Genomic DNA, 284,130 nt, shown 5'->3' on the forward strand with positions numbered 1-284,130 from the left:
GCGTGTTGCTGCTGCTGCTGCTGCTGCTGCTGCTGCTGCTGCTGTTGCTGTTGCTGTAGCTGCGACTGTGGCGGCAGCTGGTGCTGCTGCTGTTGCTGCTGCCTCTTCTGGCTGCGAACGAAAAACAGGATTGCACTTTATTATTATTCTTGTTGACGTTATGAATATCGATGCATGCAAATTGTCGCTGTGTTGTATTATGTTCGTTATAGGAAATTATATTTATTTTTATATAAAAGAAATATAAGAGATTAATATTAATTAATTATACTGTTGAGATACAAAAGGCGTAATTAGACATCTGTAAAAAGAGATAGAGAAAGTCATAAAGTAATAAAATATAAAATGAACACTTTTAATGCATCACGCAAAAGATATTCGCAATTATTTCTCGTAGAATAAATAACTCGCCTATTTCGTTTCGCGGATGAAGGATAAGATCCGGATCGTCTGCCCTGACGTATTTTTTTTCCTCGGACGCGCACGTGTTCGGTGTTCATTGTTTCTTTGCGAAATCAGTTACGAAACCACGAGAATGCGCAGAATTATGTGCATACCTTCGCGAGACTCGATATTCGCGAGGATAACGTGAGGGACGTAGCGCCTTTTCTCGAAAGAAAAGACGAAAGAATTTTAGAGGATACGAGATACAACGCGTCACTGTCGCGTCTCGATCAATCTCTCTTGGTGTAAAATCGACACGTGCGTCGCTATAAAAATAAAAAACGCCGTCGAGTCGCCATTCAGTACGAACGTCACGATGCGCACGTGAGCGAGATTACAGGGCTTGGATTAGTAATTACAACGGAATGCAAATTCCGGCGGTCCAGCGTTGACTGACAATTACCCGGCTGCGCAATTTACAAACGAATCTACATTCTCGCTGGCGACGCGAATGCGTCAATATGTTATCGATAACGACGGTCGAACGAACAAAGCGGCTTGTTAGAAACATTACAATTCACATTTTCAACGACAATCGCTCACACGTATACCTAACATGGAAACAACAGTTTTACTGAGATATTTAAAAATTTAACGACCAGATATAAATCTGAAAATAATTTCGTTGGATGATCAAAAAATTGTTATATAGAACACTTAAACATGATAATAATACTATAAGAATTTTTAATATGAACGTAAAATTTATAGTATTTTGGCCCAATAAAATTATTTTCAGATCTGTATTTAGCTACATTTTTGGATATTTCAGCAAAACTATTCTTTTGTAAGATAAAAATATGAAGAAAACTCTTCAAAAATGTAACAAATTTAATTTTTCAGAGATTTAATTGCGCAAGAGATAACTTTTTTCGCGGTGATCGTACGCTTTATCATGAACGCTATAAGAATCTTCCTAGCCACTATTATTATCCCGAAATGGCTGACAGCCACGCATGTAGTTTCCTATATAATTACCATAAGCGGCTTAAGGAACCGATTTTAAGAGATACACATCTCGGACAGTTGTCCATGTCCATTAAATTCCCGTCTCGATGTTTGCACCGCGCGTGTAGCTGCATTCGCGAATGACGTCGCATGAATCTGCGTGTTGGCGGTCGCAATTGTTATCGCGGCCGGACGCTACGTGCACGCGTCAGGAGAGATCAATTAGGACGCACCGCTTAATTAAAAGCACTTTTCCTACATCATAGTATAACAATAAGCAAAGGTAATCGGGACAATTACTCGCACGCGACCTCGACGTTGTAAAGTCGCATGCCCGTCCGCGTTACCCCGGCCAGCCACCGGCATATGGCGCATTCTCACGGAGTAAAAGAAAGAAACGCACGAAAGAAACGCGGTAAAACGGCTTGGAAGGATAAGAGAGAAAGAGACTCGCCTTCCGTTTACATCGTTGTGATGATGCACTGCGCGAGCGCAATGGAAATCCGAAAGCGTTCTCCTTTCGAGTTCGAGCAGGCGACGAAGAATAATTACAATCTTTTTTTAATAGTCACCTTCCTTTTGAGTCGAGATATAATTACTATGGTGACTGTATGTCCTTTAGTCTAAAGGTCTTTACAGTTCTTTATTTCAGATAGCCGTCCTTTAGATTTATTTATTTTTTTTTAAAACTCAATTTTGTCCTCTTTGTCTTTTAACCTTTTGCCCTTTATTTTATGGGAAATTTTTTTCTAATTAAAGCTTCAATATCTACTATGAGTAAATTTTTAAAACAAAATATATAAAATATAAATATAATTTGTTTTGAGTTATAATTATACTTTTAATTTGTTTAATTAAAATTATTCGAATTAGATCCGTTTCCATTTTTCACTACTTCAAATCTATTTCAAATTTAGATTAAAACTTGTTCCAACACAGTCGAACCAATTTCGAACTATCAGAAAACTACACAGTATCTCATTTTGTTATGTTAAGCAAGAAAATTTCGCAATATGCAGATTCCTAACAGTTAAACAAACTAGTTTGAAAATACGTAGAAACATCTAAAATTTTTAGACTTGTCCTTTATTTTCTCAAAGAAAATATAATTATCTATATGATAGATATAATATAACATTTCTATCGCGATCGCGATATCCATCTGATGATAATCCACGCTTGCCAGCATATGACATTGCGAAAATTATTCATAATGTCACGTAGGGGACGAGCTCGAAAAATCGGTGGCGCTTTTCGTCCCTCCGTATTTTTCGGACGGAATTTAGAGTGCACGAAAAAAGTTTACGCCTCACGGTAAGGAAAGGGGTAAGCGCAAGAGATATGCGACTCGTTGTAATTAACGGTCACGGTGCGGTTGTTCGTAATCTCGGTGAATTAATACGGCGCGCAGGGGGGCTGAAACGAACAGGACGGTAGGTTGGAAGTTGCGCGCACAAAGCGAAGCGCCTCTCGCGAACTATTCTCCCCCTTCGAGCGAGCGAGCGAGCGAAACTTTTTTGCGTCTGACTCGCGCCGACGACTTCTCCTTGTATAACGAGACGCGATGGTGAGGACGCTCTCCTCGCGCACATTCAATGACGATAATCTATCCCGCTGCTCGCTCGCCACGATTTGAAATATAGATGGCCGAGTTTCAGAGGCGCCGTGAACGACTCGGCCCCGTCTCTCTCTCTCTTTCTCTCTCTCTCTCTCTCTCTCTCTCTCTCTCTCTCTCTCTCTCTCTCTCTCTCTCTCTCTCTGGAAACGGATATGGCGACTGGCATATGAAATATGAATTCCCGATCGAAGGCGCTCCAGAACTTCGGACCTTATGTTCGACACGCGTGGGAGGGATTCTCTATTTTTCTCTCCCTCTCTCTCTCTCCTCCTTTCCTCTAAATGCGCATGGATAGGGGTGAATGAGTTTGGTATCGACGCGGCTAGATTATTGTTGTATTTATACTCGAAAACGTCGTCGGGTTTGTTGAATGTGACTTATAAAGTTCGCTCGCGCGAGGAATAACATCTTGACTCCGGAATAACGTCTGATTCCTTTCCTCTTCTTTTCGCGATAAACGATCACGCCCGGCAATGTTGATTACAGTCTGTTTTTTTTTTCCTTCTTTTTTCATTCCTAGAAATTATGATTTTCCTACGCGCTGTATCGATTTCGTTTCGCTCTGACATATACGAGTATCGACACGTGTTTTTTCCGATGATATATTTAAATCTTATGCAATACGACTGGATATAAGTATAATAGATAGTCAAATATGCAAATATCATATATATATATATATATATATATATATATATATAATGTGGGAATATTTAATGACACAGTCACAATTGAATAGCTTTGTTATAAATGCGATGCTCCAATTAAACTTTGTACGCCCGAAATGATCCGTTTCACCCATTTATAAGTATCGATGACAATTAAGATGCATCAGCAATCAGAAAATATTATATATATATATATATATCCATCAATATTGAATTATAATCTTAACGAAGAATTTACTCGTTTTTTTTATTAAGAAACATTAATTCTACGCGTGGAAAAATTGAGATTATTCAAGCTGTGATTCCCGGTAACAGCTTGTCTACGGAGATTTTAATATCTGCAAAATTAATTATAATAGAGAAGCAAACATCACCGTGAGTTTATATGATTATGTAGCTTTACATTCCTCTCATACTGCGTTATTAATTAATCAAAATCTGAATGTTTTTTTCCAGAAATTTAATTTGGTGGAGCAGATTTTTGTAATAAAATTATAAATAATTTTTTAATATTATTTTAACATTATTAATTTTTTAACATTATTAAATGTTTGAGAAAAATATAAAATATTACGAAAATCTAACATTATAATTTTTCTACATTTTATATTTCATTTTACTTAGCATAATGGAGAATATTCTCGATATGTCATTATTTGACATATGAACACATTATGAATTATTCATCCTTTGTAAAATACATGCATGACGTATTTTAAATTTATTTAAAATTCGATGAGATAAGGATCAGAATTAATAGTGACTTCGGTTACCCGCATTATACCACATTAGTGCAACTATAAATATTGTTATATATGAAATTATTGAAGTGAAAGTACATAAATATTTCAAATGATTATATAATTGTCAACGAATTGAGTGAACTTGTCATATTATTTAGCAGAATATTATATAGCGTTAATGATTTCAGCATCAAAGAAATAATATTACGTCATTATATTTAGATATTACATATGTAATAGTCTTTAATATTTGCACCAATCCAAGATAGCGCAAGTGATCGAATTCTCTCTAACATAATTTAAATGGTTCAGCTTTTGGAACTTATGCGTGTTGCATGTCTTCTTTATAAAAGATAATATTGTAAGAAATAAACTTAGCGAAGTAACAAGTAAGATTGTCTAATAATTTCCTCCGATTTGCGCATCTCGCGAAAGTTTGCAAGTATGTAGATACTCGCTGTTTAGGTCCGAAAGAAGTTTCAAACTTTATTTAGGAAAGTTAGCGCGCGCGCACAAGAGAGAAAGAGAAAGAGAGAAATATACAGACGAAATGGTCGCGACCACGTGAATATCGTGCTGGAAATTTAATGAAACCTTCAAGGGTGAGGTGTTTCTGATGGGCGAATGTCGGGCGAAACTTTTGCGCCATTTACCCTAAAAACGTCAGTGGGTCCCATCGCGGTGCGGGCTTCCGGAACGGAACTTTTCCTTGTAAATGTAAATTTCTCGTTGTTGATCTCTTAACACAGTACAAAATTCAAGGACATTTGTGATTAACAAACAATTTGTTTGTATTATTGAAAATTGACATTCTTATCGTAGTATTTCCACTGTTTATCACACCGCATGAATTAAACAAATTCTTAGTCATCAGTATAATTATAGTGATAATAAGATAAGTTTGTCAAATTATATTATAATTAAGTGCATGTGACATACACACATATGCATGCACGCCCACGCGCGTGCACGCACGCACGCACACATTGAAAATAGGAATATAATGGAAAATAAAAAAAATAAATTTAATAGAGCAAATGCATAAAAAATTTTTTAAATAATCGTAATTATGACTGAAAAGAACCGCAATTTTAATGATTTCAGCTTTTTTATTGATTAAGAAATTAAAACTGAAACTAGAACAGATATTTCGGTATTTTATTAATCAAAACCGAATCGAAATATCCTTTCGGTCTGGATTCTGGGATTAATTATTTTCGGATTAATTATATTCTTTTCTGACAAGAAAAATTGTAATAAATAATGAATAAGTAAAGTTCCGAAAAGAATTGATCAATAAAATCTTATAAGGTAATGCATAATACACTAGAATCCTAATATAGAAATAATCGTCATAACATATAAAGACTTTCCTTATATAATTTCCATTAAAACCTTAATAGATATACTTTGGAATATTTCATATTTACTCAGTCCTTATATAATATTATGCTTATTATAATCGAAGTATTAGACCTATGATAAATTCTGGTCGGAATATTTATTACACTTATTTACTTAAACAAATTGTTTTGTAACAAATTTATTTATTTTTATTTTAATACTAATAAAATTACAAAATCACATTATATATAATAATAATACAAGTCCAATTAAATTATAATTATGTAACATATAAACAAATCATTGAATAAATGAAATAAAGAAACAGAAAGTAATTTGAAATACTTATATCGCGTACAATATTAGATTACTTATTTAAATTTTTATATCGGAAGTTATTAAAAAATAATAAAAGAGATCGTTCCAATGCTGTGCTAAAAGATATTGTTATACCTTTGATGCTTCCTACTATAATTAGTATTGTAATATAGGTATTATGAATCCTCTATATTTTAATAAAGTGTTATTTATTACGTTATCATAGAAGTTGTATAAATGTAATTTTTAAATTTTGTAACAAAATTAGACCTGTTTATTTAAGTATGTACATTGTTTTTCCATTTTTTCGGTTACGGTTAAATCGAGGTTAGATACTTATTGAGGTCATCTGTTGATAAGCTAAGTACTTTTTCTCGTGTCACTGATCGTCTTTCCAGCTAAGCCACCGTTCAGTCGTATGAGGTAAAATGTGGGTCGCTTTGAAAGGGATGTACATTATTGTCTAAATTATTTTACATTATAATAATAATATTTACTCTTAATATCCGAAAAGATTTACATATTATTTATATTATTTACAGTTTATATATAAACTTAAAAAAAAAGAATATATAATCAAATAATTTATTATGTGTTTTATTGTGTTATTCATGTTATATATATATATATATATATATACATATATTTAATATTTATCATATTAATAAATTAATAAATTATTATTAAGTATGTATGAAATTATTGTGTAAATATAATAAATATTAATATACATACATTATGATGATAACATAATTGTTATGTTGAAAAATTATTTACAATATAATTGGAAAAATCAAATAAAATTTAATAAATCAATAAATATATATAAAAAATGTATACATTACATTATATATGAATATACAAATCATTATAAAATAATATTATGATATGATAGTGTGTATATTTTACCGCATGCAATTAATAATTTTTAAATATTCTTTTTTCAGTAAACAATATTAATCGATCAACAATATTAATTTGCGCTAAAAATTTAAATCGAGTCAATTTCGAATTAAATCGACAATCTAAGTCGAAATCAGATATCATCGTTGTTCGCGACAGATACGAGGTCATAGACCTTGACTAAAAAGAAAAGCTTCGTCATATTTTTTCATCTCATGTACTCGAAAGCGTCGAGTACGTACCGGCTAGTCTTCGTCGTAGTACGAATCCTAGTACCAGCGGCACTACCGGTACTCAGCTCGTAACGACTCTTTGCAGCGACGAGGACGATCGATCGAGGTGCTCTCGGTCCGCACGTGCGCAGATTACGTGGTTCTCTCTCTCTCTCTGTCCTCCTCCTTTGCTTTCCTTTATCATCCCGTTTCTCTCTGTATCTCCGTCCCTTTCTCTCCGTCATTCCTGTCTCTTCTTCTCTATTCCTCTCTCTATCACGACCACGTCACTACCCGTCGAGGTGAGCCCAACGTTAGCTATCCATAGAGTCGCCCACATACTAACGTACACACACAGATGCAAACACATCCGTATGTACATGTAAATATATCTACGTACGTGTTCGTGTCGATACATACATCGATCCGATGGCGAGGGTGGGCGATGCGGCTTCACGGTGGTGCCGAATGCCTCACGAATCTTAGTACAAAGGGTGGTGAATACGTACGTGCGGCATAAGAAAAGCCACGTGGCTACGTGGCTACGATCGGCACGTGTATGCCGGTCACCCCTTGTTTGCAAATCGCAATTCACATATCATTCGGCAATTCAATGTCGATTGCGAAGGTCAATCGATTTCCCCAGCGATTTGATTTAAATTAGTTAGCGTACATATCGATCGGCGTACGTGTAAAAAAATCGAGAAAAACCAGAGAGAGGAAATTTCGAAAGTTGTAAAAATTGGTCGTGGAAAATTTCATTTAAAACGGATTTACCATATCGCGCAAAGGCTGCATTATCTTTACCTAGAAATACGGGGAGTCGCTTTCTGCGTAAATTTTCCTAGCATTTAAGCGCACGATGTTTCCCATAAGGGACGAGCGATCCCCTTTGGTTCTACATCAGGCGATACACTTTTTTTTAATGAAACGATCCGCGTCGTCGGCGATCAAGCTCACTGTCTTCAAATGTTCTTCCTCGCTTTACAGTCTCCCCCCCCCCCATCGTTCGTTTCATTTCTTTTACTTTCATCGATCGTCGCGTCTCCGACATCGCGCGACGGTTGACGCAATGACGACGTCGGCGTCGATGCGAAAGAAAAAAATGCGGTGGAGGATAAGCCACGTTCGCTTTTTTCTACACGCCCATCTGTGCGTTCGTGTACGTACGTACATGCGTAAAATCGAATCGTGGCGAGCGAATGAATCTTCACCTGTCACATCGTCACGATCACGGATTTCGCGCGATGGCGACGTTAATCCGAAAAGAAGCCACGCGGCGTCAAATGTCACGCACGGTATAATCCTCGTTCAGACTTGCGAATTGCCGAGCGAATCTACTTAACTTTGCTCGATGGAAAAAAAAAGGGGCAATTGTTTGAAGAACTGTGGACTGCGATAATCGCGATAATAGAACGCGCTTGTCGAAAGCTAAAAAACGCGGGCCAGATGAGCCGAAATAGCTCATCTTATATCTACGGCCGTATTTTGCGCCGGCTATACATATACATCGATCTGCGAAAGATTCCACGGCGGTCGCTCTATGGCGAAACTAAAATCTCTAAAAAAAAAGAAAACTACACGTGAAACTATCGCGCGCGTATATTCGGAATAAACGTTGATCTGATTTTAATAACCGAGGTCTCAGACGCCTTACGAATTTTCGAAAGAAATCAAAGACATACGGCATTTTTCTAGCAAAAAGATTTTACGTCGCTCAAAAATTTAATCCGAACACAATTGAGATTTTAGCGTTAATATATGGGATAGGGAAATAAACTCTCTCGCATTATCGCGATGCTACGTTTCCCGTTAATTATGGCCGGTATCTGATTTTCTCGTGCCTGAACTCGCGAGCCTCGCGTATGCTCGGCATTAGACGTATTTAGCGCCGAATGAACACAAAGAACACCATTGGGCCATTGTTCGCGAGAGTACGAGAGTGTGTGCGTACATCGATCCGCGAGTGCGCTCGTGTGCTAATGAAGTACGAATCTCTGCTTGGCCAAGAGCGATGGCACGTGGCGCGTTGGTCGCATGCGTGTTGCCGTTCCGGAAACCTTGGAATCCCTGTTGCATAAATACTTCAAGGCCGTGTGACAATATCGGCGTCGTCGACCTGTGGACGAGCGGATTTGTCGTCGATCGATCTCCGATTTTCTACTTTCATTATTTAATATCGCGCCCGAATGTCCGATGCCGCGGTCCCGTCGCGTTATTAAATGTGTATATTCCGTCTCTATTATAAAACTTAGTGGCGGACGGTCGCCCCTCCAGCGTTTAAATAAGACATCGAGGAGGAGTGTATACCGTTAATGAATAGTACGGCGAACGCGCACTATCGAACAACAGAATTCTTTACCGAGGGACCGTTGACCGGGTAAGCGAGGAACGCTTCGTCGATCGATTTTGCGCCCTTTGCATATAGATTTCTACTTTGCGTATCTGGCCTGTCTTTAAGTCATTATCTTTAAGTCCTATATGCGTCCGACGTGACGTACTCCCGCGTCGTACTCACTACGATTCCCGATTTCCGTCGAACGAATTTAGATTGCCGTCCGTCTGATCGTCGATACCTTCAGCCTAGAGTTCTCTCCTATTCCTCGGAAGCGATGGAACTTGGCGACCAACTTTCTCCCGAAGTTATCGACATTATGCGAATCTACTTCCTGTGAATAGTTATGTTACAAGTTGAGTTCTTCTCTATGAAGTATAACAGCCACATTATCGCTACACATTCCCCCGTAGTCAATATTTCGGTTTCACGAATGATCGGTACTTTTCCTATATATATATATATATATATATATATTGACATCAAATATAAACTTTCTTTCTGTCAGCCACGAAATCTGCTTCTCACAAAATTGTCTCTTTGCAGAATGTTTTCGAATGTTTTCTTGGCGAAAATTGAATTATTCTCTCGTGAATTGTTTTCCCGCAAATCTTAAAATACTTCCAAATTTCGGTACCATTCGTACAAACGGGGCGAATTGCGGTGTATGCGCGCTTCCTAGTGATATTCATCGATCCGCTCTTAAAGGGGCGTTCACATCGGTGATATACCTATGTAGAGTCGGCGCTGGCGGGGAAGCGTTAGGGCGGGAAAGAGATAGTGGGGAAGGGGTCTCCCCGTGGCAGTCCCAGGGGACCAATGACCCCCAGTGTCTGGCTCGATCACTGTGTCGCGATGCTCGTCACCGACACAGGCGACTTTATAAACGATACCGCAAACTCGAGCAACGCGGATCGTGAATGTTCGGAGCGAGTTATCGCTAGATACGAGAAACGGTAAGCAACGAGAGAAACGGATAGAGGAAGCGAGTTGGAGAAAGTGAGGCAACGATGATGAAGGAGGGCAGAAATAGGAGAAAGAAAGATCGAGAAAGAACGTTCGGGAAGGAACGACGTGAGGGAAAGAGAGGAAAAGGTGGAGAAGGACGACTGAGTCAAGACTGAGGAAGAGCATGAGAAGAAGGAAGAGAGAGAAAGAGACAGAGAAAAAAGAGAACTACGAGAGACAAGAGAGTGGCTCTTCGCCGACTTTTTTCTTCTTCTAATCTTAGGTCGTTTTCTTCATCTCTCTTTCAGTTTCGTTCATTCCTGATCCCTCTCCCTCTCTTCTTCCCTTCCTCCCTCCCTCCATCTCTCCCCCCTCTTCTTTCCTTTCTCTCTCTCTCTCTCTCTCTCTCTCTCTCTCTTACTCTCTATCTCTATCTTTCCATTCGTTCCCGAGCCCGTCTTCCTTTTTCGCGCGGTTTCTTCCTCTCCTTGTGGCGGGAACGTGGGCGTGGACGTGGGCGAGGTGAGTCTTCAGGGCCGGCGAGCGCCGGCAGATCCCGAGCCGGACATCTCATAAATTGTGCCGACCCTTGAATCCTCTCGTCGACAGTTACGTCCCTGTCGATCCAATTCTATGGCGGGAGATCTCCTCGGATTCCATCGTAGAGTAGGACGGAATCGGATACGGGTGCGCAATACTCCACGGGAAAATATCGCCGGTGATTATTGTAGTCAGCGTCAGATATACGCGAGAATTCGATTAACGCAATCTCTCGATTGCGATCGAGATCTATGAATCTTCGAAAGGAGCCGATTAATTAAACAGCTGCCAATTAACAAATTCCGCTATAAAATCGTACTTTGCTGTAAACGCTGAAAATGTTGTAGTATTATCGCTAATTTAATTTCCTTCCCCCTTTTTTTGTCTTTTAAAATATTCGTGTAATTTATAAATTTATTTCATATAAATACTTGATCGTTCCTTTATATGATTTAAGCGCAAGTTTATCTCGCGATTACTATGAAATTATGCTCATCGATGTGCAATTATGGTTATCAGGATCGCTTATGGTTTGTATCTACCTACCTATGTGAATTAATTACGAGGATGGGGACGGGAATGATGATGCGCAACCCTTTCTGCCGCTTTCTACATATTGATTCGTCGTTATATCACCGAGAACGACACTAGAGCCGTCTGTTTTTTTTAATTATCGCTTGATTACTCGACGCTGCCCGACTCGCGCACTTCTTGCAACACACGCAGAAAGTCTTATCAACGAGTGATGTACATCCTGTTGATTTACAAAGTTGCACGACGAATATTAATCGGAGCGATACGCTCCAAGATGTATTTTCAGCAGAACTCTTTTTACGACGTTTGCCACGTGGAGAGTAACGCGATTATGCAAGAGAATTATGCAAGAAGTACTGCCGTGCGAGCAAATAATGAAAAAAAAATATTGCTATACGATGCGCTCGATGTAACTCCACATCAAAGATAGGATATCACTTACGTAGGTAGTATGGCTTTTCTCGGGCTATTTCTCATATATATTTTCTCTCTCTTTCTCTATTTTATTTTAACATGAAATCGTATATTATTATTACTTTATATATGTATGTGATACGTAACAAAACTAAAACACGCATATTTTGCTCGGTGGAGAAACCTGAAAGTCGAACTGCAAATTGAAATCCGGCCGTAATTTTGGTCTGAATATTCAGAAATATCAGGAATACGAGACGATCCTCTCGACGAGATCGTTACGTCGGAATAACAAATTGATTTCTCCCGTCCCCTGCCTCCCTCTGCCGGTTCGCTCGCGAGAGGGTTAAACCCCGGTGAAATTTTTGCTTCCTGCGTCCGGCGTTTCCCCGCCTGCCCTCCGCGTCTCTCCGCGCTTTCGAATTCCCTGGGCTCTGTGCACGATCGATGAACGTTCGTGTCGACGTCACACAACGACAACGACGACGGCGAAGAGCCCTCCTCTAATGCCTCTCCCTCTCATTAAAGCTGTCCGTTCGCTCGTCGGCGGAGAGTAGCGTCCTAATGCTATTTACACAAGTGCTCCACCGTAGCGAAAGGGCGTTCGGGCCTTTCGAGGCCGTGCATATGCACACGTAGCGCTGGCCCTCCTATTTACGTCGCGTGGATCGCGCGATCAAGCACCGTGTAATCCTAAGCGCGAGAAACCGAGACTTTCCGACCGGTCTCTCTCTCTCTCTCTCTCTCTCTCTCTCTCTCTCTCTCTCTCTCTCTCTCTCTCTCTCTGTCCCTTTCACGAATCCTCCTTCTATTAATTGCCCACCGAGTCCCTTCATCCCTCGCTTTTATTAACGAGACACGGGAGATTTAGCGCAAACTACAGAAACACTTCTGGTCCGGCCAGAATATCGATAATTCACGAACATCGATTTTCGTAAATTTACGAAAAGATGCAAAATTCCTGTCGATTACCTCATTAATTTTATATCCTGTTTTATATTCATACAAACATCGTATAACGATTGTTTTATATATTTTACCTTTTGTATCATGAATATTATTGAAAATAAAACGTTAAATTAAAATTAATTTTTTTACATTCTATCTGTTTTGAAAAGTATGTTTTTATACTGTTATGTAATACAAAAATATTTACTTTTTTTTTTTTTTGACAGAATGATATAGAATCACTTGTCAAATATATTGACGACGAACTTTATCGTTGCATACGTTGCAGTTATATTTTTCCTCACCGGGAAAAGTAAACAAAGTTTGTTATTCTGTTGCATAGAATTTAGACGTCATTCGAAGGACGAATGAGAAAGTCGCGATCTTATATTAATCAAATTAATCCAAGGCTGATTTATCATAGCAGCTACCAAGTGGTAACTACCCAATCAGCCTAAATATAATAAATGAAGCAATCTTTTACGAATAATGACGACGCGGACGTCCTTGTTGGCGTGACCAGCAAAGAGAATTAACATACTGTCACTGGATAACCTTACTCTTTCTACCTACATATTCTTATCGGTCTTTCGGATCTATATCCAAGTCTATGAATCTTAAATATGCGGACTTGTATAATCAAGTTTTTCCATCGTCGTCGTCGTCGTCGTCATCGTCGTCGGTAGCAGCGGCAACAGCGGCGTCGAGAGTAGCGAATTAAGCGTAGACAAACGAACGTAGGACGAGAAGCGTTGCCACGACCCAGTTTTGTGTTGTGCCAATGCAGACGATCGTGCTTTCGAGCAAGCGGTCCTAATTAGAGAAGTCTCGATCGCCAATTAGCAGACGAGCGTTCGCCGCAGGATCGAGAGACTGGCAACTTCCTGCTCGAGATCTCCGTAAGATAAACGGTGTGTTTTGAACGCGAGCGCTGCCAAAAATTTCGACCACCGGTATACCACGGACAATTTCGGGGATTCTATTCTAAGCCGTACTTGAATAGGCGACTGGACGAGAGAAACGCGACGCGAAACTTTGTAGAATTTCGTAAACGAGACGAGATAATAAAAGAGAACAATTTCGAAAACGAGCGGCGAGGATGGAGACCAGAGTGGAGGCTTTAGAGCGAGTGAATTTTTTCACTATCGCGTTACGACTTCTTTCTCTCTTTTTACAACGCGCGTCTATCTATTTCCGTCGTCAATTATGTTTAACGACGGTCATCAATCCTTCGTCGAACGCCTCCGCGGGGGAAGTGTAATAGGTCATGCTCGACCTGTCGACGTAGGAGGCGCGATGCCGAGGCGCCTGTCTCATCGGGCGTTCGATCTAATTTAAATATTTAACAGTGTCGATGTACGTGCGACGTGCGATCGGCTCGTTATAAGTCCGAGTGGCATGCCCGAGTGCGGTGGAGTTTGTTAGTCATGTAGCGCGGTAGCGCGGCCGCTACGTCGGTATTAAGATGCAAATGAACCCCCGTCGCATCGACGGCGGCAGCGTCACCGCCGCGAGTCGTCGATTTCACCTGGAATTGACGAGTCAAATGGAATCGCGGGGCAACAGGCTCTCGTCCCGCATAGCTTCGCTATGCATAAAGCACCGCGAATATAACGAATCTCTCGAGGCATGCGAACGAACAGATCGGTATAAATGGTATAAATTTAATGGTCCTACGGTGGTGCGAGGGGTAGAGAGAGGGAGAGCGCGTTCTTAATATGCGTGCAAGTGTATCGCCGCGTGTTTATTAGCAGACACGGAAGGGATCAACGTGTACTTCCTGCGATCGTGCCTTACTTTGACGTCGATTTTCTTTCAACGTCATCGCGCTTCATTGTCGCTCGCTTCTCTCCTTCGTGGCCGCTCGGTGAAGTTAACAGTACTGTTTTCGTGCACTCGGTTCGTCACGATCGTTATTAAGGCCGACCTATTTGCGCGCGAGTACGCGAAGCATCGATACCACTTTGTTCATTTTTTTTTTATATTTCCTCGTTCACCTCTTTCGCTCTAAATATATCCGAAGTACCGTCCGCTCGCCAGCGCACCCTCCGTGCGCGTTTCATCAGATACATACATTGCGAACATTCTGAATGAACGTTTGATCAAATGTTGCGTGAGTGTAATTTATATGATTAGATAACCCAGCAGGAGAAAAATAAGTAATAATCGCCATTATCGAGCGAGCGATCGAGTTCATGCCGATTATTCTCAATCAAGTTCATTATTCATCTATAATTTTCTTAACATAACTAATTGAGTTGTTTATTTCGAAAAGTACAGTTTGAGATACGTTAATTGTAGCAAAATGTTTTATATATTTCGATGTATTTTACCGAAATCAATTATATTTCTCGTGACATATATTTTTCCAATAAATGAACCATCTCTTTTTTCGAGAATTTTAAAAGAAAAAAAAAAAAGATAAATATTTTCGCAAAATTATGATTAAGAAAGTATGATTTTGGACTTCACGTTGTAGTTAATTAGATTTTAATTGGCATTTTTGTCTTTCTATTATGAAATTTAAGATTTTATATTTTCTCTATCGATATTATTTGCACAATTAGCTTCTTCTTGGTTGGATTAGCAAAAAAAAGCTTGAGATCATGATGTAAGGTGCAAAATAAACAAGAAGCAACAAAGAAGATATTCGATATTTACCTGCCGAATAACGGGTGCCATAGCTGCGACTCGTCCGGCGAACTCGCGGTGGAGCTCACTTCCGGCTCTTGCTTGAGTAGTCCACTGCGCACCCTGAGTAAGGGCGGATAGGGGTTGACGCGCGGTCGGCCGCCGTTCGATAAGTCTATAGGCTGCGTCGGCATCAGAGTGCAGATTGGCTTGCAGCTGAGTTTGGGCTTACCGGCGGCAATGGCACCAATAGATCCACCGCCTCTCATGCCGCTATTGTTCGCCAAACCAGACGATCCTTTGTTAGCAGCGGCTTTAGGTTGCTGCGGCGGCGGGTGCCGCGACCTGGAGACTGGACCTTCGCCGTGATCCAACACGTGCTGCAGATGCGCCAGTGATATCACGAGCAGATCAGGATCCCGAAGAAGATCAGGCCTGGTGAGAGCCTCGGGCAGTCTGAGCTCGGGCCTGCTGGCCAGCAATTTCGGTATCTCCGTTGCCGGCGCGGCAGCCAGACCTGGCAAATAGTCGCGGGGTACCAAGAGAGGATCGGGGATTAGATGACCGACGGTCTCGATCAGTTCGCGAAGTTGACTAGCCGGATCCAGAAATTTGTCGGTGCTGCTGGATGTGGCGCAGGTGATCTGATCTTGATCGTGATGATCGACGAAGTGACCTCTCGTTCTACCGACGGCTTTTTGGTAATAGACTTGATTCCTTTGCCGTTGCCCGGCCGTTGGCTGCCACTCGGCAGACATCGGCCTCTTGGGCGCGGCACGTTCTATCGTTGCGTAAAAAGTACTGTGGATATCGCCGCTGGACATTGGTCTACCGGAATTCCTCACCTCCTGATTGTGAACATTTAGACGTTCCTGGAAGCTGCGCTGATTCGTCCTCCTCGCATTCTTATCGATACTTGAGTACACGGGTCGAGATATAAATTGATCGACATTCTGATCGGTCCGGACCGATACTCCCTCTTTTATTTTCTCATAATCCCGCGGCTCTGCGCAGCTAGACGAGGCTAAGATGCTCTTCAGCGTCAATTCGCTCTTGGCGTCTTCCGAACAAGACACCGAACATGGTGGACTGGGAAGTAATCTCTCGAGATATGCCGACGACGGTCTTCTGGACGCGGGAGAACAAGGAATTCCACTGGGCTGAGGGGAAACCACAGTGCCGCGGGAACGCAGCTCCTCCAGAACTTGCTCGTCAAAGTGCTCGAGATCTTGATATTTACCCTTGGCCTGCGCCTCGCTGTTCCTGCCGGAACCGTTCCGAGGATCGCCCTTCGCATTCTCCAGCGGGGTCTTGCGATCCTCCTGATTACTTCTGGTACCGAGCCCGTTGTAGTAATCTGCGTCGATGCCGTCGTACGCCAGCGAATCCGCCTTCTGCTGTCTAAGATCTTCCAAGACCTGCGAATCACAGTCGTCCTCGTCCTCCTCCTCGCCTCCCTCTTCCTCGTGAGGAAACCTATCCTCTTTTATTCCTTCCGGATACGCGTCGGCCTTGTTGAAACTGACGGTGCTCTCGGGCGATTCGACGCGATGTTTCGTGCTTGGTGACGCCGTTGAGAGCTGGCTGGAGGTATTTTTATAACGGTAGCTCGGTATAACGATCGATAGGCCCGGCAGATTGCGAGGAGAGCCATTACATCCATCGTGACCGAAGTCCTTCGAATTCTTCAACAACTTCTCGACGCATTCGGCCTGGGAATCTGGCGATCTGCTCGACGAAGATGCCTTCGAAGATGGTCTCGTGGGCGACACGATCGGATTCTTGCTAATCTCAGGTGTGTGGTTTCTCATTACGGACACCGAGAGCCCCGGTGTATTTCTCAGAGCATCGAGGATTCTCGAGCTATCGTAATCGAGCTTCAACGGGTCGCCGGGCTCATCCGGCGCTTCCTCTTCCTCGGTCGGTGCGTTCGGTCGCCACGTGACCAGAGAATCCGATCCGCATTTCGGTCGATCGACAAAACCGCCGTCAGCTTCGGCGACTTTGCAGGAATTCGGAGTCGTCGTCTCGATGTTGTCCTTCAACGAGAGAAGCACGAGATTGTCCTCCATCCGTATCTTCTTGTTTTCCATCTCCTCCTGCAAGCAACAGCCCTCCAGGATCTTCTCTTCGTGCACCTCCAATTTATCGTCGATCTCGCCGATAAATTGATCGACAGTCTGGTAACTAGATATGTTCCTCGTTCGATCCTTCATATCGTCAGACTCCGCGTCCTTGACCTGCGGCCTTTCAGGTCGCTTCTCGCTGAGGACTTCATAGGTCTTGGTAGAATCGATCGGCAAATCGGCGCTGGGAGTGTCAGTGGCGAGAACGGGCGAGGCCGTGGCGTCTATCATGTTCAATATATCCTGAATGCCCGCCTTGTTCATCCGACGACTTGGCTTCTTGCTATCTTCTTCCTCCTCTTCCTCCTCCTCGTCGTCCTCCTCCTCGTCGTCGTCGTCGTCCTCCTCCTCCTCCTCCTCCTCCTCCTCCTCCTCCTCTTCCTCCTCCTCCTCCTCCTCCTCCTTTTCCTCCTCATCCTCCTCTTGCTCCTCCTCCTCCTCTTCCTCTTCCTCCTCCTCCTCCTCCTCTACTTGCTCGTTGTCCATCTCTTCCTCTCTTCCCCTCTCATTTTCATCCACTGCGTTTTCCTCGTTCCGCTCATTATTTTCCTCTATCCGTTTCGCCTCATTCGCCGTTGCGTCCTTATTTCTCGCGTGGTGAACGACATTTTGATGCGCGCTCTCAGGAAGTTGCGACAGTTGCAGCAGTTCCAGCACGACGCGGGGCTGAAACAGCTTGTCCATTTTCAATCTCTCCAGATTAACCCGGCTTAGCCGATTTTTGCTCCTCCATTCGGACAGACGATCCTCCGGCTTGCTCTTTTCGCGATTCTTATCCTCCTTGCTATTTTCTTCTCGGTTCTCGTCATCATTATTTTCGTTGGGACAGTTCTGACCGGAACCCGAGTTCCAGGTAACACTGTCTCGAACTCCCAAGGGATAAGAATATCCTCTTCGGCCCGTCTCTTCATCGTAACATCGCCTCTTTCTACCTGCGCCTTCGCCAGTAAGCAAACCGTTCGTCGTGCCGTTCGCCGAATACATTCGCGAATGACACCGAAGGGAGGTCGGCGTCGCGTTTGTCTCCTGGAGACATCTTTTGCCGTTCTCCTTTTCGTCGTTGGACGAGATAGAGGAGGCTGGCGACGCGTCGGTCATGCCCGATCCCGACTTTTTGCAGGCGGCGACCGGGGCGATCGTGTACATGTTGGACGTGGTACGCGGTATCGAGCGCCATCCTTGCGCGGTTTTGGTGAGTTTGATGCGATTACGTTTGTCGTAATCCTCGCATCTCACCTCGATGATCCTCTGCTCGCGCTGCGACGCCCATAAGAAGATCGGGTTGACCTTCGGCCGCTTTTCCTCGGGCTCGTCTAGCGTCTCGTCTCGCGGCACTTCGTCCCGGGCGCGCTTCTGATGCTTCTGATGATGATGGTGATGGTGGTGATGATGATGATGGTGGCGTCTTTGACGACGGGGCACTGTGCCCCGTGCAGGGGCCCCGCTCATCACTCCATTCAACGAACGGTGATTACTCTGTCTCTCTCGTCCGACGGAATCGCTTCCGGTCTCCCGACTGCTCGATCAGCGATGACTTCGGCGGTGATCGGCGACCGTTATCGGATTATTGCAACCGCGGCGTAACGCGACACGCGATTTTCCTTGCGCGCGCTGGCGCTACCTGCCTACGTATGCGATTTAGTTTCGTAATTCACATATTTCCGTTCGCGTTTCCGCACATTGCAGCGCTGTCTCTCTTCGATCTGTTCACGGCGCGTTTGTCCGGGTACGATTTCGCGCATCATAGACACTCGATAGGTCCGCGCGAAACGATCACGCGGCGTGTGGATCGCACACAGATTCAATCGCGCCAGGTCGAAACCCCGACCGTTCACCCGACTCGCTCCTGCGCGATCGATCCTCAAGGCCACCACGCCATTGTCGACCCGGAACGGAGCTTCCGCCGTCCGGGACCAATCGCCGTCTTGTCGCACGCGGGTATCGCGACCACGGGTTGTTTCGTCGTTATCGTTCCGTCGCGGCCGCGAGTTCGTCGACGTCCGCTCGTACGTTCTCGATCCGCTCGTACGTTCTCGATCGTACCGTCGACGTCGCTGACAGGGTCGCCGGCGCTCATCCGGCTATCGAACCGTGACACCGCTGATGGCGCGTCGCCAAATAGAGACACGCGAGAGCAACACGGACACGGGCATCGAGCCTCATAGGGGCTCGTCACCGCGACGCATCGATTTGCACGGGCTCGCAATTGCTGGCGACGTTAGGCACCGAGTTCGACCCATCGGACGACCGACGAGTCTCTCCCCGTTATAGCCTAGCTATGTAGCTTCTCGCTTAGCGCGAAGTACTCCCTTCGAGAAACGCGAGAGATTGATCCCACGGGGAAGATGAACGTGCGCCGGGTGACGTGACGTCTGAAGGAAATAGCGAAGACACCGGATTAGGATGCATCTCTCGACTTGGCGAACGATCGAACGATTCGTATGCCTCGCCCAGCGAGATACCCGCTGCCGTATCCACTTTTTTACTCTCGATCACTCACGTTTATTCTCGCTGCACGGAATTCGGAGCACTGCCGCGTCCTGAGATTGTCATCGATGACATAACACACGGTGCAGGCGTCGCAGGCCGCCCACCGGTTACACGCTACAGTTACACGCGGAGTCACTGCCTGGGAGCTACTGGCGACGGTGCCTTCTCGTTGCCTTCCTCTACGCCGTCGCGGCCGCGGCCACCGCCGCTGCCTCCACCGCCGCCGCCACCGCTATCGTCCTCGCCGCCCCCGCTCCGCGGGATCGCGATGCAGGTGCGGATTGAACAGAGGTACTCTTCATATAACTCGAAAAAAGTCGTAATCATGCACTCCTCAAAATAAATTAGAGAATCAGTTTCTTCGAATGCAAATCTCCTCCAAATGATATAATATGTATTCTTGATTTCGAAGATTTTTTTCTTAATGTAATTATTATATTAATTAATAATTATATTCATTCTCAGAAAAATATTTAAATTCATCGTAGCTTTCAAATTTATTATTTTATTAAAATCAAATATTCTTTGAATTTTTCAAATATATGAACATGTGAAAGTTAAGATATTTTGTTTTTAGTAGACGCTATATCTCTTCAGTAATTATGTAATCTCATTATGGATCAGTATTTTTAACAGATGATTAGTTCTGAAAGATTTCACGAAAAACTACTTTTCTCTACGCCTGTCTTTATATCATATTTCTGTCAATATTGATTTGCATTTGAGATTTACGATTTTTAATATTCCTTATTCCGATATTAAATATGCATTAAATTTTAGACTTCAAATGTGATGCCAAGTAAAATTCACAGTAAAAGATTCACAGTAATTCGTATTTAATGTTTTGGAACGGGGTAGGCTTGTAAATGGCGACAGCACTGATACGCTCTTATCCCTCGCCCCGAGGCAGCGGCTCGCAAGCGGAGTACCGACCACGAAGTGAGGGAGAGAGACGGACAGATAGAGTGGCGGAGATAGATAAGGTTCCAGTGAGAGATAGATCGGGAGAAAGAGGGGGGAAAAAGAGGGAGAGAGCGCTTCTGCTGCGCTGTATATGCACGCGTATACAGAGTGTACCGAAGGTAACATCGATCACAATAGGGCCGATTGATTGCTGAAGGTCGGGTGAAGTTAAGTTTTACGGTCGTCTAATCGCCTTGACGACATCGTGTCGCGCATCCCGCGAAACAGAAACCTCCCTTTCCCCTGATCATCACCGTTCCCCCTCACTCGGGATCCTCGACGCATAATACGTGTGCGTATGCATGCCTATACAGTGTGGATCGAAGATATTCAGAGTGGTTGCGGGGGGCAACCACGCGTTGGGGCGGAAGCGCCGCTTGTGCATTGGAATTTGAAATTTCGTCAAATACGAAATTTAAATCAAGAGAGCTAACGTGGGTTAGCTTGTTAGCGCCGTTCCGTTATTTTTAAAACAACTTTAAAGCAACACTGTGTTCAATTTATCGCGAGTACCAAGAAAACTTATATTTTTAGCCGATAATGACGTTGATTAATGACGTTTTGCGTACCAAAGCGATATATACGATTTAACTACCGCGTGCATAATAAATTGGCGCGATAAAGAAAATTAAAACATTATCTACTTTATTTATCTTTTTCGTCGGTTTTCAGTACGCGCGCGACTTTTCCACGTCGCGAGCGCGATCGTATATCGTTGAGAAAAAGCGCGATCGAACGAGTTTGGAGAGAAGTTGATTTCTGGCCTCTCCTTCGAGTCCACAAATCGTGCACACATGTCGGCAACTACACTACACGGTTCAAGTAACCAGCATGATTTTCATGTGTTGTGCGAGGGAATCTCGTAAAAGGGCGTACGAGGGGGACGGATTTCTTGGCGTGAAGCAACGAGGGTATAGTTTTCGATAGACAAATACCTTTACGCTAAGTGCCTTCAGTGCGAGGGGGACCCCGAATCGTGTTCACCCCCACACCACGATACGAACGATCGAGCGAGCGAACGAGAGAGAGAAAGAGAGAGGGATGAAGCCTGATTCTCTCGAGTAGGGGAAAGGGCCGCGACACGCGGGGCCGAAGGGGAAAATATTTTTATTAAAAGGGGCGCGTGGAACGGGAAGGGAAGAGGGGAGGGGGGAAAAATATTATGGCGGTCCCCGGCTAGGCTGCATTAAGCCATATTTCCGTTCCTGCCATCGACGCACGCAAACCGGGAATTAATTGCATTATCTTGTATATTATAGACTTTGTGAGAGGCGCAATCTCGTCATAGGACGCATCGAAAATATTGGGATACTTGAATTGTATTTATTTAACGGACGAATCTTTATATTATTTTGACAATGAAGAGACCTTTTTCAGATATACACAAGTGAAACCTTTCGTAGAAGGGAATGGTAAATCTCTTCAACGATTAATGATAATCTCTTTTCCCCCTTTTTGTTCAGAGTCAATCCATTTAGAATGGTTTTCGCTGCCAATCACCTCTATTTAGCTCGCGGATTTTATTGTAATTTCTAGGACACGGCAATCCCGGAGTTTATTGAATCCATTAACGGCGCCCACCGCCGTGTTTGTATTTGTGCGTGTAACGCGAAGTACGATCGCCAAGGTCGGGTGGACCACGTCAATGCGTGAAGCGCACGATGCGTGCATGGATAAGAGAATCGACGTCACTGACCGTGGATGCACGCGAGACACTCGCGACAATTTCGCGCGTGACGTCGCGTTTCGGCCCTTCGACTCGAAAAGAGCTCGCGTTGCCTTGAATCCGGTTTTTGAAACCTCGCGGATTGTATCCGCGATCGCAGGGATGTTAAACCGTCGAACACTTTTAAGATAAAACGAAGAACGTTACCCCCGCGTCGAGTCTCTGCCAAGAGAAAAAAAAAACCAGACTGTCTCTCTAAAGAAGTCTTTGAAGTCGTGTATCGATCGCAAACGAGCATTAAATTATTATTATTATTATTATTATTATTATTATTATTATTATTACATTTAGAAGTCGATCTTTTCTCTCGAAAGGAGAGAACGGCGCTGATAAACTTCGCCGAAGGCGGATCTGTTTGGAGTTCTTTCTTACGATGCACAATTTTAATATTACGTATGCAAATTACTTCTACGAATTGAGTTATTTAATTAATTATTTACATGCGCAATATTCAGATAAGATCAAAGAACGCGTCCGACTACGACAGCACGCGTTGATAACAGATAAAAACAGAAAGGTGAACGAGAGAGAGAGAGAGAGAGATAGCGCGAAACAAAGTGGAGAAAAGAAAAGAAATTGCTAATGTAAACCACGCGCTGCGAGATATACTTATGCACAAATATACAAATGCGGACAACCTGCTAGCTCTGCGCTTCAATAATTCATCACGGAGTGCATACGAAGGAAAGAAACGGAAAAGTTTTACAAAGTTTCGCCAGAGAGATTCGGTCGACGAGCAAAATAGACTCTCCGTGTGCGCGCGTGTATGTATGGTGCGTGTGTGTGGCCGTGGCGCATTTCATAATAAAAACTTCGACTGTCGCGGCCGCAACGTGTTTCTGCGCGATGTAGACAATTTCGAGATAGGTCTTTTTTTATGTATTTTCAAATATTTTTTCATCAAAAGTGTAATTATCCAAGAGAATTGCTGTTTCAATGAGAAACTCTAGAACCTCGCGGATGTTCATTTGAAATTTTCAGCACTCAGGAAACACCGTTCGTCCGCAGCGAGAAGCTTTCGCTGCGGTTTGCCGTCATTCACGTTCGCGGTTGTTGTGACTTTTTTTTTTTTTTTTTTAACGAAAAGCTCATTAAATGCCTGCCACGTAAATACGCTGCGTTACCGACCGCTTATGAACCTCAGAGTCTGCAAGACACCTTAACAGAGAGCAGTATGGTTCGCGAAGCGAGCTTGAAGCGGATATCAAACAAAGCGGCATTGAGCTCTCCACGTGAATACCAATCTCGTCCGGGTCGCGGATAACACATAAATCCTCGTGACACTTATTTTGTTTTCCTCTTTACTCTTTAACGAGAAAGATTATTTAATATAGGATTATATTATACGAGATAATAAGATTATTATTAGATAAGATTATTATTATTATTATTATTATTATTATTATTATTATTATTATTATTATTATTATTATTATTATCTAAGATTATATAATTTTAAAGAAGAAGACTTACTGTGCAACAATCAGATGCAAAGTGTCAAATTTTGAATTATCAAATTTTAATTTCATAAAAACAGTGGAACTTTCCTTCTTGAATTTCGAAAGATAACTAGTCCGATTGTTTATTTAAAATACAAGATCCTCTATCATTTCGAGAAACTGTAAAATTATTTTATTTAAAAAGTTATTACAAAAATGAAAGTCGGTGCGGTAAGCGCACAGATTAAACTATTTAAAAACAAAAACTTAGTTTATTATAACATAATTAATTCGAACGCATCGATCTTTTTCAAAATCATCATCAGCGATGTTGAGTAATTAAAAAATAGTGATCGCAAATTGCATAATAATAATACCTTCTGTCATACTTCTTAATTATTGGTCAAATAGTTAACACTCTGTCTTGAATATCAGATAAAATGATTATGAATCATTGATTAAAACTAAATTTATATTCTGTAATGACTGAATGAATGGAAGTGATTTGTTTGTATGATTTTTATGTTAAGAAATTCTTGTTTTCAATCTATCTGTCTCACGTAAGGTATATCGTAATCTTCATAATTAATCATATAAGTTATATCTTTCCTATTCATACGGAAGAACATTCTTATGCACTTTAATGAAACTTTAAACTTGTTTAAAATTTCTTCTCTTTTTTTAAATTCAAACAGCTATTGCTATGTCATATCTAAAATAAAACGGCATCTCAAAATCTAAAATCTCGTTCTAACTTCTAAGTCCTGCAACTAAATCTGAAATAATAGAAGACCACAGAGAGCCCATCGAAGTTTCAATTTTTATTTGAAAAACTTATCAAATCTAAAAAAATGTTGAGTTTAAGATTAAGTCTAACGTATAAAAGAACTCTCCTTTGGGAATCTTATAATATGAATATAGATTCCCATCTGTTAGAAATACTTTGTATGGCCAATTGGAATGTTAGTGAAAAGAGGGACAACATCAAAAGAAATTAAAGAGAAATTTTTGTCAAAGGATTTACTTAGATTTATTTAGCATTTTAATTAATTGAAAACTCTACATGGCTTTTAGATTTAAAAATAAAAATTAAAAATTTTATTAAAGATTTTATGTAAATTGTTTTATTTGTTCAGTTCCAATTTTCTTTTTAAATGAAATCTTAAGACTAAAGATTAAATAATTTAAAATATTATAGATATTAAGATGTTAGATATTAGATGTTTGATACAAACGTTACTAGAAAATGTTCACGTTTTTCCAATTTTGTTATCTTTCCTTGATAAAAATTATATAATTCAGTCTAAAGGAAAATTTTTCAGGAAAGTGAACAAAGTGAACTACAAATTGATTTACGATCGAACATTATTTTTTTATGCATACAGATTTTTCCGCGGAAATTTCATTTTACGCAATAGAATTAATAGAATCCTTCTTGTTATATGACGTCGACTTGAGACTTCCTTCCGTGTAAGAAGTCCTGGACATTAATGCAGATTTCCTAGTTGCGCACCTACGCGCCTTTCTCTCTCTGAACATATTATCGAGCTTATGCTTTCTCATCTCTCATTTCGCCAGACACGCATATGCTCGGCTCTTTTCTCTCTCTTCTCCGACTCGCGTTTAGAAAGAGATGGCGCGTTTTACGTCAGACTTTATATTTATAGCTTAGTTCCGGAGCCCGCAGTTTTATCAATCATAATCACATATTCGGAACTTTTCGAAATCGCGCCCAAATACGAATGACGTTATGGTTGACGTTGAAACTTGAAATTAACGTATCTGTAGCATTATGTGAAAAGTAAATTACTGTGTCTGTGACGTCACGACGTATATCTCTACATCTCTAATCTTTGGACTGTAATCCGGACTTAGTCCAGCTAAAGTAAACCCAGAGTCGCCGCCCACGCGAAAGTCGAATTCACTTCCGAACGATGAATCCATCCGTCCGAATTTGGATATTGTGTGTAAATAATTCTTGTCTTAAAAAGAGTCTCGCAAACTCCGAGTCCAGCACAAGTTCCGAGTTCTTCAGATAATAGAAACACGATAACGCTAATCATGAATTTGCATTTAGCGCTATTAATAGTTCATCAGATTACATCTACATCTAGATAGTGATCGTATAAACATATTTTTTTCTTCTTTAATAAGAAAAATACTATTCTCCTAGCTACGTCTTGACGTAAAACGAATAATTTTTAAACACGGGTTTTCTCATTTAAAACAAGACTTGTCTATCTTTTCCTGTCATTTTAATATAATGACAGGAAGAGAGTTTTATCTCGGAACGTCGAGTCTAAACCACGTTTACAAGAATACTGCATAATCGCTTTTTGAAGATCATCCAAATCGGTTAGGTGTGACTTGTTAACGAACCGAAATAGAGACATAGTCTAATTCTATGCCTCACCATAACATCTCCCAACGCCCACGCAGCCTTCGTTTGCACTCCGTTTGTTGCACCCTGCTGCGTATCGTATGTACATAAAGCTCACATGCAAATACGCGGAAAGTCCGACTTGAAACTCGATTAAATGAAATCTTCGAAGAACCGTCACTCAAATCATTTGAAATCTGTATCAATAAGTTCTTTGGAGGCTCGAACTGGTTAAATGACGTGGCTGGAGATTACGTCGCTTTCAATGAATTTCATCAGAATGATTTCTTATAAGATAGTACCGGGATTTTTACTGGATAACTTGAAGTTACTTCCTTCTTATCGAAAAAAAAAAGAAAAAAAACGAAATCAAAATTAGTTCAAAGTAAAGAGTACTTCATCTTTTGCGCACACCGTTGGTTGCGCATAAAAATTTCTAAAATTTTTTAACGATGTATTTACATTGTTCTTAATCTTGATAATGGTATAATGCAATAATGTTGTTATAATACTTGAGTACTCGTGTTATCTTAAAAAATGTGTACGTTGCGTCAGATGGTCGAATGATAAGTCTAGATTTTCTCACAGGAGGCCGGGATATCGATTTGATAGATTCGTCTCTAATTAAGATAAACGATTTTGCCAAATATTGTGACATTCATTTGGGCATTCCTTGTAATTTTTCATTGAAAAGACTCTTAATGAATGTGCGACGCACACGTGTGTGACTCATGTGACGTGTGCTACACGTGACGTTTTCTGCAAACATTGACGTATTTACACTTTATGTGCAATGTTACGAATGCACGTAATTAAGGTAAGTAGACTGTAAAGCGTAATTCATGACGTACGATGCATTTACTTGCGAGCGCAACAGCATTGAATGATAAAAATAGCATTAGATAATTAGAGCTTCGCTATTTTTATCATCTTCCTAAAAAAAGATTTTAACTAAACTCTGACTAACCCATCCGGCGATTGCTGCACAGCATTGTTTGGAGTACAATTTTTCAACTACGCAATTCCCCCTAATCAAATCTTTCAATGAAAAAAATTCCAAATGCCAAAATCTTTCGTGCTAAACGACCAAAAATTAACAATCAAATCGTAGATGGCCTTAATCGGTCGACAGCCGATCTTAGTGTATCGAATAATTTTTCCTCGCTATATTAATATGTAAATTCAAGGCAAATGCTGATATTTGCGCAAAGCGCAAAAATCAACAATTTTATCTGTGTTAATAAGTTATCGAACAAATAAATCGCCGATTAATCAGAGCTTGGAAGCCCACCCTAAGGGATGGTCCTTCCGAGAACGGCGGGTTACGCGATTATTTAGCGAATCAACCAGATCGAACAAATATCTGTCCACGACGATCGATAACGCGGGTGTAAAATACTTTTGGTATATATCACGTCCGCTCATACGTATGTACCAGCTTAACCATCGTCACGTTCGTCGGAGTGCGTGCATCACGCTCTTTCTCTCTCTCTCTCTCTCTTTCTCTCTCCCCTCTATCCCTCCTTCGATAAAAGCATCAGCGGATTGAGGTATTCAGCCAGTCAGTTCTCGGACGCCGATCGGTGAATCGTGTGCCACGTGACACCTCTTGATCGCCGGGCACGCTGTCGGTCTCTGATAATTATCACAATTAAAAGGATCTCACGTCACTGATAGAGGAAAGGAAAACAATCTCGCGGAAAACGCTCGCGAATACGAGGAACTAAACTCGGTTGACTAAATAGGAAATCTTGCGGAAAGATCGAGCCCACGACTTATCGTGAGACTTATCGCACTTTGACTGGGAAAAATACGATTTGGTGGAGATTAAACGATTAAACGCGTATCTACGTGTGCGTAGATTTTCGACAATCGATCATCTGTTATACACGGTGTTCGGTAATTCATTGAGAGAGCTGATGCACGTGGGCGCTATTTTTGACAGGATCAAGGAATTTTCAACGATCACACGTAAGTTCGCCTCTTCTCGGTTCGCTCGCGGAGACGTCAATTTCGAAGGCCTTGGAACGGGAGAAAAAAAATAATAGGATGAGTCAATGAGCGGAAACTTACTGCAGGATTTACGATAAGGTTCGCCGCTCGCCGTGCTTTACAATCCGCTTCTTGGATGACGAAGTAGCGGGAGTTGCAGGTCAATGACATTCGCCATCGGGCGGCTGCTTGTCATCTTGATATGATATGACATTTTTTTCCCGATTCTCTCGAAAGTGACGTCTCCGTCGTGCCGGGTAGATTGCCTTAATCCGGTTCGGCCCTCCGAAATAGCTGCGCAAATGAGCGGGGATCTCGAGGTCGTTTCTTCAAAAGTCTCGACTCGAGTCTCGCCCGAGCGACGTTACTTCAGCGAAATCGAACCGACGTGCCGACTGTAACGATAACATCTTCACGTTGACAACAGGTCTCAGGTATTTTTGGACCACGCAGGATCCAGCAGGGATTTCCAGATGACTTAATGCTCACACCGAACATATCGAATGTGATTGATGACACGTGCATTCACGCTGGAGAGATCATTGAAAAAGTTTTATGTGTGAGAGCGCGAGATAACGAACGAGAAGTAGTAGGTGGTCGTTGGAGAATCAATCGATAATACCTCGTTAATCTCAAGTTTATGATTCTCGAGAACTGCGGATTTACCTGACTGACTAACTCAGCCAACTGACTAAGGGGAAAAGGAGAGAGCGAGAGAGAAAGCTGACTGAAATCTTGAATTAAATCTGGCACCAGTCAGGCAAATAACGCCCGCATTACACGGAAGACTTATCGGCCAGTGCAAGCAGGGTGTGACGAGATAAATGTGCAAGATCTAGTAACGATAACGAGTGACGAAAGAGGAGCGAAAGCCGTCTGTCTCGTCTGAATACCGCCGGGACGAGCGTTGCCTGGAGTAATCGCCTCGTATTGCATCCGGAGCAAGGCCGTGCTGTTTCCACTTCACACAAAGTTCAACAATTGAAAAATCCAAAGTTCGATTATGTTCAACGCGAAGTGCTCGACGCGTATATTAATTTAGAGGTTGACGCAATCTAAATCCCGATCGCGAGATTCGAACACACATTCTCGATCGACTCGATAGACTCCTGATAAGACGCAACTACCGTCCAGGATGCGGTTCGCCGACGTCTGTGTCATTTTCGTGTGCTTATCGGCGCCAATTGCGCGCGCGAGTGACGTGATACCCACCATACATCCTATCCCATTGGTAAGTACATCTTCGACATTTATGATTCCCGCCGAGCTTAAGTCGTGTATTTATTTGTCTGAGATTCACGTATTTTAGCAATCTCTCTCGCGGAGTTATATTTAGACCGAGTAACCGCTATTGATGCTGTTCAGTTTCTTGATACTGTCCAGATAACCATCAGTTGTAAAAGTTTTATGCAGATATCTGAACTTTCCTGATCTGCGAGATTGCAAATAAAAAAAAATCAAGAGATGAGACTGAACAAAACAAAAAGTCCAAAAGATGACTTTTATACGAACGCGTCTCGATGCGAATCGATATAAACGCTATAGATTATTCGAAGACTCGTTAATTTATTAATTTATAGATCGTGACGCGTTCAATGGTGTTTACTCAACAGTCTACGCTCGTTTGTAATAGGATTGTTTAAAGAAAGAAAATCATAAGAAAATCTCGAATGCCCTTTGCCCGATTTCAAATTTCTGTCTGTAAATCTCTCAAGTCAGTTTCTACAAGCGACAAGTTTTACAATACCAACACAATTTGTGTCATCATTTACATCATTATCTTCCCATTTGCACTCGCTACGCGTCTCGAGTGTCTCTTCCTCGAATTTTGGAATCGAAATACTCGTTATCTCAACAATACCAGCAATATCGTAAAACACGTTTAATATTTTTGTTTTTAGCAAAATGAGACGTCAGTCCCGGAGGAATATCAGCATCTACCGTTAGCAGCGAAATGTTGTCCCGTAAACGAGATCCTCATAAAAGACGCGGCCAATAATAGCATTTGCGCCCCTGCAAAAGACTCATCGATGCACTTTTCACCTCTCTTCAGCGACTTCAATCGCACCGGTGTGCTGATACCTGGCGACGAGATTAAGACATTCGTCGCTGTTGTGGGAAGTCCCTGCGATCAAAAGTACGTATCAGGAAAATGCACAGAAGGATCTGCAAAGATTGAGTCGGATCTGTCGAAAGAGCCATGTTACAAATCATCTTACCGAAGATCATCCGTTACATAATATAAAAATGTATAAACCTCGTATTATCGATATCCTTATCAATAAATCGGTACGCCAGTTGGCCATATATTCTACGATAAGACTTCGTTTTCGTGGTCGTAATAAAATAATCAGCCTGTCAACTCGAATACCGAATACCATTCGAATCATGAAAATTACAAGGTGAATTTATCCATAATGCCTCTTTTGATCGAATAAAGTATAATCGACGTTACATACTGATAACTGTACTCTCGACATTGCGTTCCATAGATTCTTATGACACATCGAAGAAGCAATTGCATATCTTATTGAAAGTAATTTACAAACTGTTAGCATCCACTCATTGCCAGTCCCATACGGCAGATAGCGTATCACCAGTACGTAATTTTTTTCTTTTTTAATAAAAAGGAATTATATCGTACCATAATAATTGAGAATGAAAACGCAAAGCGATGTTTAATCTCATCAGATATATAGCACAGTGATAGAAAACAAAACATCGCTATTATTAATAAATTTTGATAATATTGATAAAAGACATATATACAAATGGATAAAATGTAATAGTTTTATAAATATATTTGAATGATAAAGATTCCAAGCATGATCTGCGCATTTAAACGAATTTAAACACCAGATGAATTTTGAGAAACTTTTTTCCGGTAAATCTAAAATATTTTTGAGAAGATAGGGTACTTAAATATAGAAAAGCTAGCGAAATAAAAGCGTATATTCTAAAAATATACGCTTTTATATTTTCTTAAAAAGCCGACATTATTTTTCTAAATAATAAATAGATATAATTTTTAATGAGTTTTTTGCAGATAAAATTATGTTTATTAAATTTATGTTATTTTTCTCTCATAAGATTGATAAGATGAAATATTTGTCATATTCTTGTAACATGGTTCAGTCGATCTAGGCTTGAGTAGCTTTATTCATCAATTTCTGTTAGACATACTGGATATATAGATCCGACATTGAGGAGTGACGTTCGCTATTATATTTGATAAATAATACTTTATTCTGTTCTTCTTCAAAATGCAATATTATCACTATTTCCGTGGTAATTGAACAGAAATTATTTCCCAGTACACCAGCAAAACTCGTTTCTCATGGACGATTAATTACAGAAACATGTTTCTCGGAAAGACGTCTCTCCTCTCGTGGTGTGTGTATCCTGGTGCGGGATACAGTGTTCAAAGTAAAACTCGACTCAAGCACCTTTCTTAAGTCGACGCTCCAAGTTTGCATGTACTCGCGCACGTATTTAACGAAGGAATTTTCAGGTACATGCTGCATCCGGAGAAAACCAGCGAGGATGAATATTACTTATTGATGAATGGTTCTATCTATGCGCCGCGAATCGATCGTACACCGCTTATGCTGATGCCCGGTAAGAACTATTGCATGGAAGTTGTGCCTGATCTGGGACTTCGAGTACTCGTCTGTTTCCCCGAAGGTTTGTACCGAAACAATCGAGATCGAGGAAGAAAATCCTCCCGAATGTTCTTTATCTTTGATCCATATCTTATTTAGTTCGCATGTTTTGTACGACGATATTCGATCTTTGTTGATAATCTTCTTGGATTCCTCTGTAGAGTTTTAATCTATAGAGAAAATAACTATTATTCGTATAGCGGATTATTTAATAGAAAGTACATTATATGCGAGCGGAAGATCGAATAATTTATTAACTGCACAATTTTTTTTTTTAATTTTCTTGTACTTATAATCCTTAATGGAATGTAACGATTACAGTTACTGCCAACAAGACTGCAGATGCGCGGGTGACCATTTACGCCTGCGGGCTCTTGATCTCAGTTCCTTTCCTGATTCTTACTATTGCGGCTTATGTGATAACGCCGAGGTTGAGGGACATGCACGGGAAAGCCCTTTGCCACTATTGCGGCTGTTTGGCGCTAGCCTTCACCACTTTGGCCATTACGCAACTCGTGAGCACGTATTTGCCGCCTCAAGTCTGCGTTAGCATAGGTAAGATAATTAATCATCAACGAGACATATACATTATGTCACCATTGCATAAAAGTACATAAAATAATAAAAGATTTTTTTATCGTAAATTATGATTATTGATTAATTTTTTTACTATTGCCTACACGCCGTTTAAATATTTAATCGAATTAACTTCTCGATTGAGTTTGTAACAAAAACATCATTATAGATATTTGAAGATAAACAAATTGAAATTAATGATTTTTCATGATAGTAGACAATGTAATAGACAGTCTGAATATCGGACTTTGGACTATCATTTTTATTGAGCGATATAATTTCATTTCGACGTCGGGTAGTACGGTAGTTTACTTTAAAAAGTATGACGACATTGTAAGTGACAGACAGATTAAGAGAGACTTAATCCGGTGTCGTTTTCAGCATTCGTCATCCAGTTCTCGTTCGTGGCCTGTTTCTTTTGGCTGAACGTGATGTGCATCGAGACATGGTTGCTGGTATGCCACCACGTGAACCAGCGCTCATATAGAAGGATCGAGCCTGAAACGTTATTCTTCTACTACTCGATATGGGCTTGGGGTCCGTCGGCCGTCCTCATTCTCATCTCGATGGCGATGGATCTCAGTCCCACGATACCCATGACCTACGTCAAGCCCAGTTTCGGTAGCGATAGCTGTTGGTTCAAGTGTGAGTTTCGATCCATATATATATATAAAACACCCGTAATCGTACGTCCCATCGCCGTCACCGAAAATGCATCATCAATGTCGCACTTCAAAGAAACCTCATTTTTCCAGTGTCATAAAATAGACATGTGAGATTCGAAGTCGTGATTATCTCGATGAAGGATTTTAACAATTTTTATTATCATCAACGAAAAATCATAGAAATTCAAATTTTCTGTCTTTCTGTTTTGCTTAACATTTTCGTGAGATATCTATGAAAACGTTAATTATATTACGCTCCTTTTACAGCCGACGCGGAAGCCATGCCATATTTCTACGTACCTATCGGTCTCCTCCTGTTGGCGAATATGGTCCTGTTCATAATCACTGCCGTCAGGATCAGCAGGTATCAGCAAGAACTCGCGCTAAGATGCTTAGCCAGGAATCAGCATTCCGATCGGGAAGATCAAAGGCTCTTCCGTAGGCTCCAGCGGACTTTCTTCGTTTGCCTAGTGCTCTTTTTCCTTATGGGTCTCAACTGGACAATGGAACTTATCTCTTGGTGGGCTGGCGGCGATCCTCTCGACTGGTCGGCGTTCGATTTGGTGAACGCGCTTCAAGGGGTCCTCATCTTCGGTCTGTTTGTCCTGCGAAGACCCATTAGAGATTTCGTCTGGCATCGAGTACAAAAGATACGGGGAATCGATGCCACGGAACCAGTCGGAAGCATGGACTTGGCGTTACTACCCGTGATAAACGGCGATTGCCAAGATTCCTTGCCCAGATAGATCGTCGTTCAATAATTCTCAAAGTTCTCAGAAAGGAAGAGATCGATCTTTTCCTAGACACGAGAGGACGATTAACGCAGGTGGCTGGCTGAAGTGATATCGGCCGTGAATTTTAAGCGATCGATAAACCGATAAACCGATGGAGCCAGCGGAAGAAAGAAACCGGGATACACGACGATGATAAAAGTTATTTTAACCTCGTCGATATAGAACAACGGAACGGAGCGGCCTTCTTGATCAGCAACGTTCAAAGAGACGTGAAATATCGCTGTGATATGATTTCGTTTACAAACTACCCGAGAGATCCACCTAAGCTAGTTGCACGTAATTAATCCCCGAGGGATTTAACGCGCTGAGCTTTCGCCCAAAGGAGATTATTTCTATTTAATTGCATCACAATCGTTAAAAGTAATAGTTCTAGTCCTTTCTGTAATATATCTATAATTGGAAACATATCATGCGCGCGGAGTGTTTTGATTTCGAGCAAAATACTACATCCGCGTTTCCGCAGAGAAAATGTACAACGTGCGTTTCTGCGCGCGTTGAATCGCAATGAAAATGAAGTTTTCCTGCAAGGTAATGTGTTACATAAACACATTGCTCATTCATCCTTCTGAAATATAGTGCATGCTGCGTGACGTACATTTTTGCACTTATACAGTGCAATTATACAATCCTGAAAACATAAGTAATAAATGGACCTCAAATTAAGGATCTCAAGCGATAAAAATACAATCGGTAATTGTATGCAAGTGTGAGAATCGGTGTTCAAGAGCGTGAAGAGCGATTACGTATTAGTAATAACAATGCATCATAGTTCGCAATATTACGACGATACTTGCATGTAATTCTTCAATTCATGCAAGTCGATATTCACATTGATAATCATTTATCTTATACTTACGCATCGCTTAATGTCGGATAGTACAACGTGCTACGATACAATATTATGCAAAATCCTTCATTCCATATTTATGGAAATTGCGATATGACGTTACATTAGCGACATATTACAAATTGCGCATAAAAAAAAATACGGGATAGAATAGAATTCAATTGAAAATCAGAATACATGCACGTTTGTTACACGCAATTTTAACCATAATGCCATTATCACATCGGTTCGGAGAACAGGTTTTACATGATATTGTTATCGTACCATGTTGTTGCATATTCCATGCATAATTAGCACATTATTTATTATTGTGACAGGTATTAATTTATTGAATAACTCATAAATAATAAAAAACAATGAGATAAATGAGTCAAAATAAATAAAAAATACTAATATCCTTTATTCTTGCATTCCCTTTAAAACCATAAGTTTGCGCGTACATAGTATATATTTTGTTCGTTTCATTTGTTCTGATGGCGCTATATATATATATATATATATATATATATATATATATATATATGAAACACACACAGTGTGTATAAACTTATACAATATAAGTGCACCTTGCCAGAATTCAAATTTTTTGCTAAAAATTATGCTAAGGAGATGGTAATGATATGCAACGTGAGCGCACTCGTACGAAATTCATTAACGCTTGGAAGGCAGGAAAAAAATAATTATATTCTATTTTATTTAATAATTATATTCTATTCTATTTTAATAACAATAGGCGTTAATGACTCGAGGAAGATCTCGCGTGCAGAAAAACGTGACAGTGCACTCACTTCAAGCTCTAAAATGGACGAATGATACGTCACAATGCACTCTAAGCGGCAGTCCGAGAGTGCGAAAACCAGGTACCAAAAGTAACGTTTAAATCCTACGTACAAAGCATCATTTCGTCATACTTCTAATTTATAAATTTACCACACCATACCAAAAGCACCCTCTAATTAAAGGCCATATTTTTTGATTCGCTTAACTTTCCTATCTAATGCAACTTAGAATAGCGAATCTATTTTATATTCTTGAAACATTATCACAATTTTCAAAAAATATTGCGAGGTAAGATAATAAAAAAATTGAATAAAAAAAATATTTTTGTTCATCTAAAGAAACACAATGCTCGATATTTGATTTTTTGCGGACAAATATTTTTAAGTGCTATAAAAAATTTATGTGGACGATGACACGCATTGTTCAATTGCTCTACGAGGACCTGCGAATTCTGGACTCACGCCCAAAATCTCCATAAGATCTCCTCGTTGAGCTACATACACCAAGCAATACATTTCCGATAGACGAAGCGCCGAATCATTGTAGGATATTCGTTCCGTGTTTGCGTGAGATTCGTCAGAAACTGATGTCAGTTTATCTAAAAATTAAATAATTATTAAAAGACCTTTGAATAGTAACAATGACAAAATAAATAATGTCATAATAATGGAACAAAAAACTTACTGCGGCTAACATATTCATAAATGATATAATCATCTAAACTGGAGAATTCATTAGAAAAGAGACCTATCCAATCGCTATTATTTGGCATGAAATCTCTTTGCAGTTTGTAGGATATAAAATTTTCCTCTACAGTGCAATCCTGAAATTCCACGATGCGATCTTTTACATTAGGTCTGACCTAAAGAAGATTTTGTTTTACATGTGGCTTAATAAAAAGAGTATATACAACAGAGATAACAAGATTGTATTTTTACCACGATATCGAACTCTCCAGTTACAGGTTTATGATCTGAGACACTGTAACTAGGATGACTCTCGTAAGTATGCTGCTCAACATGAATTTCTATATCGTCATATATATCCGCTGCATTTACTTTGTACAAAATCCTGTCAGTCCAAGACGGTCTACGCCTGCGTAAATAAATAAATTGTAGCATATATCAAAATGCTATTTATTTTAAACAGAATATAAATTTGTCTTAATTGATATACTTTTAGATTTGTATAATTTACTTGAGATCAAATTCCTGGGATTCAAATTCGTATTTGTAAGTAGGCGGAAATGTGATGCTACTTTCATTTAGTTCGGCAAAAGCTTGTTGCTCCTTCATCACTAGTTTTAGCTGATCCTTTTCGAGCAATTTCTTTAATTGCTTTTTCTTCACTAGTAAGTCTATATCAACGGCAGTTAAATCTTCTCCGTTGAGTCGAAAGTTTAAGTCACCAATCCAAAATATATAACTAATGAGAAGTAAATACATTACTAACATTACTAAGAACATAATTAATTCTATTTAAACAATTTAAAACTTTAAGTATAAAAATGTACGTACTCGTGATATAATATTCTCGATGTACATGGAGCAGTGAATGTATGATCTGTCACAATGGTATTATAATCTGATATTCTATCGGCTAATAAGTGGTCATGGGGAGTTAAATGTGTATTCACTACACAGACACTAACCCCATAAGCGTTCATTCTTATGCTCACTGCACCTTTGTTTCCCTAAAAACAGACAATGCAATTAGCAGAACATAAATTGCTGTTATCATATTGTCTTCTTACCCACATGCCACCAAACCCTGTCTTGGTATATTGAGCTTCTATTAATCTTAAACATGTTAAATGCTTCCTCAGACAGAAAGCATTCAAAACAAGGCCTTGCATCCGCTGCGAACGTATTTTTACATAATCATATTTCTTCAGCACATCCCTACAAATGTGTCAACATTGAGCTGTTTTAGATAAATGTACATACGTCGAATGACAATCACACATAAGCTTCGTAAGCTTCGTTGTATTTTATTAATAAAATTACCTGAAGGCTTTAGTCCAGGGATCCTCAAACAGTATAAAGTCTAATACTATATTCTGCGGTTGTGATTTAACTTCCTGTAAACTAAAAGAATACTTGCTTTGTCAGAATCAAATCGAACATGTCAAGAGGCGTTCTGAACATACCCGACGAAGTATAAATCCGGCCACAACTTTGATTCGTCGCAAGGTGTAATGCCCAGGAGCTGGTGAAGATCCTGCCTGGGATCCGGGAACTTCGTGGCCACATTGTACGTGACGAAGTAAATTCTACGTGGCGTGAAAAGAAAACACATTAAAAAAGAGATCGTCATCTCTAGCACATAACCTATGACGCAGTGTACAAGTGCAGAGGTCAAAAGTCTTCCGACTTACCTGAGACGTTCCACTGGATGCGCCATTTCCGGAGCCGTCGACGCGAGGAATGAGGTTTCACGAGGAATTTATGTAGGTTCGCGAAGGGGAAACGGATTCACGTCGCGGTCACTCCGCGCAGCGCCGTTGGACAGCTCATCGTTCGTTTAGGTTATGAAATTACGCGCACCGCGTACTCGTCCTTCGTGCGTACTTTCACCCGCGGCTATGTCGGCCGCGAGGGAACCGGCGTACCGCCAGCGAGACTAGTCGCGTTTGCGGTCGCGAACAACATCTGTTCGCGTGCGATTCGGCACGACGATGCGACGTCTACGGAACCATATTGTTGACAATGACAAGCGCGGAGGGATGACAAAGCTCCCCCTTTTCGCCGCTCCTTACCGCAGCGGCTCCCCACCACGGCCGTCGATGCCACGTGACATCTGTTATTACGCGACTGCGGTTTGCTGCAATTGAAGGTTGTAGATCGCAGCTGCAGCCGTAGGCTGCACGCACGCTGTCTCGATCGATTTGCGATCAAGCGCGACGCACGATCCACGATTTTCCTCGTCATCGTCGCGATCTCTGATCCCCTTGCCGTGAAAAGGTAGGACACCCGGTTAGCATCGCGTCAGCTGATAATAACATCCTCTCGCGAATCCAGGGTGAATGATCTTCGTTCGAGTGATTAACTTAATCGACGATAATTCGTCGAGTAATAAAACCTCTTTCTTTCAATACGAATTAGCTTATTAACTTAGCTTTTTGTCTTTTGACACACGTGAAAGGAAAGCTCGAGGATGACAAATTATATATTAGAACTTTTGTTGCGAGCATAATGTAAGTTAAAATGATTAATTTATTGATAATTAATGATTACGAATAAAAATTTAATTATGCCGATTAATAAAAATTCTTAATTGTTATGAAATTAAGAAGTTAGTGTTAATTATCAATTATTAATTATTAATTTTTCATCAAAGCGTAGATTAAATTTATTGTTCTTTTTTTAATCGGTTATATGTTACGTAAAATGGAAAATTAAATACCTTTAAATTAGTCAATCAGATATTAAATCTATACATCTAATCTATATTTAAAAAAAAAAGGAATTGATATTTTAACGGCATATTCTCTATTAATAATTCGTCAAAGTTATAGATATAATTTTTATCTAAAATGTAATTAAAAATTAACAATAAACAGTTAATTATTATCTTTTTGAGATCGGCGATTTGATTAATATCGATAGTCAATTAAATTAAATATGATCATATATTAAATTTCAGTCTCATTACTTTAACTTCAATTAACAAAGAAGAATTAATCAATTAATTACGTAATACTAAACTTTGATTAATTTAATAAATTAATCAAATTAATTATGATTATATATAATTAGATTTTTAATTCATTATTTTAATTAATAAAGAAATTAATCGACCAATGTCCCAATACTATGAGCAATTTTGCTGATTGAATCAATCTGATGGATGATCGGAGTTTGTGTATAGTTACATCCCTAAAAAGAATCGATTTCCAATAATCGAAAATTCTAATGCTTGGAATAATTGCAGTATCATTCAATCTATCAACAATCTTTATTTCTCAGTTAATTAAGAGGACTGTTGATGCGAATGTTCCACGTTAAAAAGATTCAACAGTAAGTGTCAAAGACTAAGAATTGAAAAAAAGTATATTTCTCGTATAAAAAGATGTGGTCATAACGTTTATTGCATTATTTCTAGAGACACGTACACATTTCCAGTTCGAGCCTCTCGTATCTCGGTGATTCGCAATTACAGGCTCGTTTATTGCTCGCGGCGATTCGCGATTGATCGCGTATTCGTCTCTCTGAGAGATACATTCTCGCGCGGTAGTCATCCAAATTACAAAGTACACAGAGTCCACTCGGCACTCGTCTGATAACGACGATTATTTACAATAACGAGAGATCAACAATCGTTTTGTCGCGCTCGTCCGTAATCTAAGATTCCAAGGTGCGACGCAACGCGCGTGAAGTGAGCCTTGCTGTCATCGGCGATAAAATTCCACGCTTTATCAGTACATCATTCCGGGATGAGCGGCCCTTTGGAAGAACACGTTGGGGTTGGCCGACAAGGTCGTGTAGAGATTCCCGGCGTCCTCCGGCCTCAAGTACATACCGGGTGGCAAAACGAACGTCTCCATCGGCCCGTGCACATCTGAAAGCAAGCGTAGAGGGATGCGTTTCCTCTGATAACGTTCGCCGAGTAATTGATTCGTGAAAGAGAGAAAATCAAGACCTGATCGGGAAAATTGGTGCTAACCTACGCATCGCCTCGATTTACGAGCGCCGGACACGCTTTATTAACCGGTATCGATCGGAGAGGCGCGTATCTCCGGTCGTAATTCTCCGCCGTACGCGGCGTGGCTATCATTTTTGTCTGGCGATAATAAATAAATTATAGTAGCGCGATAGCGCAAGAATCGAAATCGCGCTGTGCATAACCGGGACGAAGCCCTCGTTACGCCGCACGCGTTAAACGTGGCTGTAATTTAAAATCGTCGGCTCAAAGTAGGTCTCGTCGTTCGCAGCTGTCGTTATAAGACGATTACGCGAAGTTCGTCTTCGCTTTAACACGTGTAGCCTAATCTGTAATTAAACTTTATTTTCGACAGCTTCATCACACGGTTCTTTAAAAAAAAAATTAACGAAAACTTTCCTTGAAGAAATGAGGTAAATTTGCGGATATAATGTCACTTTTTTTTTTTCTACACTCCTTCCGTTGATGTTACACTTTTCTACGTTTACTTTTACAAATGTAATTTTCTCGGGAAAGAAAGAAACGAAAGAGAAAAGAAAACCGAGAAGATAAGTATGTAAAAGTATGAATTATTATAAGTACATCTTCTTTCGCAATGTTTAAATGTAATGATATAATATTTTTATAATTTTCTAATCAATAATCACAATATATGTTATAAAGATTTATAAAGGTATTTTAAATCATTTTACGTGTAAAAATTATGAAAATTTATAACATATAAGTATTTAATATCATAAAATATATTTATATATTTTAATCAAATTTTTTTTTAATAAACTAATAAAAGATATGCAATTGTTGTTTTTGCATATTTGATTTTAAGATTTTTTTCTTATTTTAATGAAACTTTGTTACTTTAAATTACATTACTTAAATAAATGCAATAATGCAACAATCTTTTTGCGCAATATGTAACATAACGTTTTAGATAAGCGCATCTTTATTTCCGTAATAATATATGGTATATTCCATGACGAGAGTTTTATCGTTTCTTTACCAGAATATTCTCTTCGTGTAACGTTTGTTGCTACGCGCTACGGACTAATGATAAAGGAAGCTTCTGTCAACGAGATGTCGTGTCGCGTAACGAGGGTCGTGAAACGGCTTGGTGTTCCCGGACCGAGAAGGCTAGCGACCTTCGCCTCTCGTATAATCTCTTGCATATTTCACGCCTTGCTCGTAATAATGAGCCTCGCCGCGAAGAAATCGTATCGCGTATCGGGAGATGCGCGTGCAACGGCTATCGGAACAGCACCCATGTGAAATTCCTCGTTCTAACAAGGAGAACGAGGGCTGCTGTCGAATCCTGCGGGCGAAAGTGGCGTGTTTCACGATTTCTCGTAGATCCGACGCGCGGATCATGGATCGGCCGCGATGTTGGTGCACGGCTCGTTACAAAGTGTGCTACACGTCGTTCCCCGCTGAATGGACACGCGCGGATCTTTAACGTAAATGCGTATCGCGCGTGGGTGAAAGTCATCCAGCTGTGATTTACGATCCGGCTATGACCTACGGTCGTCGGTGTTGCGCGAACGTGCTGTTTGCGCGCTTGAGAAATGATCGTGACTCTCATCGATCGGGAGACTTTTTTCCTCTTTCCCTTCGTTTTCTTTTTTTTGATTGTTTTTTTTTCTCTCTCTCTCTCTCCCCCGCCCGCTCTTGATTCGTCTGTAACGCGTTGAGTAACGGCGCGACCTCGTTACAATGGTGCGTTCCCTTCGAACAGAGATGAATAGGATCTAGAAACTCATACGCGCGAGCGCGCTTTTCCATTATGTGACTCTAGAAAGTGTGAAACTCCCGCTTACAATGTTGTTCTCTCTAGAGGGAAATATATCTGGAAATCTCGGATTTTCTCGCACGAAGAAAAGACGAGGGAAGGCCGCTGCGTCTCCCCCTCGAAGTAACGACCGGCGAGGAAGAAGACCCGTTCGCGATCGTTCTATTCCACGTTAACGCCGGATTTTTGTCACCGCAATTGGCTTCGTCGTTTCACGAGGGCATGGTCCAATCTAACGGGATTTATTCTCCCTTCTCACTCCCCCACGTCTTCAACATCGTGAAGCAAGAAGCGATTGACCTCCGCGCCTCGGACTTTCTCCCCCTCCGCCTTTTCTCCGCCGCGCTGTCCTCTCCAACCTTCTCTCCTTCCCCCCCGTCGCTTTTCCTCTCTTTCGTTCATTTGCACCTCGAGGTGAAGGTCGTCGAGGGCGTTAGCGTGACGGAGGAAAAGTTTCGGGCCAGGAAATGCGCGGGCAGGACAGGAAGTGTCGAGATTCTACGGATGATGTACGCGCGATACCAATATAGCGAATATTCTTTGGCAAAGAAACCTAAAGGTATAACAAGCAAATCTTTTTTCAATCGAAAATTAGAAATGTACGAATAAAAAATTTTGCACGGGACAACGTAATGCGTAATGAAATTTCCACGTCTGATTCTTTTGAATGAAAGCATCATTATTTAGATAACAATATGTTGTTTAATCCTTTCGCGTCCGATTTTTTTAAAGAGGAATATAACTAATTTAATTATTTTTAAAAATTTCTGTGGTTAATGAATTGCAAAACGTATAAATTAAAATGATAAAAGAATAAAATATTTCAATTTCAATAAAAATTTGTATTGAAATCTTTTCAGAATTGTTGAATCTTTAAAAGTTTCGGTCTATATCATATAGTTGTAATTACATTAATCATGGTAAAATGAATAGGAGACTCGAAAATTTATATCTTATAGCATAAATATTATCAGAAATTGTTATCAGAATTGCATATGAGTAATCGCGAAGGTAACATCGCGCGCCGCTTTAAACCAAGATGAATTTTTCAAATTGAAAAATTGAATATAATTTTTATATACAACAAATGTTTAATATTTTATAATAATACTCATATATTTTATAGCACTAAAATTTAAACAATATTTAAACAATCCTCTTCAAAATGTCCCTATTTGAGTTTAATGACTCGATATTTACATGATTTCTGAAATGTGCTGGAACGTACATGTCCCGTGGGACGTGGATGAATTAAGATCGTTACGCTGATTATAATATATTCGGACTGATGTGGCTTTCGTCAGCGCTTCATCACGGGCCTCCCTGCGTCGTTGCGTGACGCGAAGGACACCGACGGCGTACCGTAATCGGGGAAAATCCACGTCCCGAGGCACCTACGACGGGATCTTTGCGCCGCGATACATTACGACGCGGGCAGTTTTGCATACGGCACGTAATAATAATCGGCCGACTGATTCTGAAAATAAATAATGACGGCTTACCGTCCGAGTATATGGGACTTCCTCCGTGCCTGCAGGCGCTGCATCCGGGTATCCCGGACGAGACCAGTGCGACTCGATCTATAATTAGAAGTTTTCACGTTATGATAATCTCAGGAGGAGGAGGGGCGAAAGCGAGGGCGGGGGGGAGGGCAAGGGACGATTACGCGAATTACGATGCCATTATCATGTACTCTCCGGTGCTCGCGGTCGATTCTTAGCCGATTGCCAGTTAATCATGCTCGATTTGAGTTCTCCATCTTTCTAGCTATCCCGCGGTTGACGTTTACGATTTAAAAGGATTAACTAAAGACCAAATCCGCGACTCGAGCGATATTTATTTGCGCTTGATCTTCAAATCATGCATACGTACTTTTGTGCGTAACGCGACGTCGTGGACGCGAATATTTTCGTGTCATCAAGCGTGAGAATAGTTGCTCCAATTTTCAAGCGATGAAAATACGCGTTCCGTTTATTTACTTTCTCGTTTATCCATTTATTCACGTTTCACGCGCCGCCGATCTCGCTGGTCGTGACCGCATTTCCGTTATTCGGCGCGCGATTACGTTGTCCGCACTTTTAGCGGCTACCGCGCGTTGACCTAAAGATCTACCCTGCGGGTATCGAACAAACGAATCGGAACGTTGCGGGTTGCAACGCCGAGAAGCGTAATCGCGAGACGTGCGTACGCAGTGAGAGAAACTTCGCGGATATTCGGATGAGCAAAGAGATAGAGAGAGAGAGAGAGAGAGAAAGAGAGAGAAAGATCGTTGTGATAACATCAGTTGTTGCGCATCTTCTGTTCAACGGATCATTCTTGTGAACGACTTCATCCTGATTATCTGTGTTTACTTAAGAGAACTCGAGACGAGACGTACCGGCACTGTGATAATGCATCTTCCTCTTCAAGGAGGCCTCCGCAGGCTTGAAGTGAAAGAAGGAGGGCGAGTAGCCGCTGCCGGGAAGAGAACTGAGGGCGTCGTCGCGATCGCGAATGACCGCGGCGGGCCCTTCGCGACCCAGGGCGGCCAGTTGGCGTCCCTTTGGCAGGAACATCGTGAGGAAGACGAAGAGCGACGTGGCAAGTAAGCCGTAGGCCAGCCAGGCTTCTCGGTCGCCCTCGCTGCCGGCCGCGAGCGTGCCGATCCCGCTGGAGATCCAGATCGGCAACGAGAGGCCGACCGCCAGCCCGATGAAGGCCGCTTCCCGATTATTGTCCCGGACGCCCCGCGCACGGACCGCTAAACATGCCACTGCCACCAACAGCGCTCCGGGATACCTGGAATTCACGGGAAAAATCATGGACGCGAGATGAGTTTCGCTTGCGAAAGCGAAAGACAATGCGAAGATTAGGTCGCATCTTGAAAATAATAATTATCCAACTAATAGTAATTAATCTAATTAAAGTACGAAGGTCATTAAAGAACAATGATGGAAGATTGTTAAGTAACGCAAGTAACGCGCGTTGCCGCGAAGCAGATGAATTTGCTTCTTGAAATTGAAAGAAGAAAGGCTCTTTTTGTATCCGCGAAAGTTTACCCGAGGGAAGCCACTATCTGTCCGAGCGGGGTCCTACAGGAGGTGATGGACGTCGACGAGCTTTGGCCCGCCGCTTGCTGTTGTTGTTGCTGCTGCTGCTGCTGCTGCTGCTGCTGCTGTTGCTGCTGCTGCTGCTGCTGCACCTGAATCACCGCAGGTGGTTCGCCGTAAAACCATTGCCCGACAATGGCCACCTGCACCAACACCGCGAACACCAGCACCAGCGCCTGCAGCATCGAGAACCGAGACAAGAAAGAACCTGGCACTTCCCCTCTATAAGATTCACGCGGCCGTCTACCCCTGGTCGATCGCCTTTAATTAAAGGTGAACGGCCTGCGGTGACATCGGCACCGCCGGCGTGTGCATTCTTTTAACGCGTCACGTCAAACGCGCGTGACATATGAGAAATAGAAGAATGGCTTACGCGAGGGACACGCGTGAAAAATCTCAGTCGGATTTCCAGACGCGCGCTTCTCGCTGGAAATTTAATCTCTGCTCTTATATCTCCCATCTTAAGGACACACAGGAGGAGATTACAGATACAAGGGTTATAATTACATCGTTAAAATCCTGTTAATGTCTCTCGGCCGATCCATCACTTTCCTCTAATCAAACATTTGAACGGCGGCGCCGCGTTCTTAATTACGCGAATGTAATTACATTTCACCGGGCGGCATCTCGTCAGCGCGGACGGATCGTTCTGATTTCGTTCTCTCGGCGCGTATTTTTAGACGAGCCTCTCCGTCCGCGCCTCGTAAAAGCGATCCAGCGAGATCGACGCACCGGGGTAGGCGGGAGCACGTCGAACGTGAAAAATGGATGTTTATCCTGTGGGGAGGAGGCCTCCGCAGGGCGAGAAGCGCACGTCCTGCCACGCCTGTCATTCAGCCTGCGCACCAACACACCGTCGCGATAATTGCCTCTGTGGTTTTTCGCGCGCGCACGCCTGTAATTAATCGTCGTATGTACGGTACGATGACGCAACGGGAAAAGGGGAAGTCGCGGGGAGAAGGGTGATGGAAGAAATCCGGGACCCGTTTGCGACGTATAAATGACCGTGCAAGATGAATATCTGGATCGATGCTGACACACGGCGAAAAAATCGGCGAGGATCGTCGAGGCGTCGTTCCGCTGCGCGGAATTTCTCCGTATTCCGCGAGAAGAGAATAAATAGAATGATATAATTTATATTTTTGTAGGCATCTCTTCGATTAGCTACGTGGATCTTATCGATGTTCACATCTTTCGCGCATCTTGAAATTATTTCGCCACACCTTCCACCTTCCACTGATATGAATTTCTCGGTATCTTTTTAACTTTCGATTTTCTCCATGATAATTATTTTAATAGTCTCCAAGACAGTACTCTGTCGAAATAATTACTCGCGCGAGAAATAAATCCAAGTCATCGGATCTCAGTTGCTTATTAGATAGACGTTAGGCGATAGCCTCCCGATTTGTGATGTGCAAAAACGAATGCCAGTAAATTGCTCGTGATTCTGGAACATTCTGCATATAATCGCTCACCTGATAGGGTGCTGGCAGATACACGCCGCTGTTCAATGAGAGCAAGAAGACGCATTTGACCAATAAAGCGGCGAACACAAGGGCGGCTGGCAGACCCACTAATCGGAAAGCGGCGCAGGACAGAGGGTTTTGACTGAGGGAGGCTGCGGCCGAAAGACCCGCCAGGAGGAAGAGACCCAGAAGCAATGCCTGGCCCAGAAACAAGTGTCGTCTGTTCGGCGCCGTTACTCTAGCCTAGGACAATACCATTATATTTTTCTCATATAAAATAATAAATTTTTTCTTAGCCTTTAATTAATTTTTTATATTAAGTTTGAACAAGATTTCGGTATAATATAATTGATTCGACGGATGAAAAATCTTGATGATCTCCGCGATTGCGGAGTATATTATTATAATTATTTCAAAATTATACAGACTTTTTTTATTTGAAAAAAAAACATCTTTTTCAATTTACTGTTTCTTCTTCTAATTCTATCAATTTTTTGTCTTAATATCGAACAGTTTTTCCACTGATTGCTTGTGATTCTCGAGATAAGTACTTATAAATTCATCGACTTTGTAAATATCAAAATATTTTAAAACCTAAATGTTAAAAAAAATTTAAAAAATTTTTATTTTTTAAATTTTATATAGAAAATCTTTAAATGCTTTTTACTTTAGCGTACATAATACCAGAATAATATTAAACGATAGAAATATTCGAATTAATATCGGAACCAATCTTTGAATTATTAAATTGTTATTATTTCTAATTTTTTTATCTCTACATCTTTGTTTTTTGTTAATTGTAGTCATAATATAAAAAAATCAATATTAACATCCTAACTAATTGATTCTATGACTACTATCATAGAATCTACTCATGACTACTGTCGTACTTTTGTCATACTGTACATTTATTTAAAGTACATAATGCACTTTCATCAAATCGTTTGATACGCTCGGGTGATTTGACGCGTAAGATACTAAAGTGAATCCTCAAGAGTCCTAGAAGTACCGATCTCCATATCGTTTCTCGCGCTATTAATTCCATAAAGAGGATCGAGACGCGAAATGCAGATCGCGTAGAGTGGACTGTAACCGCTCGCGCGTCATAATTATGCGCAGATTAAACATGAAGTGAGTTTGCGTGAAGCCGATGTTAATTTCTCCAATTAAAATAACCGATATCCTGACTCGTTTTTTATTTACAAAATTAATTGTTTAAAAAATTCTATACTTTTTCTTTATGCATAATAAATGAACGAAGGAGAAATGAGAGCAACCACATATTTCCATAAATAAAACTGAATAAACAACTGAAAACTCACCATATTCATCAAAGAAAAAGAAAGGAGGAATAATTTATTTCTAAAGTGAAAAAAAAACTTTAAACTTTTAAGTAAAATTTTTTAAAATTTCCGAAGACCTGAATGGATGTTGTAAGTTGCTGTTTATTAAAATTTTAATTTGTTTAATTTCATTTGTCGAATTAGTCTCAATTTACTTTCTCTTAAACTGAAATCTCGAATTTCCGATAGCAATTAATCTGACAGCCGTTCAACGACGCACGGTGGGAGCTTCGCTAGCTCGGCCTTTCTTGCCGAGAGTTGCTCAATGGAGCATGTCGGAGGGTGCGACCGGGAGAAAACCGGGGCCGGTCTGAGTGCAAACTGGGCCTAGGTCTCGGCGAAATTCCCTCGGTTACTGGAGCTTGTCGAAACGAAAACGATTAATAGTGGGTCGGCGGAGAGAAGTCGGATAGACGAGTTCCTTTTCGAGCTCTATTAATCCCGTGGTTGCGCGATCACCGAGTGACAAGTCATATTGATGTTTGCGCGTTCCATTTCACCTCGCGGGACCGGTTGTTCCCTCTTTCAAATTGCTTACGACACATTTTTGATGTGATCAACGCGAAAAAGTGAAACTAAGACATCCGTTATCTCCCGAGAACATCATTCGAGCAAGCGAACGAATGACATGATATTTATTACGCTCTAAAATAAAATCTCTTTGCATTAAGATTATAAAAATAAATAAACAGTTAACAGATAGAACAGTTACATAATAAATATATATATATATATATATATATATATATATATATATATAAACTGAATTAAATGAGACAAGAAGAGAAGAAAAGATAATTACAGAAAAAAAATGAAGATTATACAATAGATTATACAATAGATGCGTAATAAATATCACAATTTGAAATTTTGAAATTGATATTAAAATATTTTGGAGGAAAAATATTCAAAAAGAGACATAATTAAGGAGAAAAATGTAAAAGATAAAGAATTTAAATCAACGATAGCAAATTATAACGGAAGATGTTTATAAAACATATAAAAAATGTAAAATGTGTCAATTATCTTCTCAATTAATTTTTTTTCTAGCAAAAATAGTAATATTTTATAAGAATAAGAATTACAAAACAGATTTAATTTAATGGCACAAAGAATAAGTAAAACTTAAAAAATTAGAAACATATTCTTACGTGACCCAAAGATGATATCATCACGAAACCCAATTATGAAGATATTTAACATTTTAAATGATATTATATCACATAGACGAATGAAATTTCTGCTTTTTCTTTCGTTACATCTTCTATCGTTTTGAATTGTAATCCTCTTCCTTTCCAAACGCAAGAAATAAAGCATAAGTATTCACAACGAGTGAACACAAATGTAATATTTTAATTATTATAAATAATTTTCCAGACCTACCTTGAACAACACGAAGACCTCAAAGCTGGCCATGAGGAGCATCGCCGCCGCGCTGAGCGCGGCGAGTGGCAGCGCCCAGGGCCGTTGCTTCAGCAGGGACTTCGGAGTCGGTCGCATCTCCACTTCCTGGCTCTTTCTGACGCCCGGCGGCGCCCTGAAGACGGTGATCGTCCGATTCGGTGCCGGCACGCTGATGACGCTCGCCACGCTTGCCAGGCCGTGTCCGATCTCGGACGGCACCAGGAAGAATTCCGTCGAGAGCTCGTAGTCTCGGGAGCGCGAGGTCCGGGCCATCGCCGTCGCCGACGAGCCCAGCCAGCCGACCGTGGCCGTGGCCCACGACAGGATAATCGGGCCCAGCTTCATCGTGGCATCGGCAGCTGCCTGTGATTTTTTCTTTTCTCTCTCTCTCTCTCTCTCTCTCTTTCTCTCTCTCTCTCTCTGTATCCCTTATCTCTCTCTTTCTCTCTCGTGTAGATACGTGCGTACGAGCTCGCGTGCGAGAGTGCGTGCGTGCGTGCGTGCGTAATGTGGTCGTGATCGCGGCCGTCGTCGTCACCGGGACATCACGCACCGTCTCCTGCGTGCGCGCATCCTTGCAGTCACGCACCCGTGCTCGTGGTCTCGGTCAGAGTTCACCGACTGCGCCTGTAAAACCACACTCGTGATTAAATGACACTTGCCGCCTCTGGCTAATTCAATTCTGATCGCGCGCCCAGTCAGTCTTTTTAGTTTTGTCCTATATTAATTCTTTCATTTTAGCCGAATTTCCGTGAAGAAATGGACGGAATTTTTATTGAACATCACAAGCTTGTTCAACAAGATCTTTTTATATTTTTATTTAATAAAAACAATTCTAAAAAAATCTATTATATAGTATAAAGGATTTTTATTCGACATAATTTTCAAATATTTGAAATGTATTGTCCAGCGGTAAATCAGTTACGTAGAATTCACTTGAAACTAAGTGAAAGACAAGTCGTGATATAATCGTAATGTTTAGTTAGCTGATGCTCTTGATGCTCAACATTCGGGAAAATCAACTCCGGCTTCATCCCATGAGAGGCGATCTCATTAACGGAGGAATGCCGGATCGCAGCATTAATGATTTATGGATCCCCCTTCCGTTGCACTCGCGTGTCAAATTCACGCTCGTGCAAGCTCAGCGTATTTAGCGCTCGAGCCTTTCGAATATTTTCAATCATATCATTCCAATGCACATCGAGGTTATCAGAGATACGTATCAACTTCTCTCGAACGCATCGCGACCTGATGAGACTTCAGCCGTCCTCGTAGCTCACCTCGTCGGAGGTGTTCCGGGTCTTTACAGATCGTCGAGACTGTGTACAATAACGTAATATCCGAAGTCACGATCAAGAGAAGTCGCAAGATCGAGGGAAGGTGGAGCGGAGATCGATGAATCCCCGTGTTAATGATCAATTAGACCGCGCCTCGCGTCTAGCGTGAGGGTAATCGCTAACCTCGCGAGCGATTTGCATGCGCTAACGCCGTTAATTACAACGTCGTTAATTACGAGCGTGCTCAATTGCGCACGGAAATTATTTAACAACCGGAGGAACGGGCGCGCTATGACATTAGTCGCGGACGCAAACGGATACTCGGCGTGTATTTATCACCAGGGCCAGACATGAGTAAATCGCCGCCACGCACTCGCCTGGCCTAACGCCATTAATTATTACGAACAGGGTCAGCCTCACAGTAAGTAGAGTGAAGCACGGACGAAGTGAAACACTCGACGAGGATCGAGCGAGAAGTCTGGACATCGCAAAACGGGCTTCCTCCTTCGCGCCAAAAACGGAAGAACGGAGGATCAATCGCGTTCGTTCGTTCCGTCTTATTCTTTCTCATTAATTTATCTCGAATCTCGATCAATACCAACTCATATACGATCCGTATACGATAAAGACCCGGGTGATAAAGACTCGCGATATTAATTAGCACTAATGGTCACGACTTACTCCGTTCGTATCCTGAATTTAAGTACCGTGGATTTCAGAAGGGAAATAGAATTTTAGAATTTGTTTCTATGTTTTATATATATATATATATATATATATATATGTTACTGAAATTCGCAGATATTAAATTAATTATTTATAATAGTGGAGAGAGGAATTATTTTATTTAAGCAAAAAAAATTTTATAACAGAGAGGACTCTTACAGGCTCTTTTTGAACATCGAGCTTCTCTTTCGTGGGTCCGCCGAATTATTTGGACTCATTCCTTCCGATCGCGATCACATGCAATATTCTGAATCGATCCACTCGTCGTAAAATCCTGGTCTCTGCGCGCGCGTGCGCGCGCGTGCGTACTCCTTCGTCGATCTTTTTTCGTTCTAATTTAACACGATTGAGCTATAATATATAGGACGGCGTGAATTATGCGATCCGCTCTGGTCGCCGGAAACTTTATCCGGGATGACGAGGACGACGACCGCGTGATCGGCGGTCAACGAAGCGCACGTCGTGAACGCCACGCTCTCACTGAGCTCGGCACGCTGGCATTCGCGATGGCCAAACCGAAAGCAGACTGGAGTCAGTTCCGTTCCGGAGGTGAGGCCTATCCGTTACAGAGAAGTCGGGGAGATGGTGATGACGATGCAGAGGCGGCGGTGGTGGCGACGGCGAGGAGCAGGAGCGGATACTGAAAAGAAATTCCATCTCGGACGACGCACCGCGCGCGATTAAATAATATCAATCCAGGCGTAGGAAGAAGATATTGTTACATGTAGAGAAAACAACATCAATTATAATCTCGCGCGAGGATACCTATGTAACAACAAACGAGCGAATGGTTAATAGTTAGAGATCGGATGTTTTGAATGTTTCAGCAACATCGAAATTGATATAAATCTATTCAATCATATTTCAATGAGGATCGATATTTCAATGAGGAACGCGTTACTTTAATCTGAAACTCGAATGAGGAAAATGTGATAAATAAAAGCGCATTCAATTATTTTGAATGTGTGTAACAAGAAATCTCAAATTGTTTTGGATATTAAAACTAAAAATTTGGACAGTCTCGAACATATAAAAAATATAATTTCTTTTTTATAATTTTCTATTACACTTTATGTTATTTTAATTCATTTTGTTTTATAAATAATATTAATTAATTATTAATTAATTATAAAATATAAACATTTTCATTATTGAGAATTTTAGATGTTTCATATATTCAAATATTTTCAAGAAGAAAAGCTTCTCTGGACATTCAAGGCTTTTAAATATTCGAAACTTTCGACATCTTTCAAGACTTTCAAGAATTTTCGGTTTCGTATAATTTCGGAATAATTTGAATCATTACGTAATTAAATTGTTTGAAAGTTTTCAAACGAAGGATTCGAGTACCTATAATTATAATGAGAGCTAACCATATAGGCAGATACGATGCTGCACAAGATCGCGAATTATCTGCTAAGCTACAGTCCGATCCGCCCCTGCTGAGCAAAGGAGCAGAGCAAAGGAGTCGGGAGAAAGAGCGAGGGAGAAGAGCCCGAAAGAGAGCGAGCGAGAACGATCTGGTGGAGCTGGTCCTTCGACGTCGAGGACCGACCCCGACCGGCGACGCACATTTACATATCTCACGTGTAATAACCTCGAAAAAGTTTTAACAATGGCCCGAGGTTCGCCGAGGTTCGAGCGAAAGGCGAGAAGGCGTAGAGACGAGACTAAGAGGGAAACGGAATTGGACGGGAACGTTTTAACGAACCGCCTGAAATCTCAAAGGGCGAATCAGAGAACAGAGTTTCACGAACGGATTCGCTCTTGAATCAGAAACTTTTAACAAAATTCTCAATTTACAAAAAAAAAAAAAAAAACCATATTTCATCAAGAAGCCCTTTTTAAACAAGCTGTAACATCTCACTATTATTAAGGAATAATTGTCAATTATTACTCGTTCTTTTCTCGCAATTCAATTCGCGTAATTAGCGTAATCTCATCAAGTTATGGCTTAACTCAAAGATGTAATTTTATTCAAAAACGATGTATCCTGCATTAACAGATTGAACTACCAATCTTCTGGTACGCCCATCGCGCAAAAAGCACGTAAAATTGCATCCGTCGCTCTGCCTGGAAAGGGATGGGTCGACCCCGTATTCGGAGTTTCGAATTTTCGAAGGCTCGATATTTATGTTTCCTGCGAGAATGTCGGCGATCCGTAACATTGTTGCGAGATACGCTGTTTCGCGTGCTCCCGCGCAAGTGTGTACGTGAAAAAAAAAGAAGAAAACGCGCATAAAAATTCGCCGCGTAATTCCCTCTTGCGTATCGCGCCGTAAATCGGCCCGAGAAAAAAAGGCCCGCGGTTAAGAAGCGAGGACCCGACGGCCGCAATGATGTATTCGCCGACTTGAAGCGAACGAGTAAGAAGCAAAAACAGTGGCGGAAAAAACAGCGAATGTATACCATAAGTAAATCTCGTAACAATAAACACGCTTTATTTTTACAACCTATTGTCTCTAGAAAATCCCCGATTTCTCCCCAAAACGAGACGACAATTGTTGAAGCAATCTAAAAAACTTTCCTCTTTCACGACATTGCCTTAAATATCAGAGTAAAAATAAAAAAAATAAATTAATAAATCAATTTTATATTAATTATTAAATTTGGTTGTTTATCTCGATCAAGGTATGAACTTCATTATGATTAAGTGCCATTATTATAAGTGTATTTAATTTCAAGAACGAGCAAAGAAACAATTTGCGTTTAATTTCGCGAAAGGGAGGATCGTTGCGGCGACAGCAATGGCGGCGGCGGCGGCGGCGGCGAAATTGTCGTGGGAGAGGCAAGAAACGCGAGGTATGTTAGGCGCGATTGCGGCATGTCCAGAGGTGGCCGACGACCGACGTATACGTACATACGAACGTACGGTTTGTCCGGTTTTCGAGACAAAGAGTTCGTCGAACCTCGGCCGTGCGGGTACGTTCGATCGGCGGCGGCGCGGCTACCGAACGCCGTCGCGTACCGACCGTCGTTGGTCCGCGTGACGTGTGACGCGTGCACCCACGTGCGATCGTAGCGCGCACGTGTCGCGTGAGAAAGCGCAAAGAGGAGGAGAGATTCTCCCGCTCGGGAAAGGTTGTACGCTTGAAAAAAAAAAATCAATAATATGAAGAAAGATAATTAAGATGAGGAATAGTGCATAATCTATCATTTATTCTACGAAAGAATAAAGAATTCAGAGATAATTGAGAAACACGGAGTCCTTTGAATTGGAGAACGATTTTTTTCACATACATACACACATATACGTAGACATATTGGGGAGGGGGGGGGGGGGGGAGAGAGAGAGAGAGAGAGAGAGAGAGAGAGAGAGAGAGAGAGAGAGAGAGAGAGAGAGAGAGAGAGAGAGAGGCGAGAGAGGGAGAGAGGGAAAGAAAGATTGTCTCCTAGAGTGGTAATGTCTGGCCACACCCGACCACTTTCTCCGCTGAAGCCAAAGTCATTCCGGCACCGCGTGTTACTACCCTTAATGACGCAATCTAGCGTGAAGCACGTAGTACGGTTTCGCTCTGAACGGTTCCGCGAGAGGTAGAAGCAAAAATTACAGGGCGCAAGAAAAAGTAATTAAGTCGGTGGTGGGCAGGTAGTAAATTATCCGATCGACCCTGACCGAATTTCGATAGAGAAGTGCGAAGTCCTCGTCCTTGTAAAAATTGCAATACTTTGCGGAAAATCGCGCTGAATTCTTCTCAGCATGTTATATTATATTTTATAAAATACGTAATGAATGTTTGCGTGTAATTTAAAATAATAGGATTAGGTATAAATAACTTATTTTCAAGTTACTTCAAGTCACAGAAAATTTATCAATTTCTTATTTATCAATTTCTGAATAGGAGGAGAAGAAGAAGAACCTATGCTTTAAATAAGTTTATTCTCAGAACTAACAATAAGGTATATTTTTAATAAATATTTAAATCTTCGTCTCATCATAAAAATAATTATATATCGAAATATTATATTTGTGTTATAACATACATATGTACATAATATAAAAATTTTTTAGAAACTATCTTTTACCATGTATTTAATGTATTTAATGCATATTAGTATTATGCACACGACGAATTATGAATAAATGAATATGTTTTTTATGTAAATTAAATCTTCGTTGATAATTTATAGCATGATATTACTTCACGTGGCGATGATTTCCGCCTGAAAGAAACGGGCGACGCTGTTCCATTCGGTCGTGCGAAATTCCTTCCTACGCCTTAGGGGCATCCTAAAAGTTGCGGCTCTGGACCGCGGGCGTTTCTCCCTCCCCTTCTCTCTCTTTCTTTTTTTTTTCTCTTCCGAATCAGAGAGTAGAGTGAAGTCCGCTTGCAACCGGTTTCGACTAACTAAGCTAAATAAAGGCATATACGTATACGCGCACACACACATACGGCAAGGGTAGGACGTCGTCGTATCGATATAATTGCGCTCTCGAAAAACTTTGCTCGTGGATTTTTGTCATTACCATCGTCTATAAAACGTTCTCGAAGACCCAACAATGCTCGCGTTACTACGAAAATATTTGCCGAGCGCGGATGAAGAATATCTTGAAGGAAATTTCGATGGCGCGTCATTAATTCAACGTATACATTTATGAAACATAATGAAAAAAAATTTGAAATATTCCGAAGAAGAGAGGCTTGTTACTGCACAATCCTCGACTTCGACTGCAAGACCGAGCAGCCTCCGAGCGGTAAGCAGCGTTGAGCAAGCGAGGAAAGGATCTACCGCTTAGACGTATCTTTTCTCACTCGTAATTTAATCCTTTGATTTTCCTTCCTCCCGGTTTGCGCAACCAGCACGTGTGCTACAAGGTTTGATAGGACGTCGATAAATCGAGGCTTCCATCGCGATTCATTTGAATATAAATTCGACTGTCTATGCGTTCTCCCTCGCTTTCTGATAGAGATCCTCTCACAGGATCAGAGGAGAACGCTAAGGATGCGCGCGCGCGCGAGAGAGAGAGAGAGAGAGAGAGAGAGAGAGAGAGAGAGAGAGAGAGAGAGAGAGAGCAAAAGAAAGAAAACGAGAGAGAAAAAGAGAGAAAAACCGAAAAAGAGACTTCTTTCTTTTTCAGTTGCGCATCCACGGTGACCGCAAATCGACCGCGATGGTTGGCCAGGGCTTTTTGATCTTGTTCGGTGGGCCTCCCTTTTCTTTTTCTCTCTTCTTCGCCCGATCCTCCGCCTTTCCATTCGTGCGGTAGTCTTAATGCCCTGCGACGTCCGCAACTCGGGCGGTCCTCTCGAACCGGCACGCCGATCGTACGAGCGCGAACACGTCCTGACGAAAATTCATTCGGACGATTTCGTACGCGCGACCGCATCCTCATTTGAAATTCCATCGACCGCCGACGAGAACGAGGGAGATCGCAGCGGAGATGCGGACGAATCCACGCAGCTGCGTCGCGTAACGATCTCGTAAAATTCCGAAACGATCATTTGCGGTCGGGTCGCCCTTGGACGAAATTTTTTCGCAAATGCGATCTGAAAGTATGTATGCGAGGGAGGAGGGGGAGAGGGGGAGAGGGAGGGAATGGAAATACAAGTAAGCAGATTATGCATGATGAATCGAGAAAAATATTCGTCTTATTATTTAAATCAGAATCGTGTGGTCATACGGCCGTTAATTGATATATTGCCAAGTATGTAAGATGAGAAAGAAATATGAGGACGAAAATCGTGCGCTACTGTAAAAGAGCAATGTACAAAAGTTCGAGATAAAAATGACCATTATAATTTTGCTGTATTAATCTCGACTGCGATTTATATCTCAACGCGAAGCATACACGGCTACTAGTCAAGTGTAATTTTTGCTGAAAATAAAACAACATGGTGGAACGATTTCGCATCCGTTGTATGTAGGGAAAGGAAAAAAAGAATATTGTTCAAAGCTGTTATTACAGTGCATTATTGCATTCTAATTGTCTAACAATAAATAAAGCACAAATTTAAAATGTATGTATTTAAATAACTAATATTCAGATTCCTTTTAAAGTTTCTTAAGAGAAAATTCTTACACTTTTATTTTTATTATCACTTTACCTCTTTATTGCTTGGAACAAAAAGATTCATAGTTTTATTCTTCGTTTTGTTTAAGCTTAAAGTTTAAAGGACTCTTATTTCCTTTTTTTTTATAATAGTTTAATGTGATTAAGTGGAATTCTAAATATTTCCTGTGTCATTATTTTGATTAGATGTCAAGCGTATAAATTAAATAGACCAATTCTTAAATTTACTCAACATTAATTTGTATTTAAATACACTTTGTATTTTATTTATTCTTAAATATTAATTTGGCAATGATATATATTGCAATATTAGTTTTAGCCATGTTCCTTTGTTTTTTTCCTACATGCAGCGTCAATGCATGAAGAGCGCGATGCGCGCATTATTCAAGAAACTTTTATTAAGCCGTTCAAGGCCGAAAGCTCACCGCGAAGTCGTATCCGGGGAAGTCGACGAGAGGAAGGCGTGTACCACGCGCACGAAAGGGCTTCTTATAACCATAAATATCATGCATAAATGCATATAGCGCGATGTTCCAATAAATCCGACGTTGTCCGCCGACCGAAAAGCGAGGCAACAACAACGCGCGCGGAGGGTCTGTAATTAAACGCGCGTTGTCCCAATCTACAGTTTATTAGCTGATGTACGATCGCCCGATATACGCTTGTCTTTTCCAAGTGATAATCGAGACGTCCAAGCCTATCAAGAACAAATCACGTGTTCCAAAAGCGAGAATCGAGAAAAAAAATTTTCCAAAAAAAACTGGACTGGTCTTGCACCGGGCTACATCCTCGACATCCTCGAGAGATTCGTCCTTAAGGACTCGACGGTTTATATTTGACACGATACGAACGTTTATTTCATTTAGATAGAATCTCGGGAAAGGGTGAAGAGAGAGGGCGAGAAGAGGAAAAAGGGAGAAAAGGAGCGCGCACGGGTGAGCTCTCGCTGCCCGCGTGTCTACGCGCGCTCACGACGGGCTAACGATATTTATTATATGTCGGCGATGAATTATGGGCCGTTAAGTCCGCCGTCGTGACGGGACGGGACGGGACGGGACGGGACCGAGGCCCTTCAGGTCCGCGCGCGTAGCGAGCTGGCATCGCCACTGCGCCCGGCCGCCCGAAGGGAAAACGCACGGGCTCGTACGGCCGTACCGCACGAAATGAAATATTTATTCCATTACGAGACGCGCACAAGCCGTATTGTAATGCGCTTGAACCGTGCTGCGCTTTCGCGGTCCGCCGTCCATCGGCGGGTTGGGTTATCGCGATGCGTCCCGAAGGGACCGCGAAGAAGTTGCCTTGCCTGATTATCGTGCCGATTTCTATGAGGTGCATTCGCCACGACGCTCCCCCGTATCACGCATCCCGGTATTGTTAACAGATACGACTTGCACGACAGAAGTGAGAAGAGGTTGGCCAAATCGCTAATGTTGAATGACTGAGTTGAACTGATACTCGAGTTGAAAGAACAGTTTTCAAAAATTCGGCTAGATCTGAAAATAATTTTGTTGTACCTTCGTAAGATGTCTAAATTTGATAATATCAAATATTTTTGACATTTACAAAATCTCAGGGAATTAGAATGTTCTACGTATGTTATTCTGATGGTTCAATTAAATTATTTTTTGTATTTGGCAAAGTCATTCTTTTCATGTACAAAGCAGCAAAAGTATAAAGAAAAAAAGAAAGATAAAAATAAGATAAGATTGATAAAAAAGTTCTTGAGAAAAAAAAAGACTCTCGATAATGAGATATGTGAACGTAAAAAACCGTCGGGATTGTTACATGAACTTTGGACCAAGTCTGTTGTCATACATAAGAAGTTAACGTCTAACGATCGGGTTAATTCCGAGTCAAATCGATATGCCCTGAAACCCACGAGCGGTGAGCGTTCGTAGAATTCGCCGGCCGTGCCGTGGCTTCCGCGATGAGGGAAAACCTTCGGCATCTTCCCGCTTCCTCCTGGTCCGCTCTTACCCGTGGGAAAGCGCGCACGGACGACGAGACCGTTTAACAGTCCCCTGGTAACGGTAACGGCAGAGCCGCGGCGACGCGGGGAATCGCGAAAAATCGCGCGCTTCGCGGGCTTCGCGAATGAGCGAACGAGCGAACGAGCGAACGAGCGAGAGAGCGAGCGCGTACGGTTAATGATGAAGAAACGGGACGCGCGCGTTGATGTCCGCGGTGAGTCCCGTAGTCGATTTTCGTCGAAAACCGGCTCCGCGAGTCGTTCCTGATTGCTCCTCGCCACGCGGTTACGCCCGTCGAATTGCGAGAGGCATAATCCGCCTCGCCGCGCGTCAAACCGCGGCGTTTACTGTTACGACGGGATCCGCGGGAAATATAGCGATTACACGTCCAACTGGCGTTTCCCGGATACCTGCCTTGCTCGCCGGCGAGCGTAATCTATGAGGGATTCCCGAAATTAATGACACCCGCGAGTCGCCGTACGATGCGATTTTTTCCTACAGCGTAATGAGTTACGCGAATGCGACGAACTCGCCCCGGCGTCGGGATAAGTTAATTAAAAGTCAAATGTTAATTTAAATGAATTAATCATGATTAGGAATTCTTCCGGAATTCTTGTCTCTTCGTCGACGCGGTCGTTAACCACATCGCATCGTGAGTGGCGTGTCTAAAAATTTCTATACGGGAATTGATTGACGTTCAATACTGGCTTCTCGCTGGGATCAATCGGAATTGATATCCCGTTCACGCGTCGCTTGATATTTTTGTAATCGACCAAATGGCAGAATAGCGGTCGCATTGGAAATCTATGATCTTGAGTGTATCAATATGCAACGTAAAGCTCACACCTCTAATCCGGACAACACGTCAGTTGGGTGACATTCCGGATCTATTAGCCCATGACGCATCATGATTAATTCACAGTAAACGATAAACAGAAACGAGTTTCCGTGGAACGCGATAGAAACGTAAGAATCCGTGGAAGAATTCAGTCGACATCATGGAGAGCCTGAGCGAAGGTGACAGAGCTGTCTTGAATACGATCTTCGATCCGCTACAGCCGCTCGGACCGTCTGACTTTGCAGGCCTTCCGGTTTTCCAAGAAACTGGTATGTGATATTAACGACACTATATATAGTAATTATATTAGTTATATATAGTATATATATAGTATATATAGTATTACTATATATATATATATATATAGTAGTACTATATATAGTAATTATATTAGTATATTTATAGACAAATATTAAATATAGTAATTATTACGCAGAAGAACAGTTTTGCTGAAGTATCCAAAAATTTAGCCAAATATAGGTCCGAAAATAATCTTGCTTATCAAATTATTATGTAGAAGTTAGAAATTGGTTGCTAGAATATCAAAAATGTTTGCAGTATTATTATCATGCTTAAGCATCTTATATAATAATTCTGAGAGTCTAATAAAATTATTTTCAAATCCGCATTTGGCCGCATATTTAAATATTAAAAAAAAAAAACATTTTTTCCATGTAAAATCTGTGTGCTATTGTACCTGCTTTAAAATAAAATTTCTAAAATAATGCATTTTCTCCATGCAACAAAAATATGATAGATAATAAGAAATTTAATATTAATTTATATCACTGATCGAAAAATACATATCAAAGTTTCTTTAAATTTTATAATGATTTAAATCTAAGAATAATAATATGGATGATAATTCTTTATAATTCAACTTGTAACATCACTGCAGGTGATTTAAAGTCAAGATTGTCATTCAATCTTAATGACGATGTAGTCGAGACACTTGTTGCACTCGTTGGACACGATTCAAACCGCAGACTCCTCAGGTTGCTCGAAAAATCCGCGGACGCTTAAAGCCCGTGGGTAACCACATTCGTCTGGCACAAAGTGTGTTTCAGCTCGAGTCACTCTCACGCGAAACATTCAGATCATGAATATGTAAAGAACTACGATGCAATAACAGATAGATTTTCTTGTTGTTGTATAATTTTCAAGGCTGCGCTTTGTAGAGTATAAAATTATATGAAAAATTTTACAATGTCACCCAACTTCTTGTGAAGTATGCGAGCACATTGAGCATACACATTCGTAATAATTATATATTTGCATATTTGATACTTTTTCTTAAAAATAATGTTTTCTTATAAATAATTATGTGTTTTCTTTATACCAATCACTTTAGCTCATATGCTATTTAAAAGAAAATAAATAGATATACATATAAATGCTGCTGTCCAATCATTTTAAACGTGTGCTATTCTGAATCAGAGAAGCTTCAATGCTTCTCTTAAAAATGATTTGATCAAATTTGATCGTGCGCGTGATTTTGAAGGGAAAATAAAATGCATTTGATGCCTTTCTATTACCGCAAAAGTAAAAACGCAGAGCAAATGTGCAAAAAAGCAAACCGCAAAAAAATGCTAACTGCATTTCTAGTCACGATTTGCTGTTAAAGCATAACGCTCTAATTTTAAAACGAATGGCAACAGGCAAAAAAAAGTTGATCGTTTAAGACTAGAATGAAAAAGATCTTGAGATTAGTCATTGTTAATGACTTTGAAATTAACGTTTATGATTGACGAAATTGAAAAAGTATTGTATACTATGAATTATTCTTACTAAATCAAACAATTTAATTTAAATAAATACTATGTTTAGAGAAAATAAAGGCGATAAGTAACAAAACCATTTAGAATTGTTTAAGAATAAGAGAATCGTGTTTCATAAGAACAATGCACATCACTCTGGGAAAAATTGTTCGAGATTTCTACCTCTTATCTTCTATATTCATACGACCTTATATTTTTAGATTACACTTACTGCAATCTCTATAAAATTCTTTTAATAGCAAAAATTCGATTTTTTTGGAAGTAATTATAAAATTCACTTTTCCTTCATTTAAAAACTTAGAAAATTACAAAAATAGGTCAGCCTCAAAAAAACCAAAAAAAAAATATATAATTTTTTTTTACCATGCCTTGAATCTTAAACTTTGCTTGAAAAACGAAATAAATATATATTTCGATACAATATTTATTTTTTCGATTATTAATATAATTTCTGTTGAACTAAAGTATAAAATATTTCATAATTTATTAATTTTTTTAATAACTCTTTCCCTTAAAACTTGAATACACGGAATAACTAAAAAAAATTATGATATGTAAGAAAAGTTATAAAATTTTAGTTAAAAAAATTGCTATTCACATTAATATTTTATTAAAAATTTATTATATAAAATGTTTCTGGCGTTCCCTTTTTGAAATTTTTATTTAAAACCTATTTTTTTTCTAAAGCGAAAAATAACTGAAATATTTGGGAGTATGTAATTATAAAATAAAATTTTTTGTATATATGTATGTGTGTGCGCGCGCGCGTGCGCGTGTGTATGTGTGTATGTACATATATGAATGTCCCAATATACGCATAAGGCGCGATTCTCTGTACCAAAAAAAGAAACAATTTTTCTAAAAATTGCATCCTATATATTCAAGCTTAACACGTAATATACATATGTTTTTTATATGTATATTTTGTTAAAAGAGATAACGAATGCCTTCGAGGAAGATCACTTAGAACAAGATGTACTGGACATCGTGAAAAAGGCAATAGTTTGCGCGGAAGCAAAAAATTTCGATGAATCGTTTCGGTTTTTCGACGAAGCTTTGAAGCAGGCACCTAAATCGCCATCAATCTTAAATGACAGAGCGCAAGCGTTACGTTTGGCGAATCGAAATGAAGGTATTTTTATATATCGAAAACGAGTTTCCACATAAAAGTTTCATAGAAGAGAATTATACAATTTAATTATCGTAATTATTATTCAGAGGCTTTGAAGGATCTACATCTGGCGGTGGAACTAAGCGAAGGAAAAGGAAGGACAGGCGTCCAGGCGCTCTGTCAACGCGGAGCCCTTTATCGGTGGATGGAACAGGACGACAAAGCCAGAGAAGACTTCACCAGTGCGGCCAAAGCTGGCTCTAGCTTCGCTAAATCGCAACTGGTCGCTCTGAATCCTTACGCGGCTATGTGCAATGCGATGCTGCACAAGATGACATTCAGAACCAATCATCCTTAATTTAATGGGGTTGCATCACGAGACAATAATCACTTAACAGATATATATATAACGCTCTATTTTATTTTTATTTCCATATAGATAAATCCATGAACGGATCCACGAGACCTACAATTCCTGATAATGATAGTAAAAGTGATAATATAATAATAATATAACAATAATTATTGGAAATTTCGCATAAAAATATAAATTATCTGTATTAAAACCGGAATATATATTCATCTGCAAACTCGGATTTAATTTTTGCTAAAAAGGAACTCGCGCTAAATCGCCAAATAACGAAGAAAACGTCAAGTTCTGTACCCGTAAAGATTCCTTCTCTTCCAGCTAAACTAGTCCTCTCCAGACGCGAAGATTTATATCTAACGGAGAGAACTCGGTGCGTATTAATTAACTACATCATCGGTAGACATTGATCGTATTGATAGATTGAAGACTTGGAACAGTATCCACAATTTATTCAAACGGAAACTGATAGCGAAATTACGCCTAATACGATTCCTTCATGTTACACACATATGTTTGTATAGATATCTATGTGTATATATAGAATAAAATATGCCTTATATCACGCTTATGCTTTTTTAGAGACAATACTTTACATTCACGCCAGTTTACGGAAAATTCTCTCCATGTAAAAGTCACAAGCAATTTTCCCACTCGTTCGTGATTGTATTCTTAAATGCAACTGTGGAGAATCTGCTACGATTGATTTCTCAGATTCGCGCTTTGAATTTAACGCTCGGATTTAACACACCGCAAGCGTATATCAGTTTTAGATGATTAATGCGACAATTAATACAGTTGTTTGTCCCAGCAAACAACTGCAGCTGAAGCTATCTACTGCCCGGTTTCTCTAAACCATAACGAAATCTCTACTCGTATTAGATTTTTCGCTTTCCGAACCTTCCTCACTGCCATCCTCTCCTTCTGCTGAATCGGACGAAGCTTTCCTTTCTTCACTAGGTAAAGATAATTCCTCGTTAGATGCTTCCTTCGTTACAGGTTGTTCTTCCCTGTTAAAATAAAATCAGAAATTAATGTTTGAAAAATAGATATTATATTTTGTATCTTATTAAATATTAATCTTACGATTGAACTAATGGCGCATCCTCGGAATCAGAATCTTTCTCTTTCCTTCTTTTCTTTTTGCTGATCTTCTTATCACTGTCTGATGTGGGGCCATAATATTCATACTACAAAAATATTTTTGCATCGTAAATATCAATGTTTGTCATTATACCTGATAAAATAACAGACTAAACTAACTTGATATAATGGCCAGAACGATGCGAAGAAGCCAACATCGGCTGTCAAGTTAGGTAGCAGCCATAAATGACATCTACCCAACGTAGGTACCCACAGAAGACAAAATACGATCATTCTAATAATAGCCAGCGCTAATATGAATACAAGAAATCCTGCGGCGGCAACGCTAAGATAGTAAACTCCATGACGAATGGTTAAGGGCCACAGTGGGAAGAGACAGACTCCAATTGCACCCAAGACTACAAGTGTACCGAAGAACCAATAGTATACAGGAATCGGTTCATATATCCATACATATGCATCATTACAATCCACAAAGTACTGTTCCATGTGCATTTCTAGTCTTACCTGGAAGCAAAAGTATTTCTCATTCACAAACGAGAAGAAAAAAAGAAATTATTTTATCACAAATTTATTTTTAATAACAAATAAACTTACTTTTGGTTTTTTTTTATGCTCCTTCCGTTCGTCTGCCTTCTCTTCGCCTTTCTCATCTTTCGTTACAGCTACATCTTTGCCTTCCTTGGAAGCTTCTTCCTTATCCAAGGTTTTTTTATCTTCTTTCGTATCCTTAATTTTTTTCTTAATACCTCGCATTTTATTAAGTTCCTCTTCCGATATCACCACCTTTTTGGCTCTGTGAAAAAACTTATGCCTGAGCATCAGGTCCAGGAACTGCGAGACCTGCTCACGGTTTTCGAACACCGTGCTCCAGGGTGAGTTTTCCAATAGAGCATCGATCGCACGCGACCCAGTAAAGTATTCGACATTATGTGTCCTATCGAACTTGGTCTTCTTCGACGGTACATTATTACGAATCCACTTGGCTACCGCATATTCCTCCTTAGACGGTTTATCTTGAGCGATCTTAGTATCCAGACTGGCTACTTCCTGTTACAACAGCGACAAAGATATTCATTAAACAATCTACCCGAGAAAAACGTATATAGGGGAGGAAAAAATCGCACATGCGAATTCAATTGACGCAAAGGATAACGCGAGATGTGATTCCCGATCTCATCTCGCGGTGCAGGAGAATCTTAGGAAGCATCTCGGGATCTCTGTCTACGTCATTCTCAGAGCGGCGCTTATCGGCGCTGACACCTTTCGCAGATCGACGAATCACGATCGTGACCGTCGAAGCTCGAGTTGCATCACGTGTTCAGTGACGAACATACGCTCGTGATCGACGTCTCGCATGGGAATCATCGCGATCCTCGCCCATATGCGATGCTTACATCTTTGCGCTTCCTGTTTTTCCTGCGCTCCGCCATGCTGTAAATCCCGTGTCACGCTTGCGCGCACAGATCCGCTGCTCACGCTGCCGGCCGCTGAAGCTGCTGCGAACTGGCATATGCAAACACCGCGGATGCGCACCCTAAGCAAGCACCGTGGCGACCAGTGGTGGCACGCGGAAACAAATATCTCGAACCTCAATCCCGTCCGGTCGACGTTTTTACCTCGCCTCTTACTCCACCTTCTTCACCATCGCCGTCACCACCACCGCCTCCGAGATATTTCTCCCTTTTCGGACACGGGACACCACCTGGTGTTTATTCCATTTCACAAACTGGAAATAAGCAGCGCCAGTCGAAAAGTCCGGTGGTATATCTGGGAAGTTTCTAGAAAGATTATTATCGGCCAACGAAAGTTCTATGGACCATGGATGAGGATAACTAGGGACCGATGACATTTGTCGATTGCTTTACAATAGCATGTCTCTTCCGGATCGTTGTATAGAACGAACGTGTTCCGTTTTAAATAATTTTTGTATTGCATCATCACACATTTCCGTCTTTATTTTCTAATTTTGATTTTTTTGTTTAATCAATTTTCGATTTTGTACTACGCCTATTTTCCAGCAATCTGTTTTGATCTAGTTGAGATCAGATAAAAAAGAGAAGAGAAAAAAAGAATGACTACGCAATTGAATCATAATTTATAGATCTATGTATGTAACTCATAAAAAGGATAAGGAAATTATATTTACAGAAAAATAATACATGCATTAAAGAAAAAAGAAAACAAAAAATTAAAAATGCTAATATATGTTAGAATATTAATTTACATGTAATAACAAAGAACTCTGTAATTGAGTAAAGGATGTCTTTTGAAAAACAAATTATAATTATGGTTATTCCAACTCACCTTACATATCAAAATTGCATTTTTTCCGTAATCCAAGTTGCGTAAATAATCAAATTCATGTAAAAATTCTAAATAAAAATTGGATATTATTGTGTTGTAAATATTTATACATTTACAAAACGTATACAATTTAATTAATGATTCATTTATCAGCACAATGCATCGTTGTAAAATTTTTAATTATATTATTTTTAATCTAATTTTTTGTTCATGTATTAAACAATAAAAAATGTATTATTTTAACAAAATAATACAATTATCTAAATTAATTATTGTTTTAGACAAAGATAGAATAAATTAAACTAAAATTAAAGTTGATCTATGTTGATAAAAATAAACACGAGTTAATCGAATTTACCGTAGTAAAACATAGTGAATTTAGAAAACAGCTAGAGCGCAATTATAGACGAGTCTTTTATTCATCGATTGATTAATCACGTAATCCGCAAATGCTGCTTTTATAGAGCAAAGTTGCATTTGCGATTTATTAATCGATGAGTTAAAAAACTCGTCTTATATCTGCATTTTAACTGGAACTGGTTGGAATGTATTCCGTGACTATTTAGTAATCTTCAATACCTGTAGGTGACGCTGCGCGCGCGTCACTTTCGTTTGCCGTCTCTGTCGTCTACGTAATGCGCGCGTGAAGAGGATCGGGATCGGGCTTTTGTTTGGTCAGTGCTGCTGCCGCTGGCGTATTTCGAGTGTGTGTGTTGTGCCCGAGCGCGCGTGATCACGTTTCGGAGTAAACAAAAGTGCGTATATTCGCAAAAGTGCGTCACCGGGGTTTTATGTACGGCGCGAACATGCGCGAACGCGAGGAGTTCTCGAGGTGTTTTCTACCGGGCCAGCCGGCCCAGGTCCCGCTGCAGCTGCCGCCACCACCGCCACAGGCCCCGGGCCTGGACGCCCTGCATGGACTCTGCAAGCAGATTTATCCGGACCAGAGCAACCCATTGACTGTCACGGCAATTGTCAAGTATTGGTAAGCACCTGGCGCATAGCGGCAATGTCAACGGTGATCTCTCTCTAGAAAAATATCGGAAGACTCTTAGGATATTGAGGACACAGGTATTCCATAGGAAAGACACACAGGTGGCTTGAAGATCTGTGGCGACAACATCCTAAGGCAACGCTCGATTCATATTTCTTCCGCTATAAATTAATTTTGATCTCGATTTAATTTACTTTTTATCTTCTTCCAATTCTTCTAGAATTGAAAGAAAAGATAAAGTTATGTTCAACTGAGATTGCAGTTTAATTTTTCTTTGGTAGAAAGAATAATAATAATTTATTTTGCACACAAGCGTCACGCCTGTTTAAAACCTTCAATGATTATTTCATTAATTGAATTCATTAATCTTGTCTGATAAATGTACGTCAATTCTCTGTTGTTGTTTTCTGATGCGGAATGGCTTTGCATTCATTTTAAATGGTTACTTTCAGTTTTCTTATCGAATTGATGCATTGAAGTCACTGTGAAACAGTGTGTTAGATATGCATTTTTAAAGCACTGTCAGAGTGTCTCGATTTTTCCATTCCTCCCTCGCGAGAAAAGACGATTACGACTATATTTAGCCTCCCCTTTTACGTACGCAAAACCGGATATCCTGTCAGCTGACTCGAGTTTTCTTTAGGTTAGGTGGACCCGATCCCCTCGACTACATCAGCATGTATGCCAATCCGGGTTCTCTCGAGTATGGAGTACCACCGCATTGGCATTACATCAGGTAAGAATGTTTACATTGATCTCGTATAACGCAAATGTTCTAAAAACGTCCTAGAAATATATTCGAATATCTCTAGGACGTTTCTAGGATGTCTGATAAGTATTTCTGCTCTATGTCAAATTTTACAGAATGTCCTAGATGCACATAATTCGTGAATTTAAAGAGTTGAATTTAAAAAGTTAATGCGCTTTATTATTCTGATTTTAATTAAATGTTTAAGAAACAAGCAGTTAAATTGATCATAGAAGATTTTTATATGTATGTTGCCTTCGGTTTTTCTCAGAGTTCAGAGACAAAAAAATCATTTTATTATAAAAATACAAATAAAATATAAAAGTTCAAAAAAATATATATATAAGTAAAACAAAACTGACAACAAAAACCTACTCCGTAATCATAGAAGATCCAGATTGCTTTTCACCCTGAAGATTGAACTGTGATGTTCACGAAATGGGTTTGGCTTTAACATTTTATGATAACTTACGAGAAATTTTAATTTTTTTCTTTTTTCCCGAACATGAAATTATTTAAGACATAGTCGTATTAAATAGAGAATCTATAACTTAAGGCTCGCGTGTTCATCAAGTGGAATGCGAGTTTTGGCAGATGCACGATGTGTAGGCGCTACTGCTGCATTCGAACGTTTCATTGGAATCTGTGCGGAGAATGACGAATGACCTTCCGCCAAAGGGTGGCGGGTTCCTTTCCCCTTTTTTCCTCACGTCGGCGGCCCTTGGCTCCTTCGATTTCAGACAGCTGTCCCAATACCCGCGCGCGCTTCTCTATATATAGAGAGCATGTAGGGTGAACGAGGAACAAAGTCGTTTAATGCGCGGGGAGTCGGAAATAGAAGCGCCAGACTTCCCCTTTTTCGTCTGCACCGGCTAATTATACTTCATCATTGACGGAAAGTTTACGTACTTTTTTGTGAGGTATCGCTGTGAAAGAGATTTTTTTCTCTTTTTCTCTCGTAATATTTTTCTAAAGTTCTCTTGAGTCATCGCTATTTAATTTTATCTTTGTTCCTCCCCCGTATGCAGAAATTATCTTTAAGAAGAAAGATATTTGTGAAAAGATAAGGGAAATATGATATACAGATGTTCTACATCAGGAATCTTTATATTCCGTTCGTTTGAATGCAGCTTAGGATTGTCCGATTTACATGGTGATGGCCGATTACATCCTAAGCCTGGTCCGGGTCGTCCCAGCGGATTCGGATTCGAGTTGACCTTCCGTCTCGCCCGTGAAAGGGGCGAGACAACGCCGCCCACGTGGCCGGCAAACGTGATGCAGCAATTGGCCAAATATGTTTTCAATTCCGGGAACACGCTGATGCCGGGCGATCACGTCTCTTGGCACGCTCCGCTGGATGGTGGAAACGGTTGTATTACCCAGATCCTAATGGGACAAGACCCGCAGCTTCCAGCATCAATCTCTACGCCCCATGGCGATGTATGTATAAAAAGCTTGAAAAGACTTCCAGTCTATCTAAAATAGGATTCCCTTTTTGAAATACAGAACTCGTAACTTAGCGATTGTTAGTTCTAAATCAAATAAGAGACAAATATGCATGTGACTTTAAGTTGTCATCTTTTTCCTTTATTATTAAAAACAGGTCTCGTTCGTTCAAATTGTCGGCGTTACTTCCGAAGAATTACAGGCAGCTCAACACTGGAACGGTTTGGGTGTGGTTAACTTGCTGAGAAGCGCCAGGGGTTGCGGTCCGTGGTTAGTCACAGACATGAGAAGAATGCGTTCCGCTATGGAAGACAATCCCTCTATAGCGCAAAAAATACAGTGCGGCATCGAGAGAGATGGATCGAATACGAGCGGTGTGTCCGCTAAATGTTGGTGAGTAATGGCAACGGACTGATAGAATCCCGGGAAACAAATTGAATCCCGATTGAATTCAAATTTAAGATCAATGTTTTTACAGGTGGGTGCAAATAACGAATGATAAAAGCGCGGAGAGATACAGAGAGAGAAGAAATGATTCCGATGAAGAAGATGTAAAACCGATTGTGAAAACGGAGAGACTGTCTCCGTGTGAGCAACAGGACGCCAATGTCTCTGATGAAAATAATATTAGAGTTCTGTCCGGATTACATTTGACGTTCAATCTTGAGGCTGGTTCGTTATTACCATTGGCGATAAAGTAAGACATGACAAAAATGGAGTTTGCACAACAGCATCACGGCGACGTCCGATGAATAATGCAATATGACGTTACAGAGGTCGCGTGATGCACGGGAGGCATTTCACATTCAAATCCATACTGTCTCATTCGGCTGTCACGATAGTCGCGCCGTCCGTTACAGGCACTTTCGTGTCCAAGGAAAAGCCATACGTTGTTCAAGGACCGTGGCTGCAAGTACTACTCTCGGAAGAATTGTCTGAGAAAATGGCTGAAGAGTTCCAAGTTCTAAATACGGACAAGGTAAGGATGAACGATATCCGTCTGCAATGAAACGATAACATATGACGTATTTAGAAAGTTTGTTTACGTTCAACTATTTCAGATGATCTGCAATCTTATATATGTCTTAATAAATCTTGTTACAGATCCAATTGCCAAAGACGTTTTCTTGGCCAGAGCATAATTTAGCCATTACCATTATCAACGATTGAAAATATTCGACAGTGCAATTCATGAAGATCATTCTCTTCATGCTCGTTTCGTATATATTTAAGTTAAAGATAAAAAACGAAAGTATTATCAAGCCTTCGTAGGTCGAATCTTTTTATTTATAACTACGACGTTTCCCATGACTTTTTAGCATAAAGTTTTATAATTTATAAATGTTATCGTACGCGTTTAAGAAATTTGAATCGTATTCATCAATGTGCGAAAGCAGAGATTTGCACACGTTCCCAGATGCAATTTTTAAAGAACAGAGATGTATTTTTCTATATACGGATGTTCCAATGTCTCTCTTTTACAAATTGATGCTATGTACATGAAAAATTTCTGCAACACTTGTCATATTGTTTTAATTGACAATAGTGTTATTGTTTCTACCAAAACGATATGTGTTGCAAATTTTTTTGTGTGCGTATTTTTACTATGTACATAATACAATATAACTTATATGCTATTTTATAATAAAATTTGATATGTGCCTTATACATTGTTATATATAATAAAAACGTTTATGTAAATATACTTTATAGAGATATTTGTACACGAATCTTATATAATTATCTCAATTATCTTTTTGTGACACTAATCAATATCGTCTATTATTTCGTTGCTTTAGCTTTCGGCGCGACTTCCTCTTGGAGGGACACGTATCCTGGCCGTGACTCCTCACTGTCGAATTGTTATTATTACCGCTCTGCGTCACGCGTTGTCCAAACATATTCAACAACTTCATGTGGGGATTCTGAAGTATCAACATGACATTGAAATTAATACGCACGTTTCAACGCGTCGGATGCGAATAGTTGTCGCTTTAACGCATGAGAATAAAAAATTGTGATACGAAATTTGACAATTGAAATCTATCGAATTGCTACTTGTCATGTATATGATAATCGCATCGAAGAATCTACTTTCCCAAGAAATAATCTCGTCACTAGGTGAGTTTTGCATTTATAATATAAACAATTAACGAAGCCGTTAAACATCTGTTTAAAGTTTTAACGTGACGTCTTGTCGGGTCAAAAACCAGATAATACACTATATGGACCACGTGGATCTCTAAATCGTGATCAATCGCGAGAGTAATCTACATAGTAGTTTACCTGGTTTTTGCACCGCAGTCTTCCATGTCACGCGGCAGCAATATTCCTCGAGAGACACGCGCACAAATAGTTTAAAGTTTCTGCACTTCGTCGTATCGGACAATTCTAAAAGGCGGGGTATCACATTTGCAAGCAATCGCACAATAATAAGAATATTAAACAATATTAATATTAAATAATAGAATGGGACATATCCGCGCGATATTTTCCACTTAATAAGAAAATTTGAAAATTGTCATAAATTTGTTGTATAAAAATGACTCAGATTGTTAAAAAATGTTTAAAAAAGCAGGATGTCCCATTTTGATTCCAATTGATTGAGCCAATTTAGTATATATGATTATTATCTAAAAAAAAGAAAGTAAGGGAATTCTCTAAAAAAATGTAGAAATGTATGTAAGATTTAAATATCTCGGATATATAAATTTAGCAATATATTTTTATATATTTTCTATAGAATTCAAGGTTGATTGGTAAACGCGATTGTTTACCAATTGTTTACCACGTGAATCTTAATCTTTTAAATTATCGGGATCGAGTCGTCATTCGTTATTGACACTAACGATTATTACGAAATATGCTGTATATACCTTCTTGAGGAGATCCATAAACATTTTGACGGCTCCGAAGCATAAGACAACGACGATGCAAGCGGAGGCAAAGTCTTCGACGTCGTCGCAACTAATACTGTTAATGACATTAACGATTCCTCGAAAAACATTGGCGAACGTTTGCATCGCACCGATACATAAATCCCTGAAGAACCAGATCACCTAAAAGTTATTTGAAGTAATTGTTTGGTATATTTTCCTTTTGAAAAAGATATACCTATTACATAAATATTATATTTTTCTTATTATATTCCGTTTATAATTTTAACTGAAATCTGAAATTTAAATTTGGTATATCTCTCTTTTGAAAAACTTTCGAAATAGTTTATATAGAAAGGTTTTTAATTGAATTTTAATTGAAAATCTTTGTGTTCTCTTCGATCTTTATTTCACATCGATGGACACATAATCTCTTATTTGCAATATATATTTGAAGCATAATTACTGTTACGAGCAGATTGTCACCTGAAATATTAATTTCATCGTCACGAATATTAGTTCGATTAACCTCGCTAAGCAATCAACTATGATAATTAGGATGAGCGCGATGGTCTCCCAGAGCCAACAGGCGACACGCCAAAAGGAGTTCACGAATTGATCGGAGACCCTGGATATTTGATTTTTCATGATCGGTCATTGCTATCAAAATTTATGGTACGCTTTAAAAATTTCACAAATCGAGACTAAAATCAGGTTAATTTTAGATGAAAGAGAGAAATAAGTCATTAGGTCCGTTAATTTGAACGAAACAAAAACTAATAGAATCTTGTACTGTCTGAAATTGCCCGCATATTTCTTACGAGGAAGAGGGCAAGGAAGGCATCCATTTAACAATTTCAAGATATGCTTTATTGATATGAAGCTGTAATTATAATCAATGTATCGTATATATAGCCGGTGATAGCCAGAGTACATGGCGCGTGGATTGTTGCTTGACGATAATGAGACTATAGCTTATTAATCATAATCTGGCAGTATATTCATTATGTGGTCTGCTTGACGCATCGTAAGATTTAACGAGAAGCTCATCACCGTTAGTATCCACTACAACATTCATTCATGTGTTGTGATTCCCTCAGATTCGCCGTTCGTCCCCTTCTGGATCACGCGAGTCTCACGAGGATCGGCAATAGGAGGACGATCAGCGGTGCGAGATTTCTCGACGACGCGTTACACGCGTCCGCATCGCTGCAGGATTGCACACATCCGCGCACATACCTTCGTTGAACGTTTGAAAATAATAAATTTTTATTTCCGGCATTTTTCTTCAGTTTTCAATTTGCATTTATTTGGCTTACTTGTCGTCGAAGTAGAAACCACCGCAGTGTGACATTCTAATAATCTCGGAATCCGTTGTCAGAGTTCCGCTGTCCAATGCGCAGCTCCTCACCATCAGAGACACACCGGACTCATCTGACATAGTCGTCGGATCGATTAATGTTTAGTCTTTTTGTTTATTCTCTTTTGACGCGAGATTCTCACGATCGATTTTAATAAATTACGTAATAAACGAGAAGATACTGAAAGGATTAATAAAATAGCGTGTTGTATCCTAGTAATTTGTTAGCTTACCGTATACGCCGGCGATCTTGAGACAAGCGGTTGCCGGGAAGAGACCATCCCGGCCTTTTCGACCCCCCAGGCAGGGCGACTCTAAGAAAGCGCGGCTCCCATTGTTGTGAAATGGGTCATCGCAGGGTTTGTTATCGCCATCGATCGAGACACACTTGAAACAGTCGATGGCCCACCCTGCGGAACAATCAAGTTGCACTCATGGTTGAACACGAAACGGAAGGAGAAAAGAGTGCAACAAATAAAATTTAGCGGCCTGACATTTTTCGCGTTTGAGGAATATTTCCTTTGATTTCGGACGACTTGTTCTAGATATAAAATTTCATTTGTCAGGAGCGAACGCTAAGGGCTTTTTGTCGTTTGCAAGAGAAGAAATCTCGGCGATCGACAAAGCGATCGCGAAGCTCGAATAGTACCAAAGCGAGCTATTTTTATTTTTAAAACAGCATAAACTATACATCACGCGCTGAACGGCTTGTCCTCGAAAGCAATGTGTGCAATCCGGTTATCGATTTTGTTCGTGCAAGATTCACAGATAACTCGTTCGCACTCTCCTCCTTTGGATCTCTTCGTTCGCTCGATCGGGAACGATCAATTACGCGATCTTGCGCAACTACTACCGCGAAATTGCGACTATTTCGGTACTTCCTAATCGTCTACCGACCTCTTTGGAAGAAGGCGAGGACGGTGAGCGCGAGGCAAACGATCCGGGGATACCCTACGTTCATGCTTCGGCGATCCGAAGGTGCTCGTTCCCGATGGAATCGCACTCTCGTCGACGTCAGCTTCTACATCCCGGGTGATACCGAGCGGATTCCACGCCGGTGATCATCTCAGTCGCGGAACCGACGTTCTCCAATCGTTCTCCGCCGATAATCCAACGTCGTCGCGTACGTCGTCACAGAGTAGAATCCACAGGACGCCGAGTGACTGGCCGGGCGGTTCGCCCGATCACACCCCGTCGACGTTATTAACGTACGCAGTGTTTTGATGGCCGGTTGCCAAGGCGATTCACAGCTCGTCGTATAGACCTCGATCACGCCTTCGTCGAAGATTTAAAAGTGGACTCGATGGACTTTGATTGAATTACCGTCATCGTCGGCAACCGACGGCGAGGATCAATAGGTCCTCATTCTTGGACGTCGAACAACCGTGCGAGAACATGCCGTGAAATCGGGCTCGACCTGGTCTTTATACGCCATCCTAAACATTCCTCCGATGCGGTCCCACCCTGGAACACGCACGTGTCACACGCGAATAGTGGGTGCAGTTAAGATTTATGATGGATGACAGTGCGAAAAAATATCGACAAATATAAATTCGTGATCTCATAATTTATTTCGTTATTTTTTTATGTTTGCCTACGATGTGCTAATCATCTTCTTATATACTTTCAATAATCTAGGAAAGATTTAAACGTATAAGCGATCTGTTTTCATTTTTTTTTTTTAGCAAGATTAGTAAGGATTTATAAAATAAAATCAAAGAGAAGACTGCAGGAAATTTTTTAAGATTTTATTTATATTAAACAGTGATATTAATCAAATCTATGATATGATATTTATATCTGTAAATAGTAAATACATTATGCACAATAATTAAAGTCATTCTTTTAAAAAATTTTATATAAATTTAATCTAGCAAATTTAATCTACTTACTTAAAGATAAATTAAATATTTATTTCACATATAAATATCTATTCTGAAAGAAACATTTATAGTAAAAAATATCTGAGACAAATGTGCGTTAGATAAATAATTGAAGTTGTAACATCATATAATACAAGATAATTTTCAAATCCAATTCTGAACAATCTAATTAGAATTATTATTATAATTGTTATATTATAATTATAATATAACATTTTATTAATTTTATTAATCAAAAATATATAAATTTTGATGAATTTTATTGAGTAACTCAAATTACAAAAATATTTTTGACTATTTTAAGTTAAACAATATCATTAAAACTAAAAACTTTTATTTCATCATTAAAGCTTAAAATTTTTATTTCAATATAATTAAAAGAATATCGTAAAAAAGTAAATTCTGCAAGACAGAGATGAAGTAACACCAGTAATAATTGTATATCTCAATATACTTTTATTTTTATAAAATTATGATGCTAAATATTTTTAATTATAGCGATATTGAACATCAATAAATAGTTACATATATTGAATTTTTATATCCTTATACATAATTTTCGGGGATATAAGTATTATATTATTGAATGTCAGTTTTATTATTGTAATTAATTATAAAATTCCCAATTTATGCATTTTGTTCTTTTAATTTCTCTTTTATATAAAATGTATATTAAATATATTCTAACAACTCAATCGACTTAATTCAATAATAATAGCATTTGATACTGACATGCAGAATAATATGAAAATTTTAATCATACGTCAATATTTAATGTTCAATAATTGAAAGATTTGTGCGCCGCACGGTTAACGTAGAATCTAATAAAAATCGGTGAAACCACTATCGAAATCCAGAAGATAAAGTATGAACATCCTCGCATCAGAACGCGCGAGGGTGTTCCCGGCGCCGCGGAAAAACGCGGCCAGCATCCGGAGCGGTGCACACCTGCATCACATCGAGAGAGAATCAATTTCGGCGCTGCGGCACCGCACGCGCGCTACCGTCGCCGTTGCCGCGTGCGACGCGACGCGGCGCGTTCAAAGCGGCGCGCTAGTTGGCGCGCATGCGCGTTGCGTCCGCCGGGCCAATCACCTCGCGCAGCGTTCGCGACCGCCGGCGGCGCAGCGGTCAGCGGTGCGAGTGCGGTCGTCCGCCTCGTCGCCTCGTCGCCGCGTAGCGACACCGCGGATTCCAGCGGATGCATGATGCATCGTGATTGACAGCGGTCCATCGTGTCGCCGTCGCTGTTGCCGCCGCGAAATGTGTTCGTTCCACGCGCGCCCATGCGATTGTTTTTTTACGTGAATCCGCGTCCATCCCCGAGCATCGTCGCCTTTACGATCCGACGCAATTGTCTGCCGTCGTCGCCGCCACCGCCGTCATCGCCGCCGGGCTGCAAGGACGACGATGGGCCAATCATCGAGCAACACCGGACACAGCGGTGAGTCCCCGAATCACAACTCATAACGGCAACTTGCAGAGATCGCGTGCTTCTCGCCGGCCCGAACGCTTCGTTCCGTGTATGCGTGTTGCGTGTGTGCGTACGTGCATGCGTACGCGCGTGTTTGACATGTGTCAGTCGCTACAGCGATTGATGCAGCTGCAAATGATCTTTAGACGATGATATCGCGACAGCGACAGAGTATCCGAGTCCCTCTGTCTACGTACGAAATTTCTCTCAAGGAGGTTATGTCCAGATTTATTAGAATGCAATTTTTTTGAATCTCGTTTCCTTCTACCCGCCAACACATTGACGGGCGCGAATCTTGGAAATTTTTCCTTTTCTTGAGAGCTAGAACAAAGTTTTGATAACGACATAATAATGATAACGATAACTTTATAACGTTGGTCTCGACCGCTGAGATCATCTGCGAGAATCGAGAATCTAATTATTGTCATTTTTTCTAATCCCCGTGGAAATACACGCGTTGTTTTTTTCATGATCGCACGTAGCGAATTTAAATGCTTTGTTAAGACATTGTCATCAATTATTTGTTAACGATTACGAAAGTATACGAAGATATACGAAGATGTGTCTATAAAAATACTTCGAGACTAAACGAATTTTAATTGTATTAGACTATTGCAAAATGGAACATTCGCTGGAAAAAGGTTAAAAAAAATAGCAAAGAGATAGCAGAATTTTCTTTATCTCTCAATGGAAATAGTAATTAAAATGTAATTATAAATTAATGAAAAATAAGGAAATTTTTATAAGGAATACGACTTAGCATATTTAGTAACACAGTAATGCTGTGTGCAGCAAATCTTATTTATGATCTTGAATAAATTTTTTTTTAGTTTTATAATTATTTAACAACTTTTTAAATATTTATTTTATTGATGCAAATCATAGTGCATTAATATTTTTTTTAAATGTATTATTTAAAAAAAATCTACTCTAGATATTTTAGATAATTCTACTTTAGATATATATGTGTATACATATATTATCACTTCGTTTTCTGATACCGTCTGGAGGCGACATCTGCTCCAAGATGCATTTTGCTCCGTAGGTAATAAGACGAAACTCAATCTCTTTTTTTCTTTCAGCTTTTTCTTAAAAAATAATTAAATATAATAAAGTTAATGTTTCTGCCATTATTATAAATTTTATTGCAAAACATTCAGATATTTTTAATGAAAATATTCGCGCCTTTTTTTGCACATATCGTACAATTACGAATCGACATAAAATAATCCCTCATTAACATTGGAAAATTGTAAAATGTATAGTTATTTATCGCAGTCAAATCACTTTGCATTATTTTTGGATAAACATATTTTTCCATATTGTAATACGGCTTAATTTACTTGAATCCTACATTTTGTAATGCAATAATTCGAACAAAAATATATATATATTTTTTATATATATTACTGATAAAATGCGCAAGATAATAAATTAAGTTGCGTATTATTATATATGGAAAAGTATGTTTATTCAAAAAAAGTGCAAAGTGATTTGACTATATAATAAATAATTGTATATTGTACAATATCCCAATGTTAACGAGAATTATTTTATCGATTCAGATTAATTATGTACAAAAGGAGGCGCGAATATTTTATTTTAATTAAAAATAACTGTATGTTTTCGTAAATGAAATTTATAATAATGCCAAAGACATTAACTTTATTATATTTAATTAATTATTTCTGAAGAAAGAGATGGGAGAGAAAAAGAAATTAAGTTTCATTATCCGTGATCTCATATATATATATGCATTTTATTCCGTGGATAATGAATATATATAAACAGTAATAATCTACTTCTGGATCATTTGTCAAAACAACGTTACACGTTCAATGCTCGACACACGATTAACGGTGTTACATTGCGTTTCGGCGATTATGCGATATTTTGCCAGCTGCATCTTTTCCGGCTCGGGCGCACCTTTCGATTTCGTCTCGTAAGGCCTGACTCCGAGAGGCTTGCAAGATGCTCCCGCATCCCCGTCGTGGCGTAGCCACCTATCCCGCAGGATCATCGGTATACCCTGGTCGCCCGGCATGGGCCGCAGATGGTATTGTCATATGGCAGACACAGAGGCCGGCCTCCGAAGACCTGCCAGTAAAATCGCGATTGCACATCCGCACAAATCCATCCGGCACGGACCCCTCCCCCCCCCAATTATCAATCGACGTCACGCGACATTCGACCGAGCAATATTCTTTTTTTTTTTTTTTCTTGTCATTAGTGTTTCGGAACACTCTCGTTTCGATCGACGCGATTTCTCAATGAGTGGATGTTCATTAAACTTCTTTCGTGACTTGAAATTAGGGCGATAGAAATCGAAGTATCTTCGGAAATTCGAAGTAGAAAATAAAAGAGACCAAAAAGCTACATGGAAAAAATAGTTGGTTGGTTGCAGCTATTTGCTTACACTCAGAGAAAAAAATTGTACCAGTAACTAGAAATTTATACATAAATAATACCTCAACTATGTATAATAAAATTGTAATAAGAACAATCAACAAGTTATACAAATAAAAAAAATGTAGTAATATTAATTATTTGTAATAAATCGTTAGATAAATAATGTTAGATATTTTATACCATTGCTGTTAATATGTATTTTTTTCAATTTATCTCAATGATATTGCGGCATTATGCTTACTTAAAAAATATTTGTCTAAACCGGAAAAATGTAATGTCATATTTTATATAATTTATATAACTATATAATTACACTTGAGTTATTTCACTATCAATTAATAATTTACATATATTGTTACTGTGAATATATTTTTATTGTATTTAATACTATTTTCGTATTTATTACTTTGAAAATCTGGTTGCAAACATAAATTTCATAAATATAGTTTTATAAATATAGTTGCCAGAACTTTTGTTTTCTCTCAGTAAAATTAGATATTTTTGAGTATGTCTTATCTTTTTTTTTTCCTATCTTTTTTTTCCGTGTAGGAAATTTTGTTAAGATATTATATTTTGTTTTACATTATTAGAGAAAACAGTTGTTGAAAAAATATTAGATTTGTATTTTTAATATAATGGAAATTTAATGAATCGTTGTTAAGCTCTTCCGAAAAGAGTACATAAAATGCACGCGCTCGGGATTCGTAGACGACACTTCCGGGGAAGGGGATTAACGAGAAGGAAGGATCGTAGACGGTGCGTGATGGCCGGGGTTCAGGGCAGCGACCCAGTTCTCATATATATTTATACCAAGAAAACGCTACGCTGGCTGCGTGTGGCCATTTTGAAGATCCAAAGAGAGAAAGAGTATTAGAAACAGGGAAAAAGGGAAAGAAAAAAAAAAGAGAAAAAAGGAAAAGAGGCGCTCCGTGCGTCATGGGACGACGCGGGTCTAATGACTCTGGAAATCCAATTCCGGTTGCGTCGCAATCTCGGGATCCCGTCGCGGCTGTACTTCATGAGAGATAATTTCGTTACCGCGAAGATGCATCGGCGGTTGTCCGTGAGGCACGTGACTTCCGTAAAATCGGAAAAACGGAATTTCGAGATTGTCTTGCGAACGCGCATTTCTCTTTGCTATTGTTAAAAACAAAATGATCGGAGAGCAGATTTACACGCGAATCACGCTTCGACGATAGCTGCCAAGGGTGTGGAAGAAAACATACCCATAAATTTCAATCAGAAGATTCTCCCATGTGACTGTCGTGCAGCTGATCTGGATTTGGGCAACGTTATACCCCGATTTGCTGTAGAAGTTGGTCTCTAAGTCGTCTTTGTGCGAAACGGTGCGATGGAAAATTCGAAAAAGCATTGCTGGCGCTTGAACATAGGGCAGGTGAACAGAAAGATCGTATTGTGCAAGCCTCGTACTACGTAAACCGAGGGGGATTATGCTCATCAACCTGACTGAGGTAGCAGGTCTATTGTATGGGATTGATGATTCGGTCAGGTAATGTTGGAAGAAAACTTGAAAAATATGGGAATCGAACTTGTACTAAGGGAAAAAGATATGGAAAGATGTCTTTCAAATCTTCTCTTTTCTTTGAAGAATCTTTTGGATTCACGTTGAACAGAATCCATCAAGGAAAATGTTTATAGTGTGATTGGTTCGAAGAATAGATATGAAAATTTATTTGCGTGCGACTGCTATCGCCAAATCTCTCGTACAGACACGCTAGAACCGAGAGCAAAGTGGAGACATATAAAACTGACGGTTACGTGACGTTTGATAACACACAGGCGTAAGCAAACCTTATTTTTGGGTTTCGCGAAAGTGAATCCCCTCGGTGTTTCTTTGCTGCATTAAGTCGGAGTGGCGTCCGATTTCGTGCGATGATCTGTCAATAAACTCGCGATGTTCCGAACATCGTGGAATATGGGTCATTACGGATGTTGTTCGGAAGAGAAAAAAAAACCCTTTGCGTCTACTATTTTTATCCCCTATTTATTTTGATCTACGTTGATCTATCTTGATAAACTGGAACGATGCCTCGATCGCTCGTTTGTGACCTATTTTTATATTTCAGTAATAAACCCAAAAGTTTTATCAGCCTAAATTAGAGTTGATTAACCAAGAGTCTTGGTGATAGGAAATGATGGAGAGAGGGTTTCCTCGAACACGGAAATAAACGAACGATACACGTATTTCGGCGACATATGCGACTCACATATGTGCATCTTGCCCATGTATGAACGTGTAATGGAGCGTGCCACTGGTCGTACCTTAAAGACGACGGCTATTTCTGACACCAGATACACACGCGAGTTGCGGTTATTGCATCTGCCCCTTCATTTTTCTATCCCAGGCTTTTTTTCATAACGAATAGCGTGTAGGAGAATCATATATATTTATATCAATGTAACGTATCGATATACCGTATAAATCTCATAGAAGGTGATTAATTATAGCACCTTTTATCCTATAGTATCTGTATTTTTATTTTATCAGCAACGATATTTAAAGATATTTAACAATCCGAGATAATTTTTTTATCAGCACAAATTTTAAAAAGTTATATTATTAGCGTCTTTCGTATATTTCTATAGTTAAAGAAATATTGAAATTAAATAAAGAATATGATTTTCTATAGCTTTGTCGAAGCTTCGTCGAAAGTGTTTCCTTTTATTCCATCGTCCGTAATTCGAAAGTTATTTGTTTATCGAACTTTTCCGGAAAATCCGACTCTAAATTCGTCATTAAAGTTTAAAGTTACGTGTCCGCGAGTTACTTGCGGGATACTCCGTATACTCGAGTCGAGTGGCAACACGACCGACAAAGTCGATTCAGCGGCGGTGTCCGGTAGTCGGCCACCGTCTATTCCCAGTGCGTTGCAACACATAGCGTGCGAGCGATCCCGCCGCGTTGTTATTCTTAACCCGACGGCGGGGCGAGGGGCGGGGTGAAAAAAAGGGCAAAAGAGCGTGTCTATGACGTCAATTGGAAAAGGTTCCTGTCGTGCCACGGGGCGCGAACCGCGCGCGATACACGCTCTCTCATCCGTCCCCGTCCTCATCCGTCGCCGACGCGAAAGCCAAAGAGCCAAAGGCCTTTTCTTCCACGCTCCCGCTCCCCTTTCGCTCGCCCCCCCGTCATCCCCCTCGCTCGTAGACGCGCGGCAGCGGTGTTTTCGCCGGCGAAAGTGCATCCGCGACGGCATCCGCGGGATTCGCGCGCGAGGCAATTGGCCGCACGTCAAGCTCACCGGCTATTTGCAACCCTCGTGGATTAATTTTAAGAGGGAATGACAATTTGGGAACTATCCGCCCGCCATCGCTCTTCTCGTTCTCTTTCTCTCTCTCTTTCTCCTCTGTCTCCCTCTCTCTCTCTCTCTCTCTCTCTCTCTCTCTCTCTCTCTCTCTCGTTCTCTCTCGCGCAATGATGCGACTGTCGTGGATATCCGTCCGCGATTTAGCTTTCGAATTTTCCTCAAACCCAGTCCAGTTGAATGAAACGTCTCGTTTTATGACAGCAACTTGATGACTTTTAAATGAGATTTGCCTCACAAGGCGCCTCGTCGAACATTGTTTATTTAAAAGAATTCATGTTCTCATCTGTGATCCGGTGCGAGATGAAAGTAACGAAACAATCACTTTCGTCATTTTTATTTTTAATAGAGTGCTCGTTTGCATTCGAGACGCGACGAATCGATACTGTTCGAGGAACCGCCCGAACAATATATAAGCGGCTTTTATCTTGCCTGCCTCGCGATTAATTATGCGGGCTTATTCGCTCTCGCTGCAATTAAAACGCGCGCGCACATTTCCACATGTGTGGATGAATTTCACGGTCGATGTACATGGCGGGACGCCGATCGAGGGGACGGCAAAGAGAAATAAAACTGAGAAGTGAAAAGCTTTTATCTTTCGTTATAGCATGGCGTTTGAACCCTCGCAATTATAGAAACTACTCTTTTGTAAACTCGATAGGATCACGGAGAAAAGTTCTCGCTTGACTGAAGGAAAAGAAACAAACATTCAAATGCAGGGAGCTCTTTTCTGCTGCGAGCTGTGGAATTTTTTTTCACATTGTAGTTCTAGGAACATATTTAAATTTTCTATACTGATTTCTGTTACGTTTGTGACAATATTATTTTTAAATTTAATTTACTTAATATTTGTAATATATGTATAAAAGGGCGCGTTTTTTATTGTGCTCGATATTAATCTCTTTGCATTATATATAGTATATATTGAATATTTTAAAGTTAACATTCAGAAAAAATTGCTATTCATAAATAACCAATATAAACATGAAGTTTTATAATTTTCGGTTTTATAACTTTTTTCTCTCTTTTTTTCTCTCTCTTTTTCACATTCATTTTTTTCACAAATATTACTCTATAAGATTCAACCCTATATTATTCCACATGTGAGTCTGGCTCCACGTTTTTTTGCGATTTTTTTCTAGAACGTCTGAAGGGGTAAAACATGCATACACAGATTCAAAACGTCATAACTCATCGGAGTTGCGGGAACAAACAGTGGGAACAGCAACAATTGTCCACGTAGCAAACGAGTGCTAATGACCAGAATTAACCCCTTCGTCATTCAAGTGCGCGTCCACCCTTCCTTTTGGAAATTTACGGTGTGTTAGGTTCACTGTTCTGAGATGTATCAGGTCCAGTGCGTTCTATTCGGACTCCCTTTTTAGCTAAACCTTTTGCGATGACAGCATTGTGGTAACAAATATCATCGATGCAAAGCAGAGATGGGAATTTTATGATCTTCTACATTGAATTTTTGTAGAAGTTTTTTTGAATTGAACAAGTTTAGATTTTCTTACTGAATCACGAGAATTTTCGGTTCGACGGCGATCTATGAATGAATTTCCGGAATATACATGTGAGCAATAATCGATATGAACGGGATTAAATTTAGAATGAGACGTGGTCGTCTAAATTTAAGACGACTTAAAAACTCCACGATGTTGCTCTACCCCTTTCTGCTTGCTCCGCGTGTCGTAATTGCAGCCTTTTGGCAGCCATTCCCCTGACATAATTTCTTTCATCGGTGGATAAATGCATTTTGACGTCTCTCATCGAAGAATGCTTCGTCGTTATTTCTTATAATTACAATATTTGTGATCCGAATTATTTTCTATAGCTTTTTATATTTTATTCTATAACTGACTTTTATAACGTAGATCTTTGAAAGGAATGATGCTAATATTTTATTAAAGATAAAATACCTCATTTCATCGTACGTATGAACATTACTGTTCGACGTTAAATTAATTACCAGCTGGCTTGTAAGAGACACATTGCGTGTTCTCTCTCTCTTTCTCTTTCTGTTTCTCTCTTTTTCCAAGTGCCGCAGTCGTGCTCCGTGTGACTTAAAGAGAAATGTTTTTTTTTTTTTCAACCACCTGTTTGTGGTGAGCCTGTCACATTGTGCGCATACACATGTAGATATCTCTTGCCTGGATAACGAAGAGCACCCGATGCTCGCCTCTCCTCTCAAAAAGACGACTCTTTTTTGGATGTTAACTTTGCAATTTAATTTATGACAAAAAATCCCGACAACAATTTTCGAAAAGTTAGAAAGAAATATTTTCACGAATTGTGATTTTGATTCGAGTTGCAGATTTCTCAAAATAGAAGTTGATTTCTTTTCTTTTTTCTTCCCCTTTTTTTTTCTTTTTAACAAGAGGATAGCGATAAAAGATCGCAAAAATTAAACAATGGTAATAAAAATTTGTGTCACGCTCGTAATTACGAGTTGCACGAGCGCAGCCTCCCTTAAAGCGAGCGTGAGCCATTTTTCCCCCCGCCATGGTGGCGATTCCGACACGCGCCTGCCGTGCCGTTGTCGCGTGCGGCACCGAACGTCGTCCACCGAAAAGAAACATACATGGAACGGCCGTGAGTGACGGAGAGGAGAGATCACGCGATCGGGATGTGATGAGGACGGAGCGAGTGCGGGAGCGTGTTTGCGAAAGGCGGAGACCGAGCGAGGAGAGAAGAGGATAAGTCACCACCTGCCACGACGAACCGGCAGATGTTGCTGGGTCCGGCTTGACCGACGTCCTCGCCTCCTGATTACGAGGAGATGTCGAATTGACCGGGAAATAAACCGGCTTGCCGGCCGGTTAAACGACATCGATATACTCGATATACTGCGCCGTTGCGGGCGACGCGAATCGTCATAGGTTTCGTTTTATTTCGTTATACGTGCTTCCAGCTTATACACGTTGCGCTTCGCAACAGGAGTACGATCGTGCAGTCGGTTCCTTAGTTCTGGATGATGAGAATGGCGCGAACTTTCTTGACGGCTTTAAACTAAATCAATATATATGGAAGGATCTTAAGATTTCGCCTGCAACGAGTAACAGCACAAATATCGCGAGCGCCCCTTGCGAGACGGAGTCGGTGCTTCGAAACTTCAATAAGTTTAAGAGAACTTTGGGCAACTTCGTAGAAATCCTTTCTTACGCCGAGCGTCTTAGTTCGCGATGTCGGCTCTCGCGTCTCTCGCGAATGGAATTCGCGTGTGAGGTAACTGAATAACTCTCTGGAAAGTTGAGTCGATCTCCGTACAGATGAGAAACAAGCTCGGGAGCTCCCCGTTCCGACTTCCATCCGAGATGGAACTTCGGGGATTACAGGAAGCGGGCGAGGGTCGTCGGGATGTTGCTGCTGTTACCAAGTGAACGTATTAACGGCGCCGGTGGTAGGAGGCACGACAGATGTTGAGAATTTCGACCTCGAGAGTCGGGCTTCTATCCGAACGAAGAAGAGGGAAAGTAGAGGGATGAGAGCGGCGGTTGCTGAGAGAGAGAGAGAGAGACGTGATGTTGGCGAGAAGACAATGGAGCATAGTGGCGCGTGGCAGCATGGGCACCATAGTGGGGATAAATATAGGGTGTAGGAGACACTTAAGACGACGATGGTGTAGGGAGAATGGAGAAGAGAGAGAAAGAGAGAGAGAGAGAGAGAGAGGAGGGCGAGACGATGGGCTCCGAAAGCTAGGAGGACATTGAACCTTTCTCTCTAAATTTCCGATTGCATCGAATCTTTCGAGGCGTTTCGGAGATTTACCTTCCTTGAATGCTATTTGTTTCTTCCACGCGATCGAGGGGTTGTTAAAAAAATGAAAAAGTTTGCTCGGCACGAAAAAGAAAGTTTTTGCCGGACGACGAGTAGACCGATTAAACAGTTCATCGTTTATTTCGTCATGTCGGTAGCGAGTTCCTCGGGAACGAGAGATATTGCGCCGAGATAAAAACCTGCTGCATCGAATTGAGGACGTATGGGCACCGATCGGCATTTTTCACCAGCTGACATCCCGCCCCGGTGGCGCGTGCCGCCGACTCTTTTATGAGAAATGACTTTCGTCTCTTCATTAACGAGGCTACCACGTGTTCCTCGTGATCCGTATAGGCAGATATCTCTAGAGAAAGAGGGAGTTTTTGCATCCACGGTTTGCGAGATCGACGGGTATCGATATCGTCGCGTTGCACGTAATAAAATCCACGTTTGAGATGCGGGCATTATCAATCGACCGACCACTGTCCAACGTCTCTCAGGCGGACAATCAATTTGCCGTAAACTCGTAAACGACAATCAAATCCTAATTCGATCATTATCACTACGCTTATTCCAAATTTACAGAATATTATCAAATCTTATAAATTCATTTTATATAGTAATTTCTTGTTATATTTTTTGTAAAAGAATTAATTACAAATAAGTTTCCATTCACAAATCAGAGACAAGAAATTAATAGATTACCTTGATTACTTTGATTAGTGGGGGATCTCGAGAACTTTTCCCTAGGGGTAGGAGTCCAATTCGAGTGACAGCTTCTTCCGCAGATCAAATGGATGTTAGTTCGGTTCCGGTTCCCTTTTCCGCCGTCGCACGCGGCGAAGAAGGCGCACAGGAGCAATATAAAGTGGGTGGATGATGTGAATGGGATATGTTGTGAGCGATTCGGTTGAGTATTGTTGATCGAACAATAGCGTCTGGCTTGTACTCTGCCGAAGGTACCCCAGGAGGCAGCTGACATTCCCTGACTGTGAAGAAGCGGTACTGCCCGGTGAGGGGCGAATAATCTTTATCGACCCGATATCAGAATAAATTTTACCATTCATGAAAAAAATCTCGAACTAAGCCAGAAAGTGAAATTCGAGCATGACATAAGACAAAAAAAAGGAATTCATAAAAGGAAAAATATGAAAAATAATTCTATATGAAATTCTACATAAAAGTGTGATATTTTAAAATTTTATATACATAACTTTTATATAATTATATATATTTTTTTATACATTATTTATTAAATACTACTGTCTGTAAATTAAACAATTTATATTTATTATATGTATGTATTAATAGAAAATATAGTATATTATATATTCTTTATATATAATACATACATACAATAAAATAAAAGAAAAAAAAAACGTAATACATTTCTAATTATTTGAATTTTGAGTCGCGTGATCAATTTCGGTTTTACAAAAACATAAAAATTTTTAAAAATTGTTTTTTAAAAATTTATAAAATAAGCAAGCAAAACAAGTTTTTTGTGTTTTAATAGCAGACAAAATTTTATCAATTTTACTTATTAAAAAATATATATTTAATTTACTTATTAAAAAATATTGAAAATCTAGAAAGTGCAAATTAAATTCCGCATTCAGAAAATGAATTATTTTATATTTCATTTATATATTTTACATTAAAACAGTAAAATGTTGTCGTGCTTTGTGGTCAACAAAACCCTATTCATAGTTAAGGTGCGTGCAAGGGCTATTCATCTTTTTATAAAATCGTTTACATAATTATGTATGCTAACCATATCGACCACACAACAGTTTCGAGAACTGCCTGCCAAATTAAAGACGTTTCTTCGGAAGTTTGTCGATTTCTTGGAATTATAACAGCATAAACTTGTAAACTTATCTTTCCTTTGTATAATGATTATTTATAAAAACTATTTAAATAATCACGATGAAAAAATTTGAATGTAGAAAACTCGAACGAATTTGAATTTGTTTATAGATAAAATTACAAGTAAATTCTTTGGATCGAGTTTTTCATTTATTTTGCAATTTATCATCGTAAGAATCATTTTTTTTTTATCTTTTACCAATTCATCTTCGTTGTCTGGCACACAGCTGTGTCGCTTCTGCATGACCAGCGTGCATCGTCGCAATAAAATGTGCATTGGAATCCATTGAAAGCACACCTTCGACCAAGTATTGGCAGACAATTTAGGCACCTGGGATCCTCTCGTTGTGTCGGCGCCCTCCTGCATAAAATTGACACCTGGTAAACATATGCCGAATCCCACTTTTCATCTTTAGATGCTCGCAACACACGGTTTTCTTTTATTTTTATCTTGCAACATGCAATGCCTTTGCTTCTTCGCGATTTCATTATTTCTAGAACGACGCAGAAATAAAACTTCATCGATTCATTGTTCTTCTATGATAAAAAAAATTTAATAATTATCTTATTAATGATTATCTTATATCTTATTTTAACGTTTTTGGATTATTTCCTATTTGGAGAAATAAGTATGTTGAATTAAGAAATGTTATTTTACACACATATGTATATAATAAATAAAATTATCACTTTCTCGACAGCTACACGAGAATGATAAACATTTCTATGTGTAATAAGCAAAATTTGTAGATTTGGAAAGCGGAGAACATCTGGCGTTAAGATAGCTCGTCGTTTGGTGAAATATATCAGAATCCCAAAGAGGGATAGAGGGTGCGAATATATTTGAATAAAACCAAACGCGTAGTACGCGTTATACATGCAGTATTTCCTTTTGACCCCGCGTCACTAAAACCAGCTGAGCTTCTAGTTTTCAGCCCGCTGCGAGTTTCCATGGATACTGGTTAACGCTTTTTGATTATGTAACGAGAATACGTTTTCAAAAGAATTGAGAGGACGCACATAGCAAAAGGCGTGTGCAACGAAATTCATCCTTCCAATCCAAGAATTGTAACACACACTCGTGTAAAGCATTTAAAATTTTATAAAAGAAAAAAATTGTTGAATTAGTTCCTTTACTTTTCTTCTTTGCGAGGTACGTTTTGAATTGTGCACAAAATTAAGGGTTTAAGGTTTGCTGCACTAAGTTTGTTTACATCGTTTTATTTCTTCGGCATTTTAACGTCCTCTTGCGCTTGACGCGACGACTGCCTCGTGAATACGTAAGGAGGAACGCTCTTTCTTACGGAATAGAGAAGAGGAATTCCGAGGAAACAAAAACGAACACTCTTGACGTGACTCAACCGCGACTCCTTTATACGATCGGCGATCTTGAGGTAATGAACTTCGTTTAAACGATCGCTTAGTAAACTCCGCACGAACGGAACGCGTAGCACGTGCCGGACTTCTCCCGCTTCCACGTTTTTCCACGACGCGCTTTCTCCTCGCGATATCAACACAATCGTGATCGAAATGGACCAAAAGTCATAGATATTTTCAGTTTAATATTTTCATTTAATCTTGAAATACCGGCAGTCTGTTTGAAAAATTGAAGATCCATTTATAATTAAAGAAAAATGTAGAAAGATAAGAGTATATGCTTTTCATTTGTTGTGAAATTAATTTTCAGTCTTCAATTCATTCATTATTTTTCCTTCCAGATCGCACTTAGCGAGAATGACAATGATTTATTGGATCAACCGATAGGTTTTCATATACTCGCATACGTTTTATTGCGATGATGGGATCTCATAAAGAGGATCCGGGATCTGTTAATTCCCCCCCCCCCCTCTCTCCGCCTGTGTAAATTTCGAATTTTTATCGATCGATCTACACGATGGAAACAGGTGCAAGGACGATACTGAAAGTGATCGAGCGACGCGTGTATGTCTCGACAATGAATTAATTATTCTTGCGAGTCAGTTGCAAAGCGACGACATTGCAAGAATAAATTTCACTTTTTAAAACGAACTAAAATGAAAATTATATATTGCAATAAAAGCGAGTCTTTTCTTTCAGCATAAAGAAAAGGTTGCGAGACGATTGAAAAATATAATATAATTTACCTATTAAAATTTAATAATAGCATTCGTTGTCGAAATGTTTTGGAAGATTGAGATAAGGTTTCACTTTCGTCTTAAGCAACAAGTTCATATAGCAAGATCGCCTTTCTACCTGCGTAAATTCCATCATTATTCCTACGCCCGTAACTTGGCAGCCTGTAAACAGAACCTGCAATGTGATCACCACTCGTATCAGGTGGACGATAACCGGACAGCATAAACGTTTCCCGTTTCAGCGTTAATCGCGTTCTTATTCCACCTGTCGTCCGCGGGCTCAATTCCCATTAAGAGGCGATTGGTTGGACTTTGGCACGAATTCTCGAATCGCAAGGTAAAAAAAAATCGAAGGAGCCAGTTTCGTTATACTCCGTGCTAAAATATTTTTATAGATAATATCCGTTTTTGATTATCTGAAACTAATCACGCACAACGCGTATGCAAAGCGTTTTAAGCTTTTTTTTTCTCAAAAGATACCAGCATGTTGAGTATGCAAAAACTGTCCTTGACTGTCCTTTTTTTTTGTATGTAAAAAATAAGAGAGGGAATTTTTTCATCTTGGTATCTTTAACACGTCGCTCAATGATCCGCAATGATCCTAATCGAGCGTGCAATTAATTCGCGAGGGTTTTTTTTTTTCGCCAAGCACGAGGGAACTCGTGGTGGGGGCATTCTGTCAATGGGATCGAGGACGATGCAAGGTGCATCACGGTTCTCGCCTTCTCTTCCTTCCTCTGTCGTCTCGTGTCTACTCCTTGATACCTGGTAAAACGTATACACATGTATGTACACCGGTACAACCGCACACCATTGGACGACGGGCACGCGCACGCACCTGCCACGCATCTTTTTCGAACGCGGCCTTTGTCGAGCCGCCTCAGAAGGAATACGACAGCAGGAAGAAAGTTCCGTCATGCAAAATAGCTGAGAGGGATTAAAGTGGCGGAAACGCGATCCAATGCGAGTAGAAGCTTACTTATAATTGAGGAAGTAATAAACGTTTGAGAAAATGTAGCTCAATTGAGAAAGAAATGTTTTAATAAAAGAGTTACGTATGCATATAATTGTTATAGGATTAACGTGAACACGAATGAATAAAGTATATTATAATTATAACATAATTATAACGTATAATTATAATATATATATAATATATAAAATATATATAATGTTATTAATTTATAATAATGACCATAATAATATTAATTTGTGATGCTTATAATAAATGGTTGCAAACAGAAATTAAGCTCGATGATTATAAGGAATATGAGAATTACGAGGCGTTTTAAAGAATCAAGCGATCTAGAATTAAATCTCTTCCACAGTTATGTTTTAAATGGAAAGATATTGAAAGGAACGACCTCCGAAAACTCAGCTGGAGAAGCGTTCTTAAAGAAACGACCTCAGGTGAAGTCTTCCTACCTGCTCTGATGATTTAAAATTGGGGATATTATGTTGTGTCGTCCCGAAAAATATTACGCCAGCCTTGCCAGGTATAAAAGTTGCTGTTAAAAAGGGGATACGTTCCATGTCGTCACATCTTGTGAAATCTAATATTCAGCGTTCACTTAACATTACAAGTTCCGTGTTGGCATAAATTCCACATAAATTGGTACGTCATTATTTGATATAATATTATTAGTATTGGTTAATTTCAATATTTTCTAATCACAAGATATAAACTTTTGAAAAGATTTAAGTACTCTCTTTAAAGATTATTAATATGGCGAATTAGATGATAAAAAAAGTCCCGATATAATGTTCCGTACATTTTCTTGAATTTTCCAAGTCGTTCCGCGCGGTGAAACGTAATTTTTCCGCACGTGTTAAGATTTCTAAAGACGCTTTGCGAACGGTGTTCAGTGGGTGCAACTACCTGAATCTTTACATCTCTAAAGATGCTGATTTTGTCATTTTGGATCACATCCTGTGATCTTCGGTAAACGTAAAGATTCTGCAGATTTTCGACTATACAATTATTATAGAAAGCCATTATTGATCGTGTTGACCTACCGGCGACTATAATGTATTTTATGACACAACTGATGTCGGATCACCATCAGCTGCAAAAAAGAGAAAAAGGAAATTAACACGAAATGAATAGGCCGCATTCAGCTTCAGAAAGTCGCATTCGAGATTTCGAAAGCGGCGATTGCGAAACTTCTTTTTCTTCCTTTAATTAGAACATATCTCAACATATCTGTCTTAGAATTTTAAAATAATTGTCGATTAAAACTACAGATTATAGAAGAAGATAGAATAAAGTTAGGCTTTCCCGCATAAAGATTGGAGTATGAGACGAGCTCCAAGTTTCGAGAGGAGATTTTTTACAAGCACCTGTTCTTCGTCTCGATATATTTTTTCAGGGTGGGAAGTTAGTCTTCATCTTTTAAAATCGAACATCTGCTTTGCGTAACTGCCGGAACGAAAAACGCGATAGTGAATGAACCTACGCCTTCTGGCCGTGCAAAAAAAAAATTATTTCCAACGAATAATTCGAATTTGCTAATTTGCCGCATTTAACAAACTGAAAGGATCTCGCTTGACACGTTAAACGAAAGTCAACAAAATGAGCGAAGAGAAATCTACTTTTTTTGCGGACCGTGTATCGCTAGCATAAGCTTTCTGTAATCGCATCTTATGTATTTACGTTTTAATTATATTGATTGCAATTGAAATAGCTGTGAATTTCCTTCACAGTGCAAGCCAGGTGCGGTGCATCACTCATTTAACAACGAAGCTACATATGCCGTTCACTTGTGGCGTAACTATTGCAAGGCACGCACGTGCTTGCTTTTCCATACGGTTATCGGAATGTTATACTTCGTAAGCAGACGTTACTAATAATCGCGTGCACGATCGTTCGATCCGCACTCGGACTTCCTGGCGTAAAAGCGTATTGAACATGTTACTCTTTTTATGACATTTCCTGGATGTTCTGTGATCGTTGAATTGCTTCAAATATCGTCATATGATCATCGGTTGCCATTCACGGAAATAACGAAAGCTTAAGATTCTAAGAAAGCTTAATTTTCTTTTTCAAATTCTGTCTTGAAAATGTTTTGAAATGTTTTTATCCTTCAACAAATATCTGGCGATATCTAGAACACACACACACACACACACACACACACACACACACACACACACACACACACACACCATTTTTATGAAATTAATAACGTGTAAACAGTCTTTATACAGCATATACTTGAAAATTAGAAATCAGAAATGAATAATAATAAGTAAACGAAGATCCTTGATGATATATTGAGCAAAAAATCTATAACTAAGCTCAAGAAATTAACGATTTCGATGCATGATTTTCTTGCGCGAAAATATATCTTTTTTTATGAATCGATTTCTTTTGTCATTCTACATATAAAAGTATTGAGATAAAATTAACCGCGAATATTTTGAATATTTTACAAAATATATTTTATATTGTATATCACTATATAAAGTATCAAAACGAAATATTTCAGATATGAAACGTCATCAACGTGTTTAATTTTTGATTGTTTCATCTCAGTAGAAGAATCGAAATTTATACGAAAAAAAGATTAAATATTATTTCTATCTTTGATGAGATTAATTTTTCAACTCACTGTTGATTATGTTGAGATATTACTCAGTTTGACAAATACTATCGATTCCTTGAATCATAAATCCTTTTTTCAAACATTTGTATAAACAAAATGACGGATCGTGGAAAATTGTCGTGTTGTATATATTCCGAAGATTATTTTTGTCACGGCCTATCCGCGGCTGCAGCGGGCGGTGATAAGCGGTCACGCTTATTTGAGCAACGAGATAATGATCTCCTTTGTCGCTACCAAAAAGCCGATTACGTCATGATTGTCCCTTAACAGCCGTCCGTATCTCGTACGCTTTTCTCCCGGCTTATTCGCTCTAATCTCTGTGAACGCCTTTTATAAACTCGCTCGACAAACCGCCTTCTCCGTACGCACTTTGAGCGATACTCTCGTCTGTTTTTCGCACCGCCGATCAAGCACGTCTTGTCCGCGCGGTTATTTAACGCGGTCTTCTTCTTGAATTTATAGCACGTTTTTCGAGCACGTCGCACTTCTTAGATTCTTAATCTCGACACGACGTGACGCCACGTTTGAGGAAGACACCGCTCTTATCAGCTTCGCAACGATGTAGTCGTCCTCATTTTAGGAACTTTGTATTCACGGCGCTTTTTTACCAAACATTAGATTCAATGACTCGAAAGCTTATCCTCCTTGTTCGATTTTATCGAGTGATCGATGAAGGGGGAGAAGAACGACCCGCATGAGCAAAAAGAAGGAAGTATTTCCTTAGGCATCGGTGCTATTACGTGACGTCGGGAGTTTCCTGGCATTGCCAGGACAGGTGCACTTAGGTATTGTCCGCGGCAATGAGAGACCGGGCATTTCGTTGTCTCGTCTCGAATGATATGGTGACAGCTGAAAGATCATTACGCGAGAGGATAACGCCCGTATGCAGCTGCCGCCGTACATTTAATTGTACCGCAAATAAAGATGCGATTGTTCTTCGTGTCTGTTCATTGGTTTTAAAGTTCATTGCCATTTCGTAGATCTCACAGATATTATCTGATATGAATATCGAGAAAGTCAATGTCGAAAATCGGGAATCGTTAATTAAGATGGTTCATGTATATTCTTCAAAAATAATTATTTAATAATAAAATTAATTAACATTATTCTAAAATTATTAAAATTAGTCTTTACAACACAAATTAAGTGAATTCTTATAGATTATGTACATAAATGTGTTAAATGTATATTGAATGTTGCTGTACAGTAAACAAAAATTGTCTACCCAAGTAATTTATATTTTATTTACGTCATAAACTTTTTTGTCAGATAAAATATTTTAATTATAAATATAAGAATAATTATATATTGCTTTATAAAATTTTCTATCGTTGTTTGCACACACGTACATTATATACATTCCAAATATGTATGATATCTAAAATTTCTTCTAATAGATATCTCTTAAACAATATTTAAAAATTATTTAGATAATAGACGTGACCAAAAAGCTTAAAAAAATTTTATTACAGAACAAATATATTTATAGCAGAGCTTACAAAGCATATTTTAAAATATTTAATTAGCTATTTTCAGGTCGATAAACATTTTCAGAACGTTGGATCAACATTTTATATCTAATATTTATTTTAGTTATTACTTTCAGTTGTTGCTTCAAAGATATCAGAAACTTTTCTTTTATGTATTTGAAATGATGCTATTCAGATATCTTGTATTTATTGTTACAATTTTTCTTTAAATAAAAATCTTTAAATAGTAAAACGATATTTAAAGTAAATCTACATTGTTTCTAATTTATACGTAATGATTTTTCATTTTTTAGCTTAAATCGCTCTCATTTAAAAATTATTACTCGAATAGAAAAAAATTGCTTTTTTTAAAGTATCGTATTATGCATTCCATGCAAAATTCCGTGAATTTTATAACGTCTTGTGTATATGTGTATTTAGGATATAAATAATATATAAATATACTTGTGATAGAAATAATATACAAATTACTAAATGAACTGTCCCTGCGTTTTTCTAGTAACGTTCAATGATATTAAGCAACGTACTTTCTTTACTAACGTCACGTACATGTACACGGCATCGGAGCAAATTGAGCGATAATAGAATGATGATGATACAATGGGGTCAACTTGGTCTAGAGACTCGTGTCTTCAGTATCGTGCTTCTAAAAGCGCGCAGTACATTACAGCACATTGTGCTTTAATATCCGTAACATCGTCGCGCATGTGCGTCACAGGAGCACAAATGCTCCAAAATATAGAAACATGTTGCTCATAATTTTTCCTGTTCATGAAGCTAATTTCGACATTTCGCAATTGCATCTTTGATTTCGATCACGATATTAAATTGCAAAATTAATCTTTCGCTTCAAAGCGATTTAGAAAAGATGGTAAAGGGAGGGAAATCGCATCGATCTTCTCCCATTATCCTAAATCTTGAATAAGCTACCTCGCCACTCCTCCGGAAACGTTACTTTCGAGCGTGGCACGCAAATGCAGAGTTGTGAATGGGACTGAAACGCCGTCGAGGAAAAGCGTTGCATGCGTGTTTTTTTTTCTTTTTTTTTTTTTACGAGAGATCGTGCGTAATACCCCAAATTTATCGTACCTGAACGGACTGCTTTCAGACGCATTGCCGCGATTCGACGCGAGAGTCAATTCCGCCTAAGAGTTGCCAAGCGTATCTCCGCTTCCTTGCTCAGGGCAAGCGGAGACTCCAAGCCGCCTCTGCCCGTGTTGCGTTTCATTATTTGACACTACACTCTTATCAAGCCCAGCTAAAGAAAGTTATAAGCTGCAATTATCGTAATTTTGTTACGTCGAATTCGGCCGTAATATCGACACTATCATTTACGTAGCGTGCTATTTTTTCACAGTCGAAATAATATTAAGGCTCCTATCGGTTCGCTGCAATCATCTTGAATTACGGTGTCAGAAGCGAGAAAACACATGAAAATTCTTGCAAAATACATAGAAATAAAAATGTTTTTCAATAAAATCATGTTTTCGCATTCGATGTCACGCATTCGACAAAACAGATTTGTAAAATATACCGAAAATTTTTTTTACTCTGACAATAAATAATCACATATCTAGAAAATAAATTTTGCCTGATCAAGAGAACCACAATTCAATGTTACATATATGATTAACGGAGCGAAAGAATTTTCGTTATATTTTACTGAAAACGTTATTTTATTGAAAAACGTCTCTGTTCAATTTGTTTCACAAGAATTTTTATCACATGTTTTCTGGCTCCTGATATAATATAATAATTCAAGATGACTGATGATGAATTAGCAGGAGCCTGATAAATAAAATTTCAAATCAACGATGCAACGCAATGGCGACAAATCTACCATGAAGTTAACTGTTATAAAATACACTTACGTCATGAGAAATTGAAAATCATACGAAATCAGATGCGTTGAAAAGAAAATCTAGAGAGGGGGGGAGGAGGTTAGCAACCGTTGGAGGATCCGTATATCTATTTCCTCTACTTCGGGGGGTTCTGTATAGTAATCCGAGCCGGTAATACACTTCTAGAATACCCCTCTCCGCCTTCTATATTTTCACGAGGGTACGAGGGTGCGCGAGCGGTTCGCGCACGCGTCGGTCTCTCCGACTTCCTGCCATCCTGCCTTGCTTCCGCTATTTCACATTATGTTATATGCATACGGGTCGCCGCTGACATCCTCGCCACCGGGAATCCCTATAAGGAGACGCATCTGCGCGCGATCCGAGCGGTTCCGCCGCCGCCGTTTGCTCGCCGTTCGCTCGCCCGCGCGACGTCGAGACGATGTGGCAGACAGATGCTGGACCGAGCAACCCCTTATTTGACGCTGCGGAATGAAGGAAAAGTACAATACAGCGGTACCCCTCGCAGCGTGAGCGTGATATCACTCGAATGTCTCCTGAAAATGTAATCGGAAACTCGAAACCCGGGCGCGATTGGAAAATGAAAGGTCTAAGGATCGAATAATCAGTCGGGATCGAATAATCGTTGGAAAACGATGATGACGAAAAGGAGCTGAGAAAAGGTACTGTGAAACGGTACTTTTTTAAAATAGAGAAACATTTTGCGTGTTAGATATTACATCTGATTTTTATGCTGATTCAAAGCGTGGGAGGAAGGGAGGGAGAAAGAGAGGCACCGAGTAAATTGTACGTTGTGTATTTCCCTGAGCGTTTCTCCAAAACGTATCGCCAGTCGGATTTTAAGTTCGGTGAACGCGCGGTGAGTGAGCTACCGAGGCGTGTCTCCGTTTCCTCGAGATTGGATTCGCGAGGCTTCACCTCCACGAGATCTCGAGAGGGCACGTGAGCTACGTCGATTCACTGGCGTTGAAAATGTCTAAAAAAAAAAAAAAAAAAAAAAAAAAAAAGAGAGAGAATAAAATACCGCACTTGTAACGAAACAATCTCGTTTCCATAAATAAACATTCGGAGGTGTATCTTATGTTTTCATTCCACTATTTAATCGCACAAGTCACTCGCGCTTTATGCGAAATATCGATTTTACTTGCGATAAACGGCACGATACATTTCTTTCTACAGAAGAGATGGAGATGTTTTCCTTCTTCCGAAAGCGTTGTGCTTTCGAGGAGAAACTTCTCCTCGCATTCGCGTTCTGAAATTCACGCGTCTATGCGTTTGCGGTCAACGAGGTGCATTATCATCATCGTACAGCGACGCGGCGAAGAAAGAACGTGCTTGCTGCGCGCGCGCGTGGCCACGCGTGCATATAAATAGCTGAATACGGGCCGCGTGCGTGCGTGCGTGCGTGCGTGCGTGCGCGCGTACACGGGTAACAATGTGCGCGATTTTCACGTGCACGCCCGCGTACAAGCGAGGATATAATGAGAGACGAGCGGGGAATTAATTGAAGTGGCGAATGTAAGAAGCATACTTTCGGACGTGTCTGGCGTCTCGTAATTATTTTCTCTTACGGAACTGCTGCGTCGTAATTAAATCGTTAAATCGTTCGTCGCTCGCGGGAATGAAAGGTTCGAGTTACTCGCCGTATTCGTTACGACAAAACCGTTCATCGCGAAATGTAGGCTCTATATTATGCCATTATCTTTTATATATAATTATGTATTTTATGTATTTTACGTAAAGTTATTACAACAAAAAGTATTTTCGCATGTTCTGAAATGAATATGCGAAAATACTTTTTCCAAATCTCGAGAGGTTCTCTGGCATCTCAATTTATTCTATTGTTCGTTATTGAATTTTGATGAATGAATGCGACGCTAGGCGGACTCCACGGCACCCGTTACTACTCCCGCGCGTAATCGTTACGCAAGAGAGACGTCTGGTACCGAACGAAAAGAATGTGCGAAAGGAAGTCGCGGCCATGGGCATATTTCCCATTCCTACGAGCGAAAGAGATAGCTAAATAAATAGAGAAATAGACGAGGAGGAGAGGAGGAGGAGAGAGGACGGGGATCTTGCTCGTTTGCCCGCCATCTACGGAGATATCTTTTGTCGTAATAATTTTTACATAGAATGCATAATTATTCATCGAAGATAATAATGGCGTAATGTAGATAGTCTACGTTTCACGATGAATGATTTTGTCGTATAACGAATACGGCAAGTAACTTGAACTAGACACTCGCGACTCGAGCCGCGAGCGGGAGGAGTGGCGCGTGAAAATTATGCGGCATGACAAATCCCTTTTCGTCTTGAGAGCCGTGTTGATTTAACTTTTGAATGTTTGCCTATTTACTCTCGTCGTATTCGCGCCCTGCGGAAAACATCGCGTTCCGTTGTGGCATCTGACGACGTCCCGTTAACTGTTGGAACAATGACTGACAAAATGACGCGACATCGCGAACGTTATTGTCGAGGATCATTGTTTCGCGGAGTAGTTTTATTTCTCTCTCCTTTTTAAAGCGGTCGCGTAATTCTTTTGTGAGTATAAAAAAATCGATCGGACGGATAACGGCGAGGGAATAACGGCAGTTTTTATCTCCGGGTGCCGTAATGGCACTGTGTACGTTCCTCACGAGGGTGCATAATGTGTTGCACATAGGGTGCACCTTGCGCGAATACCGCAACCTGTTGGCGAAATTTGAGTTATTGGCGATGGGGTTGTAGAGAATACGAGTCATTTAGCGCTATAACCGGCATATAAGGCGAGGGAAAGGGTGCGAACAAGGTCATCGATATGAAGAGATTGCTGTTTTCCCAACGTGTATTTAACGGCATCATAAGTATTTTCTTTGTAGTTAATCCTCTCTTCATACATTTTCTCATAATTGTACAAATTTATTCTAAGTTATTGAAGCTTTTTATGCAAGCAAATGCATCGAAACAGTCGGAAATGAAGAATATTGAATTCTCGCGAGTATCTATTGTATCGATCGCGGCAAGACTTTGATTTCACTTCGTCAACTCGATACAGATCCAATTCCCTTCCAAGCCATAACGACGTTTCTTTTTGCGCGTAAGTTGATTCGGTGTCTCCTTCGCACAAATTGAATTTCACCCTTGCAGAGTGAAGATAGTCCATTTCTCCCTGAGGATCGCACTCTTTTTCTTCAGTATATTTTCTCTTACAGCGTGATCGTCGTTAACTCGGTCTCTATTAAAAAGCTTCTTTATTTCTCGTTTATTAATGATTTCGATCATTTCTGTATCATTTTTGAAAGTGCCCGCATGGAAATTATAATATATGAAATGTCCAGCACAAAGGATTAAATGAATTTTGTGGTCACCACGTGTGACGGGTTAAAGCTATATGGGTACCTGTATAGTTTGTTTGCAGCCGTGCCACGAATATCATTTTTCTTTCCTTTTTATTTGTCATTATGTAATTTATAGTTTGCGAGGCAAGATCCGCATCGTCATGGGATGAGAGACGCATCTCGAATCCCATGGAAATACGATCTTTTTCTCGATACGCTTCGAGCTGCGCGCGACTCCAACTCGGAAATCAAAACGGAGCCGTGATCATTACTGTGCTCTCCATTATTATTTAACTTAAAATAATAATTACCAACTCGTCGCAAAGTTAAAACATGACAGCGACTTTATTTTAAATTTCAAAGCAAACGATAAGGTACGCTTTCCTTAATTAAATTATTCGAATTTTCTCGCTAATCATCTTATATTCATCATGAATGACTTTTCCAGTGAATACAACTGACATTGTATCGCTAAACTCTCACGCAAGAAGAGAAAAATTAATCGTGTGAACTGACGTTAGCCGATCACAGTCTAAAGGTTAAAATTAACGGAGAAGAGTCGCAGTCCTCCTCTGCCAGTCGGCGATCGTTCCGTATACTCCAACCCCAGGAGAAGCGAATTCCCGGTCTTGCGCGTTGGGGTGGCCGGGTGCATCGCAGCCAGGTAAGGGGCAGCTGTCCACCAGGTGCCAGTTCACCCCTCCATACGCCTTCACCTTCCGGTGGGGAGCCGCCCGATCTTATTGGATGCCGGCTCGCGCGCGTTGCGGCAATACTCTCGCGCTCGACGACAGAAAACAGTCAGTCGTCCCAGGGCGCTCGACGGGGCTCGCAGGCGATCCGCGATCTACGTGCTAGATCGCCCCATTCGTCGCTGTGACACGCGGTCTTGACGGCAGTTCCCTTTCCCCTCTCTTCCTCTGTCTCTCAGCTTATGGGGGTTTATATCGCAGTGATCGCGTCGTTCGCCCATTAGACACGTCACCACGAATGAGAACGACGGTCGCATTAGGACAGGAAAGGATTACGGAGTCACGTTTAACTCCCGGCTTCACCAGCCTGCCTGTCATTTTCATCGTCGGATTTACCGCTTCGCGCTGAGATCTTTGTCTAGACCAATTTCATTCGATTTTGACTCGATTGAGTAGTGAAGGTGTGAAGGAAAAGCGGAGTAATCTCGCGGTCAGTGTCCGAAAGTGCGAGCGTCAGTGAGTCATCCGTCCGGAGTATTAGGTCCGTCATATCTCCGAGACTCCGCGACCGATTGTCCTTCTATTATTCTATTTCCGCTTGCACACCTATATAGTCGCGAGTTTTTCGCGCCTGATCCTCGCGCGGGAGTAGCACGACCACATTTATGGGGGTGTCCGGAGAGTGCGCGGTCAAGGGCAGCAAAAGCAGCCACCCCTGTCACTGCTGCGGCCACGTCGGCAGTTCCAGCGCGAGCGTGCAACATCCGCAGCAACAGCAGCAACCCTACGAGCCGTATCACCATCACCACCACCAGCACCACCACCACCATCATCATCATCACCATCACGGCAAGCACGCCCCGCCGAGCGCGTTGCCGCAGCACAACAACAGCGGCGACAACAACATCCTGGCACCGTTGCGCAGCAAGATGAAAGTGCTCAAAAAGCTCAAGCGCAAGATGGGTTTAGGTGAGCCACACCTCCGTCACTTCCTCATTGTCTCTGACGCTTTCCGGTCACTGCTCGACCGATCATGCGATTAATGATCGAATGTTATTCCACGAGGTTTGTTTGATTTTGTTGACATTCGAGAAGACTTCTCTCGTCGAAGGAGGCTCGCCAGAGCGAAGTATTATTCACCAGGTTTCTGATTTCACATATCTGCTCATTTACAGATCTTAATATTGAGAATTTAAGTGTAAAAAATATTGACTTCGCATTCTATTCGTAGAATATTAATAACTAGCATACCGTGAATCATATTCCATTACCCAAACTCTTGCCAAAACGATCTGCATTCAAATTGTCGTAGAATTGAATTCATCGAGCGCCCCGATGAATATTGTTGATGGAGTCGAGCGGCGAACTCTCGTCATCCAGGAACGAATCTCTGAATTCTAAAACCGGCAGTAGAATGAGCGGGGAAACAATTTTGGGCTTTTATTTCCTGTGGTCCGTCGGCGGTTATCGCACCGCAAGTCTAATAATTGTTGACGACGTATCCGTTATCCCTAACTTTTCGTTGTATTTTGAGAGATCAATTATCAAATTTAGGAAGATACTTGGTAGTGGGTGGTTCTGGACGGAATTTTTCATCATTTTCTCCGATATTTAGATTAGATCAATACCGTTGCTATCTAAATTCCAATAATACACGGTTTGTATTGTTAAGCAAATATTTAACTTGTTGATAGAATAAGATAGTTTTAAGGAAAAAACACATTCCTAAAATTTTCCTTATTATTTTCATACACGCTGGTTTCAAAGAGCAAGCACTCTACAATTCATGATTTCAGACTAAGTGTGCGATACTGTAGATCGGAGAACATTGGCCGCAGAAAAGCGTCACTTTTTTTGCAACTATTTCAATTTCAGAATGTTTTAGCGTGCTTGTTTCGTGCGATCAGTAAAAGCTCATTTCGCGGCGAGCTTATAGTCTTTATGTTCTATTGACCGACTTTTCCTTCAATGGACGATCCGCTGGATTCCGCGATGAAGCAGCGGCACGAAGAGGCATATCACGTCTCATTGGCTTACTCGTCTACCTCGCTTCCATCTGTGTTTCTCATCAGATATCCTTTTTTTTGCGATCCAGTTGTCTTTCGCGAATATGGCATTGTCGACGAGTTCCCGCAAAGTAACTGGAAACTCCCCCTCAACCCCTTGCTCGTGCGATTTTTATCTCGGTACCCACCGCGCTCACCGTTTCTTCTTTACCTCTATATGTTCATCGTCTTGTCGCAGCAATTTCAAGTATGATAATGGCCGAAACAAAAGCAATGTCGTTTCCTATTTTGGCTTCTATGGTTTTAGCTTCTCAGAGAAGATTAAATAAATAGTCTAAATTACATACGTTATAATACACTACATAATATAAAAACGAATCAATGTTTTTAATTAAAATAAATAATTAAAATAAATATGCTTGTAAAATTTAAGTTTAAAATTATCTAAAAAATTATCCAAAGTTATATGTCTAATTAAACATTTATATGTACCATAACTTCCAAGTTTATATGATACTTTTTATACGTAGCATAATTCTAGAAAAAAGATTTTTATCGCTCTTCTCGTTGATCTGTACATTCCGTGGTAATCTGATGGCCGAAATCTTTAAAAGCTATTTCTTAACTGAGATTTGTGATATATAATTCTTTACTATGAGACAAAGCATCGGTTGTTGTCGATTGAAATCGAGGTTAGAGGTTACTACTGGAGTTTACGAGTGGAATGGAGTGGAGTAAGGAAAACGAGTGATTTTCCTTACGTGATAAAGTTTACGTGTCAACAACTTTTCTCTACCAGGAGGTTTCAAGGGACCAACGCAATGCGAGCCCTTTGTGGGAGAGCTTCGAACCGTTAAAGATTTGTGAAAGGGACGAATACGTACGCACCGGGGATACTTTGTGTCAGAGGAGAATTGTTTTTAATTATTTCTGAAATAGCTAGAATTAATTAAATTTTTGTTTATTATAATATATTCATTAATAAATAGCACAATGTGTGTATATAATTATGAAGCTGTATTTTAATTTTTGAACGTTTATAATTTTTGAAATTTAATTGACAAATATTAAACATATCTTAAGTACTTTAATTACTATGGTGCTAAATACAATAATATTAATAAAATAAACAAGAACAGTAATATATAACATGTTGCAATATTTTGCAATTATCTAGGCAATTATCTTTTGCAATTATCATTTTTCTAATCGTAAACATTTTTTAATAAGTTTTTTTAAAGTATTTTTTTTTTGGAAGTAATCATTTAATCAATTTCTTCTATATTTCTCATGCATAAGAGAAATCTTTACTTCTTTTCTCTTCTTTCAATCAATGCAAGAAATTCTTTTATATCTTTTCTTTTAATGAAAGTAAGCTGGAGCAAACAGCTAATGCAGTTCTCGTGAAATTTTCGAGTTATCTTTTAACCGCTTAGTTGAAAAACTTGATTCAATTAATAATCATAATTAAATCCAATATTTTATTCGTTATATATATATCTTATCACAATAATAAGATTTTTATTTAAAAGAGAGAGAAAAGGAGGAAAGAAATAAAAGGAAACGGAGAAGAAGAGGGAACATTCCCAGCGGGATGAAACACCTCGGTTTTGTCGCGATTATCACCGCGGAATGAGCGAAGCGAAGAAAGTAAGTCATCGTGTTGCTTCTGGGATACTACTCTTTGCTCTTCCTTTTTCGCCTCTCCCTTTTTCCGTCTTTTTGCGGCTCGGTGAATCACTCGTTGCAGAGATTCTCAGTCTCTTTACTTTCTCATCCTCATCGCAACTTTTTTTTCTCTCTCTTTGTCTCGTAAAAGTCGCCGCTGGCAGGTCTCTCTTTCTCTCTCGCGTCTTTTTTTTGTAATCAGTTTGTTTTATTATTCTATATTATATTCTTTCCTTATTCATAATTAATCGCGATATGTCATGTTGTTCGATCGTTGACAAGATCAGGAAAAAAAAGATTCTTAAAAGAATATTTCTTCTCAGAGGATATTTTGTTCGAACAAATTTCGTGCGAAGAGGCGAATTCAAAGATTTACTCGTTTGAGGAAAGAGTCCTTTTACTCCTCCGACAATCGATCTGAGTCATTGAAAACGATTGATGACGCATTAAGTTGCTGGCCATGACGAAACGTTAATGCAATGCAAATTGCATAACGTTGCGCTCGCGCGTGCATATAAACAATGTACCACCTGCATCGGATATGATTCAAGGATTCAGAATTTCCCATAGGTTTCACTTTGTCATATCCAACGAGATCTTCAGCTATTAACATACTTTTAAATCTACAACAAATAACATGTAAGTTGGATTCAATGACTTATTTATCATTCAACGAGAGTCAAAAATTTACGCCTTTGAAGACATCTTCTATAAATTTAGAGTTTTATATAACTAAGTTTTTTTAAACTTAACTTATGTACAGTTAACGTAATTTGACATATAAATAATTCATCGAACACTTATGAACACGCATACGCATATATAATTCTGTCTTAAAGCAATTATCGCCTGATCACGGATGTTCTTGCTGTGTGTGGTATCTCCTTAATTACTTGGAGATGAAATTTCTTACGGTTTTCACGTATCTTCCGAGTTCTTCTTCTTCTTCTTCCGGTACAGGCGAGTCGTTCGGGTTGTCTCTCTCTCTAGAAGAAGATTCAACCTACCAAGGGGCGATCACTGACCGTCCTCACTGACTCGGCAACCTCACACACCCACCCACCCACTTTCCGCTTCGCCGTGTGACGTCAGAGAGCGATCAGCGGACGAAACCCGTCTTTGTTCCCACAAGCATTTTGCGAACCGGTTTGCAGTTCACGGTGCCGTAGTATTCCTGTCAGCTGGCCGGATCGTTTAATCGAAGATTCTCCGCCTATTCTAAGGGTTTGGCGGCCGTGTCCTCGGGAGTCAATTCTTCCCGAGAAACGTCTATTTATCCTTATTTCCTGAACGATGTCTGGAATTGGCGATAAGGTGTCGGCATGCGTATGATAAACGTGTTGATCATGACTATCGCATACTTATCACATTTTTATCTCAATAGGATATCCGCGTATACTAATATGTATGTAAATAAATCACAAAACGAATTCAAGCCTAAGTCAATTGAAAATAGAATTATTTTTTTAAATACCGCAGGTCAGGCAAAATTCTCGTCGAATTTTACTCGTCCATTTTTGATATTTAAATAAAATAGAAATCATCGTTTCGGTTTTCATCGAAGAAGCCCTTCAGTGACGTTCCGGTCTTTGTAACTATACTTTCGTTCGCACGCTGATACGTAACATTCTCCAGAAAGATAATTTCGACAGGGTATCGCCCGCAACATCCGGCCGCGGACACGTCGTGAGCGGAAGCGAGCGGATTCGAGAGCGGAAGTCGACATCGTTGACACAATGAAGCATCGCTTTCCTTCGATCGGATTCTCCTCCGACCGCTTTTTGTCCGGGATCGATGATCGCGCACGTCTCGATTGAAAGGCGTTTTTACGTTCCAATTCTTATAAAATCTTCGGTCCTTGATAACAATTGCGGACGCGCGCGCATATCAGCGGAACGAGATCCCACCGATTTTCCGCGCGAGTCCGCCTCGCGAAGGGGGATCGTATCTCACGGACGCGGACGTGGAAAGTGGAACTTCGCGGAAGCAAGGTGCGTGAACACCCCACACGTGGATACGCGGCGCGTGCACCGGAAGTGGCCGACGTGGACTTAATGGCGCGGCCTCATAAGCAAACTCGTGCGCACCCATCGCGAGAGTTGTTCGAGCTACGTATGGAAATTCGTAAGATCACTCTGTCGTGACGCGATTTGTTTTTAGCCGCATTCGCCGCGTCTTACGTGCGGCCGCGTAACGTTGACGTAATTATAAAACATTTTCAGAATATTTAAACTCCCCGAACTGTCGTTCAGCACACCAGCTGAAACGGATAAATTCGCCTTTCCGCACGCGAATTAATCACGGCGAAGAAGTGTCGTATATTTTTACTTGTTTTGTCTACTGTTCGTACGGGATGATCTCTTTTGGTCCCAATGAGCATTTGTTTATGGATAGGCGTGGCATCGCGAACTCCTACCGATTTTCCTCCACGAGTCGAGTCGAAAAGGCGGACTGCCGAACATCTGTCGTCGGTCGAAGTGTTTCCAGAAGACGCGTTCCAGGGTACGAGCCGAGAAAAGCTTTCACGAGTGCTTTTGAGGAGCTCATTTGCTAAGCGTCGGTTCTGTTGCCGTTGCTAAATGTAATGGATTCTCGAGTAACAGGCCAGATCATGAACTTTTATAAATTGCCATTGATTATAAATCTCACGTTCCTCGTAACTTTTGAAGCGAAGACGCATCGATATTCAAATCTACTTGGATTATGAAGTAGATGATTAGTTAATTAACCGAACGTATAGGTTTGTACATTAGCAGATTTTACGAGTGAGTCTTTTTCCGCTAATTGATTGATTGTCGCGGCAAACATCCTTCTTAGCATCTGTGAGGCGAACTTAGAGCGAAGTTAAACGTTCTGTTGAAATCGCGTAATACTCGGGATTTATTTGACGCAAATTGCCCGAGCTAGAGAAGCACTGAGATACTGAGGGAGAGTTGTCGGTGCGATCTTCACGCACATATTCTATGCATAAATCTTCTAACTACGTAGCGAGACGTCCTAACGATGCGTTCTCCTTCGCGTGATCCTGAATACGCCACGGGCTAATAGGATGAGTTCCCCTCGTCGAGATTTATCGGGGCTGTTTTTTTTAAGATTTTCTTTTCCTCTGTGGAGATGCTCTACTGCGCCCAAGTGCATTCGCCGTGCTTTTAATGGAACAAATGGTGAGACAACGCCGCCGCAGCACGAGTGAAGCCATTTTTCAATTTGAACATATTTGTTCGCTAGTTTCTGGGCTTCTTCACGTTCGACATAGTTTCGATTCGACATAGCTTCTTATTCAAAAAGCTTTCGAATCATTCTCCTGCATTCGGTGTTCTTCATATTTATTAATTGCTGTGGAAACGAAACCGCAGTCTGGAATTGCCTGGAATCGCGGTACGGCCTGGTCGAAGGGTGCTAAAAATAGAATTGTAACGAGCTCTGGGGATTTTAGCCTCGGAAGATAAGGACGAAAATCGCATAAACGGAGGACATAGAAACAAACGTTGTGTCTTTGGAAAGTGGAATAGGGTAGGGCATTGACGTTTACGCTTATTTGCTTTATTCTGTACCGTATTTTATCTTGTTTTTAACGCACATCGATCGAAAGGCGCTTATGATGATTCATTTTTCCGATGGAAATTACGGGTTCGGTTACATGCGGCATGATGGTTCTCTCGGCCCTCGCTAAGATTGACTTTTTCGAGGGACGAAAGAGAGAGAGAAAGAAAAAGAGAAGCCCCTAGAGCCCTTCACTCGTAATACACATATTACTCTTGGGAGTCGAGAGCCGCCTCTAGACTTTAATGGAACAAATGTTGCGAAACCACATCGTCGCCCTTCATACTCTCGAGCCACCTCGAGAACTTCAATGCCGATGCAATTTCGACGATGATATCACCGTAAAATTCCATCGAGAGGTTTTTTTTAATTAAATCTACTCCATAATGATTTGAGTCGCGATAGCCTGCATCGTCATTGAAAGTTTTCGTATCTTCAAACTGTTTGATATAAAATTCGTTGTTGCGATGACAGGGTTCTGGTTAAGAGCGAAGATCTGAAGAATGCTGAATAATCGTGAATCGATCAGGTTATTAGCATACATCCGGTCATTCAGGAATGCATAATAGAGAATCAGAGTTCTCCTTCGTCGTGTAACTTTCGCTGCGCGCTGTTCGCACTTGTTCTCAACTTTAATCGCCGGAAGTCGGCTGATACTCGCAATTCCTCACTGGTCGCGGGAATCACGAGAGAGGCAACCTTACCGCCCACGAATGAAGCGCATCGTGCATCGCGGGAATCGTCGAATTAAAATGGAGGAGGAGGAAGATGAAAAATCCGACGTGGACGGACGGCCCACGCGCAATTCGCGCCGGCGTGGCGCCTCAATGAGCGAGTCAATGACTGAATGAACGACGAGATGATTTAATTGCCGAGTGTCAAAGTTCATCTCGACTACGTGACTGTCGTCGGACCAGCGCTTTTCATCCTCCATGCCCACCCACCCGCCCACGCCGACGACACGAAATCGGCCTAATCGCAGGAAGTTCGCGGTTGACCCTCGCGATTGTGAATTCAATTAACGACGACACGAGAATTTCTCTCACGTTTAATTGTCTGGTGTACTCGCGAGAATGTACCTTGGCATCGGGACTTTGTGACCGTAACTGGCGATTATCGAGGACGTTTCACAATCAATAATTGATTTAACGGGTAACTGTGAGCAACGGATAATCAACGCTTTAGTCAAATGCAATTTCATCTCTTCGAGTGACGGCGGCACGGTTAATTTATATGTTTGCGATCGGCTTCTTCGAAACTACCCACGTGCGCCGGCGATCCCGCGAAAGTACCGGTTTTACGTGATAAACTAAACCGCCGATATATAAACCGCGATGGCCTGCTGACGGTGGAAACGGCATTTATCGGCAGTCGCGGTAAACTCCCACGACTTTTAAGCGCTTTTTCCATTTGTGATTTACGACGCGGCTCTGCGATCCGCGAAATTTTACCGCCGAAAATTTCGCAACGCGCTCGCCGTCTGAATCGAACGATAAACTCGACGCGCCACTATCGCATCGTTCCACCATCAAATTCGCTTTGTATAAAACGTTTGTGTGATAGCCGTGGCTACATGATTATCATAATACTGATGATCCCGGCGTTTAGACTATTACGAGATTTTATTATAATTTTGATCACATACACTTGTCGAAATTTTGAAAATATGTTGAAATAAAAGTTGACATTGTATATTTGTAATTAAAATTTTGATAATGGTTTTCATGATCCATATATTACATTTTTTATAAGCTTTTATGTTATTCGCGATCAACATGTCTGCCGGTTCTCTTCGCGTGTTTGATAATTATCGGAAGCGACGCTCGCTCTCTATCGAGACCTTCTCTTACTCGTGGATAGCCGTGCACGACGCTAATTCGCATCTAATTTAACATCCCGGAGACGACGCTGATGATTGCGCTTTAACGAGCCTCTCCCACGGCGTCGTTCCTGCCTTTCAGGCATTGTCTCAATTCCGCGGAGAAAATCGTCGATTTTCTCCTCGTAGGTATTTATGATTAGCCGGATTTCACCGTAATAATCCATCGATATTCCATACCGATAATCCGGTACGGAATGGCGATTCGCCAGCGGAATGGCGCTATATAATATTTAGAATCGAGGCGAGGCATATGCGTTCCTCGCGCATTTCTAATCGCGATCCAGCGCGCGGTATCGTCGTTTGTGGCGCAGGAAAAGGAGCAATCATCCCGCTGGAAAGAGAACGGCGGCGGTGGCGGCAGGTTTCCCGTCTGATCCGCGTCACGATTGAGAGCCACGGTGAACCGTCGACCTCTGGTGTAAACTGAGAAAGTCCGCAGATGACGGCGGACTCGCCAACGAGAGCAAGCGGATCGGATGAATTAAAGACGTTAGGGTCATTGTCTTTAATCCTTTTGTTGACTAATTACATCTTTTCCTGCGCAACTTGGAAATTGGTGTAATTCACCAATTCGCCGTGAGATCGACAAGATGTTAAAATGCGAAGGAATGAGTCTTTTTTAAACGTGTGTTAATTATATCGGCTTTTTCTTTAACGCGGGAATTTGCGCGTGAAATTCCCACGGACTTTGGTAGGTTTCACGTGGATATTTTTTGTCGAAGGGGAGGATCGAGCCCCGGAGGAAGGAAACAGGAAGGAAAGGCACGCGGGATCGCGCGAGGGGAAGCCGACGACGATCCGGTGGCTTCCCTCCTGGATATTAAGAGCAGATGGACCGTAAAACTTATCGTCGTAAGAGCATTAATGGCTTGGTTTCTGTCGAGTCATTCTCACCAAAGTGTAATACAATATACCGCACCTTTTTTTTATTATTTTCTCTCTTCGCGAGCGGCGCTTTAAATAAATTTGGCGTACGGTATATTTAGGGGTTCAGGCTCCTCGCCCGTTTTCGGTCGGCGAATTCGCGCAAAATTGCTCGGAGCTTTTACGCGAAGCCGCATAAAGCGCGTGCGGAGCTTTGCATATCGCTATCATCCCCCTAACAACGGCCAGTCTGGCGGGATCGATAGAGCTTCTATTGCGATATCACGCGCAAACCCCATGGGCGAGTATGGTGGCGGCGAGGTCGGAATGGTGGGAGTACTCTTCGTCGCGCGGAGCCACCCCCGCACTCCATGGAAATCCTATATAAAAAAAGGAGGCACGTAATAGTCGGTTCAACCCTCGATTCACGCAGCCAGACTCTGCAGCTTTATATTCTTCTACCTTGACGCTTTTATTCTACTTGCTGCGCATTGAATATAATTTTTATCGTCTTATCAGTCTTGTCTACTCCGATTTGTGTTGATAAATGCGATTATAGTTCTAAACAGTGATCAATGTTCCGGGCGCATATATATAATCCCGTAATATTTGACACGCTGTTCGAGTCACCCCTAATCGAGTAACAATTCCCTACGTAGCCGATCAGTATGCTAATGTCCCGTGAAAATCGCCGAGCCATGAAGCTTCAGGATCATTCAAGTGTCCCATTTCCCATCGCTCGCTTAGTTCTTAGACTATTTTCCTATAAAAATATATAGGTCGCTTCCCTCCTCCTCGCGCCGTTAGCGAATTATGAGCGTGCATACGCACAAGCGTAAACCAGATATGGCTTCTCAGGATCATCGATCGGTTTTCAGGGCGAACGAAGGGTGCTGGAATGCCCAAAAATTTAGGGTCCTTTTGTGTTTTCCCCTCCAGTCTTTTTTTGAATCTCGTTCTTTGGCTGACGACAAGGAGAGAGAGAGAAACTACGCCAATGCCGATGCTGGCTGGCTTTCGTCGGGCCAGGTGGTGCGCAACCGTTGCTACGGCATGCATTGCCATCCCCAAAGCCGTGTGTTTCGTTCTTGCGAGCAGCTGCAGCTGCGACATACACAGCAACGTGTGTGCGCGCGCGTGTTGCGTGTCGCACCATCTAAGAATTCAAATTCGCGTACATTAACTTGAAAAACGTATATATTTATTATTTGTACTGTCAGAGCGTGTCTCCTCGCACTTGTTGTGCTGAAAACTTAATAGCCTATGTTTAATTAATTGTTTATGTTTAATTAATTAGTGCATTTGCGCTTTGTACTGCTACTTGATAATTAATATTTGTAACTGCATAAGAAAGAGATGCAAATGAAAAATAATTAAAGATGAAAAAAAGAAAAGTTGAGTTTTGTATTTTAATTATGGACTTAATAGCTGTGCAATAGATTATTATAATGTTTACCTGCATCAAACTGACTCAATGCACACACTTGATCGCTAATTTGCCATTTAGTTTCCTGTTATTTGTACTATTGTCCCTATGTTTAACATTGATCTAAACACATAAAATTTCTTATCATATATATGTTACGCCTTTCGCTAACATCGGCAGATAAGGCAGCGCCTTATCGCCGACATCCACAAGGTGAGATCTTCCAGATATATCTTCCTTTCTGTTCGAATGCCCGGCTGCCACAGCTTGTCGAAGTAAGTGTGTATGTGTGTATGTACCCGTATATTGACGGACCACACAGACATACATAATGACAGCGGGGAGTTGGTCGGGGCAGCAACCAACGTAGCAGATGGGGAGTTTGCTTCTGCAAGCCAGTCGTTGTAGTGGCGTGGCTCAGACTGCCCGCCTTTTCCCGACAACTCCTGGCTTGTAGATCCACTCGTGTTTTCCTTTCACCGTTCTTTTCTCCTCTCCTTATTCGTCATTTTTCTTCCGATCCGGAAAAATCGGGAGGGTGAGATCCGGAAGACAATGTGAAAGCGCGCGCGCGTGCCACCTTCCCACCCTTCGGCGTCTTCTTTCAATTCCCCCTTCACCCCTCCCTTCATCGAATCTGGAACGGCGTTGATGAAGATCCTGCATAGAGGATCGATCGATCGTCTAAACTGTCTCAATGAAATCTGAGTGAGTACGCCGATCCTCTTTGTCTCAATCTCGCGCTAAATCAATTCTAATATTTTCATTGTTACGCGTTTACTCCTAGAATCGCGAACAAAGAGGGAAAATATATACGTTTGCTTTATATCATTTTATTTCTCTTATTGCTTATCATCTTTTTTTTTATTTAATATAATTTAATCTCTTTGTAATTTTACATGACTTAGAAGCTCAAAATCTCATATTTAACAATTAATTCGCTGCTCCAGTTCGCTTCCTACTTCGCGATTGGTATTGGAAAGTTCCTTTGTCAGAGAAAAACTGTATGTTCCTACGCAAACTTCCTTTACGTGAAAAATAGATTCCTGAAAATTGTCGGTGTTTTGCATCCCAAGATCGGAGATGTCTTTGTCTTGCTCTAAGATTGAGATGTCTTTGTCTTGTCAACGATCGAGGCGACCATTGACAATCAATAGGGCCACCAGAATGGCACGATTACGCCTGTCGGCACATGTTCTTGGTGAGTACAAAAACGTATTCGTTCTCCTTCACATCTTCCTTTCCTTGACCCTTAATCTCTCCCTCTGAACTCTCCTGCTAAGAATCAGCTGCTTCCACATCACTGAATTGCCTCACAATAGTGCCGAATCTCCAGAATTTCTATCATTGTTTACTATAAATATTTGATTAACATTAAACTGAAGTAAATTTAAATTGACATTTAAAACAAATTCAAAGAAATTAAACGTAATAAAAAATATATATTTTTACAAGAAAAGACAACGCGATATTAATACCGAATTAGCAAAATCTTAATTAGCAAAATCAAAAATATTTGTTATCATCCAATTTGCGAAAGTGTAATTACGTAATTGTGATTATAATTAACAGAGTATTAAATCAGACATGATGATTACGTATCGCGACTGAATCATTTAGGCTTCTTGGTTAGTCGTTCGTAATTCTTCGAAATTACCGACAGGCTTATGTCAGCACCGGTTATCTGACCGTTGCGTTTCTCCAGCCTATTCACTTGAAGGAACGCTTCCCTAGCTGGTTTGTGCTCGAAATTAGCACGCGGGACACGACATTGGTTAATGACGAGTGCGAAACACGCGTTTCTTTGTCGTACGAGGAAGTGAAATTTCATTAACGCGGCCCTACGTCTTCGTGAGTCATCGCGCGCGACGATGTTGTGGACCGACCCGATGATACAATCGGGACCGCCTCGGGACCTCCTTTTTCTCCTTCTCGTATATTAACTGCGTGGCGCAAGAAAAATCTAATTTCAACTTCGTCGTTCGCTTAGAATCGCAACTGGATCGACGATACCAACGGTAACAACGGCAACGACCGCCGACGTTCGAGTCGCCGCTCTTGACGTCACGTCGTTCTTTTTATCCGCGAGACTTCATCGTGAGTTTATTCTACGCGTGCGCGCGAGTAAGCACGCCCAAAACCGTTAAGTACAATTACATCTCGCGAAATACCATATACTCCCGCGGACTTTCTATCTAATTAAAAACAAGCACGCCATGTAGGCAACGACCGCGGCTCTAACGCAACCCTGAATTATCCAATGTACTTATTTCTCTTTCTCATCGCGCTCATCCCGACGTTTCCCTTGATCGCTCGCACCGCCTGCGCCTCTCCCCCCCTCCCGCGCTCTCTTTCTCTCTTTCTTACTCTGCCTCGCTTATTAATCGTAATCGATTCACCACGCTACGTTAGATTCGCGCGCATCTAAATTGGATCTTGTTAATTCCCGCATTACAGTATACATCGAATACATCGCGGCTCGGACGGTAAAGATTACACTGGAACTAATTTCTTTTAATATTATTTAAAGTTACAGTTCACATCGATATTATCACGATATTTATTTCTTTTTTTTCTACACTTAAACTAACAGAAATTCCAGAAGTTACGTCATGGTTTGTCGATCGTAGGATTAAAGATTGCGACTCGGACCCCACGATCGCCCATGTAAAATCGTTCGAGTGTGATCGAAACCGTTAATCTCATGCCTGTTCACGAGGGACATGAGAGAACCGGCCTGGTTTCCGCTGTTTTCCCTTTCTTTACACCCCCGCGAATAAGTCGCTCGCGGCGATCCCGCACGTGCGAAGCGCGACAGATGCGGCGTGTCCCCAGTTGCAGAAGGGTGAACGAAAGGAGGAGGTATCTTGTGGCCACCCCCCCTCTCGTTTAACTTCGTTAATCCGATTGTTCGTAGATGGGCCGTGGTGGTCGCGTTAAAAGCGCCGCGATGGGAATATACACTTGTCGTCGTGGGATTTCGTTACACCCCCCAAGTTTAAGGAGCTTAGAATATCCCGATCGCGTTTGTGCCGAAGTGGCTTTGTTTCATTTCGAGATCGCGAGATTCGCTTTCATAAAAATTCGTTAATAACGCGAAAAATCGAAGTGGATGAGTCATGCTTCGTGTCACCGCCGTTACCGGCTAAGAAAGTCGAGAATTAATAGCACCAGGAAGATTCGAGCGGTTATCGTGGATGTTCGCAGGTCGCCGAAAAGGGGGTCACCGAGGTTGCGTCGAGGGAGACGGAGAGCTCTCTCGGATAAAGATCTCGGGCGTTCTTCCATCAACTCAGCTATACATATATAGCCGCATACCTGCGTACGCGTTTCTTCCTCGGAGGCTGATCTTTATTCCGCCCATGACGCGAGCCCAATTCCAGATATTACTATGAGAAACGACACGTACATTCTTCCGTCGTTTTATTACGAAACTGAACTGCAAATGGCAAATGGCAGGCGCTAAAACCTTGCGCGTAATTGTGAAAGAATCGTACACGATCATTAATCCAATGACGTTGACCGCGATACGGCGCTATTGTGCCAGATCGATCTAATCGCACGGACGTACCACGTAACGTCGTCGCGTAATTCATATCGCGATCTACATGATAGACCCTTATCTTCATCGCCCCGCGGCGCAAATCGCGATCGCGGGCGATTAGGGGGACTCGAGTCGAGTTCGACGACCCACGCCGCCCCGTTACTTATCCGCTCCTAATCGCGACTTCAAATCGCGTGTGGATAGTAGCTTAATGTACCGATTGTTTACCGCGTGGTGCATTACGCGCACGCGAGCTGTTCTCCGTAATTACGTTAACCACGCGCGCCATCCGAGAGCTACCTTCTCCGCGTGGACGGCTACTTTTCCATCTCGCTCACCTTCCCCGCGCTTTCCCTCCCTCTTTCTTCTCTTGCTCTCGCCTCGGGCTGTGTGTACGCGTTATTATTATTTCAGTATGACGAGAGACTCGCACATTACCACCTTACGTAACGCATACGATAGTGGAACGCAAAACGGAAAGAACGCTAGAGAAAGAGAGAGAGAGAGAGAGAGAGAGAGGGGGGGGGGGAGGGAGGGGAAGAAAAGAGCAAGAGGGGATTCGGTCTGGGTAGGGGAAAGGACGCGCAGTTCCTCCGTGGAGAAAGAGAGAGGGAGATCGTCTCCTAGGACTAGGTAGCTCGGCAAAGATCACGGCACCGGGCGTGGGAACAAGGCCCCTCCTGCTACGAGAGAGAGCGCACGCGGAGAAAATTACCACTGGCTTCCTCGGCGTACTGCTTAACAGTACCTCGAGTACCTTATCGGAGCGGTCTGTAACCCCTCGTCCTTAAGGTAGGCAACAGGCGCACGCGACTCTGACGGCCACAGCCTGTTGCGCATCTCACGTTCCTTCCTTCCTTCCTGTCCTTTTTTTCCTTCTCGCGTTGATTCTTCCGAGGTCGCGTGAACGGTACCGGTTTTAGCATGGCTTCAGTGTTATTCGAACATCAAGCAAAGCAGACGAGCCACTAAGTTTTTTAATTATATTTTACTAATAATAATAATAATAATTGATATTAATTGTACTTTCCTATGTTAGACTTTAGTGAGTATTAATATCTCACAGATCAATGACTGATAGGTAGTCTGTAAATGTAGATGTTGGTGTTAAAAGGCTGTTGCGCGCTTGGTCGATCTTCTGGTCGTTGTTTAGTCGATCAAAATCCGCGGAGTCGTCGTTTTGCGCCGCGGTTCGTCGAACCTGAACGAAGCTGAGGCACGCCAAGATTATAGCTCGATTATGGCTGTTTATCAGGCTGCACGGCAGTGCATTCACATTTCTTTCTTAGACGGTTTGATAGTGGCCGATGCAGGAATAGATTTGATTGTAGTGAATGAGCCATGGCGGGGAGGGAGGATGAAGCTCGGTCAAGGCTTCGTTTATTTACATCACGCAAAGTGCATCGCGTTCACATCACCGCCGTGGCGACCTCGCGCGTGTTTGCGAGAGCGCATACGTTCTGTTCTCCCGCACCGATTACTTTCACCTCGACACGATAACGCAGTCATGGGTCAATTAGAATGATTTCGATGACGCCGAGCGCGTCGTGAAGTTTCTTAAATGTCACAGACTTGACTGCAAGTAAAATGTAACATGCAAGAGAAACATTCAAGAGACATACGTTTAAAATAGAAATGACGCAAATCGTCGGTCGCGCGCAGCGCAGGGAACGGAGGGAAAGGGGATCGATCAAGCGGAAATAATCAGACTGAACTAATTTAATACTTCATTCCCAATCCCACACACTTCATTCCCTTCCCCCGGTTGCAGATGGAATGCGAAGTTTCTGCCGGCGTAAAATTAATTTGTCACATTTGCAGATGTATGCCGGGTTCTTTCCCAAACCGCGACGCGGACACCCTGTGATTTACCTGCCGTTGTTTTACCTCCAATTTTCTCGCGCTACCCTCGCGCTACCAACATCTGTTATTTCGCTGCTGGCGACGTCGCATCATGGTCGGGCTAGAAACGAGATTTTAATTAAACACGGTCCCGCGGTAGACGCGAGCCGACGCAGCATCGCGACGACTCATCGCGCCGAGATTCGCCGACAGTCTTGCAGTCTACGAGGTGCACTTCCGCGCAAATGTGTGCCACGGGTTTCCCACGAGATACGCCGGCGAATGGCGGCATAGGCGGGGGCATAGACCAATTACTACCGGAGAGAGATTCTCGCTGACTCGCGCGATTTGCGTGGAGAACGCCGATCGATCGTCCCCGGCGCCCGGTCGTCCCCGGAGGGGAAAAGAAAGACGCGCGCGCGTCGCGTTCATAATGATGATCATGACGGTTGAATCGGCGATTACTCAGCGAATGTTCGCATAACTGTTCAGGCGCTGTATTTCGCGGTCGCGATCAATCCCTGCCACCGCTAAAAGCAACCCGCGCGTCAACCCTCGGACACCGTTGACCTTAGAGGAGATCTTCTTATCGAAGATTCGCGAGGAGAGTCTAATAAGGAGGGTCGAATATAGGATAGCTCTTTTCCGATTTTTTCTAAAAATTACTCGGAAGAGCAGAAGACTTTTGATCTGGAAGTAGCGAGGATGTCGCGAATGAACGAGCAAGCGAGGAGGCTCCATTTCGCAAAGGATTGAAACAGTTGCCTTCACGATGATGCTCAAGTTCAGCTGTTCCCGCGAACAACGCTTGCGGCGAAGTCACCGCGGTGGTGGCGAATAAGCGGTGTATCGCGAGAGGGGTAAATGGAGTCATGGTTTGGTACGCGCCGAGGCCAACAAGAACGCCAAGATGCAACGGTATACGTCATAACATTCCCACGGTGAATCGACCGGGCGTTTCTAACTGACAGAGATGCGTCGGCGAATCACGTTCTTGCCGTGACTAATCGTGACTGAACAACGACGCTTCACCAATCCGTGTAAATTGGACTTTCGGCGCGATGCGCTTCACCTGCTTTCCCTCGTGATTGAAAATCATGGTCGCGAAGTCTTTCAAAGACCATGCGAGTTTCCACCTCGTGTTCCTTGTTCAATCTCAATCGGCGGTTATGATCTTGTCAGTATCACGGTTGCCCAAGTCTTGTAACGACAAAGAAGAAACTTTATAGCTTATATAAAAATAGATGTCTATTTATTTCTTCATTGCGTAATTATCAGTCTCAGAAAACCGATAATTTGGTTCAAGGATTAAGATAGACGCTTAGCCATAGAGATCGCTGTTGCATGTACCCGAATAACATTTAGATGAATATTATCACTTAACTTGTAGATCCAGATTTTTTTTTTTTAATAACCGAGGTACAATAAAACGTATTTGTAACCGCGATGATCAACCAGGATGATACGCCGGTTCCAGGAACGAACTTTATCCGGGCAGTTGCGGATTTCGCAACGTTGCCTCACAGCGGGCAATTTCTTTCGGGTGACCGGCCGAAAACTGCGCAAGAAAACGAGAGAAAGATGCGAGAGGAATGGAGGACGATCGGAGTAGCGACGTGGCACGCAATCGCCCCGTTTGCGATTCGTTATGACCTCGGCGTCTCGTAACGATCCAGCTCCCGTAAAATCCTGGAAACCCCGTGCATTTGCTTTTTACATCGTTGCACACGCTGTAACGGTGAGCGAGAGAAAGAGAGGGGGAAAAAAGCGCGACTGTTCCGTTTTCCTCTCTCGCCCGCCGTTGGAGGGGGAAAAAATTAGAAATTACAATTAGCGCAAACGCGTTTCCTAATACGCGCGCTTTACCGGGAGCGTGAGAAACCGAACGGCCCGCGATTTTTACCGGTACTGGTTTTTCACCTGCAGATTATTCAGCCAATCTCGTCGATGACGACGATCCGCCGCCACTTGATTTTGATTCATTAGCGGATTAATCGCCGTTAGTCCGACTTTTTATGTCTTCTAACTGAAGGATGAGTTTGATGTTTTCGTAAGAATAGATTGTTTAGATACCATAGAGATACCTTTGTCATAAGAAAAAAATATATAGGCAAAGTAAAAATATAAAATGAAGCGAGCTAAAAGTCTTAATAATCATTTTTTTATCATTCCATTTACGTCTTTGCGATTCTAGCTTGAAATTGAATGATTCCGAGAACGAAGCACTTTGCGATCTATTAACGCAACGGATATATTCTTATTAATTCACCGGTATTCTGAAGAAACTCACACCTTTTTTCTCTTTCGTATTTTTATTTTACTTTACAGAGGAAGCATGGCAAGTTCACGGTGAGAAAAGTCGCCGAGGTGTCAATCTACTCCCTCCCTCGTATATTATCGTAACGGCGGTTTCCGGGCTGCATCCGTTTTGCGGAGAAAGCGGATCGTCCGGTGTACTTCAATACTTGACGTCCGCTCTTGGGGGCCGCTTCCGGTGGGAAACGTGCGGTTTCCGGCGCACGTACAATATCGGCTACGCGCCTCGGCATATCGATAGTCAGTAAGAACGAGGCTTTCGCGAGCGCCGGTCGGCTTGGCGCGGCACTCCCGGTTTACTTTCAAACGCAGAACAAAGACTCGGTGTGTTTCATCTAAAGATTTCTTCAAGGTTTATTTAAACTACTTGATTTATCAGTGATTATGTTTATTAAATACTATCGGTCGTAGGTCGCTACAAGTGACCGATCAAAGTGTCTACAAATTACTACAATAGTGATAAATCAATTATAATGCTCGACGTTCTCTCTCTCTCTTTCAAAGATCTTCGCGTGTCTATCTAATCGAAATTAAGTGACTGATTATTTCAAAACGAGATATTGGATTCTTGATTGATCCTCTCCTTTCTTTATGGTGGTGCCAGCTGACGTGACTCGATCTTTCACCGATCGCCTGAAAATATCCTGGCTATATCCCTACATTCCAGATCGGCGAGTCTGCATTATGAAATACCGAAGTGGAAACGCTCGACAGACTTCGACGAGAGGTGCTTTTGCATTCGAGTTTCCTGATCGAATTTCTCCTTCTTTTCCGTACGTCGCGCTGAAGAACTCCTTTGTTCCTCACGCGAAGTGGCTACCTTACTTTGAGTGAATTTCCCAACCATGTTAGAGACGTCGACGGCCTATTTCTTTCGGTAACGCTACCTCGAGTTCTTTCATCGCGCCTCGAGAAAATGAGAAATTCTTCGCGAGTTCGCAGCCAACGCCTACACGCCTATGAAACAATCGGCCGAAAGGTCGAAGTGATTCTCAGATGACGCGATAAGCTAGCTTTTATATCGAATAAAAAAAATCGTTATATTTTCATAAATATAAATTAAATGTCCTGTATCTTATTTCCGTATAAATCTTCGAGTTTGTAACATGTTACGACTTCTGAAAAAAATATATATCGATATCGAAGCTACATCTATAGCTACATCTTGTAAGAAATGTGTTTGCAATAATTGAACACATCTATAAATTTCCTCTCTATAAGCTTATATCTTATTTATAAATTTTTCAAGTATACTGAAAGAAGTTAAATCCAAGCCAATCTTAAAAACGGATCTTTCTCTCGATTTTTCTATCGCCGCAGCTTTGAGAGAAAAGATATCATTTATGTTTATTTACGCGTGTTACATAAATAACGCCTATCCTCTCTCGCACATTCCAGCGATGCTAATATTGATTGACGCAACGACATATCTGCGAAACACACTGAACTCGAAGCACACGATAAATCTTCTGAAATAATATACTAACTTACAAATCGACAGACGTCGTTATTGATGGTTAACGATTTTTTGTTGCAGCGCCCAGGTCCTCGAGCGCGGGTACCAACAACCTGCCGCCGTTGACGTTTCACCACGTGCACGGTGACAACATCAGGCTGTGCAACGGCGGTACGATCGCCCGGAGGCATGAGAGCTTTTGCAAGGGCGTCACTTTTAGCGCCAGGCCCGTGCGAGTAGGCGAAAAGGTGAACCGCTTAATCGCCGCGATGGCTTTTAAATCACATCAACCTAGCCGGCGCCCGCGCCGATTGTGGGAAACCGATAACTCTCGTTACGCTCGAGATACCGCCGTTCGCATTCCTCGGGATATTAAAACGAACCGCCACCACGACCACGAGAGCAGTGGGCTTTTTGCGTAGGTCGTTGTTTTGCATATCGTCCAGGTTGGAGTTACGTGCCCCTCGGCGATGCCTGCGTACAACGGACTTATCGCGTGTTCGTCTGTAGTTAGTTAGGTAACACGAATAGATCGCGTTGTATGGCCGCGTTGAATGATTCAAGTAATCCTCAACGAGCCCGCCGATCGGATCTTTCGAGATTCTCCATGAATGCGGGAGGATCTCGAAAGTCGTTGATACAAGTGGGCGTCGCATTAGGTGTTTAGACGTGTTTTTGGTTTCCACGTGGAGTATCTTTAGGAATAGTCGTAAAATTATAATGACGCGTGGGACGGACGTAATCGAACGCAATTAATTTTTGAGGATGTCCTGGATAAAACTCCGTTTTTGGTTAACTTACAAGCGGTGCCTGTACCGCCTGTTTCGCAAGGCGGAGTCTTTCCTTTTCCTCGTACAGACCGTAACTGTATTCTACATGATTCCTTTTTTTTTTTTTGAAACGGTAGGTTTGTGTCAAGTTTCTGGAGATTTCCGACAATTGGAGCGGCGTCATCCGCTTCGGTTTCACCAGCAACGATCCGATCAATCTCCGAAGCGGTTTGCCAAGGTACGCGTGTCCGGATCTGACGAACAAGCCAGGCTATTGGGCCAAGGCGCTTGCCGAGAGGTTTGCAGAAAGAGATACCGTGCTCTTCTATTATGTCACGTCGGCCGGCGATGTGCACTTTGGCGTCAACGGTGAAGAGAAGGGTCTCTTCTTCAGCGGTGTCGAGACTCGAGGCCCGCTCTGGGCGATCATTGACGTTTACGGCAATAGCACGGCAATCGAATTCGTCGATCCGAATCGTCAGCACTTCAATAACATACGAAGAGGTGCTGAACACAGCAACGAGGACAATGCGCAACACAGTAGGCACTCGGCCATGGACGACGCCAGCAATGCTGGACGGGATGTCGAAAGGATCATCCTGCCGTCTATGCAAAGCATGTCGATTCATCACGAGCCCGACGTGGAGTTACCCGGACTCAGGTTTCAACCCCCCGGCGTCATCTTCACACCTTTGCCCTTCCACTCGTAAGTATCGAGCATGCTGGATCATCTACTTTTGCGTTTTCAGTTCTCGCGCGATTTCAGTTTGGTTTAATACGCAACGCGGAATAACTTCTTACACTCATCGGTTGTTTCAGTCATCTTGGTTCAGTTAGTTTCAGTCAGTCGAATTATCTAGATTGTTCAGGATCAAAAGTTGTTTGCTTTGAAACGTCAACTTGCGTAACCACGCTTTCTAATTAGAGTCGTCTGATCAAATTAGCAGAGTTTCGCGTTACTTGACGTGGTAGTTCCTTTGAGAAAATAATGCGAAAGTTGAAAGTCATCGATTTACAATGGAAGCGTCATACTGGCTAGCGCACAACGATTCGCTGCGTCGTTCAGCCGCATAGAACTAATTCGTCGTCCGCTTTTCATGGTTTCCCAAGACCTCCGTTCATTAAACGAGCGAGCGCCGCCGAGGCTAATCGCTTCCTCGTTTTCTTTCTTCGCAGCACTCGGGGCAGGAACATCCGCTTCAGCAATCAGCAGTGCGTGGCGACGCGCACGGATACGGAGTTCTGTCACGGCTACGCGTTCACGGGTCGGCCGTTGCTGCTGGGTGAGCGACTGGTCGTGCAGATTCTCTCGACGGAACCAATGTATGTTGGCGCCCTTGCTTTGGGTTTGACCTCATGCGATCCGGCGCGGCTCACGCCGGAAGACCTGCCGGATGACAGCGATCTGCTGCTAGATCGCCCGGAGTATTGGGTGGTTTCCAAGGACGTGGCATCGAGTCCCCAGCCCGGTGATGAAATCGCCTTCACAGTTACGCACTACGGCGAGGTGCAGATGAGCAAGAACGGTGGTCCACCCAATGTTGTCATGCATGTCGATCAGAGCCTTCAATTGTGGGCATTTGTGGATGCTTATGGGAGTACTCAACGTGTAAGAATGTTGGCCAGCAGACCGACTTCGCCGCCTCGGCAACGTCAGAGCAATCCCTCGCCCGCCAATGTCATTCAGCAACAACAGCAGCAGCAACAGCATTCGAATCATAGCAACGCCGCTACGGAACTGTCTAGATTCTCCGAGATGGTCCAATTTAAACCGGTAGGTGGTGGAACCGTGCTCGTTGTGAATCTACCGCCTCAGGCCGGTTATTCGACGCCACCACCGCCCACGCCTCAACCGATCTATGCCTCCGCGACGCACAGGAATCCACCGGCACAATCGGTGCACCTCTCTGCGGCGGCAGCTGTTCCCGCGCCAGTCCCACATCCTGGATCCTCTAGACAATCCTCGCCGCCATTAACCGGAACGATGGCCAGCACTGGTTCGTCAACGTACGTCGATCCGGTGACTTACCAGAGTCTGGATGGCACTTTGACATCATCGCGTGCGGCTTCGTCCCACCTGCAGCAATGGAGCGAGGGTTTGCAACCGACGCTAACCGGTCAACCAAGCGAATGTTCCATCTGTTACGAGCGCAGCATCGATAGCGTACTCTACATGTGTGGTCACATGTGCATGTGCTATACCTGCGCGATTCAGCAATGGCGCGGTAAAGGAGGCGGTCACTGTCCACTTTGCCGGGCGCCGATCCGCGATGTTATCCGCATCTATCGGTCTTGAACAGTTCATTGCGAGAGAGAGGGAGAGATAGATAGAGCGCGGATATCTTCCCGGTTCCCAGCGTCGTTGTTGCCACCGCCATCGTCCATCACCGTGCTTCCGTCGTCTTGATTTCCTTCCGCGTCGAATCCGCCGCGCTTCATCGCCGTTGCACTTCTCGCCCGTCTCGCGCGGCTGCCGGAACGAACGAACAAACGAAAGCAAAAATCGAAGCGGAACTTGCCGTCTTCACACTGCCGTATCTCTTTTTCTATTGAAACGCGAGGCACGTTCCGGCAAGTAAAACAAAATAATAATAGTCGAAGAATAAAATGTTTCCCGTGGAATTTTCTCGAGGATTGCAAAGCAGAGTTGCGCTGAACTGAAGGTTCAACATTATAATATTTAGGCAGTTTGCGACACGTCAGCGTGATCGCGTCGCTGGGTCAATTAACGCGTTGATAGGTGGACCATCGTATTATGCACAAAGGAAGCATAGGTGCTTTCGAAATCGCGATCACTGCCACCAATATCAATCGAGCGAGAACGCGAAGATGAATTGCTGCGGATACGAACAAATGAAAGAGAGAAAGAGAGAGAAGGAGAGAGAGAGAGAGAATAAGAGCGATTAAAACCTGTAGTTGCTCGAGTTTGCTTGTATATCGATATTCTGTCTGCCAGTCTGTATTGTGAGCAAGTGTGAATCATAGAATGCGAATTGTGCGATTGCATCATCGACAAAAGAAATCGATCCTAGATATTTTCACAAACGACATAATCTTTACTATACCATTACCAATTACTCTACTACCGCTCTAAACTATCACTATTACTATTCTACTAGTACTATTACTATTTACTGCCGTACTACTCTTCCAATCTTTAATTATTATTATTATTGATTATCATCATCATCATTATTATTATTATTATTATTAATTATTAATATACTATCGCTATTATTAATTATATTATTATTATTTGTTCGTTTATTGTAACTGTCTTTAATTACTCGCGAGTAGTTTCGTTTGTCACGACCGCGCTATTATTTTTATGTTTTGCCGATTATAGTGATGATTGGTGAATTAACATAGTCACTATCTCGTAGTGTGATTATTATTTAATGGACCGTGTGATTACGTAATACGAACTTTCCGATCGCCTAGGACATATGGCTGAATCGTTCCTGAATCTCCTTTTAAGATGATGGAAAGAAATCTCGTTGTCTCGTTTCCTTGTCATATAATGATAAGGACATGACGGACTCGAAGCCTATATTGTTCATCCTTGATTATTTCCATTTTGAATGAAAACGCTTGAGCGTCCATGATCATCACCAATTGTTAGGCGGGGTTTTACCAAAGATCTTAACATTTCGCCTATTTCCTCATAACCAGGTCTTCGCGATATTGTAACGGACACGCGCGTGTAGGCAAAACAATGGCGTAGGCAATCGCCTTCAATCAAGCTACTCGTTTTGTTAATGTCGCGGCGTTCGAACATTCGCTGTTTCATGATATGGATATTGTTAATACATGGATCAATTATCTGACGATCAATAAGAAACTTTGGCTTTTATGTGGTGATTCCTACAAAACGCAGCGAAGTACTGTGTCAACTTGGAAGATTGCAACTCACAGCGAAGCCTTTTTTAATACCTTTCTAAGTCGACGGAGCTTGAAATTATTAAGAATTTAGATTCGTTCCGAATATTGCCACGAATACTGGCTTTACCTTTGACTTGTGTCAACTTTTGAACTTTTTAATGAAAAGAATCAAGACCACGGTATGGCATTAATTTCATTGATCTTCGGACTTGGAAATTCTTGTTAATCTATGTCTTTTACGTCCAGCGTGTTTCGTTACATATTTGTAACCAAATTTTTCGGAAAAAAAAATTATTCAAAAATTGTTGATTCATGTCTTTTGATTTATAAACAAGGATGAATTTAGCCTTGCTAGTTAATATTAACAAAAAAAATCCGTGTTTTATTTTGTGATTTACCTGTCTAAGAGAAGAAAAAATTTTCCATAATCGAAAATAAATTTGAAATGACGAAACATTTTTTGAGCCAAGGGGAACGTTGTGTTTGACCTTTTTAAAGAGCTAATTTTTATCGAATATGAGAGAAGTGAGAAGGAAGAGGAGAAGGAGAAGGAAGAGGAGAAGGAGAAGGAGGAGGATCTTTCCCCTCGAGTATATGATAATGGATACGCAATAAAGCGGTAGTGAAAATCTCTAGTCCAGCGAGCGGCAAACTTAGTCTGCCAATCCAAAAAGTATGATGAAAAGAATGGGGTAAAAAATTTTTCTTTTTTTCTCTAAGTAAATGGAAAAGGAAGATAGATAGATACAGGGAGATAGAGAGATCGAAAAATTTTATAGATATGAAGAGATGCAAATTATTACACGCGTCTGCCAACAACGGCGCGTCTAAGATTCTATTTAAAAAAATATAACGAGACTATTATTATTCTATTGATACGATATGACGATAAAGAACTGTTCCAAAATATCGTTGACGACGCGGCGATAGAATGAGGATAGAGAGATAGACTAAGAGACACGCTTGATTATAATTACGACAAATGTTTATAATTATTATCATCGTTATCGTTATGATCAGTGTGATTAGTTATCATGTTATTCTGTCGTCAACTTCTCGTCAGCGTCTCAATCGTCAATCCATGTTTCTATTTCGTTTTATTATCGTTTTTATTTTGTACGATTATACGACTAACTATTTAATTCGGCATTATCCACAGAGCTTAGTATGCCCGCGAGAGAATACATTTTTTCCCCTTTGTCTCTTTGCAATATCTTAAGTTTCTCACGTATCAGCGTAACACGCACAAGTACAGAGCGATTTTTACACCACATTTTACTACGCCTGAGGAAAGAAATAAAAACAAGAATTTTACACGCGATGCGAGAGTTTCTTCGACCGTAATGTAAAAATATCGACGGAAATTTATACATATGTAATATAATTCGCGCAGCCGTGTGCTGTTTCACACAATAAAAAAAGCCTATATGTACGAGTGGTGTTCTGTCTTTCATTTTCCTTTTTCAATTCTCTCCCTGTTGAGAATTCTCTCGAGTTCCCCACACAAAGATATCACGGAGTGAATATATTTCAGTATTTTTTTATTGTATCACAAAGATGTGTATAAACTCGTGTCTAAAATAAAAACTCGTATCTAAAATAAAAACTCGTATCTAAAATAAAAACTCGTGTCTAAAATAAAAACAATATATACAAATATGTACAAGGGATAACAAAACGATGTAAAAATCCTAGAAAAACGGTGCGACCGAATAAACATAAAAAAAAAAAGAGAAATGTTTATCCCACCAAAGTACGTGCGTTCTTGATGCACGCCATTGTTATTGCGAGTTATTTAAAAGCGATCAAACTTCTTCCTCGCCACCAATATCCAAGGAATCCATACCGACTTCGTGATAATCCTTCTCTAATGCAGCTAAATCCTCTCTGGCTTCGTTAAATACGCTCTCGTCCATATTCTCGCCGAGATACCTGACAACGCATTACAATTCTTGAATAAAAACATGATCAGCAAGTTTAATCTTGTAGGATAAAAATCAATGTAATTTACCAATGAACGAAAGCTCGTTTGCTGAACATAAGATCGAATTTTCGATTCATTCGGCTCCATGCTTCCGAAATCGCTGTAGTGTTCGCCAACATAACCATAGCTCTCTGCACCTTTGCCAGATCACCACCTGGCACCACGGTTGGTGGTTGGTAATTGATTCCAATCTGTCATATTTAAATCAAAGCGATAAAACGTGAAAATTAATGTTAAAAATTTGATTACAATCTCTAAAATATTTTAAAGTAGAGATATAAATAAGTATAAATAATTTATAAATCACAATTTGTCCAGAAATTTCTTTTATCATTTATTGAGCATGTTTCAGCAATCACGTGTAGTTAGTTTTTTTTTTTCATCAATTCGGTGATTATAGTTTATAATCTATTTTTTGTCTTTGCTTTGTAAATATCATTTTATTAATATTAATAAATTCAGTTCATTAAAATAAAAATAATTTCTTTCATCTACAAATTAATGGTACAACGCAGGAAGTGTAATCCACTATTTATAAATTAAGTTGTGAATTAAAATCCTTGCTCGCATAAAAAGATGTTAAAAAGAACCTTAAAGCCTGTCGGACACCAATCGACGAACTGTATCGTCCTCTTAGTTTTGATAATCGCGATGGAAGCATTAACATCTTTTGGTACTACGTCGCCTCTGTATAGTAAGCAGCAAGCCATGTATTTGCCTCTTCGCGGGTCACATTTGACCATCTGCATGGACGGCTCGAAGCAGGCCGAAGTGAGTTCCATCACAGTGAGCTGTTCGTGATAGGCTTTTTCAACAGATACGATAGGCGCGTAGGTCACTAGAGGGAAATGTATCCTGGGATAGGGCACGAGATTCGTCTGGAACTCGGTGAGGTCGACGTTGAGGGCGCCGTCGAACCTCAACGAGGCCGTGATCGCGGAGACTATTTGGCCGATTAGCCGATTCAGATTCGTGTAGGTAGGTCGCTCGATGTCGAGATTACGCCGGCAAATATCGTAGATCGCTTCGTTGTCCACAAGGAACGCACAATCGGAATTCTCCAGTGTGGTGTGGGTCATCAGGATCGCGTTGTAGGGTTCGACGACTGCTGTGGAGATCTGCGGCGACGGGTATACGGCGAACTCCATTTTTGCTTTCTTGCCGTAGTCCATGGACAGCCGGTCCATCAGCAGACTTGTGAAACCGGATCCAGTACCACCACCGGACGCGTGGAAGATGAGGAAACCCTGAAGACCGCCACACATCTCGGCTATCTTGCGAATTCTGTCCAACACAAGGTCGACGATTTCCCTGCCCAAGGTATAATAGCCGCGCGCGTAATTATTCGCGGCATCTTCCTTGCCAGAGATCAATTGCTCAGGATGGAATAGCTGATAGTATGTTCCCGTGCGCACCTCGTCTAAAGAGCGAAAACGAAGCAGCGATATCGATATCTTGTTACAAATGATCGCTATTACAAAATGAGCTCACCTATCACCGTCGGTTCGAGGTCGATGAAAACAGCCCTGGGTACATATTTTCCACCACCCGTTTCACTGAAGAAGGTTTGGAAACCATCATCGCTTGTACAGGTCTGCGGTGGCAGCATGCCATCAGGTTGTATGCCGTGTTCCAAACAATACAGCTCCCAACAAGCATTGCCTATCTGTACGCCACCTTGGCCGATGTGGACCGAAAGTACTTCGCGCTATTGGTTTCGATTAATCAATGTGTCATAATAAATCTATATCCCTTACCGTTACAAAATTGTAAATTAATAAATTTCTCATTTTAATTCATATTTTTTTATTTTAAATTTATGATTCCTAACATCTTTCAATCAAGGTTGCAATAATGCTTATCGATCCTAAATAATTTGATATTTTATTATATGAAAAAATATAGATAATGTAAGCTTTTTTATGGATAATTGTAGCTGTATTTTTTTATATTTACCATTTTAAAAACTCGTTAGTTTGCGATAGAAAGGTGGGATAAACGAGTACTGACACCGGAAATATTTGACATGGATTGATGACAAGACAATTTGTTTCGTTGTTTTGCGACTTTCTTTCTTGTTGTCCAGGGAAACAGTAGAAATCAATGTAAAAAACTAATAATAAGCCATATTCCCAATTAGAATATTTTTATTGCAAAATACTATTAATACTGTATTGCAAAAAGATCTCAAAGTTAGATATTCTTGATTTCCTATACATATATAAAATGTATTTTTATTATCCGAGTTGAGAGATATTTAATATGTTGAATTGCTAATCAACATACTCAATATTTTATTGCGATTTCTATAAAAAGAAATATTTTTTTAACAACTTGTTACTTAATAGTTAAATTCGCTAATTAAGATTAACAATTATATCAATATTTCATCTAATAAAAAATACGCAAAAGATTGAGATAAAATTTTTATATATATGTTTTTTTTGGATTAGAAAACAATATGTATATGCATATGTATATTAAATGAATAGACAATTGAAAATATATAACAATATTGTTAATACTATCGTCTCTTATCGTTATTGATCCTATTTCTAAAAGGCATTATTTAGTTCTTGGATTCGTTAATTAGCATAAACAAATGAGTATTGGCAGTATATGGCTTATAAAAATAATCTCTGTACGAGATTAGGCAGAAATATATATTTGGTCGGGATTATGTGGAAATAAGTTCACGTCAACGAGCACGAGAGATCTTCTTGCTCTTATCGTTCTCAATGGCAGGTGGCGGACCTTTGGCACTTTGATGTCGATTGTAAACACTGAAAAAAGTAACAGTGGCAAAACTTGTACTTGTTATCAAGATTTCTCTCAATCAATTATAATGTATTAGTGTTCCAATTCAAGCGTTAGAAGTGTGTGTGTGTGTGTGTGTGTGTGTGTGTGTGTGTGTGTGTGTGAGAGAGCACCTCGAGAATTCAGATGAAACGATCATTCCAAAAATTATTATTCTTCAAAATATATTCAATTTTTTTCAAAAAATGCCGTGTTGGCGACATAAACACCTACTATCGATACGTTTCCGAGCGAATGTAATCCATGACGTGAGATATGCCCACTTGCAGCTGGTCGCCAATCGGAGTAACCCACGGATTGAATTCCATTCGAAACACCGCTTTGTTACTCACCAGATCTAGATTTCCTGTAATATCAATTATACAGCACACGTTCTATCCAGTTACTATGATGATTTTATGTATACATATAAAGTGTAGTAATATTCTATCTACCTATTTCCGGAGGTAACACTGTCAAACGATTTCCTTGAATATGCAGCTCTCTAAGGCGTGTCAGTTCGCCAATCTCTTTCGGTAATTCGATCAAATCATTCTCCCTCAGTACGAGCTGAAATATTTTGATTGAAAGACTATTATCGAGAAACGAATAATTTTTTTTCGTAAAGTTATAAAATCAAAGAGAAATCTTCTTACAATTTGGAGATTTTTTAACTGGCCGATTTCAGGCGGCAGATATTCGAAATCGTTGTCAGCGAGGTAGAGCGCTCTTAGAGTTTCTAAAGAAAGAACAAATTAACGTATAGCGATTTTTGCGGAGAAGCGCATTAAGCGATCTAACAACCGTAACTGACCCATCATGAAGAAGTTTCCGGGTAGGTTCTTTTCGTTGAGATTGTTGTACGTCAAGTCCAACACCTCGAGAACCGGAAACGCACCGAAACCGCGAGGAAGCACGTCTAATCGGTTCATCCTGTCGGAAGTTAAACGCTCTGATAAATTTTTCAGTGAAGAAACGGGGATAAAGATACACGTGACACGTCCTATAAAATTACTGACCCTACATTCAGGATCCTCAATTTTGGCATTTGCGAGAGAGATATGGGCAGCTCGGTGATGTGATTGTTGAAGAGATTCAATATCTCAAGATTGACTAGATTGGCGAGACCCGGTGGCACCGCTGTATTAAAAACCGCAATTGTCGTGATGATATGTCGATTGAATTATCGAATAATACAATTGTGATTGAGTTTGTGATAATCTCACCTTGAATTTTATTATGGCTTAGTGTCAGCCTCGTTACGTTAATCATATTCACTGAAACACACGGAAACATTCTTAAGTTCATTTTTAATTTGATACTGAGAATTTAATATTGTATCATATTTACGATTCATAATCCTATAATTTTGTTCGTCGTATAATATTATATTTCACAAACTTTAAAAAATACTTTTGCTCGCGGATTTTAATTTTGGATAAGTAATTTTTAAAAATAACATAATTTAATATTCAGAGAACCAAATTCTAAAAATGTTTCCTCTTTATCGCAAAAATCAATTTCTAAAAATTGTTTAAGTCACTATCTGTGTTGTGTGTATGACTACGAATTCAAAATTAAAATTATAAGAAAGGATTCTATGAATTATTAACTAAGTTAATTTTTGCATCAAACTTAATCCTATAATTTCTATAGTAATATCTATAATTTTTAGAGATTTTTAATTGCAATTCTAAAATAGAAATTGCATCGCATAAATATTAAATTTAGTGCATAGATTAACATATAAAATTAGCTATTTGATGGTTATATATTTGTAATTTTTAGCTTTAGATTTAAACAAAATTGATAAATACTGATACGAAATTCGAGAAAATCTGAAAGAAATTTATTATGACACACAAGAGCACAAGACACATTCTATTATATATTTCGAAATCATTTTGCAGAAAGTTATATATCGCTCCCTTCATTATTTTCTCAATCTTAAAAAGAATTCTACGCTTTTTCATAAATTAATACTGTATTGTATCAACTTTTAAAATTTGCGTGATCGCTCTCTAAGCGTTTCACCGCGTTACTCCGCGTCAGACGCGAAGTGTCAAATTTAAAGGGAACACGCGCATGCGCCGACCCGCCCACGTGATCCGCGCGGATGGCCATGTCGCGGATGACGAGCGAGGGAGCAGCCGCGGGCGACAAGTTGCCTAATTTGGCGATCCTCGGTGGACGCGCGCGCGACGGACGAGCGGCGGATGAGACACTCACGCAATCCCGGCATCTCCTCGAACGTCGCGATACCCTTGTCGGCGAGATCCAGCTCGGGATTCTGGATCTCCCGGGCTTCGTCCAGCACCTTTTTCGCCTTCGACATCTTCCCCGCAGGAATACACGACACTGGCGCGGTCTGATTCATTGCGCGCGCAATCGCCGTGCGACGGCTCGCGGAGCGACGGAGGAGTAGCGTCACCCGTTATTAGTGGCGGAACGACGGATGCGTTGCCGTACTTCATGCCGCTACTCCGGCGCGCTCTATTTTACAACCGATGTCGTCCAGTGCCGAAGTCGTTAGATGGCGGTTCCAGCTCCATCTCCTCTAACTTATCTAGTTATTGGGATTTCTTCGTTTTCGATTTCTTAATTAATTAATAAGCGTTTTGTTTACTTCTTTTTCTGTTTTGTTTTTACTTCAGGTCTGCGTGTTTAATTACTCGGTTTATAATTATCATATTATAATCAAATTCGATATACATATCCCTCTTTCAATAAGAAAAATAATTGACATGTAATAAATAAAACAAACTGACTTTGACTCAAACTTGTCATTACATATCTTCTTTTTTTTCTAATAAAAAAGAAATTATTACATCTCAACATTCTTTACTTATCAACACGAGATTTATCCCATACAATACTTATTTTATTTTTAAGGATCTTAAGATCTTATTAAATTTTATAATGGAACAACATTTTTATATGAATAAAATTAAAAATAGTGGCAATCACAAGGCTCTCCATATTGATAGTTGGAAATTCAGAAATAAAGGAGTCTTAAAAATCTTTTATATTATAATCACATGTAATATATTTACTTTTTTATTTCCACGAATTTTTATAGTAAATATATTCCTGTCATGTTTAATTTTGTTAGATTTGAACAAAAACATGGCTTGAGCGAATGAATCTGCGCGATCACACATTTTTTGCAGAATGTCAATACTCGTTATACTGTATTTTAAATATATATCTATTTTTTTTAAAAAAGACAAAGAGTGTATACTACACTCAATTATGAAGAATATATCTATATTTGCGTAGAACAAAAAATGAAATGACAGCTTTATATCCGTAATTAGAAGGACGAAAGAACATTGTATATTTACTGTTCTAACATTTAACATAAGATAATTTTATAAGATAATTTTCTCTAACAGAATCTAATTTTCTCTCTGTAATTACATGTGTCGAAATGTAATTACGTGCCTGTACAGCTGACGAATCAGATTCAATTTCAAGCGTCTATCAGTTTTTTTCATCGTGTGATTGTGGCGATCCTGAGTGACGTATATATACATATGTCGAAGAAACGGTAAAACGGGGAATTCCGCCGACGTTAGGAGCGGGAGTGATTAGGTTTTGTTGCGAGTACATTGTTGGTGTTTTCAAAATATTCGCCGTTCTGAGCTCGTATTTCGCACTTAAAATACACGCAATCACGATGGAGGAGATTCGGGTCATGGTATTGCATACATCAGTATTTTCATATGCTGGATTTCTTTTATAAATCTTATATCTTTGTAATATCAATTATGTTTTGTATGTTTTATATGTATAGCGGATTTTTAGTCGATTGTTGATAGATAATTTCATTGCATCATTTAATCGAAAAATTAGAAATGATATATTTAATATAATGATATTTATATAAAACTTATGTGAAACTAAAACATGAACTAAAATTAATATTTTTCAAGAAACGTGATATTTCTTGAGAAATTGTCGAAATTACAAATGATATATTGATATACAAATATAATATACAAATGTGATCCCAAACCATATGCATGCTTATAACATTTTCGAAGAAATGCTTTTAAAAGTACTTTTAAAAAGTTTTTAAGTTTTATTACATGATTTTAAGCAACTTGGAATATCATAATATTTTGAGGTTTTTAAATTTGTATTATTAGATTGACTGAATCATTTTTGAAACGTTGGTTATATATATTTGTTAATCATATGTCTTAAAAATATTTTAAAGACATATTAATTATTTCATGATTCTAATTGTTTCAGTGGTGTGATACACTAGAGGAATTGCTCCAATGTCCCGTATGCCTAGAAGCATCACAGGGTGTGAAGGTTCAATGCACAAATGGGCATCATATATGTAATTCATGCAGGACACAATTGCAGATGTGTCCTATATGCAAATCTTCTTTTCTGCCAACCAGAAATTTGGCAGTGGAACAAATTTCTGCCAAATTATCTGATATAAAGGTATAGGTCTATCTTTGTTGCTTTCATTTAACATAGCAATAATACTAATAAAGAAGAAGAATAATATAAGGATAACATAATATTGTCTCATTTGTTTATCTAGATAATTATTTTTTTATATAAGATGATAAAAAGTGACTAGCTGGATAAAATTTTAAATAAAAATGGATGTTATTTCTAGTTATCTCTGCTGCATCCATACCATGCACTGAATAGACGAATTCTACACAACAAGATTTGTGTAGCTACTCAAACCGAGGACGTTTGCATGCCTTCTACTGCCTGTCAAACTGAATCTGTAAATCAAATTAAACCGATTACTACTAAAAACGAACAAAAGTTGACACTAAATTTGGCGCCTAGAGTAGGAAAAGGATCATACCCTTGTCGTATTGGATCTTGCACATTGGAATTAGTACATGGAAGAATGATTGGTCATCTAAGATATTATCATAAAGATATATTTTATGAGGTATTTCTAATAATCAAATTTGCATGCATGAATACAATCAAAATTAAGTTTTTCGATATTTTAATTGAATTTCTAAATTTTATAATTTTTTAAAGACAATTAAGCTCTTATTTGGGATTATAATTAATTGTAATTACAGTTCACCACAAAAGATAATATATTTAAAAAAAAGTGGAATCTGGAATATATCATAAATCGAGATTACGATTTTGCTTTTCATATCAAAGAAATGGGTTTATTTTTTTTAAACATCTCCATAAATCAAATTGGTGATCTAATGGCTTCTTTACAACTTGTTAATTGCATTGCTGTATGCAAACAGTTCATGTATACATTTGAAGCAATTGGGACAATTAATGCTCATTATTCTGGTCAGGTAAGAATAACCATTGCTATTTGCATATATAAGGCGATCTTTCATTTTTCTTTTAATATCTAATATTTTGAGGGACAAAATTATAATTTTATATTTTTTATAAATAATTATAAAATCTTTTTAACAACACCTTTAAAGAGCTACGTTTAATATCTCATATTATTGTCTAATAATAAGATAATATATTAAGGTAATTGCATTCAAACAGGTGAAATCATGCAGAGCAGCAAGTAAATTTCTTTTAAATGACTATTTGCACATACGTGAGAATAACATGCGTCGTATAATTGACAACAAAAATTACTTTAACTGTAATCTAATAATAAGGCGTAGAATTGATTACAGAACAATCTCTACTCAGAATAATCCAATGCATATTTCTGACGATATGACTGATTAAAATAAACATATAATTTTTTATTTTATATAAAAAAAGAATCAATTACTGAATTTGTAAACAAATAATAGTAAAATAGGTGTTTTCTTGACATTTTTTACATAAAATAATGTTTCTGTAAAACTGATTGAAACTTTTTTAATTATTGAATGTAAAACAACATTTTAATTATTTAATTATGCTACTAATTGTAATGTTTAAACAATTTGTATTCATTGAAATGAGAACATTTAGATCATTTTTCTTTTTTAAGCTTATGTCTCTCAGTACTGCCTAATTGATAAACTGAAGAGGAAATTGAAGATTTTGTTACGGATTGCAGATATAAATGCAATCAGGTAAAGATAGTGTAATAATTTTTTACCAATGTTTATATTTTAATATTTCATTACAATCGCTGTTAGGCAGTCCTGTTTTAAAAAGATAGGAAGGGAAAAAAAGTATTGTGTATTTTTTGCTTGGAACACTTCCTATATATTCTTTCAGTAAAATTAATATCAGAAGTCTTGATGTGGAATGAGACAATTTTAAGAACTTTTTAGCGACGAAACGAAGGAAAACTTCGTGATACGTATGTATTATAATCACGACATATGTGATATAACTTACATATAATATTACGGACAGAAAAGTTGTTAATGTACTTCTATATATGAAATAAAGTTATTATGTTAAAAATGAAAATTCAACCATAATTATTGTTTGTCCGTCTGATTTCCAATTACAATCTCGACATTTAAATTGTTGTAAAGTCAAAACAGAACGATGCGCGCCATTCGATTAGTTTTGATAAAATGAAATAGTGTTATTCATTGTGTCTTCTAAATACGTCAAAGATACAAAGTCACGCGCGCGTCGCTCATAATTAATGTCTACATTTGCCTTTATTTCTTGTGTACTAATTAACGATTTGCTAAGAGCTACCGCATCTCATCTCTAATACCATTTCTTTTCTTGTTGCTTTTCTATTTATTTCCATGTAAATTAAATTGCAATTGCATTGTGAATCACCATTCGGTAATCATTTTGTTTCTCGCTTTGCTTAATTTGCAAGAAATACACTCCAAAAATGTGTATTCTGAGTCTGTCGCAGACTCACGTGTGCAATTGGAAAATAACGAAAATTATATTATCCCTGTGCATATCATAATGCCTCGAGGACGACTCTGCGCCTCGGTCTCAGTTATCCGTTCTTCCCTACATATCTTTTGAGAATTTCGCACGTCCTCGTCAAATGATTAGGTAATTATCCGCCGCCGCGCACGCTTGTGGTTACTTAAGACGGCATACGCTAAACGCGAAATTACACTCTGCTTGACCTCCTCAGCGGATCTTTCGCGTATTCCTTCAAGTGGTACCTCCCTCACGTAGTGACTTTTGTTGCTCCAAAAGTCGTTCTAAAGGGGAAGGACCTGGTCCGGACCATAGAGATTGTTGATGAAGTCGTGCTTTCATTTGATCTTGAGTGGTCGAACCAGAATTGATTGATGTATTAACCGATGTATTCCATGTATTGCTGCTGAACAAGGAATAAGTATTGCCGGTGCTTACTGCTTGGGATGGTTTTTGCTCGAGCTAAATAAAAACATTATGAAATTATTCAAGATGGAATATTTATAAAATATTTATATATTATATGTTTGCAATATATAGAGTGAGAGAATTATTTAATTAAATAAAATTTATTATTTTCAATTTAAATTAAAGTTATTAATCACTACATAATTTCGGAAGGCTTTATTAATTGAATCATAGATTATATATAATTTAAATAGATATAAACGAATCATAAATTTCTTTCTTTTCACTAAAAATTAAGATGTATAAAGTCAGATAATATATGTTTAAAAAAATCAAATAAATAAAATTACTATAGTCGACGTATACAAATTCTTTATTAAAAAAATTATAAAAAAATATAATTTAATAATTTGTCTACATCAGTTATGAATATTTAAAAATTTTATTCTCTTTTGCTTACAGATTTGTAGAATGTCTTCAAAAAAACTAATACAACAATAATTAAAAATAAATTTTGTAATTGCAAAGTTGGCAAACGTTTTTGGATATGTTACATAGATATGTTTATTGAACATTTTTCTCTCTCACTTAATTCTTCAATATATTATACAAATTTTGTCATATATTTTAGAAACTTTTGTATTTTAAACGACAGATTTACCTCAAACAATCCAGAATCCTCGAAGCTGTTTCCTGCCATAAGATGTTGTCCATTTTGCTGTTGTCGCTGATAATTCTTGCCTGGCGTCAGTGGCATTCTACTCACTGTATTCCCAAGAGTAGATGAATCGCTCCAGTTTGAGAATGTGTTATCATTAACAGTTGAATCCTTTATATGCATCTGAGTTGTATTATTAGTTGAACCCCACCAGGCAATCGGTGGTTGAGGTGGTCGATTATCCTTCCACAAGTTGAAATGTTCAGTTGGTTCGTAATTGCAAAACATATAACTGTTTGCCGCAGATTGCTGTTGCTGTATTTGATTTTTAGTAGATACATTGATCTGATTCGAAAATGGAAAGTCCATTGCATCAGAATTCTTTTTGTAGAACGATGGCGACGGTTGACTTTGCGATAACGGTTGTCCGAAGGATTGACTCTGATTGAAATGACTCTGATTAAAGCTCAATTGGAAATTTGATGTGCTGGTTGGACTCTGTGAGTTTGCTAGCGTCGTCAAAGTTTGTTGCTGAGGATCCTTTTCGTATACCGATAACGCTGACATCATATTTAATTGATTGTGTATGTCGTTTGGCCTAGGATTGCTTTGCATCATATTTTGCTGTTGCAGCCCCATCGAATGATTCTGTTGCTCTACGCTGATATTTGGTTGCAATCCCATATTATTCGTTTGTAAACTTATACTTTGCGGCATCATATTTTGCTGAGCGGGTGATCCCAATCTCATGTTTTGCTGTAGCAACTGTGCGGGGCTGTGAGATACGTTCTGTGACATCCTTTGATGCAATGGTCTGCTCTGATTAATTGCGTGCATTCCATTAATGTTCTGCGGCATCGCTGGTACCGGTTGTCCATTATTATTAAGTTGTCCTTGCATTTGATAACGCGGTGCGTTTGCTATTGGTGATCGATTTGTTATGAAGTTCTTAGCGAATTGCGGGTTTTGCACACTGAATGATTGATTTGGATAGCAAACCGGTCCCAATGTTGAGGCTTGTGCCGTCATGCCACCGTGGAGCATTTGCTGAGCAATTTGTTGAGTTTGCTGTTCTTTGGTTGCCAATTGATTCACTTGAGCGGGCATGGGAATGCTGGGCGGCAATTTAGGAGATCTCTGTTGACTCTGAATAGATGTAGATTGGTTCTGAATAGTAGACGGAGCGAGTGATATTGTCGATAAACGGTTCTGAATGTTAACGAGAGTATTATTTGTATTGGCAGCTTCATTAGCTTTGGGCATCTCTGAAATTAATGTCGGTTTATTTGTAACAGAAGTAACAGGTGGGACGGTCATTGTTTTCACTTTTCTATCATTTTCTTCAACAATTACGGGTGATATATTCTTGAATGTCACCTGCTTCTGTTCGGTCTCTGCACGACGCATGATTGCTTGCATCGCTATATTCTGTCGCGGTTTTCGCGCGCATGGAAGGGAACTTGCCTCGCTACTGTTTGTCTCTGCAGTACTTACTAAGGAGTCTCGGTCTCGGTTTCGTTCTAAGGAGCCTTGCGGTTTAAGAATACCTTGGAAAATTTTTTTATCTGCAGAAATCTCAATATCGGTTTCCCCAGAACTTTTGCTACTAGCTGCTTCTGACAGCACCGGGCTCATCGAGATATCAAGTTGCTTCTCCTTATTTAAACTAAGTTCCTCGAGTTCCTTCATCAACTCGTTGCTGGGTCCAGCACCGTTGCTCATAGATGTAAATTTGTTATCGCCTGTTTTCTCCTCCGTCGTAATCGAAATTGGTATCAATCCATTAATTCGATATTGAGCAAAGCAATGGCCCAGATGTAAAATACGAACTGCTCGTATCTTGTTTAGTGTCACCATGTCGCCTTCCAATGCTGTATTCGTGAATCTGAGATTTTCGAAACTCTTCTCCAACGGTAAAAAACCTTGGAGATCGCGATCTTCTGGCAATGGTATCGCAGCATCTGTTCCATTGTATCATATTGTATACACAAATTTACTTATCTTATACAATATTAATATATCTCATATATTCACAAATACAAGTCAAAATGCAAATTTATGGCTATACATATATTGCTACATTTTACAGCATAATTTTCTAATTTTTAAATTCACTGATTAAACATAAGTAATTTTATAAATAATTATTTCATAATCCTAAAGAAAATGACCGTTACTTACATTCATCATACTTAAAATCCATCACACAACTCTGTAAGGCATTCAACAGTACGCAAAGACTGGGCCAGATCTGTAATCTTGATGTAAAAGCCATTTCTTCTAAAACCGTGGGTTTTATGTTGATCCAATCAAGGCACAGTTTTACTATGAGAAAAAGATAATGTTACTCTCATCTATTTATAAGTTTTCATATTAAAAATGAAAATTGCGATAGTATTACAGTATTATAAGATACTTACTAGAAGGCAACGCAAAGTACTCAATGATAGAGTTCTTTATTGTATAGACAGGTAGCAGCAAGGCAGATAGAGTGCCTGCGATTAAGTCCAGTATACAGTCGCGAGCGAGTTTTTTATCATTGATCATTTGCTCGTTCTTGTGCACTTCCGTGCTGTCAGTGCCAATCGCAGCTGTGTGTTGCAGAGCATACAAATTGATCACCAGCATTTGTATGAGCATCCACGAACTAAAACTTTCAGTGGCTACCAATGCAGTCAATGTTTCCGTCAATTGTTTGCTGTACGAGCATGCTAGCTTCAAATCGCCGAGTATGTGAATTATTCCATGCAGTTTCAGGAATACAGCGATGTATTCCTGAGAATTTAATTTGGTCTTGCCATCGATATTGAAAGATTTGTCATTCAAGGCGGAGGATAGAGTCGTGGCGAGATTTGCTGTAGCGACAGGAAAAGGATGTTTCACAGCTACCGAACGTGCGTAATGAAACACCGTGCCCAATTTATCACCGCGGGAAGCTTCTAAGAGTGCCAATTGATTATATGGCTGTCCACTGGATGGTGATAGTGAGACAGCATGTCTATAAAACATCTCGGCTTGTTTGCTTTCATTTCTGTACCGTGCAATGTCACCCAGATGTACAAGGCAATATTGGCAGGCATAAAAACAAGAAGATTTGTGAGGAGGAGATAATTTCTCAACAGCCTTCCATGGAGATGTACGTCCATATATATAACCTTTCCTGTAAAAATTAATCATCTCGATAATATATAATCTTGACATATATGACAAATCTAAATTTATGAAAAATAGATTTATGTAAGATACAAAATAAAATGCTGAATAGCTTAGTACTAAAACAATTGCCTACTAAGAAAAAAATAAGTTTTATTTCTATTGATTATATCTTGTAACTCTTAACAACAGTATTATTATTGTTGTATAGACATAATATACAATAAAAAATTGCGCAATTGTTGTTAATAGTTAAGAATAGGCTGTTTGATTTGTTTATCTTTTAGGACTCCAGTAATTTTGAGCAGAAAAATATTATATTCTGATAAAAACAAGGTTTGCAAAATATGAGTTTAATCTCAAATCAATAAACTACAATATCATATCATTTTTCTTAGAAGACAGAAATCTTCGATAATTAAAAAAAAAACTAAATTTGACCCATTCCAGGCTGTGAAAATCTTAATTAATGATAAGAAACAAAATTTGTATAAAAGACATACCTTCTAAATGGTAGATCTAAATCAAATACAGTGCAGATTTCTTGCAGCAAAGTCAAATAGAAACCACTGGCTGCTTCTAGGCACCAACTGAGCAACGCCTGGGATTCGCCACGTTTGGGATTTTTCCTGTCCTTAGCCTGCGATTGCAGAGTCACTATATAATTCTTAAATCCAAGACTCCACAATTCTTGCTCAACTTTCTTGTCCAAGGCATATTCCAGATCCAATATGAGAACCTGCTGGTATATCTTCTGCAATTGCTGTTGACATACCCAGGCATCGTTGTCATTAAGAAGATCCTTGCAACGTTGGACCTTGTCCTTCAATGGTTCCGCTTTCCTGTTAGACAAATTTTACATATTAATGTAATGCATAACGAAATATGTAATTATGTATTCATAATTGCAATGAAGGATTTATAATTGATAATGCCTTATGATCAATGTGGAATTTATAATCAATGACACATTTATAATTCATCAGATCTTACTTCAAAGCCTGAACGGCCGCCTTTAGGCCCATATTCCGTCCACCCAGCGATCAAACGCGATGTCCTTCACCTGCACACAATTTGTCATGCCATTAGTGTCATTCTAGGAGAGAGCGATTAAGCTCCGCGAGAATTTTTATTTTGCAACACAACTTCTAGATCAATTCCATTCTTAACCTCTCATCACAGATTACTCCGATTCTCGACTACGATCGACGGATCACGTTCGAACAAAGTGCGGAAAGTGATCGCAGGTGAACATACGTTTTGTCATCATCTATCAGGAAGAAAAAAAGATTGACTGTGCACGATTCGGTTGGAAGAAGTCGCAATGCAATTGCTCGCGCTCGACGGAAAGTTCACTAAGTGGCCGCCATTTTTTTTTCCCAACTCACCGAAAGCACAAATAAGTGCAGCCCGTCGCGAAGTGTGCGACGTAACATTAACCTAACCTAGCTACTTAAATCTCGCCGAAAATCTGTCGTCGCGAGAGAGAACTGAAACAATGATAGGCAACGACTGACACAAAAATGTCTTCGTTGTTCACTATGGAAATATTTGTGGAAATAACAACTGGAGAAACACTAACAAATTAAGAAGTTAGGTTAGGCACATAGAAACGACGGGTGTGTGTGTGTGTGTGTGTTGTGTGTGTGTGTGCGCGCGCGCGCGCATGACGTTTTTTACGCTGTGTAAGCGTAAATTGTAAATGGCGAAGATTAATCCAGTGGAGTTGAAAAAAGAGATGATATTGGAATAACGACAAAGATTCCGCCAATCGCGCACAACGCGACTCTTTCAACGCCTCCGACGTTGACGGACGGAAGCTCGCGAGAGGAAAGACACTTTGCGACAATTTTTTGACAATTTTTTCAAATTGCTTATGCAAAAATGGAAAGATAAATACTTTTTACATTAATGTATTTTGCATGCTTTGCCGGTGCTTTCTCGAGTATATATTACATGATGCATTATGTTTTGAATGCTACGAGGTTAACTTGGATATGTTATCAAAAATGTTGAGTGTTACTGCAAAACCGTGTTTTGGCGAGTGTTTAAAACATCTTCGATATTCGTGGCCACGACATAGAAAAGTAAGTATGCAATTATTCTTCTGGAATCTAATATACAAAATTTCTTCTATCTAACCTATCCTCGTGAGTGTTCAATTTCAAAGCTCAAACACAATGAAGAGGCTAAAGAATTAAATATAAAAAAATTAGGAATACAAGAAATTATTTTTGACTAATAAAAAAATCCCAGATACCTTGATATTCCTTGATTGTGGAGCATAGATTTCTGTTTCATCTTTGAAATTTAATTTGCTATATTTTTTTATTTCTTTCATTGTATCTTGGTTCTTAAATCTATAAAAATTTTATTAAATTCCAGAATATTCTTTAAATTTCATTAGAATATTTAATTTTAATTAACGAATTAACAATTACATAATTTTCATTAATTTATTCTTAATTGATTTATTATTAATATTTCTTAATTGATTTATTATTAATATTTCTTAATTGATTTATTATTAATTGATTGACAGCTTTATAAATTTGGATTAAATTTCTATAATGATTTTTATTGAAATTTAATGAAACATTTGATAATTATTTCATTAAGCCATTGTTAATTATTTTTGCTTTTTCTTTGTTCCAGCATAATACAATAATTGACTCAACCAAAACTAAGCAAGAGAACCTAGAAGCTAGACAGAAAGAAATCATGGCACGAGGACTTCCAAAACGGAAACATATAAAGGATGTTAAGCAAATTTTTTTGATTGCCTCTGGCAAGGGTGGTGTTGGGAAATCGACAACTGCTGTGAATTTGGCAACTGCTCTAAAAATTATCGAGCCAAAGAAATCTATTGGATTATTGGATGCTGATATTTTCGGACCTTCTATACCTGTGATGATGAACATATATGAATCACCTTTGGTAAATCAAGAGAATCTTATGGAACCTCTTGTAAATTATGGTATAAAATGGTGATTAATTATCAGAGGCACCAAATGATCGGATAAACAGAGGTCATAATCTATAATTTTATATTTTTTGTATGCAGCATGTCCATGGGATTTCTAATTGATGAGAAATCACCAGTAGTCTGGAGAGGACTCATGGTAATGAATGCATTAAATAAGTTGATGAATCATGTGGCATGGGGACCACTAGATTATCTCGTAATCGACACTCCTCCTGGGACAGGAGATACACATCTTTCCCTGATTCAATCTCTTTTTATCACTGGAGCATTACTGGTAACAACGCCGCAAAAAGTTGCATTAGAAGTGACTAGGAGAGGTGCAAATATGTTCAAAAAGTTGAATATACCTATTGCTGGTATCGTGGAAAATATGAGTAGTATTACATGTCCGAAATGCACGACAGAGGTACCTCTCTTTGGCAATGCCACTCTCTCGCTAGCTAAAGAACTTGGTAATAAATTTTATCACTAATAATTTATATTATCTCATAATTATTAATAAGATATAACTGAACATTTATCTAAAAAGGATATTGTTTTCTTGTAGATGTGGATATTTTACAAAAAATACCAATGCATGAGAACATTGCGGAAAGTTCAGACAGTGGTAAACCGATTGTCTTGGCGGCACCAAAGAGTAAACAAGCAGAAGCTTATAGAGAATTAGCAAAACACGTTGTTACATTTTTAAACAAGCAAGAAATAAATGATGAGTAATAAAAGAACCTTGTAGAAAAAAAAATTGTTATATATTGATATTTTTTTTGTCTATTTTTTTAAGATATTTGTGAAATTAATCTACATATTCCTATACGTAGGGCTTAGCGTAAATACAGCCTCATAATATTAAATTTAATGCAATGTAACTATAACGAACAAACCTTATAACTGACGAATCAGAGAATGTCAGTTGGCATCTATTCGCAAACGTTAGGCCCTGCGCACAATAGAGGAAAGTATTAGTCTGGATCCTCATGCAGATATCAGCGCTTTGACACAGATGCTGATTGGTGAAAAATGAGTAGTAGAAATAAAACGGCGAATGAATCTTTACTATTTACCCCCATTATCCGTTTTTCATCAATCAGCGCTCGGTGTCAAAGCGCCGGTATCTGTATGAGGATCCAGGTTAAGAATCGACTACGTCGTTTTCACATCGTTGCGTTAACGACCGGAGTTTGCGCCCTCTGCGATCAGACTGAGCGTCCCGTTGCTGTCGGCATTCGGCTGTTTTCTCGGTTTTGGCGGGCCGAATTGTAGACAGAGTTCTGTCCTTCAGTTATCTCTCGAATTAACGAATTTAAGCGGAATAAATGATGGCAGACAAGGATGGCGGTAAGAATACGTGTTTTCAATACACTTCTTTGGCGTGTTCACTTCGTTTTTTTTTCACGAAAACAAATGTTAGTCGGCAATTTTGGAAAGACGCCCCGAACCAGCACATTGCTTGCCTTTTCATCGGGAAGGTAAAGGAGTAGCTCTCTTCCTTCGTCATGTCCGGACATGTGTGAAACGAAAAAAAATGTAAACGATAACAGTATACACATATTTAAGATGCCGAAACTCGTAGAAATTTCTCGAATCAGTTCGTTGTGCGTTCTGCGACGGTTATAGTTGCCACTGTAATAATGACTGACGACATCTCTAAACAATAAATATATGTAGGATTTGTATATGCTATTTGTATTACTCGAACGAGAAATCTGGCTGATTAATGCGTCCTGTATTTATAAGTGAAAAGATTCTATTTTGATAGTTAAAAAGAAACATTATTGATAATAACGATAATAATTGTCTTCCTTAAATCTTACAGAATACTCATGATAACACTCTCTCTCTCTCTCTCTCTCTCTCTCTCTCTCTCTCTCTCTCTCTCTCTCTCTCTCTTATATTTACATAAATAAATATGTACATATAATTTCATTTTAATTTCAAAGCATATACAATAATAATAACATTAACATATGAGAGCATAGTAATTAAAATTAAAATACAAATGACCAATGACTCTTTGTAGAAAAATGGATATATTTGGTTGCACAGTCCTTATGCGAAATGATTTTAAATACAAGAATAATGTTTGATCATGTAACAAGATCTAAATATATGTATCCAATTTGTTGACTAATTTGTTTGTTAATATTTAAAATTATATATTTCTTATGGACGATCTTAAAACTTATCTAAATGATAGGATGCATTATTATAACAGATATTGTCTCTGTTAATTTATTTTTATTAATCTCTTGAAATAGAAACAACTTAAGCTCATTATATATAGATATTCTTACAAATTATATTAAAGTAAGTAATTTTAGATTCAGGATAAGATGATACATATACATATACAGTACATATATATATATTATACATATACAGTATATATATATATATATATATATATATATATATAATGCAATATAATATATATTTGTTTAATCTTTTACTAAATATTGAAAAGTCTGAATTGAATGAGATCAAAATGGCTGAATCGAGTAGATTCACTTGACTCAAAAAAAGGGAATTAAATAAAGAGAATAATTCACAAAATGAAACAAAAGAGATTCAATCAAAGAAGATTAAAAAGGTTTCTCTGACTAATAATATAAAAAATATTGTAATCAAAATCTAGTGATGAACGTCTGAATAAAAGATATCTGAGTAATAGATCTCTGAATGACAGATGTCTTAAATATAATAAGATGGCATTGAATCAGATGAAACTGAATCAGATAAGGAAACAATTGAATCGCATTAAATTAATTTTGGCCAAAAAGGCTGAATCAGATAGAAAAAAGAAATGAACTGCGAAAGATCAATTTGACTGTAGCTGAATCCAATATTAAGATCCTTGAATCATTAAATCTAAACATTAATTCAAAGACAATACAAACAAGTGATTGTTATAAAATATTTCAATTAGTACACAAATATTTATAATACTTGAAATCATGTTTCTTTTAAGAATTGTGCAACCAATCAATTCTATGTTTTTATTCTAGAAAAATTTTTGAAACTTTTTATTTTCTTATTTATCATATATATATCTTATCAATTATATGTTAGGCAATTTATAACGTGTTTGATCTCTAATTATATTATTTCATATTTTATTCATGTATTTTTAAAGATCTAGTATTGTACACAAGAAAAAAATTTAAGCGCCATTATATTTTGTGTAGAGGGTTTTGATGATGCTGTAGAGGAACGTATTATCAATGAAGAATATAAAATATGGAAGAAAAACACACCATTTCTATATGATTTGGTGATGACACATGCTTTGGAGTGGCCTTCCTTAACAGCTCAATGGCTACCTGATGTCACTAGACCTGAAGGAAAAGACTATTCAATCCATAGGTTAATTTTAGGCACTCACACTTCAGACGAACAAAATCATCTGCTTATCGCTAGCGTCCAATTGCCTAATGAAGACGCCCAATTCGACGCATCTCATTACGACAATGAGAAAGGCGAATTCGGTGGATTTGGCTCTGTGAGTGGAAAAATCGAGATTGAGATTAAGATTAATCATGAGGGTGAAGTCAACAGAGCGCGATTTATGCCGCAAAATCCATGTGTGATTGCGACCAAGACTCCCTCCAGTGATGTGCTTGTATTCGATTATACCAAGCATCCTAGTAAACCGGATCCAAATGGAGAATGTCATCCAGATTTGAGGTATTTACACAACTGGTCGAACCGGTCGAATAGAATCATATCAATTGTTATTTTTATTTTATATATCATGAACACAGATTGCGAGGACATCAGAAGGAAGGCTATGGTCTCTCATGGAATCCAAATCTCAATGGATATTTACTTAGTGCTTCTGATGATCACACAATTTGTCTATGGGACATCAATGCTACACCGAAGGAGAATCGTGTTATCGATGCGAAAACTATCTTTACTGGACATACAGCTGTGGTAGAAGATGTCGCTTGGCACTTGCTACATGAGTCATTATTTGGTTCAGTCGCTGACGACCAAAAACTTATGATTTGGGATACTAGGTGATTATTATCATTTTTACAATATATATTAATAATGTAATTAATAAATATAAATTTAAATAAATCGTGTTTATTTTAAAAATTATTTATGAGAATAAAGATTTAAGATAAAAATGTTTAAAAATCAATATAATAAAAAATTTAAAAATATTATTTCCTGTTAATGTTTGTCTACCAACAATTTATTAATATAATTGGTATTTTATCAAAATAAATATTTGCAGATGTAACAATACTAGTAAACCAAGTCATACTGTTGATGCTCATACTGCTGAGGTAAACTGCCTGAGCTTTAATCCATACTCTGAATTCATATTGGCCACCGGCAGTGCGGACAAGACTGTAGCACTTTGGGATTTGCGAAATCTTAAACTAAAATTACATTCATTTGAATCACATAAGGATGAAATCTTCCAAGTTCAATGGTCACCACATAACGAGACGATATTGGCAAGCAGTGGTACAGATAGACGGTTACACGTATGGGATCTTAGTAAGATCGGCGAGGAACAATCCAGCGAAGATGCTGAAGATGGCCCACCTGAGCTTCTGGTAATTATGCAAACTTATTTTACGAAAAAAATTAATAAATAGTTAAAAAAATGGTTTTAAAAAATTTTATATTATTGATGTATTGTCTATGTTATTTTTTTCTTTTAAACTTAAAATGTTCTTTATCAATCTTCTTTAAATTTTAACACAATTTTACATATGTTTTTATTTTTGGCAGTTAAATTTGTCAAATAACTGAATATTTTTATAGTTTATACACGGAGGTCATACGGCGAAAATCAGCGATTTTTCGTGGAACCCGAATGAACCATGGGTCATATGCTCGGTATCGGAAGACAATATAATGCAAGTATGGCAGATGGCAGAAAATATCTACAATGACGAGGAACCCGAGACACCTGGGAGTGAAATTGAAACTGGTGGCTCATAACGCGAAATGTAACTCGTTTGTTTCAAGTTATCGCCACTCCAGATTGAAGATTATTAACGCAACCCTAATTGCGTCATGTCGTTAAATATCTTGGTGTAACGAGCTTGAAGACATTCCTTTTCACCAACGAACAATAATCTTTGCTTTTAATCAATCGATCACATATTGCTATGATTACGTTATGAAAAATGTAAATATAAAATATGAAAGATTTCATCATTATAAATTTTCAAAAATTTCCAGAAATTTTCAAAAATCGGCAAATACATCTTGAATAGATAACATAATAAACAATTTTTTATTAGATGACTAAATGCGCTTGTATTTTCCCGAAATTTTGAAAAAAATTAATAATTATAAATATCTCAATAAAATAAAAATAGCGAGTATTATTGTTTTACGGTGACGAATTGGCTATGTTAACAATGAATAAGATAAAGTAGCTAACTGATTAGTTAGCTATCATAAAATAATTGCTAGTTACATCTGTTATGAGCCATCTTCGTACGAAGGCATTCTGTAACAGCAAAATAACAAGCTCAAGAGACTAAGGGGATGCCAAGTACTTTTTCTACTTCGTTTTAAGCATAAATAAAGAAAATGATGTAAACTCGAGTGGTGTCTGGTTTAATTTAAACTTACCAGTTTTTATTATTTTTACGATTTTTCTATTGTAATTCCCACAATTGAATCTATAATCAATAATAATGAATGATCTATAATCTAAAATAATTCTCACATTCTATAATGGGTGAGGGATCGTCTCTAGAATTATTACAGAAAAATAATTTTTTTTTTAACGGCTGACAATTTCTTTTTTGGTATCTGTATCGGTTAAGCGCGACTAACACGAAGAAAGCACAAATCATTACAACGTTATTGTACAAATTCTATGTGACATGCGCTTTATATTATAATACATAATATAATAGATTTTAGCAACAGGATAATCGTTTCCTTGGCACTTTGCAAATATAATAGGAACGTGCAGTTTTTTGAGATAAAATATACGTATATATAAGATTTTGTTCCCACGTTATAAAGCTGTTTGTGAAAGCTCGTTGTATATCTGCGTGAGTAAGGATCCGTCGAAGCTGTTCAGCGATATACCGTCTTCGTTGTTGATACTCGTAATTCTGAAAAAGAAATAGAACATTTGCATAAATTGTTTCTTCAGTTGATCTTATATTTATTAATCAGCGCAATTAATTGATCGTTCATTACCAAAATCTGCGCGTTAAATGGACATCGCTTATAGAGCGTGTCTTATGCCAGCTACGCATGCGAAATAAATTATTTGCAATATCAGTAGTAAATTGTTCATATACATCGAATTCGTACAAAAAGATGTATATCTAATATACTCATATTCATATATATACATTCATATATATATATATATATATATATATATATATATAGACATTTATATTTTTAATAAATTATAATTATATCGAAATTTATTAGAGACTCACCCTTTTCCGGCGTCTTGTCGTTTAATGCCATCGAGCAAGCTCATTATGGAGGGTGTTAAGGTCGGACGAAATACCTGAAATATATGTATTTTCTCATAATGAAATTAATTTTAATTTAAATTATATAGATTAAAATCAGATACTCACAGTTACAGCTGCGCATCGCATCTCACGGAGATCGATATTTCTAAAGAGATCATGGATGAGCAACTCTTCTATGCTGGTAAAATGATTTTCCGACTCCGTGAATATTAAATTGAGAAACCTTATGACCTACAATTGAAATAGGTCACATTTGGATTTTCGTTATATCGGGTTGTTATTGCGATTTCAATTTCTACCTGCGGATACATTTCGATGTCTGATAGCTGGACAGCGGATGGTTTGAAAGTACATAATTCGTAGCCGGCGCACATTTCGAATAGCATATGCCCTGATAATATAAAGTTGAGTTTATCATAAAATCATCTGTTATAAAATTGAATTTTTTAAAATAACATACGTTTCATTAAAAAATGTAACATTGACTTAAAAAAAATAAAAAAATTTAATATTTTATTAAATTATATCACGACAAAAGATGTATATAAAACTATATTAAAATATATTTTATCACGAAATACAAATATCAAGAACTGATTTAAAATTATATTAGAATATCATCATGCTAAAAAATATAACATTGAGGGAGTGAAAATTATATTAAAGAAAATCTTGTATTCTGCCAAAAAGCCGATTATATTAATACTAAGAATTTTATTTAAAAAATCCCTTTAATTGACATTTTTTTTATGAAAATCTTTAAAATAATCTTTGCGATGTTTTCTTTACCGAAACATATAATATCGATTGAAGTGGCGTGCGTTAATCGGGATGTCACAATAGGATGTATGCGACTAGTGAAGCCGAGAAGAGTGTTCTCCAGACCAGCCAGTCTGGCGACACCGTTCTGAATCACCACATTACCCGAATGGAGATGAGTCACCGTAGGAAATCCTCGTTCTTTCAGAAATATCAGCGCTTCCAATATCTGCCGTCCCATTCGTTGCACTTGTGGTAGTGTAAGTCCTTTACCCCGTGCAGCATACTTGTGAGTCCAATCCTCGTTCCAGCAATTTCGCTCGATCTACCACAGGTGGACATTATTTTCACTAGGATATAAAGATTTTAAATATACGAGATATTAAGAAAAATCTTTGCGTTATTCCCGGTTAAAACTAAACAATCTTCGATTATTTTAAACGGACTTGGCATCATTTTAATGTAATTAAATAAAATTCATTTTATGTATGTTTACAGATGATAATCTAATAAAACTATTGCAAAGACGGAAAAATAAGCAAAACTCAGTTTTGCGTCAATCAAGACATTTTTTACGAAGATAAAGTTTGCACGTACGTAAAGTTACATATAATTTTTTATTCTTTTAAAAAGCTGAATATTTCTGTATTACAAATAAGATACTTACGCCGTATACTAAGTCTTTGAGGCTACCCTGGTTGATAGGCTGCACCAGGACAATGTACATTTGGTCCTCATATTCGAGAAAATCGACGTGAAAGACAGGACAGATGTAGGGATGTTGTAAGGCCAGGAATAGATTGTTCAAGATGTCCTTAGTGGAGGGACAGACAGTTAGCGGACAATTTCGATTCAATGGTACCAAAGTTAATAATCTGTCCGTCTTCAGCGATGTGTCCCTCACCATGAACCAGTATTTATCTACTCTCGATCCTAAAGAATATAATTTAATCTAATTCAGCTTCCTCTTTTACACAAATTTTTTAAGATATTTTTTGGCTAATAAATATCAGTAAAAAAAGGAAAGTTAAGTGTCCTAGAATAAAAGTGTGAAAGATTATCGATTGTTCCCTTTTTACTTTTTTAATTTCCCAATTCATTTTTGTTATTCGTCCTAGTTTTATGTCTTTCTCGTTTGCTGTTACGTTATTATTTTATTGAAAAATGCGTTACAGTTTCGGGACACCTTGTACATTTTTCATTTAGACGGCACTTAGACGGCTTCGACAGAGTCACGAAGAGGGTGGAAGGCTCACCGATGTTATTGAGCTGCTTGATGAGCATAAAACGTGGCGTTTTCTCTATATAGTCCCGGCAGATTGATAAAGCACGATCGCGGGATCTCTTCTCCATTTCCATGTACTCAACCCCATCTTCGCTGACAGATTTCGACCCGTGATTTAATGCCGTGTAACGGCCGTTCCTGTTGGGAATAAACAAAAGCTCGTTCGATCATTCCTTTTCATTTAAATACTTTTTCTTCTTTTCTTCCTAAGAATATAAAAACGCAGGTTGGCGGCGTTGTTTTAATTGATGATTTAATTATTCTACATCTTGAACATTTGGAACTTACGGATCTGCATCTCGTTAGAATCCATCAGCCGCTGTGTTTTAACCGTGCTTACCACGGTTAAAAGGAATAATAACGAGCAAAAAAAAAAAATATGCAAATTGTTGGACTTTTGAAAAGATGGCAGTACGAAGTAACGGGCACGCGTATCCTTACATATTTATATGGGGCGTTCTTGACTGCCTTAAGAGTTTAATCGTGTCATTTAAAATGTCAGTTTTTTTTTGCATCTTATATATCGCGAAAACATTCTCTACCTGTCGTTGAGAGGTACCGCGCAGCTTTGCGTTCGCCTGGACAACTCCTGTGCATTATCGCGCCTCCGGCAGCACCAAAAGCGGATTAGATTCGCGACCCACGGATTACGGTGTGGTCGTGTGCTGCCAACACGCCACGTTGCTCTGTGGCTGCAAGGGGTTTCATCCAATAAAAAAAAAAAAAGAAAGAAAAATAGAAGAACCGTTGCAGCGTATCGACATACGATCGGTTTTTAATACGGCTCGCGCTCCCAATTGAATCAACCGTCGCATACAGAGTGCCCCGGGATCACATTGTTTCGAATTATCAAGGAACACAGCTGTCGATATTTCGAGATTATGAGAAGAACCCGAAGCACTCTTCATAATTTACCTGCGCGTCGCAACACGAAAGTTTCCATCCACTCGATGACGGTCGCTCGTCGAAAGTTTCCGGTGAAGGTTTCCGTCCAGGCGCGCACTACTCGTCATTACTAATATTGATAATTTTTTAATCGAAATGACATGTAAATGATTATTACATACAATATTTAATACGCTCAACGTAATAGCAGTAGCAAATCTCAGTAAAATTCACGAAAATGGAAGGAATCCACGTTTACACGCTTCGATAAGAATTGGATATTTGGGACGTCTTCGACAGACTCGGTTTACAAACAAAAACAAGGTTTAGAAACAAGAGATGCCCGAGGATGAGTGATACAAATAATTATAACAGCTGATTTAATAGAATACACAATATGCCAACGGGCAATACTGAGCATGATATTAAGAAAGAGATGCCATCAAAGCAAACGGGAGAGATATCATTGTCAATGCAAAACGATGATAATGTCAATTATTTACTGTTACTGTTGATTCCTTGTTGATTGCAGCAACAAGTAATAGCTAATTCAGAATGGAGAGAAGCGGTATAAACTATTGCTAAGAATAATACATATCCTGAGGGGATAGATCTCCTCATCAAAGGATTATTGCATATCTTTCGAAGGAAAATGACTGAATCGGGCATTGTAATTGATATTTCATAATTCCTTTCCTCATAATATTTCTACTAAAATATAATCGAAAGCTCAGGAAATAATAGCACGTTGAAAGCGCAATTTAAAAGGAAATAACTTTGGCCGATTACCCTACATGAAAATATTATTTTTAAAACATTTAAATTTTAGAATATTTTATTTTTAATTCATTTTCCAGTATATAATCCCATTTTTCTGATTTTGATTTATAATTTACTTACGAACTTATAATTTTGAAACTTTATCGAACATCATCTCTATGATTCTCTGTAATTGTACAACTCTATAAACTCATGACTTTATTATCAACTTTGTATAATAAAGTCATTCTTACAATAACTTCGTGATCTTCAAACTTTGTGGAAACATGAAACATTTGTGTTTTTATAACTCCATATAATCCTCGTCTCTGTACTGAAATCCATAATTCATTAATTATGGATCGCGCCGATTTAATTTTAACCGACCCCGGAGAGTCCGGAGCGCGAGAGCAAACGCTCGACGCCGAAACGCACGACGCCTTTTCATCCCCCGAGGTACTCACTTGACGTCTCCCTGATCCCTGTATCCCCGCGCCGCCGACACGCGGCTGAAGAGCAGCCGCGCCAGATTGTCCAGCTTGTTCGCCAACTGATGGCCCTTGTCCTCCTCGCTCTCATTCTCGTCCTCCGTGCTCACGCTGCGACCTCGTCGCAACGAGCCCCGTGCCGTGCTCATCGCCCTCGCGTTCAACTCGGTGGCGCTTTGCGTCCTGCGATTGACGGCGCGGCGGCGGCGGCGGGTGCTCGAGTGACCGGTACGATGCTGACAGAATCTATCGTGACCGGTCACCTCTGACTCGCGATTCCGCTGTCCGTCACCGTCATCCTTCTTGTTTAGACTCTGATAAAGATTGAACATCGCTGCGCCGCGATTATCCCGGTGGGTAAATTGCGATTGCTTGGTCCCGACGCGCCTGAAATCCGCTTTGCCAACTCTATCCCTTAAATCTCACTTTAGGAAAAATAATCTAATTACGAATTAGCTACGTAGTCATTCTTATGCTTTTACGGAAAATTAATGTTTAAATATTTAATGAAAAGATTACACACAATTTTTTACAGTTCTGCGCATTTTTTACAAATTTTCTTTTGCGATGTTAATTGTTAACCGTTGAACGTAATAACAGCTAGATTTATTTGAAGTAAAAAATGAAGATACAATTTTTAACAATGAAAAATCATACTTTTAATAATGATACTTTTAATCAACGATAGGTCAACAATAGATATGTTAAAAATAATTAATAACGGAGTATTTTCATTTCTTCAAACATAAGTAATTTTTTTCTTAGGAAAATTTAATGATATAAGATTGTTTTAGAAATTAAAGATTAATCCTGATAAAAATAAAAAGTCATTTTTTTCTATTATCGCATACATAAAGTTAAAATACATTATAATAAATTAATTTTTATTGTTTTATTCAAGATATTATTTTTCCATTTCTTTGTGATAAACTTTTCTGTAGAAATGTCAAATCTTGAATGTATAATTTTGAATGTATAATGCTGAATCATTTTTTAAAAATACAAGACATTTTCAAAAAAGTTATTTAATTTAAAGGATATCACAATTTAAATGTGTCAGTGATATTCAATTATTTTTATAAATAAAAGTCAGAGACATTTGGATTTTTTTCTTTCGAGCAATTTATTCTGTTACTTAAAAAAGCATTTTTTGCATAACAATAAGACAAAAGTTACATCCCGATTTCTCCGTATTTCTCCGCATTCATCTTGATAAAGGAACAACGAGAAAAAAAGGAAAGAAAGTTTCCAATTGATCCTATCGAACGTATTGTCGATAAGACGCTTCTTTTTTACAACTTTTATAAATCTGTCAGATTTTTCCTCTGACCTTTCTCGATCTAATTTCGCATCAAAGCAAATTATTGCGAGTCAATGTCGCGAAAGATACATGCGAATGCATTATTAAGCGCGGAATCGTTCCGCTATTAATATCGCTCTCGAGATTCCAAATCGATATAAAGCGAATAAACGCGTCCTCTCGAAATACCGATTATTTGTCAGCATGCACAGGATGTATCCTACTTCAATACTTGCATACCTTAAAACCTATTGAACATGGAAAGAAAAATGGTACAAAACAGGATAGTTTGTTCTCGAGAGTATTACGCGATTGAATTAGCATTATTCTTCGTAGAGGTGATATCTCTTGCGACGTATTTCTCCAACACGTTGTATTCACTATTTTATATTTCTATAAAGGAAAAACTAAGAATAAAAATTGATGGATATAAAAATGGATATAAAAATGGATATTAATGTAATATCATAATGATATCAAGAAATTAATGCTTTTTATTCAAATTAGTATAATAGTTATTAAGCTTAAGTAATCCGGAAAGTATATTGATCGTTCAAGAACGAAATATAAGTTATTTCGTTGGACGATCGTACTTATCAAGTTTCTCATCATTTTCATTTAATTGAATTTTTTATTAAATATGCAGTACAAAAATAAACAATATTAACAAAATTAATAATCGATATTAAAATCGGTATATTAAGCTTTTTTCCTATTATCTGTTCATGCATTTTAATTAATATCAATAGATGATTGTAGCAATATTCTTCTTAGTTATATACATTGAAACTTATTGATCAAAACGTGATAATCGATACAAATGAATCTGCCACTTACCGTTGATAAACGCGAATCGCCTTTGGACGTTAGATTTTCTGATGTAATTATTCGTCAAAATATCACAGAGGATCGTTGGTCCGCAGAATTGTTGGTCGCTGAAATTTCTGCGCGCGCGGCGCTATCAGGAATGCTTAAAAATACATAAAAATATGAATACTTTTGCATATCGAATAATCGAATAAAAAAAAAAAAAAGAAAATATTCTGTTTCCTTCTAAACGTGACTTTATATAAATCAGTCTGATTTACAAAATACTTTAAAATAATGATGTGACAATATAAATTGATGAAATATCGAAATAATGTATTGAGATATCTTATAAAAATCATTCACAAAAAAATAAACTATATTTTCGTAATATCGAGATGTTATGAGCATCCTTATCCGTTGCTCGGCAACGAGAGTGCGATATACATTGCGGAGTCAATAGTTCACAGACATTCTATATTTTTAAGGAAAATCCTGATAAACGTATAAATCTTTTAATTTTCTTTTGCATATCTAAATTTTTTTTATAATACATACATTTCTTAAAAAATTATAGATAGAATTAAGAAAAACTTTGAGAACTTTGAGAAAAGGATTTCGAATTTTATTAAATCTTCAATCTGATAAAATCATCAATCTCTCTAACGATCGTTTCATCATGTGTCTATAAAAATAAAAATCTTCTTTATCACATCCCGCTTGCGTCGAAGTCTACTTCTGTCTATTCTAAATTATATAAGGCAATAGAAAATTAAATTTTACTATTAATAAATATAAACTGACTCTCTCTCTCCGTACCGAGGAAATTGAAAGCGTGACGATCCACTGACTTCCCCGGAGCAGGTGCGACGTACTTGGGGGAAGTTCGAGTTCCCTCGCGAGGGCTATCGACCCCGCGGGTCAGTGGTAGCGGGTAGTGGGCAGTGGTACAGCGCGCGAGGATCTCGAGGAACGACACGCGTATGCCCGCCGCGGCAGAATCGCGACGCGCGACTCGAGAGGAACGCGTGGGCGGACGGCGCTCGGCCTCCGCCGAGCAACGGGGCTGGGTGGACACTGATGAGAGCGCGCGATCCCGGCGAACGGCAGTGAGCCGTGACCGACCCGGCGCGACACAGATTCCGTTCCGCGCAACCACCCTCCCGCTCCTCACCCTCGCGAACGTAAGGTAAATGCACGGACGGCCGTCTATATATCTGACACGAAAAGTTTGGCAACCTGTGGCCTCCCATCCGTAAGGGAATCCAAGGGAAACACTTTCCTCCCTTCTTGTCTAAGTCAAATCCGTGAAGCAATTCGAGCTGAAGAAACTGAAGAAACTAACGACACTTTATCCGTGATCGAAAAATGCTTTATCAGAAGCACAACGTGATATGTTTCTGAAGATAAAAATTTAGAAACATTTTTCGATATCCGTCTGCAAACAAAAATTATTATTAGATTCTTGTAATAAAATAAAGGCTGAAGAATCATAAAAAAGAATATTAATTGGATAAGCGTACGGATATAGCTGGATATCTGTATGGATTATGTATCTGCATGATCCATCAAAACATTTTTAAGTAAATAGACTGTACAGGTGATTCTTCGAGCACGTGCATGGGTCTGTACATAACTTGGATTATTCCACACGAACTCTAATCCCTACAGCTTTAAGGCTACTTTCAGGGACAGTAAATATATCCAAGAAATAGTAAAAAGTTTGATCTAGAAATATATGCTATTCCTTTATTACATTTCAGAGAAATAAGATATAAAATTATATATAAGAAAATATTTTTAAATATTTAAACTTTATTTAAATATTTTTGTAATACATTTTATTAGAATATATTATTTTTTAATTTTTTGTACTATAAAAATAGAAAAGTTAAGATAATTTTGTACACTTAAATAAATCTATACTTTTTCTTTTTTAATAGAGTAAATATTGATGAATTATTCATTTTCTTGTTCATCCTCAATCATAGCATTGTATTGCAATTTCCACTTTTTTATAGAACAGCCGTAAATCTGTAATTCACATATTGATTATTTACACATACAATGATGTTAAATATAAAATTTCATAAATTTAGAAAAGATTCTATTCAATATTAAAATTTGTTTGGATTTTAATAAATAAATAAATTTTGTGTGTGTGTGTGTGTGTGTGTGTGTGTGTGTGTGTGTGAGACAATTAAATAAAAAGACAGTTAAAAGATATCTGATAATAAAAATTAAACTTTTAGAAAATATTTATATATTATTAATAAAGACATAAAACTTCGTTAACATTTCATTGTTATTTTTATTAAATTATTATTTTTGATCTTACATCTGCCACAAATTGTAGAGCAGAACGATAAGTAAATTCATTTCTTGCACGAGATCCCCATGCATATTCAAATTGCGTCGGATCATTTTTATTTGTTATTATCTTCTCCAGATATCTCTGATTTACAAATTCCTGTATAAATATAAATAGTTTAGAAATAAATTACAGCAATTATATATTATTATGCTTTAAAAATCAATATTATTTCTTACTACTGTCACTAAATGTTCAACGTCGCCAAAGTATTTGTGTTGAAAATTATTGTCACTTATAATACCCAAATTTTCAAGAAAATTCCATAGTATTTCTGTAAAAATATTTTATTTATTTTTAATATTTTTTGTACAACAAATGAATATTATATTATATATATATATATATATATATATATATATATATATTAAATAAATTATTATATAAAGTACATATATCATAATATAAAATTTCTCAGAGCTTACCTTCTTTGCAAGATTCACCGTACATAAAAATATGTACAAGTATAAGATATAATAGCACTTGCTTATAGTTATGTTGGAAAATCAAGTGTGGAAGTTTGTTTTCTATTTCATTCACCAATATGTATTTATTACTTTCAACCTCTATCAATTTATATCCAAATACCTTTCAAATATGATAATTTATTTGTAATTATTAATCTTATATTCAAGTTTATTTTTAAAACTACTTAAAAAAAATACAACTATATGATTAGCTATATATAATAGTCATAAAATATATAAATATACCTCAGACAGTTCTCTGGTTACACTTTCTATAATCTGACGAAATATTTTACCATTTCCACCTAGTACATTTTTAACAATCTGTGTCTTTTGTATAGGATGTTTAGTACGATCTGCCACGAAGAGATATCTTATTACATTACTGATTAATTGCATTTTCTTTTGTGTTTCCATATCCTGTGAACTCATGAATTGTGATTCTCTGAGATTTGAATTCCGTGTACATCGTTGTGATGATCGATTAGTTTGACTACTTGGGCCAGGTAAGTCTTGTGATAAAAAAATATCCTCGCTACTTTCTCTTATGCTTCTAGAATTCTGAGAATTCTGAGATCCTCTTTTTCTACCTGTAAACATATATCAATCCATGATCATTCTATAAAATATTAGGTTATTACAGCTATTTCGCGATTTGAGACTTTATCATGTATATAAGAGATATATTTTTCTTTCAACTTTCGTCTCTTAGATAAAGAATGCAGATAGTTTAATTAGAAAAAGAAATAACGTAAGAAATACATATTATACACATTTCAAAGAAAGAGTACAATATAAGTTCTTCTATTCTTACTCATTTCGGAAATTGTTACGCAAACGTTCACAATTTTTGCGTGGTGTATTTTTTAATGTGTTGAGAAATTTCTGTTTTTAAAATAAATAAACACAATAATAAACACAATAAAGTATACGTTGCGAAAGGAATGAGAAACGCAACATGTGATTGTACAGATACCGCCTTATTTTAAGCAGTTGCTGCCCTCTATAAACATTGGCTGCGTTCAGCAGAAAAAGCAACTTTGCAACTATGTAAAATGCTTTAATATGATCGATTTATACATTTAGATCCATGAGGAACTAATGACAAAAACCAATCATATCAAAGATTTTTATTTAAAGTTGCAAAGCTGCTTTCTGCTGAACGCAGCCAATAACGATACGATTTGTAATCTTTGCCAGAATAAAGAAAAGCCTGAAAGCAGCCATTCCGACGTTTTTCGTGAGATTATCGACAGTCGAAAACATCTGTACATTACCGCCAGTACACGTCCAATTTTGAATTTGGAATTATGTAAAACTATTTTTTGACATTACCGATAAAATCGCTTTCTATGCTTACATCCATAAACTGTCGGTAAAAAAGAAATGTATTAATGCAATAATACCATAAAAAACTATATAATGAAAAAGAAAAATTACCGAATATAGCTATTTAATTATTTCAAATACATAAGAGCAAATTAATTATTTCACTATTTATTAGAACAATGTTTGTGAAATATTAATTTATGCAAGATTTGAAACAATATCATAAAAAGTTAAGAAAAATATGATTCAAATGTAATTTTAGATGTTATTTACTTTTTATATTTTATATTTTATTCTTTTAGTATATCTTTCATACATAGTATATTCTTCAATTTTTCAATAATACATTTCTTAATATTCAAAATCTATCTAATTTATGCAAAATATATCTTATTTAACATAATCTTGTATTTTTATTATTTTATATTTCCTATATAAATAATTTTCTATTGTAATTATTGTGATTATTTGTAATTATTTTGACAGTCTTGATATTTTTTAATTAAATATTTTTAATTTAATAAACTAAATCTTTCTAATTATTCATTTAAAACTGTTTGCATGTCTCTTTAAAAATCATCTTTTTTTATCAATTTATAACATTCTATATGATATTAAAAGAAATGAATAGTGCTTGGAACTCAATTGAAAATCATGTATTGCTTGAATTTAATACATAAAGCAATACATGTCAAAAAATATGTGTTAATCATATCGATATGATTATAACTAATACTATATTAGTATATTAGTCACAAAAATTGTGAAATATGTGCGACTTTATAGGAGTGACAAAGCGACCGTTGACCATTCCACATGATTTCGTACCTTACATGGAAAAACACAGATTATATGAATTCTTTTATGTAATTGAATTACATAATCTTGTTCAAATATTATTGATTGTATCATATCTCATTATATTACAATTTGCATTATTTTATACTACATTATATTATATTATATTACATTTATGTATTCTTTTATGTTATACATGTCACATCATACATGCATCCATCTTACATTATAAAATATTTATAGGAATTAGTGACGCAATTAATAATCCAGCAGCCGGAAGATCCAATAGTATTCATGAAACAATGCGTTCAACATATTATACGAAAACGGGATATTCCCAGAGTTATTCTTATAGCTCCTCCAAATTTTGGTAACCTATTGGCATAATCAATATCACTATAATTAAGTGCAGAGATATATACTTTTATAATACAAAAGATTATTTTCATACTATTCCATATTTAATATCCAGCAAACACAATGTTACATGTAACGTGTATGTTAATTGTAATTTCCTACTCAACAATGTAACTGTCATATGACGCATGTGTTATGTAACAATTACATTATTGAGTAGGAAATTACAACTAACATGTACATTACATGTAACATTGTGTTTGCTAGGTAATTATCATGCATTTATAAGATGCAATAAAAAGCAAGAAGTGATACTTTTATTTTAAGAATGTTTCTAATCTACATTTATATATTATCTACATTTAGATATTATTTTGAAAATAATAATATGAAATTTTCTTTCTATCAACATAGATAAAACGACTTTCGCTGAAATTCTTCAGGAAAAAACTGGCATTCGTCCTGTTACTCTAGAAGATCTACATGCTTTATCTCCTACTAAAGTATACTGTTGCAATATTTTTTAAAAAGTGATTTAGAATAGGAAGTTGTACAAAATTCTTTTTTAAATTATATACCAAATACTTGTTATAATATATTTTAGAACACGTGTCGTTACGATACTAATGAAATTGCGAATAGAATGAAGAAAATATTAATGTCAGGAATACTTCATGAATCTGGATGGATATTACTCGGTATAATTTTGCTTATATAAATTATTTTTTTAATATTTTATTGAATAAAATGAATTTTGAATTCTTCTGTCTAACAATAAGTTGTAAAATGATTAATATTATGATTGATAGTACAATTAAATATTATAAACAGACCCCGAATGTTCGTGCAATTTCTCGTGCCGCGCGCTGCGTCCGAATGAGTCGAGTGTTCGCTAAAGTGAGATAGTAACAGTTTCTTAAAGTTTCTTTTTCAAAGAAACTCGATGCTCGACTCGACGTAATCCGAATTAATAATTTTAGCTAGCGTGCGATCTATTAAACGCAAATAAAATACAAAACACAATATGTTTGAATTTTATTAGAAGTACAAATATTTTAAAACCATTTATTTTTTAAATCTTAAAATATAACATAGATTAAATGAAACAAATACAATATATTAAAAGTAAATAATATAGTATCAAAAAAATATTAAAAAAGATAAAGAGTAATATTGCTATCGAGTGATATTGCTATCTCACTTTAGCGAGCATTCGATTCACCCGCATGCAACGATGCTCCATGAACGGAGAAATCGTACGAACATCCGGAGCTTGATTATAAATTATAATTATAAAAGAAATAAGAACTTTTTCCTTTATTTTCTTCTGTATAAATAAATAATTCACAATATAGATATTCCAAGAAATAAAAAGGAAGCACGTGCAATACAATATATCGGAGTGATACCAACACATGTGATACAGATTATACTTCCGAGTACAGAAGACAAGATTAAAAAAAAAAGTATGCTTACTGTGATGATTAATATTGTTGAACAAATTATTAGCCATATAGATATTCTCATATAGATTATTCCTATATCCAAATCTGTTTTTATTTTTCCAAATCATTTATTCTGTAAACAAAAATTATAATACTTTTGAATTAAAGGTATTATAGTATTTTCATCACGTTTTATATAACAGTATATTCATAAAATATAAAAATATGCAAAAATATTGAATATCAAATTAAATGACAAGGATTTCCTTCAATTTATAAATGTTGAAAGAGTTAAATATCTTTTATATTTTTAATATAGATTTTTTTATAATATCTGACTTATTTTGTAAATTATATTTATTTCTAGATGATACAAGACAATGCAATTATAGAAGAACTCTTCGAGATTTACGTGAAGTTTATGCTAATTTTTTGATTGTTAGTAGATATTATTTTATCTTGGTAGTATTTATTTATAATAATAACAATATTATTATTTTATGTTAGTAGATTAATATACATATTATTAAGATATAATAATAAATTGTATATAATATTTTACCATAAATGTTTACTTAGCAATGATTTTATAAGCTACTTAAATAATCACTTCTATATTAAATTAAATGCTATTAATTTTGTTATATTGGTATATTGAAAATTAAAAACTATTTCTTTAGGAAGTTGAAGCTGGTACTAAGACAATTCAAGATCTAGGAAAGAATTGTGCGGAATTATTGAAAGTTAAAAGACATTATGGAGCTCCATCACTCTTTCGCATTGTACTCATAGGTCCTCAAGGATCAGGTCGTCGTTCTTTAGCAAAACATATATCTGAGAGGTTTAATCTTGTTTATGGTAAAATAATATAATAATTTTCAGTAACACTTATTTTAACTTATATTATTCAGTAACACTTATTTTAAAGGAATATTAGATTATAGATAAATTTTACTAAAAACAATGTATTATTTATTTATATTTCACAATATTCTTTGCCTCACACACACACACACACACACACACACACACACACACACATCAATATAATAATATTTAAAAATTACAAATATTTTTAATAATTTAAGCGAATAGAAATATGTTATATATTTTTGTAGTTGATTTTAATTATATTTTGGAACAAGTATGTTTGCGAGAAACGGCTTTGAGTGAAATGCTGCGACTATGCGAGCACAGATGTATACAGAAATTCAAATCAGAAGCGCAAATACAAATTATCGAAGTATAATTATAATTTATTAAGAAATTTTTAATTAATTTTGCACTGTCACCTGCATCATTGTTGTTTGACAGCAATATGTACTAAAGTCTGATTGTCTCAAAAGAGGATGGATTTTGATCGGTTATCCTAATACCGTAGAAGAATTCAAATTGCTAGATATGATATCTACACCACCCAACAGGTATACCTCACAAACATTCAACATAATTTTAATAATTGTAGTTTCCATAAATATTCACAGAGTAATTGTTCTCAAAATAAATACTCAAATATGCGGAGAAAAAATTGTAAATCATCAATACGACAGTATTACTGGAAGCGAGCACAGTTCTACATCATGCGAATCTTTCATAACGGATTCATATTGTAAATTGGATAGTTATTCCAAGGATTATGAGGACATTATTAAACAAGATGTAGTTACCGTAAAATATTCTTTAAGATACTTAAGATATATAAAAGTTTTTGTTTTATTCTAGAGTACATTTTATGCAAATTATAAATCTTTTTTGTCTTTTCTGATTAAATAATATTTTAGTAACATTTAGTAACATTTAGTTAAATAATATTCTTTAGTAACATCAGTTTTTTAGATTGTATAATATAAATTGTATTTATATGACTCGTTTGATTTATTGTTTGGTTAATTTATTTATTATTTTACACATATACAGTACACATATGTATATAAAAATATGTTATATAAAAATTAGGTTTAAATATGTTTTTAGAATTATATTTAAAAAAATTTCACATCTTTTAAACTTTATATTAAAATACTTTTCCTGTTATTTGTTATATGTAGCTTTGGGAGTACAAAAAAAATATAGAAGCTATAATGCAATATGCGGGAGAAACTGCGACTATAATTGATGCGATGGATGAGAAAAAATGTGTGAGAGAGAAACTAGAGGCCTGTCTGATGCGACCAGCACCATCTGCGAAACCCAGAATTCCATATCTTCCTATAATCGATCCAATGAATATAGAATTTGATCCCGATGATGAACCTGACCCAAGCATCTTTGATAATATACGTGCCCCAGAGCCTACATATTTTTTCATTTAAAAATCTCATAAATACAATTATCTTTGCGTAGAAAAAAAAAACGAATAACTATTCACTTTGTAACGTATATAAAGCACTCGATTCTTTAATCATTATGTATACATTTTATGAATTATTTTTGCTCTATTTTAATAAAATTGGGATTTTTTTTTATACATCTGACACCTTTTTTCTTAAAACTAAATATTTAATATCCTTTTTTGTCACATTTTAAATCACATTTTCATTATTTTAATTTTTTAATCATCTTCTTTTTTTTCAAGATAGATGTGTCCGAACTACAAATTGGTAAGCTGTCTCTATACTTTTAAATTTAATCAGAGGATAATATTATGAAAATAATGTATATTTCTCTTCATAAAAGCTAAAAAAAAAAGAAACGGGAAACGTAGGAAACAGGGTGCACTCCTAGAAAATTCTGCGATCCTGGCACACAAAGCATCTCATCTTCACGACGTCACAACGTACAACATCGCGCATAAACAATTATGACGATGGTTATGATGGTATAACGTTACGTAATAATGAGAACAACGGTATTATGTGATCTAGAGTTTATTAACAATATGAATGGATAAAAATCGAAATTTTTTTCTAATAAAATAAGAACTCTACTTTTAAAAACTCAGTTTAAGAGAATTAAATATTTGCATATATTAATCATTTAATTAAATTATAAACAAAAATTATTCAAATGAATAATCTATGTCAAAATTTGATTTGTTTCTTAAATCTCATGTTGATATCAATTGATCCAATTTCATTAAAAAAATTTTTTGAACAGAGTCAATACTTCGAGTGATAGCTTTTTCTGACAAAAATGCTGAAAAAAAATAAAAACATATAACACACTTAATTTATAATATAGTTTTTATCATTATTAAATTTAGATAGGGATTTCAAATATATATATATATATATATATATATATATATATATATAAAATCTATTTTTTATTTAAAACTAGACATTACAAACGCGCGCTGCGCGTGCGCTATTTATTTTTTTCAACACAAGAGCAAAAATTAATATAATATTATTATAATACTATTATAATATTTTTAATTTCTTTATACAATTGTCAAAACGATTCTCTGTGAGATCAATACAATGACAGCTATTCATTATTTGAAATTCATTATTTGAAGTTAGCGCAGCGAGAGAACCAATCGGCATCGCGGAAAAGCGGCAACAATAATTTCGAGAGATGCGAGTATCGATGTCATGCTTTTTTAAAGAAAGGAATAGATTCACTAATAAATTTGTCATAAGACCTACCTGTATCTAAAATTAAAAATTTTAATAATTTTACAATATTCTTTAATCCATTCTTGGCACAAATAAAGATGACGTAGACGATGCGTCAGCCTTCTTAGAGTTCGAGTCATGGTTATCATCCCCAAGCGAAAGTCAAAAATCGACTTTTATGTTCACTTCTTTATTATCGCTGTTTATAATTTTATTCCAATAATTTATTCACATAATTTTCTTATTTATAACAAATGTTCTGATTATTTTTTTCTAAAAAAAATAATAATTTTTTGCTTGCTTAAAAATAATTGAGTTATATTACATGTTATAACATGTGTATGTTATAACTTACTTTAAACAATCAAATATCGAACTTTTATTTGTAATTTTATTTAATTATATTAAAGCAACATAACTTAAATATCTGGAAGTTCTTTTATAATAAATATCTACTTACGAGAATTTTATAAAACAACATCATTACATTATAATATTGTAGAATTAATAAAATATAGAATTTATTATATAACGTGTTTTTTATAATGCGTGTATAATGTGAAATATACATTCAGATATGCCGCTGTTATACGATAACAAGGAAGAAAATGATTGTCGACATAAAGGGAACGTCATATAATCATATTTGGGAAGTTCAAAAGCACCGATGCGAGTCAAATTAAAGCCGCGGCGGTACCCACGCTAATGCCCGTAATTGCCTCAAACGCGAAGCATATTTCCGGATCAAGGATGCATGGAGGCAGACAGGTCGCTCACGCGCCTACACCCCGCACGAGAAACTGCTCGCGAGAGATGCAACCCTGATAGAATCGCCCTCCCGTCGCCAGGACATCTGTTTGCGTTGCGCGAGTATAACCGAGACAGGATAATCTTGACACATCTTTCCTATTAGGGAATCACGAATCATACAAATCGCAAAAAGAAGATTAACTTTCTAATTTTATTAAGACGAGAGAAATTTACTGCAAATATTGGTCTCTATTAAGATACACCATTTTCTAAATAATTAATACATAATAATAATATTAAAAATTAATTTATTAAGATTTTTGCAAGAAATCGATCGTTGCAAATGTTATTTGTAATAATATTATTGTTATAATAAATATTTTTGCTAAATATATGCACACATATGTATAATACCAAAGAATTAATATATTGGAATCTGACAAAAACAGAATATATTTGGTCTTTTTTAAAAAATATGTTTTGTAAATAGAAATAAAATCAATATTAATATTAAAGCTTAATGTTAAATAACAACAATAATTTAATTTTTTTGATATATGACAATATTTATGTATGACATATCTTTTAAAAATTAAACTTACGTAATGTTACTTACATATGGGAATAAAAGTAATGAAAAATTGCGGTATTAATAAATAACATCGGGAAATAAGTAACATCGGGTTATTTTATTAAAATTTTTAGAAACACTTTGCTTTTATAGAAGAAAAATGTCTGTTAAATTTCTTTTCGCATCAAATTGATAGTTTGACTAAATCTTTTATTAAGAAATTTATTGAATTAGAAGTATTATCTTATAGCAAGTACTATCTTATAGCACTTATAGCACTATTAGATATCAGTCTCTACGTTTAAGAAAATTACATAATGTGTTGAAATTTATGTTAAGAAACAGAAGTTATAGAATATTAGATCGATGAATGGAGGGGACAGGCATATTCTAGTCGATTTTTTCACAATCATTTATGTCTTGGGCTTAGTTAAGTGATGATTTGTTTAGAATTTGTTTAGAATGATTGGTTTAGAAACCCAATATTTTGGTCTTAATAGAATTTTGCTGCTTGCTCTTGGCTTATGGCCCTATCAACAATCCAGATTCACTCAATTTCAATTTTTTTTTCTTTTTTCTATTTTAACAACATATATTATATTTCAAGTAAGAAAATGTGTTATGACAGTAATATTATATAGTAAAATACTATATAACAATATTTTATTAATACACGTATATCAACTTATCTAATGTAATTGTTTATAATTATTTATAATTTTATAATTTATAAATAAATAATTACAGCTGACAATATTTATGACATTAAAATGTACTACAGAACTCGTCATCAGAATCTTGTCTTCTGTATCTTTCTATATGATTTTTATGATCAAATATTATGCTTTCCGTGTTAACATCAAAGCCGTAAGTTAATAGTTTATACAAGATAATAGTTTATAACAAAGTTATCTATGTGATAAATTTTATATTAAAAAATATTTCCTAATGCTATAAATATATAGTATATAAAATTATTGAAAATATTAGGTAAAAAAATTATTAATAAAACTTCAACATATATGTAACACAATAAAAGATAGCAATGAAATAGCTATCATAGAAAAGTATGGCTACATAGCGAAATGTTATACGGCTGCACTTCTGGGTAAAGCGATTTTTTTTTATTTCTATGTACAATTACATCTTTTAATAAATATAAAATATAAACTGCCAAACTTTTAACGGAAAGAAATCAATTTTTATAGATTACAATAAATATATATTATAATCTTTGCATACATTGTATATTTTTTATATGATAATAAGTAATAAATGTGTTCCTAAGTTGAAAAATTGTAAATAGTTATTAATAAAAATTTATGTTAATTAATAATTAAACTAAAAAAATTTTAATAATTTGTGACATATGCAAATATGTAAGTCATAAAATGTTTGAGACATTGCATAATAGAAATTGAAATAATAATTATTTTCTGATTCTTTCTAGTAGTCGGAATTTGTGTAATATCTTTTGGTACTATCGGTTTATATTTGATAAATGTGTCTGATGTTACATCAATAAATATATCTTTCTCTCAACCATATCACATGCAATCTTTAATAGAGTACTTTGTTGATCGGAGAAAATATTTTTTTTTTATTATATTACATGGAATCACAGCACTTTATATAGGAGCATTCTCAATGATGGCAACAGGAACAATGATTATGGCGTATTTTAAACTTATTTGTGGAATGTTCAAAATCTCCAGGTATAAAACGAAAATAAAAATATCACAAAAAATTGAATTACCTATAAAATTGTTATTATTTTAGATAGAGATAGAATTTATTTTATTCAAAAGTAGTAAAAATAAGAAAATACTATTAAAAAGTTATATTATTTATAGTTATCGGATTGATCATGCCGTGAAAATCAATATTTTGCAAAATATTACTATAAAAAATAAAATTTTACGATCTGAGGGTTTAATTTATGCTGTAGATATTCATCGACAAGCCATGAAGTTAGTATTAATATGATCATACATGTATAATCAATATAATTTAATTTCTACATATAGTAACAATAATAACAATTTCTTATTTTTGAAGACTATCTAAATGTTTGCTATCCAAATTTGAGATAATGTTTTTCTGTATAGCAGAACTTTTTGTAATTTCTCTATGTTTGAACTTTGTTCGAGTAAGTTTCATATTTTATTCTTATGTTTATTTCTAAACAAACATATTTTATAACATACATTAAAAAAATTTATGTTAAATAAGAAAACATTTATATCTTTTATTAATAAGATTTTATTTTGTATAAATATTATCTTAAATTAAGTTTTGCTACGTAAAAACTAATAAAAAATAATATAATAATTGTAGCAATTAAAATACAAAAATGTAATCGTAAAATTTGTATCTCAGATTTTTCAGATTTTATCGTCTTTAGAAAATTTAAAAGAAGCTTTATTACCGTTAATATATGCATTTGTTAATATCCTATATTTATTCATATCTAATTCTATTGGACAAGATATTACAGATCACAATAATTACATATTTGCTACTGTGTAAGAAATTTTATTATGACATATAATTAAAAAAAATGTAGATTAAATAAAAAATAAGCATTTTAGATTATTACTAATATAATCAATATAAAATTATTAAAAGTGCTTAATATATATATATATATATATATATATATATATATATATAAACCTATATACTCTTGTTTTTTATAGATATAAAGTTGAATGGTACATAACTCCGATATCCATCCAGAAAATGTTACTCTTTCTATTGCAAAAAGGCGCCAAAGATTTCACTATGAATGTCGGTGGATTATTTGTTCCATCTTTAGAGTGCTTTGCCACAGTAAGACGATGAAATATTTGCTTATGTTCATTTTTAAATAACATAGTAATAAAGTGCTTTATTTTAAAAATAAAACATTTTAAAAATAAGGCAAACGAATATTTCAAGACAAAGTTGTATGGTTTCAAGGGAGACTATATGATTATAATTATGATTTTATTAAAAAATAGGACAACTATAAAAGATATCGATAGTAGCTTTATCTGTGAATGAATCCATATTATAATCACAAGTCTTCCTCGAATTTTACAACTTTATTTTAAAACATTTTTCTCGAAAATGCTTTATTTTCAAAATAATTGATCATATTTAAACATCTTATATAATGCAATATATTCCAAATGAATACAACTGATATTTTTAAATGCAGTTGGTAAAGGCTTCAGTATCTTATTTCACTGTTATACTATCTACACAATGACGAGACAAGTATGAAATCAAATATTAAATAAAAACAATGTATTTAAAGAAGATAAAGCAATATTTTGTGTATTTAGCAGGTAGAAAATTTTATTTTCAATATATTATGTAATTTAGCTTGAAGTTTTGCTATACTAACCCTTCCACTGTACAGCACGCTTCAACAGTTATATTTGACGAACATACTAAATTTTTTTGTCCTATATTAAAAACACAATAATATTGGATAATCTGCTTTCATTTCTCTATTGAATTTCTATATATTTCTTTATATGCATATGATGTCTACTATGTGCTGTCGTAAACATATATGCATAAGTAAGCAATATCCATAAAAAACAAGTAATAAAGAGTAATTTTCAATGATGTATCCATAATATCTGTAGTAGAAAAGGAGAGTTAAAAAGTTATAGAATTAAAAATACTCAGTACGATTCGAAATATCAAAGTCTCATAAGAGCATTAAAGATAGAATACTGTATATGGTATACATTAGATGTAAATAATAAAACAGATTTAGTTATTCTATGTGATTATGAAAAATGTTAAGTTTAACATATATAGTCCATGTGATAATACGAGTTGAATATTACTCTCAAATAAATAATTTTTTTTTTATACATTTTAATATGTCGATATAGTAAAAAGATTTAAATTTTTCAATATTAAATAATTTTGTGTTAAAAAAATACAGTTAAAGAAAACAAGAATATATTTTACAGAAAATAATATTATTAACGTCAACTTCATAATTAATATGTTGACTTTTAATATGAATAATCAATTCAGATATATACAAAAATATCATATAAGAAGAATATTATTAATGTAATTAGCCATTAAAATAACATAAGTTTTATCAATTAAATTTATATTTAGTATACAAATTAAAGATAAAATATATTGTTTTCATAGATCAAATGTATCTGTGAAAACGCGGATAAGAATGAAATTGCTGCATTTAAAAAGAAAATATGCATATGTAACTGTTTCTCTCTTAAATAGCTTTTTCTTTAAAAGAAAACTTTTCATTCTTTTAATATCAGATCAATGTTTTTATTATCATCTTATTGCATGAAATATGAATGAAACCTTGATGTCACAGTGGTATTACATATAATCTTATATTATACAATGTATATACTTATACAATTTATGATACTTACGTACAAATTTGTTAAAGAAAATATCTACTAACCGATCAATAATAATGAAGGAGGAAAAGAAGGGGTGAATGAAATTTTGTCCACTTTCATGCAACCATTCGATTTAGCTAAGTAATGTTTTGGACTAAATTCAGTAATGATATGTTTAAAAACTCAATATTTCAGTCTCAATAGAATTCTACTGCTTGCTATTGGTTTGTGGCCCTATCAACAATCCAAATTCACACAATGCCAATTTATTTTCCTTTTTGGTATTTTATCGACATGCATTATATTTATGGTAAGAAAATATAATATAACAATATAACATTATATATATATATATATATATATATATATATATGTTATTATTACTATATTATATATTATATTTTCTTTTTCAATATCATGAACACACATATATACACAGATGTAAATTAACTTAAAACATAACAATCTTTTATTATCAATATATATCATTTTTACATTAGTGAAATGACTTACTTATATTACAATTTACAAATAATTACAGATGACACCATTTATAACATTCAAATGTACTGGAAAACTTGTTATTACGATTGTATCTACCGCATCTTTTTTTATTATTCTTTTAATAAAATATTGCGCTTTTCGTGTTAACATCAAAGCCGTAAGTTAATAGTCTACAAGTTATCAGTCAAATAAATTTTGATATTAAAAATGTTTTTAATATATATAAAGATAGCATGTAAAGTTATTCACTAGGTGTTTTTTTTTAATATATATATATATAAAAATATATTGAGTTTCATATTAAAAATATTTTTTAATATCGCTATATGTAAAGACAGCATGAAAAGTTATTGAAAATACCAGGTGAAAAAGTTGTTAATAAAACTTCAAGATATATGTAATGAATTGAAAGATAAAAATGAAATTGCTATCATAGAAGAATATGGATACGTAGCAAAACGTTATACGCTTGCACTTATAAGTAAGGTGACATTTTTCTATTTTTACGAGCAACTTTTTTATTTAATGAATAAACTAATATTTTAATACTAATATTTTAATAGATTAAAATCAATTTTATCATATTATCATTCTCTATATATACAAATTCTCTATATATATTGTATATATGCTTTTATATAAGTATACAATTTGAATCCATTAATATATTCATTATATATTTATTTTATGTGTGTTTATAATTGACACAATATATTAAAATAATTAGAAAAATTAAAATAACTAATAGTTATTCAAATAATTAATAATTTCTTAATTGAATAAAATATCTGGTAATACTTATTAACTGTGCAATAGATGATGATTAAACTAAAAGCATCTTAAAATTTTCTGATATGTATAAATATGAGTTATTATAAATTAATAATATAAAATAATTGTAAAAGATTGTACAAAAAAAATTTAAATAATAATTATTTTCTAATGCTTTTTAGCAATTAGTGTTTGCGGAGTATTTATTTATATTATCTCTCAATCTTGGCTTACTATGCCTGATATTTTTTATGATGAACGATATCTCGACTACATTATGTGGAACTTATAATAGAATATTTTTTTGATCAGGAACAATATTTTTCTTTCATTATATTACAAATAAACATAGCAGTATTGATAGGAATAACAGCATTAATAGCGATAGGGACAACTTTTCATGCGTATTTTGCACTTATCTGTGGAATCTTCAAAGTTTCCAGGTATTAAATAAATTTAAAATGATTATAAGATATGAATTGGAAGTAAAACTATTATTTTTTAAAACATATATAAAGATAAAGCTTACGTTGCAAAAATAAATATGTAAAAATTTTTATTAATTGCAGTTATCGTATTGAATGTGCAATAAAGATCAATATTCTACACAATTTTACTTCTAAAAGCAAAATTTCAAGATCCGAAAATTTAATATCTGCTGTACAAATTCATCGGCAAGCTATAAAGTTAATATTTAAAGTTAATATTTTAATATTATTTATGATGATACATCATATATGATATATATATATATATATATATATATATATATATGTAATAATATTTATATTATTTCTATAGATTAACCAAGCGCATGCTAATCAAATTTAATATAATGTTCTTCTGTTTAGCAGAGGTCTTTGTTATTTCATTATGTTGCAATTTTGTTCAAGTATGTTTATATTTTCAAATTAATTTCTATAAATGTAAACAATTAGTATTCTATATTTATTTCTATAAATATAACCAACATTACGTATTTTATAATATATGTTAGAATAACTTATGGTAAATATAATATTTTTCACATATTATATTATAATATTATTCACATTATTTATTAATTAAATTCGTTTAATAGTTTTGATCAATTTCAAACATTTTAACTTCTACTAAAAGAAGTGTATTGTAAAATGACAATTATGGTAATTAAAATATTAAAAAATCAATTACAGTCATGAAATCCATATCTTAGATTTTTCAGAATTTGTCGTTTGAGAAAACTAGTAAAGAAGTTTATTTACCTATAATAATTGTAGGTGCTAATATCATATATCTATTCCTAGCCAATTCTATTGGACAAGATATTACAGATCACAATGCTTATGTATTTGCTACTGTGTAAGAACTTTTGTTACAACATATAATTGGAAGAAATATACATTTTTTTAATAAAAAATAAACAAATATATTATATCAATACTATTATAATTAATGTAAAATTATTAAAATTATTTGTTTGAAGATTTTTTTTCTTACTAATTTGATTTTTATAATTTTGTAGATACAAAGTTCAATGGTACGTAACTCCTATAAGCATTCAGAAAATGTTACTCTTCCTATTGCAAAAAGGCACTAAAGATTTCATTATGAATGTCGGAGGATTTTTTTTTCCATCTTTGGAGTGCTTTGCCATGGTAAGAAAACAAAGCTACAATATGTTATATTAAATGAACAATAGTAATGTCCCTGCTTGCAGTTGATGAAAGCTTCTGTATCTTATTTTACTGTCATATTATCTATACAATGATGAAACAAATATAAACAGAATAAGAATATATAAAAAAACAAGTATTTAATAAAAGGAAAGTAGTATTTTTCATATGTAGAAAATAGAAAATTCTATTCTGATTACATAATCTAGTTTCTAAGATTTTGTTATTTAAAAGACACAGAAAATCAAAAGAATTGAATCCAAATCCATTACTACATCAAATTTTTGTAAATTTAGGTACTGCATGTATTATCCAAAATTAGGTACTGTCTTAGATATATCAAACATAAATAATATAAACAAATTTAATTATTCTATGTTGATGTTTTTTTATTATATATAATATACCAGCAAAACTAGTTGAAAATTCTAAAATAAATAATTCGATACATTTTAATAAATTTATAGATTTTAAATAATAACATTAAAATTTTTCAATGTTAAATATATGCTAAGAATATATTAAAGATAAATAAAAAAATAATATATTTAATAAAAAATAATGTTATCAATAATAACTAAATAATTGATATATTAATATTTAATATATTAATGGTAAGCACTGGTCAATGATTAAGCACACGTCAATTATTAATACAAATATAAAAATATCATTAAATATGTTAATTATCTGTTTTTCATTTATTAAAATGATTTGTATATATTAAATTAATGTAACACTTGAACTTAAAGTTAAATTTCTTTCATGGATTATAAACTAAATGTATCTTGTGAGAACGCGGGCAAGAATAAAATTGCTGCATTGAAAAAAAAGGATAAAAAAGGAAAAAAAAGGATGCGCGTGACTTTCTCTCTCTTAAATATATATATATATATTTTTTTAAGAAGATATTCATTTTTTTAATATTATTTTTAATATTATCGATGTCTTAATCATATATTTATGCATGAAATATTGAAACATAAAATATGAACGAATGTGTGATATTATATATAGTCTTGCATTATATCTTGTGATATTATACTATGAGCAAGGAATTTACTTTGAATGTATTATTTCATGAATGTACTATTTCATGTATTTTAAGGCAATCATTAAATATTTTATCAGTAGTAAGATTATGTAGAATATTTTAATAATATAACGCAAACGCAAATGCAGAAAAGATGAATTTTTTAATTGCAACTAATAAAAACTTTGGTGATTTATTTTACTGTACTATATTTTATATAATAACAAATTAAAAATAAATATAATAACATTATGATAGAAGAAATATTCAATATTCACATTTTAAAAATAAAAAGATTAACTTTATACACGTAATTTAACTAGAAACATTTTATTATTAAAAAAGACATAAAAAATATATTTTTATTTATATCAAGATGTTGCAATTGTTATATAGCAGATATATGATATCGAAATCAAGCATTATACACGATATATTTCAAATATAAAAATTTAAATATATAAATATATAAATTTATATATTAATATATAAATTTTTTTATTATTTTTTATTGCTCTTTCAAAAACAATTCTTTCTACACATGATTTCTTATCTCAATATGTTAGACATTCTCTTAAATAATTTAATAATTAAACAATTTTAATTAAAAATTATAACATTTAATAATTAATAACAATAAATTAAAACATAAAAGTATAATCATTAAACGATAAATAGAATAATATTAATAACTATTGACAGTATCCGTCAATACTTAACATTTTCTAAAAATATTAATTTTTGGCATTAATTAAAATTCATAAACACAGATTGATGTAATCATATTTAAATTATAAATTGTACCAAGTAATTCCAGTATTAAAAAGATTGAAGTTGAAAGATATTCTTTTTAAAAAGATTCTTTTTAAAAAGATAGTTTTTTACCAAGATTATCGATTTACAAATGCGGTTAGTAGAATGAAGTTTTAAAATTAAATGGAAGAAAACACGCTTGCGTGACTTTTTGCAAATATAGTCTGACCTCACGGGAGAAAAACGCATTCATCGTATAACTCTTAGCGGCAAATCGATCGCGTAAATTGCGTTATTATAAAAAATAGTATGCAATTCTTTAAGAAATTTGTAAAATTGAGAGTGACCAATTTTATGGAATTTTCGCATAACAAAGTATTATAATCAATTAAGGAGTTTATTGAAATTGATGTTTAAAAAAGCGAAAATATAGTTCATTTAATCGATTAATAAAAAAAGAAAGGTCTTTCGTTCATGTCTTTGCAGTAATATTTTAAAGTACATAAAGAAATGATATGTCTAGAAGTTCAGTATTTTAATCTTAATAAAATTTTGTTGCTCGCTATTGGATTGTGGCCCTACCAACAATCCAAATTCACTCGATTTCAGTTTATTTTTCTCTCTAGTATTTTGACAGCGAGTATTATATTTCAGGTAAATATATAATGACACTGTTAAAAATTATCATATAATAATCTAATACTACCAAAAGTTCTGTTTGCATTATATAGTGATATAGTTATTTATCAAATATATTATATGTTAAAAAAAAATATTGTAATTATTTATATACAGGATGTCCGATAATTCAAGTGACAATACTCGTGTGTAAGTAGAACAGATTAAATTAAATGGAAAAATTCTCTACCATTTTATCATTTTTGCAATTAGTAAGAAATTGTTGATTAATAAAAATTTTCGAATATCCACTCGGTTCATCAACAAATGCAAGCGTATGGCAAAATATAATTATCCAGCATCATGAACGTTTATGGTTGCTAGAAGCGCGACAAATTGTATAGAAGAGTGCATTGTAAATAGATGCTGTATCATTTGTAAATCTTATGTCTAAATCTTGCGCTCTTCACAATGCAAATATATGTAATGCTGGGTGGTCGTACCTCACTGTGCACTTGCATTTGCCAATGGGATCAAATAGTGTTTTTTCGTGACAATTTTATTAATTAACAACTAATTATTAATTATGAAAATTAGTAGTAAAATAATAAAATAATAAAATACTTTTCTATACGATTTGATCTGCTCTATTTATATACGAATATTACTGAATAATGGGAAATCTTGTATATAGAATAACCATAAATAAAATTAAACAAAATTACTATTTACAGTTAACATCATTTATAACTTTAAAATGTACTTTTGATCTTATCGCCAAGGTCGTGTCTTCCGCATCTTTGTTTACTATTTATATGATACATTACAATTCATTCTGTATCAATATTAAAATTGTAAGTTGCAAATGTACGATAAATTCGTGAAATAGAACAAACCTCCCTAGCAAATAAATATTTAAAAATATATTTTGATATATATAAAGACAATATAAAGAATTATTGGAAACAGGTAAAAAATTTATTAACGCAACTTCAATATGTGTATAATGACTTAACGGATAAAAATGAAATCGCAATTATAAGAAAATACAACTATGTTGCGAAACGTTATACGGTTTTACTTACAGGTAAGATAATATTTTTGGATTTTTAGAGATGCACTTATCCTTTAATAATATTCTATTCTAGCAAATGTAATAAAAGTTACAATATTTTATAATAAATATATGTGCATATAAAATATTTTGAAAAATTAAATAGCAGAAATTTCAATAAAAATTACACTTATAGCAAGTGGCATTTGTGGAATGTGTATTATTTCTATTAGTCCATATTTATCAAATATATTTGATGTTACTTTATCAATAAATATATCTCAATCACGAATGATATTCATAACAGAATATTTTGTCGATCAAGAAAAATATTTTGTCTTTATTTTATTGCACATAAATACAGCATTCTGTATAGGAACGATTGCAACAATAGCAACAGGAACAATGCTTATTGGGAATCTTCAGTTTATTTTTGGAATGTTTAAAATTTCCAGGTTTGAAACAAATACAAAACATTTATAAACATAAAACTAAATTTTATGAGTTGTCTTACTTTTTTCATATATACTGTTCAAAATTCGATAATATTATTCGATAATATTATTTAATTATTTAATTAATCAAAAGTTAATTAATAAAATTAAAAAATTATTAATTTTAACTTAATTTAGTTAATTTTAAATGAGTTTATAAATTTTTAATTTCAACTAATTATGTTTTAAAATATATTATCTATTTGAATAAAAAAAAAATATTTATTTTACCTGGATATCATACAATTATTATTAGTTAAGTTTTTATAATTATGTAAAGAAAAAAAATATATTTCTTACAAAAAAATTATAATTTTTTTGTTATGTTTCAAATTTAATTTAAGAAAATATTAAATACATTCGAATAAATTCCATTCATATTGTAATTGTTTTATCATTTAAAGTAATCTAATTACGACAAATTACATTTTAATTTTTTAGATGTATGTATAATTCTTTTTAAACTTAACTTTTAATTTAATTTAATTTTATTATAATTTTTAATTAAACTATATGTTCATGCTTTTAAACGAAATTAATTTATATACCATTAATTTTAACATTAATAAAGTTAAAGTTTACTTTTTAACAAAAATACTCTATTTAGTATATCATTTTCAGTTATCGTATTGAACGTGCAATAAATAATAATAATTTGCAAAATATTACTCTAAAAAATAAAATTTCAAGATCTAAGGATTTAATGTATGCTGTAGAAATTCATCGGCAAGCTATGAGGTTACTATATATCCACGCACGCACGCACGCACGCACGCACGCACGCACGCATACATGTACGATAACATTTTTTGTTTTTAAAGATTATCCAAATATTTGGTGACTCAATTTGAGCTAATGTTTTTGAGTTTAACAGCAGTCTTTGTCATTTCTTTATGTTTCAATTTTCTTCGGGTAAGTTTTAGATTTTAAATTTAACTTTATTTCTTTTCAGTATTAAGTTTTCTAATATAACTTCGTGCTAAAAAAGAATTTTTACTGATATTATTACTGATGCTCTAAATTAGTCAATATTCAATAACAATTTTGTATAAAAAATATATAAATTAATTCTAATTTTTGGTGTGTAAAAGGAAAACATAAAATAAGATAAGAACATAAAAACTGATTTTATTTTTGAAATTTATATTGTAGATTTTTCAAATTATGTCATCTGAAGAAGCTATTATAGAAGCTGTATTTCCTGTTATATTTATAATTATTAATATTTTATATTTATTTATATGCAATTTATTTGGACAAAATATTTTGGATCATAATAATCAAGTATTTACTACTGCGTAAGAAAATTTCTTGTGAGATATTATTACATGATAGTTCATTTTGTAAATTTCCAAATTGAAAGTAAAAACATTTAACATTATTATTATTACAATCAAAATAAAATAATGAAAATTAATTAAAAACTTTCCAATCTTTTTTTTCAAAACATTAATCGTTTTTCCATAATTTCACAGATATAATGTTCAATGGTATATAGCTCCTTTACATATTCAAAAAATGATACTCTTCCTATTGCTAAAAGGCGCCAAAGATTTTACTATAACCGTCGGTGGAATATTTGTTTCATCTATTGAATGCTTTGCTACGGTAATAAAAAAATGGCATTTTCTTAAATACAAATTTAATATATTATATTATAGATGGACAGCATAAGAGAGAATAATTTTTATTACAGTTAGTAAAGGCTTCAATATCTTATTTTACCGTCATGTTATCTATGCAGTGAATAACCAAGCACGATAAAATATATTTAAAGAAGAATGAGTACTCTTCGTATGTAGCAAAAAAAAAATAAAAAATTCTACTTTTTAAATATATAATTTGTTATGTATAGAAGTTTTTAGTATCCAAAAATAAAAGAAAAATAAAATCATTTCAAAATATTAATCCACCTTTTCATTGCAGAGATTTCGAGATTATATATATGTACTTTAGATACATATTTAAAATAAACAATTATTTTACATTTTTTTCATGTTTAATAATTATTTCTTTCAAGCATTTTCTATATCAATACAGAGTTAAATACTATTTCAAAATAATTCATAATTGTTAATATTTTCTTAGTATTTTTATACATATAATATTTCAAATTTTAGTATATAATTTTTAGTATATTACATTATATATGTGATAAAAAAATAGAAGATATAAAAAGCAAATATATATTTAATAAAGACTAATTAATATGACAATTTGGTAGTAGACGTGTCTTTAAATGATATTTATTTATAATCGTATAATTATTTACAATATGAAAATATCTCATAAAAAATATCTTAGATTTAATTACTCGCTTTGGAACATAATAAAGTAATATTATTATTTACTGCGTATAAAAGAATTTTAAAACATTATATACACCAGAGAATGTGGCAATAAAACAATTATAATCAATAAAAATTCGTTAAAAAACATCTTACAAAAACGTATCCTAGAATAAAGTTTCAGCGTTGAAGAAAAGAAAATGCGCTTGCGTTGCTTTTCTATAGACAGCTCTATTTTGTGAGAAAAGTACATCTGTCAAATTATCATTGGCAGTAAATCGATCGCGTAAGTAATTCGCTGAAAAACATATCAAATCGAGAGTGTTCAAATTTCACAATAATTTTTTTACAATCATGCAATAAGGTAAATTAGAAAAATTCTATTTCAAATTACATCAGAAAAAAAGAAGACTAGAATATGTAATTGAGAAAAGGAAAAAGAAGAAGAAGTGAACAATCGTCGATATTTTTGCAGTAATATTTTAGAACTTGCAGAGAAATGAGTTTTCCAGAAATTCAATATTGTATTCTCAATAAATTTCAATTTCTTGCTATCGGTTTATGGCCTTACCAACAATCTGAATTTGCTCGATTTCAATTTATTTTCTTCTCTATTATTCTGTTGACATCTATTATATTTCAGGTAAAGAAAAAGACATAGTAATATTATTATATAATATTATTATATAATATATTATTACATAAACAATCGTTCACTATCAAAAAATATTAATCTGGATTGATCATTCTGATTTTTGTCAAATTCATTCATATCACAATTATTTTCAAAATTTTATATGAAATTAAGTAAACACAGTTATTTGCAGCTTACAACATTAACAACGTTAAAATGTACTACAAATCTCGTTGCTAAAGTATTGTCTTCCGTAACAATCTTTATAATGCTTATGTCAAAATATATTTCGTTCCGCCTTAATATTGAAATCGTAAGTTTATGGTTTAAAAAATATTTCTCAAATAAAATGAACTTCTTCTAAGTTTTTATAATAGAAAATATTTTTAATATATACAAAGACAGTATAAGAAATTGATAGGTAAAGGACTTACTGATGCAACTTCAGCATATGTATAATGAGATAAAGGATGAGAATGAAATTGCTATCATAGAAAAATATGATTGCATTGCGAAACGATTTACGAATTCGTTTACAAGTAAGGCAATATTTATTAACTTTTATATAAAATGATATATTTAATGATATATTTAAATAAATTAAAAACAAAATCAATTTTAGCAGGATATAATATCGTATATATACTTTCGTGTATATACTTATATACAGAGTGTCCAATAATAATCGTATTATCTCTCATGGATAAGTAGAATGAATTGTATTGAATAGAAAAGTTCTGTTTTGAGATTTTTACAATAATTAAAAAGTTATTAATTTATACAGTTCCGCGAATGAGCGAGCGTTTGTGCAAAGGACGATCCAACATTATCGACATTCACTAGAGACAGTAAAATATTTTAATGTAATTTGATAGGATATTTGTTTATAGTGTTCAACATATTGCCGCATACCTAGCAATCGAACTATCTTTTCAGGTGAAAGCTTGTTTATCTGCAGATCTGCATAAATTAATAATTCTTTGATTATTGCGAAAATCATAAAGTAATACAATTTTTTATATTTTATTTTTTATCTGCTTTACTTACCCACAAGAAATGATATGATTACTATCGGATATCTTGTATATATAATTTAAATGAATTTGTTTCAACAATTGTTATATATGTATACTTGTAACAAATATTAAATGTGTTTATAATTTAAATAAAATAATATTGTTTTCAATTATGTAATAAAATTTGATTGCAGCCAAAAGAATATTATATTTTACAATACATGCGTACAGCATACATAAAACAATTTTATAATGTCTTGCGCTAGAAATTTATATAACAATGTAATGTTTCTTAGCAATTGCAGTTTCTGGAATATTTTTTGGTCTTATAGTTGATATGTGGTTAATAATTAATGTTGATTTATCGATAAATGCATCTCAATTATATCAATTACCGATCATGATGGAATATTTTATTAATCAAGAAAAAACTTTTTATTTGACTCTGTTGCACGTAAATGTAGCTGTGTGCATTGGAATAATTATAACATTAACAATAAGTTCAATGTTTATTACATATACTTTGCATACCTGTGGAATATTTAGAATTGCTAGGTACGAATATAAATATAGAAAATAGTAGCAGTTTAAACGATAAAAAATTGATTATTTAAAAAAAAAATATTTTGTCAAGAAAAGATTAACTGCATTATTTAATGTTGCAATATAATTACAATATACACATTTATAGTTATCGTATTGAGAATGCAATGAATATCAAAGTTCTACAAAATATTACCATGGAAGGTAGCACTTTTACATATAACGGCATAATTTGCGCTGTGAATATTCATCGGCAAGCTCTAAAGTTTGTATTTACGTCAATAATATGTGTATGTGTGAATGTATACTACATGTAATAATATTATTTTAATTATTTTTTTAAGATTGTTCAAACGTTTCCAATCCGCAATTAAACTAATGGTAATTTGTTTAATGGTGTGTGGAGTAATTGCTTTGAGTCTCAATCTGTATCAAGTAAGTTTTTTATTTTATCAAAATGTATAAAAATTGTTTTAAAACTTTGTGTATTGATAGTATCTGCGTAAAGATAACAAAAATTGACAAATTTTTCAATCATAATTCTGAATAAATAATGGAATTATGAATATATTTAATACATAGTAAGTTCTTTTTATTTTTAGAGTTACAAATAAACATATTCGGTTACAAATAAATTATAAAAACCTTTAATAACTATTATGAATAACATACAAGTGACAAGTGACAAAAGTATAATCCATGTTTTATAATAAGTTTATCGATTTTTTTATAATTTATTTGTAATCGTAGCTTTAAAAATAAAAATAACTTATATATTATGTATATATTCATAAAATGTAAAAACATAAGAGATTGATAACTCCCATAAAATTTATTTTTTTAGATTGCATCGTTTACAAATAATGTTAAAGAATTATTGCTGTCATCTTGTTATGTGTTTCTTATCATTTTATACATGTTTCTAAGCAATTACATGGGACAAAATATATTAGAACACAATAAACATGTATTTGTTACTGTGTAAGAAATATTGTACAAGAAATATTGTACAAGATAAATTTTATGAATATCATTTTTAGGATTATTAAATAAAAGATTATTAAATAAATGCTTATGCAGAATATTAATTTAGAAATTAATGCAAAAATATTGATATTGATTAATAAAATATTCTTATCTTAAATGTTTTCTTATCTATTTTGATACTTATAATTTTACAGATATAATGTTCAATGGTATGAAGCTCCATTATATATACAGAAGATGATATTATTTTTGTTGCAAAAAGGAGTTAAAGAATATAGTATAATCATTGCTGGACTGTTTCATATGTCTCTGGAATATTTTGCCACGGTGATAAAATATTTCAACAACATTTTATATAGATAGATCATAAATAAGAAGTTTTTTTATTGCAGCTACTAAAGACTTCGGCATCATACTTTACTGTTATATATTCAATACAATGACGGAACAAGTATAGGTAGTATAATATATAATGTAGTATCAATATAGTAAAGATGTATTCATCGGAAAGATGATAGTATTTCTGCTTACAAAATAAAAAGTTTTAAATATGCAGATGAATTCAATATTTATCCTTATAAATGAAATGTAAATAAAAATTATTTAAATCAATATATTATTAAAAATTCCTGTAACTTGTAAAAATTAATAGGGAAAAGTCGCCGATATTATTAAAACACTTCGTGTTTAGATTATGTTTTTTAAATAAAAACTAAATATGAAACTTTAGAAACATAAATATAAACTACTAGAAAATGTCTTTTCTTTCTTCGGATGACATGTATATAACTTTTATAATTGTTTATTATTTTGTATTTTGCAATACTTAATTTTTTCGTAATCTGCACATAACCAAAAATGAGCGTTTGAAATACTGTGCCTCAAAACTGAAAATAGGCAATGTTGCGAGAAATTCAGATGTGACCCCCATATTGAAGTAGTTAATAATAAAATAAATTAGTAAACCTTTTTCTTTTTATTCTGTAAAATATAAGCAAGATATAGCATAATCATAAATTACATTAGATTAAGTTATCATCCAATTTTTATAGCTAATTTTTATATAGCATCTATCTTATCAAGAGCTCTTTACATTATATTTCTGATTTTATATTTTATATTTAAAATCAATATATTTAAAAAATTATATGGAAAACATAAGAAAGGAAAAAATATAAATGAAATAATTATAAGAAGTTACAAACATGTAAAATACCTAATATTATCAATAATATCAACTCAGACTTACTATTATTTAAATTACGTAAATTGTCAAAAAATTCGTAAGCATTTGAAAAATTTGCTTTTAGCTGATTTTACATAGAAATAAGCTAAATTATTGATTTTTATTTCTTTAAACATTTAAAAAGATCATGCTTTTATCAATATTAATAAAGTGCAATCTTTAATTTCCGAGAAGTAAAAGAATGTCTCTTTAAAAAATTTACTATGTCACTATCAGCATCTTTTTTCTATTCTTTAGGCATTTTTAAGTACTTAGTGCATTTTTGCGAGATCAAGTTACTTATATTTTTTTATATATATTTTAAAAGAGATTATTTTGACTACAATGTAAGATGAAATTATCAAGCTTCTAATAATATACTATACTTCTAATAATATATTACAATCAGATATTTCATATGATATAATTTAAAACAATAAACAATAATGTACGTACACAAACGTTAATTATTATTTACATTAGCTTATTTTCAAAAGAGTTGATTTCCATAATTTGTGACCAATATATTGAACAATATTCAATATTCTTAAATAATTTATGAATTATATATCAACAATTTTAAGAACTTTAACTTAGAGCTTTAAATAATATACCAAAAAATAAATATTATAATATGTTATAAATACGACTAATAGTAAATATTAAAGATAATTGTTATTAAATAGTTAAGGCATCAGTATTTAACATTTGCTAAAAATATAAATTGTGATTTTTAACTTAAAATATAATAATATCACGTTAAATCGATACAGTCATATTTAAATATCTTATAAATAAAATTTATAAGAAACAATGCGACGATAAGAAAGTTACGATAAAAGAATTCGTCTCCAAATTAAGTGCATTTCACAAAAAGCGTGTATTAAAATAAAATTTCAATGCTAAAAGAAAGAAATATGCCTGTGATATTATTCTATAGACAGTTCAATTACTTGAGAAATGCCCATCTGTCAAATTATTGTCGCTAGCAAAGTAATTACGTAAAACATGAATAATTCGTTGAAAATGTATAAAATGAGCATGCTTGACTTTCATAGTAAATTTTTTCATAATAGTGCAATATTATAGTAAATTAGAAGATTTGCGTTTCAATTACACTAGAAAAAAGACGATATGGAATTAATTAAGCCATAAGAAAAGGAGAAGATAAGTATAGTCGTCGATATCATTGCAGTAACATTTTAGATCTTGCAGAGAGATGATTTCTCCGGAAATTCGATTTTGTACTTTCATTAAATTTCAATTTCTTGTTATCGGTTTATGGCCTTATCAACAATCTGAATTCACACGACTTCAATTTATTTTCTTCTCTGTCATTCTGTCGACATTTGTTATATTTCAGGTGACAAAAGAACATAACAATATTATTATAACTACAAAGAACAAAACTTTTGCTATTATTATAATTAAGCAATCTAATTTTTGTATCAAGTATATCGCAATATCTAAATCTAAATTCTTACATAAAATTAAATAAATACTATTTGTAGGTGACGCCATTAATAACATTAAAACATACTTCATATCTCATCGCTAAAGTATTGTCTTCCGCATCATTCTTTACAATGTCCATAACAAATTATTTCTGGTTCCGTTTTAATATTGAAGTTGTAAGTTCACAGCTTCGAAATATTTGTTAAATAAAATTTTTTCTTAAATTTTTATAATCAATAGTGTTTTTTAATATATGTAAAACCAGTATAAGAAATTGATGGAATAGGTCAAGGATTTATTAATACAGCTTCAACATAAACATAATGAGATAAAAGATGAAAATGAAATTGCTATTGTGGAAAAATATGATTGCATAGCGAGACGTTATACGAATTCGATCATAAGTAAGATATTTATTAATTTTTCTATAAAATTATACATTTAATTTAACGTGTAAATAAGTAAAGAAAATGAGTTTTAATAGAACATTATATTTTTATATATATATATATATATATACAAATGATTTATTACATGCATCTATTTTAGCACTTGTTATGTATGTGTATTTCCTGTGAATATTAAATAGTACTTATAATTAGAATAAAAAGTGAGATTGTTATTATTTGTGTAATAAGATGCGGTTACATTAAAAAATATCATATATTTCATAATATACACGCGTACGGAATACATGAAATAATTTTATAATGTTTTGTTAGAAATTTAGATAACAACAATACTTTTCTTATGTCTTTTAGTACTTGGAGTTTGTGGATTACTTGTTGTTTTTATAATAGAATTTTGGTTAAATATAATTGCCTCTGATTTGCCGATGAATACAACTCGATTACTGATTATGATGGAATATTTTATTGATCAAGAAAAATCTTTTTATTTGGCTCTATTGCACATAAATATAGCAATATACGTTGGATCAGCTACGATGGTAACAATAGGTTCACTGCTTATTACATATCTTCAGCATACATTTGGAATGTTTAGAATTGCTAGGTACAAATATTAAAGATGAAAAATTATAATATCTTAGACTATAAAAAATTAATTACTTCTGAAAGAATTCATTTTGTCAAACAAGAGGTGTAACTATTACTGTTGAAGAATTATACAATTTAAAATATTATTATATAATTACAATATATTCATTTGTAGCTATCGTATACAAAATGCAATGGATATCGGTAGTCTGCAAAATACTACTATAAAAAATAGTATTTTTATGTACGACGGCATAATTTGCGCTGTAAACATTCATCGGGAAGCTCTAAAGTTAGTATTTAACATACATTACAACATAAACTTTGCAGTTAATTGCAGCAGCGCTGTTGCAATGTTACAATATTACAATAATGTTGCTGCAATATAGTTACAAGATCTGTTATGAGATTAATGTCTAAGGTTAAGAGTATATACAATAATACTATTTTTTTAAGGTTATCTAAAAATTTGCTATCTATATTGGAGGTAATGATAATTTGTTTAATAATATGTGGAGTAACTAGTTTGAGTCTCAGTCTATTTCATGTAAGTTTCCTAGTAGTTGTATAGATGTCAAGATATATAAAAGCTGTTTTGAAATTTTTTAACTGTTGTCAATTCTGCTTAACAAAGATAGCCAAAATTAACAAATTAACAAATAATATTTGAAATTATAAACTTTTAATAATCAATATAAAGATGACAAATTCAACATTTAAGATAATTATAGATAAAGATAATTATCGCGGAAATTGCAAAGGACTTTTCTACTCAGTTTTACTAGCTTTGCCTGCCCACGAGAGGTGACCGATACTGGACACCCTGTGGATACGGTCAAGGGTTTACTGCAAAGCAGCATTTTTGAAGCATTTTTTGATTGATGCATTAGTAAAATTCTTTGTTTTGATTGAACAATCAAACGCTTCGAAGTATTTGTAGTGTTACATTGACTACAGCCTGTATATAGTTTAATTATATTATCTTGTGTTTTGTGATTTTTCTTGAACTTAATGTATAATATAACAAGTCCTTAAAATAATTTATTATCGTACGAAAGTAGAATGCATTTTCATTAATATTTGCGCAATCAAGACTTTATTATTTTTTTACAACAAATTTATTATTTTTTTACAGATTGTGTAATCGTAGTTTTAAAAGTAAATAAAATTAATATATATATATATATATATATATATATATATATATATATAATATTATATATATATATATGAATATAATTTTTTTTACTTTTTAAGCTACGATATATATATATATATATATATATATATATACATACATACAGGGTGTCCCAAAAAAAATGGCCAAGCAGTCATATGCAGGTAGAGCAGATTAAACTGAGTCGAAAAGATAGGAGTTGCAAGCGTTGATTGCAAGCGGCATTGGCTTTCATCTAGTATGTTATGTGCGCCTAGTGTGCTTAGCCACGCGTGCCTAGCAACGGCGAATGCGTGTCTCACTGGGCGGTTTTATCTCACCGCGCGCTTGCATTTTGACTATTTTCATAAATTAATAACTTGTTAACTATTGCGAAAATTGCAAATATATATATATAGTACAGAACTTTTCGACTCTGCTCTATCTGCATATGACTGCTTGGCCATTTTTTTGGGACACCCTGTATATATAATGTATACACTCATAATTGAAACGTGAAATCTAAAAAATTGATTCCTATAAAATTAATTTTTTTATTAAATTTATTTTTGATTTTTCAGATTACATCAGTTAAAAATAATATTCAAGAAATATTATTATCATCCATATTTATATCTGTTATTGTCTTTTACATGTTTATGGCCAATCAAATGGGACAAATGGCGTTAGAACACAATACTCACATATTTACTACCGTGTAAGAAATATTCTATAAGATAAAACCTATAAATGTTTATTTTTTAAAGTTATTAAACGAAAAAGTTAATATGTATAAAAAATAAATTAATATATAAATATTGAAATTTATTTTGTAAAACATTTCTATATCTCAAATTAGAGTTTTGTTATTTATTTTGATATATACAAAATTTTATAGGTACAATGTTCAATGGTATAAGGCTCCGTTACGCATACAGAAAATGATATTATTTCTATTGCAAAGAGGCGCTAAGGAATATACTTTAAATATTGGTGGACTAATCGATGGGTCTATGGAATGTTTTGCCACGGTGATATTTCAACAGTAATTTATTATAAATAAATATCATAATTAAAAAATGTTTTTAATTGCAGTTATTAAAGACCTCGGTATCATACTTTACTGTCATATATTCAACGCAATGACGAAGTATAAATATAGTGATAACTTTATAAGGATGTATTTATAGAAGAAGTAATAGTATTTCTACTTTCAAGATGGAAAATTTTATATATATGATTAAAATAAACATTTCCTTGTTAAAATATAAATAAAAGTAATTTAAATAAAGGTATGAAGTACATCATCTTTCTGTAATCTATGGAAATAAGGCATTTTAAATGCTTAAATCAACTATTTTAAATGGAGTAGTCAAAGATATTATCTTGATTTTATCGAAAGACCATTTAATACCATTGAATCTTATGTTACAATAAGAAGAATATATTATTATAAAATTATATACACAAATAGATTATAAAAAGAAATGTATTTTAATTAAAGACTTCAATAACTTATTTTACTGTCGTGTATTCTACACGATGATGAAGCCAAATATGAACTTAGTAACAGATATAAAATAATACGAATATAAAGAAACGACAGTAATTTCTGTTTAAAACTAGAAAAATTTTTTTTTTGGAAATGTAGTTTAGCCAAATATTTAGTTTTTAAAAAAGTCAAAGGAAATAAAAAATTTTTAAATAAAAATATTACTAAATTAAACTTTTGCAATATATCAAAGTTAAATAATCTTATATAATATATTTTAAACAGTAAATAATAGTGTACTCATCCATATACATATGCACATAGCACTCAATTTTAATTTACTTTCAAGTTAAAATTGATCATTCCCGTAATTTGTAAACAATACATTAAACATTATTCTGAAATAATTTATTATTTGTATCAACAATTTTAAAAATATTTTAACTTGGAGATTTTGTGAATGATAAATAATATATGTATGTACTAAATAATAAAAAAACCTATAAATGCGACTAAAAGTAAATATTGTTAAAGATTATTAATTGTTAATTATTATTAATTTATTAATAATAATTAATTATAATTAGATAGTTGATGTCAACATTTAACATTTGAAAAATATACATCACGATTACTAATTAAAAATTTAAGAATATCATTTATTAATCCGATTATCATTTTTCAATTATAATATTTATCAGATAAAAAACTATAAATTATTATTAATATAAATTAAAAAGTTACAATTAACAAATATTTGTCTCAAAAATCAAGTACAATTTTATAAAAGTATTAGAACAAAGTTTCAGAGTTTCTGAAAAAAAAAAGCGAAATGCACCTGCGTAGATAGCTTAGTTGAGAAATGCACACCTGTCTAATTATTGTGTAGTAAATCGATCATGTAAATATGAATAATTTACTGAAAAACATATTAAATTAAGCATATTCAAACTTCACAGTAAATTCGTGTACAATAAAGCAATATAGCATATTACAAAATTTATAATGTTCTAAATTACACCAGAAAAAAAGGAGATAGAATATTTAACTAAGCAAGGAAAAAAAAAAGAAGATAAGTGCACAATCGCCAATGTCTTAGTAATATTTTAGAGCTTGCAGAGAAATGAGTTCCCCAGAAACTCAATATTGCACTTTCAATAAATTTCAATTTCTTGCTATCGGTTTATGGCCTTATCAACAATCTGAATTTGCTCGATTTCAATTCACCTTCTTTTGTGTTATTCTGTTAACATCTGTTATATTTCAGGTAAAGAAAAAAGTATAATAATATTGTTATATAATACATTACTACATACTATATACTACATACTAAATGAAAAATCGTTCACTGTCATAAAAACCTTAATCTAAATTGATCAATTTAATCTTTGTCTGAAATATATTGTAAAATTATTTTTATAATCTTACATGAAATGAAATAAGCACAATTATTTGCAGTTGACAGCATTAATAACATTAAAATGTACTTCAAATCTTATTACAAAAATACTATCTTCTACATTAATATTTACATCAGTCTTGATAAAATATGTTTCGTTCCATTTTAATATTGAAATTGTAAGTTTATAGTTTAAAGAGAATTTGTTTAATAAAATTAATTTTTCGTTAAATTTTTATAATAAAAGCGTTACTTAAAATATACAAAGACAATTTAAGAAGTTGATAGGTTAAGGATTTATTGACGCAGCTTCAGCACACACATAATGAGATAAAGGATGAAAATGAAATTGTTATCATAGAAAAATATGATTGTATTGCAAGACGTTATACAAATTCGTTTACAAGTAAGACAATATTTACTAACTGTTATATAAACAAGTAAAGATCAGTTTCTTGAAAATATAATACTTTCGTAACATATATATGTACATATATGAATATATATTATTTACTACATGAATTTGTTATGTTTGTGCATTTACAATAAATATTAAATGTGTCTATAGTTGAAATAAAGTAATGTTGTTTTCAATTGTGTAATAAAATTCTATTATAATTAGCCTAAAAAATATTTTATAACATTTCATAATATGCATGTGTATATATAAAATAATTGTACATAAAACAATAGTACACATAAAAGAATTTTAATAATTTGCGCTAGAAATTTATATATAATAATATAATGTTCTTTAGCATTTGCAGTATGTGGAATAATTTTTGGTCTTACATTAAATGTTTGGTTATTAATTAACATAGATGTACCAATAAATACAACTCAATTATATCAATTTCCAATTATTATGGAATATTTTTTTGATCATGAAATGTATTTTTATTTTTGTCTGTTACACGTAAACGCAGCAGTATGCATTGGAGCTACTGCATTATTAGCAATAAGTTCATTAATGATTACATACATGATACATGTCTGCGGAATGTTTAAAATTGCTAGGTATGAATATATATATGTATATAAGGAAAAGTATCTTTAGTTTAGTATCTTAGACTACAAAAAGAATTGATTATTATGAAAGAAAGTATTTTGTCACTAAAAAATTGTATGTAATTATATTCTTTAATATGTTACAATATAATTACAATACGCACATTTATAGCTATCGTATTGAGAATGCAATGGATATTAACATTCTGCAAAATATTACTATGGAAAATGATATTTTTATGTATGATGGAATAATTTGCGCTGTGAAAATTCATCGGCAAGCTCTAAAGTTTGTATCTGTGATCGACAATATACGTATCTTATGTATAATAATAGCATTTCTTTAAGGTTGTCCAAAAATTTCCTATCCGCATTTGAAGTAATGATATTTGGTTTATTGATTTGTGGAGTAATTAGTTTGAGTCTCAATCTATTTCAAGTAAGTTTCATATTTTATATTAAAATGTACAACGATGTTTTGAAAGTCTATGTGTCTTGACAATTCTGATTAGAAAAGATAACTATTGAATTAAAATAATTGGATGTCCTGAATTTGTGTGTGTGTGTGTGTGTGTGTGTGTGTATGTGGTGTGTGTGTGTGTGTGGTGTGTGTGTGTGTGTGTGTGTGTGTGTGTGTGTGTGTGTGTGTGTGTGTGTGTGTGTAATAATCATTAGTTTAAAAATAAAAAATTAATTATATATTTCGTATATGTTTATAATTAAAATAAGAACATAAAAGAATGATAACTCTCATAAAATTTATGTTTGGTTTTTTCAGATTGCATCGTTTAAAAATAATGTTAAAGAATTGTTGCTTTCACTTCTGTATGTATTTTTTATAGTTTTATATATGTTTCTAGCCAATTATATGGGACAAAATGTATTAGAACATAATAATCATGTATTTGTTACTGCGTAAGAAATATTTTATAGGATAAATTCCATAAACATCGTGCTCTAATGTTATTAAATAAAGAAATTAATATTCATACAGAAAAAATTAATATATAAATATTTAAATTAATTGATAAAGTATTTCTCCAATTAGCATTTCATCATCTGTTTTAATTAATACATATAATTTTATAGGTATAACGTTCAATGGTATAAGGCTTCGTTACGTGTTCAGAAGATGATATTATTTCTGTTGCAAAAAGGAGTTAAAGAATTTACTTTGAATATCGGTGGATTTTTACATGGCTCCATGGAATGTTTTGCCACGGTGATATAAATATCTCAACAGTATTTATTTTATTATAAATAAATATTATAAGTAAAAAATATTTTTAATTACAGTTACTAAGGACCTCAGTATCATACTTTACTGTCATATATTCAATGCAATGATGAATAATGCAATGAATAAAGTATGATGAATAAAGTATAATGTAGTAAGAATATGTTATGAAAATATATTTATTTTAAAGACATGATAGTATTTCTGCTTACAGAGTAGAAAATTTTAAATGTAATTGAAATAGATATTTCTCTGTAGAAAAATATAAATAAAAATTCTTTAAATCAAAATATTAATATATCAAATTCTACCAAAATCTATAAAAAATTCTATAAAAAAATCCACCAAAATCTATAAAAAAATCTATAAAAATTATTGTAAGTACTTAAAGAAGAAACTTTAAATATAACTAAGTATATTTAAAGTAAATATAACATTTATTTTAATGTATACATAATGTATATATAATAAATACGTAATGTAAGTACACATAAGAAAAATAGCATTTAATATTCATTTAATTTAATTTATATTTAAGTATGATTTTTAGTTTCTATAATCTATTATCAATACATGAAATGTTATTCTTAATTTTCTTTTATCATTATACATACTTAAATTTGAAGCTATCATAAGTAATTGGCATTCAATAATGTATAAAGACACGAAAAATACCCGTAAAAATATTAACTTTTTTCTATCATAAGTGACATATTAAATAAAAAAATACAATATAAATATGATTATCAAAAAATATTATTTTAGATAATTAAATAGCTGACATACATAGTTGATATTTTAAACAATAATATGCGCGCGCGCGCGCGCGCGCGCGCACACACACACACACATACACAGACACACATCGCGCGCGGGCGCGCGCACTCTCTCACTCACTTATTATTATTTATTTTAACTTACTTTCAAGATTATTGATTTCCTGTATTTAATTTAATTTCTTATCACAATACAATGAATGTTAGACTTAATTTTTCATGTATACTAACATTTCTAAAACCGTTTAATCATAAAGTTTTTGCGAGTAAATGATATATATTAATAAAATAAAAGAAAAGTATATTAATAAATTAAACATATATTAATAAATAAAAGAAAAGATATAAATACGACTTAAGGCAAATATTATTACAGACAATTATTATTATTAGATAGCTGATGTCAACATTTGACATTTGATGAAAATGTACATCGCAATTTAACATTTCAGAATATCATGTATATATGTGATCCAAAACAATTTCATCATTTTTAAATTATAAAATTTATCAGAAGACTATAAATTAAAAAGTTACGACTAACGAATTTTATCTCGAAAATCAAATACGTTTTACAAAAGTTGTCAGTTTACAAAAGTATCAGAATAAAATTTCAGTGCTGAGAAAAAAGAAATACGCCTGCGTCGCTTTTTTGTAGCTAGCTTAATTTCTTGAGAAATGCACATCTGTCAAATTATTGTCTCTAGTAAATTAATCGCATAAATATAAATAATTTGCTGAAAAACTTAAATTGAACACATTCAAACTTCATAGTAAATTCTTTCATAATAATGCAATTCAGTAAATTAGGAAATTTGTATACCAAATTAGACAAAAAAAAAAATATTAAATTGCAAGACAAAAAAAGAATAAGTGCGAGGACAATCGTCAATGTCTTCACAGTAATATGTTAGAGTTTGCTGAGAGATGAGTTCTCCAGAAACTCAGTTTGATACTTTCATTAAATTTCAATTTCTTGCTATTGGTTTATGGCCTTATCAACAATCCGAATTCACTCGATTTCAATTTATTCTCTTTTCTGTTATCCTGCTGACGTTTATTATATTTCAGGTAAAAAAAAGAAAGAACACAGCAATAGTTATTAAATAAATATACATTAAATATTACATGGAACAAACATTTCACTGTCTTAATATAAATAAAACAATCTAATTTTTAAGTATATTATTAAATATATCAAATATATTATAATTATTTTTAAATACTTACATAAAATTAAATAAACGCTTATTTACAGCTGACACCATTAATAACATTGAAACGTACTTCAAATCTCATCACCAAAGTACTGTCTTCCGCATCATTTTTTTCATTATTCACGACAAAATATATTTCATTCCGTTTTAATATTGAAGTTGTAAGTTTATAGCGAAATATTCATCATATAAAACTTTTTGTTAAATCTTTATAATAGAAAGTCTTTCACATACAAAAACATACAAAAACGTACAAAACAGTATAAAAAAATTGATTGGAATAATAGGTTAAGGACTTATTAATGCAGCTTCAACATACACATAATGAGATAAAGGATGAAAATGAAATTGCTATCGTAGAAAGGTACAAGTGCATAGCAAAACGTTATACGAATTCACTTACGGGTAAGACAATATTTGTATAAAATAAATATTTGTATAAAATTATAACATAATTTTTATATAAATATTTTATATAATATATAAATATTCATTTAAATTAAATATGTAAACGAGCAAAAGAAATTGATTTGATCAGATTATTATTTTATATATAAACATGTATAGTATATTCATATGATGTATTGCATGATATGTTTCAGCACGCCCGCGCACGCACATGCATACGCCACACACACACACACGCACACATGCATACACGCACGCACACACATTTAATAAATATTAAATATGTTTATAATTAATAAAAAATGATATTATTATCAGTTACGTAATAAAATTCGATTGTAATTAGCGTAAAAATATTATATTTTATAATACATGCGTATAGTATATATGGAACAATTTTATAATGTTTGACGTTAAAAATTTAAATATTATCTTTATAACGTTTTTTAGTTGTTGCAATTTGCGGAGTACTTGTTAGTCTTATAATGGAAATTTGGTTAAATATAACTGATGCTAATTTATCGACAAATATGACTCGATTTCCGATAATGGAGTATTTTATTGATCAAGAAAAATCTTTTTATTTGATTCTGTTTCACGTGACCATAGCCACATATGTTGGAACCGCTGCAATGTTAACAATAGGTTCCACGCTTATTACGTATTTTTTGCATACGTGTGGAATGTTTAAAATTGCTAGGTATGAATATAAATATGTATGAGAAGTAGCATTTTAGACTATAAAAAAAAAATTACTTCTTAAGAATATATTTGGTCATAAAAAGATTATGATTACATTATTTAACATGTTGCTGTATAATTACAATATACATATTTATAGCTATCGCATTGAGAATGCAATGAATGTAAAAATTCTGCAAAATATTACCATGGAAGGTAGTATTTTTATGTACGACAGCATAATTTGTGCTGTAAATATTCATCGGCAAGCTCTAAAGTTTGTATTTATGCTGATGATATGTGTGTCCTATGTGTAATAATATTATTTTTTTAAGATTGTCCAAAAATTTGCAATCCGCTGTTCAAGTAATGATATTTTGTTTGGTAGTGTGTGGAGTTACTAGTTTGAGTCTCAACTTATATCAAGTAAGTTCTTATTTCATATAAAAAGAATATATATATATATATATATATATTCGAGCCGCTTTGATGATGTTCTCGTTTATCAATTATGTTTAATAAAAAAAAATGACAAATACTGTTTGGAATTGTAAAAATTCAATAAATTTAAATATAATACATTATAAATAGCGTAAAATATTATAAATTTATATTATAAATAATATAAAAATAACAGACGCAACATTTAAGATAATTATAGATAAACATCATAAAAAACAAAAGTAACGCAACATTCACTTAAATTATAAAACATAGTGATGTAAATTTATAGTTTAATTGCATTATAATATTTCTTAATTTTTGTTGAATTTAATGGATAGTATTGTGAATTCTTAAAACAGCTTATTATATTTCCAAAACGAAAATAGAATACATTTCTATTAATATTCGCGCAATCAATGTTTTATTGCAACTTTATCATTTTTTTATAAATTATTTGTAATTGTAATTTTGAAAATAAAGACAGCTTATCGTATTACATACAGGTATAACTAAATTGTGTAAGAAACTGATAATTTGCATAAAATTTATTTTTTGCAATTTTTCAGATTGCATCGTTTAAAAATGATGTTCAAGAATTGTTATTGTCGTCTCTATTTGTGTTTGTTATTGTCTTATATATGTTTATAGCCAATTATATAGGACAAAAGGCATTGGAACATAATAATCACATATTTGCTACTGCGTAAGAAACATTCATTAAAGAGTGATTTACACAGCACTGCTTTTATTCGTTTCTTCATTTGTCAGCGAATTTGTGAAAACTTCTTTTAGACATTTGTTTTTTTTTCGTTAGCATCTAAAATTTTGAAATCATGCATCTAATAGTCGCAAGATTTGAGATGTTCGTCAAACGAATGAGTGACTTGTAGCAGCGTGTCAAAACGATAGTGAATGAATCAGCGAGAGACCAGCAAATAGTTCAGCATATTACACAAGATAATTAACTGATAACATTGATAATATTTCTTTTTTTTTTCAATTTCTCGTACGTTATTCGCGCTATTTTGTAGTATGCACGATTGGATCTTTCAATACTAATTCCTTGAAAAGATTAGCTGAATATCCGGAATTAGTCTTCTATCTATCCATTTCCATTTTTCTTTTTCTTTTCTATTTTATTTGTGAGAAAATCGTGAATTTCAGCTTGAAGAGCTTGTGCACAAAGCACAATAATGATTTATAATGTATCATTCCGTGATGTCATGATACTTGATGACTTAAGACTTATGACCATTCTCATTATAATCTTTCCAAAACATTGAATGACTCGTACATTGTGTTTATGAACAATGTGTAGTTAGTTTAACATTATTAATTTCGTCAGCCCAAAATTCGTTCTGAAAGAGCAAGAATTTAGAATAAAAGAATCTAGCGACAATCAGAAGTAACACCATGTAATCCATCCTTAAGATAAAACCTATAAATGTTTGTTATTCAGGATTATAATATAAAAAAATTAACGTTTATGAAAAATAAATTAATATATAAATATTGAAACTAATTGAGAATTCTTATTTCAAATTAGCGTTTCGGTATTTATTTTATATAATACATAAACTTTTATAGGTACAACGTTCAATGGTATAAAGCCCCGTTACATGTACAGAAGATGATATTATTTCTATTACAAAAAGGAGTTAAAGAACATACTTTAAATCTCGGTGGACTTTTACATGGATCCATGGAATGTTTTGCTACGGTGATCTAAAATATCTCAATAATATTTTATTATAAATGGGTAAATACACAAATAAAAAATATTTTTAATTGCAGTTACTAAAGACTTCGGTATCATACTTTACTGTCATACATTCAATGCAATAAATAAGCATGAATATAATAATAATGTTATAAGGATATATTTATCAAAGAACTGACATTCCTACTTACAAGATAGAAAGCTTTATGTATGTTGAATTATATCTTCTTGTAAAAAAGACGTAAATAAAAATAATTTAAATCAAAGTATTAAGTACATAAAATTTTTATAAATTGTAAACATAAGATATTTTAAGTAGGGAAAGAAGAATAGAATGTTAATGTTTGTCGATCTTTTCTGATTTTTAAAGTGATAATTAACAATCAATTTTTTTCTATTTAGCTAAAGTCTTGCTAAAGTCTTATCATCTGCAGAAACAGAAAAGTTTATAAATAAATTGGAATTTAAATTTTTTGAAAATGTGCCAACTTCATCATCTTGTGGATGAAATGATTTTAAGTAGCGGATAAGATGATAAAGATTAAAATTTATTTTTTTTATAAATAAAAATAATTAATTTTTTATAAATTTTTACATTACTATGTTATTATAATAATTAAATAACATGAAACAAATACTAAATATTTATCAACAAAAAATATTATTTAAAATTGTATAACTTAAAATAATATAAAATTAAAAGCAAAATAAAAATAATTATTTATGATTATGTAATTTTTGATATGATGCTTGCTATCTGACTCCTTGGTCATTATTTTATCCGATATGAAAAAATGTTATAATAAAAAAAATGAAAAATAATAATATGTGTTTTTAAATATACAATACGATAATGTTATAGTAAAAATATAATTAATATTTAAATATTTAATACAATTATAATTTATAAATAAAAAATAAATAAGAAATGTAGATAGGCTAATAAAAAATAATATTAGAGATAATCAGATAACTTACCCATCACTATTTAACAACTACTTGTTATATAAACAAGACATTAATTCTTCATTCAGAATTTATGTAATGTTGTATTATATGAATCTAACATATTTTTATATTATACAATTTAATAGACAGAATCAGCATAAAAATATTAAACATAAAAGTTCTTCTTATCAAATACCAAATGTGTCTTGTAAGTACATTTACTAAAATGAAGTTTCAGCGCTGAAAAGAATGCAATACGCCTGCGTGACTTTTCTGTAGATAATTTAATGGGAAAAGTACACCTGTTAAATTACTTTAAAAAACTGACTGTGCAATATTCACATTTAATTGAAAAATTTGTTAAATTAAGCACATTTCACAACAAACTTTTACATAAACAATGCAAATAGATCATATTTTTATATTAAATTGGAAAATTTGCGTCAAATTTTATGCTAAAAGAAAGAACACATGAAATATTTACTAAACTAATAAACAATGAAGGGAATAGTTCATACTCGTCGATGTCTTTGCAGTAATATATCATATATCATTGAGAAATGATCTATTTGCAAGCTCACTATTATAGTCTCAACAAAATTCTATTGCTTGCTGTTGGTTTATGGCCCTACCAACAATCCAAAGTCACTCAATTTCAATGTATTTTTATTTTTTCTACTCTGTCAGCCTGTATTGCGTTTCAGGTAAACAAAATATGTTAACGTATATTTTTCATATTAAAATAATTAATTTCAAATTGAATTGTGTAATCTAATATTCATATAAAAAAATATCACATTTATTATATTTATATTTATATTATTATTATCTTATTTATATTATATATAGATATATATAATTTGAAATATAATTTAAAATTAATTATTTCAATATAAAGATAAAATATATATATATATATATATATATATATATATATGCTAATATGTACACATATTATACTATATAAAATTAAACTGAACTAATTACTTGCAGTTGACACCATTAATAAGCTCGAAATTTACTTCTGATCTCCTCGCTAAGATTTTGTCTTCCGTATCTTTCTTTACAACATTCATGATAAAATATATTGCTTTCCATCTTAATATTAATACAGTAAGTTCTCAATTTACGGGACATCCGTATAATAAGATAAACTCTCTTGTTAAATAAATTTTTGTAGCAAAAAGTGTTTTCTAATATATACAAAGACAGTAATAGCAGGTTGATGGAATAACAGGTCAAGGATTCGTTGAAGCAGCTTCAGCACATACACAATGAAATAAAAGATGAAAACGAAATTGCCATAGTAACAAAATATAAGTGCATTGCCAATCGTTATACGGTTTCACTTACAAGTAAGATAATATATATATATTAATTTTTAATAAAATTATATTTTTAATTTAATATAATTAAACTATTAAATAAAGGAAATCAGTTTCTTTAATAATATATATATGTATATATATATATATATATATATATATATATATATATACATATTAACACTTCCATTTACATATACATGATATATTACATAAATGTATTTTATATATATATATATATATATATATATATATATGTATATCTATTTATAAGATATGTATATTTACAATAAATTTTGTGTACAATGTATTTATAAAATTGTATTTATAAAATAAATGAGAAATTATTATTAATTAATTAATAAAATTTATTTTTAATTTGAAATATTACACTTTAAAATATAAATGCAGAGGATATATGTAAACTAGTTATACATAATGTTTGTTATAATGTTGTACTAGGAAGTAAAATAACAATATTTCTCTAACACTTTTTAGTAGTCGTAATTTGCGGAACAATAATTATTATTATAATTCAGTTTTTATCGATTATGGTTAATGTTGATATATCTACAAACGTATCTTCAACGTATCTACAAACGTATCATCTCGTTTATTAATAATGACAGAATATTTTATTGATCAAGAAAAATATTTATATTTGATTCTGTTGCACGTTTGTATGGCACTATGCATCGGAACAGTTGCAATGTTAGCAATAGGTACATTGCTTATTACATATCTTCAGCATACTTGTGGAATGTTTAGAATTGCTAGGTATGGATATTAATATAGCAATAATTATAAGAATTTAAATAATGTAATTTTAATAATTATAATTTGTCATCCTTAAATAATATACTATATTTAAAAAAGTTTGTGTTAAAATATATGTTTTTAGCTAACAGATTTAATAAACTACTGTTTATATTCATTGCACGAATTTTTACAGCTACCGTATCAAGCAAGCAATAAAAATCGATATTCTACAAAATGTTAACCAAAAAAATAAAATTTTGATAACCAGAGATATAATTTGTGCTATAAATATTCATCGACAAGCTATAAAGTTTGTATTTACATTGATAATATACATGTTACATAAAGTATACATAAAGTTATATAAAGTATACATAAAGTTACATAAAGTATACATAAAGTTACATAAAGTATACATATAATTATATAAAATATACATATACATACATACATGGTGTGTGTGTGTGTGCGCGCGCGCGCGCGTGTGTGTAATCCTATTCTAATATTTTCTTTTTTTTAAAGCTTATCCAAACATTTGCTGTCCATATTTGAGATAATGTTTTTTTGTCTAATAGTGGTTGGCGTAACTTGCTTGAGCTTGAATTTGTTTCAAGTAAATTTTCTATATTATATAATAATATAATATAATAATATAAAAAATTGTTTAAAAAATGGCGTATGTTAATAATATTTGTTCATGAATCGACAATACCTGCGTTATAAGTTACAAACAATAAGAAAATATTAAAAGTGACATGTGTGATTAATGCAAAACTTTAAATAACTGAAAATATTAATAGTGATGTAGAAATATAACATTAACATTTGCAATTTTTCAAATGTAATAAACAGTATTATAAAGTCATGTAATCTTAAAACAATTATCGTATTTTTCTGTGAAGACAGAATATATTCTAATTGATAGTTATGTTTAGTTACTGGCTTATAATTATAATTCTCTGTTATTGTATAAAGTATTTCTGATTCTAATTTTATAAAATTATAATTTTATAATTTTATAAAAATAAAAGAAAATTTTACTGTATCATCCGTAACTTAAAATTTAGACTGTATGTATGCAAGATTGATAATTCATATAAAATTTTCTTTTCAGCTTTTTCAGATTGCATCATCCGTAAATAACATCGGAGAATTATTTCCACCGTTATTATATTCATCTGTTTCTATATTGTATATGTTTCTAGCCAACTATATGGGACAAGATATAATAAATCACAATGATGATGTATATGTTACTGCGTAAGAAACAATTTTCTAAGATAGAATATATCAATATTTGGCTTTTAGACTTATTACTTTGAACATAGAAATTAATTCTATTTATTCTATTTATTCTATTGTAGAATAAACAGCAATGAATTATTAGTATATATGTATAAATATTGAAATGAACTGATAAAAAAGTTTCGATCTCGAATTAGTATTTGATTATCTATTTTCATATATGTATATAATTTCATAGGTATAATGCTCAGTGGTACAAAGCCCCATTAAATATACAAAAAATGATACTATTTCTCTTACAAAGAAGAGCCAAAGAACATACTTTGGATGTCGGTGGACTATTTCATGCGTCCATAGAATGCTTTGCTACGGTAATGTAATATAAAATATTATTGTAAATATATATCATGAGAAGAGATATTTTTAATTGCAGTTAGTAAAGACCTCGGTATCTTACTTCACCGTCATTTATTCTACGCGATAATGGAAGAAATATAAATAGAATATGATAAGAATATAATTACGAAAGAATGGATATATTTCTACCTGCAAAATAAATAGTTATATAGGTTACGTTTGGAAACACCATCCGAGTGACTTCGTGTATCGTTTTATCCTTGTTGTTTCTTCGAATATTAAACAAAGATAAGACGATACACGGAGTCATTCGAATGGTGTTTCCGAACGTACTCATAGTATAGTAAATAAATAGTTATATAGTTGAAAGTTTAATATTATGCTGTTAAAAAAACGTTAATAATAAATTTTATTTAAATCGAAATAGTATTACATCATATTTTTGAAATGTATTAAAGTTGAGTATTTTATCGGAGATTAGATACTGATTTACTTAAAATATATAAAGTATCTAAAATATACACAATAACAAATATTTATCCATTTTAATTACCTTTCAAATATAACTTTTCTCGTTTTTTCTCATTATTTCCTATCAAATGTTTCTATTTAAATGTTTGATGTTATACTTAAATAATTTATTATTCATTAGTATACACACATACACAGACACACACACACACACACACACACCACACACACCACACACGCGCGCGCGCGCGCGCGCGCGCGCGCGCACACACACACACACACACACACACACACACACACACACACATGTTTAAAGAAATTTAAATTAGAATTAAATAGCACATTTTACAAGTATTATTCGGTAGCATTTTACAAGTACTATTCGGTAACATAATTGGATAATAAAAAAATATGTAAATAAATAAATAAATTGAATAATAAAAAGTATATAATATACCTGATAATAAATATTAAAAATTAAAGATAATTGGATAACTGACAGGTCAGTTTAACACTTGCAAAATTTAACACTTGCTAAAAATAAATACTTCCTTGATTCTTAAAGAGAAATCTCGCGTTGATTACAATCATTTGTAAATTATGAAACTTAGCAAGTAAAATTGATATTAAAAATTAAAACTAAAGAATATCGTTTTCAAAAATTAAGCATCTCGTGAGTGCATTTAGTAGAATGAAGTATTAGTACTATAAAATAAAAAATGCGCTTGCGCGGCTTTTCTGTAAATAATTCAATTGCATGAGAAAAATACATCTGTCAAATTACTTTTAGCAATCAAATGGTCGTGTAAATATTTGTAATTCTGAGAAATTTATTAAATTGAACGCATCTATTCGAGCAAACTTTTATACAAACGTGCAAATAAAGCATTTACATTAAATTAGAAAATTTGCATCAAAATTTATGCTAAAAGAAAAAAGATATAGAATCTTTAAGCTAAGAAAGAATGAAGGAAAAAAGAATTTTCGTCGATGCCTTTATAGTAATATAGTTTGTTGAGAAATGATCTGTCTACAAGTTCATTATAATCTAAACAGAATTCTATTGCTTGCTGTTGGTTTATGGCCCTATCAACAATCCAAATTCACTCAATTTCAATGTATTTTTATTTTTTCTACTCTGTCAGCTTGTATTGTGTTTCAGGTAAAACATGTTAACATATATTTTTTATATTAAAATAATTATTATAATAAAATAATAAATCTTCATATTAAAATAATTAATTTCAAATTGAATTGTGTAATCTGATATACATATAGAAAATATTACATTTATTATATTTATATTATTATTATCTTATTTATATTATATATAGACATATATAATTTAAATTATAATTTAAAATTATAATTTAAAATTAATTATTTTAACATGAAGATAAAATATATGATAATATGTACACATATTATACTATATAAAATTAAATGAATTAATTACTTGTAGTTGACACCATTAATAAGCTCGAAATTTACTTCTGATCTCCTCGTTAAAGTCCTGTCTTCCGTATCATTCTTTACAATGTTCATGATAAAATTTATTGCTTTTCATCTTAATATTGATGCAGTAAGTTCTCAGGACGTTCGTATATCAAGATCAATTTTCTTGTTAAATAAATTTTTGTTAAAAATATTTTTTAATATAATATAGAATATAATATAATATAATATATAATATAATATAATATAATATAATCTATACAAAGACAGTATAGATTATATTGATGGAATAATAGGTCAAGGATTTATTGAAGCAGCTTCAGTACATACATAATGAGATACAAGATGAAAATGAAATTGCTATAGTAACAAAATATAATTGTATTGCCAATCGTTATACAGTTACACTTACAAGTAAGTTAACATATATTCTTTTTTACATGAAATTATATTTTAAATTTAATATTAAAACTATTATATAAAAGAATCGTCTTTTGTAAATTATAATATTTTCATATATACGCACATAAATGATTTATTACATATATCTATTTATTCAAATATGTACAAAATCAAATGTACAAACGTATTTATGAATAAAATGAAGTTAAGAAATTGCTATCAACTTTTGACTTACTTGTCAGTAAAATATGATTCTTATTGGATTTTATGGTAACATCTACCATATGTATGAGACATGTATATAGTATATGTTACATAATTTTACAATATTATGTCCATTACATATTATACTCCAAACTTAAATAACAATTTCTTTTTAATGATTTTAGTATGTGCAATTTTGGCAATATGTGTTAGTATTATATTTCAATTTTTGGATATAGCTGATACTGGTTTATCTGTAAACATATCTCGATCATATCATTTACCAATTTTAATGGAATATTTTATTGATCAAGAAAAATATTTTTATTTAATTTTGTTACATATTAACGTAACACTATATATCGGAATAGTTGCATTGTTAGCAATAGGTTCAATATTTATTACGTATCTTCAGCATACTTGTGGAATGTTTAAAATTGCTAGGTATGAATATAAATGTAGCAATAATTATAAGAATTTAATTTGCAGTTATAATTTGTCATTCTCAAACAACGTATTATTAAAAAAAGTTTGTGTAATGTGTTTTTAGTTAACAGATCAATAAATTATTGTATATTTATTGCTGCATAAATATTTACAGCTATCGTATTAAGCATGCAATGAAGATTGACTTTTTACAAAATATTAATTTAAAGAATAAGATTTTGATAATTAAAGGCATAATTTGCGCCGTAATTATTCATCGGGAAGCTATGAAGTATGTATCTACTCTGATAATATGTCTGTGCTATGTATATTATAATATTGTAATATTCTTTTTTTAAGGCTATCCAAACAGTTGCTGTCCGTATTTGAGATAATGTTTTTCTGTTTAATAGTGGATGGCGTAACTTGCTTGAGCTTAAATTTATTTCAAGTAAATTTTCTTTTTTCGAATAGTATTTACATAATAATATATCAGAACTGTTCTGAAATTGCATATATTTATAATATTGCTCAGAATATTGTAAGAATCGGCAAAAGCAAAATGTCTGCGTTATAAGTTTATTTTCAATAATACTAATAATACTACGTTTTAAATATTTGTAAATGACAAAAACCGCACTTTAAATAACTAAATATCGATAATGTCGCAAATATATAGATATTTATGCTGATTTGTTTTTATTGAACTTAATGAACAATATTATAAATTCAATAATTATTATAATTTTGGAGCATGTTCTCTATATTAAAATAGCATGTATTTTTATTGACACATATCTTGTAAATGCTTCGTAACAATGTTCTATTTTTATATACGTTATGTTTAATCTTTCTTCCAAGAAAGGGAAAATTTACTATGTAAAATCCGTAACTTGAAATTTAAAATGTATATATGCAAGAAGTTAATAATTTTCACAAAATATTTTTCTTAGCTTTTCCAGATTGTATCGGAAAATAATATTAAGGAATTGTGTTATCCATTTTTTTATTCAATGGCTATCCTTTTATACATGTTTTTAGCCAATTATGTGGGGCAAAATGTAACAGATCACAATAGTCTCATATATATTGCTGCGTAAGAAATATTCATTTTAAGAGTTTTATTACATTAGAAATTAAATTGCTATAGAATAAGTCAGCATTTATACTGAAAATAATAAAGTAATAAAGTTTTTATTTTATAAATTATGATTAATTAATCAGACACATAATTTTGTAGATACAACATTCCGTGGTATAGAGCTCCTATGCAAATACAGAGAATAATACTATTTTTGTTGCAAAGAGATACCAAGGAATTTATTTTTACATTCGATGGAATATTTGATGCATCTATGGAATGTTTTGCTATGGTAAAATAATATTTTAGAATATTTTACAAATACTATATTTATATAAATGTGTATAATAAATAATAATAGTATTTTAATTACAGCTAGTGAAGGCTTCAGTATCTTATTTTACAGTCATATATTCTACGCATTGATCAAATGAATTTTAGTATAGTAAAGATATAGCAATAGAAAAACATCGATTTATTGCATGTTTAGAATATAGAAAGATTTTTTTCAAGTAGGTTTTTAATATATGTTCAGTTAGAGATTATGTTGTTCAGAAAGACATAATAAATTAAAATTATTTGAATTAAGATATTGGTCATGTTTATAATTGACATTCTATAATTGAAATTGAATCAAAATATAAAGTTAAAGTTCAAATAAAAAGATCTGTATAGATTTAATTATTTACGAGCTTTTAAGTACATATTCTCTACTGGTTCGTTATCGCAATGATCATTATTCTGAAATAATTTATGATATAACAAACCCAAATTTATTGAGTAAATATATTATAAATATATTGAAATTTATCGTTTTTAATGATGTAATCAATAATCTGTAAAACTACAAACACAAGTAGCATAAAAAGATAAGACTAATATATAAATAACATTGACAGAAACATTTTAACGAGAGAGTTGACACAATTTTTTTAATACTGATAAAAATATTAATTGTGTATATCGCTAATTTGAAATTTATATATTACATATTTATTTGATCAAATTATGTTTAATTATAAATATTTTATCAAATAGACTTGGCATTGAAAGAGTTACAGTTAGAAGATATTCCTCTGGAAGACCAAGTGTATCGTACAACTGCGCGTACTAGAATGAAGTATTGGCGCTAAAAAAGAAAAAAAAATGCGCGATATTTCTATAGATAACTCAATTTCATGAGAAAGACGCAGCTGTCGAATTACTTTCAGTGGCAAATCGATCGTAAATATTGGTAGCTTACTTAAGAAATTTGTTGAATTGAACATATTTCGATCTCATAATGGATCTGCAACTATGTTATAGTAAATTAAAGAATTGATATTGAAATTTATGTCAAAGGAAAGAAGATATAAAATATTTAATCAATCAATAATAAAAGAGAAATGCATGCACGTCGATATTTTCACAGTAATGTTTTGAAAGTCGCAAAGAAATGATCTGTATTGAGACCGAGGATTTCAATCTTAATAGAATTCTTTTGCTCATTGTCGGCTTATGGCCCTATCAACAATCAAAACTCACTCGTTTTCAGCTTATTTGTTTCCTCAGTATTTTGATAACCGCAATTTTCTTTCAAGTAAGGTAATAATATTATTACAAAATTTTAATACTGTGTTCGAAACATGCTGTAATATATTTATTATAAAATTATATATACTGATATTGATGATATGATTGATATGATTCATATCATGAGATATATGTATATATATGTATATATGTATATAAAGGAAAAATTAATATACATATACATTTATATACATATATATCTTTATATACATTCCTTTATATACATATATAACTTTTATCTATAAATGTATGAAAATGTGTGAAAATTTGTTATATGTATAAAAGATAAATGATTTATTATAAGCATTTTTCTAATCTTATTGTTTACAGTTTACAGCACTTTTAACTTCAAAACGTACTTCCGATCTTGTTCTTAAAATTGTTTGCAGTGTATTTTATTTTACAACCTTTATAATAAAATATATTTCGTTTGCTGTTAATACCGATAATGTAAGTTGATAGTTTATTATAATTTTTCTCCTTCAAATATTTTTAGAAAATATACTTTTATAAAATGTCATAAAAAGTAATGTAATGAATTGTTGAGTCGACAGATAAAAGATTTACTGGCGCAACTTCAGTATACATGCAGTGAATTGAAAGACGATTGTGAAAGCGCTATCATAAGAAAATATAGTCAGAATGCAAGACGGTATACAGTTGCACTTACAAGTAAGACAATATTTTTAATTCTTTGCATGTTATTCTATTTTTTATTTAATGCATATAATATAAGTAAATCAGAAATTTTTATACAACAGAATTTAAAAAACGTATTTTTTCTAATTTTAGTACTTGGTGTTTCTAGCGTGTTTATTCTTATTATCGTTCAATTTTGGGCGAATATTCTTAATGTTATTTTACCGAGGAATATATCTCGACCACGTCATATGCCAATTATGACAGAATACTTTATTGATCAAGAAAAATATTTTTATTTAATTGTACTGCATATACATGTATCAATTTGCATTGGCGCTATCGCAATAGTATCGACGGGAACAATGATGATTGCATATCTTGAGTATATCTGTGGATTGTTTAGAATTTCTAGGTATAAAATAAATTCAAAAAAAGGCTATACAAAAATTCTAATCATAATAAAATTACGTAGTCTGAAACAAATATGATGATAGAATTTATGTTGCAATAACAACAAATCAAATTAAAAGAGTAATAAAAAAATTAAACATTATTTATGTTATTAATAGCTATCGTATTGAACGTGCAATGGGAACTAATGTGTTACAAAATATTACTGTAAAAAACAAAACTTTGATATTCGAAGGGATAATATATGCTGTAGATATTCATCGGCAAGCTATGAGGTTAATATCTATGCAACAATTCTATGCATAAAATATATACTAATATTTATTTGTGTTTAAAGATTGTCTGAATTAATTCTTTCTAAATTTGAAGTAATGCTATTTGGTCTAATAACATTCGGAGTAATTTCTTTAAGTCTTAATCTCTTTCGAGTAAGTTGAATTTTATCTAAAAATCTCTGCAAGTATAGTTTTGGAATAAATATTTTTTAATTTTACACTAAATAATTTTATGCTAAAAGTGTATATATTATTAATATAATATAATATACATATTATTTAGAGTTCTGATTAAAAAATTTTGTGTATAATTTTTATATTTATATATATTAGTTTTAATACTTATTATTTTAAAAATTACAATTTGCTATTTATGAGATATAATAATGATTAAAATATGTGTGTGTGTATGTGTGCGCGCGCGCGTAGGTAAAATATAACTAAGAAATTGCTATTTTAGATATTTCAGATAGCATCGACTGAAAGAGATATAAAGGAAATTTTGATGCCACTTGTATTTGCAATTAGCATTATAGTATACATGTTTATAGCCAATTATGTCGGACAGAATGTAACGAATCACAATAATCGCATATATGTTACCGCGTAAGATATTTGTTTATAAATATAATTATAAACAAAAAATTATGTATTATGTAATCTGATATTAAAAGTAAAGATTAATATTTTATTCATTATAAACAATCCGTTAATGTTAAAATTATATTTTTAATTGTTTTAAATTATTTGTTCTAATTGGTTTTATATAATATTTTGTAGATATAATGTTCAATGGTACATAGCACCGCTAAATATACAAAGATTGATATTGTTTCTGTTGCAAAGAAGCGCCAAAGATTTTTCTTTGAATGTCGGTGGTATATTTTATGCGTCTATAGAATGTTTTGCCACTGTAAGAAATTAATATATATATATATATATATATATATATATATATATATATATGTTATGAATTATGTTTAAATGTTTATATGCTATGAATTATGTTTAAATGTTTATATGCTATGAATTATGTTTAAATTAATTTAATACAAATAGACATATTTAACAACATTATTCATTGTAGCTTTTGAAGACTTCAGTATCTTACTTTACCGTCATATATTCCACGCAACAATAAGGCAAAAAAACAAATCTAATAAAAATATAATATAAATATAATTAGTACAACCAAACAATAAATAATAAAATCAATTTATATTTAGCTATAATGGCACACTAAAGTTTTAAAATTATATAGATTAGCTAAAGCTGATATTTCAGAAGTTATTATTTTTAATTCGAAATATTTAAAAAAAGATATTGTCTATATCACAAAAGAATATTTTTTTTTCAAAATTAAAATTTAAAATATTAAAAATTTAAATAATAAAATAAAATTTATTAACTTATTATTAATTATAAATTTAGTTAATGTTATATTGTTTCTCAGTTTATTTTTCCATATTGGAGCTACATATACCACAAGATATATTGCTATACGGAACGTTACTCTCCAATAAATAATAATATATTAACAATAGTAACAAAGATCGATTCATGGCAAACAGGATCTTGACTGCTAAATTTTTATATGAAATAAATTCAATAATTATATCACCAATTACGTGCCATTTAATTTAGCAGACTTTCAACGCAGTTCTATAATAATATATTAGTTAACATTTTTAAAACTTTAAATTTTAATTTTTCAGTAATATATTACATATGTATATAATTATATATTATAAATAACATATAAAATAAAACTATCTTTTGAAAAGAGAATTATATCTAACACCAACTTGTAAAAAATCAGCGATACTTAAAGATAAAGGGATGAATAGTTTTGAAACTTGAAGTATTCTTAAGAATATCTAAATAAGAATAAAGCGTATCAAATTGAGGTTTTAAGAAGTATAGAAATATGCTTACGTGTCTCTCATGTAATTTCCATGTAAATCATTCTTTCAAGAATATTTTTTTCTTTTTATCTTATGAGAAAGGAAACATCTGTTAAATTTCAATGGCATTATATTGATTGCGTAATAGTAAATTTTATTTGGAAAAACGATTATAGTATACATAAATCGATTACATATAGTATCAAGTGCTATAAAAAAAATTGTGTATAAAAGAAATTAGAATGAAATTTATACCAGAAGAGGAAAGATAATATTTAATCAATCAATAAAAAAAGGAGGGGATAAACGCACTCTTTTCAATTTCTTCGCAGTCATGTTTTGGAATAGATAGAAAGATGATCTGCATTGAAACGCAATATTTCAGTCTTAACAGAACTCTTTTACTCGCTTTCGGCTTATGGCCCTATCAACAATCAAAACTCACTCGTCTTCAATTCATCCTTTTCTTTGGTATTTTGACAAGCTCTATTTTATTTCAAGTAAGATAATATTTTACATTATTACTGCAACATATATAAGTTATAACCAATTAATATTTACAATAACTATTAATATTTACAATATTTACAACTTTCTTAAATTTTAATAATATAGTTACATTAATTTTAATAATATAGTTACATTAATTGTAATAAGATCTCTTTACTTGTTTTACATAAAGTATAATTATTAGTTAAGAATTTATAATTTAAATGTTAAATGTTATAAATCTTTTAATGCAAACATTTAATAAAAATATTGGTTTCAGTTTACTGCATTTTTAACTTTTAAACATGGTTCCGATTATGTTGTTACTATTCTTTCAACTGCAATTTTCTTTCTAAACTTTATAATAAAATACGTTGCGTTTGCCTTTAATATAAAAAATGTAAGTTACTAATAATATACAAATATATTTATTAATAATATACAAATTTCGTTTTATTTAAATTATATTGAAAAAAAAATATTTATATAACACACACACACACACACACACACACACACACACACACACACACACACACACACACAATAATTAATAATTTTTGTAGATATAAAGAACATAATAGATGTAATAAATTGTCTAATTAATAGGTAAAAGATTTAATGATAGAACTTCAAAATATATATAACAATTTAGAAGATGAATGCGAAAGTGCTATTGTTAGAAAATGTAACTATAATGCAAAAAGATATACGATTATGCTTACAGGTAATATATAACAGTTAAACATTTTCTATTTATTATATTATATTATATACTATGTAGCATCATTCAATACAACAAATAACATGAAAAGAATTTCATAATAATTTTCGACAAAATTTGCATGCTATTCTTTTCTAATTTTTATAGTAATTGCCGTTTGTAGCATGTTTATTTTTACCTTCACCCAATTTTGGTCAAATATCTTCGACATTGTTTTATCGAGAAACGTATCTCAATCACATCATGTGCCAATTATAATGGAGTATTTTATAGATCAAAACAAATATTTTTATTTAATCATGTTACATATACATGTAGCTATTTGCATAGGAATTGTCTCAATGGTAGCAATAGGAACGATGCTCATAGCATATCTTCAACATACTTGTGGAATGTTTAGAATTTTTAGGTATAAAACATAGAGGGAAGGTTATAAAATTTCTAATAAAGAAATTACATAATTATTATTTTCTCTTTTTATTGTTGGAGAATAAAAGAAATAATCTCTTTAATAAACATATTCTTCATAGTTATCGTATAGAACGTGCAATGAAGAGTAATATGTTGCAAAATATTATTTTAAAAAATGAGAATTTGATACTTCAAGGAATAATATCTGCCATAGATATTCATCGATTAGCTATGAGTTAGTATTCATGCAACAATATATATATATATATATATATATATATATATATATATAATGTATAATTTATATACATATATATGTATAGACATATATATATATAAAATATATATAATAATATATAAATTTATTTATATAGCCATATATATACATATATATATATATATATATATATATATATATATATATATATAAGTGTCTATACATGTATATGTGTAAAATATAGAATGTGTGTATTTATGTTTAAAGATTGTCTAAATTGTTGGTATCTAAATTTGAATTAATGTTGTTTTGCCTAATAACCGTCGAAGTAATATCATTGAGCCTCAATCTCTTTCGAATAAGTCTTATATAACTTAAATTATATATATATATATATATATATATATATATATATATGATTCTATCATTGAAGGAATGTATTGTTTTATCTCCAATTAAAAAATTGTGGAAATGAATTTCGTATATATATATGTTATATATGCATGCATTTCTATGTGTGTGTGTATGTGTTTATAAAAAAATATATTTGTTAATAATAACTTTTCTGATTTAAAAATATAATTTACAATTAAAAATGCATAGATATTAAAAGCTATAAAAAATATAATTATAACATTAATACAATTCCAATAATTCCATATGATCATGAACAAAGGTTTTTCAAATGGATTCATCTATAGATAACATCAGGGAACTTATATTTCCTGTTTTATTCATATTTATTAGTATTTTTTATATGTTTATTGCGAATTACATCGGACAAGATGTTATGGATCATACTAATCAAGTATTTGTTACTGTGTAAGAAATATTTTTTATAAAATATTACAATATATATGTGCAAGAACTTTACGAATGTTTATTTTGAAAATAAACATAAGCATGTTGTCTATAAATAAACGAAATATATGGAATACTCATGTATTCTTTTTTTTTAAGTAATCGATTTTTTGTTTCCATAATTTTGTAGATACAATGTTCAATGGTACGTAGTTCCTTTGCACATACAAAGAATTGTACTTTTTCTGTTGCAAAGAGGCACTAAGGATTTTACTTTAAGAGTCGGTGGATTGTTTATTGGATCACTAGAGTGTTTCGCCACGGTAAAAATATAATATAAGTTAGAATATATTTGAAATAACATAATGTAAATGTTTACGTTTAATGATATTATTTGTCGTAGTTGGTGAAGGCTTCAGTATCTTATTTTACAGTTATGCGCTCTATGCGGTAATAAACCAATAAAAAGGTAAATCAAATTAAATTGTAATATAATAAATATATAATTAATAAAAAATTTCGAATATTGCTGTTTCACATTTAAACACTAAAGATTTGAGTACAAATTGATTGAAAGAAATTTTATGTTCCTGAAGTATCATTTATGTTCTATCAATTCAGCATTCTACACCAGGTTTATGCCCTGCTTATCTTGTTTTCCCCTTTTTATGTAGCCCCCTATTTTTATGCAGCCTCAGGATTTGTGTATTACTTATATTCCAGCCATGCTTCTAACTAGAACCCGTTTTTGCTGTGATGCAAGTTATTTTGCTCTACCGAAATAATGAGACTTTATCATGAGACACTTCAACAACTTATCTCACGTGTAATGGTTTCTATTTTGTTCGCTCTGTGTTTTGGTCAAGTAGCTTTATAGTTGCTTTATCCCACCAAAAAAACCTAAAATTAGTCTTTAGGATTTTCTACAGAAAAACCTAAAATTAGTCTTTAGGCTTTTCCACAGAAAAAGTGTTAATATTTTAATTAATATTTAATATATTTATTTAAAGTAAATATGTAAGTTTAACTTTTTAGTAACATACATAAAATTATGAAAAACATAAAAAATAAACCTATTTAATAGCATTTTGTAACATCCGATAATATCTAAGGTTAGGGAAACGGACTTTGCTTAGAGATAAAATATGCGTGAACAAAATTAATGTAGAAAAATGTAGATTTAAAACAGGTACGTATATTATTATTGCAAAATAATTCTTCTATAAATATTTTTCTTTGCCCTTAAAATAAAAAAGAAAATACTCGCTGAATTATATTAAATTATTAAATATCGATTACTTAATTCTAAATATTATTTCAAGAAACATTATTATAATGCCAGTGTTCCAATGTTACGTGATATTATATGTCACTTTGCGGAATTAAGAAAATTGCACTGAAAATTTTATGCAAAAAGAGAGAAGTTATGAGACAGTCGATTAGTTGATAAATACGAAAAGGAGGGGATAATTGCGAACTCTTTTCTATTTGTTCTCAGTTATGTTTTGTAACTTGTAAAGAAATGACCTGTATTGAAACACAATATTTTAGTCTTAATAGGACTCTTCTGCTTGCTATGGGCTTGTGGCCTTATAAACGATCAACACTCATCCGTCTTCAGTTTATTTTCTTCTTTGGCATTTTAATAAGCGCTATTGTATTTCAAGTACGGTAATATTTTAATATTATTATTATAATAACATATAAATTGGAACAAATTCATATTTATGAAATTTTTTTACTAATCTTTATCGTAATTTGTATATTAAAAATTACTTAAAAATCGATATTATATATTATTTATATATCAAAATGATTCACATTAAGATTTCCTTATTTATTAAGTATGGATTAATAGTTTAAATTAATAGTTTAAAAATTATGATTTCAATATCATAATATTTTAAGGAAATGATTTTTTAAATGTTAATAAGTTATTTTTTTAGCTTACTGTATTTTTAACTTCTAAGTATACTATCGACTTAGTCATTAAAGTTATTACTACTGTACTTTCCTTTAGTATCTTTGTGATAAACTATATCTCATTTGCTGTTAATTTCGAAAATGTAAGTTAATTGTTAAATAATAATAGATATTCTGTTTTATTTAAATTATATTTAAAAAATACATTATTATACAATGATTATTTGAGGTACAAAGACATAATAAATTATTGAGTTTATAGATAAAATATTTAATAATGCAACTTCAAGATGTATACAGCACTTTAAAAAATGAATATGAAAACGCTATTATCAAAAGGTATAATTATAGTGCACAATGGTATACATCTAAACTAACAGGTACAAATTTTTAAAATTTTACATCATTACGCTTTTTATTTAATATTTTTATTTAAATTTTAATATATATTATATAATATCAGACATAATATGAAAACTAATTTGGACATTTTTACAAAAAATTTGTTCTTTCTGATCTTTGTAGTACTCTCCATTTGTGGCTCATTTACTTTTATCATCGTTCAATATTATACAAATATCCTCGATATTGCTTTATTAAGAAATGTATCTCAGTCACGTCATCTGCCGATTATAATGGAATATTTTATCGATCATGAAAAATATTTTTATTTAATTATGTTACATATACATGCAGCTTTTTGCATAGGACTTATTTCAATGGTAGCGATAGGGACGATGCTCATAGCATTTATTCAACATACTTGTGGAATACTTAAAATTTCTAGGTATAAATCAAATGTAAGAAAGATTATAAAAGTTCTAAAGAAAATTGCATAATTATTTTTTTATTTTTGGAAGACAAAGGAAATAAATTAACAAAAAACATGTACATATTAAAAAAGAAGAAAAAATTAATGTTCTATAAATATCAATTAATAATTAAAATTATGCTAAATAAATAAATTATTTGATAAATATATTTTACAGTTATCGTATTAAACACATAATGGGAATCGCTACGTTGCAAAATATTATTTTAAAGAACGAAGATATAATGTTTAACGAAATAATATGTGCTGTAGACATTCATCGACACGCTATGCGGTAGTATTCATGTGATTTTACACACAAACACACACACACATTTACATATATACATATAAGAGTATAATAATATTTAATTGTATTTGAAGATTGTCTGAATTATTGGTATCTAAATTTGAATTAATGCTACTCTGTTTAATATTCGTCGAAGTGATCGCTCTGAGTCTCAATCTTTTTCGAGTAAGTCTGAGATCTTCAGAAACATATATACACACATACACACATACGCGCGCGCGCGCACGCGCACGCACACACGCACGCACGCACGCACGCACGTACACACACATTCAATATATTTTATAATATCATTTATATTTTATAGTAGTATATAATTCCTTGTTATATTGTTATTTAACTGATATTTTACTGATTAAAGAATTTTGAAAAAAAATTTTGCGAAATTTTGCATACGAATTTTGCAAACAAATTTTTTGCATTTATATTTATAAATTAAGAGAATACGCTACAATAAACCTAGAGATCATTTTTCGCGATTCTTTTTAATATGTTGACTGCTACGTCATCCATTTCTGGATAACGGATAAGTTTCCGCAAACACTCTGTTATTCAAATGAATAACGATACGATAATCCCATGGCAAACTGCGAATTTTGGAAACATATTCGCAGGAAACATATTCGATTTATGTTGGGCAGTCAACATGTTAAATAACTATAACTTTAAAAAAAAATATTAATTGATACGTCAATTTGTTAGATTTCGAAGAAAAATACTTTAAAAGTTTTTGTAAAAGTTTTTACGTAAAATATACGTAAAATATACGTAATTATGTACGTAAAATATATATAAATATATGTGATTTTACATAGCATTGTAGATTCCTGTGTTCAAAAAACAAAATCTATCGGCGTAGAACACTCAAATTGTAATTATTGAAAACAAAAAATTCTTGAAAATTTTAAAATTAACTATAAGTATAGTTTCAGTTAAGCATAGGGATTTTTAAAAATCATTCTTGTTCACAAAATGACAGAGATTTGAAAAAAAATTTCATATTTTTCATATCTTTAAACATCTTGTTCTCAGAAACTAAGAATTAAAAAAATCTTTATGTTTAACTGAAACTATTTCTTTTGTAAAATTATTCTTGAAATTTTGTAAGGCTACTCTTGTAAAGCTACTTTTGTAAGATTACTCTTAAAAGCCAATTGATTAAAAATTGTTTTAATTATAAATATCGTCAGTTGAAAAAAAGTTATTTCAAGGTAAACGCGTTTAAGTTTCAGTATATCGATTTAATTTATAATTTAATAATTTATCATAGTAAAGCTACCGTCGATGAAATAAACACAATTAACTACACAATTAATTAATTACATAGTTAAAAGAATTTTTGTAGTCTAAATATATGGGCCAGATATGTAGTATGTTTTCATGATTTGTACAATTCGAGAAATATTTCGAAAATTTCATTAAAATCTCTCGTTAAAAGTATACTTGTAAAATATTGAAATCTTCCGAAAAATGTAAAAAAAATCAGGTTTTTATAAATGTTATTGTAGCAACCTTCTTAAATATAATTATATTATAAAACAATAATGATTAAAAAAATAATGATTATTAACGAATGTAACTAATAATTAAATAATTAACGTTATAAAACTCGTTACTAGATTTTTCAGGTAATTACTTACTCTCAAGATGATATCAAGGAATATGTATTATCCTTTCTATTCGCATTTATAATTATTTTGTACATGTTCCTCGTTAATTATATGGGACAAAATATTATAGACCATTCTAATCACATCTTTATTACTGTGTAAGAAACTTTTTAAACATGAAACATTGCTATATACGTGTACATGCGCGCGCGCGTATATGCATGTGTTTGTTCGTTTGTGTATATATACATATAGCAATATCTTATATTATATATATATATACATAGATTTGGAAAAACATTTCCTAAAGAAATATTTATCTCAGAGATAAATGCAAGCATAGTTAGATTTAACATATAACAAATCGAATATATTGAATATTTTATTTGTTATTTTTGAAATTATCTATTTTACATCATTTCAGATACAGCATTCAATGGTATTTAGCTCCTTTACATATACAAAAAATTATATTCTTTCTGTTGCAAAGAACCTCTAAAACTTTTTCTTTGAGTATCGGTGGAATATTTTATGGATCATTAGAATGTTTTGCCACGGTAAGAAAATAATATATCATAAATCACAGGAAATATTTGAAATAACATAATATACATAGGCATATTATTTGTTGCAGGTATTAAAAACTTCGATATCGTACTTTACTGTTATATATTCTGTACGGTAATAATCTAAAAATTAAATTAAAATGTAATAAATGTATAATTAGTACTGTATATAAATTTTTTAATTTTATTACATCATATTTAAAAGATAGAGATATTAAAGTTTTCAGTATACAAATTAACATAGTTAAAAATACTATTTGGATAATATATGAAATTTCAAATAAAAATTATTTAATCAATACAATCAATATATCAAAATAACAAGTATTATATATTGCTCTGTTTTTAAATGTGTAAAACCGTTGTTGTTATAAATTTAATTAATATTGCAATGTTTTTAATTCGTTTTTTGAGAAATATTAATCATTTTGAGGACATTTATTACGAGATTATTTTCAGACATATTTGTCTATAATATAAATTTGTCAATAATATTATACGTAAAATTATAAATAATATAAAAGTTGAATCAGTTTCATATCTTTCATATCTTTGAAACATCTATAGTAATACTTAAAGCTGATAAAATAGATATTTTTAGAATTAAAGCCTATCTTACAAGTGCGCAAACAAGAACAACGTATGTGAAAGGAAATTTAAAAGTGTTAAAGCGCTTGCACAACTCTTGTATTGTTCTCACGGAAGAAATTTTCTCTCCAGTATATTTTTCTTTCTTTTTTTTGAGAAGAAGAACATCTGCTGCATTAAAACAATCGTAAAACTTTATTCTAAAAGATGTTACTACAGTATAACGTTTCAACCTCATATGTATGTTGTACCTTTGGATATAAGCAATATTAAGAAAATTGATTAAAATTTACACAAAAAGAAAGAACTGATAAAATAACCAATCGATGAATGTAAAAAGAAGGGAGAAAATGAACATCAATTTCAATGCAGTTATGTTTTAGTAGTTGCAGAAAAATGATCCGTATTGAAGCAGTATTTTAGCATTAATAAGATTCTTTTGCATGCTATAAGTTTATGGCCTTATCAACAAATAAAACTCGTTCGATTTCGATTATCTTTTTTCTTGGTATTCTTGTAACTGCTGTTTTGTTCAGTAAGACAATATTTCTTTCTTTAAATATTATACTTTATACTAAGATAAGTTATATTATAATTTATAGTGTATTTGTTATCATGCATGACTTTAATATAATATATATTAATATTGTAATATTAAATAAATAAATAAATAAATTTATTTATATAATTTATATTCTTAAATATCTTTATATCTTAAATAAAATGTATATCTTAATTATTAATAATAATAATACTAATAACAAAAATAATAATGAGATGTTTGATATAATACAAGTATATTCAGTAATATAACTACATTGTAATATTTATACAAAATGCTCCACAACCTTTAACTGACTTTAATAATGCTTTTTAAGGAATATTTAAAAAATCTTAATATAAAAATATCAATATTAATTTCTGAATTATAAATGATCAAAGTAATAGTGTAATCTAAATTTTTTCCATTTTTAATATTAAGAATTTTTTAATTTAAACAATAAAGTAGATTAAGATATTGTGAAAAATAAAAAAATTAAATTTAATGTTTAAAATTTTTTAAAGTAATACAATTTTATTTCATTTGGTATAAAAAGAATTAGGAAAAATTTGCTTCTATTTTCAACAAAAATAAATAATATAAATACTTTAACAATAATAATAAATACATATACATACTTCATTTTTTTAAGAGAGAAATAAACATTTAATAATTCTCCTTTAAATAAAATAATCGACAAAATTTTCTTGAAAATAAAAGATTAAATAATTTGCATGTAAGAATTAAATTTTATCGTTAAATGCTTAATGTTAATTAATTACTAAATGTAAAATGTATGCATATTACTTTATAAAAGTTTTCGATGCATATAATATTGCTATAACCGCATAATACCGCTTATATGTCAACGGAACAAAAAAAATCAATATTACCTGAACTGTGAAAATCAATATTAGATGACAGATGTATGTGCACACATAAAACAAGAATATTGATGTATTTAGAAAATATTATAAGGCAATTTTAATTGCCTATATAATTCGGGAACTTTTATAAAGTAAATGATAAAATTTTTAATTTTATCAAAGTATTTAAAGTATTTCATATAGTAATTACAAGACATATAAATTATAATTATAATTGTATTTCTCGTATAATTAATATAGTATATATTTATTAGTATTTATGTATGTATATATGTATGTATGTGTAAAAGGACAATTGTTTATTAAAGCTTATATTTTTAAAATTAAAATTAAATGAACAAAAATATATTTCATTTTAATGCATATATTTTAATAAAATTATTACCTGCAGCTTACCGCGTTTTTAACTTCAAAGTACACCTCGTATATTTCGTCATCAATGTTCTCTCTATCATATTTGTCTTTATTATTTTTAATATATAATATATATCTCATTTGCTTTCAATAAGGAAGCTATAAGTTAATGATATTTGGTATTTAATTAAATTAATATTACTGATAAATTTCCATACTAAACTTATTCGGACAAATATACAATAAAAAGACAATAAAAAATTATTGTATTAATAATAAGGATTTATAAATAAGGATTTATATAAATAAGGATTTATTGATGCAACTTCAATATGAATCTAATAAATTACAAGATAAATATGAAAACATTATCATGGAAAAATATGGCTATATTGAAAAATGTTATACGGTTGGACTTACAAGTAAGATAATATTTTTATATCCTTGCATTTCCCTGCAGTTTCTTTTCTTGTTAACATGTAAGACAAATTGATTTTAATAGATAACACAGATTTATTTGCACAAGCATATATAACATAGTTTCAATACATATATCAATATATATTAAAGAATTACGATATTTACGATAAAAATATTTAAACTATATATGAAAAGAATAAAATTATGAAGGAATAAAAATTTTTAATAATATCAATTATAATTAGATTTATAGACACATTAGATTTACAATTACCTTTCTCTCTTTCTCTCTCTCTTTTTCTCTCTTTCTCTCTCTCTCACTCTCTCTTTTTCTCATATGACTTATTGTTGTATAATGTTTCAAATTTTGCTTTGTGCGCATACATATACATATATACACATATACGCACACACACGCGCGTGCGTTCACATATATATACATGCACGCATACACGCACACATACTTACGTACACACGCACAACATATATTCGCATATACGCACGTAAAATAATATTTTAAAACATTATACGACTGAAAGTTATAGCACAGTTATTTTCTAACATTTTTTTAATATTTTGTATTTGTAGTGTATTTGCTCCTATTGGCGCTGAATTTTTGTTGAATACATCTGATATCTTATCGATAAAACGTATCTAAACCACGTCGACTATGATTCGCGATAGAATACTTTGTTAATCAGGAAAAATATTTTTCTTTAATTCTATTTCATATAAATGCAGCATTTTGTATAGGAATGTTTATAATAGTATCAACAGGAACAATATTAATTGTACACATTCAACTTCTTTGTGGAATGTTTAGAATCTCCAGTAAGTGAGAAATGTAGAAATAATCATAAAGTTTCAAAATTAGCAGTACATTATTATTATTATAAATAGAAATGTTATCATTGTAACAAAGTAGAGAAGAGGAATCATATTCAAAGAATAAACATTAAAAATAGTTTATTTTGTAAACAAAAAAGAATTTTTTATTTACAAAAAATTGTTACTCAAAAAGCATTTATTTATAGTTATCGCATTAAACATACAATGGAAATTAACATGAAAAACATTAGTGCAAAAAATGAAAATCTTATATTTGAAGGACTAATTTGTGCCATAGATATTCATCGGCAAGCTATGAAGTTAGTATCTATCGAATAATAGATCCGATATATTATATGATTTATTATACATTACACTTGTATATACAATACGAGCAATAATATCTTTTTACTTTTAAAGATTGTCCGAAAATATGATAAACAAATTTGAGAATACAATGCTTTCTTTAATAGTATTTGGAATAATTTCTTTGAATCTCAATCTCTTACGAGTAAGTCTCAGATCTCGCTTTTGTACTTTTATTTTAAAAAGGCTTTTGATTTTCATAATATAATTTTATATAATAAAAAAGAATGTATTTTCATTATATTTATAATTAATTAATACTACACATAAATCTCTTTGTCCTGATATATCAATTAATTATTATTATCATCACACATACATTATATACATATAAAGGAATAACTTACTACGTAAAAATTAACAATCAGAATGTGTGCAGAAAGTTCCCTTTTCTCTTGCTTTGTCCAGTTCCCTGTAATAATCATATTTAAAATTTTTCAGATTGGTTTATCTCAAAATAATATCAAAGAGTTTGTATTTCCCTTTTTCTTCGTAACAGTTTGTATTTTATACATGTTCTTAGGCAACTATAGTAGGCAAAACATCATAGATCATAATAATGACATATTTGTTGTTGCGTAAGAAAAAAATTTTATAGTAGGATACTATTGTACACGTGCATGTACAAACGTTTTGTATTCATTTATATAGAATTTAAAAGTAAACGTCTACAAAATAAGATATGATAGAATATGTTAATATTATATTTATAGAATACATATATTAAATATTATCATATATTTCTTCTTTTTTACTGATTTTTCATTCATATAATATTTGTAGTTATAGCGTTCAATGGTATGCGGCTCCTTTATATATACAAAAAATGATATTCTTTCTACTGCAAAGAAGCGCCAAAAATTTCTTTTTAAATCTTGGTAAACTGTTCGTTATATCGCTGGAATGTTTTGTTACTATAAGTAAAGATCATATCAGAGTATATATCAGAGTATATTCGAACGTGTAACAATGCACTGAATGTTGAATAATACAATCTGTTATAGCTGATAAGACTTCGGTATCTTATTCTACTGTTATATATTCAACGCGATAAAGAAAGAAGGAAACTAAATCAAAAAGTATAGTATGTGTATAATTAATGAAAAATTAAAACGTAACGATAAAAAAATAAAAATTATTTAACACAAGATATTAATTTCTCAGATTTCTATAAGATGGAAATGAACATAATGTATAAACGTGCCATTTTTCATAAATATACTAAATATAAATTTTATATAAGTATCGTCCATGATTAGTTTTCCTTTTATATGTGACTTTTATAATAATATATGTTGGCCATGATATAATTAATTTATTTTTAATATTAGTATTTTTTGTTATTTAAATTTTTTAATTATAAGTAATATGAATGGTTCGTATATTAAAAATTTGTGAAAAAATATCAAACAAGATTATTTCAAATATGATAGCATTTGTTACGATAACATAAACTAAATTATGGAAAATTTGTTGATATTTTATTAATGAATAGATTTTTCAAAAACCAAATATTTTATTTAAATGCTACAAATTTTATGACTACTCTACGCGCCGTAAAGTAAAGTAAAGTTGTAGCGTTGGAACTTGCCAGTATACTTTTTGTGTAAATAGTTTTTTCATGAATATTTTTCTCCTTATTTTTATGAGAAGAAAGCATCTGTTAAATTTACGCGTCACATCGATCGCTTAATCATAAACCATTTCGAGGAAAACAATTACTAAATTATAAGTGTTTGTGCATCTTATTATAATTTATAACTTTTAACGTTAGTTTTACGATAAAATTTGTAGAAGGAATATTCAATCAATCGATCGAAAGAAGGGAGAGTGAATGGAGCGTTCCCAACTTTTTCGCATTCATATGCATCTCGACGCTCGAAGAGATGATTCGCGCGAAGAATCGATACTTTAGTCTTAATCGTATTTTCTTGCTCATGCTTGGCTTGTGGCCTTACGAACAATCCAAACTCGTTTGGTTGCAATTAATTTTGCATTCTGGTATTTTGGGAAGCTTTATCATATTTCAGGTATATCAATATTTTTCAATAATACATTTATGCAAAAAATGCTCACTTACTATACAATTTATAATCTATTATATTGTTATTAGTAACAATGTGACACAATTAAAAATATATTAAAATGATATGTAATTACAAAATATATTACACTAACACATCTTTGTTATATAATCATTTATGTACTTTAGTATATGATTATTGTGATGTATAAGTATAAATATACTTTGCTACTTTTGTTCATATTTTATGCATATAATAATTGCATAAAACCATTTAATAATTTAATATAATTCTATTTGCTGCCAAAATACAGTGCCAAAGTACAGTGGTTTTTTGAAAACAAATAATTTCACAAATCATTTCTTGTAGTTTACAACATTTGCGACCTCAAAATGCGATCTACAATTAGTTATTGAAATTCTTTCTATCACATCATTTTTTTTTAATTTTGTGATAGTATATCTCTCGTTTTGCTTCAATATGGATGTTGTAAGTAAACAATAAGAATTTTTTTGTGTTTGAGCAAATGTATTGCATTGTGTTTTATAACAGTCAAATTTCACATAAAAAGTAGCATAGATATCATTGTAATGACAGGTAAAACATTTACTAGAACTACTTCAGCATACCTATGACGAGCTAAAAGATGAAGATGAAATTGCTATTATAGAAAACTATTGGAATATTGCAAAACGTTATACTGAAGTACTTACGCGTAAGATAATCTCTCATTTCTTGTTGTGGAAAAATATATGGATTTTACTTAATTTCAATTAGATAAATGATATTTGTAGTTATGCAGGTTATTATATTTTAAATTTCTCATAATTGTATTATTAAATCAGCTATACATAAACGGTAAAAGTTCGTTTGCTTTCTTGCCAATAATAACGCAATATAATCGTATATGTAGTAATTACATTAAGATACTTTATATATATATATCCATCTTTAAACTTTTACATGTAAAAAAAGATAAATGAAAACATTTAGGAAAAGTACTATATAATCAAATAATATCTTTAAAATTAAACTATTTTCTTTACAATTTCTAAACTGCATCTAATTATATTTTAAATATCTGCGAACATGAAATTTGCATAAAATAAAAGACCATATGTATGGTGGCACATTAAACAATACTATAAAGAAGATCAGAATTAAAATATAAATTTTTAGAAATAATAATAATAATATTATAAAATATCAATAATTTTTCTACGATTGTTTTTCATATCATTCTTCTATATTATTTTTCATATTATTCTTTAGTGCTTATTGTCCTCTGCGTGAGTTTTTTTATCTTTTCTCCATTTTTACCGTACATTTTTGACGTTGTGTTTTCTACAAACGAATCTTGGCCGCATCCATCACTACAGATTGTCACAGAATACTTCATCGATGAAGATAGATATTTCTATTTAATTATATTGCATGCGGATACAGCGTTTTTTATAGGAGCGCTTGCAATGTTAGGGACGGGAACTTTTTTAATAATGTATATTCAACACGTTTGCGGAATGTTAAAAATTGCCAGGTACAAAAATTAACAATGATATAATAGTAAACTATATTTGTTTTGTCACTTCAAAGTATGATTTTCACACGTGGTAATGTGATATTGCTCATGTTACATTATCGAATACACATATATTATACAATTATAACATTAGTTATTTGTAGTTATCGTATCGAGCGAGTTATGACAATTAGTATTCAACGAATGAGTGGCGTGAGAAATACTAATTTGATTCATAAAAGCATAATTTGTGCCATAGATATGCATCGAAAAGCCTTAAAGTTGGTATCCATTGAGCATATATTACATATGATACATCGTAATATAAAAAATTTATATCAAGTATAAATTTTTTAATTAACTTAATATCCATTTTGTCCGTAAAAATGTCAACTTATCGATATTTCTTAAATTACAATTAAAAATCACTGTTATACATTTATAATACAATGTAATTTTTTTCTCTCTCTTTCTCTCTAAGATTAATAAATAATAAATAATAAATTTTGATTAATTTTGCACATGTAACTTTTTAATTTAGCCGTTAACGCTTAATGTTAAAAGAGATTAAAAAGATAGCATCAAATTAAGATCTACATGAATTTATTTTTACATGTTATGATACATATTATAAAATAGTAATCTTTTTTCTTCTTGAAGGTTTATCAAGATTTTTATATCTTCATTTAACTTATCGTTTTTTGTTTTAATGTTGGATGGATTGCTTTATGCAAGCCTCAATCTTTATCGAGTAAGTTTTATCTTTTATTTTAAATATACTTTCAAATAAATAGAAATCGTCTTTCAGATGTATCAAGAAATATTATCTGGATGTATTAGCGAGAAACTGATACAGTCTGTTTTAATTATGAATATGTATTATACATATACATTTCTTGCAAATCATATGGCGCAACAAGTTATGGATCATAACAATAATGTCTTTGCTACAGTGTAAGAAATGTGTACATGTAATATGCGAAAATTAAAAGTTTTGTACAATGCAAGATAAAATTAATACAAAATATGATATATAATTCATACAAAAAGAAAAAACTAAAATGTTTTGTAAAATAACTTATACTCTATTTAAAGAGAATAATTATAATTTAAATTATTTATAAATTATTAAAATTACCAATGGTTATTCTTTAATTTCTATTTTGTAGATACAACATTCAATGGTATACAGCTCCCTTACAAGTACAAAAGATAATATTGTTCTTATTACAAAGAGGCTCTAAAACTTTGAAGATAATGATTGGTGGAATGTTTATGGGCTCTTTAGAAGGCTTTGCCACGGTAAAGATTATATAAGAATTTGTTTGATAGCAACATATTTCAAACATTTGAAGACGACATCTTTCATTACAGTTGGCCAGCGCTTCAATGTCTTATTTCACATTTATTTATTATACGAGTCAACAACGTCTCGATCAGTAGCACTGCTATATAATCTTTAGATAGACTAGATATAGAGTTTTAGTAATAAAGTTGCAGTATATTGAACAAATCGAATGTGAGTTTAATGCAATTAAATTAAAAAAAGGAAACTACCGATAATAAAAAACTTATTCAATTTAAGATAATTATTATTGTTTCATTTACCGTGATATTGGCATATCAGATCATGTATTAAAAAACAAATAGCTTTTATTATTGCGTTTAAATATAATTTCTTTTAATAGCATAAGGCACAAATACATTTGAAAATTTTAAAATATTAAAGAATAAACATGCTTAAAGATGTGATGAAAAAAGTGTTATAAAATTTATTTTGATAAAAAAGATGAAATTATTTTCAATGGCATTATAATATAATATTAACAGTGATTTAAAATTCACATTTAATATCAATTAAACGAAAAAATATATCTTATGAATATACGCACATCAGAAGAAACAAATGAAATTAAGATAATTTAAAGAATAAAAGCTCCCGCATAAAAAGCAATAAAACATAAATAATAAGAAAATTGACACTAACGATTATTCTTCGATCGTAAGAAGAATAATCGAATATGATTGGTCAATTTTCTTACAGCTTATGTTTACTTTTTGTGTGTGAGAACCTCGAGAAAATGATTTGACAACATTTATACAAACAAACAAAAAAAAACAAATGCTCATTTATTCGTGGATTTGTATAAATCAATAATTTTTTGATTATTGCCAAAAAACGCAAAATAGTATAAAACTTTTCTATATAACTCATTAAAATAAAAAATACTTAGTACAGCTGATGAATATTTTAATATCTTACTTCTCTATTTTACACGATAAAAACAAAATAATTATAATAAAATAAAGTTAATTTCAATATTAAATTAAGAAAAAAAGATGAAGATATAAACAAAAATAAGACAGGAAGGAAGATGAAAACCATTAAGATCTAATAGATAATTTTATACTAAAGTATCATTTTTGCTATGAGAGAACATTATCGTTTAAATAAAAAAGATCGAAATATTCTCTATTATAAAAATTATATAATATAAAATTGATAATCTGTACAATATAAATGTTTTGTCATTCAGTTCAATTGTATTCTATTTAATTGTATTTGGGAAATATGTTTTTTTTAAGTGCAATAAAATTTTGAACTATTCTACTAAATAAAATTCATTAAATAAAATGCAAAAAAAAATTTTTTATGAATATAAAGTTACCTTCTTATAGAAAAGACATTTACTTTTAATCATTTTAACAGCATATATAATTTCTATATATAATATTATCTAATATTAAACATAGAATATTATATAAGAAATTTTTAACTAATTATTTACAATAAATAACTTAAGAATAATATTAATAAAAAAATAACTAAGAAACAATATGATTGCATGTAAATGAGAAAGAGAGAGAGAGGGGGGGAGGGGAAGGGAGGAAGAGAGAGAAACTTATACTTATAAAAATATAATATTAGCTACAAATACTGCTATAAAAATATTCATGAAGTTCAAGCACGATTTAATGAAAAAAATAGTATTAAAGTAAAATATCAATAAATAATATTAATAAATATTAATATTTTATCAATAAATTCATGATTTACATCAAATAGCTGATGTGATGATGATCTTTTTGGAGAATCAAGTATATCTTGTAAGTGTTCGCACTAGAATGAAACATGTATTTAAATGCGTTATTGAAAAGAGATGATTGCGCCTGCGCGATTCTTTCGATTAAGTTTGTCTTTGTACAAATATTTTTCTATGAGATGTAAATATCTGTTTCTTTTAGTGTTAAATCGATCGATTAATTATGCAGTCTACAGAACTACATTATCCTACAGAACAATAATGGACTGTAAGTACTTTAATATTGTAATATTACGTTGTGAATTGCATTCAACCACATTAGGTAATTATATTAAAATTAAAACCAGAAGAGAGAAATATATATATATAATGAAACACTTAACCAACTAATCGAAAGGAAAATATAAGCAAATAGGAAAATATAAGCAATAGGAAAATATAAGCAAATTGTTTATTTTTTTTACGGTCAAATGTATTTTCGTATTCGTAGAGATGATTTGTCTGACGCAAAACTTTAAGGTCAATCGACTTCTTTTGCTTGCTATTGGTTTATGGCCTCTTCAGAGATCGAAGTTTGCTCAAATTCAATTTATTATACTCTTTAGTATATTGATAACTTTTATTGCATTTCAGGCATGTAAATTATTTATATTATATATAAAAGAGAAATAGAAGGAGAGGACAAAAAAAATGACGTATTTGTGTTTTATGATTGTATTTTTTTATTATATGCTGTACTATTTATGTGTTAACTTTTGTATAAATATGTAAAATTGTAAAAAAGACTATGAAGTACAAATTTATAACTTGCAATTATAAATATACAGTTAAATCTCAAATGTTTAATTAAATCTATAAAAAATAATAAAATGATAAGAATATCTCAGCTGTAAGTTTAGTTTTGGGAAATAATGGATTTTCAAAAAAGACTTGAACTGATGATGATCCTTAGTAACATGATCCACATTAATTCTAGGTGAATTTTGAATTACAAACCAGTGAAAAATAAGTTAAATACATTGAAAATCAAATCCAAATACTTCCTGAAAATATACATTATTTCCCAAAATCAAATTTACAATCAAGAAAAGTACCTTTCTAATCAAACTTCATTAGCCATGTGAAGAAATCGTTTTTTTCTTAATGTAATCTTTTTATTAATTAAAATTATTATTTGTAGTTTACAACATTTATAACTTCAAAATGTACTATAGATCTCATCATCAATGTTCTGTCTTCCGCATTCTTCTTTATTTGCTTGGCAATCAAATATAATTCGTTCTGGGTTAATGTCGATATTGTAAGTCAGACTCGACATTCACTATAATTCCATCCAATTATTCGTAATAAATAAACCTTCCAAAGAATTTTCCTTAGCATATTTTATAGTTTTTTAAATGTTATTAAAATTATAAAACAGCAGCATAAATATTATTGATACAATAGGTGAAATTTTCGCTGGAGCGACTTCAACTCACTTGTAACGAACTAAAAAACAAAAATGAAATTGCTATCATAGAAAAATATAATCGTATAGGAAAATATGAAACAATTGCAATTCTACGTAAGATAACTTACACAATACGTTTTAATAAATTATTAATAAAAGTAAAAAATTTTATTGTAATATAGAAGAATAACTAATATTTTATTTGAATAAATTGTTCATATTTGTTTATCAATTTTTTTTTAGTATTTGGTATAAGTAGCATGTTTACTTTTTTTACTATGTCAATATGGCCATGTATTCTCGATATAATTATATCAATGAACAATTCCTGGCAGCGTCCTACATATCAAATTATTGCGACAGAATATTTTGTTGATTATGATAATTATTTCTATTTAATTCTTCTGCATACGAACATAGCATTATGTATAGGAACAATTGCAATAGTATCAACTGGAACAATGTTGATAATGTATCTCAAACATGTTTGCGGAATGTTTAGTATTGCCAGGTAGAAATAAATAAGAACATTTGTATTATGAGCAAAATCTTATCAAATAAATTTAGAAAATTTACAAATTTACAGAAAAAACTTGTTTATAGTTTTCGTATTCAGAAGGCAATGATGACTAATATGTTGCAAAATGTTAATCAACAAAAAAAAATTCAAATTTGTAAAGGAATAATCTGTGCGATAGATATTCATCGCAAAGCTATAGAGTTAGTATATATCTTATAATATCTGTGTAATTACATTTTTATTGCTAACATTTTTTGTTCTTAAGGTTTTCTCAATTTTTAATTAAAAACTTTGCGGGCTCGTTCTTTTGTTTAATAGCGGCTGGCATGGTTTGTTTAAGCAGTAGTCTTGTTCAAGTATGTATATTATTTTTGCTATTAAATATCTTTTGACAAAATATATATTTTTATATAAATTATTCAATACTTCTTGTTTTTATTAAGATTAATTAAAAGTTTTAAGGATAAAAAAACGAAAATAGTTTTCTTGTGTGATAACGATAAAATTATTTATAAAATTATAAAAATTGTCTTTTACATATATCAAGTTACATATATTGTCCGTATATATACTTATATACATGTATATACGTTTATAAGTTTTGTGTAAAACAGTAAAAAAATTCATATAACATTAACAAAATTTATTAGATAACACATCATATCTCAAATCTGTTATAAAGAATTCTAGAAAAATTACAAAATCTCTCGCATAAAACAATTCATGTTTCAGCTTTTTAAAACTTCGTCAGATAACATTAATATTGTGCAACTTATACAATCGTTTATGTTCATAATTATCCTATATATATATATGTTCTTATCCAACTATACTGCACAAGAAATTACAGATCACAACGAATATGTATTTACCACAGTGTAAGAGATATTTTACATTTATATGTATATAAATAATCATCTTCCATACAGTTGTAACAAAAATTTAACGGAAGTGTTACAGTTAAAATTAATGTAATTCATGGAACGAATATATATATTGTAAATATACATGTTGTGATAATTATTTTTATTTTTTTTTACTATTATCTATTTTTATGATTTTATAGATATAATGCTCAGTGGTACATGGCTCCATTACATATACAGAAAATGATGTTGTTTCTACTCCAAAAAGGCACTAAAGCTTTTTATTTAATTCTTGGTGGAATCTTTGTAGCGTCCATGGAAAGCGCCGCTACGGTAAATTATATATATTGTATAATTTAATTCACAGTAAAATCTTCTATTCTTTTATTCTTCTTTGAGAAATTATTTCATTAAAAGTAATATTTTTTAATTATTCTAAAATATTCAACACTTTAGAACTGTGTCTTAATTGATAAAACTCAGAAAAAGAAAGCATGGAAATAGATATATTAGGATAGATAGGAAAATATATGAATTAGTAGCTCAGTAACTCAAAATGGAAGCTAAAAAAATTATTAATTTATGTGCTATTGTTAACTTATATACTGTTGGATTTCTGTTTTGTTTCATTAAAAGATATTATATGTTAAATAAATTTCTTATATACGCACATGTGCATGCACGCACGCGCGCATGCACGCATATACACACGCATACACACATGTACATGCACATGCACACAAACATAATCATGCGCACGTATACGCATACACATACATCCATAGCATAATCTTTTCAACAGTATCTGAAAGATCAATTATTTAAATTTATATTTGCAAATATTTTATTATAGTTAATGGGTACATCAATATCCTACTTCACTGTTCTTTATTCTACATCGTAAAATATGAAATAGCAATAATAGAAAAATCAAAATAAATTATATATATGTATAGACATCAGAAAAGGAAGGAGAGAAAAAGGATAAAAAGTAAACAGTAAAGTAAAAAGAAGAAAAAATTCAATTGAATTAATTAGAACTATTCGAGTTTCACATTTCACTTTGTTCTTGTAAGTGTTATTTTCACAGAGAGAAAATTATAATTTAAATCGATATATTCTAATATGTAAAAAATATAAAATTTTTGTTGAAGTTAGCGTAATGAAAATTTTTGTAATTAAGCATTTATTACATTGTTTTTAGAAGATATATTTCTTTTCTATATATAACAATATTTTTAATAATTCTATCATTATTCAATAAAATATAAAAACTATTTTTGTTCTTAATTTCCTCCTCGTACAAATTTCATAATGAAAGGAAATTTAAATAAAAATCTAATATTTCAATTAGAATTTTTAATCGTTCATTTTGAAAACAGAACTTTGAGATAACTAAATTATTTTTTCAATGTGTACATAAAAAACACAAATAATAAAAACTAATATTACATATAATAATTCAATAATTCTTCTTAATGAATATTACCGAATACTTTAGTATTACATTTTGTTAATATATGATCATTAATAAATTTATAGCTAATATATTAGATAGATAGATATTATAAATGGTCAATACTTCTCTAAAAGATCAAAATATCCTATAAGAGCATGTACTAGAATAAAACATCTTATGATACATTACTGAAAAGTGATAAGTGCGTCTGCGCGACTTTCGATTAAATCTATACGTGAATACGTCTATACGTCTATACTTTTTTGCGTATATGTGACTAAACATCTGTTCATTTCCTTCGATATTAAATCAATTTATTTAATCATATGCTCTTTTCTTTAAAGCGGTATTGAACTGTAAGTACTTCAATTTTGCAATATTATATTCCGTCTTACACATTAGATAATTTGTTAGAATTAGAAGTAGAAAAGAAAAATTGTAAAATTGTGAACTAAAAGAAATATAAGCGGATAATTTTTTACGGTCAAATATCTCTCCGTGTTCGCAGAAATGATTTGTCTTGAGACACAACATTTTAAGCTCAATCGACTTCTTTTACTTGTTATCGGTTTATGGCCTTATCAAGAATCGAAGCTTGCTCAAATTCATTTTATTGTATTTTTTAGTATTTTAACAACTTTTATTGCATTTCAGGTCTCTTCATATCATTTTTCTAATATGTAAAAAAATGTGTAAATAAGAAAAAAAGAGAAAAATGTGTTATATTTTGTTAAATGCACTTTTAATAAAAATTATAATGAATATTATAATTATATAAGAATTGTAGATATGTAGTTTCTATTGAATATTCACAGGAAAGAATAATTGTGAAAAGAATATTTGCATATCACATTAAACAGTTTTTTTAATATAATTTTTTCGATAAATTTTTTATATACAGTTTACAACGTTTATTACTTCAAAATGTACTGCAGATCTTATCATTAAAGTTTTGTCTTCTGCATTCTTCTTTATCTGTTTGACGATTAAATATAGTTCGTTTCGGATAAATGCTAAAATTGTAAGTTGAAGATATTCTATAATCTTGTCTAAACATTTTGATGAATAAATCTTTAAAGTTTACAATTTGGATAAGGTCTTTAAAAAAACAACATAAATAATATTAAATATTATTAATGTAATAGATGAAGTTATCACTGGAAAGACTTCAGCATACTTGTAACGAACTACAAAACAGAAACGAAATTGCTATTATAGAAAAATATGGCAATATAGGAAAACTTTATACGAATTCAGTTCTAAGTGAGACGATATATTTAACTGTTTTTTACAAATTATGCGTTTCTATTATTAATAAATTATTATATAGAAAAATACATAATATAGAGAAATGATCAATAAAATAAAATATTAAATTTTTTTCTTTTAGTACTAGGTATTTTCAGCATGTTTTCTGTTTTCATCGTACCGATATGGCCTCTTATTCTTGATGTGATTTTGCCTATGAACTTTTCCCGATCACGCCCTGCAATATACATTACAATGGAATATTTTGTTAATCAACAAAACTATTTCTATTTGATTCTTCTGCACACAAATGCAGCAATATTCATAGGTGGAATTGCAATCATAGCGACAGGAACAACGTTATTAGTGTATTTTAAATATATTTGCGGAATGTTTAACATTGCCAGGTAGAAATACAATTTAATTATAAAAAAAATTTGATTTGTTCACATTAGTAATTCTAAAAAGACTATAAAATTATAACAAAAGAATTATTTACAGTTTCCGTCTTGAGACGGCAATGATGATTAATATGTTAAAAAATATTAATCAAGAAAAAGAAACTTTAATTTATAAAAAAATAATCTATGCAATAGACATTCATCGCAAAGCTACAGAGTCAGTATTTTTTTCTATATCTAATATAATATAATATGCTGCACTAAATATTTCTCTATTTTTGAAGGTATGCCCATTTCTTAATAAAGAACTTTGAGGGATCATTCTTCTTTTTAATGGCGGCTGGTATAATTTGCATAAGCAGCAGTCTTGTTCAAGTAAGTTTAATCTTTTGCTACTGAATATACTTTTTATGACAAATTTTTTTTATAGTGTCAAAATTGATATATCTTCATGTAATTTATAAACGAAAAAATAATTTTATTGTTATAGAATGATAAAGCTCTATACTGAAAGAACAATATTTGTTATTAAAAAAGTAATAATGAAAATAAACACAATTTCTAGTAATTATAATCAAATATTAACTGAAATAGTAACTAAGTAGTAACTAAAATATTATTGTACGCAACTAAAATATTTAAGTGTGTTGTCGATTAGAATTTTGTTTTTTAGTAGGTATGTAGTATATATTCAAGTATCTGGTTATAGAAATATTCTACTAATGTTTTATAATTGCGTTCGTTGATTGTTTTTTCATTTCTTATAATGAAATTCTCTAAATAGTAAGAAAGAGGTTGAATAGATTTCATATACAAATACAATAAATAAAGAGATAATCGGATAAAGAAATATTAGATTTCGTGTAAATAAGGATATGAAAAAAATTAAAATTAAGATCTTCAAAGAAAGTCTAATTATATTAATAAGATATTGTTGTCATATTACAACAAAAATTTTATTGCTTCCACCAGAATGTATGCAACTGAATGTATCTTACCTTAATCAAAATGCAATCAAAATTTCTCTAATATTCTCATGTAACCAAATTTGTTCGATTATCGCAACTAAGAGATGATAATCAAATTTTTCTGTTTATTTTAATCAAAATTATGAATCATTCATATTTCACTCCACAATCTAGTTATTATATTCATATTCCAGATTAATTCGACCAATTCTTTTTTAGTGCATTTAGAAAATTATAAACATTGTCTATTTTTTTTTATAAATATGAGCTTGCACATTGTGTTTTTTACAACACATTATAACTTTCTAATATGAGCTAGCTATACAAGTAAAATTATTTTTTATGTAATAAATAATCTTTAATCTATTGTGTTTTAAAAATTTTTGTTATATTTTCTAAAAGAAAAGCATTTATTAATTAAAAAGGATTATAGAAAAATTATTAAGTCTGTTTATAGGAAATTAAAATAATCGTGTTTTTTCAGATTACATCGTCTATTAACAATTTTGAGGAATTACTACTACCTGTTATAATTATATTTGCCCTCAATATATATTTGCTTATATCTAACTATACTGCACAACAAGTTATGGATCACAATAATTATGTATTTGCCACTGTGTAAGATATATATCTGTATAATGTAATTATAATTACTTATAATTACTTATAATCATTACTTATAATTACTTATAATCATTACTTATAATTACTTATAATCATTATATATACTTTTACATATACATGCCAGAATTAAAATTAAAATTTTGAATATGGTATAAATATGTTTAAAATAGTAAAAATTGTTTATGCATCTACTTATCTTATATTTCTCCTGAATTACTTTTTTATTGTATAGATACAATGTTCAATGGTATGTAACACCTTTACGTATACAGAAAATGTTATTGTTTATGTTGCAAAGAGGTACTAAAGCTTTTAACCTAAATCTTGGTGGTTTATTTGTGGGATCTTTAGAAAGTGCTGCTATGGTAAAAAAATATATCATGTATCGCATAAAATAAGTTATAAGTAACAAAAAATATTTCAAACAAATTTATTACAGCTAACAAGTGCTTCGATATCTTACTTTACTGTTCTATATTCCTTACAACAACATTAGTAATATATAATATCGATATAATGATTATTTGGAATCAATCAATTTCTGCAGTTCGTATTTACTTAATGAGTTTATCATCTTCGCAAAGAAAGATAAGTTTGATCTAATAAGAAGAAAGAATGTCAGTTTTGATATATATAATAGATAATATTTAATATTTAAAGTTAAATAGCAATAGCATACAATGTATATGTATGAAAAGAGTGCAGTTTTGCTGAAATATTTAAGAATTTGACTAGGTACAGATTTGAAAATCACTTTATTAAACTATCAAAATACAGACCGTTCAAATTGGTTGATAAAATATTAAAAATATTTACAGTATTTATCATGCTTAAGTATTATATTCTATAATTTTTTAGTGACCCAAGAAAATTATATTCAAATTCTAGCTAAATTTTGGATTTAAATGTTTTATATGGTATAGAAATGATAATATTAAAAAAAAATTGATGAAAATGTAAGACAAAATTTTTATAATTAATTTCTTATTTAAAAAAAACGATACTAATAAATATATTCTTTAATTTATAATATTTTCGATGTTTTACATATATTTCCGATACTTCAAATGATCTTAAGCTGAAGAAAGTGTTCATTAAAATAATCTTAGTATGTTTGTTTTGCATATTAAGATTAGTCTTGACAATGATATTAAAGTAATTATTTAAAAGTATAATACGTTAATCAAACATAAGCTAAACTAATAAATAAATAAAAATATAGGCACTTAGGAAATAGAAAAGAGAAAATTTTTAACGTAAAATGATGTGATATTTACCAACAATATATATTGGTAACCGTTACACCGCTGACACTTCAAGTTAAACAATTGGCACTATTCTGAAGAATCAAACGTAACTTAAGAGAGCGTGCACTAGAATGAAGGATATAAAACATATTGTGCTGGAAAGGGCTGAGCCGCATCTGCGCAATTGAAGTGTCCCTTTACATAATTCTTTATGGGAAATAAACATCTGTTATATTAATGACAGAGTCGAATCGATTATTTAACCCTTTATACACCCTTTTCAGAATAAAGGTGTAAATTGTCAAGTGTTTCAATCTCACGGTAATATTTTGTCATATGTTGCATTGCATTTATATCAAATTAGGCAACTTGCGTTAAAATTTAAATCGAAAAAACGAAGCTGTACAATATAATATCACCAAACAAAGAAAAGAGAATAACCAATCTCTTTTCTATCATTTACTTTTTATTGTTCACGAAGAAATGATCTGTATTGATTCTTTGCATGTGAGTCTTAATCGGTTTTTATTGCTCATATTCGGTTTATGGCCTTATCAGCAATCTGTACTTGTTCGGCTTCAATTAATTATACTTTTTAGTATTCTGACAACTTTTATTGTATTGTATTTCAGGTATACTAATATTTTTTATAATGATTTTATTGTAATTAGTAAATAATAAAATAAAATAGTAAATTGTTATGACAACTATTTATATCATATTTAGACATATTAAAAATTATAGTATGTTTGTAATACTGTTGTAAATGTCCTCTATTTACAGCAATTTATTTTGTAATCAAAATTACCAAAGATATAATATCATACAATATTATAATTAAAAGTGCAAACTATAAATAATTTTTAGTTTCTAATTATATAAAATTTCTATTTTTCTATAAACTATTCATATGTATATTAAATTATTGAATTAAAAAAATAATCGATAATTTATGATTACTCACATTAGATAATATTCACATTAGATAAAATAATTTCAAAATTCGTCGTATAAAATTATCTTTTACAGTTTACAATATTTGTGACTTTAAAATGTACTCCGGATTTACTCATCAATGTTCTTTCTTCTGCATTTTATACCATTTTTTTTATAATTAAATACATTTCATTTAGTATTAATACTGAAATTGTAAGTAAAATAATTTTTATAAATATATAATAATTATACCTACACACACACACACACACACACACACACACACACACACATACACACACATACACACACACACACACACACACACACACACACAACTATTTATATACATACATTATAAATGAACATCTATTTGTAATGCACATCTCCAAATATATTGCCGCGCGCTTAGCAACTGTGAGTGTATAATAATGCTGAACTGTCCCTTTGTGCGAGTATTCGTCCATTTGCGGATCTGTAAATTAATAACTCTTTAATTATAAAAGTTACAAAATAATATAAAATGTTTCTATTTAATATAACTCGCTCTGTTTGTTCACGAGAGATGATACGGTTATTATCGGACATCTTGTATATAGGAGACACCTAATAATTATTGATGGCCATAAGTAATTGTAGGGGGTCAAACTGAGTTGAAAAATCTATCATTTTGCAATTTTTGCAATTAGTAATAAATTATTAATTATTAAAAATTGTTGAATGAGCGTGTATTCACCAAGCCGACACATGTAAGCTTGCAGCGAGATACGATCAGCATTACGAGTGTTCACAGTGGCTAAGAGCGCGACGAAATATTTAGTTACAAATTGCCGCACGCTTACATTTGCCGTTGGTCCAGATAGATATAAGCTTAATCGGCAATTTTTAATAATTAAGAACTCATTACTAATTGTGAAACTCGCAAAATGATACAAGACTTTTCCACTTAATTTGATCAATTCCATTCAATTTGATCTACATATAAGCGTATTAGGTATCCTATATACATGTATATATATATATATATATATAGGGTGTCTATATGTATATAAAATCAGAATTATCAAAGGAATTTCAACACATGTAAATATAATTTTCTTCAATTTTAATTAAAAAAGAAACGATGAAATCTTGTGAAAACGGCAGGTAAAATATTTGTTGGACCAATTGCAACATATCCGTAACGAGTTAACTGATGAAGGTGAAATCAGTATCATAAGAAAATATGGTAGATATGCTAAACGTTACACAATTGCATTTTTATGTAAGACAATTGCTTTCATTACATGTAATTTGCATATTGTATTTAAAAGTTATTTAACAAATTTGTAATAATTCGTTAGATAAAATAACTTTTAAACATTTTTCAGCTTTTGCCGTGCTTGTGGTATTAGCTTTCTTCATGTTCTCATTTTGGCCACATATTTTTGATGTTTTATTCTTTATAAATAGAACTCAATCAAATCATTTATTCCTGTTTAAGACCGAATATTTTATCGATCAAGAAAGATATTTCTATTTAATAATGTTGCACGCAAATATGGCTTCCATCATAGGGATAGGAGTAGTGATGGCGACAGGAACTTTATTTATATTTTATCAACAGCACGCATGCGGAATGTTTCAAATCGCCAGGTAAAAAAATAAATATTAAAAGAGATATGAAAAATTATATTAATAATTTAGAGAAATTATATAATTATTAGCAAAAGAATAATTTGTAGTTATCGTATTAAACAAGCAATGATATTTAAAACTCTAAGAAACAATAACCTGCAGAATAAATATTTGATTTATAAGAAATTAATTTATGCCGTGGATATGCATTGCAAAGCTATGAGGTATTTATGTAATAGTAATTATATATAATGATCTCAATTATGCGATATTTAAGATTAAAATGATTTTTTGATCAAACATTAAAAAGTATAATCAATGTAAAAAATAAATAACTAAAAAAATAATTTTTTAATAAATAATTGGTAAGAGTTTAAAAAAAAATTTAAAAAGATTTATGTTTATATATACATAAATTAAAAAAAATTTTTTTTAAACTCTTACCAATTATAATATATATATCTTTATAATTTATATATCTTTAAATTTTTTCATAATTATTATATTATAAATATTATACTATATTGTTTTTTTAAAATACTATTAATATTTTTTTAAATAACTTTTCAACGTTGTGTGTGTGTGTGTGTGTGTGTGTGTGTGTGTGTGTGTGTGTGTGTGCGCGCGCGCGCGCGTGTGTGTGTGTAAAATATACTATATTTATTATAATCTATTAATTAATATTAATTAGAGCTGGTAAACTTGACCTAATAAGAATTAAAACTGAATCTATAATTAAAACCGTCACCTTATTTTTATTAATCGATAATACATGTAGAGTACACAGAGAGGATATATGACATAATGTTTTTCGTCTTTTCTCTTAAAGATTCTCTGAATTGATCATATCTAGATTTAAAGTAATGTTTTGCTTTTTGATAATATTTGCTGTGCTTTGTGGAAGTATAAATACTTTTTGGGCAAGTATTTCTATTATTCAATATATGTATATATAAATAATAATAACAAAATTAATTTAGTCGAACAAATTTTTTTACTCTAATTATTTTGTTTTAACATTTTATTGACATTTATCTTTACATCATATTGATATTAATTTTTACTAATATTTCATATGCGTTTGTATTTTAGATTTTTCAGACAATGTCCTCCGAATATGAAATTGCGGAACTTTTGTTTCACTTTATGATTATAATCATTGAAATTGTATACATATTGACTGCTAATTATCTTGCACAAGAAATTATAGATCATAATAATAATATATATGTCACCGTGTAAGAAAAATATTTAAATAACTCATTAATACATATTTGGAATATTTGGAATATTGCAATAATAAATACAATCGATATAATTAAGAAAAATGTGTACTTGGCAAAAATTATTCTGAAATTCTTTTATTTCTTTACAATCCTGAATTTGTTATTGCACATAGGTATAACATTCAATGGTATATAACTCCATTGCAAATACAAAAGATGGTCTTATTTCTTTTGCAAAGAAGAACCAAAGAGTTCAATTTAAATATTGCTGGTTTATTTGTGGGATCATTAGAAGGTGCTGCTACAGTAAGAAATATATATATATATATATATATATATATTAAAACATGGATTAAATATAATATACTTTAAACAAATAAAATAAGAAAGATCAAATTTCTATTGCAGATGTTCAGTGCCATATTATCATATTTTACCGTCCTTTATTCTACGCAACGTTGATAAATGTTAATAAAATAAATCAATTAAAGAAATTCGATATATTGTAAAATAACATGTAAAAAATTAATTTTATATAAATGATATTACCTATTATCTTAAAGAAAAGTGGAATTAATAAATAAAATGGATAAAATATCGATGGATTAGAATGTAAAAATTGAATAGATATAAAAGCATATAAAATAATAATAATATGCGTGATAACAAACAAAAATGTATTTTTTAATATATTTAATATATTAATAAATTATTAATTAATATATCAATAAAATTTATTATTTTTCTAAGAAATTAAAATATAACTTATAAACACACACTATAAAACAAATGAATACGATTAAATGTAATACTGAAAATCGATACACACGCTTATGCAGCTCTTTAATCCAAGAAATGTATTTGCAAGCATTTTTCTATAAGAAATGAACATCTATCTTCAATTCACAACATTTCATTGATTACACTTAATCGCCGATCAATTTTCAGGAAAAGCAGTTAAATTATGAGTAAACCGATATCAGGATGATGTTTTGTTATTATATATCATTATATATTACATTACATTAGAAAATTTATGTTAAAAAATAAAACTATAGAAAAAATGAAATTATAGAAAGTTTAATCGATTATTCAACAAAGATGGTAGGAAATAAACCGATTGTTCCTGTCATATACAGCTTGATGCTTGCTAAAAAATGATCTGTGTTGATTCTTTACACATTAGTCTCAATCGAACACTGTTAATCGTTATTGGTCTATGGCCTTATCAACAATCTAAACTTGCTCGAATTCAATTAATTGTATTTTATGGTATTTTAACAACGATCATTCTATTTCAAGTATGTTGATATTTCTATTATATAATTATGTAAATATATCTTAGAATATTCTTACTTGCTGCAAATTTCTCTGTAAATAAACATGACAATCATATATTTAGTATTGCTAATATAATTATATCTACAAATTTATAAAAAACAAAAAAAAAATCATCTATTTCTGATTAATTAAAATTTTTAAAATTTCTGATTAATTAAAATTTTTAATTAAAATATAGTATACTTTATTATTTAATATTTTATATTAGATGATTAATAAAAAGAAATCAATTTATACATAATAGAATGTTTTTCTCATACAAAAAATAATTTAATAAAATTAATAATTTTAATAAAATTTATTATATAAAATTATTTTCTGCAGTTTACAACATTTATAACTTCAAAATGTACCTTGGATCTTCTTATTAATGTTCTTGCTTCTGTATTATTTTACATTATGTTTATAATTAAATATGGTTCATTTAGTATAAATATTGAAGTCGTAAGTAAAATATATGTATTGTATTCAAATATGCATAGAGATAGATATTTTTGGAAACGGATTTTTGTATATTAATGAATATGATTATGATATATGAATATGATCTTAATCAAGAAGAATAACATAGAATATTATAAAAATATAGGTAAAAGATTTGTTGGAACAACTACAGCATATGTGTAATGAATTATCTGATGAAAATGAAATCAATATCATAAAAAAATACGGTAGTAACGCAAAACGCTACACAGCTACATTATTAAGTAAGAAACACAACTGTTTTTAATATTTCTTATAGAAAAATTAAAGTTTGATTTAAGAGGATGCTAAGATGATGAGAAACACTGACAGAAATGCATATATGCACATTCGCCATACCGGGTACGATGTACTCAGTACGATTTTTCACATTGTTGTAACTTTTTACAATAAAATTTCTTTAAACTGTTATAATTACTTGAAAATAAAATATTTTAGGTTTGATTTTTATTTATCTGTTTTTATCTTATCTATGTGTGAAGTATCGATTTTATATCTGAGCTAAAAAATATGCCTTCAGTTCGGACATGTAGTGTGGCAAAATTACGGGGTCCCACCCCGCCCACATCAGTGTGGCGAGAAAGCTAAAAATAGATGTGACGAGCTAAGGTTAAATACACACACCACAGACACAAACATTTTTGTACGCATAAGCACAAATTTTTATATAAATTTTTTTAATATTATATTAGATGTTTAATTTTAAAAATTCAATATTGTTTTTTCATATAAGTTGCTTCTTTAAAAATATCAATATTATAGGTACAGGCTATAGAAATTTGTATAAAGCAAAAGTTGACAGCTTTAGATATCATATAAAAATAGCAAATAATAAAAAAAATCTAATTTAAAAAAAAATGTTTTTGCCCTTGGCATAAATGCTCTAAACATAATACATATATTTTAATTCTGGAAAAGAGTTTCCGAATCCATCAAGGCAATATGAGCGGAAAGCTTTTATGAAAATTATAAATCACATTTGATCGGTAAAATAAATCACTATAGCATCCTCTTAAAATCACATAACAAAATTCTTAATCAAACAATTTCTTTTATATTTAATCTAACGAAAATGATTTTAAAACAATTTTCACACAGTACTAAGCATGAGCTTAACATCTGTTTTCACTTTGTACCCATTCTGGCCGTTTATGTTTGATATTTTGTTCCCCATAAATGAGACACGACCACATCTAGGATTGCTGCTTGTAACCGAATACTTTATCGATCAAGAAAAATACTATTATTTAATTTTGATACATATAAATGCAGCAACTTTCATAGGAATAATTACAATGTTAGCGACAGGAACAATACTTATAGTTTATCAACAGCATGCATGTGGAATGTTCCGAATTGCCAGGTAAAAAATACAAAAAAGACAGAACATTTAAATTAAAAAATTAAAGATGCTATATAAATATAGCACGAAAATCACTTGCAGTTATCGTATCGAACAAGCAATGGCAATCGATACTCTCTATAAGAACAATTTAATAAAAGAAACTCTAATTTATAAAGGATTAATTTGCGCCGTTGATATGCATCGTAAGGCTATGAAGTTAGTATTGAATTGATAATTTGTATAGAGTATGTATATAGCAAATTTTTCTTCGGTTAAAGATTTTCCGATTCATCAGTATCCGGATTTAAAGTAATGTTCTTCCTCATGATAGTGGCTGGCGTGATTTCCACAGCCATTAATTTTTTTCGGGTAAGTCCTATTATTTACTTGTAAATACACTCTTAATTTAATAAAAAGATAAATTGCTATTATCTTATTTTTATGGATAATTTTAATTAGTCAATTCTGTTTTGATATCAATACTTAATTTCTATCAAATTAGTTAGTGCACTCTAGTTAAATTTAGTGGATTTTAGATTTTTCAGATAGTTACATTTGGATATAATATTGAGAAGCTTCTGTTCCCTGTGATATTTTCAATTACCAATGCTTTATACATGTTTATTGGCAGTTATTTTGGACAAAAAATTATGGATCACAATAATGATGTACTTGTCACTGTGTAGGGCAAATATATAATAATAATAATAATAATAATAATAATAATAATAATACAATTATTCTTTCAACTATTGTAATAAAGATTAATATAGTTCAAACAGCAAAACAATAACATAATAAAAATTATTTATAAATTTTCTCACTTTTTTTCATCAATTGATTTGATCATTACATAGATACAACGTTCGGTGGTATACAGCTCCCCTACATATACAAAAAATGATATTATTCCTTTTGCAAAGAGGTAGCAAAGTTTTTAATTTAAATATTGCTGGATTGTTTGTGGGATCGTTTGAAGGTGCTGCTACAGTAAGTAATTTTAGTTAAGTACATTTTAGCTAACATATTAAATGTATTTTAAATAGATAAAATAGAAAAGCACATATTTCAGTTGGTGAGTGCAACGCTATCATACTTCACTGTCCTTCATTCTACGCAAAGTAGATGAATTAATAACATAGTAAACCAATAGTAGCAAAACGGAATCTATTAGGTATAAATAATATTAGTTAATTAATTAATAATACAGAGAAAGATCTAACAAGTGATAATAAATAACTTCACAAGGAATGCTCAGCATTGCAGACGTTGAGAAGACAATAGTATCTAGTAATATTAGAATACAAATTTCTTTTACAGCAATAAATATTAATAATATAATATAAAATAATGCATTTATAAAAAATTAATGCTAATGTTAATGTACGAAGCTGAATACTCGTTACATTTCTAAAATGTTACTTATTCATGCACTACAAAACAAATGAGACACGACAAACTGAGGAAACCAGCAAATGCGCTTGCGCAACACATTGTCAGGAAATATATTTACTAATATTTTTTTCTATGGGAAACAAACATCTGTCCTCAATTCATAACAATTTCATTGATCGCATAATCGTCAGCTTACTTTGAAAAAAAACCTAATTCTAAAATTAAGAATAATTTGAATAGTTTGATTCCTTAGTGATATTTCTTTAATATCTTGCGTTGTATTAAATTGAACAATTTATGTTAAAAAATAGCAGAATAATATTACAAAAAATTTAACCGATTATTCAAAAATGGTAAGAAGCAAACCGCTTCTGTCAAACGTATGTTAGTCACTCGAGACATGATCTCTACCGATTCCCTACAAATCAATCTCAATCGGATTCTATTACTCACAATTGGTTTATGGCCTTATCAACAATCTAAACTTGTTCGTGTACAATTAATTCTATTTCTCGGTATTTTGTCAACATCTATTCTATTTCAGGTACGTTGATGATGTTCAGGTATATTTGTTAATGTACGATTATACAAACAACTTAGGATAATTTCGTACGTAACAAATTTTTGCTTCATAAATCAATGCTTCGCTATAATTATATATTTAAAATAATTATCCGTATAATTATAATTATGTTATCAAAATCGTAACTAGAAAATAGAAAATTCTCAATTCTATTTCATTGAATCTGTATATGTAAAATCGTAAATTATATTATTATATAAATACTAAGACTACAAATATTAATCTTAATTTACAATAATTACAATATTTCTTTCGTCATAAATAAAATAATATAATTTCAATATAACCTACTATGTAATATACTAAATTGATAAGCTCCTCATGTAATAACAAACTGAATTTTCATTACATTATATAAAATTTTAAAGATTTCTATTTCATTTATGTTCTATATATATATATATATATATATATATATATATATAAAACATATATACATATAAAACGTAATAATTATATATAAAATAATGATAAAAGTTTTACCTGTTATCATTGTTCAAAAATGTAGTTGCATTATCGTTAAAGTTAATAAAGTTAATAAGAAAATATAATATCGAAATCAATACTGAAAAAAGATAACTGTAACAATAACGATGATATAAATATGTGTACTACTATAAATTTATTTTCTATAGTTTACAATATTTCTGACTTCAAAATATACTATGGACCTCCTTATTAGTGTTCTTTCTTCTACATTATATTATACCTTTCTTATAATAAACTATGGTGCATTTAGCATGAATGTTGAAATCGTAAGTAAAACAAATGTATTATATTTGAATATACATAAACATAGTATATTTTCTGAACGGGTCATTTGTATACAATATAAACATTATTATCTTGTCCAATTTAATTAAGGAAAGCAGTATACATAGCATTGTAAAAATAATAGGTAAAATACTTACTGGAACAACAGCAACATATTTATAATGAATTATCTGATCACAATGAAATAGATATTATAAAAAAATATGGTAGCTACGCTAAACGCTACACAATTGCATTGATATGTAAGACAACTGTTTTAGCATATGTTACATAAAACTTAAAAATCTATCTGAAATATTTAATACGCATCTTGATTAAACATATTGATTTAAAAATTTTTGTGTAGCACTTGCCCTATTTGTAACATCTATTTTATTTTTCTACCAATTTTGGCCGCTTATATTCGATATTTTGTTCCCCATAAATGAGACTCGATCTCATTTATCATTATTTTTTATAACCGAATACTTCGTCGATCAAGAGAAATACTACTATTTAATTTTGATACATATAAATGCAGCCAGTTTCATAGGAATAATTGCAATGGTAGCAACAGGAACAATGATCAATGTTTATCAACAACTTGCGTGTGGAATGTTTCGAATTGCTAGGTAAGAGAACAAATATAAAAAAAATATTTAAATAGGAGATTTAGACATACTATTTAATTATGGTATTTAATTATGGTACAAATCACGTACAGTTATCGTATCAAACGAGCAATGGCAATCGACATGGTGTATGAGAATAACTTAAAGAAGAAAATATTGGTCCATAAGGGATTAATCTGTGGCGTTGATATGCATCGTAAAGCTATGAAGTTGGTACTTAATAATAAGTTATTTATTTAAAATAATTATGAAATGAATAAAAAATATCTTTTCCTTTCGTTAAAGATTTTCTGATTTATCAGTATCCAAATTTAAAGGAATGTTCTTCCTTATGATAGTAGCCGGAATGATGTGTACAGCCGGAATGATGTGTACAGCTATTAATTATTTTCGGGTAAGTTATATTGTAAACTTATTTGTAAATATATCTGCTAACTAACGATAAGACAAATTATTTATAATTGATATATTTATAATTTGTATCAAGATTGTTAATGTATTATATCTAAATTTAGTAGATTTTAGATTTTTCAGATAGTTTCATTTGGATTTGACACTGAAAAGTTTCTGTCATCTATAGTATTTGCACAGACATATGTTTTGTATCTGTGTATTGGATGTCATATTGGGCAACAAATTATAGATCACAATAAACTTGTATTTGAGACTGTGTAAGGGAGATATGCGTAATACCTATATAAACAAATATGATTTATAAACTGTTGCACAATAGGAATCATATGGCATGAGAAACAAGGAAACATGTCACAAAATTATAAATTCTCATATCTCTTAGATAATTAATTTGTTTTCATGTAGGTACAATGTTCAGTGGTACATAGCTCCCCTACAAATACAAAAGATGATATTGTTTCTTTTGCAAAGAGGTAGCAAGACCTTCACTTTGAATATTGCTGGATTATTTATTGACTCACTTGAAGGTGCTGCTACAGTAAGTAGCATATATTAACTAATGTTTTAATGTATTTTAAATAAATAAAGCACGGAAACATGTATTACAGCTGATGAAAGCTACACTATCATATTTCACTTTTCTACATTCTACACAAAGATGAACTCAGAATATAATAAACCAATAATTGCAAAATAGAGCCTGTTAAGCACAAGAAGGTGCTGTACAGTAAGTAATAGATATTTTAATTATTAAATATGTTTTGAACAGATAAATAAAAAAAGCATATATTGCAGTTGATGAATGCAACACTATCATATTTTTCTCTTCTTCACTCTGCGCAAAATAGATGATCTAATAATATATCTAATACTAACTATCTAATAGTAACTCAGTAATAGTAAAATAGAATTTACAAGGTACAAACGAGAACATTGGTTAATAATATGGAGCTAATTTCAATGAATAATAAATAAAAAAATGCTTATAGACACCGAGATGAAAAAATAACAATAGAGCTTATAGTAACGTTAAAACACATATTTTCTTTATAACAACATATATTAATAAAGTATATAAAAAAATTTATGAGAACTTAATGCTAATAATGTACAGCTGAGTGCATGTTACGTTATTAAACATCAAAATGTTACTTACTAGCCGATGCACTAAAAAGAAATGAGACACAACAAAATATGGAAATCAGCAAACTTATGTAACCAAGTGTCAGAGAATACATTTACCAATATTATATTTTTCTTTGGGAACATTTATCCTCAATTCGCTATATTTTATTGATCATTTAATCATCGGTTTATTCTGAGGTTAAAATTATCCAACTCCGAGTTTAAAACTATCAAATTGTGAATAATTTAATTCCAGTCATACTTATACATTGCCTTATATTAAATTGGACAATTTGTGTTAAAAGATAGATTAATAATACTATAGAAAATTTAACAATGTTAACAATTGTTAACAATAAAAAATAGTAAGAAACAAACCTATCGCTTCTATCAAACGTATTTTAATACTCGAAGAGACATCTCTAGCGATTCCTTACACATCAATCTCAATCGAACTCTATTATTTACAATTGATTTATGATTTTATCAACAATCTAAATTGGTTCGTGTTCAGTTAATTTTATTTCTTAGTATTTTGTCGACGTCCGTTTTATTTCAGGTATATTGATATTTTTTATTATACAATTATATAAATAGCTTAAAATATTTCCCTTTATATAACAGACTTTTGTTTTACAAATAAGTGCTTTGCAATAATTATACATTTAGCATTATAATCCATTTAATTATATTATTAAATTTATATAAACTAGAGAAGCAAAAATATTCCATTCTAATTTATAAAAACTGTGAAAGTAAAATCATAATAATAAGTTATTATACATATATCACAATTAACAATTTTAATTTATAAGAATTACAATAACTTTATCACCGGATAAAAAAATTAATATTTAATTGATAATTTAATTGATAATTTATAATTATAATACAATTTATTATGCAGAATTGAGTTACTTTTAAAAAATAATTTGTTATTATTATTCATTATCTATTAAAAATAATAATTATTCTTTGAAAGAAGAAATGCATTATCATTATTCATGGAATGCTGAACTAAATTTCTGTTATATTTTTATCAAATTTTGAATATGTAATTTTAAAACCTCATTTGTGTTTGTCCTATTTTTTTAAAACATAATAATTGTATTTATATAAATACAAAAACTAACGATGTTATCTGTTATCGTTTCTTAAAAAATGTTATATTACCATTAAAGTCAATAAAGATTAATAAAGAAGTATAATCGAAATCAATTCATTACTGAAGAAAAATAATTATAACAGTGATATAAGTAATGCGTTATATTTCAATGTTTCTATTATATAAATTCATTTTTTATAGTTTATAATATTTCTGACTTCAAAATATACTTTGGACCTCCTCATTAAAGTTCTTTCTTCTGCATTATATTACACTGTTTTTATAATAATCTATGGTTCATTTAGTATGAACATCGAAGTCGTAAGTAAATCTGTTGTATTCGAGTATGTATAAAGCCATACAATGTAAACTGTAAGGTTATATTGCATCACTATTGTAGTAATGTTGCTGCAATATACACGCAAAATTTGTGCTGTATGGGAAAATACGTAAATATTTTCACTATTGTACAATATAAATACCAATATAAATAAATATTATTTTCTCAAATTTAATCAAGAAAAGCAATCGAGTATATTGTAAAAATAATAGGTAAAGTATTTACTGGAGCATATCTGCAGCATATCTGTGATGATTTATCTGATGAAAATGAAATAGATATTATAAAAAAATATGGTAGCAACGCTAAACGCTATACAATTGCACTGATATGTATGACAATTATTTTTACAATAGTATATCTTACATACAGCTTAAAACTATACTTGAAATATTTAATACGTTTCTTAATCAAATGTACTGATTTTAAAATTTTTGTACAGTATTTTGTGTATTTGGAATATCCATTTTATTGCTGAATCAATTTTGGTCGATTTTGTATGATATCCTATTCCTCATAAATGAGACTCGATTTCATCTATCATTGCTGTTTATAACTGAATACTTTGTCGATCAAGAAAAATACTACTACTTAATTTTAATTCATATAAACGCGGTTACTTTCATAGGAATAATTACAATGTAATTAGCAACAGGCATATTGCTCATAGTTTATGAACAGCATGCATGGAATGTTCCGAATTGTCAGGTAAGAGAACAAATGTAAAAAAAACAAAAAATATCTAAATACAAGAATTAAGTATTCTATTTAATTATGGTATAAAAATCAGTGCAGTTATCGTATCGAACGAGCAATGGCAATTAATATGTTGCATAAAACATAATTAATATGATCAGCTGATTGTGTCGCTGACATCGTAAAGATATGAGATATGAAATCGCTCCTTAATTCACAATTTGTTTATATAAAATAATTACAAAATAAGTATAAAACATCTTTTTTTTCAATTACTTTTTAAAATAACTTTTCCGATTTGTCAATATCCAAATTTAAAGTAATGTTCTTCCTCATGATAGTTGGAGTAACAAATGGAGTAACACTTGTACAACCATTAATTATTTTCGAATAAGTCATATTATGCATATAAATATCCTTATTAACTAGCAACAAAATAAATAATTATTTCACTTACGACTTGTATCAAGATTGCTAGAGTACTATATTTAAATTTAATGGATTTCAAATTTTTCATAGTTTCATTTAATATTGAGAAGTTTCTATTCATCTATGCTATTCGCACATTTTGTATTTATTAACTTTTTTATTGAAAGTTATATAGAACAACAAATGATAAATCATAATAAACTTGTATTTGCGATTTTGTAAACGAGATATTCCTAATACATATTTAAATAAATACAATCCATGAACTATTGCATAATAAGAATTATATGAGAAATAAGGAAACAAATCATAAAATTATATAATTATAAATTCTCATATTCTCTTAGATTAATTAATTTGTTTTCACATAGATACAATGTTCGGTGATATAGAGCTCCTCTACAAATACAAAAAATGATTTTATTTCTTTTGCAAAGAGATAGCAAGGCTTTTATTTTGAATGTCGCTGGATTATTTATTGGATCTTTGGAAGGTGCTGCTTACAGTAAATAATAAATTTTTAGCTTATCAAATGTATTTTAAACAGATAAATTAAGAAAACGTTTGTGTATATTATACTTGATGAATGCAATACCATCATATTTCATTCTTTTTCACTCTATGCAAAATAAATGATCTAATATAGTAATTCAGCAATAGTAAAATAGATTTTATAAGATACAAATAAAATATCATTTAATATTGATTAGTAATATATAGCAAAATTTAACAATTAATAAATAACTTTATAAGAAATGCTTACAGCAGATGCCGAAAAGATAGCAATAAAATCTATAATATTAAAAGACACATATTTTCTTTACATTAAATATTAATAATAAAATGCATAAAAAATACATAAAAAATTTAATGCTAATATTAATGGACAAGTGTATGTTTACTTATTAAAAGAACAAAAAAAAAGTTATTTACTAACTTACACACTACAAAATAAATAAGACACGACAATGAAGAAAATCAACAAACACACTTGCGCAATCTATTATATATATATATACGTTTACTAATATTTTTTCTTTGGGAAGTAAACGGTTGTCCTCAATTCGCTATATTTTATTGATCATTTAATCGTCAGTTTAGTCTGAGGAAAACTAAATAATGAAAATAATTTGATTCCAAGGTGATATTTTGTTATACAGTATTTGTACTGTAATTTGTGCGGTATTAAATTGACCAATTTATATTAAAAGATGGAAAAATAATATGAAATTTAATCAATTATTCATAAAAAATGATAAGAAGAAACATACCGCTCAAACGTATTGTCAAACGTATTTCAATACTCGACGAGACATGATCTCTACTGATCCTCTACACATTAAGCTCAATAGGACTCTATTACTTACAATTGGTTTATGGCCTTATCAACAATCTAAATTGGTTCGTGTTCAGTTAATTTTATTTTTTGGAATTTTGTCGACGTCTATTCTATTTCAGGTACATTAATACTTTTATTATAAGATTATACAAACAGATTAAAATATTCCCATTTATAACAGACTTTTGCTTCACAAATAAGCAATACTTTGCAATAATAATCTATTTAATTGTATTATCAAATTTATATAATTTAGAGAAGAGGAAATAATCTATTGTAATTCATAAAAACTGTGTATGTAAAGTCATAATATTAAATTATTTTATATCATAATTAACAATTTTAACTTATAACAATTACAACAACTTAATTACCAGATACAAGAATTAATAAAATTACAATTTATTATGCGGAATTAAAATGTTACTTCAAAAAAATAACTCGTTATTGTTATTTATTATATATTCAAGCAAACTACGATTTATCTATTGAAAACAAGAAGTTGTTATTCTTATTCATAAAATTCAAATGAATTTCTGTTATATTTTTATCAAATTTTGAAGATGTTGTTATAAAACCTCATTGGTGGTTGTCCACTTGTGTTTGTCCTACATTGTTAAAACGCAATAATTGTACTTGTGCAAATATGAAAACTAACAACTTATCCATTATCGTTACCTAAGAAATGTTGTTGTATTGCCATTACAGTTAATAGAGATTAATAAAAAGAGAAATATAATCTCGAAGTTAATTTGTTATTTAAAAAAAAATGTAACAGTAACAATGATAAAGCGTAAATAAAGCGTTATATTTTAATGTTCCTATTATATAAATTCATTTTTTACAGTTTACAATATTTTTGACTTCAAAATGTACTATGGATCTCCTCATTAATGTTCTTTCTTCTGCATTATATTACACTGTTTTTATAATAGTATATGGTTCACTTAGTATGAATATCGAAGTCGTAAGTAAATCTGTTGTATTCGAGTATTTATAAAGCCATAAAACGCAAATTTTACGATTATATTGCAGCATCATAGCAGCAATGTTGCTACAATATACATGCAAAATTTGTGCTGTAAAATACGTAAATATTTTCATTGCTATATACAATATAAATACCGTCTTGTCAAATTTAATCAAGAAAAGCAATCCATCATATTGTAAAAATAACAGGTGAAATATTTCCTGGAACAACTGCAGCATATCTGTGATGATTTATCTGATGAAAATGAAATAGATATCATAAAAAAATATGGTAGCAATGCTAAACACTACACTATTACATTGATAGGTAAGAAAATTATTTTTAGTACATATATGTGTACATATATTTAGTACATATATTTAGTACATATAGTACATTATATGAAGCTTCAATATTTGAAATATTTAATACGTTTCAATATTTGAAATATTTAATACGTTTCTTAACCAAATATACTCATTTAAAAATCTTTGTATAGTATTTGTTGTATTCGGAATATTCGTTTTATTCTTGAATCAATTTTGGCCGATTGTGTGTGATATCCTGTTCCCTATAAATGAGACCCGATTTCATCTATCGTTGCTGTTTATAACTGAATATTTCGTCGATCAAGAAAAATATTATTACTTAATTTTGATACATATAAACGCGGCCACTTTTATAGGAATGATCACAATGGTAGGGACAGGCACATTGCTCATAATTTATCAACAGCATGCATGTGGAATGTTCCGAATTGCCAGGTAAGAAAACAAATGTAAAAGGAAAAAGTATTTAAATACGAGAATTAAATGTTCCATTTAATTATCGTATAAAAATCAGTGCAGTTATCGTATCGAACAAGCGATGGCAATGGATATGTCACAGAAGAACAACTTAAAAACATTGATTTATAAAGGATTAATTGATGGTGTCGACATGCATCGTGAAGCTATGAAGTTGGTATTTAATTAATAATTTATTTATAATAAAATAATTATAAAATAAGTATTAACTATATCTTTTCTGTTAAAGATTTTCCGATTTGTCAATATCCAAATTTAAAGTAATGTTCTCCCTCATGATGCTATCTGGAATATGGTGTACAGCTATTAATTATTTTCAAGTGAGTCGCATTATCTATTTGTAATTATAATTGTTACTTAGCGATAAAATAAATTACTCTCATATTTGTAATTTGTATTAAGATTGTTAGTGCACTGTATCTAAATTTAAGATTTAAATTTTAGATTTTTCAATTAGTTTCATTTGGATTCAATTTTAAGAAATTTCTAATACCTATGATGTCCGTACTGACATTAGTATTGTGTATACTTATTAGTGGTTATATTGGCCAACAAATTATAGATCACAATAATGATGTATATGATACCGTGTAAGAAAGATTTTTAATACAATCGCGTGCGCACACGCACACGCACATACATAAATCCACCTTATAAATTATCGCACAATAGAAATTACTTCAACAAATATGGCACGAAAGACGAGTAGACGTGATTTATAAATCTATATTTTCTTATTTTTCCTTGTATGATTAATTCGATTTTACAACGTACAATGTAGAACATGTAATTATTATTAATCAAAACCTGTAACGTAGGTACAATGTTCGGTGGTATACAGCGCCTTTACAAATACAAAAAATGATATTGTTCCTTTTACAAAGAAGTAGCAAAGTTTTCAATTTAAATATTGGCGGATTAGTTGTTGCATCGGTTGAAGGTGCTGCTACAGTAAGTAATATATTTCAATGTATTTTAAATAATAATATTTTATATATTCAATGTATTTTAAATATATAAAGTAAAAAAGCTTGCTAAAGCTGAATATTACAGCTGATGAATGCTACATTATCATATTTCGTTCTTCTTCATTCTACGCAAAATAAATAAATTAATAATATATACAGTATATAGCAAAGCAAATGGTAATATCAAAATGGAGTCTGTTATATACAAATAATATTGCCTAATATTGATTAACAATGTAAAAAAAATCCAGTGATGCATTGATGCATAACTTCAACAAGAATGCTCACTATTGCATACGCCGAAACGATACGGTAACAGGAATGTCAACAGTAATATTCAAATATGTATTTCCATTTCAACAATGATTTATGATAAATTAATAAATTATGATAAATTATGATAAATTAATAAATTATGATAAATTATATAAAAAGATACATTCATAAAAAATGATATCAATATATGAAAATGTTATTTTATTGGAATATCAGAATGTAACATATTCACGTACTATTACATAAATAACAAAATGTGTTAATGGAGATCCGCTAATGCGCTTGCGCGAACTATTCAGGGAATATATTTACTAGTATTTTCCTATGGAAAATAAACATTTGTTCTCAATTCGTTACATTACATTGATCGTTTAATCGGTTGAAAAAACAATGTTAAATTACATGTTCAACGATAATGTTTTTATTATACTTTGCATCATAAATTGGACAAAATAGAAAAATGATATTATAAAAAATTTAGTCGAGTATTCAAAATAATAAGAAGCAAATATATTGTTTCTATCGCATGATCTATTGATTTTATTGAATTTCAACATTCAACTAAACATGATCTCTATCGACTTTCTACATATCAATTTCAAAGTCAATTGGATTCTGTTACTCATAATCGGTTTATGGCCATATCAGCAATCTAAACTTGTTCGCGTTCAATTCGCATTAATTCTACTTTTTAGTAACTTTTAACAACATTTATTTTATTTCAGGTATGTTAATACTTTTAAAAACTGTACAAATACTTTAGAATATTTCCGTTTGAAATAGACTTTTGCAAATAAATACTTTACAGTAATGATACATTTAATTATGTGATTATCTACATAATTAAATGTATTATTAAATTTGTACAAAATAGGAAAAAGGAAATTGTTTATTCTTAGTCATTAAAATTTTAAACATAGAATATTTCTATTTAATTATCTATTTATTATTCATTTAAAGGATAATCTTAATTTATAATTAATAACTTTTACTGGGATAAAAAAAGTAATATAATGTTAATATAATCTACCGTATATGATCAAAAAGATTATCTTTCAAAATAATTTGTTATCGTTACTTATCAACAAATAACTCATCATCGTTACCCATTATTTGAAAGAAAGAGTTATCGTTATCATTATGGAATCGTCATGGAATAATGAATTGAATTTCTGTGATATTCTCGTGAAACAATCTTTTTAAGACTTGCCTGCATTTATTCTACACATATGTGCAGAACGCAAAAATTGTATATGTGTAAAATAATAATTGTATTCGTTTGTTATCATTACTAAAAAAATATGGTTATATTGCTCGGTATTAATAAAAAATAATAACGTTGTAACCAATTCATTAGTGAAGAAAAGTAACTGTAACGATATCGGTGATATAAAAAATGTGTTATATCCTAATCTTGCTATTACATACAATTATTTTTTATAGCTTACGACATTTCTAACTTCAAAATGTATTATGGATCTCCTCATTAATGTCTTTTCTTCCGTATTATTTTATATTGTTTTTATAATTAAATATGGTTCATTTAGTAGAAATATTGAAATCGTAAGTAAAACATATCTGTTATATGCATGAACATAAACATTCGAGTATGCATAAACATAAATATTTTCGGAAACGAATTTTTTTATATATATAATATAATTTTATATAAATAATATAAATATTATCACTTTGTTGAATTTAATCAAGAAAAACAACGTAGAATATTGTATAAACAACAGGTGAAAAGTTTAATGGAGCAATTACAGCACACATAATGAATTATCTGATAAAAATGAAATAGACATCATAGAAAAGTATGTTAGCAGCGCAAAACGCTACACAATTACGTTATTAAGTAAGATAATTATTTTTAGCATTTGTTACATATAAAAATTAAAGATTTATTTGAAATCATCATAATATCTTCTTAATCAGACGTATTGATTTTAATATGACTTTTATATAGTAGTTGTTGTATTTGCAATATCCTTTTTACTTTTGAATCAATTTTGGCCGATTGTGTGTGATATTCTGTTTCCCATAAATGAGAGTCGACCTCATCTATCGTTGCTGTTTATAATTGAATACTTCGTCGATCAAGAAAAATACTATTTAATTTTGATACATATAAACGTGGCCACTTTCATATGGATTACCTCAATGTTAGCGACAGGAACGTTGCTCATAGTTTATCTGCAGTATGCATGTGGAATGTTTCCGAATTGCCAGGTAAAAGATAAATATAAAAAAAGAACAATACATTTAAATTGGGAAATTGGAGATACTTTTTAATTATGGTCTAAAAATCATATGTAGTTATCGTTTCGAACAAGCAATGGCAATTGAAGTGCTACAAGCAGTATGTAAAAACAGCTTAGACAAAAAAGCTTTGATTTATAAGAAATTAATTTATACCGTTGATATGCATCGTAAAGCTATGAAGTCAGTATTTATTTCATAATTTAATTAGATAATATATATGTGAAGTATATTTTTCTTCCATTAAAGCTTTTCCACTTTGTCGATATACAAGATTTAAAGTAATCCAGATTTAAAGTAATGTTCTTTCTCATGATGGTGACAGACACGATCTGTACTGCTATCAACTATTTTCGGGTAAGTCATATTATTAATGTATAATTATGTACCTGTTAACTAGTGAATAAAATAAGATATTATCTTTCTTCTATATATTGCAAATTGTTAGTATACTCTGTATAAGTTTAATGAATTTTAGATTTTTCAGACAGTTTCGTTTGAATTCAGTTGCAAAGTTTCTGTTGCCTTTATTCTTTGCAGTTACCCATACTACGTATTTGTTTATTGGTGGTCATATAGGGCAACAAATTATAGATCACAATATCTTGTATTTGACATCATATAAGAGTAATAGAATTATATAAATAAATTTTATAAAATATAAAATAATTCTATAAAATATTATAATCCTATAAAATAATTCTATAAAATATTATAATTCTATAAACTATTGCATGATAAGAATCACATATAATATGAAAAATAAGCAGACATAAAAACTATACAAAAATACGAGTTTTCTCACATTTCTTGAATAATTAATTTATTTTTATGTAGATATAACGTTCAGTGGTACATAGCTCCTTTACAAATACAGAAGATGATATTGTTTCTTTTGCAAAGAGATAGAAAAGTTTTCTATTTGAATATTGCTGAATTATTTGTGGAATCATTTGAAAGAGCTGCTACAGTAAGTAACAATTATTATAGTTATAGTTTTAAATGTATTTTAAACATAGATAAATTAATAAAGGATATATTACAGATATTGAATGCTACACTATCATATTTCGCTCTTCTTCATTCTACACAAAGTAGGTAATCTAATAATACATCAAGAATAGCAAAACAAAATCTGCGAAGTACAAATGATATTAATATCGGGCAACAATAATCAAAAATGTTTCAACGATTGATAAAAAAAACTCATAAGAATCACTTACTATTGCAGATGTTAAAAGAATACGACAAATAGTGTCTGTAGAAATATTAAAATATTAAAATATAATATTTTCTTTAATAATAAATATTAATAATTAATATTTATAATAAATTATATAAATACATGCATTTATAAAAATTTAATACTGATATCAATGTATGAAACTTAGTTTTTTATTACGTTGTGAAAAGATCGTAATGTTACGTACGAACTCATGCACTACGAAATAAGTGAAGCGACAAAATGTAAAAATCCGCAAATGCGCTTGCGCGAGCCATTGATAGAAACAATACATTTACTAATATTTTTTTATGGGAAATAAACATCTGTGTCCAATTTGCTACAAATCGTTCATCAGTTTATTTCGAGGACAAATTGCCCAATTACTAATAATTCGATTCCACAGTGATAGTTCGTTACACTTTGCATGTTATTAAATTGAACAATTTATTTTAAAAGATAGAAAAATGATATCATAGAAAATTTAACTGATTATTCATCAAAAATGGTAAAAAGCGAATCTACTGCTTCCGTCAAACATATTTCAATATCCGCCGAGACATGATCTCCATCGATTCTCTACACATCAATCTCAATAGAACTCTGTTACTCATAATAGGTTTATGGCCTTATCGGCAATCCAAACTTATTCGTGTACAATTAATTGTATCTCTTAGTATTATAATGACGTTTATTCTATTTCAGGTATGTTGATACCTTTCATTATACGATTATGCAAATACTTTAGAATAGTCTTATTTGGAACCAACTTTGCTTTGTAAATAAACACTTTACAACAATCAGATATTTATAATTTAATATTTATCCATATAATTATATTCCTAAATTTATAAAAAAAAAGAACAGATAATAGGAAACAGGAAATATACAATTTATTAAAATTCTCATACACATAAAATTATTATATACTAAAAAGAAATAATTTTAATTTTAATTTGAAACTAAGAATTTTTTCATCAAATAAGGAAAATAATATAATTTCAATACAGTCTACTGTAAGAGATTAAGAATGATACTTTAAAAAATATTTTGTTAATATTACTCGTTATTTGTTGAATCAAGTTATTCGTTATTATTATTCATTGGAAAAAGCTTATTATCATTATGGAACATCATCATCTTCAAGAAATATTGAATTGAATTTCCGTTATTCTTTTACCAAATTTTGAAGACCTTTTTTAGAATAAATTTGTTCTTGTTTCATATATCTATATATATATAAATCGTGACAATTATAGGTGTAAGGTATTGATTATATTTGTTACTATTATTCAAAAAATGCAACTACATTATAATTATCGTTATTAATAAAGTAATATGACATCATTACCAATTCGTTATCGAAAAAAAGTAACTGTAATAGTAACGGTTCTAAGTAATGCATTACATCTTAATTCCATTATGGTATAAAATTATTTTTATAGTTTACAATATTTCTAACTTCAAAATATACTTCGGACCTCTTCATTAATGTTCTTTCTTCTACATTATTTTACATCATTCTTACAATTAATTATGGTTCAGTCAGTATGAACATTCAAATCGTAAGTAGGTCATACATGTTCTATTCAACATACACACAGAGAAATATTTCCAAAAACAGATTCTTGTGACATGACATGAATATAACAATTTCCTTTAATAAGAAGTATTGCTAAATCACTAGATAAAAACTTTGATGGAGCAACTGCAGTATATCTGTAATGAATTATCTGATAAAAATGAAATAGATATCATAAAAAGATACGGTAGCAACGCAAAACGCTATACAGTGACACTGTTGAGTAAGACAACTTTTAGCATTTATTACATGTAACTTAAAAATCTATTTGAAACATTTAATACATTTCTTAATTAAATGTATTCATTTAAAAATTTTTATATAGTACTTGTTGTACTCGCAACACCCGTTTTTATTTTGTATCAACTTTGGCCACTTATATGTGATATTCTGTTTCCCATAAATGAGACTCGACCTCTATCGTTGCTGTTTATAACTGAATACTTCGTTGATCAAGAAAAATACTATTACTTAATTTTGATACACGCAAACGCAGCCACTTTCATAGGAGTAATCGCATTGATAGCGACCGGAACAATGTTCATAGCTTATCTATTGCTTGCATGTGGAATGTTTCGAATTGCCAGGTAAGAAGACAAATGTGAGGACAAAAAGAGATGGGATATTTAAATTCAAAATGTTATAAAATTATGGGTATAAAAATCACATGCAGTTATCGTATCGAACGAGCGATGGCAATTGATATGCTACACAAAAACAGCTTAGAAAAGAAATCTCCGATTTATAAGGGATTAATTTGTGGCGTTGATATGCATCGTAAGGCTATGAAGTTAGTTTAATTGATATTTAATTGATATTTCAATTATATAAAATATGTATAAAGCATATTTTTCTTTTTTTAAAGATTTTCCGCTTTGTCAATATCCAAATTTAAAGTAATGTTCTTTCTTATATTGGTGGTAGGCGTGATATGTACAGCCATCAATTATTTTCGGGTAAGTTATATTCTGCATTTGTAAATGTATCTGTTAGCTAGTAATATAATAAATTATTATTGTATTTTTATAATTTATATCAAGATTGTTAATGTGTTTTATTTAAGTTCTGTAACTTTAGATTTTTCAGTTGATTTTATTTGAATTCAACATTGAGAAGCTTGTATTGCATGTAATATTCGCATTTACCCAAACTGTGTATTTTTTTATTGATGGTCATTTGGGACAACAGATTATAGATCATAATAATTATGTACTTGACACCATGTAAGGAAGATATTTTTAATACAATCACATACATAAACAAATTTGTTCTATAGAAATATTGCATAATAAAGATCACAGTGTAGCATGCAAAGAAAGCAGATATGTGATAAAAACTATTTATATATATTTTATTATTCTTGAATAATTAATTCGTTACATAGATACAACGTTCGATGGTACATTGCTCCTCTACAAATTCAGAAGATGATATTATTTCTTTTGCAAAGAGGTAGCAGGACTTTCAATATAAATATTGCTGGATTGATTATTTCATCTTTGGAAGGTGTCGCTACAGTAAGAAACATATATTGGCTGATATGTTAAATGTATTTTAAATGGATAAAACAAAAAGGACATCTATTACAGTGGATGAGTTCTATATTCTCATCTTTTACCGTTCTTTATTCTATCCAGAGTAAATAAGCTAATAATACAGTAAAATAACAATATCATAATGCAGTTTGTAAAACGCAAAAAATATTAATGTTAATATAAAGAGAAATTCAATTACTAAAGGATACTATATTATGAGGAATATTAAGTACTTGTAAGTGATAAAAAAATACAAAAATTGTAGTGTTTATAAGAATATTAATTTAGAATTTAAAATATTTTATCTATAATAAAAATAAATATACTGAATAGAAGATCAGTTTTCTATAACTTTGACCTTGATATATATTTGATATATATTATTAAGTCATGATCTTTATATGAATTATATTCAAAAAATTTTTAGCCATTGTCCGATGTTTATTAAAAATTCTATCTAATTAAAAATTCTAACTAAAAAAAATTGAAAAATATAATAATTTATATCAATATTCAGAAATGTAATTTGCTAATGTATACATATATATTGCGACGACATGATGCGAGCAAAGGAAAGGCGAAGCCCTTTTCCTTGCATCCCTCCCCTTTCCCCCGGAAAATCTGCTTTAATATATCTTTAATTTCAACTCAGAACTCAATGGATTAAAGTTACTCTATGTCTGATATAAAATTAAAATTTCGAACAGATATTTCTGGAACCTTTTTTTCACCTATGTATATACACATAATATGTATATACACATTGACAAATTACATCTTTCAATAATAATATAAATTTTTCAAACTTCATTTGTTAATAACATTTTAATAAACAATAATTATCAAGTAAAACCTTCAAAATATTACAATGATGTTTATGATAATCTTTATGACAATGCTTTGTGATATGATGTTTATAACTCAAAATTATTAATAGAAATTATTATAGAAAGATGATTTTTCAAAATCGTCCGTCTATATTTTGCAACGCAAGCAAGATCCACCACACATTCCATCTCCTCCTGCTTACAGAATCTGAAATCCACAATTGTATTATTCTACAATTGTATTATTCTACATGGACACATAATTTAATTTAATTTAATCAAAGAAATCAAAACAAATAAATAGGTTTATTTCATAGTATTTGTTTTCTTCTTAAACATATACTTGTGTCTAAAAATTATATTATGAAATCTATTTTGTTAATAAATTTTTAATAAATAACGGATATTGGCTAAAATCTTTCAAATGTTGTTCAGGGTTTTAATCTTGACAACATATGTTAAAGTCAAAATCATCGATCTTTTATTCGATATATTTATCAGTAAATGTATATTTTTGATCATTTTATGATTTGATCGTTTTATAAAGTTGACGCGATTCATGTCATTCAATGCTAGATTCATTCATTTCTCCATCTTACTCATTAGAAATTAATGATTTAGCTTCAGCCATTTCTCAATTTTCATTATGTGTACTCTACATTTTATTCATATGTGTACGCGGATAAATATTTCTGAGAAGTACATTTTTTTATTTAATAATATATAATGATTTTTTTCAAACTTAATTAAAAAAAAACATCATAGAATGTTATTAAAATGATGATAGATAAAGTACAAGTTGGAACAACTGCAGCACATCTGTAACGAGTTAATAGAAAATAGAATTAATATCTATATTTCTTTGCAAAATGTTACATCATTGCATTTCTACGTAAGACAACTATTTTTGATTTTTGTTCACAAATAATAAATAATATATTTAAAACTAAATATAAAATTATAATAAATTTTTTTATTGAGAGGATTCTTTAATATTTTTCAGTTAATCATGTCTTAATTTTAAATTTGGCGCTTTTTGGACACTTCACAGCTCATAGATAAGACTTGACTACGTCTTTCATTGCTACTTATGCACAATATTTTATCAAAAGAAATATTTTTATTCTATTTTGTACACAAATGCAATGAAGAGATGCAATATTAGCGACAATGGAAATTAAAGAACAATACTTATGATTTATTATTAACAACACATGTGCGAATTGTTTCAAACCGCTAGGTAAAAGATTACAAGGATGAACACGAAAAAATAATGTCGGAAATTTAGAAAATTATATAATTATAATAGAAGAGTAACTTGCAGATTACCAAATCATGCATCGTGACAAACAATGATAAAGAAACATCAATAAAAAAAGAAAATAATTTGAACAACAAGAATCTGATTTATAAAAGATTAATTTACACTGCAGAGATAAATCATGAAGCTATGAAGTTGGATTAATGTTTACATAAAATATATAATATATATTCTATAATATAATATATATTCTACATACATTTATATAGAATATAGTTAGTAAAGATTTTTCAATACACCGGTATTCAGATTTATAGTAATATTTTTTCTTATGATAATAGCTGACTCGCACAATCAACTTTTTTTCATATAAGTTTTATTATACACTTATAAACACACTTATAATTTAAAGATAAAATAAATGGCTATCTCATTTTTATGGATAATGTATGGATAATGATAAATTAGTTGATTCTGTTTTGATTAATAATTAAATGCTAATAATTTTTTTATTAATGCGTTCTATTTAAATTTAGTTAACTTTAGATTCTTTAGATGGTTACATTTGGACACAATATTGAGACGTTTCTATTTCCTCAAGCTGTTTTGAATCTGTTTTTACGCTTCATGCATATTTATTGTGCAGTATTGTAGATAAAAGATTATGGTTTGTATATAATAGCAAATCAGGAACTATTAAGTACAAATTTTAACGCAGATTAATAATATAAAATAAAAATCAACAACTAAAACTAACTTTATACTATTCGCTATTGCAGATGCCGTGATTATGATAACAGTAATATCTATTAGTATTAAAATATAATACATTACAGTATTAAAATATATATTTCTTTTAGCAATTAATATTCATAATAAAATGTATAAAAAAATGCATTCATAAAAATTTAATGTTAATATCAAAATATGAAGCTATTTGTTTATTATTTTAATAAAAGGTCAAAATAAAACTTACTACCTCATGCACTATGAAGCAGAGACACGACAAAGTATGGAAATTTGCAAACGCGCTTGCGCGATCTATTGTCAGAAAATATATTTAGAAATACTTTTCTATGAGAAATAAACATCTGTCCTCAATTCGCTACGTGTTATTGATCATTTAATCGCCAATTTATTCCGAGGGAAAATTGTCAAATTGCGAATAATATGATTTTGAGATAATATTTTTTTATATTTTGCGTTATTAAAGTGGACAATTTATGTTAAAAGACAAAAAAGTAATATCATAGAAAATGTGACCAATTATTCGTCAAAAACAGAAAATAGTAAGAAACAAACCTATTGCTTCTCAAACAAATTTCAATTCGAGAAGACATGAACTCCATCGATTCTTTAGATATCAGTCTCAATCGGATTCTGTTACTCACAATTGGTTTATGGCCTTATCAGCAATCTAAACTTGTTCGCGTACAATTAATTGTATTTTTTGTTATATTAATTGTTATATTAATTATTATTAATTGTATTTTTTGACGACATTTATTTTATTTCAGGTACGTTGATAATTTACTTGCATATCGTAAATACTTTAGAATATTCATATCTACAAATCTTCTGCAATCTTCTGCAAATAAATATTATATAGCAGTCATATATAATTATTTTTATAATTTTATTATAAAATTTGTCCAAAATAGGAAACAAATAATTCTATATTGTAAGTTATTAAAATTTTATGTATAGTTAAATTATATATTGAAAAAGATAATTTTAATTTACAATTAAGGATTTCGGATAAAAAATGTAGTAATTCTAGTACACTTTAGTATATAAAATTGAAAAGAGTTTTTTAAAGAATTTTTAAAGAATTATTCGTTACCGTTATTTCTGTTAAAATAAGTAGCTTATTATGTCATTGAAAAAAGAACCTGTTATCATTATGATATAATCATATAATCGTTCTCAAAGAGTATTGAATTGAATTTCCACCATTTTTTTTACTAAAAATTTTTTTTACTAAATTTTTTTTACCAAATTTTACCAAACTTTTTAGAAATAAATTTTGTACTTGTTTTACATAATAAAATGTAACAAGTATGCAGTATGAACGATGAAAGTAACAAATGTATTTATTATTATTACCCAGTACATATAGCTACATTATCATTATTGTTATTAATAAAATAGAATAATATCGTTATTAGTTGGATATAAAGAGAATAACTGTATCACTAATGATGTTACAAGTAATACGTTATATCTCAATTCTCTTATTATATTAATGTTATATAAAGTTATTTTTTGTAGTTTACAATATTTCTGACTTCAAACTGTACTTTGGATCTTCTCATTAATGTGCTTTCTTCTACATTATTTTACATTGTACTTATAATTAAATATGGTTCATCATGAACATTAAAGTTGTAAGTAGAATATATGCGATCTATTGAAATATGCGTATAGATAAATATTTTTTAAAACAGATCGTATGTAACATGAATATAACATAAACATAATTTTCCAAAATTGCATAAAAAAACAATATGAAATATTGTTAAAACATTAGATAAAAGATTTGCTGGAGCAAATCCAATATATCTATAATGAATTATCTAACGACGAAATTGATATTATGAAAAGATATGGTTGCAACGCAAAACGTTACACAATTACATTGCTACGTAAGACAATTATTTTTAGCATTTATTACATAAAGCATTTATTACATAAAACTAAAAAACTAAAAAATTTCTATTTCTATTTCAAATATTTAATATACTCTTTAATCAAATATATTGATTTTAAATTCTTTATGTAGTACTTATCATATTCGTAAAATGCGTTTTCATTTTGTACCCATTTTGGCCGCTTCTATCGGATATTCTATTCCCCATACATGAGACTCGACCTCATCTATCATTGCTGTTTATAACTGAATACTTTGTCGATCAAGAGAAATATTACTATTTAATTGTGATACACGCAAACGCAGCTACTTTCATAGGAACAGTAGCAATGTTAGCAACAGGAACAATACTCATAGCTTATCAACTACTGTCATGCGGAATGTTTCGAATTGCCAGGTAAGAGAGTAAAATTAAAAGGAGACGGAATATTCATATCAGAAAATTAGAGGCTATAATGAAATGAGAAATACGTGCAGTTATCGTTTTGAACAAGCGATGACAATTGATACGCTACATAAAAACAGTTTGGAGAAGAAAATTTTGATTTATAAAGGATTAATTTGTGGCATTGATATGCATCGTAAAGCTATGAAGTTGGTATTTAATTAAAAAGTTATTTATGTGGAATAAGTATGAAATGACTATAAATTATATTTTTCTTCCTTTAAAGAATTCCGAATCTGTCAGTATCCAGATTTAAAGTAATGTTCTTTCTCATGGTAATCGCTGGTGTAATGTGTACGGCTATCAACTATTTTTTGGTGAGTCATATAATCCATTTGTAGATATAACTTAATTAGCGGGAGAAAGACAAATTTTTTTTTATAATTTGCATTTTCTATAATCAAATTGTTAGTATATTCTATCTAAATTTAGTGAATTTTAGATTTTTCAGATGGTTTCGTTTGGATTTAATATCGAAAAAAAAATAACTCGTTATTGTTATTTATTATATATTCAAGCAAACTATGATTTATCTACTGAAAACAAGAAGTTGTTATTCTTATTCATGAAATTCAAATGAATTTCTGTTATATTTTTATCAAATTTTGAAGATGTCGTTATAAAACCTCATTGGTGGTTGTCCACCTGTGTTTGTCCTACATTTTTAAAATGCAATAATTGTACTTGTGCAAATATGAAAACTAACAACTTATCCGTTATCGTTACTTAAGAAATGTTGTTGTATTGCCATTACAGTTAATAGAGATTAATAAAAAGAGAAATATAATCTCGAAGTTAATTTGTTATTTAAAAAAAAAATGTAACAGTAACAATGATAAAGCGTAAATAAAGCGTTATATTTTAATGTTCCTATTATATAAATTCATTTTTTACAGTTTACAATATTTTTGACTTCAAAATGTACTATGGATCTCCTCATTAATGTTCTTTCTTCTGCATTATATTACACTGTTTTTATAATAGTATATGGTTCACTTAGTATGAATATCGAAGTCGTAAGTAAATCTGTTGTATTCGAGTATTTATAAAGCCATAAAACGCAAATTTTACGATTATATTGCAGCATCATAGCAGCAATGTTGCTACAATATACATGCAAAATTTGTGCTGTAAAATACGTAAATATTTTCATTGCTATATACAATATAAATACCGTCTTGTCAAATTTAATCAAGAAAAGCAATCCATCATATTGTAAAAATAACAGGTGAAATATTTCCTGGAACAACTGCAGCATATCTGTGATGATTTATCTGATGAAAATGAAATAGATATCATAAAAAAATATAGTAGCAATGCTAAATACTACACTATTACATTGATAGGTAAGAAAATTATTTTTAGTACATATATGTGTACATATATTTAGTACATATATTTAGTACATATAGTACATTATATGAAGCTTCAATATTTGAAATATTTAATACGTTTCTTAACCAAATGTATGTACTCATTTTAAAATCTTTGTATAGTATTTGTTGTATTCGGAATATTCGTTTTATTCTTGAATCAATTTTGGCCGATTGTGTGTGATATCCTGTTCCCTATAAATGAGACCCGATTTCATCTATCGTTGCTGTTTATAACTGAATATTTCGTCGATCAAGAAAAATATTATTACTTAATTTTGATACATATAAACGCGGCCACTTTTATAGGAATGATCACAATGGTAGGGACAGGCACATTGCTCATAATTTATCAACAGCATGCATGTGGAATGTTCCGAATTGCCAGGTAAGAAAACAAATGTAAAAGGAAAAAGTATCTAAATACGAGAATTAAATCCATTTAATTTCCATTTAATTATCGTATAAAAATCAGTGCAGTTATCGTATCGAACAAGCGATGGCAATGGATATGTCACAGAAGAACAACTTAAAAACATTGATTTATAAAGGATTAATTGATGGTGTCGACATGCATCGTGAAGCTATGAAGTTGATATTTAATTAATAATTTATTTATAATAAAATAATTATAAAATAAGTATTAACTATATCTTTTCTGTTAAAGATTTTCCGATTTGTCAATGTCCAAATTTAAAGTAATGTTCTCCCTCATGATATCTGGAATATGGTGTACAGCTATTAATTATTTTCAAGTGAGTCGCATTATCTATTTGTAATTATTACTTAACGATAAAATAAATTACTCTCATATTTGTAATTTGTATTAAGATTGTTAGTGCATTATATCTAAATTTAAGATTTAAATTTTAGATTTTTCAATTAGTTTCATTTGGATTCAATTTTAAGAAATTTCTAATACCTATGATGTCCGTACTGACATTAGTATTGTGTATACTTATTAGTGGTTATATTGGCCAACAAATTATAGATCACAATAATGATGTATATGATACCGTGTAAGAAAGATTTTTAATATAATCGCGTGCGCACACGCACACACATAAAGCCACCTTATAAATTATCGCACAATAGAAATCACTTCAACAAATATGGCACGAAAGACGAGTAGACGTGATTTATAAATCTATATTTTCTTATTTTCCTTGTATGATTAATTCGATTTTACAACGTACAATGTAGAACATGTAATTATTATTAATCAAAACCTGTAACGTAGGTACAATGTTCGGTGGTATACAGCGCCTTTACAAATACAAAAAATGATATTGTTCCTTTTACAAAGAAGTAGCAAAGTTTTCAATTTAAATATTGGCGGATTAGTTGTTGCATCGGTTGAAGGTGCTGCTACAGTAAGTAATATATTTCAATGTATTTTAAATAATAATATTTTATATATACAATGTATTTTAAATATATAAAATAAAAAAGCTTGCTAAAGCTGAATATTACAGCTGATGAATGCTACATTATTATATTTCGTTCTTCTTCATTCTACGCAAAATAAATAAATTAATAATATATACAGTATATAGCAAAGCAAATGGTAATATCAAAATGGAGTCTGTTATGTACAAATAATATTGCCTAATATTGATTAACAATGTAAAAAAAATCCAGTGATGCATTGATGCATAACTTCAACAAGAATGCTCACTATTGCATACGCCGAAACGATACGGTAACAGGAATGTCAACAGTAATATTCAAATATGTATTTCCATTTCAACAATGATTTATGATAAATTAATAAATTATGATAAATTATGATAAATTAATAAATTATGATAAATTATATAAAAAGATACATTCATAAAAAATGATATCAATATATGAAAATGAGTTATCTTATTGGAATATCAGAATGTAACATACTCACGTACTATTAGATAAATAACAAAATGTGTTAATGGAGATCCGCTAATGCGCTTGCGCGAACTATTCAGGGAATATATTTACTAGTATTTTCCTATGGAAAATAAACATTTGTTCTCAATTCGTTACATTACATTGATCGTTTAATCGGTTGAAAAAACAATGTTAAATTACACGTTCAACGATAATGTTTTTATTATACTTTGCATCATAAATTGGACAAAATAGAAAAATGATATTATAAAAAATTTAGTCGGGTATTCAAAATAATAAGAAGCAAATATATTGTTTCTATCGCATGATCTATTGATTTTATTGAATTTCAACATTCAACTAAACATGGTCTCTATCGACTTTCTACATATCAATTTCAAAGTCAATTGGATTCTGTTACTCATAATCGGTTTATGGCCATATCAGCAATCTAAACTTGTTCGCGTTCAATTCGCATTAATTCTACTTTTTAGTATTTTAACAACATTTATTTTATTTCAGGTATGTTAATACTTTTCATTTAAAAACTGTACAAATACTTTAGAATATTTCCGTTTGAAATAGACTTTTGCCTTGCAAATAAATACTTTACAGTAATGATACATTTAATTATGTGATTATCTACATAATTAAATATATTATTAAATTTGTACAAAATAGGAAAAAGGAAATTGTTTATTCTTAGTCATTAAAATTTTAAACATAGAATACTTCTATTTAATTATCTATTTATTATTCATTTAAAAGGATAATCTTAATTTATAATTAATAACTTTTACTGGGATAAAAAAAGTAATATAATGTTAATATAATCTACCGTACATGATCAAAAAGATTATCTTTCAAAATAATTTGTTTCGTTCGTTACTTATCGAAACAAATAACTCATCATCGTTACCCATTATTTGAAAGAAAGAGTTATCGTTATTATTATGGAATCGTCATGGAATAATGAATTGAATTTCTATGATATTCTCGTGAAACAATCTTTTTAAGACTTGCCTGCATTTATTCTACACATATGTGCAGAACGCAAAAACTGTATAAACAAAACTGTATGTGTAAAATAACAATTGTATTCATTTGTTATCATTACTAAAAAAATATGGTTATATTGCTCGATACTAATAAAAAATAATAACGTTGTAATCAATTCATTAGTAAAGAAAAGTAACTGTAACGATATCGGTGATATAAAAAATGTGTTATATCCTAATGTTGATATTACATATTATTTTTTATATAATTATTTTTTATAGCTTACGACATTTCTAACTTCAAAATGTATTATGGATCTCCTCATTAATGTTCATTCTTCCGTATTATTTTATATTGTTTTTATAATTAAATATGGTTTATTTAGTAGAAATATTGAAATCGTAAGTAAAACATATCTGTTGTATGCATGAACATAAACATTCGAGTATGCATAAACATAAATATTTTCGGAAACGAATTTTTCTATATAATATAAATATTATCACTTTGTCGAATTTAATCAAGAAAAACAACGTAGAATATTGTATAAACAACAGGTGAAAAGTTTAATGGAGCAATTACAGCACACATAATGAATTATCTGATGAAAATGAAATAGACATCATAGAAAAGTATGTTAGCAGCGCAAAACGCTACACAATTGCGTTATTAAGTAAGATAATTATTTTTAGCATTTGTTACATATAAAAATTAAAGATTTATTTGAAATCATCATAATATCTTCTTAATCAGATGTATTGATTTTAATATGACCTTTATATAGTAGTATGTTGTATTTGCAATATCCTTTTTATTTTTGAACCAATTTTGGCCGATTGTGTGTGATATTCTGTTTCCCATAAATGAGAGTCGACCTCATCTATCGTTGCTGTTTATAATTGAATACTTCGTCGATCAAGAAAAATACTATTTAATTTTGATACATGTAAACGTGGCCACTTTCATATGGATTACCTCAATGTTAGCGACAGGAACGTTGCTCATAGTTTATCTGCAGTATGCATGTGGAATGTTTCCGAATTGCCAGGTAAAAGATAAATATAAAAAAGAACAATACATTTAAATTGGGAAATTGGAGATACTTTTTAATTATGGTCTAAAAATTATATGTAGTTATCGTTTCGAACAAGCAATGGCAATTGATGTGCTACAAGCAGTACATAAAAACAGCTTAGACAAGAAAGCTTTGGTTTATAAGGAATTAATTTATACCGTTAATATGCATCGTAAAGCCAGTATTTATTTCATACTTTAATTAGATAATATATATGTGAAGTATATTTTTCTTCCGTTAAAGCTTTTCCGCTTTGTCGATATCCAGATTTAAAGTAATGTTCTTTCTCATGATGGTGACAGGCACGATCTGTACTGCTATCAACTATTTTCGGGTAAGTCATATTATTAATGTATAATTATGTACCTGTTAACTAGTGAATAAAATAAGATATTATCTTTCTTCTATATTGCAAATTGTTAGTATACTCTGTATAAGTTTAATGAATTTTAGATTTTTCAGACAGTTTCGTTTGAATTCAGTATTGCAAAATTTCTGTTGCCTTTATTCTTTGCAGTTACCCATACTACGTATTTGTTTATTGGTGGTCATATTGGGCAACAAATTATAGATCACAATATCTTGTATTTGACATCATATAAGAATAATAGAATTATATAAATAAATTTTATAAAATATAAAATAATTCTATAAAATATTATAATCCTATAAAATAATTCTATAAAATATTATAATCCTATAAACTATTGCATGATAAGAATCACATATAATATGAAAAATAAGCAGACATAAAAACTGTACAAAAATACGAATTTTCTCACATTTCTTGAATAATTAATTTATTTTTACGTAGATATAACGTTCAGTGGTACATAGCTCCTTTACAAATACAGAAGATGATATTGTTTCTTTTGCAAAGAAAGGTTTTCTATTTGAATATTGCTGAATTATTTGTGGAATCATTTGAAAGAGCTGCTACAGTAAGTAACAATTATTATAGTTATCGTTTTAAATGTATTTTAAACATAGATAAATTAATAAAGGATATATTACAGATATTGAATGCTACACTATCATATTTCGCTCTTCTTCATTCTACACAAAGTAGGTAATCTAATAATACATCAAGAATAGCAAAACAAAATCTGCGAAGTACAAATGATATTAATATCGGGCAACAATAATCAAAAATGTTTCAACGATTGATAAAAAAAACTCATAAGAATCACTTACTATTGCAGATGTTAAAAGAATACGACAAATAGTGTCTGTAGAAATATTAAAATATTAAAATATAATATTTTCTTTAATAATAAATATTAATAATTAATATTTATAATAAATTATATAAATACATGCATTTATAAAAATTTAATACTGATATCAATGTATGAAACTTAGTTTTTTATTACGTTGTGAAAAGATCGTAATGTTACGTACGAACTCATGCACTACGAAATAAGTGAAGCGACAAAATGTAAAAATCCGCAAATGCGCTTGCGCGAGCCATTGATAGAAACAATACATTTACTAATATTTTTTTATGGGAAATAAACATCTGTGTCCAATTTGCTACAAATCGTTCATCAGTTTATTTCGAGGACAAATTGCCCAATTACTAATAATTCGATTCCACAGTGATAGTTCGTTACACTTTGCATGTTATTAAATTGAACAATTTATTTTAAAAGATAGAAAAATGATATAGAAAATTTAACTGATTATTCATCAAAAATGGTAAAAAGCGAATCTACTGCTTCCGTCAAATGTATTTCAATATCCGCCGAGACATGATCTCCATCGATTCTCTACACATCAATCTCAATAGAACTCTGTTACTCATAATAGGTTTATGGCCTTATCGGCAATCCAAACTTATTCGTGTACAATTAATTGTATCTCTTAGTATTATGATGACGTTTATTCTATTTCAGGTATGTCGATACCTTTCATTATACGATTATGCAAATACTTTAGAATAGTCTTATTTGGAACCAACTTTGCTTTGTAAATAAACACTTAACAACAATCAGATATTTATAATTTAATATTTATAACTATCCATATAATTATATTCCTAAATTTATAAAAAAAAAGAACAGATAATAGGAAACAGGAAATATACAATTTATTAAAATTCTCATACACATAAAATTATTATATACTAAAAAGAAATAATTTTAATTTTAATTTGAAACTAAGAATTTTTTCATCAAATAAGGAAAGTAATATAATTTTAATACAGTCTACTGTAAGAGATTAAGATTGATACTTTCCAAAAATATTTTGTTAATATTACTCGTTATTTGTTGAATCAAGTTATTCGTTATTATTATTCATTGGAAAAAGCTTATTATCATTATGGAACATCATCATCTTCAAGAAATATTGAATTGAATTTCCGTTATTCTTTTACTAAATTCTGAAGACCTTTTTTAGAATAAATTTGTTCTTGTTTCATATATCTATATATATATATATATAAATCGTGACAATTATAGGTGTAAGGTATTGATTATATTTGTTACTATTATTCAAAAAATGCAACTACATTATAATTATCGTTATTAATAAAGTAATATGACATCATTACCAATTCGTTATCGAAAAAAAGTAACTGTAATAGTAACGGTTCTAAGTAATGCATTACATCTTAATTCCATTATGGTATAAAATTATTTTTATAGTTTACAATATTTCTAACTTCAAAATATACTTCGGACCTCTTCATTAATGTTCTTTCTTCTACATTATTTTACATCATTCTTACAATTAATTATGGTTCAGTCAGTATGAACATTCAAATCGTAAGTAGGTCATACATGTTCTATTCAACATACACACAGAGAAATATTTCCAAAAACAGATTCTTGTGACATGACATGAATATAACAATTTCCTTTAATAAGAAATATTGCTAAATCACTAGATAAAAACTTTGATGGAGCAACTGCAGTATATCTGTAATGAATTATCTGATAAAAATGAAATAGATATCATAAAAAGATACGGTAGCAACGCAAAACGCTACACAGTGACACTGTTGAGTAAGACAACTTTTAGCATTTATTACATGTAACTTAAAAATCTATTTGAAACATTTAATACATTTCTTAATTAAATGTATTCATTTAAAAATTTTTATATAGTACTTGTTGTACTCGCAATACCCGTTTTTATTTTGTATCAACTTTGGCCACTTATATGTGATATTCTGTTTCCCATAAATGAGACTCGACCTCTATCGTTGCTGTTTATAACTGAATACTTCGTTGATCAAGAAAAATACTATTACTTAATTTTGATACACGCAAACGCAGCCACTTTCATAGGAGTAATCGCATTGATAGCGACCGGAACAATGTTCATAGCTTATCTATTGCTTGCATGTGGAATGTTTCGAATTGCCAGGTAAGAAGACAAATGTGAGGACAAAAAGAGATGGGATATTTAAATTCAAAATGTTATAAAATTATGGGTATAAAAATCACATGCAGTTATCGTATCGAACGAGCGATGGCAATTGATATGCTACACAAAAACAGCTTAGAAAAGAAATCTCCGATTTATAAGGGATTAATTTGTGGCGTTGATATGCATCGTAAGGCTATGAAGTTAGTTTAATTGATATTTAATTGATATTTCAATTATATAAAATATGTATAAAGCATATTTTTCTTTTTTTAAAGATTTTCCGATTTGTCAATATCCAAATTTAAAGTAATGTTCTCTCTTATGTTGGTGGTAGGCGTGATATGTACAGCCATCAATTATTTTCGGGTAAGTTATATTCTGCATTTGTAAATGTATCTGTTAGCTAGTAATATAATAAATTATTATTGTATCTTGTTAATGTGTTTTATTTAAGTTCTGTAAACTTTAGATTTTTCAGTTGATTTCATTTGAATTCAACATTGAGAAGCTTGTATTGCATGTAATATTCGCATTTACCCAAACTGTGTATTTTTTTATTGATGGTCATTTGGGACAACAGGTTATAGATCATAATAATTATGTACTTGACACCATGTAAGGAAGATATTTTTAATACAATCACATACATAAATAAATTTCTATAGAAATATTGCATAATAAAAATCACAGTGTAGCATGCAAAGAAAGCAGATATGATAAATGTGATAAAAACTATTTATATATATTTTATTTTTCTTGAATAATTAATTCGTTACATAGATACAACGTTCGATGGTACATTGCTCCTCTACAAATTCAGAAGATGATATTATTTCTTTTGCAAAGAGGTAGCAGAACTTTCAATATAAATATTGCTGGATTGATTATTGCATCTTTGGAAGGTGTCGCTACAGTAAGAAACATATATTAGCTGATATATTAAATGTATTTTAAATGGATAAAACAAAAAGGACATCTATTACAGTGGATGAGTTCTATATTCTCATCTTTTACCGTTCTTTATTCTACCCAGAGTAAATAAGCTAATACAGTAAAATAACAATATCATAATGCAGTTTGTAAAACGCAAAAAATATTAATGTTAATATAAAGGGAATTTCAATTACTAAGGGATACTATATTATGAGGAATATTAAGTACTTGTAAGTGATAAAAAAATACGAAAATTGTAGTGTTTATAAGAATATTAATTTAGAATTTAAAATATTTTATCTATAATAAAAATAAATATACTGAATAGAAGATCAGTTTTCTATAACTTTGACCTTGATATATATTTGATATATATTATTAAGTCATGATATTTATATGAATTATATTCAAAAAATTTTTAGCCGTTGTCCGA

General features: G+C 32.9%; 37 protein-coding genes and 7 pseudogenes across 57 annotated transcripts in view; 34 read left to right on the plus strand and 10 right to left on the minus strand.

Moving 5' to 3' along the window:
* LOC105425258 (uncharacterized) overlaps positions 1-20,312 on the minus strand; it is a 21,291-nt gene extending 979 nt beyond the window's left edge. Inside the window, exons 1-2 of the mRNA XM_089078842.1 lie at positions 15,579-20,312; positions 1-111 (exon numbers count right to left, since the gene is read on the minus strand). The exon at positions 1-111 is cut by the window's left edge and continues 979 nt beyond it. Coding sequence (XP_088934968.1) covers positions 1-111; positions 15,579-19,123 — 3,656 coding nt within the window. The 5' untranslated portion in view covers positions 19,124-20,312. The remainder of the gene's footprint in view (positions 112-15,578) is intronic.
* On the plus strand, positions 20,301-35,601 carry LOC105425170 (G protein-coupled receptor Mth2). Of its 2 annotated transcripts, none has more exons than XM_089078885.1 (8): positions 20,301-20,438; positions 28,534-28,643; positions 29,092-29,895; positions 30,566-30,801; positions 32,176-32,348; positions 32,648-32,881; positions 33,284-33,547; positions 33,835-35,601. In XM_089078885.1, exons 3-8 carry the CDS (start codon positions 29,800-29,802, stop codon positions 34,311-34,313), a joined length of 1,482 nt encoding a protein of 493 aa, XP_088935011.1. In that variant the 5' UTR covers positions 20,301-20,438; positions 28,534-28,643; positions 29,092-29,799; the 3' UTR covers positions 34,314-35,601. The 2 variants fall into 2 exon arrangements, with proteins under 2 accessions (XP_088935011.1, XP_011634104.2); XM_011635802.3 differs by having other exon boundaries at positions 20,323-20,455.
* Positions 35,589-38,741, minus strand: LOC105425169 (inositol polyphosphate 5-phosphatase K). The gene is made up of 9 exons (XM_011635801.3): positions 38,366-38,741; positions 38,138-38,260; positions 37,995-38,075; positions 37,742-37,889; positions 37,506-37,681; positions 37,186-37,413; positions 36,927-37,083; positions 36,673-36,850; positions 35,589-36,586 (listed from the first exon to the last, which is right to left on the minus strand). The coding sequence occupies exons 1-9, from the start codon at positions 38,389-38,391 to the stop codon at positions 36,387-36,389; spliced, it is 1,317 nt and encodes a 438-aa protein (XP_011634103.2). The 5' UTR covers positions 38,392-38,741; the 3' UTR covers positions 35,589-36,386.
* A 1,302-nt stretch (positions 38,742-40,043) lies between these two features.
* On the minus strand, positions 40,044-52,469 carry LOC105425168 (uncharacterized). The gene is made up of 7 exons (XM_011635799.3): positions 51,898-52,469; positions 49,715-50,362; positions 46,998-47,231; positions 45,472-45,698; positions 44,811-45,211; positions 43,936-44,013; positions 40,044-40,548 (listed from the first exon to the last, which is right to left on the minus strand). Exons 2-7 carry the CDS (start codon positions 50,078-50,080, stop codon positions 40,406-40,408), a joined length of 1,449 nt encoding a protein of 482 aa, XP_011634101.2. The 5' UTR covers positions 50,081-50,362; positions 51,898-52,469; the 3' UTR covers positions 40,044-40,405.
* Positions 52,470-60,019: 7,550 nt separating this feature from the next.
* Positions 60,020-64,385, plus strand: LOC105425166 (tetratricopeptide repeat protein 36). The gene is made up of 3 exons (XM_011635797.3): positions 60,020-60,831; positions 63,275-63,472; positions 63,559-64,385. Exons 1-3 carry the CDS (start codon positions 60,723-60,725, stop codon positions 63,807-63,809), a joined length of 558 nt encoding a protein of 185 aa, XP_011634099.1. The 5' UTR covers positions 60,020-60,722; the 3' UTR covers positions 63,810-64,385.
* On the minus strand, positions 63,850-66,690 carry Trp1 (translocation protein 1). Its single transcript, XM_089078796.1, has 5 exons — positions 66,320-66,690; positions 65,520-65,972; positions 65,082-65,429; positions 64,905-65,008; positions 63,850-64,828 (listed from the first exon to the last, which is right to left on the minus strand). The coding sequence occupies exons 1-5, from the start codon at positions 66,353-66,355 to the stop codon at positions 64,669-64,671; spliced, it is 1,101 nt and encodes a 366-aa protein (XP_088934922.1). The 5' UTR covers positions 66,356-66,690; the 3' UTR covers positions 63,850-64,668.
* Positions 66,691-67,843: 1,153 nt separating this feature from the next.
* Positions 67,844-72,122, plus strand: Su(fu) (suppressor of fused). The gene is made up of 7 exons (XM_011635796.3): positions 67,844-68,214; positions 68,867-68,959; positions 70,102-70,411; positions 70,575-70,810; positions 70,896-71,114; positions 71,192-71,396; positions 71,522-72,122. Exons 1-7 carry the CDS (start codon positions 68,021-68,023, stop codon positions 71,585-71,587), a joined length of 1,323 nt encoding a protein of 440 aa, XP_011634098.1. The 5' UTR covers positions 67,844-68,020; the 3' UTR covers positions 71,588-72,122.
* Positions 72,123-72,465: 343 nt separating this feature from the next.
* Positions 72,466-129,081, plus strand: neur (E3 ubiquitin-protein ligase neur). Of its 4 annotated transcripts, none has more exons than XM_089078725.1 (4): positions 72,466-72,538; positions 123,079-123,245; positions 123,905-124,473; positions 124,944-129,081. In XM_089078725.1, the coding sequence occupies exons 1-4, from the start codon at positions 72,481-72,483 to the stop codon at positions 126,061-126,063; spliced, it is 1,914 nt and encodes a 637-aa protein (XP_088934851.1). In that variant the 5' UTR covers positions 72,466-72,480; the 3' UTR covers positions 126,064-129,081. The 4 variants fall into 4 exon arrangements, with proteins under 4 accessions (XP_088934851.1, XP_011634095.2, XP_011634092.2 ...); XM_011635793.2 differs by lacking the exon at positions 72,466-72,538 and adding an exon at positions 77,648-77,980; XM_011635790.2 differs by lacking the exon at positions 72,466-72,538 and adding an exon at positions 102,547-103,419.
* LOC105425164 (uncharacterized) lies at positions 74,141-75,919 on the minus strand. Its single transcript, XM_011635794.3, has 4 exons — positions 75,551-75,919; positions 74,887-75,063; positions 74,613-74,727; positions 74,141-74,532 (listed from the first exon to the last, which is right to left on the minus strand). The coding sequence occupies exons 1-4, from the start codon at positions 75,612-75,614 to the stop codon at positions 74,418-74,420; spliced, it is 471 nt and encodes a 156-aa protein (XP_011634096.2). The 5' UTR covers positions 75,615-75,919; the 3' UTR covers positions 74,141-74,417.
* A 92-nt stretch (positions 129,082-129,173) lies between the features above and the next one.
* Positions 129,174-131,730, minus strand: LOC105425161 (tubulin alpha-1 chain). Its single transcript, XM_011635788.3, has 5 exons — positions 131,590-131,730; positions 131,125-131,341; positions 130,224-131,053; positions 129,661-129,824; positions 129,174-129,581 (listed from the first exon to the last, which is right to left on the minus strand). Exons 1-5 carry the CDS (start codon positions 131,590-131,592, stop codon positions 129,455-129,457), a joined length of 1,341 nt encoding a protein of 446 aa, XP_011634090.1. The 5' UTR covers positions 131,593-131,730; the 3' UTR covers positions 129,174-129,454.
* A 32-nt stretch (positions 131,731-131,762) lies between these two features.
* Positions 131,763-134,963, minus strand: ics (ras suppressor protein 1). The gene is made up of 8 exons (XM_011635789.3): positions 134,659-134,963; positions 133,656-133,706; positions 133,449-133,569; positions 133,244-133,362; positions 133,086-133,168; positions 132,885-132,999; positions 132,664-132,796; positions 131,763-132,416 (listed from the first exon to the last, which is right to left on the minus strand). Exons 1-8 carry the CDS (start codon positions 134,804-134,806, stop codon positions 132,332-132,334), a joined length of 855 nt encoding a protein of 284 aa, XP_011634091.1. The 5' UTR covers positions 134,807-134,963; the 3' UTR covers positions 131,763-132,331.
* A 592-nt stretch (positions 134,964-135,555) lies between these two features.
* On the plus strand, positions 135,556-138,819 carry LOC105425158 (uncharacterized). Its single transcript, XM_011635781.3, has 5 exons — positions 135,556-136,129; positions 136,687-136,890; positions 137,072-137,362; positions 137,502-137,738; positions 137,947-138,819. Exons 1-5 carry the CDS (start codon positions 136,109-136,111, stop codon positions 138,136-138,138), a joined length of 945 nt encoding a protein of 314 aa, XP_011634083.2. The 5' UTR covers positions 135,556-136,108; the 3' UTR covers positions 138,139-138,819.
* Positions 138,579-144,993, minus strand: LOC105425159 (uncharacterized). Of its 4 annotated transcripts, none has more exons than XM_011635785.2 (7): positions 144,856-144,993; positions 144,461-144,530; positions 143,971-144,309; positions 142,735-143,474; positions 142,496-142,639; positions 140,318-142,275; positions 138,579-139,710 (listed from the first exon to the last, which is right to left on the minus strand). In XM_011635785.2, the coding sequence occupies exons 2-7, from the start codon at positions 144,490-144,492 to the stop codon at positions 139,483-139,485; spliced, it is 3,441 nt and encodes a 1,146-aa protein (XP_011634087.2). In that variant the 5' UTR covers positions 144,493-144,530; positions 144,856-144,993; the 3' UTR covers positions 138,579-139,482. The 4 variants fall into 4 exon arrangements, with proteins under 4 accessions (XP_011634087.2, XP_011634086.2, XP_011634084.2 ...); XM_011635784.2 differs by lacking the exon at positions 144,856-144,993 and adding an exon at positions 144,725-144,853; XM_011635782.2 differs by lacking the exon at positions 144,856-144,993 and adding an exon at positions 144,638-144,840.
* Positions 144,994-145,364: 371 nt separating this feature from the next.
* LOC105425160 (NUBP iron-sulfur cluster assembly factor, mitochondrial) lies at positions 145,365-147,195 on the plus strand. Its single transcript, XM_011635787.2, has 4 exons — positions 145,365-145,554; positions 146,123-146,454; positions 146,532-146,905; positions 147,001-147,195. The coding sequence occupies exons 1-4, from the start codon at positions 145,390-145,392 to the stop codon at positions 147,168-147,170; spliced, it is 1,041 nt and encodes a 346-aa protein (XP_011634089.2). The 5' UTR covers positions 145,365-145,389; the 3' UTR covers positions 147,171-147,195.
* Positions 147,196-147,537: 342 nt separating this feature from the next.
* Caf1-55 (chromatin assembly factor 1 p55 subunit) lies at positions 147,538-152,027 on the plus strand. 2 transcript variants are annotated; one of them, XM_011635779.3, is made up of 5 exons: positions 147,538-147,788; positions 149,636-150,134; positions 150,212-150,469; positions 150,694-151,021; positions 151,233-152,027. In XM_011635779.3, exons 1-5 carry the CDS (start codon positions 147,767-147,769, stop codon positions 151,410-151,412), a joined length of 1,287 nt encoding a protein of 428 aa, XP_011634081.1. In that variant the 5' UTR covers positions 147,538-147,766; the 3' UTR covers positions 151,413-152,027. The 2 variants fall into 2 exon arrangements, with proteins under 2 accessions (XP_011634081.1, XP_011634082.1); XM_011635780.3 differs by lacking the exon at positions 147,538-147,788 and adding an exon at positions 147,802-148,114.
* Positions 152,028-152,033: 6 nt separating this feature from the next.
* Slob (Slowpoke binding protein) lies at positions 152,034-160,318 on the minus strand. 8 transcript variants are annotated; one of them, XM_089078752.1, is made up of 11 exons: positions 160,032-160,318; positions 159,243-159,375; positions 157,082-158,798; positions 154,945-155,111; positions 154,356-154,621; positions 153,719-154,013; positions 153,229-153,320; positions 153,035-153,160; positions 152,888-152,961; positions 152,637-152,687; positions 152,034-152,548 (listed from the first exon to the last, which is right to left on the minus strand). In XM_089078752.1, coding segments are annotated over exons 3-11 (1,428 nt in total). In that variant the 5' UTR covers positions 157,438-158,798; positions 159,243-159,375; positions 160,032-160,318; the 3' UTR covers positions 152,034-152,547. The 8 variants fall into 8 exon arrangements, with proteins under 8 accessions (XP_088934878.1, XP_011634077.2, XP_011634076.2 ...); XM_011635775.3 differs by lacking the exon at positions 152,637-152,687 and having other exon boundaries at positions 157,082-157,492; XM_011635774.3 differs by lacking the exon at positions 152,637-152,687 and having other exon boundaries at positions 157,082-157,502.
* Positions 160,319-161,007: 689 nt separating this feature from the next.
* Positions 161,008-163,070, minus strand: LOC105425155 (non-structural maintenance of chromosomes element 3 homolog). 2 transcript variants are annotated; one of them, XM_011635769.3, is made up of 6 exons: positions 162,865-163,070; positions 162,297-162,640; positions 162,009-162,171; positions 161,763-161,857; positions 161,551-161,682; positions 161,008-161,246 (listed from the first exon to the last, which is right to left on the minus strand). In XM_011635769.3, exons 1-6 carry the CDS (start codon positions 162,866-162,868, stop codon positions 161,172-161,174), a joined length of 813 nt encoding a protein of 270 aa, XP_011634071.2. In that variant the 5' UTR covers positions 162,869-163,070; the 3' UTR covers positions 161,008-161,171. The 2 variants fall into 2 exon arrangements, with proteins under 2 accessions (XP_011634071.2, XP_011634072.2); XM_011635770.2 differs by lacking the exon at positions 162,865-163,070 and adding an exon at positions 162,822-162,840.
* Positions 163,071-164,119: 1,049 nt separating this feature from the next.
* LOC105425256 (adenylate kinase 8) lies at positions 164,120-168,458 on the plus strand. The gene is made up of 10 exons (XM_089074604.1): positions 164,120-164,245; positions 164,421-164,547; positions 164,949-165,037; positions 165,139-165,232; positions 165,890-166,000; positions 166,347-166,417; positions 166,660-166,837; positions 167,098-167,222; positions 167,294-167,638; positions 168,028-168,458. The coding sequence occupies exons 1-10, from the start codon at positions 164,150-164,152 to the stop codon at positions 168,289-168,291; spliced, it is 1,500 nt and encodes a 499-aa protein (XP_088930730.1). The 5' UTR covers positions 164,120-164,149; the 3' UTR covers positions 168,292-168,458.
* A 6,956-nt stretch (positions 168,459-175,414) lies between these two features.
* LOC112552482 (uncharacterized) lies at positions 175,415-179,011 on the plus strand. The gene is made up of 9 exons (XM_089074689.1): positions 175,415-175,558; positions 175,790-175,909; positions 176,116-176,233; positions 176,780-176,966; positions 177,093-177,209; positions 177,325-177,415; positions 177,719-177,864; positions 178,028-178,160; positions 178,223-179,011. The coding sequence occupies exons 1-9, from the start codon at positions 175,415-175,417 to the stop codon at positions 178,271-178,273; spliced, it is 1,107 nt and encodes a 368-aa protein (XP_088930815.1). The 3' UTR covers positions 178,274-179,011.
* A 2,068-nt stretch (positions 179,012-181,079) lies between these two features.
* LOC112552481 (uncharacterized) lies at positions 181,080-184,021 on the plus strand. The gene is made up of 7 exons (XM_089072419.1): positions 181,080-181,436; positions 181,552-181,669; positions 181,833-182,091; positions 182,752-182,868; positions 182,952-183,042; positions 183,283-183,428; positions 183,606-184,021. Exons 1-7 carry the CDS (start codon positions 181,257-181,259, stop codon positions 183,802-183,804), a joined length of 1,110 nt encoding a protein of 369 aa, XP_088928545.1. The 5' UTR covers positions 181,080-181,256; the 3' UTR covers positions 183,805-184,021.
* A 3,472-nt stretch (positions 184,022-187,493) lies between these two features.
* Positions 187,494-188,041, plus strand: LOC148938212 (odorant receptor 43a-like). The gene is made up of 3 exons (XM_089072412.1): positions 187,494-187,592; positions 187,793-187,925; positions 187,991-188,041. The coding sequence occupies exons 1-3, from the start codon at positions 187,528-187,530 to the stop codon at positions 188,039-188,041; spliced, it is 249 nt and encodes an 82-aa protein (XP_088928538.1). The 5' UTR covers positions 187,494-187,527.
* Positions 188,042-190,042: 2,001 nt separating this feature from the next.
* On the plus strand, positions 190,043-194,732 carry LOC105425254 (uncharacterized). 3 transcript variants are annotated; one of them, XM_089072375.1, is made up of 9 exons: positions 190,043-190,186; positions 190,335-190,454; positions 190,565-190,682; positions 191,040-191,292; positions 191,452-191,605; positions 191,704-191,822; positions 193,004-193,150; positions 193,331-193,463; positions 193,528-194,732. In XM_089072375.1, the coding sequence occupies exons 1-9, from the start codon at positions 190,043-190,045 to the stop codon at positions 193,576-193,578; spliced, it is 1,239 nt and encodes a 412-aa protein (XP_088928501.1). In that variant the 3' UTR covers positions 193,579-194,732. The 3 variants fall into 3 exon arrangements, with proteins under 3 accessions (XP_088928501.1, XP_088928509.1, XP_088928503.1); XM_089072383.1 differs by having other exon boundaries at positions 191,452-191,568; positions 191,733-191,823; positions 193,014-193,150; XM_089072377.1 differs by having other exon boundaries at positions 191,452-191,568; positions 191,733-191,822.
* Positions 194,733-195,027: 295 nt separating this feature from the next.
* On the plus strand, positions 195,028-197,726 carry LOC105425252 (odorant receptor 9a-like). Its single transcript, XM_089074758.1, has 9 exons — positions 195,028-195,191; positions 195,383-195,502; positions 195,612-195,729; positions 196,082-196,340; positions 196,504-196,620; positions 196,680-196,770; positions 197,110-197,246; positions 197,421-197,553; positions 197,628-197,726. Exons 1-9 carry the CDS (start codon positions 195,048-195,050, stop codon positions 197,676-197,678), a joined length of 1,170 nt encoding a protein of 389 aa, XP_088930884.1. The 5' UTR covers positions 195,028-195,047; the 3' UTR covers positions 197,679-197,726.
* Positions 197,727-201,021: 3,295 nt separating this feature from the next.
* Positions 201,022-203,826, plus strand: LOC148938213 (uncharacterized). 2 transcript variants are annotated; one of them, XM_089072404.1, is made up of 3 exons: positions 201,718-201,797; positions 202,682-202,814; positions 202,889-203,826. In XM_089072404.1, the coding sequence occupies exons 1-3, from the start codon at positions 201,733-201,735 to the stop codon at positions 202,937-202,939; spliced, it is 249 nt and encodes an 82-aa protein (XP_088928530.1). In that variant the 5' UTR covers positions 201,718-201,732; the 3' UTR covers positions 202,940-203,826. The 2 variants fall into 2 exon arrangements, 1 of the variants encoding a protein (XP_088928530.1); XR_016138280.1 differs by lacking the exons at positions 201,718-201,797; positions 202,889-203,826 and adding an exon at positions 201,022-201,076 and having other exon boundaries at positions 202,682-202,750.
* A 3-nt stretch (positions 203,827-203,829) lies between these two features.
* Positions 203,830-207,919, plus strand: LOC105425251 (uncharacterized). Its single transcript, XM_089074823.1, has 9 exons — positions 203,830-204,466; positions 204,756-204,875; positions 205,000-205,117; positions 205,702-205,864; positions 206,040-206,156; positions 206,369-206,459; positions 206,961-207,106; positions 207,330-207,462; positions 207,525-207,919. The coding sequence occupies exons 1-9, from the start codon at positions 204,323-204,325 to the stop codon at positions 207,573-207,575; spliced, it is 1,083 nt and encodes a 360-aa protein (XP_088930949.1). The 5' UTR covers positions 203,830-204,322; the 3' UTR covers positions 207,576-207,919.
* A 1,021-nt stretch (positions 207,920-208,940) lies between these two features.
* Positions 208,941-214,997, plus strand: LOC105425151 (uncharacterized). Its single transcript, XM_089072391.1, has 7 exons — positions 208,941-209,081; positions 209,382-209,501; positions 209,671-209,788; positions 213,852-214,113; positions 214,271-214,387; positions 214,450-214,540; positions 214,848-214,997. Exons 1-7 carry the CDS (start codon positions 208,941-208,943, stop codon positions 214,995-214,997), a joined length of 999 nt encoding a protein of 332 aa, XP_088928517.1.
* LOC105425153 (uncharacterized) lies at positions 209,855-212,634 on the plus strand. Its single transcript, XM_089072396.1, has 6 exons — positions 209,855-210,424; positions 210,582-210,698; positions 210,767-210,857; positions 211,360-211,502; positions 211,647-211,779; positions 211,863-212,634. Exons 1-6 carry the CDS (start codon positions 210,108-210,110, stop codon positions 211,911-211,913), a joined length of 852 nt encoding a protein of 283 aa, XP_088928522.1. The 5' UTR covers positions 209,855-210,107; the 3' UTR covers positions 211,914-212,634.
* Positions 214,998-216,647: 1,650 nt separating the features above from the next.
* On the plus strand, positions 216,648-219,874 carry LOC148938214 (uncharacterized; annotated as a pseudogene). Its single transcript, XR_016138275.1, has 10 exons — positions 216,648-216,791; positions 217,061-217,180; positions 217,390-217,507; positions 217,652-217,663; positions 217,823-217,913; positions 218,035-218,154; positions 218,400-218,491; positions 218,810-218,954; positions 219,124-219,256; positions 219,337-219,874. The product of XR_016138275.1 is annotated as an uncharacterized LOC148938214 (transcript).
* A 1,990-nt stretch (positions 219,875-221,864) lies between these two features.
* On the plus strand, positions 221,865-224,465 carry LOC148938215 (uncharacterized). Its single transcript, XM_089074885.1, has 5 exons — positions 221,865-221,962; positions 222,052-222,142; positions 223,597-223,745; positions 224,012-224,144; positions 224,222-224,465. The coding sequence occupies exons 1-5, from the start codon at positions 221,865-221,867 to the stop codon at positions 224,270-224,272; spliced, it is 522 nt and encodes a 173-aa protein (XP_088931011.1). The 3' UTR covers positions 224,273-224,465.
* A 3,150-nt stretch (positions 224,466-227,615) lies between these two features.
* Positions 227,616-228,719, plus strand: LOC105426736 (uncharacterized). Its single transcript, XM_089074959.1, has 4 exons — positions 227,616-227,774; positions 227,978-228,091; positions 228,192-228,282; positions 228,579-228,719. Exons 2-4 carry the CDS (start codon positions 227,997-227,999, stop codon positions 228,717-228,719), a joined length of 327 nt encoding a protein of 108 aa, XP_088931085.1. The 5' UTR covers positions 227,616-227,774; positions 227,978-227,996.
* A 1,063-nt stretch (positions 228,720-229,782) lies between these two features.
* LOC105426735 (uncharacterized) lies at positions 229,783-233,803 on the plus strand (annotated as a pseudogene).
* Positions 233,804-235,216: 1,413 nt separating this feature from the next.
* On the plus strand, positions 235,217-238,525 carry LOC105426777 (uncharacterized; annotated as a pseudogene).
* Positions 238,526-239,296: 771 nt separating this feature from the next.
* LOC105426779 (uncharacterized) lies at positions 239,297-242,815 on the plus strand. Its single transcript, XM_089085221.1, has 8 exons — positions 239,297-239,673; positions 239,921-240,040; positions 240,165-240,282; positions 240,410-240,674; positions 240,769-240,885; positions 240,953-241,043; positions 242,121-242,257; positions 242,496-242,815. Exons 1-8 carry the CDS (start codon positions 239,530-239,532, stop codon positions 242,659-242,661), a joined length of 1,158 nt encoding a protein of 385 aa, XP_088941347.1. The 5' UTR covers positions 239,297-239,529; the 3' UTR covers positions 242,662-242,815.
* Positions 242,816-243,896: 1,081 nt separating this feature from the next.
* LOC112552342 (uncharacterized) lies at positions 243,897-247,751 on the plus strand. The gene is made up of 9 exons (XM_089075023.1): positions 243,897-244,127; positions 244,530-244,659; positions 245,593-245,710; positions 245,817-246,081; positions 246,171-246,287; positions 246,893-246,983; positions 247,156-247,301; positions 247,463-247,595; positions 247,698-247,751. Exons 1-9 carry the CDS (start codon positions 243,994-243,996, stop codon positions 247,749-247,751), a joined length of 1,188 nt encoding a protein of 395 aa, XP_088931149.1. The 5' UTR covers positions 243,897-243,993.
* A 637-nt stretch (positions 247,752-248,388) lies between these two features.
* LOC105426780 (uncharacterized) lies at positions 248,389-251,144 on the plus strand. Its single transcript, XM_089085214.1, has 7 exons — positions 248,389-248,590; positions 248,955-249,074; positions 249,220-249,337; positions 250,212-250,476; positions 250,558-250,674; positions 250,737-250,827; positions 250,995-251,144. The coding sequence occupies exons 1-7, from the start codon at positions 248,447-248,449 to the stop codon at positions 251,142-251,144; spliced, it is 1,005 nt and encodes a 334-aa protein (XP_088941340.1). The 5' UTR covers positions 248,389-248,446.
* A 1,109-nt stretch (positions 251,145-252,253) lies between these two features.
* LOC112552579 (uncharacterized) lies at positions 252,254-254,965 on the plus strand. The gene is made up of 9 exons (XM_025218166.2): positions 252,254-252,397; positions 253,072-253,191; positions 253,335-253,452; positions 253,557-253,821; positions 253,914-254,030; positions 254,107-254,215; positions 254,347-254,492; positions 254,641-254,773; positions 254,844-254,965. Exons 1-9 carry the CDS (start codon positions 252,254-252,256, stop codon positions 254,895-254,897), a joined length of 1,206 nt encoding a protein of 401 aa, XP_025073951.2. The 3' UTR covers positions 254,898-254,965.
* A 738-nt stretch (positions 254,966-255,703) lies between these two features.
* LOC148938216 (uncharacterized) lies at positions 255,704-257,517 on the plus strand (annotated as a pseudogene).
* A 1,727-nt stretch (positions 257,518-259,244) lies between these two features.
* LOC105426781 (uncharacterized) lies at positions 259,245-262,184 on the plus strand. The gene is made up of 9 exons (XM_025218182.2): positions 259,245-259,388; positions 260,117-260,236; positions 260,449-260,566; positions 260,739-261,003; positions 261,088-261,198; positions 261,275-261,365; positions 261,490-261,635; positions 261,864-261,996; positions 262,099-262,184. Exons 1-9 carry the CDS (start codon positions 259,245-259,247, stop codon positions 262,153-262,155), a joined length of 1,185 nt encoding a protein of 394 aa, XP_025073967.1. The 3' UTR covers positions 262,156-262,184.
* A 672-nt stretch (positions 262,185-262,856) lies between these two features.
* Positions 262,857-265,843, plus strand: LOC148938217 (uncharacterized; annotated as a pseudogene).
* A 427-nt stretch (positions 265,844-266,270) lies between these two features.
* LOC148938218 (uncharacterized) lies at positions 266,271-269,069 on the plus strand. Its single transcript, XM_089085218.1, has 9 exons — positions 266,271-266,478; positions 267,219-267,338; positions 267,461-267,578; positions 267,681-267,942; positions 268,029-268,145; positions 268,221-268,311; positions 268,433-268,578; positions 268,740-268,872; positions 268,945-269,069. Exons 1-9 carry the CDS (start codon positions 266,335-266,337, stop codon positions 268,999-269,001), a joined length of 1,188 nt encoding a protein of 395 aa, XP_088941344.1. The 5' UTR covers positions 266,271-266,334; the 3' UTR covers positions 269,002-269,069.
* Positions 269,070-272,316: 3,247 nt separating this feature from the next.
* Positions 272,317-276,978, plus strand: LOC148938219 (uncharacterized). The gene is made up of 10 exons (XM_089075260.1): positions 272,317-272,434; positions 272,470-272,495; positions 274,970-275,089; positions 275,302-275,419; positions 275,570-275,834; positions 275,927-276,037; positions 276,114-276,201; positions 276,320-276,465; positions 276,687-276,819; positions 276,922-276,978. The coding sequence occupies exons 1-10, from the start codon at positions 272,317-272,319 to the stop codon at positions 276,976-276,978; spliced, it is 1,182 nt and encodes a 393-aa protein (XP_088931386.1).
* Positions 273,180-274,653, plus strand: LOC148938220 (uncharacterized; annotated as a pseudogene).
* Positions 276,979-277,681: 703 nt separating the features above from the next.
* On the plus strand, positions 277,682-280,641 carry LOC148938221 (uncharacterized; annotated as a pseudogene).
* A 435-nt stretch (positions 280,642-281,076) lies between these two features.
* On the plus strand, positions 281,077-283,832 carry LOC148938222 (uncharacterized). The gene is made up of 9 exons (XM_089085213.1): positions 281,077-281,284; positions 282,038-282,157; positions 282,280-282,397; positions 282,500-282,761; positions 282,848-282,964; positions 283,040-283,130; positions 283,234-283,379; positions 283,545-283,677; positions 283,750-283,832. The coding sequence occupies exons 1-9, from the start codon at positions 281,117-281,119 to the stop codon at positions 283,804-283,806; spliced, it is 1,212 nt and encodes a 403-aa protein (XP_088941339.1). The 5' UTR covers positions 281,077-281,116; the 3' UTR covers positions 283,807-283,832.
* Positions 283,833-284,130: the final 298 nt, after the last annotated feature.

Source organism: Pogonomyrmex barbatus, unplaced genomic scaffold (assembly GCF_055798465.1).
Source record: "Pogonomyrmex barbatus isolate J1 unplaced genomic scaffold, ASM5579846v1 scaffold1, whole genome shotgun sequence".
NCBI lineage: Eukaryota > Metazoa > Arthropoda > Insecta > Hymenoptera > Formicidae > Pogonomyrmex > Pogonomyrmex barbatus.

What these genes read in the sequence shown, in the direction of transcription:
- LOC105425168 (XM_011635799.3), bottom strand. Translation starts at nt 50,080, where the DNA reads ATGAAGCTGGGCCCGATTATCCTGTCGTGGGCCACGGCCACGGTCGGC. An exon ending in AGGTCTTCGTGTTGTTCAAG is followed by an intron (nt 47,232 to 49,714) that starts GTAGGTCTGGAA and finishes GTATTGTCCTAG; the next exon opens with GCTAGAGTAACGGCGCCGAA. An exon ending in ATCTGCCAGCACCCTATCAG is followed by an intron (nt 45,699 to 46,997) that starts GTGAGCGATTAT and finishes TCGATGCTGCAG; the next exon opens with GCGCTGGTGCTGGTGTTCGC.
- LOC105426736 (XM_089074959.1), top strand. Translation starts at nt 227,997, where the DNA reads ATGGAAATTAACATGAAAAACATTAGTGCAAAAAATGAAAATCTTATA. An exon ending in ATTCATCGGCAAGCTATGAA is followed by an intron (nt 228,092 to 228,191) that starts GTTAGTATCTAT and finishes TTACTTTTAAAG; the next exon opens with ATTGTCCGAAAATATGATAA. An exon ending in TGAATCTCAATCTCTTACGA is followed by an intron (nt 228,283 to 228,578) that starts GTAAGTCTCAGA and finishes AAAATTTTTCAG; the next exon opens with ATTGGTTTATCTCAAAATAA.
- LOC105426780 (XM_089085214.1), top strand. Translation starts at nt 248,447, where the DNA reads ATGATCTGTGTTGATTCTTTACACATTAGTCTCAATCGAACACTGTTA. An exon ending in CAACGATCATTCTATTTCAA is followed by an intron (nt 248,591 to 248,954) that starts GTATGTTGATAT and finishes TATTTTCTGCAG; the next exon opens with TTTACAACATTTATAACTTC. An exon ending in TTAGTATAAATATTGAAGTC is followed by an intron (nt 249,075 to 249,219) that starts GTAAGTAAAATA and finishes ATAAAAATATAG; the next exon opens with GTAAAAGATTTGTTGGAACA.
- LOC148938219 (XM_089075260.1), top strand. Translation starts at nt 272,317, where the DNA reads ATGAACTCCATCGATTCTTTAGATATCAGTCTCAATCGGATTCTGTTA. An exon ending in ATTAATTGTATTTTTTGTTA is followed by an intron (nt 272,435 to 272,469) that starts TATTAATTGTTA and finishes ATTAATTGTATT; the next exon opens with TTTTGACGACATTTATTTTA. An exon ending in CTACACTATTACATTGATAG is followed by an intron (nt 275,420 to 275,569) that starts GTAAGAAAATTA and finishes ATCTTTGTATAG; the next exon opens with TATTTGTTGTATTCGGAATA.
- ics (XM_011635789.3), bottom strand. Translation starts at nt 134,806, where the DNA reads ATGAATCAGACCGCGCCAGTGTCGTGTATTCCTGCGGGGAAGATGTCG. An exon ending in AAGCCATAATAAAATTCAAG is followed by an intron (nt 133,570 to 133,655) that starts GTGAGATTATCA and finishes TTTTTAATACAG; the next exon opens with CGGTGCCACCGGGTCTCGCC. An exon ending in TTGAGGATCCTGAATGTAGG is followed by an intron (nt 133,363 to 133,448) that starts GTCAGTAATTTT and finishes AACTTCCGACAG; the next exon opens with GATGAACCGATTAGACGTGC.
- LOC105426779 (XM_089085221.1), top strand. Translation starts at nt 239,530, where the DNA reads ATGATTTGTCTTGAGACACAACATTTTAAGCTCAATCGACTTCTTTTA. An exon ending in TTCGGATAAATGCTAAAATT is followed by an intron (nt 240,041 to 240,164) that starts GTAAGTTGAAGA and finishes TTAATGTAATAG; the next exon opens with ATGAAGTTATCACTGGAAAG. An exon ending in AATTATGTATTTGCCACTGT is followed by an intron (nt 242,258 to 242,495) that starts GTAAGATATATA and finishes TTTATTGTATAG; the next exon opens with ATACAATGTTCAATGGTATG.
- LOC105425161 (XM_011635788.3), bottom strand. An exon ending in GGTGTCCGACAGGCTTTAAG is followed by an intron (nt 129,825 to 130,223) that starts GTTCTTTTTAAC and finishes TAAATATGACAG; the next exon opens with ATTGGAATCAATTACCAACC. An exon ending in AAACGAGCTTTCGTTCATTG is followed by an intron (nt 129,582 to 129,660) that starts GTAAATTACATT and finishes ATGCGTTGTCAG; the next exon opens with GTATCTCGGCGAGAATATGG.
- LOC105425166 (XM_011635797.3), top strand. Translation starts at nt 60,723, where the DNA reads ATGGAGAGCCTGAGCGAAGGTGACAGAGCTGTCTTGAATACGATCTTC. An exon ending in TCCGGTTTTCCAAGAAACTG is followed by an intron (nt 60,832 to 63,274) that starts GTATGTGATATT and finishes TTTTGTTAAAAG; the next exon opens with AGATAACGAATGCCTTCGAG. An exon ending in TTTGGCGAATCGAAATGAAG is followed by an intron (nt 63,473 to 63,558) that starts GTATTTTTATAT and finishes ATTATTATTCAG; the next exon opens with AGGCTTTGAAGGATCTACAT.
- LOC148938222 (XM_089085213.1), top strand. Translation starts at nt 281,117, where the DNA reads ATGTATTTCAATATCCGCCGAGACATGATCTCCATCGATTCTCTACAC. An exon ending in CAGCCATCAATTATTTTCGG is followed by an intron (nt 283,131 to 283,233) that starts GTAAGTTATATT and finishes TGTAAACTTTAG; the next exon opens with ATTTTTCAGTTGATTTCATT. An exon ending in AATTATGTACTTGACACCAT is followed by an intron (nt 283,380 to 283,544) that starts GTAAGGAAGATA and finishes TTCGTTACATAG; the next exon opens with ATACAACGTTCGATGGTACA.
- LOC148938213 (XM_089072404.1), top strand. Translation starts at nt 201,733, where the DNA reads ATGTTTATAGCCAATTATATAGGACAAAAGGCATTGGAACATAATAAT. An exon ending in AATCACATATTTGCTACTGC is followed by an intron (nt 201,798 to 202,681) that starts GTAAGAAACATT and finishes AAACTTTTATAG; the next exon opens with GTACAACGTTCAATGGTATA. An exon ending in CCATGGAATGTTTTGCTACG is followed by an intron (nt 202,815 to 202,888) that starts GTGATCTAAAAT and finishes TTTTAATTGCAG; the next exon opens with TTACTAAAGACTTCGGTATC.
- LOC105425153 (XM_089072396.1), top strand. Translation starts at nt 210,108, where the DNA reads ATGTCCATTACATATTATACTCCAAACTTAAATAACAATTTCTTTTTA. An exon ending in GGAATGTTTAAAATTGCTAG is followed by an intron (nt 210,425 to 210,581) that starts GTATGAATATAA and finishes AAATATTTACAG; the next exon opens with CTATCGTATTAAGCATGCAA. An exon ending in AGTCTCATATATATTGCTGC is followed by an intron (nt 211,503 to 211,646) that starts GTAAGAAATATT and finishes ATAATTTTGTAG; the next exon opens with ATACAACATTCCGTGGTATA.
- LOC112552579 (XM_025218166.2), top strand. Translation starts at nt 252,254, where the DNA reads ATGATCTCTACCGATTCCCTACAAATCAATCTCAATCGGATTCTATTA. An exon ending in CTACACAATTGCATTGATAT is followed by an intron (nt 253,453 to 253,556) that starts GTAAGACAACTG and finishes ATTTTTGTGTAG; the next exon opens with CACTTGCCCTATTTGTAACA. An exon ending in CACTTGAAGGTGCTGCTACA is followed by an intron (nt 254,774 to 254,843) that starts GTAAGTAGCATA and finishes CATGTATTACAG; the next exon opens with CTGATGAAAGCTACACTATC.
- Caf1-55 (XM_011635779.3), top strand. Translation starts at nt 147,767, where the DNA reads ATGATGGCAGACAAGGATGGCG. An exon ending in GATGGCAGACAAGGATGGCG is followed by an intron (nt 147,789 to 149,635) that starts GTAAGAATACGT and finishes TATTTTGTGTAG; the next exon opens with AGGGTTTTGATGATGCTGTA. An exon ending in GAATGTCATCCAGATTTGAG is followed by an intron (nt 150,135 to 150,211) that starts GTATTTACACAA and finishes TCATGAACACAG; the next exon opens with ATTGCGAGGACATCAGAAGG.
- LOC148938218 (XM_089085218.1), top strand. Translation starts at nt 266,335, where the DNA reads ATGATCTCCATCGATTCTCTACACATCAATCTCAATAGAACTCTGTTA. An exon ending in TGACGTTTATTCTATTTCAG is followed by an intron (nt 266,479 to 267,218) that starts GTATGTTGATAC and finishes TTATTTTTATAG; the next exon opens with TTTACAATATTTCTAACTTC. An exon ending in CAGCCATCAATTATTTTCGG is followed by an intron (nt 268,312 to 268,432) that starts GTAAGTTATATT and finishes CTGTAACTTTAG; the next exon opens with ATTTTTCAGTTGATTTTATT.
- LOC105425155 (XM_011635769.3), bottom strand. An exon ending in CGGTGAATCTTGCAAAGAAG is followed by an intron (nt 161,858 to 162,008) that starts GTAAGCTCTGAG and finishes ATATTTTTACAG; the next exon opens with AAATACTATGGAATTTTCTT. An exon ending in TTGAACATTTAGTGACAGTA is followed by an intron (nt 161,683 to 161,762) that starts GTAAGAAATAAT and finishes ATATTTATACAG; the next exon opens with GAATTTGTAAATCAGAGATA.
- LOC105425159 (XM_011635785.2), bottom strand. Translation starts at nt 144,492, where the DNA reads ATGGGCCTAAAGGCGGCCGTTCAGGCTTTGAA. An exon ending in GTACTTTGCGTTGCCTTCTA is followed by an intron (nt 142,640 to 142,734) that starts GTAAGTATCTTA and finishes TTTTTCTCATAG; the next exon opens with TAAAACTGTGCCTTGATTGG. An exon ending in AGGATTCTGGATTGTTTGAG is followed by an intron (nt 139,711 to 140,317) that starts GTAAATCTGTCG and finishes GTTTTTATTTAG; the next exon opens with CTCGAGCAAAAACCATCCCA.
- LOC105425170 (XM_089078885.1), top strand. Translation starts at nt 29,800, where the DNA reads ATGCGGTTCGCCGACGTCTGTGTCATTTTCGTGTGCTTATCGGCGCCA. An exon ending in GGAAGTCCCTGCGATCAAAA is followed by an intron (nt 30,802 to 32,175) that starts GTACGTATCAGG and finishes AGGAATTTTCAG; the next exon opens with GTACATGCTGCATCCGGAGA. An exon ending in CGATAGCTGTTGGTTCAAGT is followed by an intron (nt 33,548 to 33,834) that starts GTGAGTTTCGAT and finishes CTCCTTTTACAG; the next exon opens with CCGACGCGGAAGCCATGCCA.
- LOC112552342 (XM_089075023.1), top strand. Translation starts at nt 243,994, where the DNA reads ATGATCTGTATTGATTCTTTGCATGTGAGTCTTAATCGGTTTTTATTG. An exon ending in GGAATGTTTCAAATCGCCAG is followed by an intron (nt 246,082 to 246,170) that starts GTAAAAAAATAA and finishes AATAATTTGTAG; the next exon opens with TTATCGTATTAAACAAGCAA. An exon ending in AATAATATATATGTCACCGT is followed by an intron (nt 247,302 to 247,462) that starts GTAAGAAAAATA and finishes TATTGCACATAG; the next exon opens with GTATAACATTCAATGGTATA.
- Slob (XM_011635775.3), bottom strand. Translation starts at nt 157,437, where the DNA reads ATGTTCAATCTTTATCAGAGTCTAAACAAGAAGGATGACGGTGACGGA. An exon ending in CAAGCAGCTCAATAACATCG is followed by an intron (nt 154,622 to 154,944) that starts GTGAGCCTTCCA and finishes TATATTCTTTAG; the next exon opens with GATCGAGAGTAGATAAATAC. An exon ending in TCAAAGACTTAGTATACGGC is followed by an intron (nt 154,014 to 154,355) that starts GTAAGTATCTTA and finishes CACCTGTGGTAG; the next exon opens with ATCGAGCGAAATTGCTGGAA.
- LOC112552481 (XM_089072419.1), top strand. Translation starts at nt 181,257, where the DNA reads ATGGGAAATCTTGTATATAGAATAACCATAAATAAAATTAAACAAAAT. An exon ending in TTATACGGTTTTACTTACAG is followed by an intron (nt 181,670 to 181,832) that starts GTAAGATAATAT and finishes TTACACTTATAG; the next exon opens with CAAGTGGCATTTGTGGAATG. An exon ending in ATTCATCGGCAAGCTATGAG is followed by an intron (nt 182,869 to 182,951) that starts GTTACTATATAT and finishes TTGTTTTTAAAG; the next exon opens with ATTATCCAAATATTTGGTGA.
- LOC105426781 (XM_025218182.2), top strand. Translation starts at nt 259,245, where the DNA reads ATGATCTCTACTGATCCTCTACACATTAAGCTCAATAGGACTCTATTA. An exon ending in CGACGTCTATTCTATTTCAG is followed by an intron (nt 259,389 to 260,116) that starts GTACATTAATAC and finishes CATTTTTTACAG; the next exon opens with TTTACAATATTTTTGACTTC. An exon ending in TTAGTATGAATATCGAAGTC is followed by an intron (nt 260,237 to 260,448) that starts GTAAGTAAATCT and finishes TAAAAATAACAG; the next exon opens with GTGAAATATTTCCTGGAACA.
- LOC105425254 (XM_089072375.1), top strand. Translation starts at nt 190,043, where the DNA reads ATGATTTCTCCGGAAATTCGATTTTGTACTTTCATTAAATTTCAATTT. An exon ending in TTGAGTCTCAGTCTATTTCA is followed by an intron (nt 191,823 to 193,003) that starts TGTAAGTTTCCT and finishes AAATTTATTTTT; the next exon opens with GATTTTTCAGATTACATCAG. An exon ending in ACTCACATATTTACTACCGT is followed by an intron (nt 193,151 to 193,330) that starts GTAAGAAATATT and finishes AAAATTTTATAG; the next exon opens with GTACAATGTTCAATGGTATA.
- Trp1 (XM_089078796.1), bottom strand. Translation starts at nt 66,355, where the DNA reads ATGGCGGAGCGCAGGAAAAACAGGAAGCGCAAAGAT. An exon ending in CGTTCTGGCCATTATATCAA is followed by an intron (nt 65,009 to 65,081) that starts GTTAGTTTAGTC and finishes ATATTTTTGTAG; the next exon opens with TATGAATATTATGGCCCCAC. An exon ending in GATGCGCCATTAGTTCAATC is followed by an intron (nt 64,829 to 64,904) that starts GTAAGATTAATA and finishes TTATTTTAACAG; the next exon opens with GGAAGAACAACCTGTAACGA.
- LOC105425151 (XM_089072391.1), top strand. Translation starts at nt 208,941, where the DNA reads ATGATCTGTCTACAAGTTCATTATAATCTAAACAGAATTCTATTGCTT. An exon ending in TTATACAGTTACACTTACAA is followed by an intron (nt 209,789 to 213,851) that starts GTAAGTTAACAT and finishes TTCTAATTTTAG; the next exon opens with TACTTGGTGTTTCTAGCGTG. An exon ending in TAAGTCTTAATCTCTTTCGA is followed by an intron (nt 214,541 to 214,847) that starts GTAAGTTGAATT and finishes TTGCTATTTTAG; the next exon opens with ATATTTCAGATAGCATCGAC.
- LOC112552482 (XM_089074689.1), top strand. Translation starts at nt 175,415, where the DNA reads ATGATATGTTTAAAAACTCAATATTTCAGTCTCAATAGAATTCTACTG. An exon ending in GCTTATGTATTTGCTACTGT is followed by an intron (nt 177,865 to 178,027) that starts GTAAGAACTTTT and finishes ATAATTTTGTAG; the next exon opens with ATACAAAGTTCAATGGTACG. An exon ending in CTTTGGAGTGCTTTGCCATG is followed by an intron (nt 178,161 to 178,222) that starts GTAAGAAAACAA and finishes CCCTGCTTGCAG; the next exon opens with TTGATGAAAGCTTCTGTATC.
- LOC148938212 (XM_089072412.1), top strand. Translation starts at nt 187,528, where the DNA reads ATGTTTCTAAGCAATTACATGGGACAAAATATATTAGAACACAATAAA. An exon ending in AAACATGTATTTGTTACTGT is followed by an intron (nt 187,593 to 187,792) that starts GTAAGAAATATT and finishes ATAATTTTACAG; the next exon opens with ATATAATGTTCAATGGTATG. An exon ending in CTCTGGAATATTTTGCCACG is followed by an intron (nt 187,926 to 187,990) that starts GTGATAAAATAT and finishes TTTTTATTGCAG; the next exon opens with CTACTAAAGACTTCGGCATC.
- LOC105425169 (XM_011635801.3), bottom strand. Translation starts at nt 38,391, where the DNA reads ATGGCGCATCCAGTGGAACGTCTCAG. An exon ending in CCGGATTTATACTTCGTCGG is followed by an intron (nt 38,076 to 38,137) that starts GTATGTTCAGAA and finishes GTATTCTTTTAG; the next exon opens with TTTACAGGAAGTTAAATCAC. An exon ending in CCCTGGACTAAAGCCTTCAG is followed by an intron (nt 37,890 to 37,994) that starts GTAATTTTATTA and finishes ACACATTTGTAG; the next exon opens with GGATGTGCTGAAGAAATATG.
- LOC105425160 (XM_011635787.2), top strand. Translation starts at nt 145,390, where the DNA reads ATGCTTTGCCGGTGCTTTCTCGAGTATATATTACATGATGCATTATGT. An exon ending in CGTGGCCACGACATAGAAAA is followed by an intron (nt 145,555 to 146,122) that starts GTAAGTATGCAA and finishes TCTTTGTTCCAG; the next exon opens with CATAATACAATAATTGACTC. An exon ending in GTAAATTATGGTATAAAATG is followed by an intron (nt 146,455 to 146,531) that starts GTGATTAATTAT and finishes TTTTGTATGCAG; the next exon opens with CATGTCCATGGGATTTCTAA.
- LOC105425251 (XM_089074823.1), top strand. Translation starts at nt 204,323, where the DNA reads ATGATCTATTTGCAAGCTCACTATTATAGTCTCAACAAAATTCTATTG. An exon ending in CAGCCTGTATTGCGTTTCAG is followed by an intron (nt 204,467 to 204,755) that starts GTAAACAAAATA and finishes AATTACTTGCAG; the next exon opens with TTGACACCATTAATAAGCTC. An exon ending in GATGATGTATATGTTACTGC is followed by an intron (nt 207,107 to 207,329) that starts GTAAGAAACAAT and finishes ATAATTTCATAG; the next exon opens with GTATAATGCTCAGTGGTACA.
- LOC105425256 (XM_089074604.1), top strand. Translation starts at nt 164,150, where the DNA reads ATGTGCGACTTTATAGGAGTGACAAAGCGACCGTTGACCATTCCACAT. An exon ending in TTTATGCTAATTTTTTGATT is followed by an intron (nt 166,418 to 166,659) that starts GTTAGTAGATAT and finishes CTATTTCTTTAG; the next exon opens with GAAGTTGAAGCTGGTACTAA. An exon ending in AGGACATTATTAAACAAGAT is followed by an intron (nt 167,639 to 168,027) that starts GTAGTTACCGTA and finishes TGTTATATGTAG; the next exon opens with CTTTGGGAGTACAAAAAAAA.
- LOC105425164 (XM_011635794.3), bottom strand. Translation starts at nt 75,614, where the DNA reads ATGAACGTAGGGTATCCCCGGATCGTTTGCCTCGCGCTCACCGTCCTC. An exon ending in CCTCGCCTTCTTCCAAAGAG is followed by an intron (nt 75,064 to 75,550) that starts GTCGGTAGACGA and finishes ATTGTTCCGCAG; the next exon opens with GGTGGGCCATCGACTGTTTC. An exon ending in GGTTTCTACTTCGACGACAA is followed by an intron (nt 74,533 to 74,612) that starts GTAAGCCAAATA and finishes CGTTCAACGAAG; the next exon opens with GTATGTGCGCGGATGTGTGC.
- LOC148938215 (XM_089074885.1), top strand. Translation starts at nt 221,865, where the DNA reads ATGGGAATCGCTACGTTGCAAAATATTATTTTAAAGAACGAAGATATA. An exon ending in AATCACATCTTTATTACTGT is followed by an intron (nt 223,746 to 224,011) that starts GTAAGAAACTTT and finishes ACATCATTTCAG; the next exon opens with ATACAGCATTCAATGGTATT. An exon ending in CATTAGAATGTTTTGCCACG is followed by an intron (nt 224,145 to 224,221) that starts GTAAGAAAATAA and finishes TATTTGTTGCAG; the next exon opens with GTATTAAAAACTTCGATATC.
- neur (XM_011635790.2), top strand. Translation starts at nt 103,116, where the DNA reads ATGGGGGTGTCCGGAGAGTGCGCGGTCAAGGGCAGCAAAAGCAGCCAC. An exon ending in CAAGCGCAAGATGGGTTTAG is followed by an intron (nt 103,420 to 123,078) that starts GTGAGCCACACC and finishes TTTTTGTTGCAG; the next exon opens with CGCCCAGGTCCTCGAGCGCG. An exon ending in CCGTGCGAGTAGGCGAAAAG is followed by an intron (nt 123,246 to 123,904) that starts GTGAACCGCTTA and finishes TTGAAACGGTAG; the next exon opens with GTTTGTGTCAAGTTTCTGGA.
- LOC105425252 (XM_089074758.1), top strand. Translation starts at nt 195,048, where the DNA reads ATGAGTTCCCCAGAAACTCAATATTGCACTTTCAATAAATTTCAATTT. An exon ending in TTATACAAATTCGTTTACAA is followed by an intron (nt 195,730 to 196,081) that starts GTAAGACAATAT and finishes AATGTTCTTTAG; the next exon opens with CATTTGCAGTATGTGGAATA. An exon ending in ATTCATCGGCAAGCTCTAAA is followed by an intron (nt 196,621 to 196,679) that starts GTTTGTATCTGT and finishes CATTTCTTTAAG; the next exon opens with GTTGTCCAAAAATTTCCTAT.
- LOC105425158 (XM_011635781.3), top strand. Translation starts at nt 136,109, where the DNA reads ATGGAGGAGATTCGGGTCATG. An exon ending in CCAAATTATCTGATATAAAG is followed by an intron (nt 136,891 to 137,071) that starts GTATAGGTCTAT and finishes TGTTATTTCTAG; the next exon opens with TTATCTCTGCTGCATCCATA. An exon ending in ATAAAGATATATTTTATGAG is followed by an intron (nt 137,363 to 137,501) that starts GTATTTCTAATA and finishes TTGTAATTACAG; the next exon opens with TTCACCACAAAAGATAATAT.